Raw genomic sequence first — 282,832 nt, 5'->3', positions numbered from 1 at the left:
TTGATTATATGGACAAAATGTCACGTTTACTCCAACGGCTTTGTAATCAGCACAACCTGCGAGCTCTCTGTGATTTACACTCGGCCGAGGCGATGAGAGGGAAAACAAGGTCGGCTAAATAAAGGAAGTGTCCAATCACCACGTGTGACATTTGCATCCCCGTGCTTTACGGCGCTCACTACCTCCCACGAGCGTGCCTTTGAGTGATTAATGGCTGCTCATTGAGCCTCACACTCACCTGCGTGCAGCTGTTTGATTGATGGCCGTGTGCGGCTGACAGATGGACAGATGTGTCATGGCAGAGCAGTCAGGCGGAGAGAGCGGCACCTCTGTCCTGCTCCTTCCTGCTGGAGCAGAAACAGGAAATTGTGAGCGAGAAAGAGACAAACAACAAAACCGTGCATTTTCAAAAGTAGTAGCGGCTCAAACAGAAACCAAACTGACGATTGGAATAAGTAGAGTCATAAATGGAGGTTGTCTAGATTAATATCAACACAGAAATGGAAATTTGAAACTCATTTCTGTGGGGGATTAAATGTAGATTATTAACATCGATTTAGGCTTTTTCCTGAGAGATGTTCGCACAGCTATTGCTAAGATTATGGCTTATGATATACCCTAAATCACTGTACTGTAGAGAAGACAAAGGAGACGGTTTAGAGCTGAGCCACCAACGCAAGAAGAACGGTGAAGGACTGTGACTGAAATATGATGATATGGAACCATTAACCCACAGGATAAGAACTGGAGAAGACAGGTGCTGTGAGAAATGGAAGACATGGACAATCTTTACATGTCAACAACAAGACGTAAGAACAGACCAGTGACCTTTTGTACAGAGCTGTATTGACTCAGTGAGATTATGCCAATCCAGACCTCCTAATGTGCTTCTTTCACTCTTGTTTCCTCATCTTTGCATTTGAAAAATCAATTGAAAATGAAAAAAGACAAAGACGAAGAGGCTTTTTGACAGAGAAACAGAATCCTGGCGGCTCAGCTGGATACAGAACATGCAACACAAGTGTTTCTCATATTCTCTGTGTATCCTTTCTGGGATTAGAGGCAGATTAAATCATTTTGAGTTGAAAATCGAAGAAAAATCTTCAGTGTGGAACAAGCAGCGAAGATGGAAGTAAATTCATCATGGAGGACAGATCAGACAAAAATCTGAGCCTGTAATATTTAATGATAAATAATTAGACATATTCTTTAACTGAATGTGTGTAAAATGTTGTTTTTATAAATCAGGTTCAGCTAGTTTTGCTCTGTACTTCCCTGTAGTTGTCATCTATTTTGTGTGGGTTGTATGCTTCACACTTGTCTGTTATTGTTCAGTAAAGACCTTGCTTGCTTGAGTACAGCAGAGATTTTAAAGATGCTATACAACTACATTTCTTTCTGTAAAACCAGAGATGTTCTGCAGCTGTGTGGATATTTCAGTCTCCATTTTTTATTATTTCTTTTTAAATCTTTGATTTTTTTTTTTTTCTTCCTTTGCTTTTGTTCGGCGTTTCGTATTGTAACGCCGCGTGACCCCTGCGTCTCCGAGTGCCAACTGTTGCCTGGAGACTGTTGAACAATCAACATCTTAATTAAGTTGGTTAGATAAAGTTTGGTGTCGAGTACACCGCTGAAGCCCACCTCTGCTGCGCCTTTAACAACGCGCAACCCACGTCGATGCTGTGAAGAGAGTTATTAAAGCACCTCACTCACAAAAAAAAGGTGGCACATTACCACCTGTTTCCTTATCTCCGTCCATCGTCCATTTTATTTTATTTCTTTAAGAACTTATTTAGTCTGATTTTACACGTGGCAGCGTCTCTCTCCACGCTCACTGTGGGAGCAGCAGACAGAGAGAGACTCTCTATTTTTGGCTGGTGGATTCTGTATAGGAGCGGCAGACAGAGCCATAAATCATACGTCTACTAATGGCAGTTCCAAATGAGGCCTCTCATCAGACCAGACAAGAAGTGCCTTTTCTGTGTGTGCTACTTCAGGCTCCACCGGAACATCTGTGCGCTCTCAGACGAGTGTGCGTCTAATGTGTGTGTGTGTGTGTGTGTGTCGCCCCTTGTATTCATTAAGGAATTGTCTAGCAAGGCTGAACAGTTCAATTCTGTGTCATTTAGAGCGTAGCTGAAGAGCAGCCGGTGACAAACAATCAGGAACAGTGTATTCTCAGTCACGATTGTTGGGTGTTAGTTACTCTGCCAAAGAAAACACCACCAAAATACAAAAAAATGAACTTTTTAAACGCATTTGAAGCCTCACAGGTGCACCCATGGTATATTGTCGTGGGAATAATACACAATCCTGGGGGTTGTGTGTTTATAGGTCACATATTCAGGCTTTAAAATAAATGTGGGTTGAGTTACAGTTATGATTCATTTCATATCACATTTTTAGTTGTGACATAAAGTAGCAGTAATTGTGCAGAATTCACAAAAAAGAGCGTTTTTTTCTTTTCGTTTTGGTCATAAAAACGAGCCAAGTGAACTTTGAACTGGGACGTATTGCCAAAATTTCACCAATTCAATCCGATTTTGAACAATTTCAGTACTTTTTTGCTCAGATGTTTGCTCGATTGTGCTGGAAAAAAGGTTTTATATTCCTATAGCCTCGTACTGTACGTTTAAACACAGTAATGGAAAAATCAGCCGAAATGCTCCGTGTTCTAAGGATTAACAAAAGGACCTGTCACTGTCAGTGAATTGTTATTTTAACTGTCAATTTCATTATAAATGACATCATAAACATTTCACGTTTAACTATTGTGAAATTAAAAGGTGCAGCTATTACCAAAAAATTATATATTTATACAGGAAAAAACAGCAAAATCACAGTTATATATACATATATATACTGTATAGCATTACAACTATAAAGTTACAGTAAATAACAGTGTAGAAATAGCAAAATACTGCCACATTACAACAATAAAGCTGTCAATTTATAATGTTTTACTATAAAATGATTCAGTAACCTACCAGAAGAGTACATCTTTGACACAGGAATGAACTGTGTGTGTGTGTGTGTCTGCATGTGATTGGAGATTGGCTGCAGGTGTGCACGTTTGATTGATTGAATGATGTGTGTGTGTGTGAGTGTGAGTGGCCCAGGTGGATCCTGGGCTGGGCTGATTGGTCCTGCACAGGAGGGTCCACGCCCACTCACAGGAGGGTCCACGCCCACTCATAGCCAGCAGATGTTTTGTGCTTGGTTTGAATAAACCTTTACAATGGGGTGGGAAGAGGGAGTGTCCACATAATTGTTGTGATCAGGTGATTTATTGTGAATATATATAATAAAAATGTGCTGGTAGAAGATGTATATGCATATATATATATATATATATATATATATATATATATATATATATATATATATATATATATATATATATATATACATACATATATATATATATATATACATATACTGTATATAAATGTGTTCACATGCGCATGTGAGTTTCATTTGTCACATGCATCGTTACACTCATAAAACCCACAGTGAAATGTGACCCTGAGCTTAATGACTGTAAACATACAAGAATATAAAGAAATATAAAGGGAAAAGGAAAAAAAAAGGGTATATATATTAAGAAACTATAGTGAATACTTTCATATGTGCAGACTAATAATATGTACAGTAAGTATATATATATATATATATATATATACATACATAAATGTGTGTTAACAGTATAAAACATATTTACAATAACATTTTCTTTGGCTCTCAAGGTGCAAAAATAAATAAAAAATTGGCCAAAAAATGGAAACTATGCACTGGAGTTCTTCCCACTCTTTCCTCTCTGGTGACAAAGACGCTCATTCTCCGGCTTCTTGAAACAGCACGAGTGAAATTACCGTAATAACCACATGTCGGCTTCTGAAGCGCAGCTTCCACAAACCGTCGGAATGCAAAGTGTGCTTGTGTTTTGAAGGTCTAGAGAAACGTGGTGCTGTATGATTGTCTATAATATTGTGTATTGTCCATATTGTCAGATGACTGGACAACTGTCCTGGTTGAGGTGCGTCATGCTCTGCAGACGGGTCAGAGCTGTCAGGCAGTTACTGGAGTTTAATGGTTCTACTCCTACTCAATAGATTAAGTCATGGAGACGTGGTCAAGATGACCCAATAAGGTCCAGACTGACTCTATCTTTCAGAAGACAGAAAAAATAAAGGTGATGAAATGACTTTGAATGTTGCGTGATTGTTGTTGTGGCCAGATGCTCCGGCCTGAGTATTTCACAAAGTGCTGATCGCACACAATCATCACAAAGCTTCACAGAGAATGGTCAGAGAAAGAGAAAATATTATTCAGCGAGCACCAAAATGTCTTTTTGATGCCAGCGGTCAGAGGAGAATGACCAGACTGTTACAGAATAATGAAAAGGCAACAATTGGTGCAGAGAAGATGACATCTGAGAGAAGCAGACCACTCCCAGGTACAGATGACTCCTTATCTGCTGTTAGATATCTGAAAAGGCAGTTCTTATGTGATCTTTAAAATACAAAGATGGGAGAGTATCTACAAAAAAAGATATAAAAAAATAAATACAAATTTAAAGGAGCCACTCTGAGCCAGGAGTGAGGGCTTTCGAGAGCACTCGTGCCAAGACTCCCTACTCTCCAAGGCCATAAATTAAAAGTCATAGTCCACGCCGCCATGACACAGTTTGCTGTCTCACCCCAGAAAAGGGGGTCAGTGTCTCTTTTTTAGAGCCAAAACCATTGAATGTTGGGCTTTTGTTCCGTTTGGCAACCATATAATGGAGTTTGAGAGGAGTACGCCGGTGCTGTACCGAGATAGCGAGTGAATGGGGGAGAATGTAATTACTATACCTGTCTATGCAACAATGGCTAACCACCTTTGTCGCCCCTCACTCCACTCGAAGAAGCCAGACAGCAAATGCTGTTAGATTGTGGGGCGCACAAAAGCCGCCCTCGCTGCGACTCCAGAATCAGTGTCTCACACTTGTATGAAGACGAGGGGGGAAAAAAAAGCCATGACACGGTTGTGTTTGAAAACATTGTGTGTGTCTCTGGATGTGGATTTTTCCCGCTTTTTCACACTCGCATCAAGTGAAAAATCAACTCTGGAAAGTTTCTTGTACTATTTGATGATATATTTTTTTTAAATGCCGTCCTCCGTGATGTCTTGAGTTGGAATAAAGGAAATATTTAGTTGCGCGACCGTAAAAGTTTAAGCTGATACATGGCCGTAAAAGGAGCCGACATTATAGCAGACATAAACATTGCAGGTGTGCAGGCATAAAAAAATAATGGCCAATAAAAATCACAACTACTCATTGAAGGCAGGGAGATTAGGGCAGATTCTGGTCTTAAAATGAAAAAAATCACAAACCCTTTCAGTACCATTTTAACCTCTTTTATTTCCCTATAGTGTGACTAGCTGTCACATAAATGTCCAGATCCACTCTTTATTCCAAGCCTTCATCAAATTCAGCATTCTGTGTACTTACAATTAAAGCTTTTCCAATGGGAAACTGAATTTTGTGTCTTTTTTTTCTAAACCGCTCAATCCCCCTGCACCAAAGACCAGTGAGAAAATATTTACTTTGACTAGTATTTTATATGCTTTTTCCAAAATTAGAAACACATACCAGCTAATGCAGCACCTGAGCAGCAACTTCTGTGGGCAGTTTGCTAAAACGGTCATTTAGATATAGAATTAAGACACAAAATGAATCAACAAATCTTAAATTAAGCCAATAATAAGTCTATAATGACACAGAAAAGCTTGTATATGTAATTTCATGTTTTCATAGTACGAGCCGCATGTAATCCATTGGGGGGGGCACATATGGCCCGCGTGCCACCAGTTTGACACCTCTGCTTTAAGACGATTATTTAAGAATTTGAGAAAAATAATGATGTGTTGAGGCCTGATTTAAATGAGCTGACGGCTTCACCTGGAAACCCATTGTATTATATTTTATTTTACTATCGTGACATGACAAAGCGCAGTCGAGTGGAATGAACTCACGGTATGAGTGGGGATTTAAAGCAGCCGCGCTCACCCAGTCATTAATCCACCGCCCTCTACCCGACCTGCGCCAGACTGCGACGGCACAAAGTCACAGAGACAAGCTGCTCAACGTAATGGAGCATTTAGCAGCTGAAAAGGCTACTTTAAGTAATGTCACGTCTCCCCCCCCCCGGTAGGACAGCAGAGTCTGGCTGTCCAGAACAGCAATAAATACAGTTGAAGTCCAACATGGTCAGACAAACCTTTCCTGCGTATATTTCTACATTTATTTCTTTTTTTTACGCCTCCTTGCCTGGCAACAGCAGAGTAGCTGGAGGCGTTATGTGTTCCTGTTGTCTCCGTCCGTCCATTCCCATTCTCGTGAAAACGATATCTCAAGAGCGCCTTGAGGGAATTTCCTTCCATTTGGTTCAGTTAGACTCAAGGATGAGTAAAACATAGTCATTTACACACACAGAAGTACACATATATATATATATATATATATATATATATATATATATTATACAGGTCACCGCTGTGTAAGTCCAGCGGAGTTGAGTGAAGAGGTGTCGGACTCCGGAGGCAAAAAAGAAGACGTGCAATCAAGTGAAAGCATTTCTCTAAGTTGACATCACTTTGATTTTGAAAATCTAACCTCCAGTTTTGCATTTAAGTGCCGTTTCTTACAGCGCAGTGCTCAAACGCGACAATCTGATCAGATATTCACAGCCATGTCGGAGCGCTTGACTTGATTACAGTTTTTTGACACATTCTTTAAAGGGACAAACAAAGGACTGCTGGTTTGTTTTCCACTCCACAAGAATAAAAGGACCCAAAGTTCTTATTCAAAACAACACCGACACTGCTCTTGATGACAACGTCGTATATGTTTCAAGCACCATCGAGCCGATGCAGCTGGGGGATTCGGTGTCCTGCTCGAGAACTCTTCAGCGCGTCAGACATTTCGCCAAAAACACTCGAGAGCGATTCTCCGTGTTCAGAGTGTGTTTATCCGCCGGGACGCGCTGCCACTCCACGCTGTTTTGCACATTCTTTCAAGTTAAAAAGTGTCAAGCGAGAGAGCAGATTTCCGTGCCCGCCTCACGTGTGCTGACGATGCACACGCAAGAGGACACCTCAGCGGATCTCCGGGACGCTTGGTGATTGGCAGGAAAGATATCGTGAGGAAAGGAAGGAAAGCAAAAGCAATTTTCAGGGGCTGAGGAGAAATATATTGAGGTCAAATGAACTTAATTTCTTTTCTTTTTTTTTTCTCTCCCCCCCAGATTCACTTTGCATGACGTCGGCTCTCCAACACATCTCATTATGTTTGAACAGCAGCTCGTGGCCCCCGTCCTGAATACTGATGTCCTGTGCTCTCCATGATTTCAAAATAATGTTTGTTTTTCAAATGAAATGTAGAAAGAGGAGGATCCACCACGATGTCATCCATTGGGTTATAAAGTGCACACAGGAAGTGATTCCTTTTACGTCAAAGCGGTAAGCTGCTATTAAAGGGAGATGACTATTTTGGAACTTTTTCCTCCCCTATTTATGTGAAACCTTTTCCTTTCTTAAAGGCGTTTACGTCATGACAGAGACTTTCTCACGCTGCCTGTCTCAGGAAGCATTAAATATGGGCATTCGTACTGGCAATAAACCCAGAATTCTCAAGGAATAGGAAGTCATTTTCTCCACCATGCTTTAAAAAAACGGACTAAACTAAAAAAGGAACACTGCATTTCTGTGACAGAAAATCAGTCTACGGAAAAAAAACCGAACAAAGACATCAAAGAATCTACAGTACATCAAGCATTACATTTAAAAATTCAATTAAAACCACTATGTTACGGAAGGACATACAATGAAATGTGTTCAATTTGAATAACTAATAACTAAGAATTTGAATAACTTGAATAAAATAATTAACACATTTTCCCTTTGAAGTTTTGTAAATTGCTTGTTTGTCTGTGTTGGACTAAATTGATTCATTGGGATAAAGGGGCAGAGTGAATAAGATATTTCTAATTTCTGCTCCTTTTCATAGGACTTTTCAGGACAATTTTGTGTGTATATTAAAATGTGTTTTTGTTTTTTATTTGCGCATGAAATTAAATAAATGAAATAAACTAGACTAAACTAAACTAAAAACATTCTATTGTGGACTGGTCTCACAGAGGCATACCAGTTTGGGTGTGGTGATTGATTTCTGTATGATTTTGTATCTAAAATTCAATATATATATATCAATAAATATAATCACAATAAAAAAAGTGAGATGGCTGCAAACAGGATGAAATAAGACTGAAAACACAAAGACGTGTCGACAAAAAGGAGACAAATGATGTTATCGGTTCACGAAGAGTAGAAAAAAATCAATGCAGTGACATAATATTGCTACAATATAATATAGCAGTATCAAATATCAATTTTTCTAGTTGTTGCAAATAAACATTTAACTTTTTGTGGATATACTCGCAAATACTCAGTATATCGCAATATCATGATGTTATTGTATCGTGACTAAAATATCGTGACAATCCCAAAACTACAGAAATCAACAAACAGAAGTTATTCCCTATGGCTTTAAGTCAAATGAAATAACAAAATAAGCACAACAACAAAACAAAAACTCAGACACCGTGTTCAGCTGTACTTGAAGAGAGTCCAGGAGCCTTCACACCACTCACACACAGACGGTGAAATGTGCTGGGATGCAGGATTTTACGTGGGGTCCCAGCTCTTATGTCGTCCCGCGATTCTGCAAAAGAAAAAAGAAAAAGGCATCTCACTCTGTGGGTTTATTGACCGGCTCCTTTCTGCCTGGGCTGCAGTGACCATCAGATCAGCCATCCTTTGCTTCACAGTTTATGAACTTCAGAGCCGCGACAGACAGAAGTGTGCAGATGATGGACTGTGAGGACGTTAAAAAGAGAGAAAGCAGAGCGTGCCGAGCCTGCTGCTGCTGCTGCTGCTGCTGCTGCTCCCGGCTGTTTAATTTCAAATAAGCGAGATGACAAGGCATGGCTGTGCGTGGAGAGTATGGGCCGGCCTGATGGGTAGTAAATAAATCAGAGCAACCTAAAGCACAAGGACTACGAGTTTTAGAGCGATTCACACGATAACAAACAGATAAGCAAAGTTGCACTGTAAAATATTTGACCGTGTAAATCACTGGTTGGATTATCTTTACTATAGTTACAGTAAACTTCACAGTTATGCTTTGGCAGCATTTTCTTTTATAAATCACTATCGAGGAGTTTTTGTATCAGCTACCAGACAAACACAGTCACTATATAATGCCAAATATATTGTGGTTTATACAGTTGAAAAAAAGCCTGTACAATCCTGGAAATTATTGACATAGTATTAGGGTCATAATATTACGAGAATAAAGTCGCAATATTACGAGAATAAAGTCGTAAATATCATGAGAATACAGTTGTAGTATTAAAAAGTCATAATATTACGAGAATAGAGTAGCAATATTATGAGAAAAAAGTCCTAAAATACCAGAATAAAGGCGTAATACTATGAGAATAAAATCATAATATTAAAAAAGTTGTAATATTATGAGAATAAAATCGGATTATTGCGAGAATAAAGTTGTAATATTATGAGAATAAAGTTGTAATATTATGAGAATAAAGTTGTAGTATTAAAAAGTCATAATATTACGAGAATAGAGTAGTAATATTATGAGAATAAAGTCCTAAAATACCAGAATAAAGGCGTAATACTAAGAGAATAAAATCATAATATTAAAAAAGTTGTAATATTATGAGAATAAAATCGTAGCATGAGAATCAAGTCGTAATATTATGAGAAGAAAGTCAAAGTATAAAATGAAATCTTGTAATATTATGACATTATTCTCATTACATTACATTATATTACATGTCATTTAGCAGACGCTTTTATCCAAAGTATCAAAGATCGAAAGATTCGATCGTTGTTGTTTGGCACTAATACTGCAGGCAGAATGGCAAATATTGCACTTAGGCAAGGGGACTTGTGAGAATGCTGGGAATGAGACCATCCACTCTCACAGCTACGGTCAATTTAGAGTGTCCAATTTGTCTAATCCCAAATCTGCATGTTTCTGGACTGCAGGAGGAAACTGGCGAGTCTGGAGAAAACCCACACACACACACACACTCCAAACCTCTTCAAGCTATTTGAGCTACAAAGACTGAAGATGGAGCATTGTTTTTTTTTTTTCTATCAATATAACTTATAACACACGCGCGAAGAACCTCAACACCAAAGATCTGAATGTGTAATTCCCCACCTTTTTTTAAACGAGGAACACATTTGCTTTGTCTCCGGATCTTCAGATCTGCTCATTTCAGCGAGACAATTGAAAGTGGGGGCTGTGGCACACAGGAACAGTTTGTGTGTGCATGATGAATTTAATGAGTTTAAGTCTTTGTGGGGAGCGGTGACCTTCGAAAAAAAAAAAAAATGACATTGCCAGATAAAAAAAAACAAAAAACGAGAGTTTGTCTCCAGCCTGCTCAAACAAAACAACAGCAAATGTCACCCCACAGGTCCCACTGAGTCTGATTTCAGGTGATATTTCCTGCACACCTATTGTACGCGTGCCCCCACACACACACACACACTTGGTGACACAGACAAAAACAACCACCCAAACACACAGTCTGCTTTGCATAAGGAAGAGGAAGAAGATTGCAGGGGAGTTTCTTTTGTCAACAACCTATTCTCCACTGCAGAGAAGCAGAAAATGTGCAACACACACACACGAAATCAAAGGAGGAAAATGGATCCTTCCTTCTGAATGTTGGCGTTTGCGGCACCAGCGTTGTGATCTAATCTGCACAGCCTTTATTTCCACTTGTAATTATAGCCAATTTAATCTTAATGAAGTCTTTTAGCGGCATATTATATATTCATGTATGCCATCAGGATGTAACAGGACACCTTCAAACTACAAAATGTTGAAGTCTATGTTTTTCCAACTCTCAAATTCAATTTCAAATTCTCACACAGACGTGGTGGTGGTCTAGGAGAGTGATGAAGAGCAAGAGTTCGATACCGAGCCATAGACCATAGATTGAAACCAAATTAAGATCTGACTTGTTGTTATGGATTTTACCCCTTTAACACCGTGCGTATCGCATGTTTTCGGACACTGAGACAACAACTCAAAACAAATGTCATTTTAAATGTGTGTACTGTGTGTAATGTATACTGTTCAAATGTCAAACACGTTTAATTAACCTACGATTTGAAATCTCTGACGTTTACCCCTCACACTACAGGGTCATTTGGACAAATAATCAGCCTGGCGCAGGCATAAAACGGCATAATACATTTGGATTTCACAGATCAGATATTACTTTATCAATACAAAACAGAGGTAAAAAGGTTTACTGTTTATATAACTGATCACCTACTGTAAATTCAAGATAACAGCACTAAGTAAAATTAGCCTCCTGACGGCTGTTGGCTGTTTGTTATGTGACCTTCTCTTTTATATTAAACCCAACAAAGACAGCAGGAATTGACAAACCTTTCTGTTTCAACTCTCTTTTTTCCCCCTCTCTTCATTTCTATAAGCCACCATTTCTCTCCTTTTACGACCTTGTTTCTGCTGCAGTAAATAAATCCAATTTTTTCGAGACCTTGAAGGAACTCTGTGGATCTGTGAGCTTGGGAAAGCCAAAGATGAAAAGCGAGTCTTTGATGCATCTTGTATGACATCCGTCCCTTTACAATGAGTCACACTTCTTGTTTAAATAACCTTTCTCAGGATGAACCATTTATACGTGAGGAGGTTATACGTGAACTTGGAGTGAGATGATGACGACGGCTGAATCACCTGAACATGCTCCATTGTATTATAGTTGAGTGGCAAACACAACTCTACAGACCAACTCCATTGCCCTGTTTTTGCTAGAATCTCCCTAATATCAATAAGGCTTAAACTACAATGTCATTTAATGTAATATATTACAACACTCTGCTATAACAGCTGTTTTTCTTAAAATTATAAAGTTTAGTTTGACTTTTAACGTGGTCATAGTCAAAGTCCACATCATACTATTATATTAAGGGGGTGTAAAACTAGGTAAAACGATTGCTCACTAAAAGGACAACTTGCTAGCTAATGATAGAAAGATGGATAGATAGATAGATAGATAGATAGATAGATAGATAGATAAACAATTGCTAGCTAAAATGATTTCTTGCTAAAATTATTGCTCGCTAAATTGATAGCTCACGAAAATGATAGCTTGCTAGCTAATAGATAGATGGATGGATGGATGATGGATGGATGGATAGATAGATAGATAGATAGATGGATAGATAGATAGATAGATAGATAGATAGATAGATAAACAATTGCTAGCTAAAATGATTTCTTGCTAAAATTATTGCTCGCTAAAATGATAGCTCGCTAGCTAATAGATAGATGGATGGATGGATGGATGGATAGATAGATAGATAGATAGATAGATAGATAGATAGATAGATAGATAAACAATTGCTAGCTAAAATGGTTTCTTGCTAAGATGATTGCTCGCTAAAATGATAGCTAGCTATAGATCGATAGATAGATAGATAGATAGATAGATAGATAGATAGATAAACAATTGCTAGCTAAAATGGTTTCTTGCTAAGATGATTGTCTAAAATGATAGCTTGCTAGCTAATAGATCGATAGATAGATAGATAGATAGATAGATAGATAGATAGATAGATAGATAAACAATTGCTAGCTAAAATGATTTGTTAAATTATTGCTCTAAAATGATAGCTCAAGCTAGCTAATAGATATAGATGGATGGATGGATGGATGGATAGATAGATAGATAAACAATTGCTAGCTAAAATGATTTCTGGCTAAAATGATAGCTCGCTAGCAGATAGATAGATAGATGGATAGATAGATAGATAGATAGATAGATGGATGGATAGATAGATAGATATCCATTGAAGTACAGCAGGTACATGGACAAACATGGAAAGCATAATAAGTGCTGGTTTAAGCGTTTCGGTGAAAAGAACTATTGCAAGAGGAGCACAATATGGATAAGAAAATATCAAAAGATAATCCAGGGCCTTAATAACAATGTGTTCCTCATAGTCACCCAGCGACAGGGAAAGTCAATCCATGCAACGTTGTCAAGAACTTAATCTGTACTAACTCATGACTATTGGATGTGCTCCAGCCGTCCTATCTGCTCTCATTTGTGCATCAGGCATCCGTCAACCTCTCTGCTGATTTTTTTTTTTTTTTTAAAACAGTCCCTCTGATGCTTACTGTCACTCTCTCCTGCTCTCAGCCTCACTGAGCCCACGGAAGACTGACGTTACAGTGTCTTAGGTAGCCTACACCTGACAGCTCCCTGATGATTTCTTCAGGCTCGCCTATCCTCCACTGTCTGAGCGTAAGTCATTAGAGCCTGACACAGCTACGATCACTATTTCACTGGGAACAGGTTCATCTGTTTGTGTAGGTTCAACAGGGCCAAGATAAGATAAGACAAGACAAGATAAGATAAGATAAGATTAGATAAGAAGGAAATTATGGATTCATGCAACATCCTGAGGAAATGGCGTTGCATGAATCACAATCGATCAATAAAGCTGCATGATATATCATGTGTACATTATTTACCTGACAGAGACAGCCTTTCCGTATGGAAACAAATCATTTGCGCTGTCAATCATCACCTAATGAAATCACATACAAGCTGCACTCTGACTTGATGTTACTTCCTTCACGCACTCATATCACACACTCTTCAGCTCGGACACATCGACGTTCACCAAATTCACCAAAGCCACAGTTTGACCTTAATGCACATGGAATGTCCTCGAGCCTTCACCTGTAAACAACGTGAGCCGCTCTGTTGACCATCTAAAATACACCCCTTACTTTACTTCCACTCTGGATAAGTCCAGACCAACAGTTGTGCTTTAACTCATTGGTTGCCAGCCATTTTTAACGCAGTGGCCGAATTGACGTCTATAGCAGTCAATGGCAGCCAATGAGTTTAATTAAACCTGTGTGTGTGGCATTGACGGCCTGTTAAACCTCAATATTAAACACAAATTCACAGTATACAGTTACTCTGCTAAAAAAAAAATGGAAAAAAAAGCCAAGTCGACCCTCCTTTTTTTAACCCAACCAAGTGGAGTCGCCCCCTGATGGCCATTCAAGAGTACATACAGGTTTCAGACACTTCATTTTTAAACATAGGATTGGAGATCCTGGAAAATAACAATTTGAGCAGGCTACAATTTGAATTCAAAAGTCCAAGAGCCTTTCTTCAGACTTCCCTCCGAAGCTACGCCTCCAGAGCACAGGAACAACGAACACAGATTCACGAGCACTGCGCGGTATCGGTAACTTTCGGTACTTTTGGTGACGCTAGCTTTTTTGGACACTTGTTCAATTGACAATTTGACGATGAAAAACAACAAATACACAAAGACATAAAGTTAAACTAACCATCCAGTCTTGAAGAGTATTTTAAGCAATACCGTAAAAAAGGCTCCAGAAAAAATGATCTTCCACCCTACCTTTAATGATTTAACGTACAAAGAAGTTCAAATACTAAATATGTGCTTCTACAAGTATGTGTTTTACTGTGTGAAGAAGCTTTATTGCATGTTTCCCCCACATCTTTTTTGACAATTTCATCTATTAGATGTTTCATACATTCATCTTCTGCTCTTAAGTATGACTCAGTCAAAGGGGTTGTCATCAAAGGGCTCTTCTCCAGAGCCTTTAGCTGCCTTAGGTTTTGTTCCCCCCTTTTTATTCTCTTTGCGTTCACTCAAACTCGTTCTGACAACAGCAACACAATCTCATTAGCTCGGTTTTATCCTTCAGATTTTAATCTGGAAAATGCCCTCAGATGTTGAGATTTAACAGGACCAGCTGACTGACAACTTCAAGGAGCAGCACTGAACCAATTCACTTTGTCTTTATCTTGAGGGGGAAATAAGGCAGAGTTTATGGCATTTGTGTAGTATACAGACCTTCAGGCCTCAGGAATTGATGCCAGTTTAAAAAGTTTGGTTTTTTTCCAGTTAGAAAAACTTGGTCAGATATTACCGTCAACTTTTTTTATTATTATTATATCCGGCTATAAAATACACTTGAGTATCAGCTCAGGAGTTTGCCGGTGGACAGTCTGCCACTGCTTAATTAGATACTTCACATAGAACCTATAATAATGAGGATATTTGTCCACAAATGTGTATCTCAGAAGAGTTCTCAGTTCACTTTTAAATATAAACAAATGCACACAATCAGGACTCTCTAGTGGCGTTAAGAGCTAATGTTGCCGCCAGCATTCCTGCACTGCAGCACATGCAGTGAGACGATTTGTCATGTGTCAAGACGGACAGAAGTGAATTCTCCTCCTCGGTCAGGACTGATAGTATTGCTTGACAAAGAATGCAGCGTACAACTGATGAATCATTGGTGCTCACATAGACCAAACAGAGGCTGAATAATAACAAACATTTCCAAAAGTTATGCACTGCAGACTGAAAGCCCCAACTTTAGCTGTCTGCAGTTAAATATAAATGCAGGCCCTAAAGGCAAAAGTTCAGTTCAGTGTGTGCCCTGTTCATCCAATAAGGTGTGGGGAAGATTCCCGTTGACATTTAAGGCACAGAACAACACTTGTCAATGTGTCAGTCCCATTTTTGGTTGGTGTTTGTCTGGAAGACTGAAGAAAACATCGCTCTGCCAGAGCACAAGAAGCAAAGTTCAACACTTTATATCCAAGCAATAGTTCTGTTGAGAATCTCCAACGCTTTTAATAGCAACATACGAAACCCTTCTATTCCCTGTGCAGCCTTTCTTATCGTTCCCATATTGCCTCATTGTTCCCCTGAGCCTCCCTCAGGCTCTGGCCTCTCACCGTCTTCCCACTCAGAGCCCGAAGGCTCGAGCTTTCTCACAATCCTGTTACGCTCTGAGTCCTGTCTATTCCTGCTCAAACTCTTACTCTCAGTTTAGCTGTGCCTGGCCGCATTCAACACGACCTTCTCAGTTCTTTTTTTTTTCTCACATTTATCTCCTCTCCAAAAACTCCTGGCCCATTATTCAAGCTCTTTTCCTTTCTTTTCTCTATCACTCCACCTGTGAACACCTCATTATCCTTTATCTGCTTTTCTTATTCTCTCCCCCATCTCTCATTGCCATCTTCTCCCTAATCTCCCTCTCTTTTAGTGCCTCGCTGCATCTCCCTCTGCCATTTGCTCACCTCCACATTTTTACTGACCTCAATCAAACCCCACATTGTGTCCCTGTCAAGTGTTGCTGGTGCTAAGGGGATGCGGCTGGAAAATGAATTGATGAATTAACAGCAGAGTACATCTGCTCCATTGTTTCAGATGAGTACCTACAGCAGGCGATGAGGCCACTGGATCAGAAATGATGTTGTAATGTGACAGTGAAATAGGTCCACCATTAGCACAGCCAAGTGCATTTGTAGATAAGGGCACTAGATAGCGAGGGCCTCGGCTCAAGCGCTTTGCGAGGGCGATTTCTTCATTTACATTAACTGAATTCATCTTTACTGCAAATAGCTTCTGCAGGAAACAAGTCATGAGCCAGCACTTTTCCAGCAATTCCGAGCAGTTACAGAATGGGACTTCAAAATCTCTATTAGCGTGCAAGAAGAAGGGTATCATTATAAGGCCTTATGTTACTTTGGGACAAAAGCACAATCTCAGACTGGACGGAATGATTATCTCGACGAAGTAAAAGCTTGATACGTTTCTTCCAACCAGCAAACAACACTTGTTCACTTTAAAAACCCCTCTGCACTGTAACAAGAAGCAACCAGAGAAAATATAGTGTATACACATTTCCCATCAGTCAATGTTTTCAAACAAGGTTGTTTTCAAACTCCTCCATTGCCTGAATCAATGTGTCTTAATGACACAAGAGAACGCAAACACACACACACACAATCAGCCACAAAGGAGCTGATGACTCATTGTCTGAGTCCACAGCAGCAACAATTGTGTGGAAACTTAAATGTACCTTCAATTCTACATTCCACCATCAACTCCCTGCAACCAAAACCTGATTCTAGCCATTTTCTGAAAGGTGTAAGCTCTCTTTTCACTCCCCCACACCAAAGTCCATCGAGAAAATCAGCGTTTTTCGCTTGCACAGACACAGGAGTTGTTGGTTTATTTCTATTTAAATGTGTGTCACGTGGGTCAATCCTGTCATAGTATTTCAAACACAGAAGTCACGCAATAATACGTTTTAACTTACTGATGCTGGCAGCAGTGGCTCAACAACGCCTGCGTGCCATGATGTCAAATTGATGATTTTCTTTATGGACTTTGCTGCGTTGGAGAAAAAGTTTTCTTCCACTGAAGTCCTTGGTTAATGTAAATTAACACTTAATAGGAGGGAAACACATCCGTGTCACATCCCCTCCGTACACACACTTTAACTAACACTTCCTCCTCGAGCTCCCCCGCTGAACACAGCATATCTGTAAGCTGCGATCGATGTACGTTTAACCGTCTAATGTGTACATTTAGCAGCTGCTGTGTGGACGGCTCTCCTGCAGGAGCGCGGCCAGAACCTGCTCAGTGCACAACTGAGCGTTCCCCCCTTGTCCACATTGTTTAGTCACATAATGAGGCGTACACTGTGTGACCTCCATTCAGAGATGGAAAGTGTGGTGTTCTTTTGTCGCCTTCCAGCTCTTAACGGCACACATTACTGTAGATTTAGATTTCGCTCTCCTGAGCCACGGTTTGTTCCCTCTGTGTCAACAGAGTGAGGTGAAACACTTAGGAAACATCCTCAGAATAAAAAAAGGAAAAAAAAGGCCATTCAGCTCTGATGAATAGGAAGACTCACGGTTGTTCTGATTAGTGTCCCTGCTTCTCCTCCTGCATGGCTGCCTTGTTTGTGTGGAGCGGTGTGCTGGAGCTGCAGTGCCCTCTGCAGGCGAGGGGAAATCACTTCACAGAGCAACAGTGATTTCCTGCAGGCTGTGCCTACTGCTGCGTAACCCCCTATTATACCTATTATCTTTCTCCACCCCATTTTAAAGACAGATGCACAAACCACAAGCCAGAACACAACTTGTTCATTATTGGATCTTTATTTAACCCTGAGGGCGTCGTGACAGGTGGAGAACTGTCGACTTACAGCGCACTGCAGTCATTCTTTTAAACCCATTACACTGTATAATAAGCATCCACTACTGATTATTCTGGGTGACACACACACACACACACACATAAATACCCGGTATAAACACACACACAGAGGGAGGAGGGCGGCGCACAGTAATGGCCTGGCTGCCACATTCCTCCAATATGGCCGGAGTCTGGGAAGATGAAAGGCAAAGGGATTGTCATCATGAAGCCGCCTCCTCTCCTTCATGTTTGTCTTCCTCACTGTCTTCATCACAGCGTGAGCTTCCTGCCTCCAAAGACATAAAGGTACGAGACAGAAGCGTGAGACGGATTCAGGCCACTGTTTTTCCAGGCCGTCAGAGAGACAGAGAGAGAGAGAGAGAGACACTTCCAGATTTGAAAGCTGTGGATGTTGCAGGATGTTGCAGAATCCATGTTGGAACACAGTCGGTGCTGATGTTGTCTCATCATTATTATTATTATATATTCATCCCAAGCAAAGAAGGGGTGGGGAAACTTGATAAACAGACAGTCAGTCTGCTACATGAATGAAAGAGAAAACCCTCTGCTCTTCTCCACTTCCCTTATCTTTTCTGGACATATGTTGCTCCGATTCAGCTGTTTAGTGTGTTTGTTTAGTGAGGTGGAGGGACATCCATAAGAGTAGAGCTGTCTGCAGAGGACAGGTTTTAAGCACCTTGCTTCTCCTCATATTGTCTTGTCCCATGTGCTCTGCCTGTTTCTTCCAAAGGAGGTGCAATGCCCAAAATCCGTGTGCATACACTCAATTTTTACAGTGGATTAGAGAGCTTAGCATGTTTCTCTTCGAAACTACTTTGTTACAAGCAGAAGGATACAGGATATACAATCCAAGGATTTTTTTATGGCCCCTCTAGGCTTGACTAAAGACTCGTGTTATTCCAGCTGTGTACACACACATGCAAAAATGAGAAGGGAAAATACATTTATATTACCCCGCTTACCTGAGAGAAGTTGAGCCCATTAAGGGGGTGACACTGCTCCTCCACCCGCTCCACTGCCCCGGTTCTCTTTCCCATCTTCTCAGCTTCTTGAGCCAAGAACAGGTCCAGCACAGGTGTCCCCCTGGACCGGACATCCCATTCTGTCAGCGAGTTCACCATCAGCATCACCCACACAGGCCTTTTCCTCTCCCAGTTCCCCGCAATGGCATTGAACAGGTAGTCAGCATACAGGCCACGGCCACGCTGGTCAGCAGTCATCCAGTAAGGCATCATGTGTTTGACGTAGTCCAAGTGACGTTTGAGGCGACGGTACAAGTCCCGAGGTAGAAGTGTCTGCAGGTTCTCCCCGTGGGGAAGTAGCTGGCAGCTCGTCAGCTTAGAGATGGTCAGAGGGTCAGTCAAGTCCAGCTCAAAGAAAACATTGGGGCTGCTATAAAAAGCCCGCTTGGTGCTGTTGGGAATAAAGTCCCAGACCCGCGTGTAGGGCACGTGGATGGTACCAAACAAGTAGGAGGGTGGATGAGGAGCAGGACGCTTAACTGTCCACAGGAAGGAGTTCATGTCACTTTGCTGTGGCAGAGGGGAGGAAAAACAAAAAGTGAAAGTTAAATTAAATCCCATTAAAAGGCCTTATACACACAGAAACAGGACAAAATGATCTTTTCCGTAAACGCGACTTTGCAAACACTGTACTACATATGCCCGGCCTGTATGTGGCGCTGTAACACTGCAACACCAAAAACAGAGAAGCAGATGTTAAGCGTGGGCATAAAGCATGTGCGCTGTGTGCCAACTTGATTTTTAAATAAAGCTTTATTCGAAAACAAGATCGTATATAAAATATACACAATCACAGAAAAAGAATCAAACCAAGCCAGAGGGACTAAGGAAAGAAAATCAAAGTTATGATAAAGTGAACAGAACAATCTCCAAACTCAAGAGAAGATAAAACGTCAACAAACGTCTTTTGCGGCCCTGAAAACTGACATATTATTTGGAAATATCTGCAGCTCAGGGTTGTGCTGATAAGTCTTACTACTGAAGTTGCAGGCAGTGAGGTTAGATTAGAGGCGGGGGGGGCTTCTGGCCTGTAAACAGACCCCCATGTATTGTTGAGGTACATAGTTGCCAAAGCTTCATTTGGCCAGGGAAACATTTCGAAGGCTGCAGTGCAAATATTGTATACTGCAGTGGAGCTCATAAAACCCAAAAGCTGAAAGAAACCTGCTCTGTGTTGTAACCCCGCTGTGATACTTTTGTTTGTGATTTTACGCAAGACACAGAGCTGTGGTGCTGACAGCCTTAAGTACAGCACTATTTTAGTCCTGAGTGGTTTATATTACAGGAAGTGTTTGTCAATTGTGGTTATCATCGTACAAAACAATGTCACAATGGAAATGAAATAATCACAGCCACTTTAAAAGAGCACACGGCCCCGTTGCATTTAAAATATGCTTCTTGTTAAGCACTCTGAAAATGTGCACATGACATTGGTGCTGGCATATATGCGAAGATGGAAAAAGGAAAAGAATTTGCTTTCATAAACAATATCGAACCTCTGGCTTCCGAGACACAGTGTAATCAGGCATTTGAGGGATGAAACCCATTAATGCAAAATAAAGTTATTCTTAGTAAATGTTTATTTCTAGAATTTAGTCAAGATTTCCTTCAGCCGTGTTCCAATTATATTTCCCACTGCCTTTGCCATATGAAACTTTTCAAATGAGCTGCCAAAAGCCGGTGAAGTCGTCCTATATGGATCTTCTCTTATCGTCATAATTATCTGCTTTGAACATATACAGCCTTTTCTGGCACAGTCTCCTTCAAGACTAAATAAAAGTAAAGTGCTATATTTCATTTCAGAGAAGTGCTTTTAACCTTTGCAGATTAAGTGAAATGTTTACACTGATTCTTTTAATTCAAAATTCACAGAGCATACATCATCACCTTTTTGTATGTATGTAAATAAATAATGTCTGTATTGCCAGTGCAGCATTTGGCCACTTCTCGATGAGCACATGTTCGCTCAAAGGCCGACTCATAAATGCAGGTTTTTGGACATGGAAAGTGAAAGAGTCCTGAGGAGAGAGTTGAGATTTCCCTCTTCTGTTGAAGCTGCAGGGTTTTGTTCTACAGACTTCTTTAAAGGGGGGAAAATGACTCTTAACAGAAAACAGAGACCACTGTACTGACGCATTACAAATCACATGAAGCAAAGAAACACGAAAGCTCTCTGTGATCCCAGACAACAGATCCGTTTTATGCCTGTAGATATTATGCACTAATGAAACAAAGACATGTGATCTTTAAACGACTCCTAATGACAACCTTAATAACATTCACACTCGTGGACAGAAGTGCCTTTTTTTACAGTGCAGAGGTTAATCTTCTTTAATGGTGTGATTTTCCCCCCTTGTGTTGGGTGAGATGTTTGCACTGATTTTGATTAACATCACGTGCATCCACAGTGGGAGGCAGACGGACGAGCAGACACGTTATAATTGAGCTGGAGGATAATGAGAGCCACACACACACACACACACACACACATTGCGTTTGCCACAAAAACAGCCACAATTGTGGCGCGTGCAACCGATTTCTTTTATTTCCATGGCTCTAATCATTTTAGTGGAAGTTTAGTTGAGCACTGAACCGCGTCTTAAATTAATATTAATACGAAAACGCATTATTAATGTCATTATTTTTATTATTATCATCATCATCATCATCATCATTATTACAAGCAGTAATTAGGTTTCATTTTGGCAAACATTAAACCTAAATCCTTTCACTGCACACGTTATTTTTATTTATTTAAAAACAATGAATGAATGAATAAATAAATAAAAGTCCTTTGTGTTTAATGTTGTAACCTTACATTAGCTCACACGTCTGTGGGGGTGTTTTCATGACCACCAGTACCAGCCTACACAAAATAATAAATAAATTACAATAATATTATATAAAATAAATAAGAAAGGCAATAGTTCCCTCTCTATGCAGTTCAATTATTCCTCTGAAATCTAGTAGAAGCAGCAGCAGCAACAGCAGCAGCAAAACACTTGAGGACAATTGGCAACAAGTGTCACTAGTTGGATTTAATTAGGGCCATAATGTTGTTCTGTGGTGTGTTGTTCTTGTCTATAAGTTAAGTGGATAATGTCCTAGGCTCGATTAAGTTCCCCCCAAACAAGACTCACAGACGTCGGTGCGTCGCACTGCCTCGGTCTGTGCGGCCGCTGATCTGCGCTCCAGGGTGCCGCAGTGTGCAGGAGTGCGCTCAGGAGGAGGAGAATCCAGCTGAATCCCTGCCATCGACGCACCATCGTGTCGAGGTGACAGTGCGCTCCCACACGAGTTTGCCCTCTGTCCTCGACGCTCTCTTCTCGCTGACCTTCCCCTCCGTCTCCCTTGAAATTAATTAATAAAAAGTCGCTACCGGTGGCCTCTGGGCTCACATGTGCGGCTCGGCTGGAGGATCATTCCGCCTTTTTCGCTTGTCCTTTCCGATGCTCAGTTCACTTTTTTTTTTTAGTTTTGCTGTTTCTCAAACGTTTCCTGTCTCCTTTCAGTCCCGAAGCTCGAAAACTCTTTGGAGAGTTCTCCGCGGTGCGCTCCACAACTTTGGAGCGTCTTGGCTTGGAGAGAGAGAGGGAGGTGGGACGATTTGAGCAGCCCCTCCACCCCAATACACTCAATACACACACACACACACACACACACACGTACACAGTGCTGTTTCTTTTAAGAGGTGGGAGCACAGGTCCTGAGAGGGATGACAGGTTTGCGTGAGTAAAGTCCCCCAAGACAGAACCAAAGGCGCATAGTGGTGACTGAATGTTCTTCTGATCTTTTAAGGTCCTTCAGTGTTTGGACGTTTTCTCTTTCTGCATGGCCGTTTATCAGTAGCCTGTGGGGCTGACAGTGGGTTATAGTCCTCCATAAAATGTCTTTAATGCCTATACACTTTACAGTATATGGCTACTTTTTTTTTTCTCCTTTCTTTTAACCTCCCCTTCAGTTGAGATGTACTGCACTGTACTGGTATAATGGTGTTTTCTGAAGTATAGGTTTTGAACTTTATCAGCTTCAAAATATAAATAGTGTCTCATGAGAAGCTTTTAATTGCATGACATTGTCTTCCCATGAAAGACTGTATATTAGTTAAAAAAACAAATGACAAGCAAACAGAAGAACAAGAAGAGACTAATGAAAAATGCAAAGCACATGTCAACAGGAACAGATGAATTGTGTATTTTTGATACATAGATGCAGCACAGTTCAAAATAAAAACTGATGTTTACATTTTACAAAGTTACAAAGCCAGTTACATTGGAATGGGAATTTCTGTCTAATTAAAAAAGCTTGAAAAACCATATGTGTGAGAGCTGTAAAGCTTACAGTCTGGTGTGTTTGACTTCATTTTCAGAAAATAATAATGCAGAGCCTGCAGGGCAGGTGGCAGTCTGTACACAGTGCTCCCAGGTCAAAGGTGTGTTTGGTTTGCATTTCAGCAGACTCATTCCAAAGATATATATGAACAATTTTTCAAATGTTGTCATGTGCTTCCTCTCCAGCGCGATCACATTTATCTCTGTCCTTCTGTGTTTGACAACCCCGCACTACATGGTACAGTATGAGTGCACCAGCGCCACAGACCTTTGGCCTTACACGCGTGATTAATGACGACAAATAAACAAGTCTGAGTAAAGAAAACTGTGAGAGGTGTTTTATTTATTTTCAGCCCGGCACACTTCTTTAGATGTATTCATCATGATGTGGAGCTCGGGGATGTGAAATAAACGCTCATGATGAAAGAAAGTGGCCCCTCTCAGCTCAGGCAGCGATGTCAGTGCTCCACCACTTTGCTATGACCTCAGTTATTGTCCAAGTGGCAGACAGTGTGACAGAGTCAAGTAGTGGGGAATTTATCACAGAGACCCCTCATACAAGTGGCACCGGGGGCCCCTCCCTGCACGCCAGTGGCAGATGAACCTTGGACAACTAACTCTTTGTCCTCTGCCATATTCTCCACTCCTCTCCACTCCTCTTCTCACCACTCTAGGCTCACTTTGGTTACGCTGTTAGCAGCAGGACTGTCGCTGTACACCCATTGCATTTTCCATTCAGATGAGGCAGATTGGGGCGTTTGTGCTAAACGTCTTTGATCAGCTTGTCTTTTAACACAGTTTCACGTTGTAAAACTCTGACACCCCCTGCCCTTTTGACCCTTGACTCCTTGCTTTTACTGGCTGCCATTCATCAAGATGTGATCACGTGAAAGGCTGGGAAGTCAATATTTCTTTGTTTTATGCATTTTCACAGTGGTCCACTGAAATGTGGCCTCATATACTTTTACTTATTTGGAGGTCAACAGCATGCTTTTGTCACAATTCCATTATACCATAATACTTGGGTGCCAATTTCATTTGTATGGCAATTCCGATGTATTGCAAGTATTTGATTTGATGATATTGAAAACAGTGATTTTATTTTCCCCTTAAACCAAATTTTTGTGATACATTTCTTGTTGCAATAGCCCATGAGTCATTTTTTCCCCCAAATCAATACACACACATGTTAATGCAAACATGTTTGGAATGATTTTTAGGTTAACTGCTACATTTAGATGGGCCATGATGAATACGGCCTAAATAAATTAAGATGATTCAAAAGAAACTGAAAAATGAACAACTCTGGATTAGAGAAAGTACTGATAAACAGAACAATACTTTCTGAGATAATATGGCAACTGATATTTTTAGCTGTTTCAGTTCGTGTCACGATTCTGGGGAGAAACCGATTTTTAAAAGCATCAAGATATATCATGATAAGGTTTTCTCCCCCCCCCACCCCAGTCGCATAAAATAACTCAGCAAAACCATATGGATCTACTCTAATCTTTTTTATCCTTGCTGCTCTGCTTCCTCCCCTTTGTGGCTCTGGCTCTGAGACAGGTGTGGAATTTCAGTTAGCAGTTTCATCTGCTCTAATGTGGCCACCTGTGGACTCAGGTACCTGCCTCAGCCACACCTTGCAGAAGGCTTCTCTTTGAAGGAGCGTTTCAAATTCTTGGCCGGTAAAATGTGGGCTTATGAGCGGCTGGCTGCAGGAGTTTGCTGGACGGGGTCCAACACTTACAGCATGGCTCGCATATAGCTGGGGACGAAAGAAGACTTAAAAGTTAATGTTCTGTAAGGAGACCACAGAAATGCTCACTTAAAAAACACACATCTGGGGAGGTGTTAAGAAATAAGAAGGGAGGCATTATAACAGAGGGGAGGTGAGTTAAATAAAAAAGTTTCATGTTAAACAAAGCATATACACAGTATCAATGCCTTCCACAACTGTTAATGACTTTGCATATTTCTCTTGAATGTGTCTATTATACACAGTGTGTACACCCCATATGGACAGACTGACAAAAAGCACACACGCAGGGAGGGAGTTAAGAGACCTTATTAATGTCTGTGGCCCTGCAGCTCTAAGAATCCTGTGTCTACATGTCCTTGTGGCTCCACGGCTGCTTGTCTGTCTGATGCTGTGCAGAAGACCTGCCACAAAACCCCAACATTAACTCTCTGTGTCTCCCTGTCTCTCTCTCTCTGCCCCGGCATCAGTATACTGGTTTAATGATAGAGGCCCTCCTATTACAACTACTAGGCCTACCACTGCTACTACACACCACATGAGAAGGACATAATCTCATACATCCACTGAGCTTTTAGGATATGGAGAAGTGGTGGGGCTGGGAATACAATGTGTGCATTTGTTTATTGTGCACACAGGGACCCCTAGTGGTGTGAAAAGGTAATTAAGATGATGGATGCACAGTGGTGGACCAAGGTAAGAAGGACAGAGGGAGAGGGCCGACCTGAAGGAAGATCGTGCTTCAAAGAAAATATGAGTTTGATGGATATGAAGGAGTGTCTCATAGCCTCAGGCTGCCATACATCACAGAGCGACTGACTGCAAAGGCCACACTGAATACTCTCTGTCTGTTGTTCCTGCACTCTCTCTCTCTCCTCTATCTCCGGCCGTCTCTGGCACAGGCTCCAATATCCTCTGTCCTGCTTTGAAGATATTGAGGAATAATATTGACTGAGTCTCTGGTGAAATGTTATTGTGGTTTCCTTTTCCGGATGTCCTGGGAAAAGAGGGGTGAAAGCAGAGTGGTAGAGATGTGGGAGGACTGTGTTAGGAGGTGGAAACAGAGTGGTATATGTCAGAAGGGAGTCCAAATGAATCTGTTTAAGACCAGACACACCAGAGGACAAGAGATAAGAGATGAGTGTTTCAGCTCGTGTTTGTGAAACATGCACACGATGATTTAGATGACAACAGGTCCGCATTCACCAGAGGCGTTGACACATGCAGTGGCTGGAAATCTGTCTATCTTCATCGTCCAGAATGAGTAAAAGAAGGTGAGGGGAGATTAGAGGAAGACATAAAATGACAGGAATACTCAAAGTCAGTCATTATATTAAGGTGAAATGAGGGGAGATGAATATACATCTGCACTGTAAATTATTTCCAGGTTTTCATGGGTGTTAAGTAAATCTCACAATTACAATTACATCATCATTTCACAGGGTTTAACTTGGGTAATTCACAATGTAACACCTTGTGTTTTATTCACAAATTTATTATCGGTGTGTCTATTACAGAAAAGAAATTTAGAGGGATTTTTTTGATGTGCGATTTGATCTACAGTCAAACAAAGTATTTATAAATGTAAATACTGCTAAATGAGAGTAATCATGTATAGTTGCAGTAGATACCTGTACAGTAACCTACTGTTACGCTATACAGTATCTAGGACATGAAATTACTGTCACATACATACAGTTACTTGCTGTGACATTAATGCAAATAATAGCCAGTAATTATGTACAGTCAAATATTTTATAGTGTAGGGTTATAAGCGATGAAATCATATCAGAGACAATCTATCGAAATATTTAGATTGTTAAAGTTCAGATTTAATCAAGTTGAATTCATATCACTCAATTCGATTTAAAGTGTGTGGGGCCACATCACCTCATGTTATACAAAGGCCTTTAAAGGTCCATCATCAATATTATAGAGAGAATCTCAAAAGTTTCTACCTAACACAGTCTGACTGATCGTTATAATGACAATAATAATAGGAGCAAAACAGCAAGATTTAAGTCTACCCTTAAATGCAAAGATGGTGTCTGCCTCCTGAACTGAATTGGGAGCTGTTTCCACAGAAAAGGAGATTGGAAGCTGAATCTGCTCATCAAGACTCTAGGAACATGTATGCCTGCATATTATAAGAATAACGTGACTTATTGAGATGCAATGAAGCATAACCATTTACACATCAGGAGAATCTTCTTCCCGGTAGACCCGGTACCGGGGGCAAAAAAACTCCCCGTGACGCACATTAATCAAAGGCACATTTACCTTTGATCAATATTGACATGCTGCATACCCACAGAAAGCTCAGAAACTCGGCTAAAAGCTCATAGAAACCATTCCTATGTTCACCGAACACGGACTAAACACCAAGTAATCTAACCAACGTGAGCCGAAAACACCATAACAGCATAAACAGTAAAAAGCGAATCAACTTGTCATGTTGAAAAAAAAACAAAAACGTGTCTGTAGACTCCACAGATTCCAACGGTGCCATTTATATCGATCTACAACCAAAACTCACGGATCCAGCCGCAAAATAAGAGCAAAACAACAACTCACTTTCAAGAAATACAACTAAAAATGTTGTTGAGCAAAACATGCTGTTTTCACCAGAACAAACAGAGACTTCCCAGAATGCTTTGGGGCCTCTTCCTGGTCTGATTGGTCATTCCAGACAGCCGTTAGCTTGTTTTGATTGGAGAAGGGCGAATGTCCGTCAAACTACATCATACGCATTTGCGTCCTTCTGACGTGCGTAAGGAGGGAGCTACGTGCATTCGGAGACGGCAGCCTGATCCTATTGGCTGATAAAACGAGCTGTCAATCACCCAGATTGGCTAATCACAGCCGGAGCTATGGCCCCGAACAGGCTGAGGCTCAGAGTTGTCTCTGATGCTCCAGAGAAAAATGCCCCAAATAAATGGATGTTTTAATCATTTTTTATTTTTTTAATTCAAAACAAGTTTTTATTAGACCAATAGTGACATGTAAGTAAAATTAAGTGGGTTTAATAATTCTTTACCCATAGTATAGTGCCAAACTAGAGTCGCCTAGGTATCTCTTCACTAAAACCTCTGTAATTTCACTCTGGTTCACTTCAGCATGATCAGACTTTGCACAGCTAATGTCCACATGTTGTTACATGACTTCCATGAGTTTTTAAGCTCCTAATGCACATTTTTAAAATGCAATATTTCTTTGAGCGAGGGAAAAATCCTTCATTTATTGTGGGTCTCATCTGCATTTACTCTGGCAGAGTGAAACTTACACTTTTGGAGGAATCTCACAAGCGTTATCTTTATTTTGAGACCAACATAATTAGATAGAGCTTGTAATTGCAGCGATATACTCTATTTAGTTTGGGCATTTCATTTTCGAACCCGGGACCCCAAAAAGATCGTCAGGGAAGAAGAGGTTTTAAAATATAGTATATTATGGATTTCCAGAGACAGTGCAAAGAAGGCAATATTTTTTAACTTCCTGTCAGCACTCTTGCTGCAAGTGTTTTTGCACAATCTGTCTTCACAGACATATTGAGGCATCCTAATGAATTACAGTAGTCCAATCTAGATGCAATAAAGGCATAGGCTGGTTTTTCAGTATGCCCTAAAGACAGGATGTTTCTAATTCTCATAATATTGTGCAGGTGGAGGGAGGCTGTCCTGGAGCCTCGTGTGAGTCTTAGGATGTGTCCTGGACAATAATACCTCTAAGGTCCATTACAGTAGAACTGGGGGCCAAGGTAATTCCATCCAAAGTTATATGATCAGATAAGGTTTACTTAAGTTTTAAGTACAATAACAATTTTCTCTCAATTCCGATGTAAAGTAAGGCTTTGCAGTTGAAGACATATTTACAACAAATAAAACAGCAGCAGATGTTTTGAAAGCCTTTCCATTTTAATTACATTATATATCTCAGTCATGTCCTCAGTGTGCATTGCATACAGGACAAATCTGTTAACAGTTATGGCAGTGGCGCGTGTGTGGGACTGCCATATTAAATGTCAATCTCACCTTCTCCTCCGGGCACAAGTCCAGTACGCATGTAATTCAGTGGTTTTCCTACAAATAAAACAAAGGTTGGGATGCATTTTAAATAGATACACATACGTCAAATTAGAAGAAGCAGCCAACATCATTGGAAACACACTTTCCTTTACAGTGTCCGCCATCTGAAGAAGACTTTCCATTTGAAATTATATCAAAACATACACTACAGTTATGGGCATTGTTGAGATGGCTCCTGTCCTCAGATTTCAGTGAAGTAAAAGATTTGGTCATAATGTTTATTTTTTGCTCTTTTATCACAAACACACACATACTTTCCTCACAGAAAGCCATATTTTGTATTTGTTTTCAAAAGCTTTTAATGCTCTCACATCAAAGGCTTGGCTTGCACAGTCATCCCATGATGCACTGTGCTCTCGCTTACTGATCATTGGCATTGTGAGTAATTGTATTATCCATAGCAGGAACCCCCCGCTATCTTCTCTCTCATCCTGCCCCATTTACCCCTGAAAGCCGAAGTGGAAGAGGTGGAGGAGTGAAAAGGCTCGTCCTGCTGTGAAGCATATCTACCTTTTGGTGATTCTAATGGTAAAAGAAAATAAGATATGGAGAAATAATGATGTTTCCCTTTTGTCGTTTCCACAACCATAGTGAAATAGCTGCAAATCTCAATATTGGACAAAAGGTGAATTTAAATGTCCATTATATAAATACTATAGCCACAACACAAAACCAGTAACCAGTCTTAACGTGTGTTGTATATACAGCTGATATGGTACGGTGTGATACTGCTTATGTGCATTGTCAATATCCTGTTTGTAGTTTATCTAACCAGGGGGTCAACAGAGGCTTCCAGAGCCAAATAAGGTTGTTTTTTTTTTGCAGTGACTGTGGAACACTGCATAAACAGCATGTGTTATGATACCATTAAATCAAATCCTCTGGTCTGCACTGGTGTGCAGGAACCAAACATGAATTTCAGCCTGAAGGATCAGATGAGCTCCTCTTTAAGTCGACAAAAATCTGTAGTTGGACTTGACCTTCTTTTGAAGACGGTCATCTACTCAGATGATGTTCTTTGAAGATTATCTTATTGTCCGAGGGGCTTTTATGCCACATGTATAATAAATTCATAACATCAAAGCTGGCCTTGGTAAAAAGATATCATGCTTAAAGATTAACAGAGAGGGGGAAGCTTTGCTTTAACCACTGTCTGGCCACATTGTTTTCCTACACAGTTCTCCTTCTTTCTTCTGTAATGTAAGTTCGCAAAGCACAATCTTGCGTTTAAGTTAGGGCAGCCAATGTTGAGAGTTCAGCTCTGTGGCCGTGAAACATTACCCCAGTTCATTCCGCATTTATCCCAGGTTTATTTGACGTACGTCTAGCACATCTCTAAATGTGGCTGTTGGTTTATTGTACGTCAGCCACTGTGGTCCACGGTGAGCATAATTTTTTATTCATGTTCACACATCTGCGCGACCAGATGTCCAGACACACATTTTATCACAGCCTCAAATGACCACATTCTGTTTTAAACAAGTCTTAAGAAGTATATATTAAAAAAAGAAACTGTTGAATTGGGTCAGAGTGGACTCCAGGAAATTCACAGACAATCATACACAGGAGGGCAAATTCCTCAAATTCACTGCCTCAAGTTCTTCGATGTCTTAGATTGATAATAATGTACTATAAAGATGTCATTCCAGAACCAGTGTAAAGCTGTGAATAACGAGAAAGCCTTTTATTTTATATTCTAAATAATGTTTTGGTAACACAGTATGACATTTCATGCTTCCTCTCCATCATCTGCTCTTTTCTGAGTCAATGTTTCTTTTTCCTCAACCTCTCCTTTGGTCTTTGGCTCTGTTTATTTTCAAAATCAATGAGCAGTTCTGTAACACTTGGCTGTTCTGCTCAACAAGGCACAAGTTCATGTAACGGTGTGGGTATCCATTCATCTAAATGTGAGAAATGAGGGAAAGCGGGGGAGATAGTGAGCATGGAGGAGAGGAACTCCCACTAAATGAAATACAACTGGGGAAAGGTGGTGATGGAAAATGCTTATTGTGAAGAGGAGGAAATCAGTGACACACACTCACAGGTTTTTGGACACTGCATTGACTTCCATTCATTTGGACAGCCTAAACAAAGCATTATCCCCAACAGTAACCATGACCACTTAATGCCGAACTCTAACTTCGAGAAATACGGTTCTGCCTCATTAAGACCAGGTTTTGTTCCCATCAGGACTACTGGTCCTGGACTTACATACACACATACACACACCATACTTCTCTCTCTGGGCATCGTTCCTGCTGCAACTCTTCACTCTCACATCAAGCTGTTCTCGTGCATGACAGGAAACAGAGGGGCTGTCAACAGGCCCAGAACTTGTCAAGAAGCAGACTAAGCTACCAGGCTACACCACTACACACACACACACACACACACACACACACACACACACACTGATGTAGACAAAGAATCTCACATGCATGTGCAGTTGAGACACGTCAAACAGCATAGCTTCTATGACAAAATACACACAGACACGTGTGCGTGGTTGGTCAAGAGACACACATTAAACAGCGCGAGCCTTATGACTGAATACACAAACACACGTGCGCACATGTGGAGACAAATACACAAGCAGTCCTCCAGGAATGGTCTGACTGGTCATTTTCTGCCTCTTTAACTGATCCTGAACATGAGTCAAGGTTATACTGTAATCGACTGTAAGAGACTGAAAAAAGAAAATAAACCGCTTCTTCTTTCATTTTCGACATTTATTTATGGTCTGTTTATAGAGTGTGAGTGTGTGTGTGTATGCAAAAATATAAACCTGGTACTGACCATTTCATACTATTAAATTTGTTCTCGCATAATTATCTAATCCAGTGAATGAACCGCCCCACTAGTGAATCTGTTTTGGAAAACCAGGCAGAGGATCGAGCTCAGTTCCTTGCAGTTTGAGTACAAACCAAATCATCATGATGACAGTCTCCAGTCTCCACCTGGCCTCACAGAAGACTGAGTTCTACTGCTCAGGACCACGTGGAGGAAAAACTGGGACATTACATGACTCGCCAGTCAATACCACACAGAGAGCAATGCAAATGTTTATCCTTTATCAGCTCATCTTTAAACTGCGAGCATTAACCCTACTCTGTACATGGAGTGCATAAACAATACATAAACAACAGTCATAGTGACAAATGTTAGTGGAGGCCTGTTTGCATGCTTCTATGTACAGCTGAGGCTAAATGAGAACATGCACGTCACAGACAATCCAGCTCATAAATGTGAACCCCTCGGTGGTGCTAGAGGAAAAACTGACAGGATGATCATCGTATGGAAAAGATTGGTTGTCTAATATATAATAACTATGCAGTATTGTTGAAATATTTCTGTCTTGACCAAAGTTGTAAAACTGCCAACCAATATTGCCACAATAAATACACAAACCCACTCCATTTTCAGAGGCTATTTTAGGCAATGCAGTTATTACATTAGTATTGGACACAGTCCTTAATTTTGAAACCCTCCAATCAATGTATAAATCAAACACTGTGACATTTCCAGCCACGAGTTTGTCTTTTTATAACCATTATAAAAACAGAGATCTGCACACTTAAGGCTCCATCTTGTATCTTAACATATATATTAGTTCAGCAGTGACCACGATGACCATCCTCCCCTCCTCTTGTGAGGAGGCCTGGTGGCGGGAGCAGTCTGGTCTGACTGCAGAAGCCTAACGCATGCGTTACACTCCAGGGAGTTCAGAACTCTGCAGCTCACTCAATGAGACAGTCAGTTGATTTATGAGCCGGAGCTTCCCGGCACAGTCTGCTGGGTCGAGGCACGCCACCGTGATTAAAAGTCACACCCGAGCCAATGTACTGGCCACTCACTCAACACGCTACATACACCCAGAGATGAATATGTGCTGTTTTGATATGGAGAGGCTCTCAAATGAAGTTGACAGAGTAGCATTTACAAAGTAATTTGAGCCCACTGAATACAGAGTCTACTGTTCTTGTGAAGTGGTGTTTGGATTTTGTGCCTCTTAAGTCTCTACCTTCCCTCTTCCTATTTACCGTCAGTGAAACTTTGGTTTCCCTCATCCATATTCTATCCCATCTCTGCATCCACATGCAACTATACAGTATAGTAATTTCATTTAGTAATTGTATTTTACACTTCTAAATCAAATGAAGAAAAACATGCAAGCCAGTAATGTTTGCTTTTAATACATCTTTACAGGTATTAGTGATTAACTGCTTAACAATCAAAGTGGTGAGCTAGATAAAAACACACAAAGCACAGAATAAAGTAAAACAACAAAATACATAAAAAGGGACAGAGACGCAGTGCTTTGCATAAAATACTGTGCTTCCTAAATGCCTAACTGATTGGATTTAACCGCTTAAAAAAAGTCTGGGAGAGAGTTGCAAAGGAGCTAAGATGGAAAGAACAATTCCAACAGTCTTAAAGCATGTCCCAGAAATTCCTGTGTAGAAAAAAATGTATTAACCATGCAGGACTTTCTAAGATCTTAAGGCATATTCTTTATTTTATACTTTTATTTTTTATTTTTAGAAGTGTATCTTCTGTGAGTGTGGATGATTGTTTGTCTCTATGTGGCCGTGTGATGGACTGGCGACGTGTCCAGGGTGTACTTATTGCCCTATGTCAGCTGAGAGGAGGATAAAGCAGTAGAAGATGGCTGGATGGATGGATGGAAATCAGATTTGCGATCTGATTTGATTTCATGACATTAAGCTGCAAACATCCAGATATATCAGATACACACATTGCATATGATCACACAATACCCTGCATCTATCGAGTAAGAGTGTGGATAAAGTGGTTCGGGTCAGGTCATAACTGTGTCTGGCTCTATGGCTACACAAAATAATAATATTTCACAAAATGGTTAATGGGACATGGCATGCTGTCAGCTATGTGGTGTAGTTTGTATGCACAAAGAAGAAGGAGATAACAACACTTCTTGGGTGATGCAGGCTTCAGTGAACCACTCCTGCTGCAAATAGACAGTAGACAGAAATATTTTTGCATAACCAGTGAACAAAATGATCCTCTGTTGTTTGTTTAGCGTTCAGATCCATGTGACTCTGTCCAACAGATAATGTAAATGTAGTAAAATTACCTTTTGCCATCAGAGTATTTTTTTATTTTTTTATGAAATCACTGGCCTGGGCCTATTTTTCCCCCCAAACATGGAACAGCCAACAATCCACAGAGGTAGGATGTGGTAGGATGTGTAGTGTCTAGTGGTGCTGTCAGCCGGGAAAAGAAGTAACGTAAGTATAACATATGTAAGTGGAAGACCAAGAGATTTAAAGGGGAATTTAAATTCAATCCTAAATTAAACAGGTATATCCACTGTAGGGATGCAAGGATATAGGCGATGAAGTCTTGTTTCATAGGCATCTTAATAACCAGACACCAGCATTCAATTAGTGGTAGACTGGCGATGGAAGCCCGCTGCCTCCAGCAGTGGAGCCTGGATGATATTAGTGCATGAATGACTCTTTAGATCAGAGGGTGATAAGAAATGTCTAATTCTGAAGGTTCTGAGTTAGAAGAAGCTGAGCCTGACCATGGAATTTACCTCATGATAACTAGGTAAATAATTTACTATCACCATTATCATCAACTCCGCAGTTTAACCTCATATCAGAGCCCAACAACCACTCATAATGCGATGACTGCAATTAAATATATATTTCACAAGCTTCTACCGTTGCTTCTGCTTCTCTATCTCTCGCTGATCATTCAGATGTACACATCTTTACTTCTCTGCTCTTGTCTCCCCCACATCTTCCAACATCAAACGTTATACATTAAAGCCTCTGGAATGAGTTTCTCCCCTGAAATGTGTTTCTGATTTCATGCTATTATCATATCACTGGACATGTCCACATGCAACTTTTGTTTTGAAGACTGTGGATTCAGAGAGTAAATGAGCCACAGAGTCAGTAATTTGAGCTCTAATCCTGCCGTAAGCCCTGACAGAGACTCAACTGTTTAGTGGAAACATTTCCAAAGCCAGACTTCATTCAGGGGAAGGAAAGTGAAGAAGATGTTGATAAAAATGACTGAGTGAACCTGGAGTTCCTGTTTGTCTTGGCTCTATTGATTACTATTAGACTGTGGTGTCTGAGAAGCTGAACAGATCGATGGAAAGAGTACGATTCTGGTTTATGGGGGAAATAAAATTGGATATTTAATATCACAGGGTAGCAGCCATAGTATTTGGGAAGAACTGGTACAAAATGGAATGATTCTCTCATGAATACGTTAGACATATACATATATATATATATATATACAAAATATTTGGTGAACTCTCACTATTAAAGGCTCCTCTTTCTTTTCACATGAACAGAACATGAAGAAGTAATTTACACGGCAAAAGTAATGAGGTGGTTTTGTATTACTGCACATCAAATCATTTATTCTGTCGATATTTGGCTGTGGACAAACCCAAGGTGAATGTCTTTGAAATTGATATTTTTGATAATATACTGACAGTACAGGAATAAATTAATTCTGCTCACGACTGAACTGCTAATTGTGTTACTTTAACAATTGGTAAAACAATTAACCACAGTGAATAATAATAATATTTTGATTTAATTGTCAAAATGTTCCTTTCTAATTACATTCAAATGTAGCCTGTTTTCTTACTCGTTCAATCATAAACTCTAGTCAAGCTTAAAACAATAAATATAAAATCACAGCACTTTTCAGTAACCAATTATTTTTCTATTTTCTTATATTTTTTTATGTCTTTTCTGTTTATTATCAAATTCTATTGGACGTGTATCTTCCAAGCAGCAAAAAAAAAATCCTTTCAAGGATTTAGTTGGAACAGAATTTCACTGACTTTTTTTTTTATGGATTCATGATTAGAAAATGATTTGGAGCAAACCCCTAATGTATCCTTCAGAAAAGCAAACCGGAATCCTTTCAGTCCAATTTAAATGTTCTGTCAAACACACCAGAGAGAGTTGAGGTGCTGGAAAATGGACACCTGCTCATGACATTACTGTAAAACCCAGCTTAGGTTTCCAGGGTGAGGTTTGTGTGTGTGCGTGTTACAATAATGATGCAATACACACTATACATTTCCCAGCATTTTCCAGCAGACCTGCAGGAGGCTTTAGGGGCCGCTCTTTTGGGCTCCCCCTGTAGCAACTATAATTCATCAACCAGCCAGTCCTGGTCTGCTCTTTGCAGGATTTCTCAGCCCTTGACAACCTCCTGAAGTTTGTCTAAACCCAGGAGGTCATTCAGCTCTTAGGCAACAGGGTCATATTGTGGGTAACCATCATTCTTAAAAACAAATCACTTTATGATCAGTGTTGTTACAGAGGCTTTTGATGAGAGCCATATAGTCCAAGAGCCCCACTCTTTTATTATCTATGGTTCAAGTGTCCACCAAACAAACAATGCAACATGACAATGGAGATCCATTCCAAGCTCTTTCACTTCCCATCTATAACCCAATTTTAACCTTTGAGAAAATCTGGCCTGAAACTGCGGCTTTTCAAAATCAGCATCTATAGTGATTTCAAGGAATCCAGCCAAATCAGTATAGGTTTGTCCACTTTTCAAAACATGTTCTATCAATTACAAGAAAGGTTTCATTTTCTCAAAGACCTTCCATCGATAGCAAGAATGGTTTCTGTGGACATATCACAGACTGCAGCGCTCTGGCACACTATACTGTACACCCACACATGGACACAATGAAGAAGCATAATGAAACCATCTATCTTCTTGACACTAAAGGCTAGTATACAGAAGGAGCTCACTGTCCTATAAATCTTTCCCATAACCTCAGCCCATTTGGTCTGTGCTACCATTAAGATCCAGTTAAAGTGCACTTTGGTCTCTTTTCCCCTCTCTGCCATGTTTTTCTATGTTGAGGATGGAGGTCCAACTGTGAGACTTGGCAGGAGATGTAAGGGAGATGAGACAAAGACATGCAGTAGAGATGGAGTGTTTTGAAGTTGTGTTGAGAAACCCCATAGTGTACCGTCAGGAAATTTAACATTTAACATTTAACTGTTAAAACTGGAGACCTCAAGTTCCAAAAGACCAAAACATGGTCTCCAAATCTATGATGATGGCTAATACTTAAAGTATGGTTAGGTTAAGGTTAGGGCAACGCTTTGTTTAGGCTGTCTAAAAGAAGTGAATGCAGTGTCCTAAGAAGAATAGTTGTGCAAACCTGTGTGTGTGTGTGTGTCATATGCATATGCCTATGCATGCGGGTGTGTAAGATAGCAAGAAACACTGAGTGTTCGGCCAAGGACAACAACAAGTTTCTTTTGGACAGAAGAGCCAGTCATGAATCAGGTGTGATACCTGCACCCAGCATTAACAGCAACGCCAAAACAAACACACAGCCAAAAGTGGAGCTTAGTCCAGCTCAACTTCTCCCTGCATGTAAGTCATTTCTGAGGTGTTGAAATTGTCACTTTTACTTTACTGTAAAACAAACACACTCATTTGAACTCTCACACAGAAACACTTGTATTTCATTACATTTCAGACATACATTGGTCTTGGTCTATACAGGCTCACGCATGTATCTGTAGATAACTCACCATTAGCATATACATGATTGGTCAGTAATAATAGATAGAGTAATTCCTCCCAATTCATACTGGTGGTCTCACCTCTGCCAGCTGGAATGATGTTAATCTTCACAATGAGAACAAAACGTCTTTAATTACAACATGCAAACAAATATGGCGGCCAGAGAAGACAGGTTATTATAGGTCATGTAGTTTAGATCATAAATAGGAGCCACTAAGTCTGATACGTTGTTTACGTTTGACTTCTGGTTCTACCACTGACTTGGATGTTTTAAACAATTACTGAGAGCAGCAACATTTCCCATTTGGTGAAAAGATAAAACTGTTAAAGCAAAAGGCAAAGTGGCTGCAAAGCTGCAAATTAGCCAGGGACTCTCACTGCATTGTCCCTGATAAATAAGGATTAATTGAATTGAGCACCCACGCACAAAACAACAAAAAAACAACCTAATTTTGTTCAATGACAAAATGCATGTATTTATTTATTTATTTATTTATTTCTGTGACTCAAGTGTAATTATCACAGCTCAAGTCTCCAAAAAGTCAAATATTTGCTGTTGCAATTCAGATGCCATTTGCTTAATTTATAGGGCAGTGTTCTTTTCAGAGTAATGTATCCACGTTCACAGTTGCAGGGAACTGTTAAGTTCATCAGTGCGTACTGTACATGGACATGCTTCGCAGTGATGTTACAGTAATCAGATCCGTCCACGTTTTATTGCACCTACTGGAGCTGTGATTTCACATTGTCAGGACTGATTTGCAACTGGCGTTGTCTCCATTTCCGTGTGTGTGTATGTGTGTGTCTACAAGCGAATGTACTGATTAATGAGTCCGTCTGTACCTAAGAACAATCTGACAGTTATGGGCTCAAAGCTAATGTGAGCTGCTGGGTTTACAGGTTAGGGCCGGGCCAGCCAGGTGTGACCAGAGTGGAGATGCATGGTTCTGGACAGGCCGCCCTACCGTCCCCATCAGGGGTGGCCGAGCGGACACAGCCATTTTACAGGAGGGGTGGTAAGTATTCAGTTTCAGTGTCATGCAGGGGTAACGCTTGCAACTACACCCCTCAGCCCCTGCACACCCCACCCTGCCTCCCTCAGCACCAGTATCCATAATGTCCCAATATACTCCTCAATCCTCCTTCCTCCCCCACTGAGCTCAAGCTGCCATCTCATGACCCAGTGCTCTCCCAGACTGTTTGTTTCACTGCTGTAAATGTCACCTGAGTTACACTCTTTGCTCTCCACAGACTGGCCTTCATTTGCCACCCTTTAAAAACAAAAAAAGGCCCTCGCTCATATTTCAAGTTTTCTCGTTTTTACTACGTGCAAGAGAATGCTTTTCCTCTCCCATTCACTCAGTCATGCGATGACACACAAACGCCAAAATGTCTTTCCCTGCGTCATATTTTTGTTTTCTACTTTAGAGTTCATGACTTTGCTGAGCTGTGGTGGGGTCCACACTTGAAAGCACTGGACTGCTAGGGTGACTGTATACATGTGTGTCTGAGGTTTTTCACAAATCTAAAATTAAACTAACCACTAGTTTATGGGCCTTTGAAGCCATTTGTAGGAAAGACAGCATTAAACAAGTATTCCCACTCATAAGACACTTTTGGCAGCTAGTTCCACTCATAATAACATGCAGTTGTGACAGCGAATGGGGCAGAACAAAAAATAATACTAGAATGAACATATCCGTCCTTAAGCTGTGGTGATGTGGAATTTTACAGCTGCATAACATGCCAAAATCGAACTTGTTCTATGGAATGTTCATGCTGGAAAACGCACTTCCTCTTGGGTCTGAGGACTCAAATCACTCGTGTGTATTTTAAAAAATATCAAACATTTAACATCACTGTACGTCTTGAGTTCAGCAGGAATTTGGGCACGAGGCCCTTACATCATTAAACACTTACAATCTTGGATGTTGACGTGAACAAGAAACATTCACAATCGTTCCATGATGCATGTCGGTACTCTGTGGGCGCCACGAAGGGCCCGGTTTGACAGTGATGACAGTGTGATTAATGCCCATCTCCTTTCTCACTCACACACAAACTTCACGCAGCTGAAGGAAGCTGCCAACAGTGCTAACAGCGTTCATGGGACGATAAGATGCAAACTGGTCAAATTCATTTTGACAACCTCAACAAATATACTGAATATTGTGAATATTTAGGAACAAATTTTGATTACTTTTATAGAAACTCAAAGAAAAAGTTTATACTTCAAGTTTGTGAGTAGTTTGGGAGTTTCTAACCATGGTCCATTTGAAACTTGGCTGATAAAAAAAAGTTTCAAAGAGACTAAGGGGAAATGTGCTGTTTTTCATGCAGTTTGGAAATAGTAGTATTTGAGAGTTAAACGCAACTTGCCTATAAAATAACTCTGCACAACTGACAAGTTATCTGACATTTTCTTTACTAATGGAACTTTATCGGGAATCTGATGCAATATATCACTAATTGTTGTGTGAGAATGAATAAAAAAAAACCTCCAGGAGTAACAATTACAAATGCCACGCATATCGCTGGAGATGTTTTTTCACCAGAGCACTTTGCGGTTGATTCGTGCCTCAACAGTCAAAGTAATTTGCTGAAGAGATGCTGTGATGTGATGAAACTTTTCACCTCTGAAACCACTTTTGTTCATCTCAGTAGCGTGATTAATCTTCCATCGGCCTCTATAAAGGAGTCTCTGTGGTGTATGAAGAGTGTGTGTGAATCCAGTGTGTGCTGAGGGCCAAATGGTCAGTCAGAGTAAGAGGAGACTTAGGCTGGCACACTGATTCCATGCCAAGACAAGCTATCAGGCTAAATAGACAAGCCCCTTGACAAACTGCTCCATACTCTGCTCTGCCAAGTCTTATGGCAAACTGAGGATAGCTTAATGGAAACCATGGTTTAAACCTGAACCTCACTGTTTTTCTTTCTCCATTTCTCCATTTTATATGAACATGATGAATGAAATCCAATTAAATATTGAACAAATGTCAGAAACGTACCTTTTAGAATCATCCAAAATTCACATATGTAAAACGTTTCTTCAATAACTTTTATTACAGGAAATAAGTATTTTCCTGTGTTTAACAACCGTGTCATTCATTATTTTACTATGTTAGCATTTTCCCTTGATATCTTTACACAACTACTGGTCATTTAAATCACACTCCTTGTTAGGCACTCTTAACCATGTAATTCATCATAGTAGTATCTAAAATCACTTGTCATGTAGCTCAGTCAGCCTTGAATTTGTGAAATGTCTATTTCTCATCTGCAAATACAAGTGTGTGATGTAAGAAGTATAGATGTCTACTTTTGAATGAATGTGAAACCGAACATCTACAGTGTATCCTTTGCATGATCTCTGTGTCAAGTCCTGCATCCCCTACACGAAGAGTTTGTCAAAGCAAGTGGCGCAGTAAGGTTTCCCCTTCTGCTCCTTGAAGATGCCTTGGCTGAGCTGCCGCAGACAGAAGGCGCACACAAAGTGCTCAGGGTGAAACTTGCGATTGAGAGCGGAGATGCAGCGGCCTGTGATGCCCACACCGCAGCCGCCGCACAGAGTGCCTTGCCTGGAATGGAAGTGCACCGAGCAGAGAGGTCGACCGTCCAACTCCATAAAGCAGCCATTGGTGAAAGGCTGCAGGCAGTCCTGGATATCAAGACAGAAGAGGAGGACGGTGAAGTTTAAAGGCAGGAGGGAGTATAAAGAGAGGTAGAAAGCACAGAGATGGTAACATGGAGCATTGTTTCTGTTTTTAAATTATAATACCAGTAACTTTTGTTGAGGTTTTGCTTGTCGATCAAATATTATACCAAATGCTTTACTGACGTAACCATCACAGCCACACAGGAATTGAACCATCAAATCTTCCCATAAGTGGACAACCCACACTATCTCTGAATCCACAGACACAAATCACCATAATGTGAGACTCTTTTAAAACAAATAGGAACCTGGGAAGGTACAAAAGCAAAAGCAATATTTTTGAAATAAGGTGTATTTAGACATTCTGTGTCACAGAGATGCACATTTGCTGTCACGGATTTGTAATGTGCTGGAAAGAGAAAGCTAAACAAATTTGAATTATAGCAGTGTTACTATAAACAATCCATTAATAACAGCTACAGTGAATGCATTCGTGCAGCAGGGAGGATGCACAGGTGTAACTGGTAATGGCCAAGTTCCCTTCCTGTGTCTCAGCAAGCCACCACACTGAGCCAGCATTACTTTCATGATTAACACATGTGTTCAATTAAAAACAAAAAAAAGAAAAGAAAAGAAAAAATGATGACGTCTGTTTTACTCAGTGCTGATGGCAACTGTTCCTTAAACTTTACCAACACAAAGCTATAGTATGTTTATGTTTGTCTGTCTCTCAGTCATCCAGGTCAATGTATCTTCAGGATTATATATAATGACAAACTCAAGCAAGTCCATCTATATCTACCCAATGTAATGTGTTGATGAAATCAAAATGATAAGTAGTCGAATGTTACCAAGTTTGGATGAATGATGTCTGATCGATGAGAATCACTCTACAGTTTACTGGACAAGCTGTAGCAACAGCTCATTCATGACCAAAATTAACTTAACTTAAGGTACTAAACTGGACAAATTCATAATCAATTATTTGGTTAAAGATACTCGGCCACTTGGGAGTTTCTTCTTTGGGAAATATTTGACGTCCACAAACACTCACTTAGATAAAGTGAAGCCCTGCTATGTATAATGATGTTTAAGTTCTGTGTAAATGGTGAGCCATGTAACTGGCAGATATTACGAGATAACAGTTCATTATGTTAAGGTTTGTGGATTTGTGGTATTTTTGGGGATACAAAACTTGACATCACCGTAACATCAAATTTTAAAGAAATTTACCTTTAAAATTTGTTTGAGTAAAGAAGAAGTAAAGCAGAAAACAGAGCCTTTTTTTTTAACCAGATGCCAAATGCAGAAGTGGGTTTGAAGAGAACGTAAAAGATACCCACACTGAGAAATATGGTTTCCTTGATTTATTTGCATTCATCAGGCATACGGTTTTCATCAGGTTTGTGGACAAAATGTTGCAAATAAAGCTAACGTGTGGGTATCATTCTCATTTCTTGTCAGGCGTGTGTGCAATTCATAGCTGTGTGTGTGGTCCGGGCTATGAGGCTTACTGCACAGACGAAGCACTCTGGATGCCAGGTGCCATTGGCTGCAGTCAGGTAGTTCTCCTTCACTGACTCACCACAGCCAGAGCACTTGGGAGCAAAGAGGCAGTAGAAGTCCTTGTGACAATATGGCTTCCCATCTTTCTCTAGGAAACCTAGGACGAGTATGAGATACGTGCAAAACATTGAAAGCAACAAAATATTAAATCATTTGAAAATGCTTGTTGAAGTTGTGGGTTCCTGAGGAGAAAAACTAATCTACAAGCCCGTAACCTTCAGGTCCAAATAGGCCTCCACAGTATGTGCAGAAGAAGTGCTCGGGATGCCAAGTCTGGTCCAGCGCTGTCAAGATGTTCTGGTTAACCAAACAGACGTATAAATATTATTTCTTGCTTTTACATCACTTTGAGATTAGTAAGACTCTTCTCATTTCACAGATGTCAGACAGCACAAACATGTGAATTGTAAAACACAGAGTCAATCAAAAGAGAAGTTTTGCATTACGTTCTGATTTATGGCTTTGGTCTGCTACAAAGTCTAAGCCCCGTCTGCAGAACCCAGTATGGTTTTGTGCTTTATTTATTAATTTGATATGTGGATACATCTAGGAAAATGAATTATGTACCGCTTTTAGTGTTTCGTTTTTTGTCATCATCCAATCTTCAAAAGAATATTGTGTAAATTGAAGGATGTAATATATGACAGAATAAATTAAGAACAGCTCAACTTTAACTGGTGATCCATTTGGGTTTCAAATGGACATTTTGTGCTGCCAGATATTCACCACTTAATTCATACAACCATAAAAGGCTGTAACACACATTTTGGTCAATGGCTGTACTTAAAATGTGGAGATTTCTTTAACATGTTGTTTTTATTAGTCGTTCTCTCTATAACCATAGGATCATATGTCGATCAATCTTTTCTCACCTGTAAAATGGGTCCTTTGCAATACGAACAGCGAGGTGAGAAGAGGTGCTGATAGTCTTTGTCACAGTACGGTTGCCCGTCTCGCTCAAAGAAGCCTGTGGTGATCAGCTCTGTTTTACAAACCACACACACAAAGTGCTCCGGGTGCCACACTTCACCCAGTGCAGTGATCATCTGGAGAGAGGAAAGAACATGGAAGAACAACCAGTTTTTACCTGTTCGATCATGTTAAATTGAATCACTTAACCTCTCAAATCTCACTCTTGTCCTGTCCTAAAATATTTATTTCAGTGACTTACTGTACCTTTCCCACAATGCATTTGTTGCAGGAGGCACAGTGGCCCTTGACTGTGGTGCGTACTCCAATCCTCTCCAGGTCAGAACTCAGTCCTCCCAGCAGGTCATCTATAGTATCAGTTTTTGTGCTTCTGGTCGAGGTCTCTGCATCAGAACCTGCTTTGCTGCTGCTCTTGTTGTTCTCTTGTTGTCCCTCATTTGCTTTCCTTTTTATGGACTGCTTTTGTGTAAGTGGTGGAGGGGTTGCTGAAGCTGTTGGATCCTAAATCATTAACACAAATAATCACACACATCTTTTGTTTTTAGCAGTTTAGTTGACAATCAATTTTTACAGGGTCAATTCCACCTCTCAAGGCTGAGTTGTGTTAAGATTAGTACAATGCTGCCCTCTGTTGTTCAGTCTGGTTAATTCCACTCAGCTGAATATTTAACCCACCGTTGTACGATTTTCTATTTTGAAATGTCTTCATGAAAATGCAAAAATACACTTCTCATTGACATAAAAAAATTAAAAATAAATCAGTTTCTATACTGACCTCTCTTTCCACCAGACCCATCAGATCTTGCAAAACAGTGTCCATCTCCTTAGTGGGAGAGTCTGGGTTCGAGAAAGCTGCCACGGAAGATGGAAGATCACTGAACCCAAAGAGAGAAAATTTGAACTTGAGAGCATAATGCCTCACATTCTAAAGTTAAATGCCAATAAAACCAACTAAGTAATCCTAACTTGCTAATCTGTCAATCTGTTTAATGTAAACTGGTTTAAAAGTGACACAAGTGAAAAGAAAAGTGTTAAAATTTAGTTTTTCTTATTGTATTTAATGCAATGAAAATAACAGTTTCTGTTCTAAACTATTGTATTATTAACTTATAATTGAAATCAGGGTTCAGAAAGGAAACTGATTCCAGTAAGGTGGTTCACCTGTAGACATTTGAGTCAGCTGAGCCTTTTTCTTTCATGTTAAGTACAGAATAGTCTGCAGCTGGCACCTGTGGACATACCATCAACACTCAGTTGACACAGAGTTGTTGCAATCATGTGCAAAGAGCAGATGTTGACTCATTTTGGTGACAACTGAAAAAAGCCAAAGGTAATGATCCTGCTCGTTATGAAACAACAAGATTATAACCGTTGTGCTTTTGTAGTCACCTCTCTTTTGGCTGCATCATCCGTGCTGTTTTCCTTGACACTCTTTGAAGCAGCTGCCTCCAGTGCAAGCTCCTGCAACAGCAGATCTGTAACCAGATACAGGCAACGCATTAACACTAGCACTACATTAACTTAACACTCTTACAAAGGCGTGCAGGCATATGCTGTACAGTATACAGACAACCACCAAAACCTTTATTTCAGGTTTACTATGCAAGAGGAAGTTCAGCACTGAGTGACACATCGTGCACCTTGATATGAAGATCAAGACCTGAGGTTACTTCATGCGACTCCGCTTCCTCAGGAAGTGATGGTGGTTTAAGCATGTTGCAGAAGCGAAACTTGAAAAAATGTTGTAAAAATCCAATTAAATGAAAAATGTGTTTTTAAGGATAAAGTCCTTTTTGAGGAAATTAACAACATGGCTGTTTGAAAATAAAAATTAAATTGTCAGCTTTAAGTACCATTTGAAAATCTCTTATTCATCACAATAGAGTGCACAGTATATACAGACAGATACGACACTGGGATCTTATTACACAAACTGTTCTTAATTTCATATGTAGTTTACAACTCATTTGTAAATAATAGCACACCACACTAATGAAAAAACAAGAATGATGTTAACCAATCAGGTTGAGGAGAATGAACAGAGTGAAAGAAAGTTGCCTTACCAAGCTCATCCATGTTGCGTCTTCCTGCTCTCAGCACAAAAGCAACTTGAAAGTGAGTTGAGTGTACAGATATTTTTTTTTCATGCGTCTGTTTTTCTGGGGTTTTTTTTTCTAGTAGTTACTAAGGTGACCAATTTGTATTTCACACTTCACTTCTTCACTTCCTCTGACATCATTTAAGCCCATTTGTTACTTAAGCAAAGCATCAACATTTAGTGTGAGATGTTTTTGGGAGCAGGGGAAGCCATAGACTATATAAGTTGGATACTACCAGAGCAGATGTGTCTAAGTCAGAGGTCTCAAACTCGCAGCCCGTGGTCCACTTACTATGTGGCCCTCCTCTTAATATCAATTTCTAAGGATTTATTTCTGTCGTTCTTTTTATTTATTTATTTACAGACTCATTTTGCATCACAACTACATTTATCTATTGTTCCATATCAAAACAGGCACTTTTATTATGTCATTTTATTTAAATATCGGAAACAAAAAACATTATTGTGATATAATTGTGGTCCTCCTGACCAGACAAGACTGGCCCACAGGTCGTTTGAGTTTGAGACCCCTGGTGCAAGTCATGGCTGTTTCATTCTGCCATTCATGCTGTAATTTATTGTTGTGTTATATTATATTTATGTATTATGTATGTATATTTAAGTATTGAAAACTTTAGCTTCAAATAATTTGCACTAGGCAACAAAATGCACTTTAAATAAAAATAATAAATAAAAACATATATGATACAAATTTACATTGAACAATTAAACCACATTATTTATAGTAACACTGCATTTCCATGTGGCTTCAGCTGACATGTGAGAGTGTGTACGTGCGATAAAGAGTTATACATTATCGATATATATCGATTTATAGTTACGCATCCTTGGCTCACGTGCGCGAAATGTCACGCCTCTTCGACGTGAACGCGCGCGTGTGTCCTCTACTGACTGCAATGTAGAAAATAAGGAGTGAGTACGATCAATGTTATACACCGTGGAGCGAAAATTGGAATAAAAGATTATGTATTCGCTTAATACAAATAGCTTAAGTTCCAGATTTAGTTTCCACTTCGACTTTACTCACCATATGGCAGTCACTTCGGTGCGCGCACACCTGCGTTATCTCGCCCCACTTTCGTCACAACCATTTTTCTTGGGAGTAGGGGGGGGGCTTGAGCTATTTCTGTGAATTTAAAATGTACAGTTTGAAATTCTAATGTACAGTGACACGTTTTATGGTGTAAAATAATAAACAATGATAACCTTTCCTGAAATCGTGTGCAGAACAGCTTCAGTGGCTTAATTCTTAACAACTTAGAAGTAACACTGTCCCAACTGATCTGGTTTCGTCCTTTACCGGAAAGGTCTGTGTTTACAGCACAGCCTTCGCTCCACGTTAGCATCGTAGATTTGACGACCGGTACACAGGAATATATTTGTGTTTTTAACAATTAATATCATTTTAACGGTTTTTTTGAAAGTACATTCGGTTAACTGTGTGACACACAGCTGTTAGCATGGTCGATTGGATGCGTAGCGACACAGCAATGACTTGGTGGCTAACGTAGCGCTGAGGTTAGCCAGACAGGCAACTAAAGCAAACCGCAGCTAACTTGTCATCACGACAGCGGCGACTCATCCAGTCCAAACACACAGGTATTTACGGATAAATCTTTCTCTTATAACATCCTCGTCTTTACGACAGAACAACATGACACTGCTGCTGTTTTACGTCTAGCCGTCCCCTGCACACTGCCCTGCAGGTCCAGGGCAAGTGCGGACATGGGTGCGGAGAGCAGCGCTGTGAGAAGCTGCACCCTGGGGGAGCCGCTCCTCACCCTGCCCTTTGGACTCACCATGTACACGGCGGTGCTCCAGGATGGAAAGCGCGCTTCTGTGTTTGTCCATAAGCGGGACAATGAAGATAAGGTCAACAAAGCTGCCAAGGTATTTTTGCCAAACCACCTTAAACGCAGTAGTTTGACAGCAGGAGAAGTAGTAATTGCCAGAGGTGGAAAAAATAAAGTAAAGTAAAGTGAAACTACAACGAAGCTCAATTGAAATCTTACTTTTCAACAGTGGGTGAGGGTCTCTCTTGTGTAGTGTAAACGGAACAAGGGGTACACCTGTACTAATTAAAATATACAAAATACAAAATTAAACATGTGACATTTACATTTTTAGCCATGTTAATATGTTGATTTAAGTGCAGACCATCCTATAAAACAAACACTTACTAATAAACAAACACCAACTACAGTCCTACTGGAAATGTCAAAGTTGTGACTTTGAAAGAAGACCAAACTCCTCCGGTGAGTTTAGTTTGTCGTCAGCTCAACGTTCACTGCAGTAGTTTCCATTATGCTGCTCAGTAGTTGGAAAGGGAGATTTTTTTTTTAATTGATGTGATTTAAAATGTAGTGTACTGTATTTCTAACAAAACATTATCTAGTAAACGTCAAATTACAGATTTGTTCAGTTACACAAAAATAAAGTAAATATAATGTGTTACCTTCCCCCTCTGATTATTGCTGCAGTGCATGTGGCCTGCCCACATGGACTGCAAAATCATCACAGTAGCAACAGCAGTTTGTATTTGACTGACATTGCCAATTCATGTTTTTTTGCAGCTGTACAATAATGTGAATATTTTTATTTCCTCCAGCACCTGAAGACTTTGAGGCATCCCTGTTTGCTGCGCTTCCTGTCCTGCTCAGTGCAGGATGGTGGCATCCACCTGGTGACTGAGCGTGTGCAGCCCCTGGAGCTGCTGCTGGACAGTCTCTCCCCTGAGGAAATCTGCGCAGGCATCTATGACCTCCTACAGGCTCTTGTCTTTCTGCATGAACGGGTGAGCAGTAAGAAACGTGACAGAGCTGCTTGAGCAGCAGGTGGCTGCTGTAGGATTATCTTAATTCAAGGTTGTATACATTTTCCCCTAAGATAATGCGTAACACCAAACAATTTAAACATCTCTTTTTTTATTACACTGGTGTTGTTTAAGGTTTGCTGTCTGTGGTTAATGGTCGTTAGCCATTTAGTGTGACTCCTAACCTTTCCTTCTTTTCCACCAGGGCAAATCAAGCCATAACAATGTTGGCATTTCTTCTGTGTATGTCAGTGAAGACGGTCATTGGAAACTGGGAGGGATGGAGACTGTCTGCAAGTTCTCCGAAGCAACTCCTGAGGTGAGAGGTTGAATTAAAATATGTTTGTTTTTCATTTTATCTTCCTTTTTTCCTACAAATCTAACTACAGTCGAGCAGACATTTGAAAATTCTGTTTGCCTAATAAATTCAATGTTTGCTTTTGTTTTATATGCTCAGTTTCTCACAAGCATACAGAATGTGAGAGAGGCCAGCTCTGTTCCACCAGAGGAGCAGGTAAGCAGAATTCCAGCATTAGAAAAATAAAGTTATTTTTTCCTTATGTTTACAAGTTCTTATCAAACATGTTGACAGGTAGAGGGCTATAAAATTCTTACGGATAAACACGCTCATGCTCGAGACTGTTTCTCTTTTGGAATGATGGTTGAGACCCTTATCCCTCTCCTGAATGGCTATGGTGAGAAAATGTTGACTTTGTGACCTCACACCTTGCATTTCATCTGGTCAAAATGTTCCTGTTTACACGTTATGGAACCCCTTTTTCCTCCTGTTTCCAGTGTCACGCGAGTTATCCGACAGTCTGAAGAAGACCCTGCAGGCAGGTCTGCTTAACTCTGACCCTTTGTCCCGACCACCACTCAGCTCCCTGCTGACTCATGATTTTTTCAGGTGTGGTAATCATGTTTCCTTCTGTTGTTATTGTTAGACTGATGGCTGAAAATGATTTGTTTTCAAACTGTATTTGCTTTCTATGAATAGGAATGACTATCTAGAGGTGATGAATTTTCTCAAGAGCCTGACCCTGAAGACAGAAGAAGAAAAGAATGAGTTCTTTAAGTGAGAAATTACATCCTCTACTTATTTTTCGGTGCACATTTTTGTCGGTCACACTGTGTTCACACTAAGCATATTAATGTGCATGTGTCATGTTTTGTGTGTAACATCATCAGGAGTTGAAATACTACTTTCCATAAACTTAAATAAGATCATGCCTCATTTAAATAATTCAAACTGGAACCTGTTTTTTTTGTCATGGGTCTCTTTACATGTTGGTTGTGTGTCTGTAGGTTTCTTTTAGACCGGGTCCAAACTCTCCCTGAAGAGCTGACAGCTGCACGTCTTGTCCCCAAACTGCTCAATTCTCTGGTTTTTGCAGAGCCCATGGCTGTCAGAAGTTTCTTGCCTCATCTGCTAAGGCCAAAGATGGGTAAGACTATATTGAATGGACCTCTGATTCTAATAATAAGTCAAATCTTGATTCACCCTCAAAGATAAAGAAGCTGTCAAGTACAACCGTGTAAAACTGAAAGTGGATGTTGCTCATACTTTTCCTCTTCATTTCTGCCTGTCTTGATAGAGTCGAGTAGTGGTGGTAGCGGTGAGGAATGCCTGCTCTCTCTGAGCCTTTACCGTAAGCATGTGATTCCTCTGCTACTGAAGCTCTACAAAGTCAACGAGGAACATGTGCGGGTTGCACTGCTAGGTCATATCCACATCTATGCCGAGTTCTTCTCCCATGATGAGCTTAAAAATCAGATTCTGCCTCAGGTACAGTGTTTGTCAGTCTTTGGTGTGAAGACAGATACTGCTCATGCCCGTCTTAACATTACTTTAGGACCCTAAGCCTACATTGACTGGATGCTGGTAGAAACAGCAAACCCAACTAAGTGCAAAATAATGATCAATTGCTTCAATTACTAAAACCTAGTGCTAGGCAGTATACCATTTCATACCAAAAAAACAGTATTTTTTTATTTTATATCATTTTTTTCAAATTCATATCACAAGACTGATATGTAAAAATTGCAATGAGGGGGACCCTTTTAACTGCAGCACCACCCATGCAAATGGTGCTCTTAGACATGTTTATTTCAGTTATGCTTGTGAAATAAAGATGATGTGAATACTAAAATGAATGGTGGACGCTAACAAATGTTGGTATGTAATTATGTCTTGATAATGTAACATCTTTTTGTGTGTCCCCACTACAGGTTTTGTTAGGAATGAGAGACACCAATGATTCTCTGGTGGCCATGACGCTACAGAGTCTGGCGGTGCTGGTGCCACTGCTTGGAGCTCAAGTGGTGGTTGGAGGAGAGAGAACCAAGGTCTTTAAACGCACCACACCCAACTTCACCAGGTCAACAGAGGTCACCCCAGAAAGTAAGCAACACTTGGCCCAGTGTTCAGTTGTGATACGTCTTGCAGGACACATCAAACAATCATACTGTTGCCATAAATCCACAAGTTTGTCATCATTCCCTACTGTCCACTGAGCTCGGGAGAGAAGATCTTCTTGGCTATTGTGGTTATTGTTACTCTTCAGTCGTAAATATCAAACGTGTTTGATCCAAGTTGTACATGATCTTAAAATGATAGTGTACAGCTTTGTAGTTAACCTAATGTAACTTCCTGCAAGAAGAAGCCTTGCAGCAGTATTTAGTTTGATTTGTGGGCACAAAGAAACACATAGCATCAGAAATGTTGTACTACCACACTGATAGCCTTGGTTCTTGTGTAACAGGTTTTTCAAGAGGGACAGTTCAGCCTACAAGTTATTCTGTAATTAGAAATATGAATGTTGCAAACAACCAGTGTACAGTCAAGCGGGCTGCCTGAATTTAGAATGTCATATCGGCGAGGACCTGCATATTGGTTTGGAATGTTGCATTATTATTTTTTAATAGCAACATTTGGTTAAGATTAAACTTGTTTTTTCCCTTGTTTGTTTTTAGCGTCACCTGTCCATGTAGTTGGAGGTTCCCACCCTCAGTTGGCCCAGCCTTCCAAGGTCTTGAATTTATTCTCAAGACCACTGGGGACTGAAGACATTGTGCTGGGTAATATGGGCAGTTTAACAGATAGGACAGAGATACCTCGAAGTTACCCCCTGGTGCCAAAATCAGGTACAACACCACACCCTTAAAGCTTAAAACTATTCCTTTTAAATTTAACAGAGTGGTTTTTGTGCCTAAAGCTCAGTCTGTTTTTTCTATTGTGGGTTTCAGATGTGAGTATACAACTGTCTCTGCCTTTGAACGGCCTTCATCAGGACAGCAAGATGGAGCCATTGTCATTCAGCTCAGAGCAGCCACACAGACTAAAAGGCCCAGTGGAAGACTGGCCTGACTGGAGTGACACTGAAGGAAACCAGCACAGAAATGGACAATCAGTCCAGATCCACATTCAGGCCTCAGAGGGAGCAGAACCAGTCAGCAGCAGACAACCACTTTCACAACAGAACATTAACGAGGAGCCATGGGAAGACTTCGAGGACACTGAACCTTCCTCGGATCTTTCACCTACTGCTCCTATAACAGACCCGGTAATAATCACCCCGCCCACAGGGGGCACTGCTTCTGAATCATTGCGTGTGGGATCATCCAACCCTCTCAAACTAACATCGGCACTGCAACAATCCACTCAGAGCAAGATCGCCTCTTCGTGGGACAGTAGCTGGGCTCAACAAGACAGCCAATCTGAAAAATCACCCAAACCTACAGTGGCACAAAATAATGGTGGAATAGGGGGTTTGGGGGAGGAGTTCACCATAAAGGTGAAGAAAAAGGAAGAGCGCGACCCAGAGCTGGATTTGTTCGCTGACATGGTGCCAGATATCAAGCTGTCTTCTCCAGCTCTGCTGTCTGTAAAAGAAAGCAGCGTTAGTGACACCACCAAAGCTCTGCAGGTCGACTCATTCGGCAGTACCATAATGCTCAAATTTGCAGCAACAAACCTGACTGAGGTGAGAGCATGAGGATTCACAGAATTGGTTTATACATTTTATAACAAATGCTAGACTTTTTTTTTTATTTAATTCTACTTTCAATGAAGACTGTATTAGGACAATGTCACTTTTGTAAAGACCATAGTTGATTTAATTTCCACTTACTACAGCAAATCATCTTGTCTGGATCCAGTTTAAATTGTTATTAGAAACACATGATATACTTGTAATCGATTTTTGGTCCTTCCTGGTTTGCATTAATAACCTTTTCTTTCTTGTGTTCTTTCAAAGATGGAAACAGATGGCTGGGGAGATGGAGATGATCTGAACTGGGAGGACGAGAACAACTGGTGATGAAACTGCTCTGTCTTATTCATCTGCAGTAAAAAGGAAAAAGACTTGAAATTGCCACCTCTTGAAGCAGCCACTTCACAGCCAGCTGGAAGTTGCTCCAGTTCTCATTTAACATGATGCAAGAGGGATGTGCTGGGACATTCTATAACCTTTTACTGGTTGGGACATTTAATAGCAGTTAGTTTGTAACTTTCTTTTCAACAGGACGGACTGGCTGCTCATCATATTGTTAGACTTGGATAAACGAAGCCACTCTTTATTTTTGCCATTTTATACAAGTCACCCTAATATAAATTAGGATCTTAATCAGAGGTGAATGTCTTTTTCTTTTTCTTTTTTTTTTTAATGTGCCAAATTTACTAGCGGCATCAAGATCAAGACACCCTTTTTGGCAAGTTAGAACTTGCCCGAAACATGTCAGGTTTGATTTACAGAAAGCTTGCACTTTGAATGAATGTATAATATGAAGTACATAATTTATTAGTAGGTCTTTGGTTGCTGGTGAAATAAAGATTTTACTGTTTCAGAAATGGCTCTGTTCTCTTTGCTTTTTTTAACCTATACTATACCATTTCTGGTGAGGACAGTAAAACCTTACAATCCAATGCTTTGTATTCAAACAAGTTTAATAAACATTATAAAACAAAAGTTTTTTTAAAAAAAAAGGGAAGACAAACAATTTTCAGTAGCAGCAATGGGTATGATAGACTTTTTTTGTTCTACTTATAATGTAAATTAAAGCTAAAGCTGCTAGATAGTTTGCCCAGCTGCACTAATGTGGTTTATGAGGGTGTGCAGTTCCTGTAGTTTGGATTCCAGCCACTGTGGTGGAGCAGACGAGTTGGCTTGGCCCTCAATCAGAGCCTGAAGGGCCTTTAAAGCACTCTCAGCTGTCTGGATGTAGCGACTGTACTCCTCTGCACCGGTCTCCTGCCGAGCTCTTTTTGGACATGGCTAAGAGAGGGGGGAAATATTCATGTTAGTTCTTCAACAATGTGTCTACTGTGACTGAATTTTTAACATTGTTCAAAAATAACAAACAGTACTTTTAATAGTAATGTGCTAAATATTGTACAAAACTTACAGACCATTACTCAGTGAGGTTTTTACCAAGCTAATATATTTTTGAATGGTATTGCAAATATTAAAATGTCACCAACCTTCATTAAAATATAATATCTATATGTGTAACTTCAAAGAGCAATGAAAATGTATTCGCTTTACAAATAAATGCTGTTTCCAGTTACTTTCTGGTGAACTCACATTTAATTTTCCTCTTTAATCCCCAGTGTTTGTTTGTCTGTCTGCCAAATCACTCACACCAAAGAAAGCAATGCCTTGGTAAATTCAATGCAACAGGCACGGCCTCTTAGTTTTTTAGGGAGTAGTGTGATCATCAAACTCACATTGGCCAGCCGCCGCTCAGTGACTACATGTCCCAATGTTGTGCATGAACGTGCATATTCACAAAGCTTGTGAATAAATTTGAACTAAACCGAATGACGCTACTAACCTCTGAATCTGTAACAGCTTCAGTAGGCTGTTTGTTACAATCATTTTCTTCCTTGTGTTCCAGCTTCTCATTATGTTGCTCGATCTCTGCTGTCTCCATCTTGAGCCTGTGTAGCCGTGACTCTGCATCTTCCCGAGCATTAACGGTCTACAACGAAAATAGTCTCGTTCAAATGTGTCAGTTGAACTTATGTAAAGGGTCATCACAATGTGTCATCATTCCTTACCTTGCTGAGATAATTCACCACCTTTGTCTTTGTTTCTTCTTTGCTCAAACTTTGGGAAATGACTTCCTCGTGGTTTGTAACCTTTAATAACAGAAGGGCAAATTAAAGTTTTGTTTGGGCATCAACGGTACCCAGCACTACATCTGAGACATGAATACATTCAAAAGTTATTCCTCTACTTCTGCAAAATGAGAGAAGGCCTCCAGGGCATGCTGATGTAGCAGCCATGGTCCGTCAGCCAGCAGGACTCCAAACAGACTACTCAGCCTTGGCAGAATGTGACTCTGTGGGACCAGACAGTTTTGTGAGAATAAGACTGAAAACATGTTAAGTGGTGAGAAAATTCAGAATCAAATCTTATGTATAGTCTCAAATGATCATTATAACCATTATTCATTTCCACATGATTATTCCTTCTTCTTTTTTTTTGTTATTGTCATATTGGATATGCCTTGACAGATTAAATCATGAACCTTTACTATAATCTTTTTGATGATCAACACTTCCACCACTATTTAGCATAATCTAAAGAGAAGACCAGTAGAATATATTTTTTTAGAGGTATCACTGGTAAGGATTTAAAACTTTTAACTAAAATGTCCAATATATTCAAACCCTTGCTAAATGAGTTCACACAATGCTGGTTAAGCCTGATTAGCTCCACCTGACTGCTTCTCAGTATAGTGCTATTTATATCTCGTGTTCCCGCGAGACATTTGCGTGCTGCAGTTAAACAGGGTAAAACCCACTTATCCCTGCCCTGCTGATGTATACACATAAATGCTCCCTCAGTCAGGTCTGACTGACAGAATTGCCATCAGACCCGTTACATCACATAACAAATAACGATACATCATTTCTGATCACAAAGACCAAACAATCACAAAACACAGCTGCAACTTAGTACAAAACTAAAAATCCTCATTTGCAAAAGTGGTTTCAGTACCTGGTTGTCGGCAGGGACAAAAATCTTCCCCAGGGAGGCCAGGAACTCCAGAGCAGCCAGCAACAGCTGGTGATCTGAACACTTTTGAGACATCAGAGCATCCACACACAACAGCGCCTGGAAGTAACACATGCACAAATTCAGTCAACACAAGTGTTCTTCATTTTTCATCAGCTGAAAATGAACACACCGACAATATACCTGACAAATGAATTGAGGGTCTACGTTCTTCACCAACACTGTCGACATGGACAAAAGCAGCTGCAGAGTGCACTGGAGCGCAGGCTGGGTCTGCACCTGGAGTGTGACAGATTACTATGGTAGTTATTTGTGCATTTATACCACATCTGTGTGTACGTGTGTGTGTTGTTGGATCTCACCTGATCTGAACTCATGCGCAACCAGAGCTGCGTGACCATCTTCATAACAGACAACACACACTGTTCTTGGAGAGATGACTGCCCTCGAACTACTACTAGGAGGGACATCAGCACCACGTTCTGGAGACAGGAGGGACTCCGTGAATAAAAAATGTGATTGCCATTTTCCATTTGCCATTTTTCGATATACTTGTCTACTTCCTCGCATTGTTTTCTCTTACTTCCAACACCGCAACTATAATAACAGTTCCCCATCCTGACACAGATGATTGTGGGGTTGTCGAAGATAATTATAAGGTTAGTAAAAGTTCACATCATTCATGTGCGATTATAAATACAATCAATAGTACAATCCAATAATACAATCCAGTCTTCTAAAAGCCAACTGTGAACTGTGAAGTTGTGAACCTTATTCATTTCAATAACATACTGTCAATTATTTGTATTTGCATGTTTATTCTAATGGTTATTGCATTGCATTTGACTTGCAGTACTTTGGATTGGCACGTGGTGGCTTTAATTCACTCTTTCTATGCTATAGTATGTGAAAACCTAATTGGCTTATTACCACATTTTCATTGTCACAGCTTGGGTTACAACAAAGGGTAATAATATTGCATATTATACAATATTAATACTATTAAATAACAAACATTGAAATACTTTATACTGTATACCATAAATTTACATATCATTGTTACACCACCAGCTACATCAATGTTGTCGTCCTCACCAGTTTGTCCACTTGTCCCAGTTTGTGCCCTCCATTCTGCCAGTCAGTCAGCACTTTTTGAGTTACGCCAATGATGTCCTTCTCCACACGGTGACGGACGTCCTGAGAAAGAGCTCTGATGAGAACATGACGCCATACTGGTAGGTTCTCCTCTTCTGAGGGTGGGAAACGCATCACCAGCTCCATCTGGGAAAACAAACACTTTGAATTAATGAGAATAAATCTCATGGTAAGGTTGTGAGCTAATAAAGTGGGTTTTTATGATGTACAAGGACAAAGATACAGGAAAACTTCAGCACTGCACATTTAATACTATTTGTGTTCTTCATTACACAAAAACCAGCCAGCATACACTGTCCCAGTGATATGGGGATCTGTATCTTTGCTAATATTTTATTTGGAGATTTCCTCAAAAACGATCTTACAACATGTCATTATGAATGGCAACATCAACAATACAAGACTTGAGCAAAACGTTATTTACAGTTGATGTTAATTTGTTTAAGACATTACAACAAATCACTCCACTTCATTTACACATGCCCTTCATCTTCACCAGAAGGTCTATATACAGTAGATTCCACGTGCCACCAATGCATTGTGTGATTTGCAACTCATTTCTAACCTGGTGGTTTGGCGTCATAAGGAAAACCATTCGTTTGAGCAGCAGGCTCAAGTGGAATAACTGGTAACACTCGGTGGTGCACATCTTCACCTAATGGAGAGGAAGGAGAAGCAGACAGGATGCAAGAGACTGTGTGAGTGTCCATGTGAAGGCACAGAAGGAGTAAAATCACCGGGACACCGGGTGGAAGAAAGGTGAAGAAGAGAAGCAGAGGGACGTGTATGGAAATCAGTGGGTTCCAGGTTGATCAGAGGACGTTATGGTGAAACGGGTTATAAAAAGGTGTCAGTCACCAAGATCCCTCAACACCAATTGTCACCTCTGTTGGGGTGCCACAAAAACAGTGAGGACCCCATACTAGTCTACCAACCCACAGGGTGGGGGGGGGGCATGACATTATTTAGAAAGTTCTCAGGAAGCAGTCCCAGAACTTGTGATTGCTACCAAAGACGGTGGTAGATTTCATAGGTTGAGATGTGATACCATTAACTCTTGTGTGTCCATAAAAATAAAACTAGTGTTCTATTTCAGGTTTTAAGATGTATGTACATCTCAGATAGATTAAAATAAAGCAGGACCACAAGCCTATTCTCTCAAATATATTCTACCTACCAGCTGAGCAATGAGGAGGATATGATGTAGACAAAGTTCGGCTGTCCCATACCTGCGTACATATAAGAAAGACAAAATCAGCGCAAACAATATATTACATAACAACATGTGCAAAACTGTTTGCAACCAGGCTTTGGAGAAACAGAAGTTGTAATAAGAGAGTTATGTAAAGCAAACTCTGAAAACAGGTGTACAATATGAACTTTTATCTTGGTAAATCATATACAGGATGTGAACACGCCTGTAAATTAACTGTATAAAAAGACAAACCATTTACAGTTTTGGTGGAAAATACACATTAAGCCATTAATCCTGGCTCTCACCGTGCTGTAAAACACCACACATCTGTTGCCAGTAAAGCTGTCTGTGTATCAGCCTGCAGGACTGCATCGACCAAACAGCGCTCCTAAAAATTAAACAGAGATAGAGAGAGATAAGGCAAAAGGAAAGTAAAACAGACAAGGGCGGGCACAGAAAATGGCAATAAACAGAGGAAACTAAAGTAGCCAGAAAACCTTTATCACAGTTAAAGAAAGTGAAAGAATAACTTGCTTTGAATGACAGGAAATGCCATACTAAAATGCAGCCAAGAATAAGGTTAGATAGCAAACATAAATATAATGAATTTTTGATACAATGGTTATATATTCACACAAGGGTCATCATTCATTTTCAACACACATGTAATTCTATGAACTGCTGTCAAATAATAATAAAATGCAGTCTGAAATGGCTTTATTTTGACACTTTGAAGCAAAGTGTATTGTATTGTTGACTTATTATTTTTCATTTTATTTAACAAATAAAAATAAAAATAAAATAAAAATTGTTGCCTGATCTGGTGAAGACTGAAGCAGAGAGAGTACATCATTCAAAGCAGACAAATGTATATGCACTACTCTAGTAGTCTTAATTTTAAGGATTTGCAATAAAAAGGCCATTGCTGCAAAGTGAGAGTGTGTTGGCCTCACCAGCACAGGGAAGTAAACTGGAGGAAGTGCAGCCACACTGGCACAGAGTTGCACGCACATGTGGTGGTGCAGTGTGACTTGGACCTGGGCCTGACCTCTCATCATCACTCCTGGCAAGAGCACCGGTACCTTGCGCTCAGTATAACAACGGCGGAAACTAGTGAACAAGGCGCCGTAAAGAGGATGCCTGGCGACAGTAGAGAAGCTTTGAAGTGTAAGAGGGTCAAGACTCAAAGTTCCACTCAACTTGAAAATCAAAAAAGCAGCAATGTCAACACATTTCATGTAAAAGGAATGCTCAGTGATAAATACTACACATCTTTTCACTAACATTACATTATCATAATGTATTTTTCACCTCCTGACTGCAAATACATAAATACTACTGGACCCTGCATCAACACACCAAAATATCCCATTACCAAAATCTTGTATTACCTGGGTGTGTCTTCTGGAAACTGGCTGCCTGTGTGCCAAAGCTGCAGCACCTCCTCAGGCTGCGTGACCAGCTGACCCAAGACGCTCGTCAGCAAAAGACAGTGAGGAAACTCATGCTCAGGACTTAACCCTGCAGAAAAAGACAGGGGTCATATTTTGGTGCTGATTACTGGGTATTTTACTGATTTTTCCACCTCAGTCTATATGTAGAAACATATGATGTCACCGTTCCTTTAATAGTACACATATCAACATTCAAAGATGTCAAAATCTGAGCGAGCATTTGGTCTAAAGGTCAATCAAGATAAGACATTGTAGTGATACATAGTATTTGTAATAAGCAGACTCAATATACTGGGGTGCTATCAGTGTCAGTGCAGATCAAATCATTTTTTTATTTGGTATGACCGCTAACTACTGAAAACAATATTTCCAATGCAAAGCAAAAACAGAGATGCATCTATGGATCCTGAAACAGAATCTGAGAAAAGAGGAAATTTAGGACAAACTCACGTAGGTCCTTCCCGAGGACAATCTCAGTGAATGGCCTTAAAGGTAACAGCTGAAGCAGAAGGGCATCCATGGGCACCAGAGCTGCTGCCTTTAACTCCTCAGAGAGAGCTGTGGGCAATGCCTGAGCAGACAAGCTGGGAGGAAACTTACTGAAAGACAACAGACCCATCTGAGTAAATGTTACAGAAACACTCACTACTGCATCAAAATTTAAACTGTGGTCCAAATCCCTTTCTTAAAACTGAAGCCAAACCATACGTACCTGACAATCTGAAGGTAAACTTGGTGAAAGCAGCTACAGTACTTTGTGAGAAAAATTTTAAATTCCTGTTAGATAAAATAGAAAATAAATATGAGATTACATAACACATCAAGGTGGCATTAAGTATTAATAGATTTAAGAAAGCCGTGAGTAGATTCTTTTTTGTAGTACCTTTATATAATGAACCAACGTGTTGGCAAAAAACCTGCTCATCTTTGCACTTTTCTGGAACAGCTTGTATTCTGGACTTTGTGTTGCCTCCTTTAAAAAGAAAATTTAAAAGAATTTAAAAAAAAAAAAGAATGAAAAAGATCAAGACTACCTTTGAATTTACACGAATAAACACATCACATACACGTACACCATTCCTTGAAAATGTAGGATGCACTTTATAGTACATAGGACAGAAATATCCCCCACATTTACATCTACAAAATACATTTCACAAGACAGGGGACAATACAAGTAAAAGATGAACTAAAATCATATTTGATCCTGTATCGGTATAAAAAAACAATAATAATGTTAAAAAAAAGCTACAAATCTCCATGTATCATCTACACTGTATAATTTTTGATTAGTTCCTACCTGTTGACCAGCATTGGTCATCTGTTCTGCCCACTCCACACAGCTGTGGAAAGAGGCCAGCAGGTTTTCACACAAGCTGGAACTGATGTCACCATGATGCAGATGTTCCTCTACCAATGAGCGGTACTTCAGACTCTGTCTGATCACAAGTAATCACAATTTAAAATCATCTCTTATAACAACCTGATAAGTTTAGTATAACAGACGAGATTACATTAGAAAAAACAGGCGCAAACATGAATGTCTGCTTCACTGACTTGATGAGAAATTTCCACGTGTTTGCATGCAGTGCAATGTCCAGGTTGGAAATAATAGAGCAGATATCCAGCAAGCTGTGAATCACTGGGGAGGATTAAAAAAATGTCAATTAATTAGACTGCAATAAATCTATCCGTATTAGCTTAACAGCAAAGAGTGTGGCAGTGCAGTGACACACAGAAGGATTCATATTTATGTGTGGTGCAGGTACACACCTGTAACAATGTCAGAGACCTCCTCCTCTGAGGCACTGCTGTCCAGGGTGATATGGTCCAATAGCTCCAATAGACCTTTCTGAAGGGAATATGCCTCCTTGAAGAGTCCCTGCAGCAGATCAGCCACCAGTGACAGGCGGCCACAGTAAACCACGTCACTCTCCTGTGGACAACATGCAAAATCTGCTCATCTTTTTTTTGTTTGTTTCTCACTAAATTCGAAACCAGTTCAATTAAATTTCAAATCTGTTCAGTTGTTGCTTTCAGATAATGACATCTTCATGTGATGATGACAACAGATAAACATTTGGGTCATAAAAGACAGAATAAATAATAAAATGAATTATGAAATGTAACTATTACAGACTATGTCATTTTTCAGAACTTCCCCTACTTCACTACTATATTGAATGGTACGTGTGACATTTAGGAGGTTTATATGCAGTTGAAAAAAGGAGTATTGAGAATTTATCATTGCTTGTTACGAGCGGGTCTTACAACCGTGTTTCTAGCATTCCAAACATGCACACTTAAAAGTCAGATTCTATTGTATATATATCACATGCAGACATGGAAAGTATGACACAGTATTTAACATCTACAGTATCATTTTAGACATCACTAATTCTTGAACACTGGACTTTTAAATGTCATAATCAACAGTGTAAAATTGTTAGTCCAACAAATGCAATCAAATTAATGACATCAACCAACTTATTTTACTTAACATAGATCTTGTAGATATTAATATAGTATTTTTAAAATCCATCCCCCTATATTATATAAATATATTAAACGCAGTGAGTACATGTTTAACATCCGCTATGGCACTGAACCAACCGACCTTGCAGTGTAAGAAAGTCTCCCTCAGGATTTTCAGGATACAAGTGGGTAACGAGCGAATAGTATTCAGGTCAGGAGCTTCCTCAAATGAGCAAACATGACGAACACAAGTAGAGAGTGCATCAATTAGCTGCATCATTGCCTAAAAACAGACCACAACAGATTGTCAAACAAATGGTTAAAATACTTTGGTGACAACGCACTGGATATTACACACAGCTTGAACTTGTAACTTAATCAGTAAGGGTATCTTAATGTGAATAATACATCTATAATACTAGTACCTGAAGAACATTCCTTAGTAATGCACATAGTTCAGTGTTTTGACTGGACAGTCCTCCAACTTGGTCTGAGATTTCTTTCATCATGCTGTCGAACACTGACACAGCCTGCCGACATTTCAGAATAAGGAAAAGACAGAGGTAAAACATAATACATAAAAATAAGCTCAATTCACAAGGATACCTTTACAATAACAAAAACAGTTACTGAAGACAACATGCTGTTTACCTTTGGTAAGATCTTTGAGAAGCATTCATCTTCCAGCTCTGACAAACCAATATGTGGGAGGAACAGGTCTGTAATTATCTTCAGTATACCTGTTGGGATGATATGCATTAAGAAGACATTTCATTCGTATTCAGAAATAGCAGTCATGGTGCTTACAAACACACATTTTGCAATGAAGAAACTTACGTAAATGTTCCTCCCAGCTTTCAGTTTTAAGCTGCAAAGAGTGTAAACAGTCAAGGAATAACAATGCATTGAAGAAAACTGTGAGGTCTAATGTCAAAAGGAATGAAGGGAGGAAGGAACAGGAAAAGAATCCCAGCTGACATCCAGTCCATCACAGGGCCACATAGAGACAAACAACCATTCACTCTCACACTCACACTCACGGTCAATTTAGAGTGTTCAATTTGCTTAACCCCCAATTTTGCAATCATAATCAAATTAAACTGAATACTGATACCAGTGAAGGCAGAGCACCAATAGACATACTGATTGACAGACAGACAAATGTGTCACGATGAGACGGTAATGAGGACACAAAGTGCCGTACGTATTAGGGATATGTTGAGCTTCGGCAGGACAGACTTAAGCTCCTGGCGACAGGTTTCCTGACTCCACTGCACCACTTCCTCCAGGAGAGAAGTGTTGGTCTGGGACATGATGACAGCAGGTCAGGACAGAACTGTCCGCTACAGACGACTGAAAAGTTTCACAATAAATGAGTCACTTGAATTTGGACACAACAATACTGTTGTTAGCTTATGTGCTTGTTACGGTACGGTTAGCCGGACATTTAATGCTAACATGGTGGTTTATTTTGGGATAATATGAATAGTTTCTTACCATACAAGCCAGTATCTTTCGATCAGACGCACGAGGATCAGGTACACGTTCCTACACCTTAGTTTGACTTAAACTTCACCATTATTGTCTTATTGACGACTGAAATGTAGAAAGGACAGTAGACTGCAAACAAACATACCGCGCGCTCAGGGATGCCAGGTGTGTATGGGGAAAAAAAAATCCGCAATACACGGTCAATCAAAAGTAGCACATAACCAGCCCAGTGGCACCAAAGCAAGCTCTTTTTTTGTTCTCTATCTTTTGCCTACATCGAAACTAAGTCACTGTAAGTCAAAGTGCTTTTACTGCACACAAATGAGCCACAATATAAAACGTGGTTGTGAAATGACATGGTTTGTCCAGTGAAAGAAGGTATTCCATTAACCACATGACACACAAACTGTAGAATGTAAACAGACTGAGAACAGATTGAATGGAACTAATTTCACCTACACATTTCATTTTGTAGTGAGCTGAACATGGTGTTTTTGCCTCTGTTATCGTTTGCTGTCACTTCAGATTTTCCGTATGAAAACAACAAACCTGGCAACCCCGTGAGTCGGATATGACGTTGTGGCAAACCGTCAAGTTTTCAACCAGTAGGAAGCGGAGTGATTGCAAAGCGCCGCAAAAACAACCGACGCGCGCTTTAACATGGCAATAAATAAGACATTCATGGGGATTAAATAAGCAAATGCAATAACAGTAGCCCGGACATTAATACTGTTTTATCTAATCATCTACTGCTGTCCAAATTACGTGTATAATGACATATTCACCTAGATTGACAGAAAGTCCTGATGTGGAAATGTTTTGGATCTCTTCCTTTCACAAGAAGTTTCCACACATTCAGTGTGGCCAAAACACATTATCTTATATTCCATTGCAGGATGCCTTTCCATTGTTACTCAGTCAAATGATAAATGAGGGAAAACTGGCGATGACAACTCATTCCAAGGTTTGTGGAGTGTATTCAGAGAGTATTAAGAAGATGGCTTCACTCCATCACATTATGTTTTATTTAAATCTTTTTCTCAATAATACACGCTCAATATTCCAGACGGACAAGGTCAAAACTAAATTCAAAACTACAATATTTGCAAATTTGGTGTTACTAAACATATATTGTCCACTCTGTGAATATCTGGATTACTTAAATCCAGCAAATATCAGCCCACAAAAGCTAATGTAAGTGCCTTACTGTAAATTACTAGGATGTGTAGGATGGATTGTATTTAAATCAGTAAAGGGAAATGTGACTGAACCTTGAGGAGTCTGGAAACTCTGTTGGCGTTGGTCAGACTGTCTGGTTGCCTATTGTTTCACTGATAAGATCATGAGTTTCCCAACAGCCTGAGGTGTTAGCTACTGCCGCCGCTGCAGCCGCTGCAGGAAAATGGCAATTTCTTGTTTAGGAAACAGGACCTCACTTGATAATTTTCTCCTGTTTAAAGAGAAAGACTTATTACAAAAACAAAGTTCATATATTGCTTTGAAACAGCACCAACAGTCACATTTTGATCACGGAAACAATATAAACCAATATAAAACAATATAAAATATAGTGCCATATACATTGGACAATTCTGAGAAGGAAAATATTTTGTAAAAATGAAAGCTTGTTATAAGAAGTCATTAGCCCCAACGTGTAGCATGTGTTTTACAAGAAGTGGGTTGAGTCAAATGCTGTTGCTTTCTCTCATGTTGACCCTACTGTTGGTAGATAATGGAAAGGTTATCAGTTGGCAGGAAACCGACTCCGGATTTGCTATTCAATCTGCAAGATTGCTATTTATCTTCTATTTTTTTCCGGTCACAGCGTAACTGGTGCAGCCTGTGTTAATGTTAAGTCATGAGGTCAAGGTGAAGAGAGCTCCCCTATGAATAAGCATCCAATTCCATTTGTGTATTTTTTAGAATTACACACCATTCTTTCATTTGATGTTGTTGGGATTTTTTTCTCCAACTCACCAGGATGGTGCGTCACATGCTAAAAATATAAGTAGGGGCAAGAATGTGCCAGACTGCTGGAATTCACAGTTACATACACTTAATGAGCCTCATGTGGAAAACCCAGAGGAAAAGGATGTTGGCTCTTGTAGTACTGGAACTTCATGGGAATCATACCTGTAGCATGTGGTATTGTGAATAAGTTCAATGCGCTAAAAATAAAGTGATAATGCTTACAAAAACAACATATATGTATATATATATATTTAAATTAGAAATTAACAATATTCAAAGTGCAATAAACGAAATGTGATTGTCTCCTCAAAAACGCCACTAAAGTTGCCAAACCAGGCAGAAGTGCCATACCACAGGATGCTCTCAACTACAGCGTGGTAGAAGAGGAGCAACACTTTCTGGCTGACACCAGAGACTGATCTGTGGATTTAGGATGTCTCTGTGACTTATGTCTCTTCATCAGGGCTCTCCACATTTAATGATTCTTTGACAATGGTCTGTTATAACTTTGGCTTGTTGTTTAGGGTCATTGTCAAACAAGTGAGGATCAATCTGAAGCCACTCTGCTTGTTTTGGGTGATGGATAGTAATTTAAATATTTTAAGAGGCTGAAACTGTCAAAAAAAGCAAAACTGGCTTAAAAAAGTTCAGTCAGTTCATGTCTTTGGTCAAGATCATATTCATATCAAATTTTCATATCAATTTCCACACTATCAGTCCTCCGAATAGAAAATTGCACTTAAAGTAATGCTGTCTAATGCTGCCTAATTAACTTTTTGGACTTTAAGGTTTTCTTGGTGTTTAGGTTATCATATTTTTTTCTATTGTTTATTTAGATTAATGGATTATTTATTTTATTACGTGATTTTTGTATTAACTGTAGTTAACCAGTTAGCACAGATACCTGCATCTCGTTCCTCATGTTCTTTTTTTAATGGCATTAATTTAAATATCTAATTGCGATTATTTTAACAGGAATTGCGATTGCAATTTGCGAAATTAGAGGTAATTTTTACATCATTATTATCATTTTCATTCGAAAAACACATTTAAAATGACTACTGTGGGATATTTGTGCAGATTTGTGAGAAACAACAATGTTCTCTTCAGTCTGTAGAATAAGATGTGTGTAGATCAAGACAATGATCCATCTAAAATGATATTTTGACACACATTTTGGCAAAAACAAATATTGCACCTCCTGCGATTTGAAAATTGCAGTATAGGCCGTATTGCGATTTCAATATAAAAATTGTTCAGCCTTAGTGTGAATGACAATAAATCATCTATATTTTGAACGATGGAGCCCATATGACTTTTCCTCTTGTGCAACAAGCAAATCATGGTTTTTATATATAATTTGCTTCCACATGTCAGTTCTTCATGATGTTTGTGATCCAATGACTTTTTCCTCCAGTAACTTCTGTGGTAATATGTCTCATCAACAACTAACACCCTAACCCGCAGGAACACCTGTGCTGATTAGAAATGTTGACATCGGCATTATCTATACAGACTAACTCTATTTATTTAAACAGATCTATTTCATCAGTTTTGTCTGCTGGCGTTTCTTCATCTATTGTAACGTTTCTTTGTTTTTGTGCCTTTTTTGTGAAGTAATTTGAAACATTTGCCAGGAAAAGTGTTTGCAGTTTATTACAATTAGTGCTCTATCTCTGTATAATCTGGTTCACTGCTAGTCTTGTCTTTTCTTTGTAGATTTTGTGGCGTTTATTTATTATTGTCTGCAAATCTCTGAGGAATTTCGATGCAAGCCCTTCTTATCTGGATTATTTGGATCTCTTTTCTTTTCCACAAGAAATGTAGCCTGAGGAGAACAGGATATGTGATTAATTTGAGCTGGACCACCACTTCCTGTATGGACTTTACACTTGGCACATACCACTCAAAAGTAAAAGTAAAAATGATGTCATTTATTCAGCGCTGTGCCAGATCCTTTACATTTCAGAATATATATAAAACTTGAGTTAATAATCACTTGGAGCACTATATGTGTCAGTATTTTTGCTTTGAAAGAATCCAAAACAAACAATTCAATGCAGAATGGTGTATTTCAATTCAATAATGGTTGCACAGAAGGGTCAAAACATTTCTGGTTGTTTTGTTTTCCTTAATAAAATTATTAAAATAATAAATTTGAAAATAATTTAAGGCATACATTTCAACTCTGATGCAGGTTTAGTCTATTTTTTGTCATCGGACCAGGTGATGTCATAGTTGCTGAAGACACTCTTCAACTTCTCCGCAGTTACAGAATGGTCTGCTTTACCAAAGGCCTGAAAATGAGTAAAATTTGAAAATGAGTCATAAATATTATCCCATCAAAAACAGTGCGGAGGATCATTAAATTCAGTTTTTAATGCTTTTACAATGACATTTCTTCCATGACATTTGGCACAAACATCTGTGATGATTAGAAAAATGATCTATTCATACAGCCGTCACACAGGCCCCCACACTTTTTTTTTTCAAATCGCGTTTAAAAAAACAGTTTCATTCTGAATGTGTCTTTATTGTCTTTTATGTGTAACTCATGTTCTTTATTACTCACAGTTGATTCTCCAAACACCCTTAGTTTTTTCCCTTGGCTGTTGTGCTCCATTTTCCCTCCTCCTAAGCATTTACACTCCATTCCCAAGGCCTCCATTGATGGAGCGACCTTCTCAAATATGTGATCTGAAAATAAATCAAAACATAAAGACTGGGTTTAGTTATAGCACAGCCAAACATTCATGTCTAGGACATATAGCCCTTTTGCATTGAAGATATCAAGGTTGGCATCTGGCAAATAGTCAATTCAGGTCTGATTCAATTGCTGAGTAATGCCAGCCCCACACTAGAGGATTTTCAAAACTGACAAAAAACATGGGAGACCACAGAAACAACGCACTTTGTAACTGATTTTCAATATTTTAATCCTGACAAAGTTAGGTGATCCAGTCAAGACGCAAGGCTTTTAATCAAACAATTTCAGGGAGGACATTCCAGGGATTTGGGATCTCACAGAAACCAGCGTGATTTAACGTGACTTCAGAATGTAAACAGACATGGAGGCGGACTGTCTGTGTCTTGCAGGACATATCAAACAATCATACTGTTGCCTTAAATCCACAAGTTTGTCCTCTTTCTCTACCATCAGCTGACGGAGATGTTCTTCACATGTTCAGTTGTAAATTTCAAACATGTTTAATACTTACTGAAATCAGAAGGAAGCCACGATTGTTGGAGTGGTCAGATCGGGCCAAAATCTGGCCAATTTATCCTCTAGTGTGGGGCAAGCTTAAAGGAATACTTCATCAATTTGCATGTGGATTTGTATTGCTAGAATAGCAGTAGTATTTTTAAAAAAATGTGCTTCCCTCCCTCAGTTTTCCACTGAGTTGTAAAAAATCTGTTTTTCCCTTTCCAATTTTGCCCTACGCTAACCTACAGTTTGAAACTACAACGCCAGTTCCGCACTTTTAAGACTCACCAATAAGGGGGACGAGACTTTACATTACATTACATGTCATTTAGCAAATGCTTTTAACCAAAGTGACTTAGAAGGGAATTGAGTGACAACCTGCCAGGGGTGGAGTTGAACTTGCAACCATGAAGTCTTTTGCACACAGGGTACCGGTGAGCTACCAGTGAGCTACCCCACCCCCTCAGAGTAAACAACAATGCATTTCGGTGAAAACTAGAAGCAGATGTGTGTGTTTACACAACATTATTTAATATTTCTACTACATAGATGACCCAGTTTTAATAGACATTCACCTTTCCAATGGTGAAATATGCCTTTAAGCCTATCAGTCACTTGTTGCATCACTTCTGTTCACAAAAAACAAACTGAGGCAGAAATAATGACATCAAATATCTTGCCAAAAGTTACACACTGCAGCTTTAAATCTGCTTGCTCAGAACACACATTACATGTTAGCAAGTTGCATCAAATCAAACACGATAATGGGTGACACCAGCACATGTCTATGCATAAACACACATGTCTTGCTTTGCACATTGGAGTGAAAGTGACGCACTTGAAGCTCCTCAGCCGCAAACTACAGGGACAAACTTACTGTGGTACTCTGCACTCTTAGTGCCGCGCACTATGTCTTTATGCGAATCGCCATCTTTCACTTTCACTCTGACCAGTATGTACTTGAAGGTTCCCTCTGGATCGATCTCCACCTCGGGGATTTGAGCCAGAGCGTCTGCCATTTCGACCGGGGAATCTCAGCCTCTTCTACCGACGACACAGACGGACAACATGGAGCTGCTGTCTTTATTTGAAGCAGCACGTGTGTCCTTAAAGACACAGGTCACTAGCAAAATAAGCAAAATAAGTGCGCACGCTGGCGACCCCACATGGCAGAAAGACGCAACTTAGAAACCTAGAAATAGTTGACGAAAAATTCAAATGTGTGTTCACAAAAGGCATAAAGTCGTGATTTTAATAAACATACATTTCTTTTGCAAGAAGTTTTGACAAAGTAGTTCACACTTATAGAGTATTGAGAATTTGAGTGGCCCCTCTGGAAACGGGTTTGGGGAAACTGTCATCAACCCAGTAAAGAAAGAAAAGAGTACAGTGATGTTGGCAAACTCACTTCAGTGCAACCTATTTGAATTACCCTCTGTACCACGTACAAAAAAAGGCTCAGTTACTATAAGCAGCCTTTCATGATACCATTCCATTGGTTTAAATCATCTTAAGGAAATTAGAAAACATTGGAATACTAATTAATTTAATTAAGAACATAATTGGCACAAAGGATTATTCAAATGTTTCACTTGGACGAATGAAACTAGCTATCATTCGTTCGTGATGAATCTGGAAGAAAGTTCTTAAGAAACTGAGGATGTTCCAGAAGAGAAGAGGAGGAGGAGAAGAAGCAAAGGCAAATGAAAGGAAAGAATGCAGTAATACTATTGTATTTCATTTTAATCCTGTGATCAATGTCCCATGTCTTTTTTGCAGGTACATTTCTTGCTTGAAATGTTTTGAAATATTAATTGTAAGTACAATCAAAATGAAGTGGGTGTTAAATACTCTGTATACATAAACTATGTCAAAGATGTCACGGTAGCTCTGAATAGCATTTGTTTAAGATGTTCCCGTCAGTGTTTCTCCCCGGAGTCCTGTTCTGATTGAGTTAAATGGAGAGTTTATAATTTGTTTTTTTGCGGAACTAGCAGTACTTAAGAGGCGTCAAGTAACAATGGCTACTGTCGTGCTGAGTTTAGAGAGGAAGGATGTGAATTGTCACTTCCAGAAAGTGTGGCAGCCAGCAGTCGCCTCTGCTCCTACACCATACATTTCCTGTCTCTGGATGCTCATAAAAATACCAGTATTGATGTTTGTTGTCTGTTTCTTAAATCCACTTTCTCTTCTTTTGATGTGCACATCCTTTGCCAGAAAAGCCTGATGGTTTCAAACTTCAAAGAACAGATTTGTATTTGTTTTTCACTCTGCTTTGTGTTAACAAGCCTTTCCCGGGAAACTTCTAACGCTAATTTGCAATGTTTTGCATTGTTACATTTTATTAAAGCCTGAAGAAAAGTTTCACCTGAAATGGTCTAAAACAATTGTCTTAATAACAAATATGAGTAGACACATTTCATGAAAGGTAAACATAATTTATATAATATTTATAGTGTTCCACAACAAGTTGTTGTTGGTTGAACAGGAGATCAAAAATAATTAGTGTTAAATATTGTAGTAATAATTATAATACTAACATATGATATTACATAAATACAACTGTCAAATAAAGATTATACAATTGTAAAAAATGAAAGAATGTAGTAAACCTCAAAGCAATGAGGATCATAGAATGAAATATATTTTATTTTTTATTTTTATGTAGTGTGCCATCTGAAAGTTTTTTAAATGCAGTACTCATGTCACTCATGACACTATTTTTAAAAGAAAAGACACATTTCGAAGGAATTCCGGTTAAGCGTGATAAGGTTTTTTTTTCTTTTGGCTCAATAGAAAGGAAGTTTAAACAGAGAGGGAAAGTTTCCAAGGTCCCAGTGGGACATACTAGAGGTAGTGGGAGTGGGGGTTTCCAATGAAAAGCTGGCAGTGACAAGCATTTCCCAGAAACCTGGAGTAAAGTGTATAAAAGCTGACATCTCAGTACCTCAAACTCAGAACCGTCTCATCCTTAGACTCTCCCGCATCCTTGCTCTCAAATTAAATAAATATAGTTAGAGTCTTATAAAGTCTTCTTAGGTTATAACCTATACCACTTAAAATGGTGAGTTCACAGCAATTAGTTTACATTGCTGAACATGCTTGTGATCAACATTGCATTTATCTTAATTTGTCCTTTTCACTTACTTTTTACATTTTTGCAGGAGATGTGCTTTGGATTACTTCAGACCCGTGGATCTAAGATGTTTTCCTCATGGATCTGCTTGACCCTTCTTTATTCAAGTATGTAAATTGAACACAAAGATTACCTGAAGTTTCCCACTTCTGTCTTTCTAGTAATAATGGATGAAATTTCTCCTCAGTGCTGTTAACGTGGACCAGTGTCGACAGTTGGTCTTACTACTACTCCAACACCACCATGAACTGGCAAGAAGCTCGAACGTGGTGCCAGGAGCACTACACAGACATGGTGGCCATCCAGAACCAGGAAGAAATCAAGCATCTCAATGACTGGCTGCCCTACAAAAAGACATACTACTGGATTGGGATCCGCAAGATCGATAGTGTCTGGACCTGGGTAGGCACCAAGAAAGCTCTGACGGCAGAAGCGACCAACTGGGCAAATGGTGAACCAAACAATGGCAAGACTCGATATAGCAAGGAGGATGAGGATTGTGTGGAAATGTACATTAAAAGGAATGCAGAGCAAGGCAAGTGGAATGACCAGAGGTGCGGAAACATGAAAACGGCTCTGTGCTACACAGGTGAGTAAATTTTGGGAATTAAGATGTAACCGTTCTTGTTCAATTTAGATGTTTTTGCCGGTGGTGTTGCAGAAAAGAAAAGCTCACAAAATGATACATTCTTCCTTCTCTATAGCTGCCTGTAAGAATGACTCGTGTCGCTATGGAGACTGTGTTGAAACCGTCAACAGCCACAAGTGCGCTTGTTTTGAAGGCTTTCATGGAGAGACGTGTGAGCAAGGTAAAAAAAAATACAATCATGTTGCACTTTTCAAAGTTCACTCCGTGTCACTTACCTGGAAACTAATTGGGTCTTTGTTTCCTCTGCTGCCAGTTGTTACATGCAAAAAAGAGGAAGTGACTGTTCCATATAAAGGAAATGTAAGTTGCACGCACAAGTATGGAAACTTCTCCTACAACTCCTCGTGCGAGTATTCCTGCGAGACAGGATACCAGCTAACGATGCCAAGACCCTTGAGATGCACTGCGACACAGAAGTGGTCAGAGGAGCCTCCTGCATGTAAACGTGAGTTACTGGGTTTTGCAAAACTTTAAGAATTAAATGAATAATAGTGTTGAGTTCACACCAAGAGGAACAGACGTGCTGTTTCACAGTAACTGAACATGCTGTACTGTGTTTTCACAGTGGTTCAGTGTCCGGTGCTGTCTTCTCCAGCAAGAGGGTCCATGACATGCACAAATCCCCTGGGCCCGTCCAGCTACCTGTCCACCTGTGTGTTCACCTGTGATGAGGGCTTTGCACAAACTGGTTCTCCATCTAACACTCTGCAGTGTGGAGCGTCAGGTCGTTGGAACGCTTCACAGCCATCTTGTGTTGGTAAGCTCATAAATTGTATTTGATATTAACTTTGCGGGTGTCTCCATTATCCTGCAGCATTTTATTATTGCAGAGGAAAAGGCTGTTGCTGACTTCTTCTACTGCGCCTCTGTTTTGCAGCTATCCCAGTGCCTGCTCCACAGGAGCTAGAGAACGGCTTTGTCAGCTGTGGAAATGTAGACGAAACGTTCATCCCCAGAAGATCCTGCTACTTCAGCTGTGCCTCTGGCTACCGCCTGGTGGGGCCGGACACGTTGACATACACAGCAGCAGCTGAGCTGAGTGAAAATACACCTCGGTGTGAAGGTGAGGATGCACTTTCACTGTAATCCCACACCTCATATGCATATGATGTATGATATAATTTCAAGTGCTGTGCCTTTGTGACCAACACACTCAATATAATATGATTTAATATTTTCCCCTGTATTAGCGATCACTTGTCGGAAACCAGAGGGAGACACTCAGCTGATCCCGAAGTGCAGCAAATCCCTCGCGGAGCTGCGACCAGGCTCCACCTGCAGCTTCAGCTGTGGTGCAGGCTTTAAACTGAAGGGAGTGGACACGATTCAGTGTTCTGATGATGGGGAGTGGAGCAAACCTATACCAAGCTGCCAAGGTATGGAAGCATATTTTCACATAAACCTGCACATCTGATGCTACTTTAATATCTTTCTCACAGGTGCTTTTGTGATCTGATTTTGTGCTGTGTCATGACATCTGTTCTTTAAAATTTTTCTTTTAGCAATAACATGTCCTGCTCCTGAGATTCCAACAAATGGCCAGATCAGCTGCAGCCTTTCACTTCCCTCACCTTCTCTCACCGAGGCCTCTCATCCACTTGGCGTGATCTGCACTTTTAGCTGTGATGAGGGCCACGAGCTCCAAGGAGCACACAGCATGGAGTGTGGACATCCAGGCCAGTGGACCTCTGCACCACCAACCTGCACAGGTATAGATCTATGTGTTTCTGTGTTATATGAACTGCCTGCTCAGATGTTTTATGGTCTCCATTATCAAAATGTGATGGTTAAGAGCTAACATCTGGCTGTTTTCCTACAGTTGTAAGCTGCCCACTGCTCAAGGCTCCTGAAAATGGTTTAATTAACTGCTCAAACAATGAGACAGTGTACAACTGTCAGTGCTCCTTCACATGCAATCAAGATTACACACTGAATGGACATGAGCTGTTAACGTGCAATCATCATGGCAACTGGACTGGAGAGAGACCAACCTGCCAAGGTAAAAAAAAAACTGAATAAATGTTTCATGAAACTTGCCAATCACATCACACACAAAACACAATCTTGCATTTAAACCATCAATTAATTAAAAATTTCATAATGTTTCCACAGCCTCGCCATCTGAAGTTTCTGCTCTTGCCTCTGGTGCGGCAGTAGGGGGCGCCCTATTAAGTGCTGGCTCTCTGGCTATATGGTTCCTCAAACGGGCCCTGAAGCAGAAAAAAGACACGTTTGAGTTGAGCAGGTAAGATGAGCATTCATGTGTCTCCTGTCAGACTAAAAAATAACAATGAAATGAATGGAAGTGCAGCACTCATCCAACTTTGTCTTTACAGCTCCTCCGACATAGAAGCCCCTCCTACAGAGGTCTACAGAAACAGCACTGACAGCCTCATATAGAACATGATGACACTATGAGGACAAATGCATTTTTAACATATCTGCATAATGATTGTATACTGCTTGTTATTCTTTTAACGGAAAAACCCAGTATGTCATGTATGGTGGTTTATGCTTTGCAGAATTTATGTTTCCTCTCTAATGTTGTTAAGACATGTACTGAATTTCCTCCCAGTGGGAGTTTTAAATTGAACATATTGTTCTACAGCTTCATAAACATAATGGATGGTGGTTACATTATGAGTGGAGTTGTGTAATCTGTGAATAATCTGCTATTGATGCCAGTATTTATGTACTATTTATTTCATTACATTACATGTCATTTAACAGACGCTTTTATCCAAAGCGACTTACAATGGAATTGAGTACAATCAGACAGGGGTGGAGTCGAATTTGCGACCATTGCGACCGTGATGTCTTTCGCACACAGGGTACCGGTCTGAATCACTGAGCCACTCCGCCCCCGGTTAACGCATTTGAAATGTTTGTTATTATATATGTATGCTTAAAACATAAAATGTCAAAACCATCATTTGCTTTTGGTATTTTTTTTTAATGTATTTGTATTCCAGTGTCGTAGCCTATATGATTAAAGACATTTATATATTCAAATATAGCATTGTGTCATGTGGTGCACCGGCATGACTAGTCAGGTCTACACACAAAAACACATTATTTCAACATTTGAAGCAATAACATATCTGCTGACATCATGTATTTTTTCAAGGCTCCAGGAAGATGGAGGCCAAATACAACATACAGACCGCTTATCTGTCCCCATTTCCCCAGTACAAGGGTCAGGAAAAAGGGCAAGGGAAAAAGGGCTATATTGCCTGAGTAATCTGATTTATAGATCATCACCATTGTTTTTACCTCAAAGAATGCAGAGTTTACTGTGTCAGCACTTTAGCTAGAGCACAAATAGATTACATGTCAGGAGCAAAGCATGCCCTGTGATGGACTGGGGATCTGTCCAGGGTGACCACACCTTTCGCCCTATGTCAGCTTGGATTTAGAGACCCCGCGACCTTCCTGTGGAAGATAAAGTGGTAGAATATGAGTGAGTGAGTGAAGAGCAGAGCAGCACGAGATACGTGGAGTTACCGTATTTAATTTTTATTTGGAGTAGTAATAATCATGATCATCATCATCATCCTTATCCTTATTATCTTTATTCACAGAGCCCTTCTCAAACTAAAGATTCAAAATGCTGCACAAATAAAAGCACAGGTTTAAAATGTAAAATAAAATAAAAAAATAGAAACACACAATATATATTTATATAAACGAATAATCAAATATTAAAATATGAGCATGACCGACCCTAACAAAAATAAAGGTAAAATCTAGAAATGCAGGACGATAAAAGTACATTTTAATCCTTGTTTCATTCCCTTCATGGATTATTTCCCAGAAAAACTGCCACTGACTTTCCCAAAAGGTCTGTTCAAGTATAATGCGTCATAAGTCAGTCAGTCAGTCATTCATCACATACATTCAAGCTGGAAAATAAACATCCAGGTATTCTACAATATTACATTACATGTCATGTCATTTAGCAGACGCTTTCATCCAAAGCACCTTACAATGGGTATGAGTACAATCAGCCAGGGGTGGAGTCAAACTGGTGACCATTGCGACCATGATGTTTTTCGCACACAGGGTACTGGTCTTAATTACTGAGCCACTCCACCCACCAATAACGTTGGGCTGAATAGCCTGCGAACAATATAAAAATCACTGACACGGAGACTAACTTTCACTCACTCACACTCACACTGCTGTGGCATGTTGATATAAGTTTGATGGGATTGGATTTCTTGTCACTGGCAACTGGTTAAAGTAGATCACACTGAAAATGAAGTGGACACTAATCCTCCTCGTTGGTGAGTAGATTTTAATACTAAAGAAAAACATGTAGTTGCTGAGTTGTGCAAATGTGCATGAACTCTTTCACACTGGATGATGTTGTCCTGTTATATTATTACCCTACTAGGTATCTCCTTGGCTAACACTATTTTGAGTTGGACGTATCATTACTCAAACAACACCATGAACTGGACCCAGGCCCGACAGTATTGCCAGACCAATTTCACAGACATGGTTGTCATCCAAAGCCAGAGAGAGAATGACTATATTGTCTCCCTGCTGCCAAACAAAACTAAGGCCCCATATTATTGGATCGGAATCACCAAAAAACACATAAATGAAATTTGGACCTGGCTTGGGAATAACAGCACATGGATTGGTAATGCATCATGGGCAAAAAATGAGCCCAACAACAACTACAGCACAGAGTTCTGTGTGGAGATCTACATCAACACAGGAATGAACAGAGGGAAGTGGAATGACGAGAAATGCTCAAATCCCAAACACCCAGTTTGTTTCAAAGGTGTGTAAATAATTATTATTTTTTTTTTTTGTTACTGTTTCAAAAGAGATTTTAGTATTTGACTTTTTCTGGACAGCCCAGTGTAACGCAACGTCATGTGTCAGAGGATCATGTCAGGAGACCATAGAAAACACAACCTGCCACTGTGAAATCGGCTTTAAGGGAGACAGGTGCCAAACAGGTGAGGAGAGAGTTTTTTGAAAACAAATTCCTTGTTATTTTAATGTGAGGATTTCCCCACATCCTTAAAATACTCACATACCCATATGTACAATGTCACAGCTTGTATTTGTAATTATTTGTCCTTCACATTCTAACTGGGAAGGGATTTCCTATAGCAACAAGAATCAAGCGGCAAAATCCACGGCAGTAATGTTGTGTTTTTTATCATAAAAAAATCAATTGTCTAAGTTTAAACATTGTATTTGCATTGCATGCAGTTGCATTAAGTGGCTTTAATGCATATTTGTACATATGCATGAGATGGGATCACATGATGAGCATATTTGCATGAAAGTGCATTATTTTTATTGAGTACATACATATGCGACTGTTGCTATACATTTCACACAGCACGCTCTTTTATGGCATATTCACCACTTCATAATCGCGTACCGCTGAAAATTGATAGCTGAATGCAACATTTGCTCATATGTGCAAACTGTCATTAGCAGCTGCTCTACGTGTTTGCTATCAAGCTTGTCATATGAGCACTGACCTGCAAGCACTGAAGCACACAGCTCTTCTTCAGAGCTGAAACTGAATTTTAACATCCCCTCATCTGTTTCCTCTGTTTCCTTAGGTTAGGCAGAGGATTGTGCACAAAACTGATCAAAGTGCTCACATCAGCTTGTTTGTAGTCAAGGCTATTGTAGGCTCTTATATAACTTATATAAAAAGGTCCCTATTAACCTTTAACCTGTTTCTACTCACAGCCGTGGAATGCCCCCAGCTGCCCCAGACTGATAACGGAGATTTTAGCTGTCCTGGAGGAAACCAGACATTTAACTCAACCTGTCAGTTAAAATGTCACTTTGGGTTCCTGCCGACTGTCCCGCTAGCCATCACCTGCGGGGCCAATGGTCTCTGGACTGGCCCAAGACCAATTTGTAAAAGTAAGTTTTGCATATCTTGAAGTGAGTATTAATTGTCAAAATCCAGTCTGGTAGGCTATTCATAGCACTCGTAGTAAAGCAGCAGCAGCAGCACCATCAGTACTAGTGGTAATGGGAGTAGTAAAAAAGGAAAGTGCTCAGTACTGAATACTAAAAAACATTCTCCTCAGGTTATAAACAGGCCCTTTTGGCTATGGCTGGATGTGCAGCATTGCTTGTCCTCTGCTGCGTCTGTTTCTGCTGGATGAAACACAGAAAAAGTCAGTGTTTCTCAATGACGCTTGATTGAAATAAGAGACGCAACGCAGCCTCATTGCAACACCTCAACAGTGAACTGTTTGTCCATTCGTTTCCCACAGGAAAGAAGCTTGCCCAAGTGAGGTTAGTGTTGAAACGGCGCACAAAGCAGCTACACCCACTGAGGCACCAAGTGTGAGCTTCACAATTTAAAGAATTGATGTGTATGAAAATGTTGACGGTGTCAACTGCTTGTCCCTTATAGGAACCCCGGAGAAACAACAAGTCCTTCCAGTGAAGTGCATGGATAAAGGACAAGTGCAACCTTATTTGTCTTTTAAAATAAAGACTCATATTCATTTTTATAAATAACACATGCTATATGCCAAAACACATTGGATAAGTTGGTTAATTTTCTCTAAAACGCTGTATGTTAGATTAGAATTCACTAGATTTTCGTGTGATAGTGCAGCAGATTATATATACCTAAAGTGCTTTTATTGTAATAACATCAAAAGTTGCATTTGTTAAATTTAAATCGAATTCAATAAAGTGCATTTGAGTGTGTGCATGTGTGTGTGTGTGTGTGTGCTTCCGTTGTGTTGTGGGTGGTACAGTACTGCCCTTCCTGAAAGGATGTAATGGTAAAAGTGATATTACTTAATCGGTGACATCCTCCCCAGAGGACAATTAATATATTGTCCATTGATCATGGAGTAGATGCACGGACAAGGATACATAACCGGGGCAGATTAAATGGTAAAACCTGAACATTTTTCATGCATTCATATATGTGTATTCACATTCATAAGCAGTTATTGAGTGAAGAATATTTATCTTTTTATGTCAGATGTCTCAAAAACAAGTTCACACTGGACGGAGGCTGCATCATAAGGTGCTAATAGCAGCATTTTTTGTTTTTACCCAAGGTAAGTTTACACAGTCCTACAGATACAAAGGTGTAGGCTTCACCAGTTCACTTTAATCTCATCATCCATATACCTACAATCTCAGATATGAGCGGCGCTCGGGCATGGACCTACAACTACAGCACTACTCCAAACCGGAGGTGGATTCAGGCCAGTCAGTGGTGTCGGCAGCACTTCATGGACATGGTCACCATCCAGAGCCGGGAGGAGACTGACTTCATCAACAATCTGCTGCCTTTTAATTCAAAATATTACTGGATAGGCATTCATAAAGTGGATGGAGTGTGGACCAGGGAGGGAAGCAATGAGAAAGTGCCAGCAGATGATCAGAACTGGGCTCCAGAGGAGCCTGATAACATAGCAGGACAGGACTGTGTGGAGATGTATATCAAGAGGGCGAGTGACACAGCAATGTGGAACAATGAAAAATGTCACAGTAAGAAAGGAACAGTCTGCTACTCGGGTAAATCACACTTCATCTTGTTTGACTGGCACATGAAACTGATTGTTGCAGACTTAATATAGCACACACGATATGTTTCTGTGTGTATGTAGCCTCTTGTAAACAGGATTCCTGCAGTGTCCATGCAGACTGTGTGGAGACCGTAGGGAACTATACCTGCAGGTGCCATCCTGGTTTCCTTGGACCACGCTGCGAAGAGGGTGAGGGGTAAAGAAATGATAATATTGAAACATGACTTCTTTATATGGTGAGCTGAACAATATCAGGTTTTTTTTGTTTGTTTTTGATGTTCTCTTCAGCCATCTCATGCAAACCACTGCTGGATCCAGAACATGGTTTTCACAACTGCTTCCACTCCTATGGTTCTCATCATTTCAACTCTTCCTGCCATTTCCGCTGTGAACTTGGGTTTCACTTAGTGGGAGCGTCCAAAATGTTGTGCCAAACCACTGGACTCTGGGACCACCGTGCGCCTCTGTGTCAACGTATGCCCACTGATTATCACTAATGTCAAAAGAAGTGACAGTCTCAGACGCTGAAGTTGCAATTAAAACAGTTCTCCCTGCCTGTTGTAGCTGAACAGTGTCCAGTTCTGAACCACACCGACAGCATTGGAGGAAGTGTGAACTGCAGCCACCCCGTCGCACCTTACAGCTACAACTCCACCTGTGAGATCAGGTGTGATGAGGGCTATGAGCTCAGTGGACAGGGCTGGACACGCTGTGACCACACTGGCCAGTGGACAGCCAGTGCCCCAGCATGTACAAGTAAAGACTTTTTTTTCATTTCAATAAGAACAAAATGACCAAAACATTTTAATTTAACGTTCATAACAGCTCTTTGATGTGAGGCCTTATCTGACGATGTTTTACTGCAAGTTACTTTTTTGTATTACTTGCCCTCTTGTTAATAGATTCACTGCCACATTTTACTACTAGTTATCTTGCCTCAGTGTGTAGTCACATCCTGTGCAGACTGAAGCAGATCAGAGGCCGGTCATAGCTGTCATCGCTTCACTTCACACTCCTTTATGTCTGCGCCCCGGCAAACAATATTGAAATGTACTGTGGGCAAGCACTTGCTGTTTTTTCCTTGACTTATTTTTCACATGATTATTCACGCCACCACCTCATGCTCATGCTATGTGTATAAAACAAAGCGTCATCATCATCATACACAGCTCAGGATGTTGATTTTCATTGTGTGGGCCTTTGTTTAATTATCTGAATCCCCCCCCTCAGTAAAGAAGTGCAACCCCATTTTCTTTCCTGTGAACGGCAACGTGACATGTGTGCACACTCTGGAGCCTTACTCATTTGGCACACAGTGTAACTTCACCTGCCAGGAGGGCTACTACATGTCTGGAGACAACACACTCACCTGTCTGGCTTCAGGGGAATGGAGCAAACCTACACCCACATGTACAGGTGTGTGACAGAATTTCCGTGTCATTTCTACAGTATGTTTGTAGAGCCCTTATTTCTTTGCTGCGTACTGATGGGTCATAATGTTTCTTCCTGTTCAGTGGTAAAGTGTGGCAGTCTAGTGGCTCCACCTAATGCTGCCTCAGTGCAATGCCAAGGCCCTTTAGGAGAGTACAGCTATGGCTCAACATGCATTGTACAATGTGAAGAGGGATTTGATCTGATTGGCACAAATGTGACACAATGTTTTTCACACGGAAACTGGAGTCACACACTTCCGCTCTGCCAGGGTATGACGAGTAACATACTAAGTATGAAGAGGAACCTGTTCCCCTCAGTTCATGTACTGTGTGTAACTGACATGTTCCCTTGTCTGTCACCTTTCAAGCCAAGAGGTGTGAACCCAGGAGTCCTCCTTCTCACGGCTCCATTTCCTGTTCTGACCCCAATGGTTCCTTCAGTTTCGGTTCTCAGTGCACGTCAAGATGTGATGAAGGTTTTGTCCTGAATGGGACAGCGAGCACTAAGTGCACCTCCCTGGGAACATGGAGCGCAGGCTACCCACAATGCTTGGGTAAAGAAAAAGCTAAAAGCTGCATTGTGGCTGAGATTACTTTATGGTTCATATTGCAATACCACATAAAACCTTCCTGTCTATTTTCTCCCAGCTAAAAGTTGCCTCTCTCTGAACTCTCCTGTATATGGCTCCTTGAAATGCTCGGATCCACATGGAGAGTTCAGTTTTGGTTCTCGGTGCACATCGACCTGTGGTGATGGTTTTCTCCTGAATGGCAATGCTTCCACAGAGTGCACCTCTCTGGGCACGTGGAGCTCAGACATCCCACTTTGCATGGGTAAAAAAATATTAAGCCCTCTTTTACTTTTTTTACTGCTAAATCAAGAGAATATCTCCTGAATTAATAGTTAAGATCAAATGACTGCACATATTTACAGCTAAGATCAACTCTCTCTGTCTCTCTATCTCTTTTACCTCCAGCTAAGAGATGTCCCAGTCTCAGTCCTCCCCCTCATGGCTCCTGTCTCTGCTCTGGTCCACATGGAGAGTTCAGTTTTGGTTCTCAGTGCACCTCAAACTGTGAGGAGGGATTTGTCCTGAATGGGACGGCTGTTACTGAATGCACTTATCTAGGCACATGGAACAGAGACTTCCCACGCTGCCTGGGTAAAACATAGCTTTGAAATCTAAGAAATCTAAATCAACATACAGTAAAACCATGTCACATTGTGTTTCAGATGGTATTCTACTACCACTTTACCACACAGAGCATGTAAATATCTAAGTTGCTCTTCCTCTGTCTGTTCCAGCTAAGAAATGTCCTGCTCTCGTTTCTCCCTCTCATGGCTCCCTTCTCTGTGTGAATCCTCATGGAGAGTTCAGTTTTGGTTCTCAGTGCACATCAACCTGTGTGGACGGATTTCTCCTGAGTGGGTCGGCAAACACTGAGTGCACCTCTCGGGGCTCATGGAGCAGAGAAACAGCCAACTGTCAGGGTAATAAATCAGAAAAATTTAAAAAGGCAGAAATTAAACCACAGCAGGAGGAGGGATAAGAAAAGGCAAAACAATAACTGCTAATAAGTTGTATATGTGAATTCTATGTTTGGATTTACACTTTGCTTAAGGTAATGGTGTTTATTTCTTCTGAGTTATGTTCATTGTTATTTACAGCAGGCCCATGCCCCCTACTGGCCAAAGCTCCACAGCATGGGAGGATGAACTGCAGCCATCCATATTCTCCTTTCAGCTATGAGTCCCACTGTGACTTTGAATGTAATGAGGGTTTCTGGCTGAAAGGAACACCAACTATAACATGTAATAACTCGGGCCACTGGAGTCATGCGCCACCAACCTGCCAGCGTAAGTGTCCTTTGGTTTGGTTTTGCTATTCTGATTTTTCTACCAGCTGTTACAGTTTATTTCCCCCACAGCGGTGCAGTGTGAGGCCATCCATGGTCTCTCTTTATCTCTGTCTGTGAACTGCACTCATCCTCTGGGGAATTTCAGCTTTGGCTCCCAGTGTATTTTTACCTGTGATGATGGATTTTCTATGAATGGCAGCGAGGTGCTGCTTTGCTCTTCTGCTGGGTTTTGGAATGACTCTTTGCCCGACTGCACAGGTACAGTATATCAATTTTACATTAAAGAAACGATCATTTTGCAATTGAAAACAGTATTTTTTTGTGAGAAATTATGGTTCTGCCTTTATTATTATTCACTGATTGGAAGATACATAAAAACTGTCATCAGAGTTTTGATGTGCTCCTGTAGAAAATATGCTGCTTGCATCCCCCATGGTGATGTCCAGTGAATTCATGGCAGCTTATACTGTAATACCACTTATCCTGATTGGTCTGGCAGTGTTCCTTCTTATGCGATTCAAGAAACAAGGTGAGACCTTCTGGAATAATTTTTAGCAATTATTCTGAACATAACTCAGAAGAATAATTCTGTACATTTAACACATGCACACTGCACATTGTAACCCTCGTCTTATCTCCTGATCTTTGCAGGAACAGCAATCATGCCCGAGGCACTATTGGAAGAACGAGAAAATCCAGCCTTTGAGTTCTGATTATTTCTTGATACATGCAGCAAATTGTTTCAAACACTGTCTTTTAATGCATGCTCATGACTGCTGGATTAGAGCTTTTGTGAACATTAAATACATTTTCCACTCAGACAGGCTTTGCACATTTAAATGATCATGCAGTTAGGGTGACATTTTGTTTTTTTTTAAAAGCTCAAATCTTACATGTCAAACATAAAGCAAACTGGCTATGCATTTTGCTTGTACATCACTTATAAACAATAAGTTAATGAGTTAATAAATTAGAACCATCATTTGTTTGCTTTCGTTTGTTTGATTTATTTTGATGAAATTGTCAGATATGTGTGGTATGGAAATTAAAAAGCTTTGGTGATGATCCGGTTGTGGATGAGGTTTCAGGATTTGTTTTTACAGCATTGGTGGATGTTTGTGCTCTCTGAGTCCTTTCTTATTGTTTTGTTTGTTCATTCATTCATTCATTCATTTACTGTATATCATTAGCTTGCTTGGCCACTTCTGCTAAATGGGCATTTAATCTGTTCTGGCATGTATACCTTAAACACTATCCAATGATGTGTGACATACGGGCAGACCCCATCTCTTTTGGTGGCCTCTTTAGCGCGTCTGGTAACCCACATTTGAACTCCTCCATACGACCTAATCCACTGTGGGCTCAGTTAGGGAAGTGGAGATCACTAATCTGCCAGAAAGTGTCAATTTAGCACATTTACTGGCCAGAACACTGCTGTCACCGAGTGGTGAGGATGTGATCTATTATCAGCCTCAGCTCAACGTGTCACATTGGGAACCGATCCAACATTCAGGGGCAATTTACTGCCCCCCACTCTAAGTATTCAGTATTAAATCAGACTCACACGGTATTCTATATTCATATATTTTGTACTACTTATTAAGGTGTAAATGTATTGTCTATTTTAAATATGAAGATGCACAGTGGCTGGTTTTATTGCGTAGCATTTTTCTGTGCCAATAATACCCAAGACACATTATGTGCTGCAAATGTCCAGTTAAGTATCTTCAGCAAAGCGTGTACATCTGCCTTGGCACTGCAACAGCATGAAGCCAATTATAGCGGTTAAAAAGACAGAGGGTTTGTGGCCTGTGTTTGGCATGAAGGGTGCAATAAATTACCGAACTGTTGACAGGAAACTGTTTGGCTACCATCAGAATAATAATGAGGTTATTGCTACCTGCTGTGACCGTATGATCACGGTTTGATTATTTTTCACATCCCACCCAGTGCTGCTGGCAGCCACGCATAACGTTTGTGCCAACACTGCACAGACTCATGCACAAGAGGGGAAAAGACCCTGCAGGTGACCACGTTGGCTTCCTTCTTTGATATTTAAGTCTGGCTTTTCTCCCTTGAGCTGCCTCTGAAGGTACAAGGAAATGCATTATGATACAACAACAAAGAGTGTTGTTCCACCTTACACATGAGCAGGCACACGTACTGTACTCATGCCAGCAAAGCAGATACAGATGCAGATACAAAGGCAGACTTACACATGCACAGTATACCCTGCTGCACACTTCTGTAGTTCTGGTTGGCGGTAGCATACCATGGTGACAGACAGTTAGATTGTTCCTGACCATTGACTTGCACTCTTTGCTCTTCAAGGTCTGATTTCATAGTGGGAAATATGAGACGGGTCCAAGAAAGGGTTCATGACTAGGGCAAAGAGGCACTCCATACTGTGGGTCTTCATATCTCTGTGTCACCCTGGACATTCTCCCCTGACACAGCTTTCAGCTCCTCCGTTGTCTTGAACCTCCTCCCTGGGTTTTCTCAACTTCTCTCCACAGGATTGGTGCATTCCAGCTGGGCCCGGCACCTGGGTGGTCGCCCTCCCCACCTCCTGCCCACTTTGACTGGAGGAAGGAAAAGGCAGAAAAATGCAGCAAGGGCCTTTGACCGCAAGGAGCACAATGTGAGCGTTGATGCTGGCGGCGTGGATGTGATGCTCACCTGCCACTGACCCATACTGCTGTCATAGCCCAGCATTTCACAATCTGATGATCCACCCAACAGCCAAGGAGAAGATGCTTCACTGACCTGTCAGCCAGATGGGATTGATAAGCGCTGAGGATGGACTGACCTGGCGCTAACCCTCAGCATTTCATTTCATTTCATTCTGAATATTTACTGTATCATAATACCATTTATTGACCATTGTTGATTCATTCAAGATGAACAGCATACACACATTGTGAGAATAAATACAAATACATATCCAAACAGTTATTTACATTAACAGATGTAGTTATAATCTTATAATCTAACATTTAAACTTAATGAGAGAGGTCCGACAGTGTAATCCATATACACAGAAGACTTGAAAGAGTCTGTATTGTACAGTGAGATTGCAAACATAGAGGGAAGAAGAGTTAGTATGCTTCTATGAACATGAACATGGTTACAGTGTATCCACCATTCAGTAGTCTGATATCCACAGAATGGGTCACGATCTGTCCACAATGTGAATTCCTGTCTGGAGTCTTACAGTTTCCTGTTTTTACCTGCCCACACAAAATATTTTCACCGCTTCCCGGATATCGTGTTTGTGTTGCGTCCCAGACAACTTGGAAGTCGAGATTTTTCCAACAGACATTTCCAATTTCTGATGCCAAATGTAAACAAACAAAATCAACAAAAAATAACATGGATATGTTTGTTTTTTTTTTCATTGTGACAGATAGTGATTAGACAATTCAATGATTAGCTGCCTCCCTGTGCACATAAACAAAGCAAATATGATTATTATTAGTAGTATTACTATTATTATTAATATTGTTATTATTATTATTATTATTATTATTATTAATAATAATAACTATAATCTTATTTTGACAGCAATTTACATAGATCAGGTTTTACTATCTGATTTGAATTGAATATAAACATTCTGCATGTTGCCTTTTAGTGTTATGTTTTATGATGTGTGACATCAGAGAGCAGCTTCCCCCGTGCGATGGGGTAAATAATTTTGCTCTGACTTCACAGAAAAGAATGACGACTTTTTCTTGTGCTCAGTTTGTACTTATTCTCGTTGAAGTTTGACAAATCTCGACTTCTGATTTGTCTTGAACACAGCATTAATCTGTCTTTTTTGTCAGTCCATTTATGCATGTTTCATAGAGTTTCTATGTCAATGTTGTTGAATATTTTATGATTTGTGTGCATCTACACATTGATTATAAGCCTTGACACTTGCCATACTTGGAGATAATTTTACACCCAATTCTCCTTTTCCAAAGAGACAAACGATGATACCAGACAGTGATGTAGAGTGAGTCGGACCAATTCTCACCGAGTCGTCACTCTCAGGAGGTGAAGTAAGAGTCCTGCATGGAGTAGAGACAGTCAATAGGAGTAAGTAGAGAGGAGCCACTTAGTGGGAGGCAGTCGCTGTCAAGCATCTGACAAAGTGGGTCCTTGTCGATGTCACTGTACAGGCTCTTAAAGCCTAAAAAGAGAGACAAGATCATTGCTCAGTTAATAACTACTATATAACCTGATCATCAATTATATTGAAAAAGTGTTTAAAGTATTTGGAACAATTGAAAATCTGAAATATCATCCTAGAAATTAATAATTTAATTAAGATATTGTACCTGATAATATAATTTAATATAGCCATCCATCCATTATCTACCGCTTTATTCTCCACAAGAGAATAATATAATACAATATAATATAATATAATATAATATAATATAATATAATATAATATAATATAATATAATATAATATAATATAATATGATATGATATAATATAATACAATATAATATAATATGGGCAAAAAGAACATACAGTGTGATTGTTTACAGCAATCCCACTAATTATTGAGGCTCAGCTCAATATCGTAAACATTCCCGACAACTCCACATTGTGAAATGACAGCAGCACTTTACCATAGGGGTGCATGTGATCCCCTGGCATCTGAGGTGGGGTCAAGCCCTGCCTGAAGGGGTCCATGTCATAGTCCTGTGGCTCCAGAGTGGTGAGCCCCACCTGCTGCTGCTGCTGCTGCTGAATGTGGTGAAACGAAGAGCCCAGATGCTCCATCTCTGAGGGTAATCCACCACGAGAGGGCGCTGTAGGGCACAGAAAATTGGTGAGCTTTTGTGTTATATGATACAAACTTATTTGCCATATTGCTGTGAATGTAACTTGTGTACACATATACTGGTGAACACTTAAAAGCACACACATAATGTTCTGTCTTTGTAAGATTGATTTTGTCACATTGGTTTGTTCCTGTCTAAAATACGTTTTTTCCACTATAAAAAGCGACTGAGAAGAGGAAGGGGCACAACTGGTGTAACCTTTTCTTAATGAATGCTGAAAAGACCATTAATAACTTAAACAAGCAGTTATTACACCATTTTCCAGCAGTACCTGAATGATGGTGCTCGTGCCGTTCCTGAGTCTGCTGCTGCTCCTGTTGCTGCTGCTGTCTCCTGGCCAGTTTCTTCATCTATAGAGACATGCACAACCACAGGTTAGAGCCATTCCCTGTCACTGCACAGTGAGTTCAGTATCAACAGTGTGGTAAAGGACATTTTTCAGTGGAGCAGGGAAACCACACATGAGCCCACTTTGTGAGGAAATTTGGCTTTTTAATCTACAGCAATCACACAGTGAGATGTCATCAGTTTCCTGTATGTAGAGATAACCAGGCTGATTTTTACCCTGGCATACAAACACAGTGCAGAAAGAGGCCTTTTATTAGTAAAGCATATGACTGTGCGCGTATGTGTGTGTGTGTGTGTGTGCTCTATTACTTTGGCTCTTTGGTTCTGGAACCAGACTTGCACAACCCGGACACTCAGGCCGGTCTCTGCTGCCAAGGTCTCCCTTATCTTGGATTAAAATTCAGGGGGAAGGACAACAAAAAAGAAGGAGGATTTAAAAAAAAGAAAGAAAGAAAGAAAGAAAGAGCAGGTCAGTTGAAGGTTAAAAAAATGTTGCTTCATCCTTCTGCCTCAAACAAGGAGGAACATTCATGAAATGTCTTGTATAGAAAAATCACACCTTCTAAATGTCTCTACATTTACATTTTTTAAATTTATTTTCAAGGTCAAGTCGGCTTTGTGAGAACACGATATCTGTGACACTCTATTCATTATGATTTTCATCTTAAATTTCAGTTCTTTCAGAAAGGCTTTTCTGACCACACTGTTAGTAGAGTGATATTAATTACTGTAGCTGTTGTTGTAATGAAATTTTAGAAAATAAATTTAAAACATTCCTCTCAAAAACAATTAGGGACCATTACTGTACACTATCTCTTCTGTGTAACAATAATTGCTGGGGCCAGTTTAAATTCAACACTCATTAAAATGACAATATTTTACTTGGAGTAACACCACAGATCTTAAGGTTTGGAAACATAACGTAGAATATGTCCTAGTAAACACAGAGTAAACACTCTACCTTTCTGCAAGGCTTGGATGAGACCTCAAAGGAAGCTTTAAAGGTCCGTCTTTGTTGAGTGGTCAAAATAGTGCGAGGTCTTTTTGGACGTTTGATTTCCAGTTCTTCTGATTTAATCTGTTTGCCTGTCCCTTCACTGGATTCCTCCTCCTCTTCTTCCTCATCATCATCACTTTTACCTGGTGGGTAGACATTAGTGCATTTATTAGTCAGTTTTTCCTACAGTTTTTAACTACATTTACTTAAATTTCCAAAGATCTGCTTAAATTTGTATTGGTAATTTATGTAATTTATGATTTATCAAGGGTAACCTTGAACAACTTATGTTCTTTTTCATTTATACTCTGCATTGATACTATGAAGAAATATAATAAAGACACAAATAAATAAATAACACACACAACACAATAAATGAGGTGAAGTGCACAGTAGTATAGTAGAGTTTTATTTTGATTCAACTTGTCCTGATAGAACATCTTCATAAGTAGATGATGTGAAAACCCACAATGTCCATCGTCATAAATACTGAAAACAATGTCGCTGTGTGTGTTTTTCCATGATTAAGTTACAGGACTAACACATTGAACATCAGTGAGTCATTGTAGCACAGATAAGAAGCTGAGGTACCTCCATTTTTCTATATCACTCTTATTGTTTGCATGTTAAAATACTTACTTATCCATGTTGTCCCCTGTGGGACATATGGGTGCATGCATGTCAACCACAAGAGAACAATTCTCTGCCATTTTATATTTTTTTAATTGTTAAATAATCCAACAGCAAGGTCAAAAACAACTCTTACCCCACAAATGACCCAATCATTGGTTGTGCACTAATGTACAAAAGCACATGCACAAACATTCAAAGTGCCCACAAAGATTGTACCTGTGTCAGAGGAGGTCGGGCTGGCCAGACATCGGTGATAGTCTTCTCTAGCACACAGAAGCCGTCCCTCCCTGAGGATGCAGTGTTCTCCAGTCTGCAGGCGGCAGGAACAAACGCTGCAGGTGAAGCAGCGCAGGTGGAAAACAGTGGCTCCTGCACGCATCACCAGCTCTGTGGGGAAGACGGCCTCCGCACAGCCCCCACAACGCACCGCAAACAGACTGGAGGGAGGAGGGATGGGGAGAACAACAGAGGAAATGTAGAGAAACAGTTAGTGAGAGTCCAGTAAACAGCAGAGAGTGGTGCTTTTGTGAAGCTGGCTAGAGTAAACACTTCAGTAACCATCACACACTCAGTAAGACGGAGCTCTGAGAGATAAAACAATGCTTAGTTGACTTGAGGAATGTTGCTGAGTCGAGCTGTCACTCAAAACAACTTGCAAACCTGATTCTCCCCTCTCCTCCTCCTCCTCCTCTTCCTCCTCCTCCTCCTGGTCGGGCCACTCAGACACATACCCTAAGCATGGTGGGTGTGCATCTGAGCGCCTGGCAACCAGCACTGGTGGGCTTAACCTCAGAGACTGTTGCCGTGGCTCCGGCTGCCATGTCCGAGGCTGTGCTCCTGGGGAGGCAGGAGAAAAGCTCTCGGCAGGCCATGGCTCCAGGCAGAGGGGGGGAATCAGATCTCCCGGTGGGAGAGGCTGAGCTGCCGGTCCCAGGAATTATCCGTGGAATTATCCTTAAGTCTGCTTAACCAGAGGAGCACAAAGACTGAGACAGCCCCCAAGCAGCAGGACCATTGTCCGCTGGCTGGCACCTCGGCATTTTTCGTCTGTCATGCAGGATGATGCGTCATCATTCTGGAGCTGGCATTTGTCTCCAGACCTGACTGGGTCACCAGAGCAGTCAGCACAGAGGCATGAGAAAGTGACAGCCTTTTTTCCTCCATTGTTTTGTTTTCACATAAAAATAAAGGATTTGAAGGTGGTAAGTGTGAGTTGAAAATGATCCATGATTTGCAGTTTTCTATTCAGAGCAAACCCCTTATCAACAAGGTGATGTTGGCCAATTAAACGTTCCCTGTGTAACATTTAGGAGGGTTCACTGGCAGCAGTTAAATATTCTTCACATAAGTTAGTGTATAATTGCTTTGAAAATGTACTTTACGCCAAAACGTTTCTACTGCAACCCAAACAAACCAGCCAAAGGTGACCATCTGCAGTCTCACCATTGAATGTCACTAATTCCTACACACTGGACCTAAGATCTATATAACAATTACAGTGTGTACACCATTCAGACATGATGAAATGCTGCCATAATGACAAAAACTGTATCCAAGGTACAGTATATATTCCTACGGCTACTTAATCATTGTTGTCCGTGTGAATATTAGCCTCAATTCTTAGACAGTTATAATTTTCAGGAAAGTGTCAGTGGTTAAAGTTTCCTTAGTTCTTGCTCATTTTAACACTCAGACTACACATCAAGCAAACACCTAGTCTGAGACATCCCTGTCAAACGTTCTGGAGCGACAACATCCTAAAGCCAAACATTTCTGGGACCTCTTACTGTTGCTGTGGGGTCGCTAGGGAAATGGCGGAGCCCATTCCCAGAAGCTCAGGAGGGTCAGTCTGGCTGCTTGACCCATCTCTGTCTTCTGCCCCACGGCCTCAATGGTATGCACTTTAATATGGTCAACATACCGTCTGTGGTATGTGCATTCCTGTGGCATCAGAAGAGGCAATAAGACACATAGAGCAAAGCACCAGAGTTGCTTTAATGTCTAAACATGATGCTAATGCTGGATGTCAGTGAAGAAGCAACTCAGGGCATTAATGTTGTGTGTCCTTCACGTTTCCAGAATTGCTTTTCCATTATACATCTAGTCCAGTTTGTCTTATTATCCCGCAGCACTCTTAAGCCTTAATGCAAAGGTAAGAGTACCTCAAATACCTAAGGAGCAGCTCAAGGTGTTTAATATTTCAAAGTTTCCGCTGACATGACTGGCCCAGACGCCCTGCGAGGAGAGCGGGAACACTCAGTCACGCTGGATTGAAGACATGGCAATTAGTGACAAGATCATTACAGCAATAATAAGTCAGCAAAATCCCGTGCCCCTGCTCAGACACTCAGACACACACACACACACACACACACACACAGTCTCTCCCGGGGAATCGGCTATCTTAACTTAATGTTGACCTTTCGCAGTCAGGCGAACAGACTGCTGGTCTGCCGGAAAGCAGAGAGACAGATCCTGTTTCTGGATCGGGTTCACCTGGATCCATTGCTGAACCCACGCACCAACAGAGTCTGTGTATCAGATACAGATCTGAAGGTCAAATGCACCGCCAGTCACATCGCTGATCTGACGACCAATCTGCTGTCCACTGCGCCAGTCCACCCAACCGTTCCCAATCTAACCAACCTATAATTCACTAAGTTACAGTACAGTCTGCCTGTGCTACGACAGGTCAGGCAAACAGATTATATAAACCATGTTTGCATTATACAGTGTGTACAACACAATTCATTAACATTTACTCTGGTTTCTCAATGACGGGTCACAAATAGACAATAGAAAGCATTTAAAGACACCAATTTGAAGACACTAATTACTGTTTTACTGCGGTGTTTGCCAAATTTCACAATATAAATCATGTCTAGAAAAGATTCAATGCATAACATTTGTGACTTTTTCTGTAATTTCTGTCATTTCTGTAACTCCTTGTATTATTTTAAGTAGGTAAACCTGATCTTACCCTGAGATCTTTATGCGTTATTTATAACATATACATATTAATCTTACTCAAAGGCTGGAAAAAAAGGTGTCATTTTTTCGACCAAAAATAGAATTCCTGTGACCCATCTGTGTGTCCCAAACCCAGTTTCTGGGAATGACTGATTTAGAAAATGCTCATTATTACCTCTGAGATGTGTCCCATTAATACTGTGTATTTAATGTGATTATGTTTTGGGTATTTTTGAGATGTAAATAATAAGATCAGATATGTTAGATATGTGAGATAATCAGAGCTGTATTCACAGGGCTTTTAACCTGAAGTCAGAAGAAGTAATTTGAAAATAGATAAATCTGCCACAGGACAGTGTGATGTATTCACACCAAATATTTCCTTATATTTAAAGTTTAGACTATGGCACAATACATAGTGCTTTTTAAACTTTTGCCAAAAAACAATATCAACTTGTAATAGTCAGTTCATGTAACAAATAAAATGTATTACTGTGTAAAAAAAAAATAGAAAGGAAATATACAGACAGACAAGTTTGCCGTAATCACATTACAGACTCATCACATCTGGGCTGAACAGATTATAAGGCAAGAAAACACCTTCATGGTGCAACAGATTGAGATTTGTTTGTAAATTTAAACTTCTTTATGTTATTTATATAATAATTCATAATAATAAAAAATATAATTATTATAATTTTAGTCATAATTGTAGACAGAGTAGCTGCTTAAGTGTTGCAGGGTGCCATAAACCCAGACAGGGAGGCTGGAGGCCCAGAGGTGGAGCTTTGGCAACAGACCTCCTGCTAATTGGTCAGTTCAGATATCTCATGGTTGGCTGGGCATCGTCCCATCGCTCGACACCGGGGCTGCTGTGAGTAGAGCTTTCCAGATGCCACGGCACATACTGCCAGCGCTCATGGAGCGCACGGTCCCGCAGAATAAGTTTGTGCAATCCTCACCGTCCCTGTTGTAGGGGCTGCAGCAGACCGCCTGATTATGGTTCAAATCTCCTCTGCCCTGCTTTTCTCTTTGTGCTTTGGCCAAGTGCTTTTTATCTCAACTGATCATTCTAGAAATACTTTGAATTGTGTGGTCTTTCAAACATCCTCCCACTGAGAGGCTTGTAAAATAGCTTGATCTTCATGTTTGCATGTCCGACACCAATGCCAATACCACATTCTACCATCCAATACAGTTATTTTGTGCAAAATATTGTTTGTCTCCTCTACCTTGTATTTATCCAAAATTTATCTAAAGAAGTTCACAAAGCTCTTACTCAGATGAACCTTGTCTGTCTTACAGTGAACCATTTATGAGATATTTGGGATGTTTTAGATCTTATAGTGTTTCTTTTCAGTGTTTTCGACACTGACACTGAACATAAAATGCACTTGCTAATGCACATGGGAGCATGATGGTGGGGTGGGGGTTTTTTTTGGACAAGAGTGCACCATTACTACATCATGTCTTGTTTCCCTGCAGGTCTGGCAGAACCTGCATCACCAAATTGTTCAGAAATAATGGAAGCTGCTGCCTTTGAGCTTGTACAATTTTCATCTTGGCTCATGTTTAGGTGAGAGCTTGTTTTTGGAAGAAGAATGAGGGTATTAGGTGATACGAGGGAGCCGGGCAGTGGGTGATGCTGGGAGTTTTGGGGTGTGGGGTGTGGGGGAGCTACCTCTTCTACGAGACCATATGTTGTCCCCAGGTTGCAGTTGCCACGCCAGCAGGTCTTGAAATTTTAACACATTTTGACAATGTGTCAGTTGAGCTCTACCCCTGGTTGTGTGCTGTATGTGTATGAAGGTGTGACCATGTGTGTGTGTGTGTGTGTGTGTGTGTGTGTGTGTACAGTATGCAGTGGTGTTTTCACATTCCAGCTCCCTCGCCACCTCTTCCTCCTACAGTCACCTTGTACTTAGCACTCTGTGCCAAGTTCCCTACAAAGAAATAAACGTACACCACATATGCACTTATACACAACTAATTATTACACTAGTGAATATATGACCTATTATTATCATTATATGACCCACTAATGGTATCATATCCATTTTCCTAACACAAATAGACTCATCTTTAAGTAGCTACAGTATACTTACCAACTCGACAACTCTCTCTCTCTCTCTTTTTCTATCTATCTCTCTCTCTCACACACACTCACACTCACATTCTCAGTCAAGGTCAGACATGGACAAAGGTTCTGTTATTGCTTACAGTCAACTTTTGTTCAGTAGGCCAACAAGGAAAATAGAATAGAAGAAAAAATATATATATATATATATATATATATATATATATATATATATATATATACACATATACATACACATACATATATACATATATACACACACAGATTATAATAACCAGTTTTAAAATAAAAAATATAATATCTAAGGTCCCAAACAAGTTTCCTATATAATAGACCATGCATTATATTATTCCATACAGGAAGAATATATAATTGGACCAAATCCATATCTCTATGCTCTATAAGGCAATAACACGAGAGCTCATTGTTGTGATAATGTTACAAAAAAGAAGAACATTTAAATTTTCTTGCAGTTAGGAACTTGCTATTTTTTAGCATATTTTAAAAATAATAAAAAAAAAATTTCTACCCACAAAATCCCATGCCATTATTTGATGCTGCTTCTGTCTTTTCTGCAACAAAATTTGATTTGTAATAATAATAAGTTGACACTCGCTGCAGAGTGACATGTCTGCAACGTCCCTTTAAATTACAACGCATTTGAAAAATGGCCTAAAACGCACACACGTGTGCGTGTTTGTCTCCTGTTGTCAGCAGAGAAGCCGCAGGGAACCGAACAGCAGAACACAGTCGGACATGATGTTAAGTTACTCACTCAGCATAGTCTCGCCTGCAGTAAAGTTTGCGGTCCCGCAGAAAGCAGGAGTTCTTGAGCGCGTCTCCGCACGCTGCGCAGCGCACACACTCCTCGTGCCACAGACTGTCAGTGACTCTGAGCAGGAATCTGTCTGTGATGAGCCGCTGGCACCCGACACACACTGTCCTCTCAGCCATTACCTGCACAGACGACACGGTGTTACACTTACACATCTTTTAATAACATTATTTTTCTGTCAAGCACTTTGTAAACATTTCTCATTTAAACAAAAAAAAAGCTTTAACTTCTCCGGCACTGTATTTTGTTTTATTATTTTATTATTCTGAGAAGCGCCTTGTCAAATTGTTTTGATGTGTTTTATTTAGATAAAGTTATTAGTATTGTTGTCATAATTACACTCTGGTAATGTAAAGTTATGGAATGGATCATCATCAAAAAAAGTTGCTTTTTAAAAGGTTAGAAAATATGTAACAGGTTCAATTTTATTTTCTATAAAGCACATGTTTTGACCATGAGGACAAATTGCTAAAATTCTAATAATTAACTTCACAATATATATATTTAAATTTGAGTCTTACAAAACTGAACGTGCATGGACATAATCATGTCATGAAAACGTAACGAGTTCATACAGAAACATATTCCTGGAAGAAACAGGACAAAGTTGATTGAGATGGAAAAACACAAAGTTAACTCTTACCTGTGAAGTGAGTCTGCTGACGGTTTAAACGTGCCTGATGAACTCGCTGTTCCTCTCAGAGCATCTCAAAGTCCTGCTGCAACTTTGCTGCTGCTGCTGCTGCTGCTCGCACTCTCACAGAGGAGCGCATCAGAGTAAGAGTCACAGCAGTTAGTCCACGAATATTGACTGTTAAGGCAATTTATCAATTATCTTATTAGGAATGAACGGGAATGAGGGAGAGAGAGAGAGAGAGAGAGAGACGTCGCCCATGTGCAGGTGCAGGTTACCTCACTCTCCACCCCCCACACACCCCCTCTCTCTCTCTCTCTCTCTCGCTCTCCCTCTCTCTCTTTCATGAATGCCAGAGTTACCAGAGAAGCTCATGAAAGGATTTCTCTCTCTCTCTCTCTCCCTCTCTCTTCATTACAAACCAATAACAGTGTTCAGGAAGTGAAGTGCAGGTGAAAAGGTCAAACCTTCAGAATTTTGAGAGATCTATAAAAAAAAAATAAGATAGGTAAGTATAGGATAAGAATAAAGACATATATAATTGGACCAAATCCATATATCTATGTTCTATGAGGCTATAAGTTCCATGACAATAAAATGAAAGCTCCTTGGTGTGATAATGTTACAAAAAAGATAGAAATATACATCATTTTAGTGCAGTTAGGAACTTATTCTTAGCCTCTTTTGAATTAAATACATATATTGAAATGTTGTTTTTATACAAGCTAAAGCTTCACAATAGAAAGATAGTATATTATAATAACCAGTTATACACTTAAAAATATAAAACCTAATGACACAAGACAATTTTCCCATATAATGGACCATGCAGGAAAATTATATAATTGGACCAAATCCATATCTGCATAAGTTCCGTGACAATAAAATGAAAGCTCCTTGGTGTGATAATGTTCCAAAAAGAAAATAAATGTAAGAATTTAAATTTAATTAAAAAAAACAACAACAAAAAAAACAAAAAACAAACATACATATCGACTGTTGGCCTTTTGTTTACAAGCTAACACTTCACAACGGACGGACGGATAGATAGATAGATAGATAGATAGATAGATAGATAGATAGATAGATAGATAGATAGATAGATAGATAGATAGATAGATAGATAGATAGATAGATAGATAGATAGATAGATAGATAGATAGATAGATAGATAGATAGATAGATAGATAGATAGATAGATAGATAGATAGATAGATAGATAGATAGATAGATAGATAGATAGATAGATAGATAGATAGATAGATAGATAGATAGATAGATAGATAGATAGATAGATAGATAGATAGATAGATAGATAGATAGATAGATAGATAGATAGATAGATAGATAGATAGATAGATAGATAGATAGATAGATAGATAGATAGATAGATAGATAGATAGATAGATAGATAGATAGATAGATAGATAGATAGATAGATAGATAGATATAGATAGATAGATAGATAGATAGATAGATAGATAGATAGATAGATAGATAGATAGATAGATAGATAGATAGATAGATAGATAGATAGATAGATAGATAGATAGATAGATAGATAGATAGATAGATAGATAGATAGATAGATAGATAGATAGATAGATAGATAGATAGATAGATAGATAGATAGATAGATAGATAGATAGATAGATAGATAGATAGATAGATAGATAGATAGATAGATAGATAGATAGATAGATAGATAGATAGATAGATAGATAGATAGATTTTTCCTTGTGTGTACCTTTGTTTTGCTTCCGGTCCTGTCTTCCCTGATTATCTGAATATGTTTCACCTGTGTCTTGTTTGTCACACCTGTGTGTGATTGTCTCAGCGCTCTCTTGGGTCTGTGTTGGTTCATTTGTTAGTTTAAGTCACATTTCAGTCCTGTGTGTTGCTCTTTTTTGAAGTGTATGAAGTCCAACTCAGTACCTTTATTGTGGTTTAGGATTAGGCACTAACTGGTTAGGGTTAACGTTAGGGATAACACTTTTTAGGATGTCCAAATGAATACAAGTCAGTGTAGCGTCATAAAAAGAACTGTGTGTGTTACAGGTGTTATTGATGTTGTGGGGACATAAATCTGTTAACACACAAGTCCTCATAATGTATATTATTACATTTTAAGGTGAAGACATAGTTAGGAGCAGGTCAAGATTATGCCAGTAGTAGTTATGCTTAAGGTTTCTTCAGGAATAAATGTCAGTCAATGTAATGTCCTCTGAAGTATGGAAATCAGACTGTGTGTGTGTACGTTTGTGTCCTCAGTGTCCTTTTTGTATTCCATGGGTGCCCTCTAGTGGCACAATTATGAAAATATGAAAAAGGACAGTTGTCAGGTCCAAAAGGACAGGCAGCTCACAGGAAATAAAATAATGTATAAGTAGGCCAATGCAGATTCATACACAAGACCAATTCATGTATTGGATTTGGACAGAGGTGTGTGCTCTGCTTATATTAAAACAATATAAACACTGATTTTCGATACATTTTTAAATAACTTTATTATTTTTTGAATTCTCAAATGTGTATTAAGAAATGCAGGAATGGTTTCCCGTTTTATTCAATTCCTCATTGAACAAAATATTATTCCTCAAAACTGCATTGGGCATCTTTTCAATGAACACCTGAAATTATGCATTTATAAAATAAATCTGTGTATTATAATTCATTTTCTGAACGGCGGACTCAGTCCATCTCACCCTCCCCACAGCATCAAAATACATTTTTAAATCCTTAATTACAATGTTTTGCTTGGTACAAAATATGCAGTTTTACAGATTAAATCAAGTCTTTTTTTTCCATTCTATCTTCATTTTGCTCACAATGTGGGAGTATATACAGAGGGACAGGGGGAACTGGTGTCATGTGATCTGATGAGGGGCCTCCAGCATCTCCATAAGGAAGGTGTCGATGGGCGTGTCCCCGATCAGCTTGAAGAAGAACAGATGCTCCAGGCACTTGAGGCCGATGGAGCGCAGGGCCGGCAGGCGGAGCAGCAGTTTAGCAAACCTGGGCACGGAGGAAAATAATCTTCAGATACAGTGAGAGATCAATTCGTTTTGCAAATATAAATTCAGGTTATCATTGTGTTGATCATAACACATCCATCTATCCTCCACAGGAGGGTCGCGGTGGTGCTGTGCCAATCCCAGCTGACATAGGGTGATAGTCGGGGTGCATCGCAGACAAACAACCATTCAACCACTCATGCTTACTCTACAAATTCTACTGAGCTTTTTCTTTAGTTTAAACAATGCTTCTTTGCACTTCCCATTTTTGTAGTAAAAGGGAGCGTGGGTGAGGCTTTGAATTTGGGGAAAATGATCTACCTCTAGTAAAATTGCTTATTTATAGAACCATCAATTGTAATCCTACATCTCCTCCTTTTCTCTCCTGCTTCTTCTTCCAGCATGTAATCAGCTCACCTGCGGCGGGAGCACACCTGCTTCCTATCTACTCATCAGCTCAGCCTTAATATTTCCTGTCCCTGCAGCAGTCAACTCTGTGGTAACGGCATGGCTCTCCTAAAAACATTGTTTACACTAGCGTCTACTCGCTGCTTGTTGTTTTGCCTTTCACTAATTCCTGTCCTCTCTTGTGCGCATGCTGCCATTGACGCTTATCCTCCCCGCTGTTTGGAGCCTCACGTTTGATAACCCTTTTTAATTGTAAACTGTGAAAACTGCCACGTCTCGTCGCACGCCTGCTCTTGGGTCCTAAACTGATTCTTAACAATTAACCAAGCAATTGAATCAGAGCATTTTTTCAATTTCTATTGATCCATCATTCAATGTCATGTATTTCCTACCTGCCAGGCTGGTCTGGGTATTTCTGTTTTGTATACGACTCAAGTGAAGCATAGACTTTTTCCCTCAGTCCCTCGACCTCTGGTGGGTTTGAAAGACCTTTTGCATCTGAAAAGAAACAACAAACAAACACAAAGATACTTGTCAAATGTGCATGTTGAGTAAAATTAAATTGAATGTTCAAAAGGCCAAAAACATCCTTGATGTGTCCTTGATGAAGGGGCCACTCAAATGTAAGTATTAGTCTCGGAGTCCCAGTGATCATTTATTTCATTCATTCAAATTTGAAAGGCTTTCTTAAGGTTACAAAAAAAGAAATAAAGATTTGAGAGGTCCCAGCAACCTTAACCAGTTCATCTTTCAGTCCAAGTGAATGTTTGTGCCAAATTTAAAAGGATTCCTTGAAAATGTTCTTGAGACATTTAATCCACAAGGATTGGATCAACAACCTGAGCACATGATGCCTCCAGTTATTAAAAATTAAACATTAGGTAATAGTTTTCAGTTTTGTCGAGTGCTGGGTGGTGTGACCAAAAAAACGATATCACTGCATTTTTCAAAATTTCAATGGTTTCACTGAATGCAACAGTTTTTATGCATGAGCATGAATGAGAGAACGAGAGAGAGTGTGTGTGTGTGTGTGTCCGCTCGTATTGAGCCAGCGACAGGACACAGAGTTAGTGGCGCACGCTCCTTTTTTCATGCGGTGTATGGAAAATATCTCATATATTTCAAAAAATAAATACCAGTTTTCAGTAAGAACCAGTATACCAGCCAGCACTACGTTTGTCTTAGTAATCGTCCTCATGTCCTGATAGCCAACAATAAACAAAGCTGTCTGGGGAAAAAAAGAAAATATCTTGTAGCCCTCACAATAATAATATAAATATCCCATAGATGTAATGATCCTTTTGAATAATAAAAAAAAACAAGGCCTGTCATTTAGTTTGGACCCAATGGATTTATGCTGGCATACCTACTGTATCTACTAACTGACTACCTGTGCAGTTCACTAGGATAATGTGTTTTCTCACAGATTATTCATACAGGGGGTAGGTAGCTTCCAGAAGTTGTAATGGAGTTTGTGTTTGTATGTTATGAGGGCAGAGATTTGATGAGAGAAAAGACAGGTGGGAGTGTGATGCATCGATTACAGTGTCCATCAATTACTGAAGTCCATTTTATTCTTTATTCTTTGATGGCTATACCGACATGAACAGGATTTTCACTTAACAATCACTCCAATGAATCACTGCATTGTGAATAACAACACAAAATCTCACTCTATACCTAAGTAGTTCAAAATTCAGACAAATGGCATGCCCTGCTTATTTTGTGTTTTGTATTTTATCACACAAAGGAGACAGATGAGTAAACTGACCTGGGTTGAAGAGGACGATGGCTCGAAGGCAACCGAGCTCTGTCTTGTCCATCTGCATGTCTTTCATTTTGGATACCAACTCTGTTAGGACCCTGCAGGACATCAGGAGTATAACATGAGAGTCACAGGATGAACTGAAAATCAGTGGCCTGTGATCTCAAACTGATCCAAATGATTTTATAATCTGTTTGCTGAAGCCACTGACTCAACAGTGTGTGTGTGAAAAAACTTTTAACCATTAGAAAGGAAATTATATGGTGACCATAATCAATAATTACAGTATTATTGCACCAAGCAGCACTGATTGGTGCAATAATGCTGTGAAGCTACCACAGATCAGACAATGTCAGCTGAGTAGGCAGTCTCTGATGTCTCTAATGCTATTCGGATGTGGACACATCGCAATCAAAATACTTTATTAATTAAATAACACTCACGAATAGAATATAAGGAACGTGATTAAGAAAAATGCAACAAGAGAAAGTACTGTATATTGAATCTATGTACAGAAAAAATAGTTAAAATGAAATCAAACAAGAATATTTTATAAAATGTAAACATGCTGTCAAACCAACAATGTTTATAAGAACATAGTTTTTCACAGTAGCAGCAGAGAGAGAAGTGTTGAATTGTTATACATCCTCAAAACACCTGGTGGTTCTTCATGAACATTCCCATCTCATCAGGACCCTTTTAAACCTACTTAAACGTACTTAAACCTGGATGTGATTGGATCACTGAGGACGAATGTTAATACCAGGTCTGAACAGGTTCATCATGGTCTTATCTGCTACCTACCTATCAAAGATGGAGCCTACTCCAGCACTGTGGGCGCTGCTTCTGTGGACATGTAGGCCTGTTGCCAATAGGATGCCATCTTTAACAGTGACTGAGCGATGCGAGAATGAGGCAATGAGCAGCTCGTTCCAGCCTGGATACAAAACAGAAACATCCGTGACAACTCCATCTTTCTGTCTAACCTCTATCATGTCTGAATACATTTTCAGAGGATTTGTTTCTTGAACGTAAGATCAGTCCTAATAGGTTTGCTGTGTCACTTTTCGAATGTCTCACTCAGGTCTGTGTAGAACGTCTCTCACCAGCAGAGGTCGCCCCTGGTGCAACCACACACTACACTGTCAGGACTTGGAAAAAAGTGCAGTTATATTTGGTTTGGTAATGTGTGATGTGCTCTGATTCAAATATTTGCTTTACTATCGTACAGCACTTTGGTCCACTATGTTGTTTCTAATGCACTATATAAATAAATTGGATGAATACCTGCTGGGTCATAGAGAGGTTTGATCTCTGCAAGAGATAAATACTAACACGTGTGCTTGTCGAGGCTACCTGCTCGTAGTAGAATAACCTGATCGTCGAGGGGGAGTTCGGAGAAGTGCGGGATCCTTTTTGCCCACTCCACCAAAGTGAAGAGCTGCTTGTCTGCTGCTTGGCAGATATTGGTGACCGGGTCGTTGGTCTAGAGGGGAACATGAAGATAAAATGTTAAAGCAATACAGTCGACAGCTTCGTTGGTGAACTCCTTCACTGACGTGTGAACTCTGCTGTCCGCAGTGAGCGTGAACACATACAGCTGTGGATATTTTTAGATGCTTCGCAAAACAACAAATTACCCAAAAGTCTTGTGAAAGTTCACTGGAAGTCACTGTCAAAAATGATTGCAAAGTTGACTGACCGCTCGCACGGTGTCACCAGAGAACAATAACATGAGCTTTGTGCAGTAGGATATGTGACGCAGGGTTGTACGTGAGACTGTCGAGATGGAGCTAATTAAATCTTAAGTTTTACAAATGGCAAATAACACAGAAAAACACTGACAATAGCTTGACCGAATGAAGTTACTGAGTCTCCATTCTGTCCCAAGATTCAACTTAACTTCTAATCATTTGAATCCTGAATCTCGCTATGACTATTTTATTTTCACTTAGTCTGATTGTGTTCTGGGGTACCACAGGTGCCATAGTGCTTTGTACCGTTGGGGCACTGTATGGGGATATCTGGTTCAAAAGCCAATTAGAGACTGTAGAGCCATGTTTCCATCATGGTACAATTTGGTTTGGTACAGCACGGTACTGTTTGGAAGAGTAAAGTCCTCGGTCGGCCTTGCGACCTCCTCACCTCATCAACATTAACTCCTACCAACTACCAAGTGAAACTCCTTTTCACTTGGTAGACGGGTCGTGCGCTGTGCGACATCGAACATGACACAACAGACAATAACACAACGGACAACAGAGGACATCCAGCAGCTCGTTTGTGGCTGTTGTGTCAAGCTTTGTATGAGATAAACACCGGTCGCAAGGGAGTGGCGCTTTTCTGTTGCCCAATCAGCTGACTGTCGTGGGTCTAGCTCCACCCATACCGTACTGTACCATAACACTAGTACCCCAAAGGAAGGGTGACGAAAAAAGGAAAGGTTAGGGCCGGATAATTTTGTTCTATTCCTAATGGGAATTCAAAAAATACATTGTGAACGTGAGCATGATCAGGGTCTGTGATTCTTACAGAGTTTCCCGGGCTGCCTTCGCTGTATGTCTCTGTTTTGGGCTCCACGGCGAGTTCAGCATCCAGGATCTTGTCCACAGGCATGTCCTCGTTGAAACTGCTGGTAGATTCCACCTCATTCTCCCCTCGCTCCCTGCCACGCTGCCTCTCTTCCTGCACCGCTGCATGTACACATACACACAAACAATCAACTTCTGGAATCGTTTTCGTTGGCATCATAATATCACTGACATCACATGCGCTATCCCACAATTACAAAAGTCAGTTGTGCAGTAAATGCTGGACACACATTCTCATGGTTGCACCGAGAAATTGAAATATATTCCTTCAGTCTTTTTTGATCCACGTGCATTTGTACGGTTTTGGATGGTTTTCTGGGTTTGAAAAACAACATTAACTATCATGGACCCACCTTCTCTCTTCATGCCCATGGCCAGGCACTTCTGGTAGCGGCAGTACTGACAGCGATTCCGCTGGCGTTTGTCGATGAGGCATTCCTTGCTGTCTCGACACGTGTAAGTGAGATCTTTCCGGACAGTCCTTTTGAAAAAGCCCTTGCATCCCTCACAGCTGTACACACCATAGTGCTTTCCTGTGGAAACAAAGAGCACCGTATCAGTTCTGCTACGAGCCAGCGATAGACCTCACTGCACTTGTAGTGTCTGACCCTCTTCTGGACACAGGTTGGAATCAGAGTTGTAAGCATGTTGCCATAAAGTACACAGTAAAAAAAAAAACCCATTCATAACTCAGTAACAGCACTATAATTTAAAATAAAAGAACCATAAACATATGCAGATAATCCTGACAAACAGTCTGACTAATCACCTTGAAATCAACTTGTTATCTTTCCGCCAATCAAGCAATGTTTGCGGGGAGTGGGAGTGCAAATTCCTCTCCTCCATCCTCACCCTCTAACATTACCTGAGGAGCGGTCCCCACAAATGGCGCAGATGTGTTTTGACATTCCCCCGGGGCTTGTACTCTGGTAGTTGATGTTTCCCATGTTCTGTAGCCCTGGTGGAGGCTTGATGTCCTCCGAGCTGCTAACACTGTTCATAGAGTTCATCTGAGGATGACAGGAAGACAAAACGGAGACAGAGACAAAGAGTGGGGAAGCAGAAGGGAAACAAGCGTGAGCAGACTGAGGCAGGTCTTATGATACTCTCTCTCTCTTCCTCTATTTTCTCAGTTTGTCTTCCGCTCACCCATATAATTATTTTCTCCCCACCCACACACTTTATTGAGAATATGTCGCAGAGTGCGATCACATGCTCACATTGTGGGAGGAGCAGAGCCTTCTGTCTGAGGCCTGTCATACTGGTTTTTTAATGTTTGTTGTCAAGGAAAGGTTGAAGTCACGTGTGCAGAAAATGCAATTCTCAGACTCAACAACCAGAGGGCGCCCCTGTGTAGGTTATTGAAGAACATTTAAAAATGAATTGTTAGAAGACAAACTTCTGATCAACACAGAATTCATTTTATCAGACAAATGCTGCATTTAGGAACATTCAAAGCTTCTTATAATTACATGCAGGTTCAAAAAGACAGTATATGGTCTCATGTCATCTCAAGAGACAGCGAGGTGTGAGCAACCTACTGAGATATGTATAAGTGAGGCTACATCCGTACAAGTGTGTTTTCATTTAAAATATTTTTTAAGATAAAAGCTATTGAAGTGTGCACCACCAGCCTTTTTGTTTTTGTGTCAGATTCTGTAATAATTGAAAGTTGGTCTTATATATTAGTCTTGTCTTCAATAAACCTGGCTTAATAGACAGATATTTGTTGACATGAGATAGTAGGACAAACACACGTTTTACCAAAAAAGTAAGGATTGGAAGATAAATATGGATTGTTGCATTGTGCCAGCAGTTGGGCATCTCTGGGAAAACAAAAATAGAGCAAAGGAGGCAGAAATGAGCACATTCACCCGATTCTTAAGTTCCTCTTAGCTTCCTCTTCAGCGACAAAGCCGATAAAAAACTGCATGCATTGCATGTCATTGTCATTTGACCCAGGAGTGAATGCTTCTTAAAAACCACATTCAAACCTAGGATTATTTTTTTTCATTTGACCAGTGGAAATGGGGTTTCATAGAGTAGGCTACTGATAATGAGACACAGTGATGGTGAAAATTCAGCGCAATTATTTCTGTTTGGATACAGATGGCTAGATGATTTATTTATTTATTTATTTATTTTAGATAATAGTAAGTTTTCCTTTAACATTTAAGCGTTAACCAGTTTCGCCGCGTGTCATCAGCGTCCACAGAAGGCTAGGCAACAAGTCTGGCTTCAACACATCGTTTTTCCTCTTACCTTCTTCAAGCCCATTGACCGTTTGCTGCTGATGACAGCCAGCAAGGAAGCGTGCACATGCCGCACACTCATGTTTGTTTATTTGTACATGTGCAGACACCTGCACTCCAGCTGGAAACAACAACACTGACCTACATACTGTAAGGCCCCCTCCTGTCTTATATATTTGATGCAGCTTGACAGACGTAAAGGACAGTTACATCAGGCTGTTCTTATCACTTATTTACAAAGTGCACTTTCTTATGACTGTCCTCTGATGACACAAGACACTCTACGTATGTGACCTTACAACAGAGGAGAGTATGCAAGATTTCTTTTATTTCCTTCTCTTTCTTTCAGTTTTTCCAGAGAACACTATTTCTCTCCACTGCCACTGGCCTCTTCAGCTGTATTTGCCCCAAAGGCAGATGGTCACACTTAAATGAGCATTCAGCCCCCCCGTGCATTCACTCATCAGTGAGTCAATAGCTCACAGTTATTCCTCCTCAGCGCACTCTTCCACAGTTTTCACAAATAATTAATTTTACCCATGTATGACTTGAAGAGAAATACACCTTTTTTGGTGCATTCAGACGCACTAGCCATTACAGACAGATGACACATTGGTGCCAAAATGGCTACAAGCACTGTATATAGATTATTGATGTTTCATACATTCTTTATACAACACATGGTATGAAGACCGTACTGCATCCTACATGTAAGGTTTACTGGGGCTTTAATGGGCCAGACGTGCACATAATCCACTTCTCTGTGACCTTGTGTTTCTCAAAGCTACAGACCATAATTCATAATTGCAATCAAAAAAAACAACAACATAAACTTCATAAACACACACAGAAGCTGAGTGAAGGAAAGTACTGTGAGGTCAGCTTTGTTGATACTGACCACATCATGCCTGAATCACATGCAGAAAAAAACACCTAATGTTGATGAGGTGAGTGAATGCCAATCAGCGATCCGAACACAACTGAACCGATTGCTCACTTAATCAATTTGGTGATCAGTGCAGGGCTAGTTTAACTACATATCATTGGGTTTTAGACTGAAGTATTTGAATATATAATCAATTGAAATAGAATCGAATTATTTTAAGATATTAATTAAGATATGTGAATTATTTCCTATTAAATGCAGCAGTAAAATAGTCATATTTCAGGTTGAAAATTGCAATACTAGTTAATGTTTGATTTTGTCACATGACATAAATATAACTGCAATATCCAAAACTGCACTGTGCACCATCAGGTTGGTTGTTTTAGCAATGCAATAATGACACTACATTGTAATTATTTCTCAATCACCTTCACTGGAACGCATACAGAAAATATGGGAAACATGTATGCAGCATTAAAATAACAAATTTAGCTGGAAAAAAAAACTGCTTCTACAGTTTAAATTGGCAAGCATTTAGTGTGACCGATCCTTACACTTGAACAATAAGTCATTGACAGCTTATTAATATACAAGACCAACTTTCAGTCACATCATTCCAACCCAAATACCAATGATCATAGAATTTGACAGACAGAAAACTAAAAAGTGGCGCCCTAAGACATATGAACAGTACTGTACAAGCCTAATCGTGAATCGGCTTGCAGCCCATGACTCCTTATGAACTCCAGCTCACCCATAAAAACAGTATGAGACGGTACATGACGGTAGTTTGATCAGTGGCAACTAGTAAGCTGCGAAAAGATGGTCACACCACACAATTGAATTAGCCCTGACTGTCCCTAAAGGCACAGATCCATATTGTAATTGAAGCAATGCACAGTATATTACTGTCCTGCAGCAGTGGCCTCAATCCAAGCACAGTGTGTGTGTGTGTTTATGTGTGCATTTCTGTAGTTGATTCAAAAATACAACTTAAAGAAAGTATTTCCATTAAGTCTCGTGTGCCAGCGAGCAAAAAGAACAGGCTGAGGGTGTTGCTGTTTATTATTTATGTAATCTGAAAAATGCACCCCCACACATGAAGGAACTGAGTAATAATCAACAGAGACTAATCAACAACTTGGCACGATGAAAGAAACTAAGGCAAACAGAGTCAAGTAAAATAAATGAAAAATGTCTAGAACGCAGAAGCAATTGAGGCTTCTTTCTTTTTCTGTTTTTTTCCTCTGTGTCTATATATACATTAAAGGGCTAAATATTTGGATTTTGCCAGCAGCACGGAACTCAAGCAATGACCTTTTGGGAGAGAAGTGTAAAGGTCAGTAAAAGGAGAGAAGATAGTGAGAAACACCACTGCTGTATGCCAGCTAAACACATTGGATAGGGTTAACCTTCAACATCGTATCCACTGTCAGGGATTTCAAGAACGACAGGCACACAATCAATCAAAGAACATGATAGTTTTGTGAAGATCACTTTGCCAAAACTATGATAAACAACTGTTGCTGAGAGTGCAACGATAGAGGAAAGGCCCTGTGTATTTTTAAAAAGATCCACCATATTTCAGTGAGTAAGCACCAAATATCATACATTGATCACAAACTGAAAAACGTTCTTGTTTTTAAGTACAAACATTATTAACATATGAGGACAGTAAGTTTATGTCTCATTAAGAAAGAAGTCAACGTCCACTGCTCATTATCATCAAAACACCGACACATTTCTCACCTGTGGACTGCCGAGTGGTCCAAAGTTCATGTTGGGCGTGGATGGCAGTGATACAGAGGGTGAACCCAAAGATGATGTAATAACAGGGTAAGGTGAGGCCAGGCCGTTCATCTGTGAGCCCATGGTGGACATGGGGGACGGCAGGTGCCTGGAAGTGCTGATGACCGATGGGTGTCCCACCATGCCGCCCATGGGAGGCGGGTGGGTGTGGGCCGCGCTCATTGGCCCTGTTGAGTCTGGAGGAAAACAAAAGGTGTGTGATATGAAAGTGTCATGTTTGTCATGTGCACCAGAGCAAACAAATGCACTGCAATACAACAAACCCTGTGACTGTACGGGTTATACTGACTCTCACACAGGTCTTTAGGCTGCGTTGCAATGGTTTATATGTGTTTATAACTACATTCATACACACATATTATTAAAAAACACTCCTCTACTGTGACACCATTGAAGCTAGCATAGCTGGTGAGTGTGTTCATTTTCAGGGTACACTTTGGTCTTAAGACATTTGGAAACAAAGACACAGACTAAACCCGAAGACCAAAATAGGTCCTGTTATGGTCCAACCAGTCACAACATATCCTTTCTCTGATTCGCCACACTCTAACCATGTGACACTTCTCTGGAAGAAAATAAGAAGAATCCGCCTCAATTACCAGTAGTAAATGTAATATGAATGAGCTTTGCATGCCTTTACGTTCCACCTCATCATCTATGCAACCAACTAAACAACAAACTGCAGGGAGGACAATCCGCTTCCTGTTTACACTGTCATATGATGTGTGTTCTCAGGCGTGTTGGTATGGACAGAGACCATTTCTACGAGGGAGACATTTGGACAGAGATTACTTTGCTTTTGAAAAGCAGTTGTAAAGATTTTAAAGATCACTTTATCATGATAATAAAAACAATGTTTGTAGCAATGAAATAAGTCCTTCCATGCTCCTTCAGTGAGTGTAGCAGAGGCAAATTACAAGTATGAAACATACGATATACAGAAACAAATGGCAAATAGATGTCTACATAAAATGACAAGTTTTAGTTACTGCTGGCTGACGGTGCAATATGAATACATGACATCAGCGTGGCGTGAATATGGCTCTACAGAGTGCCCACCTGATTTTGCCGCAGAGTGCCACTGCTGACTTTGCTTTGCAGTGATGCAAACTGACAGGCTGGCATTTACGGAGATGACCTACTTTGAAAAGCTGTCAGTCAACTGACGAGCAGGATGCGGAGTATAATTTCATGCGTGTGCGGTAGCTGTGAGGACGTTCATTCACAATCAACAAATATCAACAAATACTGACATGTGCTACATGTAAGGACCAACATCTTGTGCACACAGACATCCCGTGTAAAAACACCAGAGGCTGTTTGTCACATGTTGTCGCATGCACTGGTGGAGACAAACGCAAAAAAACACAACTTGTTTGGAAGGGATGCGTAGATTATTTTGAATTATCGATTTTCATGATTTTCATGATTAATCGAACACTTGTTTGGACCGTAAAATGTCAGAAAGTGTTGAAAAATGTTCATCGTTGAACTGTAAATGACAGATGTTCTCAAATAATTAATTTTTCATAATTTCTTTGTTTTATGGAGCAAAGAAACCAGAAAAGAGTCACATTTATGACGCTGATAAATCAGAGAGCTACACAGTTATACACAGTTATAGCCCAATTTTGAATGCGAGGTCATGGCGTCCACTTTTATTGATTTGCAGCACACTGTGCATCTGATGGTACATCTGATTGTCCTTGGGATCTTTGTCTTTGCCAGGCTTTGTAATTTTCTTTGGTGTGTAAGAGATTTGAAATTTGCATTTCCCAGGCATCACGTCATTTGTTCCCTCTTGCTTAACGTTGCTTGATCATTGTTCTGCATGGAATCTCACGGCAACAGTGGAGAGAGACAGTGTGCAGTCCCCACAACACCGCTAGTAATTAGGACTCGACGTAAGCCTAGTCTACGTACATCATCAATGCAGGGCGCGTGAAACAGTGGGTGGTGTGACAACAAACAAGGGAGACATTTACCTTTAATATCAACTTCACTTCTTTCTTGCACAAAATTCAAGCACTTTCATTAACCCATGTCTATTTCAGGTGATTTTCAAAAAGGCCTTGAGCCACCATCCCTCACCCATCTACACACAAACACACTTCACTGTGTGATACTAGGCCCGTTGCCACAATGTTCTAAGTTAAATGTCACATTCCACAGTTTTGTTCATGTTTGTGTTTTAAGATGGCGGGTGGCATGATACCCTGACACACAAAGAACAGCCCCTGTGTTTGTGTACAGGATAAAAACACAGTTTTCCTCCAATTTTCCCTTCAGCTGATAATTTATTGTAAGGTGTTCTCTAGCATATAGGCTAAACTACAGCATGGGATTAATGACTGGGCTGTGCAATTTAAGAATATGTATTTATGGATGGCTTGCTGTCTTTTGTTTGATACCGATATTACGACCCTTCAATATCGATATCAGTCCAATACAGTTTTTATATCTTTTAAACTACTTAACTGTGAACAACACATTTTGGGCTGAAGCTCCTATTCTGGTCCCATAAAAAAAAGAAAGAAACATCATGACCCAATTAAAATGCTGTTGCTGCTTTTTATTTACATTTTTACAGTCTACGCTAAGTGAAGCATGGTGATTTTTTAGGGGTTTGGGATCATATCAGATTTCAGTGACCTTGACCTTTAGGGTAATATTTCTAACTTTGCACAAAGGTAACATAAACCAACATGAAGGTGAGTGAGTGTGACAGAGGTAATCTCAACCAGCCAAGGCAAAACAAGACGATCAAAGCTAAAAGAGGGGCGACTTCTGTCTCATAGAGTTTTCTGTCAGGAAAAGTCTGACCAGACAAGTTTTATTAAGTATTATTTGCAAATCAAGCAGCAGAACTTTCTCCACAACCAAACTTTTCCACACATGGCACAAGTAGACTCATGTTGTAAGAGGCTGTTATCGAAAGCACAACATATGGCAAACTAACACAAAGATGGATGCCGCCCACATGCAGGTAAACTAGTAACTATAAAGTTATCTGCATATGAATGACCTGGGATATGAGCAATCTCACAGCTCTGGTCTCACTTTATTTGGAAAATTGGAAATGAAACACCCCCAAAGATAATTGTGAGGCAATCAAATCCCCCTGTAAACTATCATTTTCTATTTTCTCTTAGCAATAAATGACTGTGAAACTTTTTTCCGAAAAAAGCAAAGAGAAGTTTTTCTTGCTCTTTGGGTGTAGCTGTCATCTCAGGTGTACACACCACGTTTATATTCTGCTGTAAATAATGGCTTGTGTTCACCAACAGTGTTTCCGCCAGTCAACTTGCTTAATTCTTTGGAAGACTTTTGAAAGTATTGCTCTGACACTTCACCTCTGGCAGTGACTAAGCACACAGCAGTCTCTTCCCCAGTGGATATGAGAAGTATGAATGCTATTTAAAGCAAACGGAAAGTATGAGTAATGCAAGAAAGTTGCTTTAAGATGTCAAGCATTTGTAAAACAGAAGAAGAACGTCACATTGTCTGCCTGGATGTAGCACTTCTTGTGCATTAAGGCGCTCTCTCAAGCACACAGCTGGCCATTCAGTCTCTCTCTGTATGCCAAGGAGCAGATGTTGTGCAACTTCCTGTTTAGCAGTGAGACTATAGCCTCCACCCCCTTTCTCATTCGCCCACTCTCTCCAGCCCTCCAGGAGTGATCCCGGGCAGGCAAATATGTATCGGGGGCCTCCCTCTCACTCTCTCCCACAAAGCTGGCTTGATACAAGCGATACATTGCAAAACCAAACACTTTCAAAACAGGCTCCGTTGTGTTCTATGGCCTGTAATGCAATAAAACTTAAGATTTGAATTGACTCTACATGTAACTGTCTCAGTAAGTGCACTGACTCCTCTCTTTATGTGCACAGCAAATTGTCTTTGTGGCTAATGCGATCTATTGGATTGCAGAATGGGAGATCAGAACTCCAGCTAACAAAGAGCCAACATGCTCTCACAATCAATGTGGTCAAACAAGTATCCAGACATTAAATAAATGAGGGCCATATTTTACTCTATGGACCCATCAAAGGCAGATTGGATGTTAGAGATACAACTACTCTTCAGTAGAGGTCAATTAACTATCACGTATCCTAGGGGGCCTTTTAGGATCGTTCATCCATTTTGTTTTCATTATTTTTTCATGACTTAATTCGTTTTTTGTGGCTTTTGTAATATTAAAAGCAGCAAAAATTAAAATGTATTGTGTTGATGATCAGAGTGTATCGATTTTAAAAAAAGTGGCCCTAACTGTTCGAAACTCAGACTCAAACTTCAGTTAAACCTGAACTCAATTCGCAACTTGTTCCCCAAACTGTTTTTAATATACCAATAACATCAATGTTCTCAATCTGAGTTTGCGTGTGTGTGTGTGTGTGTGTGTGTGTTTAAGGAGGCAAACATGTTCAGCAGAGGAAGCACACATTGGCCCAGAGCAGCTCAAAAAAGCCTGTCCTTAAATGACCCAATGGAGTATTCCATCTCCATTCTATGTAAATAACCTCTACACAGAGGCTTCTGGAATGTACAGCCCTATCACATGTTCACGCAGCAGAGAAAGGTTCATTACTAAAGCGGTGGGGTTTGTTCTGTGGAAAATCATTCATCATAACAAATCTCTCTGAATTCACACCGGCTTAGCTCCCCGGCTTTCCCGTCAGTCTCTGTCGAAGAGCATCTGTTTGAGAGCAAACAAACTGACAGAGCAGTGAAGGACACCTTTGACCACTGGCGTCACAAATCAAAGGTTGTCTATTGCCAAACGTCTGAACCAAGTTTAAAAGTCCTTTCAGCAGCAGCCGACAGTTACAGTGATCAGAAATGACACGTCAGTGTAAGTGATGTACTGCCTAATGTCTTTATAACACCAAAAGATAAAGTTTGTAATCATCCAAATGTTCTTATTTCACTACAATAAATGCCATAATTATGCTGACAGAAATTAAAAAAAAACAGTGAAAACATAGATAATTGATTGATTGTCTAAATAATGTATTATTCAAGAGTGCAAACGGTTCTGCATATTTTCATATTATAAAAGGAGTCTTTTTTTTAAAAGTTTCACTGTGAATCAAACATTTTGGAGTTCTGAACTTAGTGGTTCAACAAAACTTGGAAATTAAAATCAGATTAATTGATAATGGAAAAACGCTAAATGCTTCAGAAAGAGAACTTGACACTGCACTCACATGTGCGTTGCTGTAACTAACAATTATTTTCATAATCAATTCATCTGTCGATTACTTTCTGATTTAATCAAGTACTTGTCCGGTCCATAAAATGTCACAAAATCAGTGTTTCCAAAACAGTGAAATGATGACGTTCTCAAATGCCTTGTTTTGTCCACGTTTCAAAGATTTCTTTGTTATAAGGAGCAAATAAACCAGAAAATGTTCACGTTTAAGAAGTGGAAAACTCAGAGAACTTGTTTTAATTATTAAAAAACAAACAAACACTGAAACCGATCGATTAATCGTTGCAGCCCTACATGCATGTCACTTAAATGCTTGACAGTGGGCAAATCTGAGGCTTGGTGCTGGAGGTACAGTAGCTTTTGGAAGTTAACAGAGCAATGTCTGTCATAGATAACTCCATAGCAAGGGTTGCTAACATTGCTGAGGTGATGGTGATGTAATGTCCACCATTGTTGGGTGCACTTTGCCCGTGAAAAAACATCTGCAACTGGGACAACTTTGTCCGAGAGCTCCATTTGAGCCGTGCAGTGTCTGATTGGCAGATGCAGTGGCGTCTGAGTTATATTTGCATAGCATGTTTTGGTTGGCCAACGCTCAGGCTGCATTTTTACTATTTTTGCCATGTGCAACACAAGCAAAGTGAAGCAGTGTACCCACAATGCAGTTCAACCATGTTTGACGCTGCTCTATTCAAAGCGAATGAGAAGAATTTCGGAAGGCGCCTCCCCCTCCAAGGTTACAACATCTCATCAATCAGCTGCTGACAAAAAACAAAACCACACATGTATGGCACTTCCCTCATTGTTAATTGCTGGACTAATAACTGGATGGACTGGATGGTGATTCAATAAGCCAATAACGAATAATATCTCGGTCTGAAGAGCAGAGCATCAGTGGGAGTCTATAGTGGTGTTGTTGGGACGAGGCAGTCATGGTTAAGTGACAGGAGTGGGAGCAGCAGATCCTGTGCACCAAAACAAGCCTCAGTACCAATAAGATTAGCAACCATTAAGAAGGATCCTCCGTGTGTACGGTGATATGTCTGATACCCTTTGAGAGTATAATTGATACATCTTTGAGGCCTTTTCTGTCATAAACACTGACCTTGTCAGGACCAGTAGTCCTCATGGGGACCAAAATCTGGTCCGAATTAGGCAGAGCCTCATTTCTGAGGTCTGAAGTTTGGGGCAAATATTTGAATTGTGGTTAGGTTCAGGTGAGGGTTAAGTTTAGAGATACCTCTTTGTCCGAATGGGTTAGAATCAATGCAGTGACCTAAGAAGAATAGCTATAATACCTATGCAAACCTGTGTGTGTGTGTGTGTGTGACACAGCTGCATGTTTGTATATGTGCTATAACCAAATGACACAGAGCAGAATGCATCCTAAAGTAATCAGTCGGACAGCCTGTGGCGCTCATTAGATACAACACACATGTCATTAAGAGATCTCTTCACTCAAATCCAGCTCTGGTCCTGGCTGCAAACTCTGTCACACACACAATCACACATAAAGTCCTCATGTTTCACATTAGAAAGAACAACATGCATTTTCCATGCACGCAGGCATAAAATCACAACCCTTTAAACATTCATTTCATTGCTAAATGAGGTTGATGTCTGATCAGTTGTGTCAGTAAATCCTCTTATCCCTGGGTAAGTATCTGCAGCTCAGCAGGCCAGCTGTCAAGAAGGCGGGAGGCGAGGAGGGGGGGACGGAGCCAGATTGGAAAGAAGGGAGCAAAGGACGGGTGGACGGGGGGAGGGCAATGTGGTGCTGGCAGGATGCCACTTCCCTCTCCAACGCTCACATGATCTGAACACCACACACACCTAATCTCTCCACCTGGCTGAGAACATTATCTCATCAATTGATATTTTTCTGCACAGCTTCAATTCAGAGATAAAAGGAGAAAAATGGAACGATCCTCTGTGGTTCTCTATTCTATCATGTGTGGCGTTAATGCAAATGTGCAAACCTTGAAATTCAAACCTGATGGACTAGTACATCTGTATAATTTCTCTCTAGATGAAAAAAGGTTTTTCCATGAATTCATACGGCTGTGACAACACAAGCACTTCAGCCAGTGAGGTTCTCTGACCCTAATTTCTGCCCTGTAGTGAATCCAGCAGTGGTCTCCCACATACTGTCCCTGAAAAGAGACATTAGCCTTGCTTCCTTTCTATCTATCCCTGTTTTCGAGCTGTTGCTTAGAGACTAAAAGGAATTACCATTCAAACCAACCAACATGTAGTAGATAACATATTATATTTCTTATGTGCAGGCTGTTGCAGTAATGTCATGACACAGAACATTGCCACTCAAACAGATGTAGCGGGGGACCGGTAAGGAGGACGGCGCTAAAGATGTTCACTGATGAAAATAAAGCCTGAAACGAGAAGAGCTAGCACGGACAGAACAGGCTGGCAGAACAGGAACCATGCAATACTGGTAAACAAACAGAAGTGAACTGACAGGCTCAGTGCAAACCTGAGCAACCACTTTTGTGGCTCTGTGCAGCAATTTGTTCCTGGAAGTAGTAGCCTCTCTCACACAAACATCACACATGTATGCACACACCCCACACACACACGCACAAGCACGGTAAACCATTCGTCTCTTGCTGCTGGTGACGACGCGACCTCTGGACCTGAGACAAAATCCTAGAAAGACGCGGAAACTACCTTCAGAGCACCTGCTAACTTCAACTACACTCGTCTGGCACATGAATAAATAAGAAATAAGTAACAGACTTCCAGTGTCTGAACACATAACACACAAGTAATAGCTCACAGTGACATTTCACATAACTAACGTTTTCTGTGTTAGTGTCACGTATTAATTAGCACAAAATATTAAATGCATCTCAGGCTGATGGGAATTTGTTGAAAACGGAGCTAAAAAAAAAAAGGTAAAGTAAGTTAATTGTTCTACAGGGAACAAGCACAAATTTCAACAGCTAAGAATAGTTCATATGGTCCACTACAACATAAATATTTAGTTATACATTTTAACACCATAACACAACCAAAAAACTGTATGCTTATCGCAAATTAAAAATACATCGCACATCAAATCACAAATGCAGTGTGTCAAGAAAATAACAGTGATCAGACCTTGTGTTTGTTTGTGTGAGCTCACATCAACACTCCCCCCACACCTCTTTTAACAGAGGAGGGAGGAAAAGAAAAATAAGTCATCAGAGCGAGTGTCGATGGAGAGATGCAGGGTGACAGACAGCAGACACAAACACTGAGAGAGAGAGAGCGGGAGAGAGGGTGAGAGGGAGAGAGAGAGAGGGGAATGGAGCGGGCTAATAGCAAGTGACACGTGTTGAGAGATGAACAGATAGTGAAGGACAAGGCAACTGGAAGCTGGAAGCATTGAAGGACATGTATACTGACCACATCTGAAACCTAAAGAGAGTCTCCAGCACTTGATCGTAACATGCATCGGCAAAGCCTTCTAGAATCAGAATAGCCTTTATTGTCATTGTAGAAAATACCACGAAATTGAGTATGGTTCTTTGTACCTGATACAATCGATTTAGGGACGCACCGATGCCACTTTTTTCTGACTGAAACAAAACAAACAAAACTAAATTCTATTTGCCTCACTGGCGTCACTGAGATGAAAAGCAACATTAGATACTATTGCTGTTGTTTTAACATTTACATTTCCCGTCAAAAGTATTGGAAGAGTGAGGCCCTTTATTAAATGAATTATACTTAATATTACGTGTCAAAGCCTTTGCTGTGTGTCGTGTTGGTTCTTTCAGTGTTTTATTGAATTACTTCTGACCAGCCAGCAATTTGTGGCACTAGATGTGACTGTGCTTCTCTGGTTGGATAATTAAGAGGGAGGGAGCTAATGTTACTACTGTTCCATGCCTGGGTTTACCTATAGAGACGGGTGCTACTGAACTTCCACTCATTATTTTTAAGCGGTTATTCAGAAAAACCCGCCCCACTGATTCTAACCAGAGTTGAACTCCACATTTCACCGCCTGTCTTCTCGGTGCCAAATATCCCGCTTCTTCGCATTAGATAAGATAAGATAGTTTTAATTGTCACATACGCAATCATACACAGTACAATGTGCAGTGACATTTCTTGTTCCTGCTACCAAGAGAACAACTTAAAATTAAATGTAGTTAAATAAAAATGTTTTTGTGTCACAATGCGCTTACTGCTACACATCTACTCAGCTCGCTTGAAGTGGTATAGGTTGCAGGAGTAGTTATTTTATGAAAATAAGTATCGAGTGCAGAATTGGCCCCGATGCCCAATGCCGATCTCAGTATCGGTGCATCCCTAAGTCAATTACAATAATTAAGTGTTTTTAAAGCTAGCAACTACTTTCTAATCTACTGAAAGCCACTGAGACCATGAACATTTAGAATCCCCAGTTAAACAAAAACAAAAATCAAGAAAAGACTAGAGGCATAACTGTGGTGCATGTGTAAGTGCTTTTCGTGCTCACACTTCACAGAAATGGAGAAAATCACAGTGGTGCAAACATCTTCTGTTAAAAAAACATCCTGAGACGATTCTTATCTGTATTTCAGCAAAACACATATACACACAAACAGACACATGCATGCATCACAACCCTGGCTACTCACAGTGACTGTAACTTATCTCCCTCGCAGAGCTTCCTCCAGTTGCAGGTGATGATACAGGGTGCCACATGCCTTCAAATGCAAGTTTGGCCCTGGCAGGATGCCAGTTGCTGCTCAAGACCAGGATTCAGTCTCAATTGTTGGTTCAGTGACAAACTAGGAAAGAAAATGACACATACACTCTAAACATCGGCTACTTTCAGGGTTTGGACAGAACAGAAATGGAAGGGTCGTTGTGCATAAAAGGAGGGGGGCATCATTGAAGAGCAATGGAGGCGGAGTCCACCAGCACCAGTTATAGGATTACCCAGATTATCCTTCCACACAGATCAATCCCACAGGAACTGTTTGCTGCCTGACTGTTGTATAAATCAGATCTTCTACCACCACTCATCTAATCTAATCTCTCTCTCTTTCTCTCTCCCTCTCTCTTGCTCTCCCTGAGTGCTGTTAAAACTATCTGCACAGAGACACCTGTTGTAGTGGCAGAACAGGGTGACTGGCATGGATAGAGTAGTCATGGTGGAGGGGGGGGGGTCTCAGAACAGTACACCCACCCACAAGTTTCCAATTACTTACCTCTTAAAAGGGATCAGGATTGGAGAGCATGAGAAAACTGTGCTACAATGCTGTTGCTTCAGTCAACAACAATTATTATGAGTCAGAGACCTTTCTCAACTTCTCTGTTTTGTGATCCTTAGTCACAAAGTCTCAGTCTAATAAAAAAAAAGGAGTTATAAATGGGATGTGAGCGTTGAAAAGGGAAATGAAAGAAATGACCAGGGGCTAAAGAATTCACCTCAATCTCCTTCCCAGTGTTTGAAATCCACCTTCATGCCAAGAAACAGCTGTGCCAGCATGCAAGCTTAATTGTACTGTAGTGGCATGCAGAGTTGCCTGTGTGTGCATTGTAAGTGTATTTGTGTTCTTAACAAGAGCTATGGCATTCCAGGAAGTCAGGGATTGTCTTTCTCAATGCAAACACACAGTAAAGTGAACAACCAGATGCAAACATGGGCCAAAAATATAACTTAAAGGCAACATGGAACAATACATGACAAAACCCTCAGGGAATCTCAATAAACTGCAACAACACATGGATAAATTCGACATTTAAAACATTTTAAAAATCAGCCTGCAAACAGCGGTAGCTGAGGCTGTTTATATTCTTGGCCAAGGAAGTGTATCATATCATAACTACCAGAAAATAGCCCTAGCCAATAAATACAAAATTGGCACTGATTGAGGTCTGCAGCTGCTACATCTAATTTATCCTGCCCCTCCTATCAAGTGTTGACCATGCCTTGTCGTCTGTATACACAGTTTAATATTAACACCAACAGATAACGTTAAAAACTTGACACACCTCCCTGAGCAAGTGGCCACATACATATACTTTACCCACATGACTTTATTGGTGCACGCTTGTGCAGCACACCTGCATGCGGCAGGATCAAATGACTATACAGTGCTGGAGGGATAGCCAGCAGTAACCAGATCCCCTCGGTGACAGTAACCTGGCAAGTCACTCAGACTCAGACAGACGCTAGAAGAGGAGGAGACAGCCAAGAAGAGACACTTGCCTCTCTTTCAGACTTCACAAATCCCACTGGGAGAAGCAAAAATAATACGGTCCTTCTTAATTGCACCCTGTGTTATAATAGGGTGTTGTGACCCACATAAAAACTGTCACATTAATACTGTGAGCCATGATTAGCATTCATAGATGCATCATGAGCAGTGAAGATGTGAGAGGGTTATCGGTAACCCGGAATTAATCGTACACTCTGTTTAATGTACAATGGCTCCATCAGTGTCAGATACAAACACAGTTTATTGCCTCATTACACTTTCTCCTCTCCAGAAAAGTTTAGTTTTTTTGACAGTAGGAAGGATATAATCATGCCACATTCATGATTGGGTGGACATGTGTAAGCGAAGACAAGCAGCAACAAATGGGCAGAAACAGTGATGTGTGCATTGTCTTAATGGGTACAGGCCTGCATTTGTGGGTGTGAGATGGGTCCAGCACAATAAAATGGCCCTGTGGGCACTCAAGAATAACACATTATTCACGCCTCTCAATGCTGGCGTGAATTTTAATAAGCTCAATAATGTACTATGTTACCTGTAGCTGCCATTTGTACTACTGTGGAGTCATAAAACAACATTTTGCTGGTCAGTCACGGCAACTTTTAATGACCTACTTTTGAGTATAGGGCTGCTTTTTCCTTATTGATGAATTCATCGATTTATTGAAAGCACTTGGTCCCATTTTAGTAGAAAAATAACCCTCATGTGGTGTCTTTGAATTGAACTTTCTGGTCCAAAATTAAAACTGAGTAAAATGATAAATAGGTGATCTGTATTTATAAAGCACTGTTCCACTCTTGAAGACCTCTTAAAGCACTTTAACTCACAGTTTCGCTTTTCACACCCATTCACTTGTGCAATCATCCAGTGCAGCTCTATTTTCCATCACACATCGTTCTCACCCAGCCACACACCACCAGGAGCAATTCAAGGTTCAGGTCAGTACAGTAAAAGTAAAACTGAAGCGCTGTGTTAGTCATTCTGAAACCAGACTATTAAAATACATGCTAGTCCCACTGAAAATGAACAAAATTGAACACACCCAGATAATGTGATTTATATGTTCAGTTAGACTACGCGACGAGCAAAGCCGTTGTTTGTCGGTGTACTGAATCATTAGAGTCAGTTAAATTAAAAGATTAGTCCAGTACTTCCTGCAGCGCAGACTCAGGACGGGTTGTGATTCGGCTCACAATCGCCGACTTTTGGCAGTGCTGTCGCTAAATACACCAGACTCCTCTGTTACATATTGAGATTTTAGAAAAATCCTTGCTAAGTGTTGGAGATTAACGCACGTTTTCAAGTATTTTCCACTGATCTACAGTTTGCCAGAGCATGTACTAAAAAAAGGAGCAGGTACCGGGTATTATTGCTAATAATAAAAGCATAAAAAAACGAGTATAGTCGAGTCGAGCCTTGCTGTGCTAGCACTGTATAATGGAAAAGCACCATTAGAGTCTTGCGCGCACACACTGCAGTACACAGACTCAAGACGCCAGTGGTGAAATTGCCGATTAGAAGACGGCCAACCCATAAGTCCTGAGCTGCAGCTGGAACCAGAGAATATTTTTCTTGATAATTAAACAATTAAGTTAATTTTGTGTTTTTATCTTTTATCTCAGTACTCAAATACATTTTTCGGCAACCAATCGTGTATCCCATCAAAAATGTGCAGCAGTGACTGGTAACAATTAGCGTGTGTGTGTGTGTGTGTGCGCGCAGTTGCAAAATGTCTTATTTACTCTGTTTGTATTGTTGGCTTGACAAAAGTGGCTGTAAATGGAGCATGTCTTCAACTGTTTTGCCACACATTTGCCAAATTAATTAAAACCAAACACTGAACAGATTACGCTCATAAAATCAGAAATGTGTCACACATAAGTGCATGTTGAGTGCGGGTAAAATGAGACCTGTGTGTGGTCCATGTGTGAGAAGTATTTTGTTATTATTGCGTTATTAGCAAAGAAATAGCTTAAAACATCTAACAAGTGAACTCCAGCAGCAGCCGGTGGGCCTTTCAAGGTTCTCTGCATCATTAAAGATGGAATTAAATCAAGGCTTTTGACTTTCTTCACTAATGACTAATTAATGGAAATTAGCCCAGAGAAAAGCCTCCTTACGCTTTGTCTTTTCCCTCATCCTGTTCTCACAATTAGCACCTACTTACACACAATCAAGACAAGCAATCTTTTACTCTGCCACATTAATACACACACTCAATCGCAAGTGTGTGTATATTGTGTGCTAATGAGTGTGACAGCACTGAGGGATCGTAGGTATAGAATCCTTGAGCAAATACCTGCAGCGAGCCCAACCCTCTCTACCTGTGTGGTGATTTAACTCTGCAGGAGTGGGCGGTGGGTGGGGAATGCTCAGTACAGGGTTAGGCCATAAGAAAGCAGGTTCTAATACTCCTGGGACTTCACAGTTAAATTTGAACAGACACATTCTTTAAGTCACATGATATCGTGATCATATTTTTGCTGGTACACATATAGGACGTCGGAATGTTAGCAGCCACGCGTGTGTGCTGGGGATGTACTTAAATGTTCAAAACAGTACTGTACAGCGTTTGGGGGAAAAAATTTGCTCTTTTTTCTTTAATGAGAATGCCTGTCAGTGCCATAGACGTCATAGATCTTTGTCACGCAGTATAGTTACAGACCCTGCTGCTGAGAATGCAATTTGGAAATATTTTGGCTTCAAGGCAAATGCAAAGGGGGAACCCGAAAAACAGTGAAGCGCCGGTCTGCACGCGGTGCTTTGAAATGTGTCTCATCGCGGGTGGCAACACGTCAAACTTGGCAAAAACATTTGGAGGACAAGCATCCAGACCTGTTTGAGGACCAACAGGCGGTTAAATAAAAATAATAAAGCTAGTAAAGATAACTCTCTTGTTCTCACACAGAGCATTTTTTATTATTGGATTCTGAAATATTTACAACATGTCTACATATGTTATTTAAAAAAACTTTGTTTGTGGCATATCAACAAAATAAACCACATGAGTGTGTGTTACTAAACTTCATTAAACTTCAATGTGTTCTATTTTCTATGGTTTTGGAAGATTTTGTGTTAAAATAAAGAACAATAAGGACATTTTTGTAAAAATATGGAAAAGTACTGCAATTCACATTGGTGCCAGTGTCAAAACAGAAACTACTGTGTGCTTATTTTGATTACCCCATTACGACTTTTTCTGCTATGAACACCATTTTTTTCAGGACCAGCAATCCTCATAGAGACCAAAGTCTAATGAGGCTAATTAGGAACTGGTTACATTTGGGGCTAAGATTTGGTTAGGTTAGGGTTTCCCTGGTTAAGGTTAGTGAGGTCCTAGATAGATAGCTGTGCAAACCTTTGTGTGTGTGTGCGTGTTTGTATGGGAGGTGAATCATTGACCCCTCGCAAGTGATGAGAGTTCACATCAACTGAGGTTACCTCTTTGCCACCCCCCACCGCCCCGACCCATCTACCCCACACTTCCCCTTTATTTTTCTCCCTTCCCTCTCCTCCCGCCCACTTCATCCCTCTGACTTTTCTTGCCTCATCTTTGTGCTAAATAAGTTCTCACTGTAAAAACATGGTAAGGTGGTGTTCGTCAGGGTGTCTAGAATCACTTCTATTGGCAGAAAAACACACAATGCTGACTCCTTGACTCTACTCAGTGCCTGAGGCCGGCCTGCATCAGACCTGCTGAAACACAACATGTCTGGGAAAAAGTTGAGTGGATCACGAAACAACTCGCACATAATCGCCTCACTGTTTGTTTGACTTCACACTGACTCACCTCACACTCACAACAGATTCCAAAGGATGATCTCTTTCCCCATTAAAGAAATTGGTCTTGTTTACGGCCCTGTTTTCAAATCTGTTTTGGTCTGCAGGTCGTTGACTCTACAAAATATCATAAATAATAGTTGTGAGCCAACAAGCAGACAAAACAAGACTTGGACTGATCTTTCAGTGGTTACAGCTTTCAGACACAAACATTTCAGTGACTAACTGTAAAGATATGAACTGTCCTCATCCGAGGTTCAGCTAATACTGGTTTTACTGCCTTCACTTTCAGAAATGAAGCATTTATTCCTTTTATGTTAAAGGTGGAGATTATGAGCCAAAACACTTTTTGTCAAGTTCTGTTCATATCTCTTTACACACCACTTCTCATGAAAATCATGTTCTAATAAAGAGCTCTGGCTTTGTAACTGAAAAACAAACAAAGCCAACTACTCAAAAAGTGGGTTTGGAAGTTGCTGAACTGGAAATGGTGTTTTCCATGGGAACAGCTCTGTGAATGGATACATGGCAAAACTATACATACGAACCATGACCCATTTACCTTCAGCTATGGCAGGAAAGTGTGGCTATAACACACACAGAATGCATGAACGTGAGGGATGAAGCTTCTGAAGTAGCACAGAAAGGAGAGATGTATTTGTTTTGATGTCGAGTTCAAACATCAACAGTCATTCCCCCGACCTTGCTTAGCCCACCTTTAACTATTTTCATACTTAAAATGACAAACATCCAAAGTTTAACCAAAGCCACTGGCCTCTGTGGGCAGGAAAAGCTGCACCAGGATCACTGTCAGACCGTAATGAGACAACAAATCTCCCCACTGAAACCAAGAGTGGTGACATTCTTTGACTAAGGCAATGTTTACGACACTGTACAGGCATCAATCTCAACCAAAGTTTAGTGCAAAAGGGGCAAGTGTGCCAAAAAAAGTCTCAATTCACTTTTTATGGCAGTTTTGTGTGTTTGCAATACAGAGAAAAAAACGTACGGATTACGAGCAGAAGGAGAAGATGGCTGATCAGAATGGGATCAATAGAAGATAAAACTACACTGCTGCGATACTTTTCTAATCTGCACAAATCCTGGGATCCCTCTACTGCTTGATGAAAAAAAGTCAAGAAAGACTGTGTAGCCCAGGGGGGGGACTGCTCTGTCCACTGTGGGCTTCCCTCTACATGTTCTCATCCAGATGTCTCTTCACATTTCCCCTGGGATCCACATTCGCTATGGAAATGATTTTCAGACCCTCCAAATGGAGCCAACATCTCTGTGATAACATAAAGGGGGGCAGCGCAATTTTGTTTTCAAAGCTTAAAGGTTTATTGTACTTGTGTCCACGTCATGGCGCACAATTATCTTTAATTTCTCCCTACAAAGGACAAAGGTTTGAAGGCACATGCCATATTTCTCCTGCACTGGTTTGATAGTGAGAGTGTTTTGCAGAGAGAGAAAAAAACATCACATGGCATATGATGCATATAGTGTAGTGAGTGACTCACTGAGGCTCGAAAAAGCCTCCTGGAGTCTAATCTGATAAAAGATGTAGCAATCAAACACACACAAACATGGACGACTGTGCATGTCCTCCACATGTTGCAAACTCCACAGTCGAGACAGAGCCGCCCCATTTTCCTGTCTCTGTGGATTTTAGGTTGACACACACACACTCAAAAAAAAAAATCCTGATAAAAGCCATCAGCTGGGTCAAGGGCAACGTCGCCGAGCGAGAGCAGAGTTCAGCTTCACAGAGCAAAATCACATCAAGCTGTCATTCAGCTGAATATAGCCACAGCGAGAACCAGGGCGCGCCTCGCACTTCACTCCTGTTCGCCACAACAAGTTTGTAATGGAAATGCTCCGCTCCTGAACGCTGTTACATGCCTCTCCTCTCCTGATCCAACGACCATCCCAGACCAATATATTCTCTTTCTGTCTCAAACAGTTTAGCGAGAGTCGTGCGACAAGCGCCATAAATTACATAAGCGCAATTAAAGTGCCAACCTCTGACCTTGCCTGACCGGCGCAACCACGGTCACCTGACTTTTGCATTGACCGCGGCTTGCGGTTTAGTTGGCAAAAAAAAACAAAAAAAACAACAACAATGACTACTAATGAGGAGAACAGCGCAACAACCGGACTCGCGGACGGTGAAAGTTCGCGTCGTTAAAGTCGGCGGACGCTTTCGCGCACGGCTCGCTCAGTGAAGAGAAGACGCCATGAAACAAACGCACCCCCCACTAAGTCAGAACAAAATGCAGCAGCTTGGTCGCCGCAGTCACACGCGGCTCTAAACAGACTGTTGAGTTGTACTTACTGAGGTGTAAATACGGATCATTACTGTCCATACTGTGCAAGTTGCTGCGTCGATTTCCTACAGTCGGTGTTGCTCCGCATCCCAGCGCATTCCTCTCGCAGCCCGACTGAACTCTGCAAGGCGGCTCTACACGGGGGCCCAGCGAGGGGGGCGGTTAGAGAGGACTTCTCCCAATGACAACAGTGGTCGATATCAAGCGCCGACACCATAGTGACGAAACATCTCTCCTCTCACTATGTTTCCACTTCGACTACTTATAAATAATGCATTTTAATAGTAGTAGTAGTCATGATTCTCATCATCAAATCAAGTACTTACCAACAATATTACCGCGATAATTGTATAAAAATACATCAATACATCAATGGTTTTTTTTTAAGATGAATGTATGTAAATGGTAAACCCTGCTATATTTACTCTACCTTCATTTAGCATTATAAAGCTTTTAGACAGCTAAAATAAACAGGGGGAGCAGATGAACTATACTTATTTATCTTGCAAAAAGAAAACATCACTGATGTTACCAAGTAGCCTACATGTTTAGGAGGTTATGTCACTTGCATTACTGATGTGACCAAAAATGTTTCGAATGCATGTTTACATTTCATAAAACGTTTCCTGTGTTGCCAACAAGTGGTTATGTCACAAAAAAACATAACTTGAGTGATCACAGATTATTTGTAAATAAACAGTTTAAAGTGACAAACAACAGTCTTAAATCAATAACATCATGAGATCCTGGTGTTTCTGGAAATGTGATGCTATAGCTAACCCCTGGTGCCATTGCAACATAAATCACTAGGACTGTATGTTATGGAACCAGATTACATTTTCAGGTCACCAGTGTGAAATATTAACACTTTCACTCATTCACAATGATCCCAAATATGGAAATTCACCACAATCTAACTGCCTATTTGTGAGCATCTTTTTCACTGTGGCCTGGTAAAAAACAACTAAGTCAATCAGGAAATGGCAACCACATGTCAGTGACTTGAATGGGTTGTTGCAATGTCAGCATTTGCATTGATTTGTTTGTTATTTCTTTGTGTTGTTTGTTCTGGTTGTGTTGAGCAGCCTTTATCAAATTGACCTTTCCACAGCCACATGTTTGTGTCAGTTCACCATTTGAGCTACAGTTTCCGTCTGCACGTCAGGCTGCAATAGGAAATCTTCCCCAAACATGATAACTGAGTAAATTTGTTATGTGCTTCGAAAAATTCAAACGCAAATCACTGTTTTTAGTTCCCTGCAGTTTTCCTCTGAGAGCATCTCTGCAGTGTTTATATTCTGCTGCTGTGAGTCTGGTTCCCTGGTCTGGGAACCCCCCCGAAGTCCCCCCCCCACCACCACCACCACCACCTCACCCCGCTCTGAGAGCGGGGTCATGCAGGGGTGAAGCTCTCGGTACCTCAGAAGGTTATTCAGGAGTCACGCTGCACTGTGGCATTCAGAGTCTTGAACCACGGAGCGGGCAGACGCTCTGTCAACGCCGGCTGGCTGACCACTCAGCTTGGTCCTAATGGGACCAGCACCCCCGGCTCCACCGTCCTTGTAACAGCGTCCCATAAAAGAGCACAGGAGGATGCTAACCAAGATGAATGGCTTTTTTTCTCAGCTCATTCTACACTAATCAGAGCTTTTCATTTGTTATGGCCTTGCGCCAGCCCCTCCACTGCAGCCTCCATTAGGGCCAGATAACGTATAAATTCATTAAAGTCAAAGAGGGACATTAAAATGGTCATTTATCAGATCTCTCTTTGTGTGTTCCTAATGGTGGCACATGGTTCAAGGCATTGAGATGATTTTTGGTGGGCTTTTTTCCTCTCTCGCTCCCTCCCTCAGTGCATTAAGAGAGGGACGTGGGAACAGGGGACATGTTTTCTACTTAACAATAATCTTAATTGAACTTTTATTTAACTGGTTATTGCTCTCTTTAACAAACGTTTTCTGAAAACAAAACAGCTGAAGCAAAGTGCTACATCAGAGATAAATAAGACAAATAAAATATAAAAACATGAGATCTAATAGACCTAAGAACAATCGGTAAAACATACACTAAAATGCAAATAGAGATCTGGCAACAGGGGAAGAAAAAAAAAAAATTTCATTGAGTGCCTCATTTCCTATGCCTAATTACAGCAAATATTTTATTTTGGTGACTATCCAAATTCATCCATCCATCAACTTCTGAGTCCTCACCCCACCCACCCTCTCTCTCACACACACACACACACAGAAACAAACTCACAGTCAATGAAGCAACCCTTTGCACTAATCCCTTTGTATTCACAGCACCATTCCCCTCCAAAAGTCTAATCCTAAACCAAGCTCAACAAACCTGGGCCACCTGCTAGCGCTGCAGCTAAAAGCCAAAACCAAAAAACAAACCAACAGAGCAACACACTGTGTGTTCTGAATCACCTTAAAAGACCTGTGACATCGACAAGGACAACAACAATAATTGACTGTAACACATTCAAACGCCTACAACTCATTTTTAAAGGTCTCTTTCTGTCTCTCGCTCTCTCTCTGGCCCCCCGTCCCTCAAATTCTCTGCTTCCCTCTCCGTGTCTGTCCCTCTCTGGCTTCAGGACAGAGGTTCTGGCTGCGTCGTCATGGGAGATGGCTTGCTCCATCTGCCTCTGCTGTCATTAGCTCATCTCCATCATGCTTTATCAGAGGGACCCCCACCTTCCTGGACCCACTTCAGCATTCTGACAACCCCTGCCCCCTGCCCCACACATAAGCCTGAGATGATAAGTGTTCTCCCTCTTTGTGTCAGGCAGCATAAGACAATGCTGCACAGCACTACAGAACATCATCCATCTCGTAGGTCATCAATCTGGGACACAAAAGATGAAATGTAGCCCGGACTCCCATTTTGCAAAAGGGGTTTCTCGTTGCTTAGAAGAAGCTTGTCCTCCACTTCTGCTGCTCCCCTTTCACTGTTGGTGGCACACCAGCAAATTCTTCTCTTATGTGCCGCCACATGGGAGGAAAAGGGGTTTACTGCGTCTAAACTATTTCAAGTATTTCTAAATGACAAAATATTAATGATAACTATAACTGTAGCTGCACAAAAAAGTCAACAGACTGTGTACCCAGGTGTGTTATTGTTTTTATTTATTTGGCCGTACATGAAACACTTAAACAACTTAATCTACCCTTTGTTTCTCCCATTCTCTGCCTAGTTGGGTTCAAAATACCTAATTACCAGTGAGATTATTCTATTGTGCTGGTTTGGGTTGTGTATTTTACTGTGAAACTGAAATTATTCACATTTTATATTACTTGTTTATATTTTCAAATAACACATCACACACTACTGCATGTGTGAAATGTTTTGTGTTTTTTTCATGTTGCTTCTTTGCTGTGTAGGGTAAACTGTATTTTAAACAATGCCAATAAAGCTGTACTTCTACCACTACTGTGGATATGAAAAATAAATTCTCAACTTAACATTTTGTTTTTGCAACCATCGTTACAGATATTAAGTGTTGCATTGCATAAAGAGACATATTTGTGTGTAGGCCTTTCTGGATTGGGTTGTATCTCCTTTCTTGAAGATGTGAGCAAAGTAGAGTAGTTCAGACTGTACAGTATGTCGAATTTTCATTCTTCAAAGATTTCCATTTCTGGGTCAGGTGCTCACAAATGACATAGTTGGTATTCTCGGCTGATAATTGTGATCTAGGTGTGATATTCCACTTTAATGAGCCTTTATCCGGGACACGATGTTTCCAAAAAAAAATAAAAAATCTGTTGTTGCAGTTTCATCAGAAACAAAAGCCCCTAATCTATTTCACACAGCTATTCGTTTTAACCATGCTGCCTTCACATCAGGTCAACCTGTTAATCTGCTGTCCGTGACTGAGTCCTGAGGCTTTACACACAATCAATATGATGAGTCCTGTTCTCAGACTAAAGACTATTATCACACCACTCCAATCAGAGATGCTTACATTGTCATTGCCATTGTGATGAGGCAGAGTGTCTGACACTTAGTGTCCAATGCACAGTGTCTTATAAGGATAAAGATGGTAATGTGTTTACCAGTGACTCAAGAAATAAGATTGCTAATATTAGACGATTACGTTTTATGTTTCAGGTGGACTACATCATTTAGGTTGATGGTTGACCTCTGTTCATCTTTGTTTTGCAGCTACAAGTTATATCGTGCAGAGGAGTAGGTCGCTGAGAGCAGTCCAGCAGGGAATCAACTGGACCACCTCAGGTTAATCTCACTACGACCCGAAATGTCCACGAAGGATTAGGCCCAGTATCCACCTGCTACTGATTTTTAGCACAAAATGTCAACGACTACTGTGACCATGGCATTTCAGAAACAAAGCAAAGTACATACCTGGTAAGACCGGGCTTATTTTGTGACAGGACCTTACAAAACAGGTCTGCGTGGCCTGTCAACAGTTTGCAGAATAATAAGAATGGCATTGGCTGTTTTCGTACAGTGTATACTCCTCTACCCCTATGCCTCTATGTCACTGAAGTTCAAAACATTTTGTTCTATGAGCACACTCTCGCTCAGAGCCAAACCAAATTATAGGCGCAATGGTATACACTCACATTTACTTGGTCTGATTGAAATGGTTGATGATTCATGGGCTAATGCAGCTGTCCAGATCTGCAGCACCAAACAACATGACAAGAGAGAGATTCTTTTTTTACAAGCTGATTTGATGAACGGCACATGCACATTTGTCTGAATTTTAAGAGGAACTGCAGCAATTAAGCCTTCATTAGATCACTAAACTTTGGATTCATCACATTCCAAAATGCAGCTCAATATTGTGTTTCATTAGACTCTCTTGCATTGTGCTTTTCAACGTTAGATCAATTTTCAATACATTATAAATAATTTCCGGAGCCATACACTGTTGCAAGTGAATCATAGTCATATTTCTCCAACCTGAAGTGGCACTTTAGTTGCAAATACGTCCCATAAAAGTCTAAATTTGTTCAACTCTAACCAACCTTCTGCTGTTACAGTCCTCACAACCAGGTGTTTTTATAGCACTTAGCGCTACTGTGGTGAGATGACAACAACTCCGTTCAGTACAGATCAGAGCTATATTGCCTCTCAAAAGGAAATTTGTTTTGAAGGTGTCGATAAAAACAATTAAAGAAGCAGAATAGACAAAGACATAGGACAATGTAGATGTAACATAACCAAACATGAGTTAAAACAATCCCAGATCATTTTTCATGTTCATAAAAACTGCCAATAAAGTGCATTAGAAAACATTTACCATTAAAATAATTCAATCTACACAGGAAACACAGTCTCTGCAGACCTTTTTTCGGTGTTGAGGTAATGGGACAAGTTTTTGTTGATCACTGTCCCCAAATAGTTAAAAGAGTCAACCACCATTTTCTAAAGCGATTGCCCATGTTTTGTCAATGTTTATCTTGAAGGAATGGCTGTCACACCACTCCACAAACCGTGTTTGGCCTCTTTCTCCTGAAGCAGACTAACCATGACTGTGGCGTCAACAACAGTCTACCATACAGCTTTAATCAGACTGAATATTACAGAAAAAACAAGCTACATTCACTGTAACTGTTAAAGAGGATTTTCTTGAACGTGAGTAGAGGTTTATAATTGTATACTTTACAAATTCATAGCATATGGGCAGCACCAGCATAAAATCTGACTTCAGATTTCAGATCTCACTCCAGTGGAAATATTGTGAAGGAGTCTACCTAGCACCCAGTTTTCATGCCTTTTGAACAGGTAATCTACATCATGCAGACTATTAAAATGATTATTACCCTGACATCCATTCCCAGGTGATTTTACATCCATTCACATTTTACTTATGTGACTGTGACAGCTCTCACATGACTGCCATGAGGGCTTAATGACTCATGTGACATGAGGGTGTGAAGTTGCCTGGGGCTGCTCAACAGCTTGACGTTGCCCCATGAGTGAAAATTGTAATATCTTCAACTATTAATTTGAACTGAGCTGTTCTATATCTCAGCAATACTACTATAAATGACTGAACATACATCACATTATCCTCTCTAACATGATGGCTCGAACCGCTTCTCTTTGGTGAGACAAGAGATTGAAGACATTTTGCTTAAACAAATCCTCACAGTTGGTGACAACCTGACAACCAGTATCTGCACTTTGCTACCTTTGCTAAACTCAGATGCACCAAATTTGAATGAGTTTCAAAACTACAAGGGATTGTGAGGTTCTTGTTTTCTCTCATTGTCACATGCTGGACAAGAGACCCATCATGTGGTGTCATCAGTAAGTGCATAATGTGCCCTTTTAATGGCTCATGTTTTTACAGGTAGGAAAAGCACAGGCGTAACTAACAAACAAGTCATATGTTGCCACTAACACCTGTGCTTTTCTGTCAAAATGTTTGCTCCGGAAAGGGGGCTGTAAGCTGTTATTGCTGAATCTAATAAGTCAGCAGTATTTGCAGGTCACACACAACACACACAGCAATGGGTCTTTTCACAGCAAGCATTTTGAAATGTTTTAACAGGAAAATCACAGGTCTTACATCATTATTCATTATTCATTTATTATGGCTCTTTTCAGTTCCAGCAGTCCACACAGTGTGACAACATTCACTTTTAAACTGAGGACACTATGGAACTCCATTGTTTGATTATTTACACAAATGATTTTCCTACAAAAACAGGCCTTTGGGCTGTTAAATTAGAAACTTTGCTGTCACATTTAGTCTTTGGTCTCCCTCATTCCCTGTTATCTTGCCTTCAGATGGTCCAGAATGTGGCGACAAGCCTTCTGACTGATGCGAAAATTATAATTAAAAAGAAGGGGAGCATTTTAAAGGTCTCAATGGTCTGGCCCCAAACTACATCTATGCCCCTTATTACTCTTCTCTTATCTCTTTAGCTACTACAGCATTTTGGTCATTGTATGCTGTGTTTCTTCTTACTTTGAGCAACTAGGAATACCACCAACCATGTCTCATATGGTGGGCCCAACACTGACACGAGCACCAACCCATCGACTGACAGTCCAAACAGGAAGGCCAGTTTATTGATGGAATGTTGTAGTATCACTAATTAGGGTCTAGTGAATAGATGAGACTGTAGATTTTAACAAAGGACTAATATGCTCACCCCTCCATTTCCTAAGTGCATCAGGAATCTACGGTGGCCTTCACATACCTGAAAGAATGTCATTCTTTTTCATGTGCATCATAAGCTTTCATAATGCACACTCTAGGCTGCTGTACAACAAGCATGGTGGCACAAAGCTTTTGCCTTAAGTACATATATAAGGCTTATTCTATTTTGTTTTAAAGATACATAAGTAGTACTCAAGAGTTATGTAGTTATATTTCTCATTGATAGTGGCCTTGCCAATGCAAAACTGAGAGTTGGTCCTGTTTATAAGCAAGCTCTCAATGAGTTAATCTTAATGCTATTATATGTAATAGTTATGTGCATTGCATATAGTAATTGTAAACCGATATATACCTTTGTATATAAATAATATGGGTGATTATTTGAATGTGAATTTATCCCTCGTGCTTTTGGTTCCTACCTGGCTTTGTCAGGTGGGAGAGATTACGGCGACGGAGAGTGTGTTACAGTGATATATTTCATTACTGCCGCTAGACCTACTGGACATTGAAGACCGGTCGGTGTAATGACTCCAATGCTACAATGCTAACCTTGACGGCGTATAGTGAGTGTGTTTTATCTAAATAAGAATGTAAATTTTAAAAGTTTTAAACTTCCCGTGTCACAGTGTGTTTTGTACTTTCCCGCCTCCTTGTGGTCAGTTTCGGCAGCACCCGCTGCACAATGCCTCTCTGTGCAATCGCGCTGCTTCACATTTGTCCCTCGGCGCCACCCGTAGATTTACGGTAAAACAGACGTGTATCTTTGCGTCAAACGGAAACAGTTCTACATAACATCTGAAACATGAATAGTACTACAAACCGTCGCTCGTTGGAAATTTGTCGCATCGGTATTATTTTCTAATGAATTCAAACTTGGAAAAGCAACAACAATATCCAGAGATGAATAACGAGACAGGGAGCATCTCTATCGACCAGGGAGGAGAGTGGGGTGAGCGTCGCTTAACTACACTTTCTAGAAACACACACACACACACACACACACACACGCGTAACCAAAGGTAGCTGTTGTTGACTTTCAGAGAACTATAACTTGTATTGGTTTACAATTCCAAGGTTGCTGCTTCTAAAACACTTAATGTATCACCTAGTCGATATACTGAAAGTGTTTTTATGCGCCTTAGCCTCCAGTTAGCATTAGCTAGTAGCGAGCTGTGATGTGATGATGTAATCTGCAGAGCCTGGGCGTAATATGTAAATAATAACGTCTCATTAATATGGCACCTGCATGTTCTCCACACAAGGGTCTCACGGTGTTTAATATTAACTGCTAACGTTTATTTACTACATTTGTTTCGGTAGAAGCTCAATGAACAACTTGACAACAACACTAACAATAACTATTGGTTTTGCTATCATTTGTCTTGCCTTTTTTAATGATAATTATTCATATAGCCTTTTTTGTTTTTTTCAGTGCTAAATTAAACCTTTGTTCTTTTATTGCTAGTTTTTAACTTATATGTTTGCGCAATATATTCTCAAATCCTATATATATATGTGTGTATACATATTAACACTACGTTTATTCATATATATTATTAATATATCTAATAATTAATTTGTTTCTTTAGATGTAAGCCTGTTTGATGAGTTGGACAACCTGGGAGATGCAGATGAACTGTTTCAAGCTTTGTATAGTACTGGTTATGTAAGTAACTCGTCTTCTGCTTATGCTCATTGTCAGCAAAAACTGTAGTATTACATGAAGTGTATGCAATGGGAAATTTGCTTGTGATACAGACCTTCACAGAATAAAATGTGGAAGAGTTTGTATCTGAACCCCTAGTCTTTGTCAGCTACTCATGTGAAACAGTAATTGTTTTCTCTACATTTGTTGGAATGGAGGCTGATATAAATAAATGATTAAAGTCATTGCTTATACTGTTACTTAAACTTAACATCCTGTTACACTTCACTGGTTAAATAGTGTGTGTTTGGTTTTTCAGGCCAGTGAGGGTCCACATCTGGACTTTGACATTGATATACCTCCATGGAATATTATGGACACAAGCAGCATCTGCACAGGTACAACATTACATGATGGTAAATACTTAGTTATACATTTCAGCATGATGGAGCAATAAAAGCACCAATAATAACCTTGCGAGAAATGGAGGTGTTATGACACTGTGGGAAACTGGATAGTGTTGTCAGGTTTTGCCTTCTGTAGTCATGTAATGCAACCACTGTATAATTTTGCCCAGTAATTGTGATTGTGGCAACCTCCACCAGTCATGTTTGCTGTTGTAATATTACAATATATAGCTTGAGTAACTTGCTTTTGTTTGTTGGACTACTTTGTGATTCATCTACAAAGGCAGCGGAAGCCTATACTGTGAAGCAAGTTCTATACACACAGATACAAGATATCTTTTTCGTTATGTAGTTATATGTTGGCTAATTTTTTTTAGCTTCTTAAATGTGAATATTGTCTGGGTTATTTGCTCCATTTTGCAAATAAATAGTTAAACTCAATATTCTTGGTTTGTGGACAAAACGAGACACATGAGAACATCATCATTTTGAGGTTTTGGAAATGTAGTTTAACATTTTTTTGGACCAAACAACAGTGAGACAATAATCAGCTGATTAATCAGTTATAAAAGGATTGTTGCAGCCCTAAAGTCAAACAATATCAACAGAACCTGTTAGAAATAACTTCATAAAAAGAAATAAAAATATATTTCACAAGGTGATCACTTAACTAGAATACAAAAATAGTACATAGGTCAAAGATGAGCACATAAATTTAGATTTCTTACTAAATAATGATTTACCTCATTTGTGAGTATGAACTATGAATGTGTAGCATATTCATTAGCTGTGCATTTACAGGAAACAGATGTGTATGCTGAATTGTATAAGATACTAGGCCGTTTGTCCTAAGGTTAATTAAGATGAACTTGAATCCCACGGACATACTGTAGTTAAAAATAAAAATAAATCATTGTATTTACATTAATAATTAAATCATGCACTGTTTACATAAATTATATTTTCCATAGTCTCAAATTAACGTGTGGAAATATACAGTGATAATAATTCTGAATATCCCATACTGATAAGCCTGAATATTCTGCATGACACATTTGTCTGTGACTTTGACATTGTGTATCCAGATGGTGAAGTGAGCGTGGGCTCTCAGTCACCTGCCCACACTCTGAGCTCTGTCCCGTCTCCTTCTTCTGTGGAAGTTCTGTCCCCTTACTCCCTGCACGTAAGTCACTGTTTTCACTGTCATTGTCCTCTGGAGGTTTTGGTATTTGACTTACATTTCCAATTCAAATTTTGTTTGTGAGTATTTACACGTGCCCATTCTGGTGCATTATTACAGTCAATCCAGATGGTGTCCAAACATTGACAGCTGCTCTTTCTCACACACACACACACACTTAAAGCCCTTATTAATAAACACATTAAACACCTTGTCAAACTAATGATTTACCGTCATTCTGAGCGTTGCCATGCTCCTTCATTAAATAGAAGGTGCTGACAACTTAAACCACATTAGCATAATTTAGCAGGCAGATGTTTTCACAGTGCGTCAAATAAGTTCAAAGGTAGCATCTTTATAGGGCCCCAGCACAGTTTGCAGACATTTATTTCCTTACTGAATCACCTTGTCTGAATCCAAGGACACATATTTTTGAATATTAACAAGGACACTTCATCCATTTTTGATCTGATGTGTCTCAAGCACATGTCTTACACAGAGTGCATTACATACAGCATGAAGTAGCAGAAGTACCACATATTTAAACAAGAGGTGCACTCAAGATACTGTAACTCAGCCTCTTTTCCTCTCCTTCCAGGATGAGGCCCTGTCACCACAGTCACAGCACTCACCTGTTTCAGTCTGCTCAGAGTCCAGTGGCTTTTCTGAAATCTCTTCCCCAACCAAAACGGGTCAAAAGAGAACCAACCAGACAACACGAGGTGAGGCAACATCCACTGCTGCTCATCTGCTCTTTTAGCTATTGTTTTCTTTGTGCAAAAAGCAAGTTCTGCAATATAGTCTGAATTTGCAGAATTCTGTGATGAAGAACATAAAGAAGATACAAGTATTCCCTCATGAGAAAGAATAAGAAAATTGGTTATACGTCAAAATTATAAATACAAACTTACTTACCTGAGCTATGATTTTGTCTTGTTAAGATGTAGTCTCTTATCTCACTCCTTATCTTCTCATCTATCTGATACTCCAGCCAAACCAACTCAGGCTGTCAAGAGGCCGATTCAGACGGGCCCCAAAGTTTCCATCCAGCCCAAACCGCTTATCACAGCTGTGCCATTAGCATCAGCAGCCGCTCCCCTTCAGGCTAAGACAATCATCATCCAGCCCCTGCAGACCACTTTGCTGCCTGTGGTCAAACCAGCTCCAATCAACATCCAACCAGCGCCCCCTCCAGGTCAGACCTCACACTGCAAGATGTTGAAACACAGAAACATTGTCCCATGTCACAATGTGCTGCTTTAGACTTGTGCACAGCAGGACAAATTAGCAAGCAGTGTGTTAATATAATGATGTTATTTACTAAGCGATCTGTATGATACAATATTGGTATTTTTTGCTGTTTGTGATGAATTTGGTTAATATTCTTTATCAACCAACTAGTTTATTTTTGTTTCTTGGTCAACAGAGGGCGCCATAACCTAAGTATTATTTCAATGATGAGGTTAATGTCAAACTAATTACATGATGTTCTACTATCCAAAATATGTCTAAATATAGGAATCGGCCATCGTGTATATATAATTAGAAAATATACACAATTAAACTATAGAAACTGTTCATGAGCTGTTGTGAGTTTCATGCATCAAAGTATCACTCTGGTTTACCAATCTGTGTTTGTGGCCAGTTATGTCATTGCATTGGACCCTTATCGGTGGATTATATGACCTTTTGCAACTTGAATTTGAACTTGGATCTCCCATCTGTGTGGTAATAGTGAAGATGATAGATAACTATGGCCAAGATTTCCAAGTTTAGGATTCCAGATGGAAGGCAAGTCAAGCTTGACACACAGTGCGCAGCTGAGCAGCTGATGAGTGAGAACAATGCATCAGGGAGGCAAAAGGAAGTCCTGCAGTAGGTATTTAATGATGAGGTCACTCTTTATAAAGTCTGACCTTAGTAGTTAAGTATTTCCAAAGAACAAACAGGCTGGTAGGCATTGCAGAGGCTTTTGATTTCACATTTCTCACATTCAGCCTCTTGAATTTTTCTTAAAGATTGTAAGTTTGAGCAAAAACAGTGTTGGCACTGGTCACACATGGCACATTAGCAGCACTGGCTAATACTTCTTCTTATTATTATTATTACCACTTATTATTACCACTGACAGACTTGTTAAGTGTTTGAAGTGAGGGTTGCTGGATCTGTTTTGAAGAATGGTTCCTAACACAGATTTGTGGGAAGGGTGGGCTTACATTGTGGGAGGCCACTACCTTAACAGGACCTTTACATATGCAGACAATGTTGCTGTCTGTTGAGTTTTTCTTTCTTTTTACTTTTCTGTGTGCTAGTTTTATCTTTTGGGCCTCTTTGAGTTTTAAATATAGACACATGTGCATGGCTATGTGCATTCATGCAAATAAAACTCAGCACAGCTCTCAGTCAAGAATTTGGAAGTTAAAGGCCACAGGTCAAGATGGTAAACATCCTCTCCATCTGTACTTGAAACTCAAAAAGCCCCTTAAAAGACTAGGGGTTAATGTAGGTCACCAGAGGTGATGGGGGTTCAAGGCGCTGACATGTAGCATCTGCAGCTGGAGTCTCTTCAAACAGCCAGCTGATATGGTATTAAATAAAATATTAGCTTGAATGGTTTTGTTTTGGATATTGTGACAAATGTGGAAAAGGGGCTGTCTCACAAACTGTAGCGCAAACTGACACAACAACACCATCACAGTCAGCAATAATTGGTGGTAATCATACAGTAGAAATATGATGATAGTATCGCTAATCCCATGTAATTTAGGAGAATCTAATGTGTTCTGCCTCTTGCAGGTCGTGCTATAGTGCTTTCTCAGCCAAGCCAAGTGCTACAGATCCAAACACCACAGGCCATCACCAGCAATGTGGTCACCATGTCAACACTCAGTCATGACAGGCCTGTCCCAGTTCCTGTCGCGGCGCCACCATTAGTCTCTGTCACACTTCGAACCTCTTCCTCAGATGATGATGTGAGTCCCTTTTGTTATTTTGTCTGTCAGTTGCAGACCATTGATGCATGTATACATATATTTGTTAAATGAATTGAATTGTATGTTAACAGCTTTTAAAAATTTTATCTGGTGTCTCCATGATTGGTCAGACGCAGCATGGTTTTTCATAGACCTGTTTATTTTATATGGCTATCGAGAGTTTTGAAGATGACGCATGGGCACATGTACGGTATTTAAAGTAATGTGTGGTCATGGACATCTGAGTGCCCAAACAAACTGGCCGCCAGTGTTTGACATTGTTGTCAAATTTGTGCTCTAGTGTTTCAGGACCACAAGCGTCTCTAATTAACACCACAGGGATAGTTCTACTCTCAGGGGAATACTAACTCATTTTCTCTTTGTTTGTGTCCCTGTCTAATCTGTCAGAAGTTCCCCTGAAGGTCTTTCGGCATCTTCACACGAATAAATCACACTTTGCTGTGTTTGCAGTGTGCTCATGTGTGGACTTGCCTCTGCGATGAATGCCTCTATGAAGCCATGTGGACATGTATGCACTTGCCCACAACGTAAACATAATGCTGTGGTTGCCATAGTCACACTGGATTCTAATCTTACCCTGTTTCCAGAATGTTAAATTCACAGCTGAAGTAGCTTTAAATTCATGTTAAAATGAACTTACTTGGACTTTTTACAAGAGTGACATCTAATTGCTAGTTAATTTTATAAAAATATAATCAGATCAGTGTTTGTTTAAATTATTCTGCCGACTGTGTGATTCAACTCGACAATGCAATCATGATGCAACAAACTGCAGAAGAATGATCGTTATTGGTGTCTGCTTTGTTTGTACCAGTGGGGTTTTATTGGAAAGACAGGCATGTGATGTAACTGCAGTTCAGACGTGTCACAGAAGGACATGTCTGTGTGTGGATGACCGAGATCCATCTGTGTATTGCACTCAAGAGTGATGTCAGGACAGCTGCAGTGGATAGAAAACACACACATCGTATTTCTCCTTCTCACACACAAATTTCTCTCCGTTTTATAATTTTGGGCATGAGAGCTGTATACGTTGCTTTTGGACAGTTGTTTGTTCTGAATTTCATTTCTTTGTTTCCTGCATCAGTTGCAAATGCTGTTTGCTTCTTCTTGTCCAAAGCTGTCAGCCTTCACTGTACAGCCAGGAAGATGCCGTGACTTTCAGCAATGTCTGTGTTGTTTTAGGATTTTGTCTCCACCTCAACACTTTCTAATGGCTTGCTCTTGTATGACCTTTACAGAGTTTAGGAACATGTTCTCACTCCATCATCTTTTTTAAATTATTTTTTTAACTGCACCTTCACAGTGTTTCTCCTTTACCATCAAGCTCAGCTAGACAGCAAAGGTTGCAAAAATGCATTTTTTTTTGCAGGGAACTTTCAAAAATGGTTCATTATAAATGGCTTTTTTGATTACATAGAACCACGTTGATGAACTATCACCTAAATTGTAGTAATAATAATCCAATGTCAACTATTATTATGTTAAAGGAACAATCACATAAATAACATTGCTCACAACCCTAATGTCAGAATGCTTTATTTTAGCACTATGCTTAGTTTACCCTGACATTAATGGTGTTTTACATCAGCTTCTTAAAAAAAGAGTAACCTCAAAAGAAATTTCACAAGTGGTTGTTGTTTTATGAATGGTTATGGTTAACCTTGGCTTTAAAAATAGCTGGCCCCCAAAAAAATGGGGGGAGAGGGGAACTCTGCAAAATGTTATGGTCATAATCAAGTTTGGAGAAGCACTTTTCACGCCAGACCTGGAGAGCAGTGTCAAGGAATTCCAAACCGCAGAGGCCAAAACTAATATGACTCTCAGCCATTTGTAAAGTTAACCACATCACAATTGGCAGTTAAAGGGGACGAAATTATCAGATTAATTGCACTAAAACTACATTTACCGAACCGCATTTTAGCGACTTAAGAACAAATGACACTATTTTACATTTGTTATTGTAAAAGTAGGGAATATATATATTCAAATGTTGGAAATATGAGCAATGCAGTAATTCAAATGGACCTTAGAGTTAGTTCCGTGGCCAGCTCTTGCGCCATGCCATGCTGTGTAAGTGTGTATGCTAGTGCAGCTGTGTTCACTTTATAACCTCACTGTGGTTTAGCTGCAACACAGTTGATGTCTGTGAAATCCATGTTAAAGGTGACATACATGGGCCAGGTGTTGCTACATGTTGTATGTACTGTATGGTAGTGTGCATACGTGTGTGTGTCTATGTTCATGTTCTTTACAGTACTGTATTTAATTCTATAGTTAGCCTATATAAGCCTGGGTGTTAAACGGCTGCTAACGATTACATGCTTTAGACAGGTGTTCTGCAGGACAAAACATTTTGAGACAGCTGTAAACAGCTATCAGCCATCGGGTCACTGTAATGTAATGGGCTCCTGCACAGGCAGGGATTGAAAAACAGCCCAGCCTGGAACTGCAGGCCTCAACAAATACTCCCATTGGTAGATTTTACAGGAGGGTCCCCAAGAAAAGCATGCTGCGAATCTGGACACAAATTCACCTCCTACATTTGGCACAGAAGTAAGAGAAAAACTTTAATCAAGTCGGATATACTTGAATAAAGTCCAGTTAAAAATCCAGCTTTATTAATTGGAACATCAACAACAACAAAATACACAGCCACACAACTACCACAATTAAAAACAAAACAAAAAACAACAACACTTAGATTGAGGTAAAATATAATATAATTAAAGGTAAAATATTTGACTTTCTTTCGCACTGTACCAGTATAACCAACTGCAGCTGTAGGAATTTCTCTGTGTGTTTTTAAAAAGGTGATTGCATTAAATTGAGTGCTTAACGAGTGAAACTGCAGAACAAAATAGCTCTTATAACCCAGTCATTATCACAGGTCGACATTATTTCACCAATGAAGCACATGCCGCAGTCCAAGGTGTTTTATGACCTGCAATAAAATCAGGCAACATTTTCACCGCGACTTGTTAAATGAAGCTCCTCCCATTTGGATCGGTTAAAGGTTCATCACATACTTCTGCCAGGAGTTACCCTTTAGATGCTGGACTGTAAGAGTAGACCATTTACAGCAGTGTGACAGTCATGTGGTGTCAACTCTGTCTGTTTACCTTGCAGCAATACCCTCCAGCATCATCATACTCTATATTCATTCCCATGCAGGACTGTTTCCGCTCAAAATACCAGCAGCTGTTTTGAGCTGGCCACTCTGCAGTGCAGCATAGGCAGCTGGTGGCATGAGGCTTGTGTATGTGTAGTTTTTTTCTTGTTGACATTTCCCATCAACACATGCCTAGTTTGAGTTTGAACCAGTGTTCATTCATTCATATGAGTGTCACTGTGAAATGCCACACTCCAATATTTGACCCATACCCTATATTACACTGCTTAACCTCATTATGGCACTGATACGAAGCCCCCCCCACACACACACACACACACTCTCCACTCCCTGGTAACTGCTTACTTGCAGTGTTCCCAGGCTCAAACTAGTGGCACGGCTCCCAGATCAGGGTTGGGAGTTGGAGTTTCTCAGGAGACGGAGCACAAATACAGGGATCCAAATAACTTAATCACCAGTGGGGCTAAAGGCGCAGGGTCTTAGAGGCTTACCCTGGAGAGGGTGTTAGCGCTTGAAGAAGGCCAGTAGAGGGGTAGTGCTGAACAATGAAGGTGTTTGGTTAATGACTGCCACTGTTTGTGTTTGTGATGGGCCATGTCAAGATATGTGATATTTGGGTTAGCCTGCAGAACTGTGATTTCAGCTCTCGCTCATCTGACCTCCAGTGGAAAAAACTGTTTGTTTTCCATGTTTTTGTGCTCCGATCTGAAAGAAAGTCTTGGATAAACAAACCTATGAATATAAACAGAGAAATGCAAAAGGTCATCTATTTATTTGCAGATTAGCTTAAGCATGCAAGACTAATTGCAGCAATTATGAGCCACTGTGGTTGGACCTTTTTTCCATCAAGTTCTACAGCATACATTGTTTATGTGTCTCTGACGTGATGCACGTGAACCCATTTCTCAAAGCATGACACTCTGTAAACACATCCATTTTCAGGTATAGAACAGAGGCATTGAAAGAGACTTCTTGACCTCTCACAGAATGTTGGAGTAAATATTTTTAAGCAGATGCTTTTGACGACATGCTTTCACAGAGGTTTTTTTATTTTGTCACTCGTTAAGTGAAGCATCAGCAGCCAGGAGGTTTCCCTCATGGGAATAACAAAGTCACCCCTGGCGTGTATGTCAGTCTCCCCTTTGTTTCTTCCATTTCCTTTTTCACTATGTCATATGCCTTTGTGTAGGCGATATCCAAGGCTACATCCACATTACTACATTTTAGTTCATTTTAGTTTTGCCTGCCATCCACATGCCCTGTGCTGCTTAGGTGCATGCAAAGTACTTCTTATAAGGTGCTAAAAAGCTCATCTGGACACAGATGTTTTCCATCTGAAAAAGACATTTTCAAATGAAAACATATGTATGCATATCGGTAAAGTCTTCTTTTAATAAGCGTACATAAGATTACCTGCACTAGAGTGAAATTAACCTGTGATGTATAACAGGTGGCCAGTCATTTCACTGTCTTCCAACAATAACTGCCCCTTTTCTGTTTGGATAGGTGTCAAGTGGATGAAAGACTGAATGGATGATGTGACATGAAATGTTATTCTTGAGTCTTTGTTCCTATCTCTCTTTTCAGTCGAAGTTATCCCAGAGACAGCAGCGCATGATTAAGAATCGCGAGTCAGCATCTCTGTCTCGGAAGAAGAAGAAAGAGTATCTGCTTTCGCTGGAGGCCCGCCTGAAATTAGCTTTGTCCGAGAATGAGGCACTCAAGTGTGAGAATGGCAACCTCAAAAGGCAGCTGGAGGGTCTGCTGTGCGAGGTGAGAGGCTAGAAGTTACAGCTTTGCTAAAACCTTTACATAACCTACACTGACACACAAGAAAGGATGCCTGAAAATTAACAGCTACACTTGAAAGTTAACATCTTTATATTGTCCTGATAACATTATGTTTCCCTTTGTTTTCCCTACAGAGCACAATACTAAAAGCAACAGCGCCCAAGAGGAGAGCTGTGTGTCTCATGGCGGTTTTGGTCTTCATTGTGCTAAATGTTGGACCAACAAGGTGAGTATGTGACAGTGAATGTCTGTATACCTTCAAATGCTCTACTCCATAACTTGATTAAGCATCCTGTGGCTTAAATTCAGTTTAAATGCAGAAACTGTACTTTGAAATACAAGACGATTACTAACAGTAAGGAAAACAAATATTGGATTACATAAGGAAGTTAAATGGGAAGCCCCATGACTCACTGTGGGAATAGCAGCTCTCATGTACAAATTGGCAAAAAAAAGTTTATTGAAAACAGTGCATAACATTCTTCATTGAAGCAATATGGTTTTTTTTCCTGTCATCTGAATTTACATAATCCCTATTATAGTTGACACTATTCTTAACACATTGGCCTAATAATAAAACATGACAAAACTCTATTGCCACCTTATTTTCCCCACAAACAGCTGTTAATGTGATGTAGCTGGTAAATCAAGTGCCTGTCAATGGTTAATTTTTTCCACTCTGCATTTGTGTGCATGTCCCTAATGTTGTCATATTGTGACTAGAATGCTTCAGCTAGTGAAAGCATTCAGGGTGCACAAACCTTCACCATGATGGTTCAGTTTCCCCTCGATACACTCCTATCTTGTGAGTGTTGTTTTTTTGTTTTAAATGAATCATTATCTGGATTACCACCAAAGTCTAATAATTTCCTCCGAGGGCCATATCCTCTTCACAAAATATGATCAAAACTATCCTTTACCACGATATGCTGCTCAGAAAACAAGCAAATGCACCAAATAACAACCTCCTAAATCTTGAAACAGTTGGCTGTCTTGAGGGACAAGTAAACATTCCATTTACAAATAGTAAAATCATTCTTTTAAATGACAAAAGAAGCATAAAACTTTATTGGTTTTCCCATCTCTGCTTGTAATATTAATAATTGTGACAAAACTAAATTGAGTTATATAACACTGCACAGGGGGAAAAGAGCTTGATTCCACCCAGCTTGCAGATGTAGGAATTGTGTCATTCCTCAATCCACAATCCACTTCCAACTATAACTACAGATCTTCTGTTCTCATGTCATAAAAAGATGTTTCTGTGGAATAACTTTCTTCGCAACCATGTAAGGAATCTACTTGTTGGACTCGTTGACTCTGATACTGTGTGTGCCCTTGTGTTCTTTCAGTGTTCCACTAGAGCTGAAACATGAAAAAGTTTAATGGGACTCATGAATGCGTTTGCTTATGCAACTTGAGTTGAATTCACAGTAGCTTAACTTTGTGTGTGTGTGTGTGTGTGTGTGTTTTTTACCTGTGCTTGACTCTGCATGTGTTGTATCCGGGCTCTCTTCTGGAATGTAAATTACGCCCGCATTTGAGGTCATATCCTTTGAATTGAAGGTGCCACTCAGTGCAATAATATTGTTGGAAGAGACTGTGCATTTTTGCTTGTGTGTGCCTTGGCATTCTTTAAATTATGAAGTCTAGATCAGATCAGATTCCAAAAAAACAGAGAAGCCCTCCTGTGAACAGGATGTGGACCACATGGAATTCAGTGGTCATTTTACCTCAGTGCCATTATTCTTTTCAGTTTGTTTCCTCCATCCTAAGTAGCCTCATTTACAGCACTCGTATTTTCTTTCCTCATCCCACCTGTCTTGTGTTTTCATCAGTTTGTTTCAGGGTGGTCCAGGCTCCAAGCTTGAAGTTGTTTCCACGCAGCACAGCGGCAGACACCTGCTGGGTTTCTCTCCAGAGGCAAACACTGAGGTCGTGATGGGCCCTGAGCCCCTCGACAGCAGCCCCTCTAAGATGGTCGACAGGTAATGAGCTCAACCACCACTACACCTTTCACAACACTCTATGTAACCAGGATGCACCTGTGTCTGGACTTAGTCTTAACTGGTACAGCTCATTACGGTTTGTGTAAACACACGGCTATCTGACTAACAACTCTGTCCAAACGTCTGCCTTTCGAATCCCTCCAGGCCTCTGGCTAGTTGGCCAGCAGTTGTGCTTTGAGTAACAAAGTGCGAAATTGGGGTCAGGCCTTGTTTGACATTCTGCTTTCTATTGCTGGTAACTGTTTATTTTCCCAATTTTCCTATATACTCCTTAAAATGTAGTAGAGGTCTAGCTGTCTCATTTGTGAATTGCATAAATGACACTCTTCTTAGTTACATTACCTGCACCCCCATGTCCACAAAAATATGTTTTGCAAGGTGGTCAGAGTTTCTGGTGCCAGCCTGTGTTGTGTCGGATCCCTCTGTAGGCTTTGTGACAGGTTAATGCAAACCATTCATCCCTTGTATCAGGTTTCCTGGCAGCGGGCAGGAAGGAACACATTAGCTTTTACAAAAGGGGTGGCGGCAGTAAATGCAACATAGAGGGGGATGATTGGGGGAGATATGCAACCGAATCTACTACAGAAAAGGAAGGTGTGTGTGCAGGATAGTCAATATGGCCCCATTAGTTAAAGTTATGTTCAGGCCTCTGGTCTGACATTTTGTCTCATGAAACTATTTCCCGGACAGTTGGAGGCACAGTCAACATTTTGGCTTACATCAGGGAGGCCCTGAGGGGCGATTGGGTTGGTGGCAGAAAGTCTTCGTAACACATGTGGGCACGGACTGTGGACAGTCTACATCAGCACCTCAGGCAACGATCAGAGTCAATGTAACAAGGAAAGTCATGCAATGTGTAATAAGCTGGTCACCCTCAATGTATGTGAACCCACCTTGTGGTAAAAACTAAGGCTTTTAGGCTGTCACTATCCATATTCAGTGCAGGTATGACCCACTGGAGGTTCTCTGTCGTATGTTTATGATAATTATGAGCATGATTTACAGCTGCATGAGGACATATCGTGTCATAGTCTTGGCACTTCCCAGCACAATGCAAGTCAGCATTTCCATGCGTGCATTGAGTGCAGCCCTGTCTCGTTTGCACATGTCAAGTAAGAATAAAATGCATTAGTAACCAATCAAATTCAATAGAGTTATAACTGGCTGCACATTGAAGCCATGCTGGTTTCCTTATAGCACCCCTTTGCTTGCCGTTACCAAATTCACTCTGGATGTTTCACCTCTGTCTAAGGGCAAGCAGCCATGTTGGCTCTCAGTTAGCATTCAAGGCATATTCTCAACATGTGGAAAATATTTTTACCAGATTTGTTGTTTGAAATTGTAACATTCATTTTAGAGCATTTGAAGAGCCGGTATGTTTATAGCTGTTGATATTATTAACCACTAACCATCCTCGGCTTTTTGTTGTACATTTTAGCTCCGAGGATAAGGCCTTGATGGTGGTGAAAGATCCCATCTTTCTCAGACCTCCCCCACCCTGCCAGCCTCCTGTTAACAGGACCAAGTGTATAGAGTAAGTTATGGACACTTCATTATATGTCCGAGTTCTACTTCCACATAATCAACCAAGTCTTATCTTGAATATGATAAAATTAAAAATGTGCCATGTTAAATTTGACTGACAGGTTGGCCCATGAGTTGAGGGGTTGGGTTCACCGCCATGAAGTGCAGCAGACCAAATCCAGGCGCATGAGTAACAACAATCACAAACCCACTAGGACCATTCTGGTAGGTGAAAGCACCACTGAAAGATGAGAAAGAAAACATTTCTATTAGCCCATGCAAAAATATACACAATGTTAAAAGTTGTAGTGTGTAACATTTAAAAATGAAGAAATGTCTTTTGCAGTCAAAACATTGTCAAAATGACTTCACACAATGCTAATTAAGCCTAACAGCTTTAATGTTGGCACTAAGCATAGAAGGTAAACTTCACATGCATTTCAAGCCATTACTTTCCATGTGATCTGGCAAACTAAGACGTCTTATTTTCACCAGTGCGTTCACCTCTCCCTCCGTCTCTCACACCTTCCCCTTTTCTGCCTCTCATTTTTCTTTTTTTAGGCTGAGTTTAATCCCACAGCCCTGAGAAAGTAAACACAACACTTTAAGGGGAGCTGCAGGATTAGTGCCCCCTGCCTCCTTTTTTTTCATCTTTTACGTTTTTAAAACACCCAAGGTCCAATCTACCAAGAGCCGCCTACTTAGTATATACTTGTTCAAAAACAGAAAGGTTAAATGTGTTTATTATTCACCTGATTTGAGCTTTGTTTTAGCGCTGCACACTTAAACCTTCATATTATTATTATTATTATACATGATGCTGTACAAGTCATATAATTAATTCATTACTTTAAATTGTTTATTCACTCTTTTCCACACGCCTTTGTTTCTGAAGCATTGTTTGACAGAGTATCTATTACCCTACATTATTAACAGGATAAAATAATACACAGAGAAAACATTGGGGCTGGGATGTGAGTGCTGATGTCAAGATGTTTTGATGTGATGGTCACTTGTAATGTCTTGAATAGAGTCTGTGTTTATGCTGTATACAGGGTTGCCAACAGTGCATCCTGTTCTCTCTCTGTAATTGTTTCTTGATGTGGTTTTAAAGCAGTTGTACTGAATTCTGTCTTTGTTCCTAACAGAAAACAGAGAATAAGGAGGCTGCCCAGATTGTGACGGTCCAGTACACAGAAACTACTCAGGAAAAGTAAGTACAACTAGTTTTTTACCGTAATAATATGATGTCATTTTTAATTTGGCCCCACATAATCAATTCTCATCTGGCCAGAACATTCTGTAAATACATGTTTAATTTGAACACATTTACTTCAGTTTGTGTCATAAACCTATATGTATAGGGGAAACTGGGTCAGAGTTGCAGACTATTGCATATAGCATATTACATATTACAATGTGAAAGAGTTTATTATGGCTCATTATCAACAATTTAATACATTATAACCATGTAAGTCTTCTTGTCCAACAGGAATCCTGGCAATGAGTTACAGGTGTACTATGCACCTCATAACACCTACACTGACTTCTTTGATGAGCTCAACCGTCGTGGCGACACTTTCTACGTGGTGTCTTTCCGCAGGGTAAGGATCAATTTACCAGGGAAATGGCCCTGGTGAGAGAGGAGAACTGGGCACTGTTCTCCAAATGTTCTCAATGTCTTTAATTGGAGTAATCAAGTCTGTCATAACATTTCCTTTTCCATGCTGACTGTAAAAGTCACGTATTTATCACAGTATGAGTAATTCTTGAATCATAAATTGTGTGTGGTTTCTTCAACAGCATGAGTTGATTTGGAAAGAAAGGGAGGAAATGCGCACGTCTGGGGTTGAAACTACCAGTCAAGTGTTATCCTTGCCCGTAATAAATGCAATAAAGAAGATCATGTTTTAGGTTTTTAGGTGTGACCATGTCACTCTTAATCTGTTTGGTTTCTAATCATTTGACCACTTTTCCACATCTGAAACGGGCAACCTGTTTTCTTTCTTATATGATTCATAACTGGACATCATTCAGAGCGAGTTCTTAGATTGGCTTGGCTTTGTTTTTTTTGTATACTCTTTGCGCACACACACACACACAGACATAGCTGGATTGAGCACTTTATATCACATTCAACACCTCTGGATACTGTGAACACTCTTAAGCTTTTTAAGAGCAGGAGTTAACGATCGTGGTCTTTGGGGTAAACAAAGAGTGAGAAAAGTCTCCATGGGTTGGCATGGTGACAGTAGGAATAATGGAAGCAATGGTGCACCCGAACCGAGGGCCTCTGCAGGTCAAGTGGCCATTCTTTGATTTCTGCCAGCTTTGTGTTGTGGCAGAGCAGTGAGGCTTTTGTGCCTTAGTTATTATTTATTTACTTTATCAAAGTAATGTCAAACTTTGCATCTAAGAATGAAAATTTGAATTGTTTTAAACCTAAACTTTAAAAAATAAAGTTTTTTTAAAGTATAGGTTATAAAAAATATATGCATTACTTTATAATTACTTTTTTGACACTTTAATCAATAAATCTTTGCACATCTATGAAGTTATGATCATTTTTCTTACTTGTCCCTATTTTTATTTGATACATGTAAACTATGTCCTGCCTGCTTTACTACATGTCTGCTCTTTTTGAATGTGATTGTTTGGGTTATTAAGTGCTGTTTTGAAGTGGTGAAGTGCATAGATTATAAACCTGTTGTATTGTGTGATCTATCTATTACTTTGTCTCTGGCATCTAGTTTTCCTGTATTTTGTTTCCTGGGTTTCAGGGTGTGTGTGTGTGCGTGTGTGTGTGTGTGTATGTGTATATCTGTTACTGTGGGTGTGCTTTTGTCTTTTGTTCCAGACAGTATGATGTTACTACAAGACTGCCAAAGCTCTGGATTGCATTTGGAATTTGTTGAGATGTAAAAGCCCATCACTACCAAATTTTGACTAATGACCTTCCAGCCAAAAAATGTTTCATAGAGTTCAACACTGGCTGTTCTTGCTGTCGCCAGTAGTTGAGGTCATGGTCACACATGGTCATGCTTAGGTCAAGATTACTTTAAGCCCCCAACAGATACATCACAGACATGGCATGAGGTGAAGTGATGGAAACCATAACTCTGCAATTGCTCTTACCCTACCATCATTTTTCTGTCTTGCTTCTCTTCTTGAGCAGTTTTAGCACCTGTGCTTTTAGTGAGCACTGAGGTGTGGTGGTGGTAACACTGGCTGCTTTCACTGTGGACTGTGTCTATAAAGCTCATGGAAAATTCACCTGTTGTCATGGTAGCTACAGCTGTTGTGCCGGCTTGACAGGCTTGTCGGTGCCTTGATGATTAGCAGTAATGTGTTTTCCTACCCCCTGCACTCTCCATGCAAGGCAAGGCACCCTTTCATTTATTTTATAGGTAGTAATACTCCCTTTGATGGCTTGTTGCTTATTGCTGAAGATATGCATGTGATAAATGTCATGAGCACATATGACACACCAAACTCTTCATCCAGAAGAAGTGGGTCCGATTTTCCAACAAGTCCGAGATTGGTATTCCTGTATCCTTCTACACCCTATGTTGCCTGTCTTCACTTTCTCTGCTTCAAACCAACTTTTCATCTTTCATTTTATCCAGACCAAGCTTTGCAGTTCAAGTGTGTCAGTGAGTTGAGCACCTTTCAGTTGGCCTCTTGGTTGTTGGAAAACAACAAAAACCCCATTCTTGCAATAGATAGTGGCTTGTCTTCATTTATTCTTGTCAAATGCACTTTTTGTTTGAAATGGCTGTCTTTTTTGTCTGTCCTTGTCCTTTTGGGCTGAGAAAGGAGTACTTTTTGATATCCATCTGAAAACCTTGTTTGTATTTAGGAAGTCTTAATTGCCTAGTGGTTTCTTGCAGAAATAGCCTCATGTTGTATTCATTTAGGTTATTGAAGATGATTTGTTTTTATTATTTATGCTCAATTGTTGTACTCAAGATGTTGAATGGTCCATTCTTAATTTTCAGATATTGGGAGCATTCCATTCACTCATCTCATCTTTAACGATGCAAGCCATACATTTGGAGCTTTTATCTGAGCCACATTACAACACTGCCTGCAGTGTTGTGTGTGGATCACATGTGTTTGAACATTAGCATTCCTTTCCACTGCAGCTCCTTCTAGGATGTGCTTACAACAAAACCCTCTCCTGCCATGCTAATGAGTGGCACAGATGCTAATTAGTAAATTAAGTACTGTGAAGTGGAATTTTGATATCAGAATGTACTGGAGTGATTTTAGCTATTGACATGATGGGGTGGAGTGTGACAAAATTACTCAGTTTGAATCATTTTGGCATTATAATGGAATTTTTTTTGTCTCATGCACTGAATTTTTAACCATCTCAAATGACCTTTACGTCACTGATTAGCTGTAATTTTCACTGAATGCTTTGCAGTTGGTATGTTGTTAAGAGTTAAAACTTCAGCTCCAACAACTGGCAAATGCACGCACCCACCTGTTTTATTTATTTCCAAATGAGTTGTATTTTCCATTCAGTGACCTTCTCCTTCTTCTTTGTTATTAGGATCATCTTCTACTTCCTGCCACCAGTCACAATAAAGGAAGTCCACCGAAGATGTCTTTGGTGTTGCCTGCAATGAACATAAATGGTAAGTGTGCAGCACAGACACACCAGTCCAGGACTTGGGTCACTTAATACATCTCAGAACAGAGTATTCAAGCTTTTTAAGGCTGTTAAATGAGTTTAATGTTGCGTCTTTCTGTGTGTGTGTGTGTGTGTGTGTGTTTTAATGTCTTTCATTATTTAACTATACTCTTCTGCATTGGGCAATACTTAAAAGTAACTGCAGCTTCAGCTGAGGCCACTTGACAAAACAACACTCATACTAATTTGGGTACTTTTAATTGGTACAATATGGTGCTTGCATTTCAGAAATGTATTATGCCACTATGACTGGTAAAAGCCAGCATGTCTTGGTCCTTCTACTCTTTGGATTGAGTTCACCAGACAAACAATTTACTGTCTTTGCTGCAGTTTATGGCCAACTGCTAGTAATAAAAAAAAAGTCAGTTTACCTTGGAGCGATTATAAATCTTCAACAAATTGAAGAGCAGGGACATGTAAAGGCTCACACCTGCTTAATTTCCTCTTAAAGAGAGCAAATGCCGTGAGTGCACAGCTTGTCAGTGTGGGTGGCAATCAGAGTGTACTTCACTGAAGGATGGGGCCTGGTTTTGACCTACCCAGTTGAAGAGCAATCACCCGTTTATTTGACCTTTTGCCCTCAAAAACAAACCCAAATATTTGAACAAGAATAGAAATGAGATGCACCTCAGTATGTGGAGGATTGCAGGTGTCATGGGAATCATAACTAAATATGTTGTAAATTCCTAACTGTAAGTACAACTAAATTAATTTATGAATGGTCATAAAAATATGAATCATATATACCTTGACAAATTGAAAAGGCTTATTTGCATTGTTTTACCTCAATTTATGAGCACAAGACCCAAAGTGTCATGGGATGGATACATGGATATAGCCAAATGACTCAGAAAATCAATTAGTTAATTGAAAAGGTAAAAGCAGACGGGAAATGCAACCTGAGCAGAAAATGACCCTTTTAAGTGTATTAAAATATGTAATTAATTCAATTCAACTTTCACCATGGATCACATGGAGATCACTTCTACTGGACTATCAGTATAACATTTTTCAATTTCAATATAACAATAAATCAATATAACAAGTCATGTCATGAGAGTGGAATTCAGTGGAAATGAATTTCATGCTTCTGCAGGGTTAATTGTTGGGTGATTTTTCACGGAGCCTGTAGGAGAGAGTGAACCAAAATGGAAAACCTACCTAAAAGGAACCGTTTATGCAATGTCCGAATTGTTTAAAGTTTTCATCAGAAATGCTTTTGTTCCTCTGATATTCCCTTGTCCGTCATTGGCAGTTCACCAGCAACAGATTTGATTAGTGTTTCAGGCAGCTGTAAGAAGAGTGAGTCAGTGTAATATGAGCCTCTTACTCAGCACGGGAAAAATGGTCATTTGGAAATGACTTGTTTTTCTGGGAGGGGGGGGGTGTGTTTGGGATGATGAATGATGAAGGTAAACATTGTTCTTGGTTGCACTTGACAGGGGGTCTGTGCCGGTAAGGTAGCCCATTGAAATAGCAACAAATGGTGAAATTCAAGACCCCACTCTCGGCTAATTTTTGTAATGGCTAAACAAAGATAGATTCAGGGAAAGATACAAGCTCTGGAACTATCCCCGTCATACATTTGCATAATCTGCCACTGATGCTTGCCTTCAGCCTTGTGCCTTTTCCTGCTTATTTCAAGAGTGTGTTTAGTTCTAATATGTTGGCTACATCTTGCACCATTGTAATGCTACAATTGCTCCTTAGGGTAGTTTCTCATTGACGTGACAGTCAAAAACTAATAAATGCTGACAAAGCAAAAGATGGCGGTGGTTCTCTAATAATGGAAAAACTTGCAGGATCCCTCTCCCCCCATTACATATGAAACCCTCATGTGTCACACAGATGACAGCATTCAAGTAGCATATTAGATTTATGTTGTCTTTGTTTGATACTTAAAAGCGATTACGTGCTAACGTACACATTTGGATGGGTGAGACCTTTAGAACAGCAGAAACACTGTCCTCTCTCTGGAGCGGGATCGCTCGACCGTGGGGGCTAATTCTTTCCAGCTCCCTGTTGTTGCACTGTTTTAGGAATGCCGTCCTTCTCCAGTCACTAAATGGTTTTCATCTGGAGGAGGTGGATAGGCTCTGCTAATCTGAAGGGTTCGTTTGGTCTGTCTTGATCGATAACTGAACATTGAAGAAAGAGACTTTGATGTGTGTTTCAGTTGCTCTGTCCACGGATCAGACGTTCTGTGAAAGCGGGTCTTTATCGGGACAGATGGTGTGTTTGTTTAATGATCCCGTGAGTTTGAAAGCAGCTCAATCAAGTGAAAGTGACGTGTTTGGAAGAAAATGCTTTGCAGATGACATCATTTACAGGTGGATAGACTGTGGGGCTGCAGTCTGTTTTTACTGCGCTGAGATTGTACATGTGCACTGTAGCCGACAGACAGCTTTCACTGGGTAGAGGGAACTGTTTACTTCAAGGTTGAGGTCCACACCACTGAAGGAGTTGGGGATCAGGTATTTCCATTCCTTAAATTTAAACAAAACATCCCCTTCTATCCTTGAAATAAAGTGCACTTTCACAAACCCAGATGTTAAACCTTTATCATCCCCAAATAATTCAAAATATATATCTAACTACACAAAATTAAGTTCTTACTAATCAGTGTTTGCCTCTTTTATCACATATATGTTGCTTGAAAACTCACCTATAAATGCAAGGAACATCTGTCTGTCTGTTAATCTTTTAATTTTCCAATGGTTCACTTAACAGGTTTCACATTTGGCAATGTCAACTTTGCTGTTGTTTGGATAAGAAATGCCAGAGATATTCCATTCATTTTATGTTGTTAGCAACTACAAAAAAACATATTGAAAGGTTACTGTACTAGTAATATCAAAAGAACCATTTCCCAATATTCCTATAGTTTAGAGGTTGCTGCGCCTTGATTCTGCTTTGAGATTATTCTTATACTTGGGGAGCATACCATTTTCCATCCAGTCAAGCACTGTATTGGCGTATTTCCACCGGCTCTACTCGCCTCGGCACGGCACGACACGGCACGATTAGGTTGCATCTCCACTACAAAAAAAGTACCTACTTAACGTGGCCGGAGTCATCACTGCGCGGCTGAGTGAAACTGCGGTGACTTCGTTTTACACACGACACACACGCACGAGTAACTAGTGACTTTACACCAGACTTCTGTAGTTTTATGTTTTAGGATTGTTAGGTAGTTTTAACTTATCTACAATTCAGCACTGTTCGGCTTGATTTCTGTCCACACGTTTCCAGAGTACAGCCTCCTACTCCACAGACTATAGCGGCAGTGGTCTGTGATGCCGCTTGTGATTTCCGGCACTGTCCCTAAATACACTACTCCACTTAAAAAGACTCCTGTTAAATATAGAGGTTTCCCTGGTAGTTGGTGGAGATTCACCCATGTTTTGAGGATTGTTAAGTAGTTTTAGGTGATCTACAGTTCGACGATGTTTTGCTTGATTTGTGTGTGGGACGTCTCTTCCTGTGACGGGACTGGCCAGTCATTGGCCGGCAGTCTGACCAATCATCGCATAGTACTTACTCTGCACGCTTTTGGAACCTTGCCTGAGCAGGTACTAAAAATATTACCTGGTGCCAGGTACTATGCTGGTGGAAACGCAACTCAAACCGTTGCGAGGCGAGTAGAGTCGGTGGAAATGCGCCATATGATTCTTTAGATAACCAGCCAACACCACCCTGATGTACCATTCGGATGCATTGCAATTTCCTCCTCATCATCCTCTTCCTTGGAAATATCATTCTTGGCTTTGCCTTTGGCCAAACCACAGATCTAGGCAGTGGTGGTAGAGAGAAGTTGCCTACAATAGAGATTAGGCTTTCCTCTATATTAAGCTACTATAGGTGGTCATGCTGTGTCGTAGCTGCAGTGACGCTTTTAACCACTGTTAACGCCAATCAGTATGGTGACAAGACACTTCCTTAGCAGCCTTTTTTCACTGTAAATCCATATCTTTGTGGAATGTACTAGCCTCATGAGCCATATTAAGAAATCCTATTTGTATTGCTACATTGACGGTAATATCACTTTTAATTTAGTTACCTGTAAAGCTACTCGATTGATATCTAATTAGAGATCTGATTTTTGTTGAACCAACTCATGTTTTCGAATTTTGGAAATTTCTGATAATTAATTGCTTCCTTTCTCATGTTTAGAAAATTACTCTTTCCTCATGAGTGGGTTCTTGGAGTCTGTGCCAGTTTGGCAGCCTCCATCCTCTCCACATGCTCACTCAGGTTTCCTCAGATACATCATTGCCAGACGTGAGGCTTTTATCAGCACACAGCAGCTCAGTATGTTGCTGAAACTTTCTGGAACATCTCCAGATGGCACCAGTAAAAGGGGGAAGGAGACCACGCGGAGCAGGATGGTAGATTTGGCAGCCTGTTCAAAGAGCTGCTGTTTGAAGCTGAGGCCTTGTGGCTGTGTGTTTCTGTGCCTCCTCTTCTACTCCTCAGGCCTTCAAAGCAATTAGCTGAATAGATGTTAGAGACTTCAGTAATTTGGTGAAAGATGGTTGTAAACAGTGTGGGGGAATTACATTTGAGTCTTCTTGGATAATGGTTAGATTATGGCCAACAATTTATGGTGTACTTATTTTTTAATTGATGCACACTTACAAATAATTATAGGACACAACAATGCCATTAAGGGTAACAGAAGGAGTCTCATAATCAACAGTTTACAGCTTAAGCCTGCAATGATTTACACCTCATTTTATTTCAGTGTATTCATTTGCTTGTGATACTGCCTCTTTTGGACTTATTTATTTGAATTTGTAGACATGATTGTTTACATAGTGAACAGATTTTGACCTTGAACTCAGCAAGAAATAAGAGTTGTGCTTTCAGTTCAGTCATATATTGTCCCTGTTGGGGAAACTTGGTTTACAGACAGGCATAAAGAGACATTACAGTTACAATGAAACACTTGCATTCATCAGGGTTTATGATTTTCTGCTCGAATTCAGACAGCAGTTTAACATCAACGTTGCGTGACAAGGAGTTAAATCCAAACCTGGGGGAGTATGTCCAGACATGTCTGTTGAAACACTGAAACAATCTGACAAGTTCCAGTTTCACTGCAGGTGCAAAAGAGGAAGCGCAGCGCTAGATAAAGGCATACTCAGCATTTTGTCTGCTTAGCATCTAATGATGTGAACAACCATCCGTCCGTTAAAGAAGCCATTGTGTAGTCTCTGTCCAATCTGACAAACCTGCTCTACTTCTGAAATATATGTCCATGGAGCTAGTTCAGAAAGGCAGATGAAGCCGATGCATTGCACAGGTGTCTCTGGAAAAGGACTCCAGCTTTTAAACAACTTGCAGGGCACTCAGGCATTTTAAAGACGCCTACAGCTCCATTTCTGGGTCATATAACGGTGCACTAAAACTGACTGAACCATGTTTGGTTTGTATTCTACATGGGTAATGTCTTCATCATCTCTGGTGCACAAAAGAAAGACACAAGTTTGAAGTTAACTGTTAATTTAAATTCATAACAAATCACCAAGCATGATCGTTTTATAAGTGTATGATTTCAAGGATTTTCCTCTCCCAGGCTGTGGGAGACCAAAAGCCATGAACCATTCATTGTCTCATTGCCAATGTCGTTTTTTCCCAAACTTGAAATTCCCAAGATAAACCCAGAGCACAGTAATAGCTTGTTTGTTCATTAATCCACAGATTGACTTTTAAAATGAAAATTAAAATGTACATAATCCTTGTGTTTATTATCATCCTCAAAAACATCTGCAGTCTCTGCGGTTTATTTTAAACTTAACTGCCTGACTCATCAACATTGATTTTCACTTTTGAGAGGATCTTCTTTTCTCCTTTGAACACAACAACAAAACACAATGCCTTAATGATCCTGACTCATCATCAGTGGTCTCAGTCTGTCTTCCTCTCCCATACTGTTGCCAGACTTTCTTCTATCAGATGTGCATGTCCCACTCTTGTTTGGTGTGTTGTTTATCTTTACTGAGGAGAAATCCCATCTGTGACTCACCTCTGGACTCCATCTGTAATCAAGCGTCCTCATACGCGCTCCAGTTCTCAAATCCCATCACCCGCCCCACCCCATCTGCCTCATATAATGCTCCTCTGAACTCCCTTAATACTCTCGTACTCTGTTATCTTGTCTCTTTCCAACCATAATAATAATGATGATGATGTGGAATTATGTTTGGCAAGCTTAGACTGCTACGTTTACACCAGCAGTATTCTGATTTTGACACTGTTGTGGCTACTTTTACCAGAATAAGGCCATATTCAGAGTAAGACATAAGAAGTATTCCAGTCTTATTTGTATTGAGTAGATAGAGTAGATATGATTATATGTGTAGATATGAGAATATTAGAGATATGTTTGTGTCTTAAACTTCTTATTGTAGGTTTCACTGCAGTGGCTGCAATGAGTCGTAACTGAGTCATAATTGCACTGTCAAAACATTCACATGACATCAGAAAAAAAACGAATTATTCTGTCAGTCTGACTTAAACGGCCTTTGAAACACATGTAAACATGTTCGTGCATGCAAAATTCCCACATTTCTCAAGCACACCCAGATAATGTGGTTGGGAGTAGGGATGAGCCCATGTGATACTCAAAATCAATAGATCAGATATCAAATCAAATGCAAAAATCCTATACGTCACATGCTTTACTATGCACAGACTGTAAAAATGTAAATAAAAATCGGCAACCGCAATTTAGCCGAGTCATGTCGTGGACTGTTTAATTCTTTTTCACTGGAGAACAGTATGTCTTACACAGTTGGAGAATTGAGTCTTTGAAATAGCTTGAAATGGCACAAATATGGTGTTAACAGCTCCATAGTTTTAAAAGGTCTAAAATGAATGTATCAGATGTTGGTAGTTTTGTGATATCAGTATCGTACGTGAAAAATCTGTAATATGCCTACCCTAGTTGGGAGTGAAATTACTATTACATGTTCAGTCAGACCCCATCTAACATAGGAGCTCTGTGCATGTTCCCAACCACTGGAAGTCAAAGAAGTGGGTAAACGGTAGAAGAAAAAAAAATGTGGCTAAATCCAGGTTGGTACATTTTGGACTAGTGAGGAGATGGAGTTTATCCTTGTGTCGGCTTAAAGAATTGAATATTTCAAAGTTAATGGATTGCAGAAAGAGTCAAAATCAATATGCTACCAACTAGCCTCCCAGCATAAGTTGTTTTGGTCTGTGACATAATAGTTCCAAATCAACAACTTTGACTCAACTGCATGGAAATGTACTATGTAGCATGTAAAAGAGATAATGAATGTTAATCCCCAAGCAACTCCCAAAAACGTCTTAATTTGTTGGTGTTGTATATTGAGAGTCATGTCAGTTGTTGGAATATTGGTGTCCATGTAAATGTAGCTGTATATCTCAAGTATACTGGAAGAGGGTTTCTAGACATTCATTGATGCATCCAATAATAGCAACTCTTCTCTTCTTCTTCTGTCATTACAGAGAGCGTCATCAGGGACAAAGATTTTCAGGTGATGATGCAGATCGACTGTGAAGTAACGGATACCAGGATCCTGCACATCAGGTCTTCCTCAATTCCTCCTTTGTTCCGGGTCAACCACACAGACGTGTTTTACCAGCACTCCCCGACCAACAGCCAGGCCACGCCTCCTGTTGGTGTGCTGATGGGGTCTGCCTAAAATTACCCATCAGCACCCACTTTATTTCTTAACCACTCAACAAAACCCATGAACGTTGATGAATAATATCATGAAGCTGGTGTGATCTCCCTGACATAATAATACAAAATAGATATGAATGTTTTCTGTAGAAACCCAACCATTAGCCACAGTCTTTCATAGCAATGACACCCAGAAGTCGCCTGTAACGGGGTCCAAGCAGATGCGAGTTCCATGTGTGGTGAGACCGACTTCACCCTTTGACCCTAGACATCCCACAGAAGGGTAACTGCTTAGTGGCAGGACACAGAGCATTGAACGTGGGATCTTCCCAGTCTAACAAACAAAACCACATAGCAGCTCTTCCCTCCCTGAAACTCGGGACAGAGCCAATAAAACCAATTGATATAAACTTAAGATACTTAAAAGACAGAAGTCTTTGTATCTCAACTAAAAACAGTGTGCTGTAGTCAGCTAAAAAAAAAGAAAAGGAAATTGTATTTGTGAAACAATAAGATGCTAGATTAATTACATGTGGCACCAGAGGAAATCGATAAACTCAGGAAAGGTAAGTGATCAGTGAGCACAAACCACTATTTTCTGGTTTCGAGTGCTGTTTTTTTCAAGTATAAATGATGTTTTTATGGTTGTCATTGCACTGTGCATTGCTTATAAAAGAACTCATATATATATAGATATATATATTCTGTATGTTTATTATTATGTCACAGGAATTTTGTGGTGTGATGCAATTTGCTTTCTGCTGTTAAAATGTTTTCTGCCTTTGTTTTCCTCATCTGTCTTGTTTTGTTTTGGGAACTTTTTATTGTGACTGACCACAGAAAATTGACGGGCATATCAAATATGAAATATTAAACGGTGGAAAAAGGAATTTACAATAAATGTTAGGAGAGTTCTAGTATCAACTTTCAAACTAATTTGAAATTTCCACTAAAAAGCTAGTGGTTATTATAAATAATAAATGAATTGCACTTTGATATGGTCCACTTAAAGCTGTAAAATTGTATCTTGGACATTCTTTGTTTAAGTCCTGTGTGCAGTAGTGATAGATTTTAGTTCAAATTAGTTAACATGTGCACTGTAAATGCAGAACCTGGTAAGTTCTGATTAAAATGCCTTATTTCAATGTGTCCTTTTTTACCTATAATTTGGGAATTTTTAAATTAGAAATAATGTCATCAGATTTAGTCACTTTGTCTGTGATGACACAACATACTAACTATACCACTGTGAGTGAAAGTGGATTTCTTTCAGGAACACAGTTGTACAGAAGGTTGTTTTAACGCTACAAAAAAACCACATGCACCTAACACATGTGATGTTAAGAGCCAAACGTTTTCGTTTACTTTTTTCTCCCCATGGTTTTAAAAATAAATTTGATTTCCCTCATTGTTTTCACTGCATCCCAACAAGACTTGCGGTCAAGGCAACAGAACAAATATAAACATGTGTGGGGTTCTTTTTGTATTCTGTGTAATAAACACTGGATTTTCTCTAACCTGACTTATATGTCCATCCTTGGGCTATCCTACAACTGCACTATTTTATTTTCTGTTTTCAGCAAGTACAATATATTCACTGTTCCTGTGTATCTTCATCTACTCCAACCTGACTGTAACCGTAGATTACAGGATTAAATAGCCCCACTCTTTCTTTCTTTTGTCTTCTCCTGCCAGGCTGTCTTGAGTCAGCCTTCCTGTGGGACCAACTCTCAAAAACTATAATTAAAGCTACTTTAACAAAGAAGAAACTTTCCCTTTAGTATTTTCAAGCTTTATTGTGGTCTCTTCAAAGCAGTCAGATATGGAGGGAGTAAGTGCTTTCACAAGACAGCGACCTGTGTATTCGATGCTAAGAAAATCATAATAGAAAATAAAGTGTATGAAACGGAAAGAATGAATTTGTCCACAATAGTTGGGGATTTATGTGAGCTGGCTCGACAAAATCCACTGACACCTTGTCTAATTCATTCTACAACTTCGGGCTCACCGTTTCATGTATTTCAGATGGTCCTTAAAACATTTCTTGATAAAGCAATTTTATCACAATATACCAAAGCATAAAAAGTTGGGTTCTACTCAAACCTTTGGACCCAACTCTATGTACATTTGGCCTCCGTTTGTCTCCACACTGAAGGCCACATGGACTGATCTACAATCCACTACAATCCTTTCCATAGAATTAACTTTATAAAATAACTACTCTCTAACCCTTAATTGGGGTCTACATAAGCAAACTTAATGTTGTACGTGACTTGGTGTCCATTGTCCCACACATACAGCACACCCTCTTTGGGGTTGTAGTCAATCTGTGTGATGTAGGTGTAGTTGTTGATGAAGGGCATTCTGGGAATCATCTGTGTGTTTGTGTGTGTGTCGAAGGCGTATTCCAGGTTGGCCTCTCTTTGGTTGTTGCTGTCAACAGCATAAAGGACGCCACATACGATGAAGCAGTTCCCATAGCGGTTCCTCCTGAGCCTCGTTCTCCAGGTGGTCTCTCTCTGCATGCTGAGGTCCGAGGGGTTCAGTCGACTCAAAACGGTCACTTCCTGTAAGAAGCCCTCGTCGTCCAGCGCTGGGTAGATGATCCACAGGCCGCTCTCGTCCACAGCAAAGTCGATGTCGGAATGACTGCGCCAATCCCACGGCGATGACGACTCTTCGAACAGTGCGTCGTGGAGCATGGTCCAGGAGGCCACGTGACGCTGGCGCAGGTCAAACTTGATGATGTCACGAGAGAACGCGCGGTTGTAGTAGAAGGCCCCGTCATAGACCACATGGCCAGTGCCGATCCAGTTGTATGGAAGCTTGTAGGTGTTGGTAAAACGGCCTAAAGAGGGAGGGAAGTAGAATAGTCAAGGAAGAGATCTAACAAAAGAGATAACAAGACTGGACTACTAGGTCTTACCTTGTTTGAAAACCTCCAGGTTGCGAAACTCCAGGAGGTTGTTTCCATAATAAAAGTTTGTAACATAAATCTTGTCATTATCTGACTTGGGATCTTTCATCCATGCTCCTTCATTCCTGCCATAGGTGTTGTGAGTCACTGGCTCAGAGATTGTTGACAAAGTGTCCTTACACTCCTCTGTGGAAAAAAAAAAAAAGACCCGGAGATCTTCGAGTGAGGATTTAGAAGTTCAACAGTTTAACGTCATCCAGACCTACAGTACGTCAAAGGGTCTGAAAACAATTACGGCCTCTTGTTTTTAGGCAGCTTGAATCATGGAAAGGGTGAGGCTGTCACAGATGATAGAACACTGGATTTCAACATCGATTCACAGTTCTGACACATTTAACGTGAAAATGGTAACGGCACGAAATGTCTCTACCAACTGGTGTTTCAAACTAGTAACAACAAATAGTCGGCTCTGGGTTTTTTTTGGCAATATTTTGTTCTAGTGATAAGATATTTTTAACCGCAGTGTAGCTGTGGTCGTTTATGTGACCTAGTCCACCAACTATGAGATTGATGACACAAAAGTGCTCAGATATTCATGATCCCCCGAGGATGATAACTGAATTGAGTGGTACTTAACTTTCACTGGTCCGGTCGATGTGTGGTGTTTTAGTGAAAGCTGTTGGATGCACCTACGGTCAATAGTTTGCCTATTGCCTCATCCCCAAATCTCCTTCTTTTTGAACTGTGTGTAACATTTAGGAAGGTTAATAGGTAGAACCTGAATATACTACCCATAAGTAGAGCTGCAACTAACGATTATTTTCATAATCGATTAATCTGTCGATTATTTTCTCGATTAATCCATGAATCGTTCGGTCCATAAAATATCAGAAAACCTTCAAAAATGTTCATCGGTGTTCGTCAAATCTGGAAATGATGATGTTCTCAAATGTCTCGTTTTGTCCACAAACCGAAATGATTAACTTTTAATGATTTATTTGTTCTCCAGAGCAAAGAAATTAAGAAAATACTCACATTTAAGAAGCTTAAACAATCGGAAATCTTGTTTTAATCATGAAAAAAGGCTTTGAACCGATTAATCGATTATCAAAATAGTTGTCGATTAATTTAGTAATCGATTAATAATCGATTAATTGTTTCAGCTCTACCCATAAGTGTATAATTATTTAAGAATAAATATTGTTTAGTCTCTGTATCCTTAGACTATGTACTTGAGGCGAGAGTATTGCTTTAATGAAGTCTGCCATCTTCTTCTTCTAAAAAGAAGAGGAAGAAGGAGGAGGAGGAGGAGGAGGAGATGGCAGATGAAGTGAGATCATGATCGACTGGAGAGAGCTGTAAAACATCATCAGTTGAGGGATGACTTCACACACTTGTTGACAACAACATCCCTTCTGGTATGCAAAGGCCACCGTAGTTCCCGGGCATTGCATGGGAAAGGGAATGTTTCTTACAATCTGCAGTCTCACCATAAATTCTTTTACACTGGACCTCACACGATGAAACATTTAGTCATTCAGTCATTTCACACGAAGATCTCATTTATTTACCTGGTTTTCCTGAAGCAGAGTCCTGCTGTCTCAGCACTGGTTCATGTAATTCCCGATGTTCATCCTTCCCCTCTTTCTCTTGCCAGCTGGTTTTGTATTTCTGTTTGACCTGAGAAGCCTGTGTGGTGGTGGTGGTGGTGGTTGTGGTGGTTGTGGTGGTGGCGGTGGTGGTGGTACTAATGGTAGCGGTGGCGGCTGCAGAAGAATGTGAGGCTGAAGTTGTCAGTCTCTGTGTGGTTGGTGGCAAAGTTGAACCAGACTCTTCTCCTGTCACTGTTGTAGCAGCCTGTGTGAAGGTAACTGGCGTGGAGGTCGGGGGAACATGGGTTGTCATGGAGTAAGTGGAAGTTGGGCTGATAGTTGAAGCCTCTGTGGTTGGATTTGGTGCAAGTGTGCTTGGGTTTGATTCTGTGCTGCCAGGCATCGTGTGCATTTGCTCTTTCGGTTCCCAGGCAGATGTTTCCATCACAGTAGCGAGTGTATTTTCTGCCGTGAATGTTGGTAGGATTACGTCTGTGGTTGTAACTTCAGGACGATGAATTGTGTTCAAAGTAGTTTTGGTGGTTTGCTTGGCGGTCATACTTGGTGGGGTGCTGGCTGCGTCAGTCATCGAGTGGATCATCTGTTTACTGTTTGCAACAGTGACTCTTTGTGTAGTCTGAGGTTCACTGTCTGGGGTTCCAGTTGTTTGTGTCGTCATGGCTGTGTCACCGTTTGCTCGTGTTGACCAAAGTGATGTGGATTCAGTGGCGCTGACGGACTGCATATGAGTTTCTGAGGTGGACTGGATTTCCTCTGGTTTTGTTGACTGGTCAGTCTTCTTGGAGACGTGCAACGGGGCCGTCGTCTTTGGTCGAAATGATCGCGGTCTTGCCCTCATCCTGGGGCGAGGGGCTCTGTGCTGAAGAAGTTTCTCCTCGATGAAGAGGTCGATTGGGCCGTCACCACTGAATCCATGATACTCTAAAACTGAGAAGAGACAAGGAAACCTATATTGTAACATGATGATAAAGCAAGACCCGTATGAACACTTTGACTGTTGCCATGACAGCAGGCAGAATCCAGGTAAGCATTAGGGTTGTGTAATTAGCTTTAAAAGATCTTATGAATTTATCCAGATGAATGGGCGGTTTATTGATTTTTAAAACCATGCTGCACTTTATTGTGTGTACTTACAGTTCTCTCCAGGTTCCCCATCATCTGCCACCATTGGTTCAGGCTCGGATTTGTAAAAAGTCATTCCTCTAATGATCATGCCATTGGGTCCAGCCTTCGATACCTGAGGAGCCTCCTTGTTCGCCACGTTTTTGACCTCAATAATCTGAGCAGAACCATCCATCTGCAAAAAGGACGTGTTTTCCTCAGTCGACTTCTCCTCATACTTTGCCTGTTGGTGGAAAGACAGACACATAAAAACATAAATGAGGCAAAACAAAGACACCAATACATCTGTCCAGCTCAGATGCAGATGCCAGACAAAAGAAAGACACAAACACACACCATCATCTGAAACACATTATTTGGAAACACCTTCAAAAGTTAGTGCTCCCAAAATGTCAGCGGAATGTTTCACTCTGCTGAACCAGATCGTGAGTCTCCAAACGGTGACTCATGTGAACAGTGGATATTTGGGTGACCTCTTTAACTGTTTATTTTACTTTTTTTTTTATTTCTCCAAATGTGTTTGGTTAACCTATGGTTTGTTCAAGCATTTGCGTCTGAACATTTGTGTTTCTTGCAGCACCTGACTAAACAAAAAAAATAAGTAATAACTCAGCAACAAGTTATCTTGCAAAATCTCATGAACCTCTTGCATCAAACCCAGATCCACCCAACACTGCAGAACATAGTGGATGACGGCCCACTGGTCTGAGGTCTGCTCTTGTCCACTGGGACTCCTTCACACATTCTTCGTATTTAATCATGTAGACAATGATTTTTATGGAGGAGCTTGTGGAAAGAACACATAGTTGTTCATTTCATTTTGAAGTAATACAACATAATCAGCAACATCTGAACCCCGATAACTTATCGTGTGCTAGTTTTCTTAATTGCAATTCAATCAACCGCAGCCTACACAACAGCTTTTAGTGCAGAAGATGTCAGGATTAATATATATCGTATCAATATATATATATATATATACAGCACAGGAGCGAATCACACAAATAGGTTTTCAAATTGCTTAAAATGTACTTTTAAAAACCAATGACAGCGTACGAGTGTCATTAACTGTGTATGAGACTTGTGACACAAATTATGGCACATAAGCTGTGTAATAGTTGGTTTACACAGGTTACTTATTTCCTCACAAGACCCAAACAAATCCGTAGTGAATTCACAGACTTTGTGTAATAGTAAAAATCCCAAGACATGCAGTACATGTATGTAGAACAGCGTGTACATTAATAATAATAACCTCAAACCTACTAATTAGTGTCATGTCCGATCTAATTTCATGGTAGAGGCTAAGTTATAATCTTGATGTGACAGTGAACAACTGTATTTTATGTATTGACACATGCATAACAAAGTATTTTGCTTTTAGTATAATGGTATTATTAGTTTTAATCAGTAATTAATTAAAATATTATAATTGTATGCAAAATTATTATAGAACAGTTAAGTTCAATCGTAACATTTACCTGTGGGTTCTGATGTGCTGCTGCCCCACTGACCTCTTCTTGTCTCTTCTTGTCCTGATGCTGGTGAGCAGGAGTGGTGGGCGGGGTTTCAGTGACATCTGCCTGAGTGGGAGGAGTCTCCTGGGGCTTCACTTCATCTGTGGTGTTGTTCAGAGACACCACCTTCATGCAGCCATGGACAAATCAAGGTATTAACAGAAATACTGTTCATGTGTACATTTACGAGGCTGTATTGGCCGAAATTGAATGTACTTTTTGTCGTTTTTTTTAGCTGCAGAATAAGCCTTTTTTAAGTATTTACAGCCATTTAGAAACGACAGCATGAAAGCGGTAGCATCATTCGCATATGAAAGGGAAAGGGACGAGCAGGTAGGTCCTCCATTAGTCTGCAGTCTCAACATTAGAAATCTCGAAATTGTCACACACTGGACATTTAATAAGCAATAGCCATTGTAATCACGAGAAGCAAAGACCCATTGACTAGTAGAACAGGTGTGAGGGGGCCCTTTGCACAGCAGTACGGCTGAAACTAACGATTGTTTTTAATAATCAATGAATCTGTCAATTATTCTCTTAATAAATGAAAGTCATCAATGTTGAAAAGTGTTGACCAGTGTTTGTCAAACCTGGACATGACAGATGTTGTCCACAAACCAAAATGATTGAGGTTTAATGATGTCTTTGTTATATGGAACAAAGAAACTGAAACATATCAAAATAGTTCAGGATTCATTTAGCAACTGATTGATAATCGAGTAATTGTTTCTGCGATTTTGACAGGTCACAGGTGTAAATAATCAAATGAATGACGCCTGAGTTCCACTTCGCTTCCTCAGCTTTGGGATGTATGCTGGTTCACTGTCACACAGTTGCTAATGCGATCACTAACACTTAATATAAATAATACCTTTCTCCTTTTCTATTCAAATGTCCCAAAAAAGACTGAACAGTGTGACAGTGAATCAGAAGGTGGTTGAGGCCCCATTAGCAGCCTTACCCAGTGTGACACATGCTAAAACAGGGACACTCCCTGTGTTCGCGATCCTTTAGTGAGGTCACTAGAATTTCAAAACGGTGAAACTAAGGCGACATTTAGCCATTCATGTTATTGCCAACTCTTAAACTGATCATTTGAGACAGTTTGTGGTCGACACATCACATCACAGCTGTCTCAACGTTGGGCAGCTACAGTAAATCACATGGGGCAACATCAACAAATGTTTATATTAACCTGACAAACCACACATACGTAGGTTTTTGGTAGTTATTATTACAATTAACATGACTTTGATATCAGCTTTAAAAAATACACTTGCTTTTATTGATCAGGATATAAAATACTAAGTAAAACAGGCCAATAAGTTGAATAAAAATATTAATATCCTCAGCAGTTGCTCCAGTTTTTAAGAAACCGAATCAAAACTAAACACTTTGGTGTTTTCAGTTAAAGCAATACAAACCAAAAGGAGTTTCACTGCTGTGGCTGATCAGTGTGCTTTTGATTTTGTCCAGTCATGAAGTTATTATGGAGAATTAGTGACATTACAGATCACAAAAATGAACTTATAAAAGAGGGCACAGACTTTCACGGCTCTGCCATCACATTCTAAACAGCTGTTGTGGCTGGTCTGTGTATTTTGATCATGTATTTGATTTTGTCTGTATTATGTGACTTGCGTGTCACCAGTTTGGGCGTACAACTTTCACTTCTGATTTAGGATTTGTTGGGAGTTTGAGAACTTCAACAAACTTCCAGGCAGCACAACCCCACCTCAACTCGAGGAGGCTTTTTCATTTTCAAGCGTTCAGACAGTGAGCAGCTGAAACTGTTAAGAAATACTAGATCAATTGAGGGGTTTTGCTGGTCCATTACATAAGGTCAAGTAGGTTCAATTTAAAGAAAGAACGAAATTATTCTCAGGCAGGTGCAAAGCCTGAACATTAACACACTGTTACCTTTTCAATGTGTTCCACGCGATGCAGGAGCTTATTGGTGACGGAGTGCAGCTTCAGTAGATCCATGCCATAGAAGGAGCCCTCCAGCAGCTCAAGGATGGTGGACAACTAAAATGATCAAGTAGATTCCGTCAAAAAAAAGGGGATTACCATAACAAACCATGCGTAAAATGGGCGCATCCAACTTTGAATTCCTTCAGTGAATTTGTTTTTTGTTTTTGTTTTTTAAAAAAACGTGACATCCACGCTTCCAGAGATCCAATGGACATTTCACCTTGACATTCTCTTTTCCAGCCTCCCTCAGCCTCTTCAGCCTGAACTCGCCCTCGCAGGGGTTGACCGCTGACGGAGGAGCGATGCAGGCGCACTTGCACTCAGCTCCAGATGTGATGGTCTCCACGGTATAGAAATCCTGCACCGTGGCGCTGCCCTCTTCTATCCGCCGACAGGCGCTCCGGCTCAGGGGTCTGACAACACATTTACAGCCACAGTCAGAGCCCTCCGACACGGCTTTCACTTTGTCATAATCACCCAGCAGCTACGAAGAGAAGAGGACGGATGTTTTACACCACGCTCAAACTTTTTTTGAATTTTTACGCACAAAAGACATGAACGAAAAATGTCACCCTACCTTGGAGAGGATGCTCTCCTGCCCGTCTATCTCCTCCTGAAGCCTGTCGTTGTTGCTCACAGGTTGCGACCCGGGCTCTGCACCGACGCGCTGTGGCGCGGCAAGGCCCCGTGGATAAAACGCACAACACACCAGGACGACGACGCATAAATTATACATGTTGGATGCTCACAGAGCGAAGAAAGGACACAGTTTAATTAATTGTCAACAATTAATTAATTAATTAGGTTCCAAATTAAATGGCATAGCTCCAGAGTCAGATCTGTGAATCCAAATAGTCACCAGAGAGGATCACGCATCATTGCGCAGTGCCATGTCCTTCATATTCGAAGAGGGTGAAGGCGAAATGAGCCCAGAGAAACCGTTGCACCCTGAGAGGAGAGCAGCCGGCATCTGCCGTTGCTGCTGGAGCAGCGCTGACAGGAGGCGGATCTGATTCTCAGGCAGGAGGGGTTCAACTGCTTCCAAATTCCTCTTACTCGACGCGCACTTTATTAAGTTAGAATCACAAATTTAGATGGAGTTAAGATGTGAGTTTGATTTGTGTGTGTGTATGTGGAAGGATCAACTTGCAGTTTGTTTCAAAAAACATTGTTCAGCCTGTTGCACTTTGACTTGATCACGGTTGATTCGCCTGGTTTCACTCGAAGCTCTGCTGCCCTCTGTCCGCAACAAAGCAGCACACAATGAAGACAACTTAAGTTGGACTAGTATTTATTTTACACCTTAAGGCACATTTAATAGCTTACTTCTTCCGCTCCATCACAATTTCCCCACAATGTGCACATATTTACAGAAAGTGGTGTGTGAAAATGTATTTTAAGGCACGTGATGGTGCCATGCAGGTTTGACACATCACACAGAAACAAAACAAAGTTACACCAATGTCCTGATACCAAATGAATAATTGAGTTAGTGATGAGAATTAGATTTTCTTTCATGAAATACTTTTAAAAATGTATACACATTACATCAGCTACCATCAAAATCATACACACTCTGAAGTTCTCTATATTTAAAGTAAATCAGTTACTAATAAAGTGCTGCTGCGTTTTAATTTACATTTTTCCATAAAAGGTGTCATTATCTTTATCTTTATCTGGAGTTCCTGAAAGATATTTTTTCTATACTCATTTTATTTAACTATTTTTTTTTATTTAAGATATTACACATTAGGGTAAAATTCTTGACTTTTAACTGACCCATTTCTTTGCAGTCAAACTTAGTCATCTCATATTGGTTCCAAGAGTCTTTGAAAATACAGCTCAGACACACTAACACACATTTCACGCTCCGTCTTCCTCTGTTCACATTGGAAATGAACTCTGTCTTCAGACACGACTTCCTGCACGCCTTGAGACAATCACGAGCTACACATTTACACAAAACACATTTTTGCTCTTAGGGGACATGATACTCAGTCGGTACCACTGACGTGTGATACCCAGCATGAGTTTTATCAAACATTTTCAATAATAAGGTCCACAGAGATATTAGACAATATCCAAAAGCAGAATTATCAAAATAGGTATAATTATTTCCACCTGATGCCTTCATTTGTTGCAACCATAAAAAAGAGTAAGAAACCTTTGGGTTGTTAACACCACTACACTACCTGCTAAAATATGACAGAGGGATTATTTATATACCCCAGCATCCCTCATATTCTATCCTTTCCTCTGCTGCCACAGGAAGGATGAGGTGAGAAATACGGCTCCACAGTCCACCGTACTTATCAAGGTCCATCCTGTCAAAAGACACAGGGCGGCTATGAGAGAGGAACTTCTTCTTAAGGTGGTCGTCCACCATCTCCTCCACAGAGTTCAAAGAAATCTTGCCAGGAATCTCTTCTTCCTCCAGCAGCACCGTAAAGATTAGTACAGTCCCCTTATACGCCGCATTCTCGTGGTCACAGTAACGATAGAAAATGAGCGTGGAGCCTGGAGGCAGCTCTTCAAAGCGGTGAATGACAGCAACAGGTTTGTCCCCCTCGAAAGCTCCTTGCAACTTGCTGTCAATGTCCAGTTTGACCTGGTCGCTGTCCTGGCTGGCTGCACGGGCTCCATCAATGTGGAGGACAGAGGCATTGACAGCAAAAGAGAAAGCAGAGGCCAGGCTCTGAGCCAGGCAGTGCAGCGTCCTCTCGCCTCTGAGGCCAGCAGTTAGGATGAGATTCACAGGTGATGTGGGCTGAGCTGTCTGGAGGTGCCTCTTCAGGTGGATCTTGCTCCTTTTCCAGAGCTCAGCACGCTGATGAGGGAACTGGGTCTTTACTTTTTCCATCTGCCTGAGGAGAATGTCTACATTGTTCATCCGAGGTGGAGACTCAGGCTGGTGGGGAGTCATCAGGAGGACAGCAACAATAGCTAAAACCACTGGAATCAGGAATTTTACTTTTCCTGTGAAGAGAAGGGCACACATTTTGTCTTAATCTGAAATGTATTATGAATTTAAAATCAAAACAAACAAGAGGAGATAGAAGATAGAGACAAAGATTACCTCTAAGAAATCTAGTAACCACTGTAAATGTGGATTCAGTTGTCTCTTGATTGATGGGGTCAATGTTTTCAACATTTTGTCTCTGTTCATGTTTCTCCACATTCTCTTCCTCTTCCTCCTCTGCGGGATCAGGCTCTGGGCCTCTTCCATTACCTTGGGGGAGAACACACATTAACAGAAGTATAAAAAATAAAAATAAATAAAAAAATAACACCCTTTCTTCTGCCCAATGAAGTTGTTTACTATAAAAATAAATGGACGTTAACTTCCATGACAGATATGATATCATCCAGTCAATTATAACATTGGTAATTGCAGAACTCTTACAACTAATAGAAATTATAGAGGCTTCTTTTTTTTGTTTAATAAAACACAATTTTACTTCTAAATTATTTGTCATAAGACCTTTACAGGAAGCACTCACTAGGAATCTCAGGTTGCTCTCTGTTGTGATCACCATCATCATTTCTGTCTTTAGTCTGAGAAGTGGTCTTGCTGTCCTCATGTGGAGGAGATCCTTTGGTAAGAGTCACGATCTTGTCTTCAGGTGAACCACTGCCTGTAATAAAAATGGCAAATTAAGTGTCATCCAGGGTTTAGTTTTATTTCTTAAGGCTATTTTTATTTCTGCTTCAGTCTTCAGATTTGGTTCATGGTCACAATGACGTCAACATATGGTATCCTCTACCAAACAAGTAAATAACAAAAGATTAGAGGTGTAATTCTGACAAGTAAGTAAATTAAGTAATTAATGAAAGAATATTAATGTTACTTACTTTTAACATCGAGAAATGAATATGTCTCATATCACTTACTGGAATAATATTACTATACTATTGACCTTGCTTGAATATTTTACCTCCTGAGTGTTCACTCTCTTCCTGTTGGTTCTCTTCACCAAAAAAATAATAATAAAATACAATTGTGTAAGGGGCCACACAGTGATGTAGTGGTTAGCACTCTCGCCTTGCAGCGAGAAGACCCGGGTTCGAGCCCCGGTTGGAACAAGGGCCTTTCTGCATGGAGTTTGCATGTTCTCCCCGTGTGTGCGTGGGTTCTCTCCGGGTTCTCCGGCTTCCTCCCACAGTCCAAAAACATGCAATGTGGGGATTAGGTAAATTGGACACTCTAAAATTGACCATAGGAGTGAGTGTGAGAGTGAATGGTTGTTTGTCTCTATCTGTGTGTGGCCCTGCGATGGACTGGCAAACTGTCCAGGGTGTACCCCGCCTAGCGCCCGATGTAGCTGAGATTGGCACAGCACCCCCCGCGACCCTCTGGTGGAGGATAAAGCGGTTGGATACTGACTGACTGACAGACAATTGTGTAATCCCTTAAATGCTTCCCACTTGTAAATTATGCTTGCTGCTGTAAACTGGAACAGGCTGGATATGAATACATCGGATCAAATTGGACAGTTGAACCAAAAAGCTCAAAACAACAGAAGTTAATATAAAGTTTTTAAAAATTATAATTTCAGAAAAGTAGTTGAACTTACCCCCTCCAGCTCCAACATTTGTGTATTCAACAGCTGATTCCTGAGTGTGACTTGCTTCAAGTTGATCTACTTGGTCATTCGCTTCATCATCCTGGGATGGTAAACCAGTTGTCTCTTCCTTCTGCTCAGTGAGGTTGTTTACTATAAAAAATAAATGGCAAATTACGTAAGTGTCATCCAGTCTGACTGAACCGATTTAATTTTTCAGATTTCAAGAAGGCTATTTTTATTTCTGCTTCAGTCTTCAGATTTGGTTCATGGTCACAATGACGTCAACATATGGTATCCTCTACCAAACAAGTAAATAACAAAAGATTAGAGGTGTAAGTGAGTAATTAATTAAATGAAAGAATATTTAATGTTACTTACTTTTAACATCAGCTTGCTTTGTGTTTTCACTGTTGTCACTGTTGCGCTCTTTGAATGTTGATGCAGATGAAGAAGCTAAATCTTGTTGGGCGACAGAACAGAATGTGTAAAACATTAAATACATACTGGGCATCGAGAAATGAATATGACTAATATCACTTACTGGAATAATATTACTATACTATTGACCTTGCTTGAATATTTTACCTCCTGAGTGTTCACTCTCTTCCTGTTGGTTCTCTTCACCAAAATAATAATAATAAAATACAAATGTGTAATCCCTGAAATGCTTCCCACTTGTAAATTATGCTTGCTGCTGTAAACTGGAACAGGCTGGATATGAATACATCGGATACAATTGGACAGTTGAATCAAAAAGCTCAAAACAACAGAAGTTAATATAAAGTTTTTAAAAATTATAATTTCAGAAAAGTAGTTGAACTTACCCCCTCCAGCTCCAACATTTGTGTATTCAACAGCTGATGATTCCTGGGTGGGACTTGCTTCGGGTCGATCTACTTGGTCATTCGCTTCATCATCCTGGGATTGTAAACCAGTTATTTCTGTCTCTTTCTTCTGCCCAGTGAGGTCGTTTACTATAAAAAATAAATGGCAAATTAAGTGTCTGAACCGATTTAATTTTTCAGTTTTCAAGAAGGCTATTTTTATTTCTGCTTCAGTCTTCAGATTTGGTTCATGGTCACAATGACGTCAACATATGGTACCTCTACCAAACAAGTAAATAACAAATTTAGCAAAATTTTTTGGCCACAAGTGAATAAAAAAAATATCTAGAAAAGCCACAGCTCCTCATTCCCTGATGAACCACACATTTTGATATATGATTTGTGCAAGTTTTAAGGAAATTGCAAGACGCATTTTGCGGAAAGATGGTAAACAATGAACATTTAGAGTGACTGCTTTGATTTCCGATCTCAACACGTACAGCACTTGTTGCAACTCAGGTTTTCAAAAGACCATCTCTGAAAGCACCACATGTCAAACGTTGAAGAGAGGACCACACCGGATGCCACTCCTGACACTATATTAGATATCCTGTATACCTAATTAAGTTGCCAGTGGGTTATATGCAATCTATTCCAGTACCTGATGACGGACGCTGAGTATCAGAGTCTACCTCTCCCGTTTCTTTGCGTGGTGCCACTTTACTCATGATGGTTGATGGGATGTTTTCAAAGCTGTACAAAACAAATGTAACGTTTGATATAACAGGTCATGTATTCTATTTCAGCAAATAGTCCGAGTCCTCATAAAACTGCTGATGTGGCCTAATTTATCATGACAACCAATCTCTCTCTCTCTCTGTTCTTTGCACTCCTCAAGTGTTTAGTAACAACGTTTTCCGGCAGATAAACACATATCGTTTATATGTATCATTTGTGGTTTTGTAAAAGAATACGTGCAGGCTAACTAACAACTAAATTCGCAGCGCGAGCAGACATGTCAACTATAAAGTTGGGGTTAAATAACAATATTTCGCAAGAAAACACACCAGAAAAACATGCATAATGTGTGAACTGTTGGTTAACTAACAAGCTAGCAGGTTGTGTGACAGACAATTTTAGCTAGCTACAGGTTAGCAATAGTCTCCATAGCCGTTGATTTGTGTTATCGACCAATTGGAATATATATATACATATAAATACAGAGAAAACAATTCTTACCACGGGATTCGTCGATCATATCGCCACTGGAAATGACCTTTGTGCAGTTTCCTTGTCGCCCGTGTGTGTTCGCGCAGACACACTCTGATAACATTATCGGGACGGAACCTTCGGTCCTGCCCTTGTTTCTGATGAGATAGTTTCCTGTCAGTGGTGCCGTCCCGTCCGGTCTAAAATCTCTCCGTTCGCGACATGTTTTCACTTATCGTACTATGTAACTAGTGTTTTTGGTGTCGAGACGTCGAGTTATAATCACACATGGATGCCAAGATTTCTCAGAATAAGGAACTCGTCCCCTTGAGGAGATCGACGAGAAACTTATCCAGTAACAAAGGTAAGAGTTAGTCAGCTTAGCCGCCGGAGCTAGCTCACGCAAAGTTTACTAACGAAACCACTCTGTGTTACGTAGCTTTACTTTTCCCGTGTTCGTGTTTCACTTAAGTAGCGGTGACAAATTCATATTTTCTTAATCTTCCTTCTGTAGCATCGAGTTTTGAGGTGACCCCTCGGGGTCCACTGAAGAGGACACGGAAGAGCTCAGGTAACAAAGCTCCTGTTGCAGCCGTCAATGGTTCCAGAGAAAAGGAGGAGGGTGGTTCTGACGAGGGAGGTGAGATGCTCTTCTTAACAGTCATTGTTTTATTATTTTTTACAGCAAATGTTAAAATGTAAAAATGTAACGTGTACTATGTTACTTAAACATCGAGGCTATTGAACGTTTGTTGTTCTATTGCAATTTGACAAAAAGCTTTTGGGATGACTCCCAGTTCTGATAAACAAACAAGATAAACGTTACTTACTTTAAAGACGACATAGTATATCAAATATGTACGTACAACAGCGAATTATAACGTTTAAAACTGTTTCTGTATTGCAAATTTAAAACATTGCAGGGGCATGCTTGTCAGATTTTCAGAAATATGTGAACCTAACAATACACCAGCCTTAAACTGTGTTCATCCATCTTCTACTGCTCCACATGAAGGTCATGGTGGGTTGCTGGTGGCAATCCCAGCTGACATAGGCGATAGGTGGGGTACACCCTGGACAGGTGACCAGTCCATCATAGGGCCACATAGAGACAAAAAATCATTCACACCTACAGTCAATTTAACAACCACTATGTCCGGTTGATTAGACACCACTGTCCCTCTGGGATCTCTAGTCCATACTGATGTTCCTGTACACTGTTCCAGCCACTTGGTTGTGGTGTTCCCTGTGCACTTTCCCAGCTAGCATCTTGCACCCTGCTGTGATGTGCTGGGACATGTTTCCAGCTTTTACTGATCTAGTACTTAGGGCCTGCTCCTGTGTGCTGTTTTTCAGTCCGTCTTTCTCCAGCCTTTGGTACATTATATTGATAACAGCCACTTCTCCGATTTGACTGTGTCACATTTGTCCCTCTGGCTCCTCCTCTCTGCTTGGTTTTTAGCTGCCTGACACATTTATTCAGCAGGGCACCGTTGGATGCCATCTTCTTGTAGATATTAGTTGTTTCATTATAGTATAGTTTGACATTCAAATAATATCAAACAGAAGAAAATATCTAAAATAATATGAATCTTATAATCAGCACATATCAAAGCAAAAATTGAAGGAGAACATTGAACAAATGCTAGAAACATTAGCTATTGGATACCCAATACATAAAGAAGAGAAGACCTTCATTGCAGTTCAAAGTCCTTATAAGCCTCATACTATAAATCTTCAAATAATGTCCAACAGGTTGTACACCAAGAGGTGCAAAGCTGCCCTGCTTAGGAAAAATTAATTGCAGCTCAAATTTCTAATAAGCACCCCCTCCTCGTGTGTAACAATCAGTACATATCAAAGCAAAGATAAAAGGACAACACTGAACAAAGGATAGAAAAAAAATGAGGTATTGAATACCCAATACCTATAGAAGAAAATACCCTTTTCAGATGCCATGTCAAGTTTGAATAACAACCATGCCTAAAAACAATAAAGTGTCTCAGTCTATAAAACCCCAGAGGCAGCAGAGGCAAGCCTCTCGGCGTACAGCAATACACGATGAAAGTACTGGTCCTCAGAGCAGTAAGTTGATCATTGAGTCTGTAGATCCTCCAACTTATTCTCATTAACATCGTGTACAGCACAGAGATGATACATACAAAATATGTATCCAGATCGTAACCATAGAGTGAAACCAGTTTAATTTTCTTCCCATTATGTGATGCATTATCAGTGTTTCAAATGTATCTGCTCTGAAAAATATCAGTTATAATGTCAGTTTACGTCTAATAATGTGTTAATTGATAAATGTACGTGTGTGTATATATATGTATGTATGCATATATGTGTGTATATATATGTATATGTATGTAATGTATATGTATATATGTGTGTTTATATATATATATATATATATATATATATATATATATATATATATATTCAAATGTAAATGTATAAGAAGAAAAAGGAAATATTCTGTTTAAACATTCAGACAACAAACCACTTCCACAGCATTTGTAAAATCAGACAAACTTTCATTCAAACGTATAAACTATGTATTAAGTATTGCATAAACAGTCTTGAAACTAAACAGAAGAACGAACTGTCTGTCAAAAGTGTAATTTTTCAGCAGAAACAAATATAGTATTTTACCAACCCTTAAAGAGAAAATGTGATTTTTGCAAGGAAATAATCAGTACCTCTCCTTGTAGCCAGTGTGTTGTCTCTTTAATTTTATTGAGTGTATTGGTCACTAATGTATCACAACGACTCATTACCGTTGGCTGCCACTGAAGGTCTCCCTGGACAATTACCGTGATTACCTGCTGTTTCATGACGTCGTCAAACTAGGTTTTGATTGAGAGATGCCTTGCAGGAGAAATGAGTGTTGTAGAGTGTTGACCTTTTCCTGCAATTTTCCTCCCATCAGAAATAAATCAACAGGGCAGTTTAAAGATGGGCATGGAGAATAATAATGGAGAGTAATTGTCTCCAGTTTAGACAAGGGTGCTGAAGACCGTGAGAATGTGTGAGTTAGGTAGATCTCTTTCCTCAGAAGGAGTGCCTGTCATGCCAAAAGAGAGGGAAAGGACTTTTCATAATCCCTTCACATCAATAATACCTAACAGTGCTAGGAGTAGATTAGGTTTGATAGAGGAGAGTTGGGAGAGGGTTTGAAATGCAGCTCTTTATTTTTTTTAAGGCTGGGAAACAACAAAATATATGGATGAAGCTCTGTGTACATTGATTGATTGATTGTGTGTCATCCACTCACTCATTAGTGCCAAGCCCATAAGGGCTTATAAGACACTGCATTTTAGCAATAAAAGTGCTATGGAAAAAAACTTAATTCCCTCACCCACAGAGTCCCCTAGCAAAAAGAGGCGACTGAAGACTGAAAGAGCAGCCGGCAGCCATGGTGATGGGAAGGAGATGGAGGCTCAGGAGTCGCCTGAAAATATGGAGAAAACTACAGACCAGGTAGTGGACTCACCCATGGAGGATTCATCACATACCACTCGTCCACCCGTATTATCCCAAGGTTTGTCCTTTACTACATTTAAACATCTTTTTTCTTGACACTGTGATGATAATGATACAGCTGTGATGACTTCACATTTTTATTTGAAGTGATAAGTGTCAGTGTAGTGTTTTAATGATAACAATCTCATAAGCTCATCATTAATCACTAATTGAAAGTGTTTTTTTCTTCTTCATCCTGCTGCTATTGTGTGTGTGTGAGCAATCAAACAACCGATGTAGCATCATCTTAAATTCCACGTGTGTTCTGATTGATGGACATTTTAAAATGTAACTCATTTTGACACCAATTACATGAATTTTCACAGGATTTGCCACTGGGATTTTCCCTGTGTTAGAAACGGACGCTGCCGGAGAAGTCAATTTATTCCCCGTGGTAGTGCTCAATGAACGCTGCCAACCCTATGCTGTAATTAAAGACTCAGACTTGAAGAAAACAATAACAGGTATGAATATGCAGTAACTGAATTCTGTATGGTAATGATTATATTAAGGGAGGATAATACAGTTTTTCTACTCTGGTTTGTTTGTGTTCAGAAAAACCACCAACCAAAAAACCTGCAGCTTCCAGCAAGCCTGTAGTGCCAGTGAGACCACTACTAAACAGGCACGATGCTCCAGCCTCCAAAACCAGCATACCTGAGTACCAGAGTTGGATGAAGTCCATGGCCAGTATACCTGGTAATGCACACATCTCCATTATTAATGCGGGTTTTCAAGAAAATTGCACCGACCACTGTTTTTTTATATTTCTACATTGATAAATTCTTCGTCGTCAGGTGTTCCCACGGGAAGAGGCCTCACCACAGGTGTGTATCAACGACCGAGGGATTACAGCACAATTCATCACCGTATTAATAACATTCCAATTAACAAAGAACCTGTCAAGTCGGAGAAACAAGGTATTACACGTTTAACTGAATTTTACTCTTGACATGATGCAGTGTCACTCTGATTGTATATGACAATGCCTAAATGAGGTTTTCTCTTACAGAACAGGTAAAAAAAAACAAAGTCATCAAGGCAAGCTCTGGACACTCCACTCGAGGTGATTATGTCATATTTACACCACAAGATTCTTTGTCTCAGTAATTTGCAGTACTAAATTTGCCTAATGTCCTTTCAGGTTGTATGTGGTATTTGTGCTGTGTGGTTCTGCTGGTGCTGCTTAGTTCTGCTGCCTTGTTGGCATTCAAAAAAATCCCACTCCTCCAAAGGCTTGGAGATCATGGGAGTCATTCAACCAGGGCTGTGGAGGCTGAATTGTTTGTAGATCAGTTGTCTCTTCTTGAGGCTCAATTCCCCAGTCAGCGGCCTGAGTTGTGGAGGCGGAGCAAAATTCACCTGGAAAAGCACCTCAGAACAGCCCAGCCAAAAGAGCCGGTGAGCCTGATCATTACAGCTGGTCGCATGGCTAAGAGGACACTGCACTGCCTTGCTCAGAGTCTGGCTTCCTCTTTCTCATCTGCCCTCAATGGCACTGTCCTCCACATTGATGGAGCCAGCAAAGCTGGCCAGGAGAGCGACACGGTAAAGCTGGACATCGACAGCAAGCTAAAGGAAGCCTTTGAGGGTGATAAACCTGTGGCAGTCATTCATCGCCTTGAGGAACTGCCTCCGGGTTCCACCCTCATTTTTTATCGCTACTGCGACCATGAGACTGCAGCATATAAGAGTGTGTTCCTGTTGTTTACTGTGCTACTGCCTCAGGATGAGCTGAGCACTCAGCTGAGTATGATGGATGTGGAGGAGATGGTCCAAGACTATGTCAAGGAGAAGTTGGTCAGCTCGAGCAGCCAAACTTCCTTTAACGAGATGGACGTTGACAAGTTCGGAGGACTGTGGAGTCGCATCTCGCACCTCATCTTGCCTGTGGTGTCTGAGAAGGAAGTAGAGCGAGAAGGATGCTGATGAGGCCGTCTGGTCCCTCTTGACACAGGGCAGGACTTGTAAGACACGTGGAAGTTTGAAATATGAGTGCGCTGTGATATTTCACATATAGACTTGATTTTAGGTGTTTGAAATTTGTATTAATTGCTCTCTGTCGGAGAGATCTGATTCAGTTTAACTGATAAAAATGTCGCCGTTGTGTGTGTTCTTGTACAGGTGTTGCCTAAGGATACAACAACGTCATTGCAGCATCATTTTACTTCCAAAGAAGGGGATTCGGTACATAGTCTCTTGGAGAATTAACATACAATAGGAACACTCAGCACAATCGCTTTTTAACAGACATTTCCAGTCTACAGAAGAGATTCTGTTGAATTGTCAGCAAAAAGCTTTGTTTCTTTCTTTTGTAGACATTTAATTTTCACTGATATGTTTCCAGTCTCAGAGACGATTGAAGGCTTGTTTTATATTTCTGTTAAATGTGTCCATTCATGTGTGTCACTTCATTCATTTTGTGGATTGGTTTTGCACTTAAAAAGTTTGACTTTCAATAACAACCCAAACAGGAGTACTGGCTTTTAAAAAGATATATATTCTATAGTTATTGTTCTGTTTATTTTGTCTCAAACCCCCAGTATTCACTGAAATGCTCTTGCAATGTTTTCAACTTTAATTCACAGGTTCTGAATTTGTACAGATGTTTTATAAAAGTAAATGTCACAATATGTGCCTTAAACACCAATGTGGGGGAAAAATCAGGCATGAATTAAAAAGCACTGAAACACTCATGCATAGTCATGTGACAGAATTCAAACAAGATCACTTGCTGATAGATCAATTTTGTAATTTGTAAATTTGAATTTGAAAATGATATCACTCATTCCTCTTATGTTGATATTCTGAGATGACTTTTTGTTGCTCATGAGGACCTGGATATTTTCAATAAAAAATATTTTGATACAAGACAATATTAAGTGGTCTTCATCATAATTGTCCTTGCTTTATGTGTGCGCTATGGTGACTTGGCGAGTTGTGAGTCACTCTTAAGGAGAATTGTCTTATTTGTGGAATAACGGTATGTTTCAAGACAAGGATTTTGTGGACCGTACTCAGTAAAATATATGAAATAGTGTGAAAATCCTTTTTGTGATGAAGTAAAAGGCAAGGTCCTGCGTCACTGTCAGTATAGTACTTAATTGGCAAATTAACATCAGCAAGTTCAGTCAGTGACGAAGTGGTGAGTAGGTGTGCCTGCACATGTTGGCAGAGATTCAGTGATGGGTGAGTCATCAGCCTGAAGGCTCTATGTTCATTTCATAGAAAATACCACATGGAGGTTATAACATGATTGTGTATAAAGATCAAGGGTCAAAATATCTAGTAAATTATTCTTGGTTGCCCAATGCTGCTTCCTTTTCATTAATTTGTCTTTTACTTTTTTGTAATTTACATTTGATGTGTATATTTCTGTTTTTATCTGTCACTTACAGGTGGTCTTGAAAATGAAATATGAATGAATAAAAGGTTGGTCACAATCCATTTATTTTACCTTTACAATTGTATTGAAATAAGCAGGTCATAAGATTATGTATCTTGTATAACTCCTCTTAGCAAAGAGAGGTCAAACTGTTGTCACAAGATGAAGCTTAAAAATAGACTTGTTGTCACGCAGATTATACGTCTTGACGACACATGGCATAGTAATTGTCCATTACACTATTTCCTCAGAAAGAGATAAGGTGTTTCCCCCTTTTCCAGGCTTTGTGCTAAGGTTGAATGAGCTGAGCTAAGATAAGAAAGTTACCTGGTTTGTTTACAGTACTCAATGACCATAAAAGTTTTAGCAGTTGTCTCTTTTAACTCCTTACAAGGTAGCGCGGAAATACATTTCCCAAAATGTCCGGCCATTTCTTTTTAATGCATAAAGAACAAGACTTCTGAAAATGGACGTAGTCTCTCATTTTTTACCTGGAGTCAACAAGGAAACAAGAATATACTGAAAAGCCACCAGGTGGTGACATCCCTGATTGCAAAAATAACTCAATTTGAATAGAAGTCTATGGGAATATGAGTCCAAATCCCACATGATTTGTACGGTCAGCCAACAGGGGTTGATGGTCCTAATGACCTAATAATGAATAGTTTTTTAGTCGCCTTCCACAGCACATATAAGATTAAGCACAGCACGTATGAGTGAGCACAAGTGTGATTGACAGCTGGTGCCTGGCTGCATTTCAGAATGGGATTTTAAATTTAAATTTAATTTTAAATTCTGTGGTTGACCAGTAGCCACTTGATTAAAATGCATTTCTGTTTTGATTTAGACTTACTAATAAAAATCAAATGGATGACAGAACACACTAGGTCAGCTGGTTCACAGAGCTTGTTTCTTGAATAGAACAAAAAGAGGGAAAACAAATGTGAACAAGTGTTGATGTGAAGGTCAAGTCACATAATCACATGAAAAGGTGAAGGCGAGGTTTTGCACTTAGAGTCCATGACGGCAGACAGACAATGACCTGCTCTATGAGGTTTATCACTATCACGATACACACACAAGAACTGCAAGAGTCAAGAACTGAACACACACAGATGGAGACACTTAGCTATTGACACAGTGAAGCGGCTCAGAAATGTGGGTTTCATATCGAAACCAAAGCCACAGTGTCAACTGCAGCACACAACACACTGCACAGTCTCTTTAACATCTGTAAAAGACATAACATGCACTTTAAATTATCTTCATAAAATGATACGGCTCATGTTTATGACTTGACCCTTTTTCTGGAAAAAGTCATAGAATGTTTTATTCTGTAATTAGTTCCACAATATCTAACCCTTACTGTTTGTGGCTGGATCTATCATTTACTCTACAATTTAAGGATGCTGGGTGAGATCTAGAGGTGGATACTATGACAACAAAAGCTCCATAGCTCATGCCTTACCTTATCTAGTCAGAAAAAAATAGCTGTTGAGGATGGTCATGATTTGAAGAGAGACAAGGTGAGAAAGCAAATTGTTAATTTTGCATCTCACCCTGCTTCAGCTTGGCAGAACTGCATACCTACCATTTTAAATAATATCTCAAGAAAACTGCTGGCAATCATCATCGCCATTATGGTTCTTTCCTAAAGACGAAGAACAAAGAAACAGAAGCTCTATTGTGTGTGTGTTCCGTGTTGCAATGAATGTAACAAGAGGTAAATTAGTTTATCTCTATTGCTTTCTGCATAGAAGAAAAATAATTCCATCGCAGTATACACACAAACCTCAAGCTAAGACTCTCAGGGAAAACGAGGAGTGATTTCTGTTCACGGCCTCAGGAGAAACACTCATGAATATCTTTGCTTTCAGGACACTGAAAGTGCAACTCAGTGGAACAAATGAGGAAGTGAGAAAGTGCAGTTAATGTAAAGGCTGTATCTGCTACCACACAAGTGAAAATATCACAAAAATTATAGGACAAATATAGTTTCCCGTTTCTCTCATCACACCTCCTGTTCGATTGTTTCTATAGTTTCCCTATTTGCTACAACCACATTGTGTTTGGTGAGTGAATGTGTGCATGTTTAGAATCCATGTCATTGTGCTATAAACTATAAAAGGTCCTTAAAAAACAACAAGCTTGTTTTAATTAAATAAAGTCATTGTCGGATGTTTTTACTGAACAAAAGGAAAAACAATAAATGCAGTTTTCACCCACTCGGTATAACAACTATATATTTTATGGAAATTTATTATTGAATATTTTCTACACACAAAACAGAGAATGCAACATTTTTGTTTAAAATGAATCATTGAAATACCACAGTATCCTATAAATACAATACTTAATATCTGTGAAATGACACATTACAATAAATATACAGAAGAAAATTAAAACAAGTGGAAAAAAAGAACTGAGGATATTGATATTCCACTTCCACTGTTGCTAATAGTTTTAGCCTCCCATGAAAAACGACACTTCTTCTTAACTGCTGACTATCTAACAAGTTGCATCATCAAATGTACACTAGATTCATTTTTAAAATCAGTGATGCACACTGACTACAACAGTGATCCTTGTGACACAAGGTTCTGCATTGTAACCTGCATTTCCTTCACTGGACTTTGCCGACTGAACATTTGACGCAGCAGTGACTTCAAATGGCTCCTGAACCTCACACCGACAAATGCATAAAAGACAGGGTTCAGGCAGCAGTGGGAGAAAGCGATGAGGCGACACACATGGAACGCATAATCAAGCTGGATGCTTATTTCACATTCATCAAATGGTGCAACCAAATTGTCAGCCAGAGTCCTCAGGAAGATGAGCACATTATACGGCACCCAGCCGACAAAGAACGCAAGCACGATACAGAAAACTAATTTAACTGCCCTGTTCTTTGTGTGGGATCTTCTCCGTGTGATTTTCCTCAGTATGTTGATGTAGCAGAAAGCCATCACCACAAAGGCAACCAGGAAGACAATATTCTGTTGGGATATAGAACTGATTTCCCACAAGGTGTCTATGTATTCACAGCCTCGGGAATGTGTGTCCTTGTGGGGGATGGAGATGACAGCGCTGTAGAGTAGCGAGGGCATGGCTGCTCCGATGCTAATCATCCACATTAGGATAGACAGAAAAATGCCAACTCTGTTTTTTCGTGCGCTCAGTTTAGAGAGAGGGTGGACCACGACCAGATATCTGTAGATGGTCATTATGGTCAGGAAAAGGATGCTGCTGTAAAACCCAATGAAAAAAACAAAAGTCACAATATTGCAAAGCAGGTCTGGAAACACCCATCCCGAGATGTGGTAAATGGCCCAGAAGGGCAGACCAGCAGTGAAAACGAGATCAGAGATGGCCAGGTTGAGGATAAAAATGTTGGTCAGACACTTGATGTTTTCATACAGAGCCAGTATTACGAGGACAAGGATGTTCCCTATGAGGCTCAGTGTGATCACAACAGAGAAGAAAACTGGAATGGCAATGGATGCAAAGCTGACTAAATCCTCCTTTTCACAGACTTCATCTGTGATATTGGCATAGTCAGTGAAATTTTGGCTGTCATTAAATGAGTCATTCATTGTTCTTCGACTGGAAGCTGGAAAAAAGAAATAGGATTCATTATTACCTGTTGTTGTTAATTTTGTCTTTGTACATGATTCATTTGAGGCTTTACTGAACCATGTGAGGCTCCAATGCACTACATGTTACAGCTGGATTCCTCTTAAATGCACACAATAGCAAAAAGAAGATGAACCTACCTCAAGGTTTGATCCGACTGATATGTTGCTGAATGTGATGCTTACTATTCAAGGTGGCTCCAAAATGATCAGCTTTAATAATCCTGTGTGGTTAATGTGGTGTTTCCTGTTCCTCATTCTACTCAATCTACGGTATCTGTTTTACAGAACTGACAGTAAACAGCTCACCTGTTTTCTCAGAATTTTACCAAACAGGGCGTGACACTAGAATATACAAGATAAGATGGGAGGGCCCTGCAAAAAAATGAATTTTATTAAGGCTGCATCAAGCAGATTTATCAGTAATGCTTATTTCAAGACCCACCATCTAGATTTCATCAACCACATCATGGATAATAGAGGTCATTTGCCCTAACTCCACTTACACAGAGCCATGAGATGCAAGCTTCTTTGAAAAATCCCTTTGATGGATTTGCTGTTAAAAAAAAATGGGTGATAGAATTTTGACTGTGCTCAAAGCACTGAAAATGTACCCTTAAAAAGTTACAGCCACATGTGTTGCCTGTCCCTGTAATGCTGGGGGGTGGATCAGTGGTTAAGACCAGTACCCAGTGTGCAAAAAACATCATGGTCACAATGGTCGCAAGTTCGATTCCACTCCTGGCTAATTGTACTCAATTCCATTGTAAGTCGCTTTGGATAAAAGGGTCTGCTAAATTACATGTAATGTAATGTAAAGACATCTCTGATAAGATATGTGAAAATCTGGCCAAGTGAAATCCAAAACCATTTGTCTGACAGGACACCATCTGTTTAAAAAGACTGACGCTTAATGTAGAAAGGAGAAATAAAACTTGAGGTTCTGTGTTGCACTTTCGTAATATTCAATCGCCTAAAATGCTTTGGCTTTTATCCAAAATGCTATAAGAATGTAATGTCTGTATCTAGTTACTACTGCTGAGCCTCAGAGGTTGTTAAACTTCTTCCTCTTGTTTTTTTAATACTGTATTTAAAACATAGATTATTTGTTCTTTGAAAGATCGTGCAAAATATATGGTTCTCAAACTGTGGTACTGTGGTACGTGTACCACAAATGGTATGCAAGCTTCCTCTGGTGGTACTTGGAGGAAAATCAGAAATACTGTTCTACTGTATATGTCACTCCATCTTAATCTAATTCCACTTTACCAGTATATGTGAAGAAGAGGAATAAATCTGCCTCCTTTGAGCTTTGAGCGATATATTTACACCACTGTATTTTAACATTGGTGATAATGGTGTTACTTTGAGAGCTCAAAATGTTTGAGAACCACTGATCTAGACGACAACATTTTATAATATTAAATCGTATTAATTTTCAGTTGTATGTCTTTTTTGTCTGGTTTGGGCTTCAAAGTTCAAAGTTATGGCCAAAAATCACAATTGCTTTGATCAGTTGTGATTGTGACCATTAGTTATTTAGTTTATTGTCCCTTTTGGGAAACTCATTTTAGAATTATCTGTCTACTTTGATGTTTATGTTATGCCTACATTTGTAGGAAACCGGAAGTTTTTAAGAACTGAACTTACTGTTTTCAACACATACACCCTTCAGGTAAAAAAACAAAACAATCTAAACTTGTGGTGGAAAAGGGTTGAACAAACCCATGTAATGAGTACGATCAGCTGCTAAAGAAGAACAACCACAGTAAAGTAGTAAAGTAGGTCACGTACTAATGTCAGTCTTTGATCACATGACACCTCTATTTACTCTGCTGCGTCAAACAAACTACACAGCTCCTGAGCCCGCCTACTCACCTCACAGCCATTGGAACGAGAGCGACATGCCGAATCTTCATTGGCTGCGATATAATGTCAATCATACAACAGTTTCAGCAAGTTCGTATGCCCTCGCAGGCAACTTGGATCGTTGTTAAGGACTTCAGTTATATATATATTTATATAATGTTGGAAGTTTTTAATGGTTTTATTGTTGTACTCACCCACAAGAAACCGCTAACCTGATTTAAAGCTGTCGCGTTAATGTGACGGCGGTTGTCAAAATGTCCGACAATTGAGCTTTGTCATGCTAAACATAACTGAAACAAGGGGGCAAAAAAGAAGCCACAAAGGTCGACTGTAAAACCTTAAAGTAACAGGTGAGTTCTTTGTCGTCGTTCATATATGTAAGATAAGTGTTATTGCCACTGCTGGTTCTTAAACTGTTATTGTTTTCACAAGTCACGGAAGTTTGATTGACAAGTTATTGGCCCAGTATAACCACAGCAGAGTTTTAAACATCATGTAAAAAAATAGAGTTAGATAATGTTTTTTTCCTCATGTCACCTCACTATCCCAAGTTGTATACTCTTGTTTAAAGTCAAACCCTCATGTTGTGCTTTGTGCTTTGTGCAAAAGATAAATATTTTTAGCAGGGATTCATGATATTAAAAGTCCAATATCAGTATTGGCAGATATTGACTTTAAACTTTATTATTGGATATCAGCAAATACCACATACACTAAAATAGTAGGCTGAAAAAGCTGCTTCCTCCTTGACTTCTATGTTAGTGCCCCCAGAGATATTATTTTTTTTATGCTTATTTATTCTGCACAATGAAGATATTTTATATCCACATCTGCTGCGACATGAGTGTGAAACATATTATCTTAATTTTTCTACTAAAGAATGTGAATATATATATATATATATATATATATATATATATATATATATATATATATATATATATATATATGTATGTATGTATATATTGGTTATTGGCCCAAGCACCCCCCATATATTGACACATTTTCAGTATCATGCATCCCTAATTTAAAGTCAAACACAATATTAAGATACTTAAATAAGATGATTATGGCTGGATCCATGCTCCTAATTCACAATTATCCCTTTAATGGAAATTCACCAAGGACAAATTATTCATACATTTTCCCATTTTAATAGTTTATCATGTTCCGTTCCATAACAAGAGATAATGTAACAATAGCAGCACCACATTTCCTAGTAATAGCTGCTGTAAAACCTACCTCTGTGGGAGTGGGAAAGTGGGATGCTGTCATCATGTGATTGAATCTATCAAGATGTACATTACAAACATGTCACTGATTGTTACTAAAACAATTATGCTTTTTTTTCACAGGTAGGACATAAAGAGGATTTGTAGCTGTCAGTCACAAGGTCAGAATTTACAAAGTGACATTATTACATAAAAGTTAAAAAGATCAAATTGACTATGAATAGTATGTACAAGTTTATCCATGCCTGCCCAGTTTACTCATGCCTGAGTATACTGGACTTTTCATGTCAGCATTTTGTTCCTGACTAATTCGGATTATCTGATTCAGCCGACTGGATGTGACACTGCGACCCCTGGTTGCCAGGGAGAAATTGGTGTGGCCATGGCTACTGGGGTTACTGTTGGGGAGAGCCAGCTTCAAAGGATTATTCGAGATCTGCATGGTAGGTCAGCTTTATGTGCGTATCCCTGTTTGCGTGTGTGTGACTAGATTAGTTGCAGGCAGTCTCTGGCTGACATCATATGACTGGACAGAAGAAAGAGGAGTCAGAAAGTTTTTTTCCTGATGACCTCAGTCTTAGTATCAAGTCTTGGTAAATGTGTTAACCTTGGACATATCTGATATATTCTGGCTACCAAATCATTTGGGAAAACATACATTTGACCTCATGTTTATTTAGTAAAGATGTGGAGTAAGCCTTTCTCATCATGCAGCGAGACAGACGGTGTGTGCGAAGGGTGTATCCATCACAGGTTTCATTCCAGTTTTTACGGTGGATAAGAGGCAAGTTTTTAATCCACAGCTTGATTGCAATAAAAGGGTCAGAAATAGTTTCAGCAATATAGCCACCAGTATGTGTAACTGTAAAACCAAGAAATTAAAAGATTATGATTTAGAATTTCTTGACTTTTTCAAAAGAAATATAAATGCTCCAGTTTTTTTTGTTTGCAAAGAGCTTTCTTGCTTTTTGTTTCCCCAGAAATGGCACTCTTGTCTGCATGGTGTCCAAATTATTTTTTATCTATTGTTTGTAAGAAAATAAACTTTTACATGTTTATATTTGTGTTACTCATTCTTTAACTTGTATCTGTGTTTGTGATTTTCAGAGGCTGTTGCAGAGCTTGCTAAGGAGTACAAGGAAACTGGAGAGCCAATCACAGATGACAGTGCCAACCTGCACAAATTCTCCTATAAACTGGAGTACCTGCTACAGGTATGACTCCCTATTACTCACAGAAGACAAAAACAAATGATTATATATGAGTTGTTTTTAAGAATATCTGTTGTTTATTTGCCAAATTGATATTTCTTTGGCGAAAAATATTTTCAAAATGTTTTCTTGAACACAAGATTAAAACATTGAGCAGTTTATTTTAACTACTTTTGTCATCTCTCTTTCAGTTTGACCAGAAGGAGAAAAGCACATTTCTTGGTACAAAGAAGGACTATTGGGATTATTTCAGTGACTGTCTGGCTAAGATCAAAGGGGCCAATGATGGGATTCGTTTTGTCAAATCCATCACTGAAGTATGAAGTTTGTTGTTGTCATTTATAATGACACCTCTAATGTATCACTGATTATATACCTAATAATATCAGATCACCCCTCAAAGCATGACACATACATTTTCTCTTTTGTGAAATAACTAAAATATTTGTTTTTATTTTTGATTTTCATTTTCATGTTGCTGTTAAAGCCGAGCAGTGGTATGCTGACTTGTGATATAAAAGAAGTGTACTGTGTACTGTAATTGTAGCATGATTGGGTTATTTTTTTATGCACTTATGCCTATTTGTCAGGAAGAATGACGTGCAGTTGAGCAAAAATATTATTTGGATATCATTTTGGACAAGTGGATTCTTTTTTTTTTTCCATTTTTTAGAGTTGGAGTTGTGTAAGTTATCTTCGAATAAGCACTAAACACACAGTTTAAAACAATGTGTCCTTCTGTTTTGATAGCTGAAGACATCTCTGGGGAAAGGACGAGCTTTTATTCGCTACTCCCTCATACATCAGCGACTGGCTGACACACTGCAGCAGTGCCTGATGAACCAGAGAGTCACCAGGTAAAACCAATGGATATTACCAATGGATATTAAGGAACAAAACAATTTAACACTTATTTTCCCTTGACCTGCTGCTTTCACAGAAATAATGGTCAGTATTAGGAGAATATAAAGAGACATTTAAATGATTTAGTATTTAGTAATTGTTGTAATTGTTTTCACTGATTTACCAGAAGTCAAAATGGGTGTGTGTAGTGTTGTAGACATGCAGTGTGCCAAGAGGAAGCATAGTACCAGTGTCACAGTCTATTAACACAATTGTGAGAAATTTCTTTATTTCCTTGTTGAGATGTCACTTTCCTCCTATGACCTATGAGAACTAATGATACAATGTGAGGAAGAAATGTATTTAACCACAATCTTTGTTACAATTCTTCTGCTTTGCATTAATTTGACCTATTTTTCCTCTCTCTTCCCACAGTGACTGGTACTATGCAAGAAGCCCTTTCCTAAAGCCCCATCTAAGTGTCGACATCATCAATCACCTGTATGAACTCAATGAGGTCCTTTTTGACATGGCTTCGAGAGGACATGATCTTGATGCCGCCTGGCCTACATATGCAAGGTAAGGAACACAACAAACACACAAACGACACACAGAGCAAAACACATCAAATAAAAAGCATGAAAATAAATGATGAGCAAGCATTAAGAAATGGTTACAGTAAAGAAAAATCTATCGAAATACAACTTTTCCTTTACCTGGTGTGTGATATTTGCCAGCGTTTACAATAATAATACATTTTCGAATAAGCAGGAGAACACTGGGAAGTGCAAACTCACCTGGCCACATGTGGAAACCACCCAGTCGCAGTTCCAGCATTAACAGTCTGGCAAGCACTTACTCCCAGGTACTTGATAGACTGTGTTTTTTACACAACATTCTGTCATTTGGTCAGAACTTAAAGATTTATAACAAGACACTTCTACCCTTCTCTGTCTAGCAAGCACATGAGTTCCCCTCTAGCCCAGACTTTGGACACAGTTTGTTGAATGACCTGAATGAGTCCTTGCCTTCCTGCACTGAAGATGTCAGCACAGCTGAAGACCTTCGTCTAGAGCTGGACCAGTCAGAGCTGAAGCAACGAGAACTCCTAGATAATGTGCAGCAGCTGGGTGAGGAGGCCTCTGAGCTCAGGGGCATAGTGGTGGAGCTGCAGAGGCAGCTGGATGTGTCGCTTGCTGCCCAAGAAGCACAACAGGGCTTGCAGGTAGAATTCAAGGCACTGCAGATGAGAGAGGGAGCCCTGTACAAGGAAGTGGAAGCTCTTAGGTCCAAAGAGAAAGCCATGGAGGCTGAACACGCCCAGCTTCAGAAAAACTTGGCAGTTGCTGATACAAAGAACATGGAGCTCATGGCGAAGTTAGATGGGGTTTTGAATGAGAAGGGCCAGCAGGCTGCCAGCCATTTTGATTCAGCCCAAAAGATACACGAGTTGCTGGACAGGTTGAAAGAGGCAGAGAGAGGTAAGATGGAAGCTGTCACTGAGGCTGAGGAGAAGAAAAGGCAGACAGAAAGGCTACAGGAAGAGCTCAGATTCAAGGAGGCAGCTGCAAAAGATGGTGAAACTAAACTTGGAGCATTAGTTACATCTACATCTGCGGAGAATGCCATTCTGCTGGTGAAAGTGGAAGAACAGTGCAGTGCCCTTGACAAGCTGCAGGGGGCCTTGACATTGAGGGAGAAAGAGGCGAGCACTCTACAAAGACAGCTGCAAGATCTACAGAAATCTCTTAAAGAGAAGGAGAAAGAGGTGGAGATGGTGAAGAGAAAGGCAGATGAAGATAAAGATGCAATGCACAAGAATGTTCACTTGAAAGAAACGCTAGAAAGAGAAATCACTTCTCTTAAAGAGCATGTTCAAAAGAAAGAAGCAAAGCTAACCTCAACCTGTGAGACACTACGTAAGCTAGAAACCAAGAATCAAAGCTTGAACACAGAAAGGGAGAAACTGACGGCTACCCTCACCAAGCTGGAGGGTAACATGAAAGAACAGGCCATAAAGGTCGAAGACTACATGACACAGAATGTCAATTTAATGGAACTGAATGAGAAGCTGCGGACCACAGTGAAGAAAAATGAAGAGTTAAAGAAGGAGATGGCAGAAAACAGATCTGTGCTTGAAGCTGAATTAGCATCTGTAAGGGCTTCTGAGAAACAGCTTCGAGGCCAGCTGGATGACACCAAGCTGACTGTGGATGAAAAAGAGAAGCTGTTGCGTGAGGAGAACTGCAAGTTGGATGAGAGTCTGCAGCGAGCCACCATGGCTGCCAAGCTCGCAGAGACCACATTAAAGCAGCTTGAGCAGGAGAACCAGGGTCTGAGGGAGGAGCAGGATGCTGTGAAAACAGCTCTCAGTCGCATGCAAGCAGACCTAAAGAATGTTCACGGACAGATTGGAGAGTTGGAGAAAAATCTAGGAGCTTCACTCAAGAATGAAACTGCTCTTCAAGAACAGCTCAAAGCCAAAGAAGGCCTGCTAGTGAGTAAAGAGGAAGCCATTGTTGAGCTCCAGTCCATGTTAAAATCTCTGGAGGCCAGAGAGAAGGAGCTTCATATTGCCAAAGCTGATGCAGAAGCAACCTGTGCTAAACAGACAGAGTTGATTAAACAGGTGACCTCTGAGAAGCAAGTGATGGAGAAATCCCAGCTAGAAAGACATGCTGTCCAAGTAAAGGAGAACCAAGAAGTAACAGGCCAACTGACTGTGGTTGAGGGCCAATTGGAGTTGAATTTGAAAGAGGTATCCAGGCTCCAGGCAGAGATCTTGGACCTCAGAGTGCAGGTTCAGAGGTCTGAGGAGGAAAGACTTAAATTTGAAGCACAGCTCGAAGTGACAGCAGCCCAAAGAGATGAGCTCAAGACTTTGACTGAGCACCTTAAATTTCAGACAGAAGCACTAAATCAAAAGCATATAGCAGAGCTTATGGAGTGCAAAAATAAAGAAGAGGCTCTGATCAGAAAATGTGACAGAGAAGTAGCTGCTCATGCTGAGTTAGCGATCTCTGAAGCTGCTATCCGTGAAAAGCTTTCCAACCTGAAGGCACAAAATGACAGACTGGTCCTGGAGAATAGTGAGAAAGGCGAATGCCTGCACAGGGCAAACACAGAGATGGCAGAGCTGGGGATGACCATCTGTAAGTTAAGTGCAGAAAAAGAAGAGGCCCTAGAGCACTGGACAAACGATGCTGCCAGGATCACAGAGCTAATGAAACAAGTTGAGCTTCAAGAAGAGTGCATGACAGAACTGCGACTGGAGAATAACCGAATTAGAGGCGAGCTGACTCAGAAAGAGACTCTTCCTGGGACTATTGTGGAGCTCCAGGAACAGCTGGAAAGGGCCAGGAACCAATTGCAGGGTGTCAAGGAATCCAGCCGAGAGGAGATAAAGGCCATCAAGTTCCAGATGAGTTCAGACAGCATGAATCATCAGACCCAGATGAAGGTGAGCCAGTCAGAAGCTGATTATTTTTTTTGTTGTATAGGTTATTTGTTCCTTCTTTTGGGATTTGTGGCAACACAGTTTTTATGTTATTGTGTCTTAATGTTTCGATCAGCAGTATCTCAGGTCCGCTTTGGTCTGATAATGAAATACTATTTGATGAATTGGCATGAAATATTACATTTACCATTGTCCTTTTTCCACTTTCCTCTGCCATTGTTATATGCCAGAATGTGAATGAACAGCTGCACAAGGTGAAAACTCAATTGCAGGAGGAGCTGAAGAATCTATCCATCTTCCAGGCTAAAGTGTCAGAACTAGAGGTGTGAGTCTTTTCTAAAGCATCAAATATTACTAGTGTGACATATGCTTTGTCTGATCTCTGAGAAAAACTGAAAAACTGAGATGTTAACTGCACCCATAGGCTACAATAACCTACTCTTTTTTTATGAGACACTTTTAACAGTTGTGGAAAATTACAGAAAGAATAATTTATTGTAGTGGACTGCTCCTTGTTGAATGATAAACAACACAAATTTGCATTCAGATGTTGAGTTTTTCTCTTCAGTTTAAAGCCTGTAGCTGTATTTGGTATAATTCAGTATTTAATTGTTCTATATTTTATAGAGGAGATGAGTAGATCATTTTAAAATATATTTATGTATTTACCTGACTGTGTATAAGCCCTCTGGTGCAAGACAACAATGAAAAGTAGTTTTTTTCAGAAGTAGAAAATGAAAATACACAATACTTGTCAAATCATGCCAAACATGTTTGCACTGACAGATATTTGCATGTCTTGACAATTTTAAAAGGCTGAGAATGCGCAGTTATTACTGCTAACTGGTGAGAAAGATGCTCACATCACAAAGACTGAAGCAATTATTCGGGAGAGTGAACGTGAGATTCTGCGACTGAGAGATGCAGGCAGCAGGTTTGTTCATGACCATCACATTTCACCCTACTGCTGAATTTCATCTTATTGTTTAAAATAATGACCTTTTTTTTTGTTTTTACTCTCTTCAGAGCTGAAGAAGCGCACATGTCTGTGCAAAAGCTATGTGAGGAATTGAAGCAGAAACTAGATGCAACAAGTGCTGAGAACCAAAACCAGTATCTGACGATGACTGCAGAGATCGACGACCTCAACAGAACCAAGACCAATCTGGAAGAACGACTCATTGAGCTGATACGGTAAAACACATCTTTATTACAGTGCAACAGGCAGATACATTTAATTAGTTAATTTCCCCTGCCTGCACTTTGTTTTTTACATCGAGAAGCATGTACTCTTGATTTGGTTCTTCCACGTTTAATCAGGCCTGAAGAGTCTGGAGGATAGAGTTGTCTTTGAATGCAAGGAGAGTTTACTGCGAACAGGTCGGATAGAGAGACTTTTTATCTGTGGATTTGCTCTCTGGCTCACAAAGCTGCTGCACAGGGATACAACACAAATACAATGATTTAGTCAATTCCATTGGGAGGTGCCAACACTATTTCAGTGAAACAAAAACATCCCACGTGGAACAATGACAGTATTTCAAGTAAAGTTTATTAATAGTACAGCCTTCCAGTAAGGTTAGTAAGGTTACCGATGTGGAAAAAACGTCATGTCACTGAAAACCTCCATACATTTGTCTTTGTTGTTCTTTCCAACAGGGATAAAGATGCTCTGTGGCAGAAATCAGACGCTCTAGAGTTTGAGCAGAAACTGCGAGCAGAGGAGCGCTGGTGGTTGGTGGATAAAGAGGCCACTCACTGCCTCGACTGCCAGGGTCAGTTCACCTGGTGGCTGCGCAGACATCACTGCAGGTGAGGGTTTACGGTTGATATTGGGACCTATTTGTTTTGCATCATGTGTGCATGATGTTCTGTAGTCAATTGAACATTTGTACCAAATATGAAGAAATGGACTATAGAAAAGGACATGTTTGGCATGTTAAATGAGTTCACACAATGTGGATTAAGCCAATCAGCTCCACACTATTGTATAGCAGTGTTTAGATCTCATGTCACCTAATGTAATTGTGCTGCACACAGGAAGTGCTTGAATTATTTCACTCTGTCATTGGTCATTATTTCAATATCAGTATTTATGTTCAATGAAAAAATAAATAAACCCAGAAATACTGCAGTAGTTTATATTAACAACAACAACAACAAAAACAAAAAGCACCAGAAGTTAAGCACTGCAGCTTAAAGTAATTTCACACTCGTCTAATGTAGTCATTATTTTTTCTAGGCTTTGTGGTCGCATTTTCTGCTACTACTGCAGCAACAACTTTGTGATGACCAAACACAGTGGGAAGAAAGAGCGCTGCTGCAGAGAGTGTTACTCGCAACACAGTGCTGTAGTAGAGAGGTTCACACAGGCAGAGCTGAGTCCTTCAGACACCGATCCCCCACCTCCGCCACCACCACCTGAGGCTGGACCTCAGTCTCCTCCTGAACCAGCCCAGTACAAACCCACACCCACGGTAACAGGTAAGATGCAAAGTCACACTTGGTTTGAAGGTTAATTTGTGTTAGTTTCGGGGCCCTCGTCTGTTTTCTTCACTGTTTGTTTACTGACAAACTGAAATGAAAAGTTTGGCTTCTTCATTTGTAAGGAACAACAACAGAAAGTTGATCCCACAATGCATCATCTGAACGTGTGGTTGTTGCTTTTTGTTCAGTATTTTGAGTATGTAAACCTTTAACTATTTCCTCATAGTTTCTGATCCCAGCAACAGATCTGATGATGGAGTTTTTGACATCATCACAGAAGAGGAAGTGAATGGTGTTTATGACAGTGACACCAACTCCCAGGCCACAGGAGGCTCGATGGATGGAGAAAACGACCGACAGCCTCCTGGAACAACGGCGTTGTGAGTGGAACAAGAGAAGCAGAGCTGTGGGATGGCTTAACTATGTCTAAAATACACTGATCATTACTATATTGAATCCACTTTATAAAATATTATTTTGTTTTCTGGAAAAAGGCTGAATGTAAAATGATGTATCTCAGCAATTCTAATGAGAAAGAATTTAAAGAAGTTATCAGTATGAATATTAATGTAAAGCATAATGGATACATATCATGAATGAGAAATTAAGCGAATGTGCTAAAACAGTTGTCTGTGAGTTAAATTCATAATCCAAAATGTGTTCACAGATGTGCTCTGTTTATGTTGGCTAAATGAAAATACTCTGCTGGTGATCTCAGAGAGAAGAGGAAAATGAAAAGCCATTAAAGTCATTAAAATAAGATTTGTTTTGCAGAGACGCAGAAGATGTGACGCCCGATGATCCTGAGGAATCCGTCCCCACTGTTCAGGACTCGGAGATTGTGCTTCTAAAATCAGGAGAAGTCACGTGAGTCCTTTGACTCCTTGCATTTAGACATTGATTGATCCCGATAACACATGATATAAACATGTGTGACCTTTATTGACATACATTTTAACACCAGGTGTAAGTGTATAATTTTAGGTCACTTGTGGTCTTGGTTTAATGCATCTTAACATTCCTCTGTTGTCCTTACAGGATGTCTGTTCCTCTCAGCATTGACGGTATTTGTCAGTTTGGAGACGGTTCCCGGGAACTCTTCATCAAGTCCAGCTGTTATAGTGTGATAACCATTGTTGTGGAGGACCATGGCCCCACCATCAGCTGGATGTTTAACTCAGAGCCCAAAAGCATCTCTTTCAGTGTGGTTTACCAGGAATCCACTGAGAGTCAGGCGGAACAGTCCAAGGTAAATGTCCTCACTGTGAATATCTTTGTGTTCGTTGTGGATCCAGTAACCACTGGAAGCCCTTTTTAACTTGATGTGTCCCCTGAAAATACACAGAGGCACACTTAGTATGAGAATAAGATGAAGGAAAGGCTTTTGTATTTCAAAATACAACTTTATTACCAGACACATTAAACTTGATATTGGTGACTTGTGACTGGCTGTGTTTCTCAGCACATCCTGCTGTGAAGGCTTTTGTCCTACATTCCATTCCCACTCTTGCCATTATTTCTCTCATTTGATAGCATATAATGCAAATTTTGTTGGGATTTAAATTATATTACAACTATTATGATAATCTTATAGTTTTTTTTTAAACATTAAAGGTTGTTATAAAAGCCACGCCAGGGTATTATAGAGTGTATAATAGATTGATTGGCTTGTTACACTGAGTTTCACTTCTGTCCGAAAATCTTTGTTTTGCTCTCAGGTCCTGATTCCTCTGACTCGTTGCAATTCTCATAAAGAGACAATTCGGGGGCAGCTCAAAGTCCGTAACCCGGGCCTCTACATGCTCATCTTTGACAACTCATTCTCACGGTATGGATCCCCTGACATTAGCATCCCTCTCCAGATAAATATATATATAGACGATGGATGGATGGATGTTGTACCTACATACATAACATACATATAAAATATAAACTAGAAACTATAGAAAGATGCAAGGGATGAAATGCAAATATACATGTAAACGGAAGAATAAAATATATAATAATATATTAAAACTATTTAAAGGTTGTACAAACAGCTGTACAACAAATATACAGTACACAGAGAATGAGGAATTGCATTCAAAGACCACTTGTGTTAGTTTAAGTCATTCAAAGTTTGCTAAATATAGTCCTCATCATTGCCAAAGATCACAAAATTCAACAGACAAAAAAATCACATGAGAGTTTTGCACAGTTCGAAACATATTCACTGTTGGTGAATTTGTTTACTGCATTCTAATATTTTATTTCTTATTCTCTGTAAAGCTGTGGTGTGATAATGTCCTTACACTTGTTGGTGGATTTGTTTACAACATTCTAATATTTTTCATTCTAATATGTTATCCCTTCTTGTATAAATGTTTATATATATCAGTGAGTGAGAGCAACCAGCAGGGTAGAAAATAATTTGAAAGGCTGTCATTGATGTGTCAACATGACATTTAAATGTTGTATGCATTCAATTGTGCATATGGTAAGAGAATGTTTCGTGCTAACTCCTAATGATTCATGACAGTATCTTATTGAGTGATCATATGAAAACATTCAAGTGATTTGCATGATTTTTGTGTTAATATTGTGTGAATGAGTATTTGCCTTTTGCCTCCAAATCTGCTTTCCTTTGTGTGTCATTGTCCTGTTATTGTGATTGCCTCCTTTAATCAAAAAAACCTTCTCCAAAACCAACAGGTTTATCTCCAAGAAAGTCTTCTACCATCTGACCATGGAGAAACCCATCATCTATGATGGCAGTGACTGTCCCTGAAAGTGTCTTACACATGTAGCCACAGAGGCTTCATGATGACACTATGGCTTCGGGGAAACTGAAGAAATGGCAATTCATTTACTTTTTTTTTTCTTTTTTTTTTTTACCCTAAACCTGCTTTTAACCAAGTATTATTGGTTTTTGCATTTTCCAACTCTGTGGCGTTCACGTTTTTAGATGTGCTAATGTTTTCACTGTAGTCTCAGTGAAATGTAATCAACAAAATTAGAGCTTTTTAGAAAAAGAAACAGAAATACATGTATTTATTCCAGTTTTATTCGATTTTCCTTTAAAATATACACCAAGTAAAACACAGTATAAACCTTCAGTTCAGCCGGCACATTAAATCTCCTTTAAAGAAACTGTAATTGTATTTAATTCTATAATTTTTCTCAGCCTGTATTCCTAAATATGCTGTTACATAAAAACATTGTTTTCTACAAAACGTAGTCTATAAAGACCCAGAGAAGATTTGAACTTTTTCTTCAAATGGTCAGTTTGTTCCAGTGCACATTCTTTTTAGATCAAACGACCAAAAGAAGGAGAAGAAGAAGCTGTTTTCTCTTGGGTGGTTTCTTAATTAATTAAAAGTCTGAATAATTTGCACTCTTCAAGCACAGAGATAGAATGAAAGCAGTGACTACAAAACATGTGCATTTGCCAAAAATCTCAGGATTGGGACAGAAGAAAATGTCCTCTAGCAGTATAATGTCCTAATTCTATTTTATTTAGAACTAAACAGAAAAATAGAGGAACTGCCACTTTATTATCAGGAGACCTGCACTACAGCTGTATGATGTATTTGCAATAACATTCACTTTGACTCTATCACTCACTGTCAGCAAGTGAGCTTTCTTACTTTGAAAGTGCCTTTTTACAGAGAACTAGTTTTCTTCTGTAGCTGAAGGACTCTTTATTCTTGCAGAACACATAAAATAATGAAATATGCACATGCACAATATGATGTCTTTCAGTTTCCGTTTGGTTTTCATTGTAGTGCCTTGAACCTTTCTGTCATATGTTGAAGTAACCCCTCTGGCTTTTCTTGTACTCTCACATGAAATGGTTTTGAACGTTGTGTGCAGTTTGTTATTGTTTGATTATTTTTTTTTTTTTTGTATCGCAGTTCAACAAGAGGAAAACAAGTTCGATCACTTTTGACACATCACTTATTGAAGCACTCAATGCTGCTTTTGTTGAGATCTGTTTGTGCTTCACTGTCGGGTCTCCTTTATGTTTTTTCCGGGGTGCAATTTGTGTGTAAAGCCTCATTTTTCTACACAGAGCAGCCATTTTGAGAGAAGTATTTTATACTTTGTACAAACAATATGAAATCTGTTAAGTTTACATGATCACAGAGTCTTTTCTACCTTTGCTCTTTTTTGACTGATGTCTTTGAGGAGAATAGAAAGTGCACTATCACTGCATGATGCATGCCACTGCACAGTAAACATGAATAAACATGAGAGCAATGATGCCGCTCATATTTACTCACTTGTGTGTCCACAGTTTGATAACTGCTCGCAGCCGACACCTCAGGATCATCTAAAACATGTAGTTTGATCGTGCGAGGCTTTTTTGTGACAGGTCACAATTTTAAGAAGAATCACAGGTGTACATTTTCAAATTAATTATGGCTGAGAACCGTTTAGCTTTGTTGGTTTCAACTTTCACATTGTCCTGACTTACATGAACTCAGAGGCAAATAGGCAGTCGCTTAAAAATCCGCTCAACAAGTGAACTTACTGTATAATATAATAACAGTTAAGATAGAAAAAAGGAAAAGCCAGTGTACAGAAGTTCAGACATGTCTAATTGAATTAATGTTTTGTTTATTTGACCATTTTCTATATTTATTACTGTTTACTATTATTTACTACTATGCAGATTTGGATTATAGTGCATTGATGACTTCTCATTTTTTCAGATCGACTTTCCTGTCGATAAAGTCGAGTTGAAAAGTCGTTTGATGACGTCATCACATTGACACAGCGGAGGAACACAGCTGTACAACAATGAGCAACGTTTTGTTTAAGTTCTCTGTAACATTAACAGTCAATAGGTATAGTATAGTAAGTGCACTTTCAAAAAAAAAAAAAAAAGTCAATATGCCTTCTCTAAGACAGTTAACCAAAACAAAACACAGGCTCTTACCTTGAATTTTCAGGTCATTTTAAGTGCACAACAGAAAGTAATTAAGATCTCTCCCCCTGGCTCTAGTCTGGGTTACGTCTGCACCGGAAGCGTCCCCGTCGTACTCGCTCTCGGGGCCGATGAACTCGACGGCATCGCCTCCACCCTGGGTTGACACCCCCACCGGACTCGCCCGCTGCCACACTCGAAACCTCTAACCCTAGCGCGGTTCGATGACCACGGCCCGGCCGCCCTCCACACACCGACCAGGTACCAACTCTCAATTAAATGTGTTAGTCTTATTGTTGTTTTTCATGGAGAACTACAACATAGTTTGTCTGATGAGTGACTTAAAGCCTTGTTTTTAGAAGACACTGTGGTGTGTATGTATGTGTGTATTAGGTGACGGGACGGTAGAGACCAGGGTGGGGTGTGGGTGGGCAATCCCAATCTTGCCTAGGACAGCAAAATACATAGGGCCAGCCCTGCATGAACTGAACCGTGAATGTTATCAGCAGCTTCTGTGTTTATCAAAATATCATGCCAATAACAGTATTAAAGCTGCAAGGATGAATTTTAAACTTTAGACTCACGTATCCACCTATTTTTTATTTTGTTTTCATGATACTTTGTTTATCATGTATTAAACCAGGTACAAAATAAAAGTCATATGTGTCTCTGCAGCTGTGTATGACCCCGTCGGAGCATATCTTCGCATGGATGTGGATATATGTGTGTCAAAATAATTCATTCACAACAGTTTGTTTTGGTGGAGAGCTTTTATTCTGAAAGCAAATGTAGGATTTCCTCCATTATAACTGGTTTACTTGATGAGATGTTTTATTCCCACCTAGAGTGTGTGTGGGAGAGAGAGATGGAGGGAGAGAGAGAGAGAGAGGGAGAGAGAGAGCGAGCTGAGCATCCGCTATCATGCAGTGTCATTGACGAAAGCACCACATTGAATGAAGAGAACGGCACAGTCAACATGTCCTGTCTCCACATCAGAGGGGTTTTTCTCACTCTCTGTTTGGCTCCAACTGTGAGTGATTTCATTTTATTTTATCTCTCTCTCTCTCTCTCTCCCTGTGTGTGTGTGTGTGTGTGTGTGTGTGTGTGTGTGTGTGTCTGCTCTTTTTTGAAAACTAAGTTTCATTGCCAGTTTTCTTTGTGGTGGAAAAAAAAAAGCAAAAACATGTGACAGTTCTATCTCGGATAAATAACCTGAGTAATGGGGAGAAGAAGAAAAAAGAATCAATCAAAATGCACAAAGCAGATTTATCTGCTCCTCTTAATTCTTAATCATTCTTATTTCTAGCCCATGATAATCAGCTGTGTGTGTGTGTGTGTGTGTGTGTGTGTGCAGGCACATGCACACATGCAGCCCCGTCAATTGACAGTGATGAGTCTAAGTATGACTATGTTCATTGTGTTGTCGTAAAAAGGAGAGGATGCAGGAGAGAATCAGCAGGCTGCTCACTCACACACTGTGCATGACTGTGAATAAAAGAGTGCACACGTTACTGTAAATGCTTGGCACTGCTGCCACTTCATGGAAAACCAGGTGAATGCACAGCGCAGTCAGTGAGTGAGAGGTAGATTTTTATTTTTAATTGTTTTTTTGTTTTGTTTTGCCATTTTTAATAAGCACATTTTGTTCTCAGATACTTCATGAATGCTGCTAATGCTATTATTTTAATTCAAAAGTTTATTTCACAATTTATCTTTGATTACCACTGAATATTTAGTTGCATGCGTTATTTCTATTTCAAATACGTGAGTGTGCAGCACATGCATATAAGAATGTAGTTTGGACAGACAGTGTTGTTCAATAAAGAAAAAAAAAAAATTTTATTGAAAGATTAATAATAATCTTTCAAAATAATAATCATTTTAAATGTTTAAATAATATTTAGGATTAAATGTGTATTTTGTGGCATAAAATTACGTTAATTTGGGTGAGTACCTGTGTCTGTGCTTGTGTGACCAAACTATAGTCTGTTCACAGAATAAGTGCAAATTGGACAAACTGTATATGTTTATGTGGCTAAAGGGTAAGAAGATCAAACCCCAGCTTCCAGTCGGGTTGTTGTTGTTTTGTCCTCTCTTTTTATGATGATGATCCTGAGAACAGTTGGGCTATGATACAACACTTTTCACATTTTTTTCCTCGTGATTTCATCACATTAGTGGTTTTAATCAACGCACACACAGAGCGATATTCCAGGGGTTAGGGGTTAACCAGTTTCTTAGAAGGTCAGTGTTTATACCAGAAACACACATGCATGTGCACACACACACTCTTGAAATCACCCAAATGAAAACTTGATTAATGCAATGACTAGTGCTTACATTCTACTTTGTACAATTTGTTTTGGCCAATCGACTGTGACACGGCAACACAGAGCGTGGAAGGCTTTTTAAATATTCATCCTCAACATATCTTCATTCATTATTACATGGCCACCTAATTCATTTCCAGAACAGAATAGAAATATGAGAATCAGACAAACCGGTGGTGGTACAATGATGCCCGTGGCAGAGCGGGAGAAAGAGAGAATGTGAACAGGGCACACTCTCATCACTGTGTTCCACTCCATTCTCTCCATGATATTCTCTTTCACTGCTCAGGACCACAGATAATTATCATGTACTGGTGTCCACAACACACACACACACACACACACACACACAAGTGTGTGCAACATAATCAATGTACAAGACCAATGTGCACTTGTGATCAGCAGAACATGAAAGAAAGTAAGAAAGAAAAGATGAGAGGAAAATCAGTGTTGCCTTTTGTTCTTCGATTTCTTTCCCAGGAGATAATTATATATTGTGACTATAGACTCATTTTTCCCCTTTTTATATGAAACCTAGTTTTAGTGAAAAATAGGAAAGGTGGAAACATCATGTAGTTTGACATGTAATCCCAAGATAAAATGTGGCTGTGCTGTGTCTGAAACCATCGAAGCTGGTTGTTCTCTTTAGTCTCTGTTCTATAAGCTAGTCATTTCCAGAGACTGGGCTGTGGGGTAAATAAATGTATCATATCCTAAATAAATGAATAAATTCCACCAAAAAAATTAGCCGAATTGTATCCAATCTCTTACCTCACATTTATATCTGCATCTCTTAGCCACAGTCACAGTCTCTGCCCTTTGAGGCTTTGCTATTAAAAGAGGTCCAGCTAAAGAAAAATCACCTGAATGCATTTAAATTGTCTCATTTATAAACTAATTTAACGTGTGTGTGTTTTTAGTAGCGTGCATAAAATGATGCTGTGATTGATTTATTATGTGCTGTATCTCTTGGAAATGGCTGGTTTACCTCTTCAAACTAATACTATAGCTGTTGCACAAAAAACATACTAGTATGCACACATTTGCTCATGTGAATTGTGTTTAAAAATGAGGTCCCATATAAAGTAGTTTTACAGGTGAGCAGAGCTCCATGCGTGTGGTTACAACGCCTCGTGGCTCTAAAATTAACAAGTGTTATTTCCCTAAAAGTAAAAAAAACAAAAACAAAACCCAGAACAGCGAACTTTGGAATCTAAATATGTTTGTGCTCTCTTTTCGATTGACTGAACACGTTTAGAATTTCTGCTTCCGCTGTGTGGGAAGTGCACCTGATTTGCAACATCTGCAAAGTGAGCCAAATCTGATGTCCCCTTTTTGGGTAGTTAGTGGATAATGGGCTTCACCTCTCGTAGAACATTTTTCACAACAGACTGTGTGTCGCTCTGGCCGTGTGAAGAGGTCTTTGCATTCGGTTTTAAACCTCATGAGAGAGCCTCCTCATGTCTGTTTTTAAATGCAGCACTTCACCCGAGTGTGTCACGCAACCCTCAGGCCCTGGAATCAAGACTTGACTCACACTCTCTGCCATTTACAACGGTTCCCACTGTACATGGTTCCCACCTGACATAACAACAGAAAAGTGGGGTTAATGTTGAGTTTCCACTGTACAGTTGCGTTGATGCTTATGTCTAGTGGACTTTTTTGTACCTCAAACACTCACATCTTCATGTTTTCCTGTAAATTCAAACGACATACACACACAGTTTAGCAGGAAATTCTATCTATTTACATGTGTTTATGTCCCACTTTGATGCACACTTACTGCAGTCTCTGATTTTTTGTATTCGCTTTCCCTGCCGGAGTCGAAGTTGACTTATTTTTTTTTTTCACATGTACCTTGTCTGCCTTTGAACAGGACTAACAGTAATTGCTGAGTAAATTGCACAATATGAGCTTTCATTAGATTATTAGCATTGCATTAGGAACAAAGAGGAGTGCTGACGATCTCCTGAGGTTACTTCCAGCGCCGCCATCGTTTGCTGACGGAGGCAGAGATGGTGCATATTTATATGAGGGGGAAAACATTTCATGGCAGGATAATGGTGTTAAGTTTCGTGTTTTCTGTGTTTTGTTTATTATGCCGGTGTTTGTTTGTTTTTTTAGATAATAATTCTATACAAAAACAAGCTTTGGCTATTTTTCCAACAACTTTCCAACAGAGAAAGAGAGAGATGGTAAACAGATCAGAAACAAAATGAGGATAAAGGAAAAAGGGCTTTTTGGAGATGAAATGACACTCAATAAACAGAGAAGCATTTCAAACACCAGAGTTAAAACCTTCAAAGCTAACATTTGTTACATGTCAAAAGTGTGATCGTGCAAGACATAAACATCACATATATGCATATATATATATATATATAGTGTTTTTGTCATGTTGCTATTGCAGAACAGTATATGATGTCAATATTGTATTTTTATAGTATTAGTAAGAGTATGTGTTCTCTGAAGGACTCGGTGTGTTTGAGGTGTAAATCTCAAAGGCTGACCATTTCCTCCTTATCTTCATGTACCGCAGACACTTCACTTCACAGTGTGTGTTCCCTCAAAGATATTAATTAGCTTGAATCCAATTCTTTATCCAACAAAAAAAATAAATAAAAGAAATCCCCTTCTGTGTGTCTGAGTGGCGGACACTTTTGCTGCCACTGCTGTTTGACATTGTGCCTCTGATTCCAGTTTTAGGATGAAACTAAAGCCTGAAGCCTTTAGTTTCATCTTGTCACATTCAACTTGTCTTTCCTCAAATTGTCACTAAGGAGATGAAACCGAGTTGATTCAAGGATTAAAATCGGTGCATTGTTGGGGTGGAGTGGCTCAGTGGTTAAGACCGGTACCCTATGTGCAAAGCACATCATGGTCGCAAGTTTGATTCCACCCCTCGCTGATTGTACTCAATTCCATTGTAAGTCGCTTTGGATAAAAGAGTCTGCTAAATGACATGTAATGTAATTGTCCTTGCCATTTTACAGCCGACTTAATTAAGACACACAACTGGGATTAGAGCTTCAAAACACACACACAGCAAGAAAGAGAGAGGGACACACAAGATAATTATTACATTTTTTAACAGTGCATTATTCACCAAAATAAAGATATTACCATTATTTTCCAGCCAATAATACATAATTGTTAGAGTTGAACCAACATAATCACAGATAAACGAAAAGTAGTAAACACACTGTTGCTTTGATTCGAAATTTCAAATTTCACTTAACCGACACCATACAAGAATGTTAGAAAAACTGCTAATGCCACTTAAATTAAACCCAGAGTGGCTCAGAATATACAGAGATATAACCACCCTTTGTAAGAAATAAATAGTACTAATTTAAGTTGAACAACTCACTGTTCCACCTGGCGTTTGGCTCATTTGCAGCATGAAATGCAGGGGATGTAGAATGTAACATGAAAAGTGAGGGCTGTATGAGAGTCTAACACCGTGGTTGATACAGTGTGAACTGGCATGTGTTTCCACCTCGACCTTTTACATAAGTGTTTGTGTAATCTGGAAGCCTCATTTTTCTCTACATAATTATATTACATATCCACACTGTGCTTTGAAGTCATTGTAGCTCAGGAATGCCTCCTCCACTCTTTGATCAAAACACAAGCCTCTCTCTCTCTCTCCCTTTCCCTCTCTCTCTCTCTCTCTCTCTCTATATATATATATATATAACAAATATAAATCAAATGATTCTGTGTGGCTTGTTTAGTTTAATGCCATCAAACAAACAGGGGCATTTTTGCCAAAAAGGCTTGTGGTTCAGTGGGAAAACATCATGAAGCCCATCCTTTATAAACTGTTATCCAGAGACTGAGTGGTGAGTGTGTCATCAATTTATACTTCTGCGTAAATCTTGAAAGCTTTTTTTGCCCCCCCCCTTTCTATTTTCCCTTACTTCCTTCTTTCCTTCCTTTAGGCTTTATCAAGCCTTCACCCTGAATGTGAGTACATATTTCAGCTGGAGAAAGAGGAGCTTCACTGCCTTCAGTATATTGCAGCGCAGGATAACAGAAGCCAGGAAGGTGTGTGTGTGTTTTTTCTTTTCTTTTTTTTTACAACCCATTGAAGTACAGGCGTACTCAAAGCTACACTGGGTATTTCCAGTTGTCAAAGCAGATTCTTGATGTATGAAATCTATCTCCTCGGAGATGTACATCCCCGTCTTAATCCACTTATAGATCCAATGGCTAAGCCTTTGAAAAATGCTATTTTAAGTACTGTTATATACACTGGATTTTACTTATCTTCACAAGAGCATATTCAAACTTTAGGACGGTGTGTAAAAATAGTCTGATTATCTCCTTTGTTTTCCTCCCTCTGAAAAGGTTGTCGGCCATTCTGGGATGCTGTCGTCTGCTGGCCTCATGCAGTTATTGGAGATACAGTCCACCGAGGGTGTCCTGCAGTCTTCTCCCTCTTTAGGAACAACACAGGTGACTAAAGAATTACATGATGGGTGTGAAAGACGATTATATTGAAATGTATAAGATGAACAAATCATCCAAATGACTGAAAATGTGCTTGTTGATGTACACAGCGTCATCAAATACATGCAACAGAAACTGACACATGAGATTTGCTATATGGAAACAAAAGGCAAGAGGCAGGTTAAGACCGGTACCCCGTGTGCTAAAGACATCATGGTCGGAAGTTCGACTCCACCCCTGGCTGATTGTACTCAATTCCATTGTAAGTCGCTTTGGATAAAAGCGTCTGCTAAATGACATGTAATGGAAATGGATATATCAAATATCAAATTAAATCTGACACCAGGGCACCAGTTGGAGCCCCTCCCACTTCCAATTTTTCACGCCCATTCACTCAACCACTTTCAGTCGCACATTTTCACCATGGATTGATGCGGTCACGACAAAGTTTTGAGGTTTGGGGCATGTTCATGCCCCCAAAAAATGTGATTTAATTTGACGAGAAATAATAATAAAAGAACAATAATAAAAAGAACAATTTCAATAGAGTCTGAGCGAACAAGGTACGGAGGACCCTAATAAATAAAATTCATCCAAAACCTCTTGAAGAAATGTTAGGTGGGTAAACCAAGACAGGAGGATTATTCCTGTGGGGACCATAAATGTCCATAAACTACATTTCATGGCAGCCCATGAAACAAATCTCAAATACAAACCTCATGCTGCTGCTAAAGGAGCATCTGGGAACCATGAATGTCTGTTCGTTTCAGTACGTCTAAGATTACCACTGTCCTGTTGGATACACAACAACAACAACAAGTGTTCCCTAGAGACATGGGCTGTATTGTATATGTAATAGGTTTTATTCTCTCTGGCGAGAAACAAACATAATCATCTTTATGACCACGTTGAATTCTTGCTCTCTTCACCTCTCACCTCAGGTTCAGTGAGCCGTAACTGCACCAGTGGAGGTTGGTCCATGCCCTTCCCACCGTACCACATCGCCTGCAGTGTGGATGATGACATTCCTGAGGTGAGAGCTGCTGCAGAGGTCAGAGACTCTACACTGGGAGTGCACATGTCAGGGTGTGGCAACCGGCAACAAGAGAAAATGCAGTGGGAATGGTTGAGACTGTCGTTCAATAAAACGTAACCATGGGTCGTATGCAGGAATGAGGACCCTGGTGGTAGTATAATTTACAGCAATCTGGTACTTTGGATGTGCTGTCATCAGGTAGCTTGGATGAGGTTTCCACCGGCAGCTGAACGATGAGAAAACTGAATTATATAAATGTACCGTGATTTAAAAGATGGTTGTGTCAGGCTGCAGTGAAGAGAAAATGCTGCCTACGTACTTGCATTTGTTTCTTCCTGGATTGTTGGGTTCTAAATATAGGCTTTGCCCGTTCACTGCCTCGAGAGACAAGAAAAGAACACATAAGTGCGCATCCGCTGAAAATTCCTTTTCAAGGTAGAAGTAGTTAAATTGAATGTCACCCATGAGGTAATAGGTGAAATTATCCAGTTTCACAAATGGAGACAAGGAGCTTCATTTTCTTCTTCTTCCTTTTTTGGATGATAATAATGGAGAAAACCACTTTTAGTGCTATTCAGGGAATCTTTTGTGATGAGGTTGAAAAAAGTTTGGAAGTCCTCCACAAGCAGAGGTGGAAAGACACTAATTACAAGCTCTGAATTTGGATGTGGAAGCTTGAGCTGATTTTGACAAAAAACATCCTGTGTGAAACTATTCAGCAATTTGTTCTAATTCTTTGGACGTTAAATACATTTTCAAGCCAAGACGGCATTTTGAATACATCTTTATACTAAAATCACGTGTTTCCTCTTGCTTTCAGACAGAAGAATCGTACTTTGCCACTGTGAAGCTGATTTACACTATCGGCTACAGCATTTCATTAGTGGTGCTGGCTGTTGCTGTGTTAATCCTGCTGCTCTTGAGGTAACCAGATTACTGATACATTCAGATTGTTCAGAGCCACACTTGGAATTATACCTCATTTGAATTTGCTCTTTTTCCCCTCACAGGAGGCTGCGTTGTGCCCGGAACTTCATTCACATCCAGCTTTTCATTACATTTATCTTGAAATCTGTGTCGGTGTTCATAAAAGATGCTTCTCTGTTCTCAAGTGATGACACCAACCACTGCACCCTCTCCACTGTAAGATGATGCTGATAACGAGTGGTTTCCCTGATCCCGTGTTCACACGTCACCCTCATCACACTCTCCTGTCTTGTACTAATCCCTCCTTGCAATTCATTCTCTGTCCTCTTTCTTCCTGTTTCTGTTTTCCCGTCTAGTTCACCTGTAAGGCCTCTGTGGTCTTCTGTCACTACTGTGTAATGGCAAATTTTTTCTGGCTCCTGGTGGAGGCACTTTATCTGAATTCCCTACTGCTTTCCTCCTTCTATCACAGCCGTCGGTGTCTGTGGTGCTTCAGTTTGCTGGGATGGGGTGAGAAACCTTGACATGCAGCTTCCCCTGAAATGTGTTTTGAGTGTGTTGAGCTTCAGACTAAACCTTGAGGGTTTGTTTCCACTGTTAGACATGCTAGAAACGTCTTGTCCTTGCCCTAGTTATCAGTTTGTAGTAGTAGTAGTAACAGAAGGATACTTAGAAAGACTTGGTCATACTGTGCAACTGGTTTAGGCAGGAATACCAAAAAACAGTTAAATAAATCTAAAATGAAGTAAATAATCACTAATTAAAATGCCAAACAAGTTTTAATGTTGAATGTAATACATTTAATAATGTGGAAATTACAACTTATTACTATCATAGATTATATATATGTATATATATAATCCTGTATACATATACATATACATATACATATACACACACACACGTATACATATATATGTATATATGTATACATATATAGATATATAAAACTGTATCTCTCTAATAGAGTCATATGGCCTCGCTGTCAGCTGCCTCAGCCACACACACTGTGTTTAAAGGACGAGAAGGTTGTGGGCCATGTCATTATAACATGATGTCACTCTTGCCGCATGTGGCCCACAGGTTTGACATCTCTGCTCCAGAGCATTTTTTCACGCCTGCCTAAAACCTGTACTACTCAGTACTGTATATATATATATTTTCCACTTGGTATTGCGCTGCTAACGTGAGTCCCGAGCTTTATCGCTCAGTTTTTGAACATGCTAAAATCTACATGAACAACAGTTTTCTGTGGGAAATGCCTGAAATGCATGGGAGTGCTGTCAAGTCTGTTTTTTTTTTTCTTTGAAGTGTGGCTCTGGATCGCTATTCTGTTTATCCACCTGGTACATTATGTACGGGATGAGTTGTTTGTATTTTTGATCTTGGTGTATTAGATGCATTTGCATCCAGAATCACTTTATTTTGATGCTCCAAAAGACTGGTTTTCCCCGTGGAGTGCACAAATGTGTGCATTGTGTCATTTGTAGTCTCCGCTCCAGGAGACATTTGTACTTTTTATAGAACATAATGGATTATTTTGGAAGCTCTCTGGCTTGTTTTGTACAGATTGAGCAACTTTTTATAATTTGCAAGTGTTATTATTACTTCAACAACACCTTCATACTGTACAGATTTTATTTCTACAAAAAAACACTCTTTGAAATTTTGAAGTCAAATAGCTAAATATCTCACTGTACCTCGCGTGTAAAATAACCTGAGATCAACACAAAACTATCAGATGACTCGAGACATACAGAGATGTTTCAGTGCTTCTTGATGAAGACTTAAACTTAAGTGTGAAGAAACAAAACCACAGTGTCATCATCTACAATAACAGACAAACTGAATTTAGACTTACATTCCCGTGTTAGTCAATAATATGTTTTACTTTTTTATGTTGTTGGACAGTGTTATCTCAAAAATATATACAGTAGCAGACACTCACAGCCATTTTATTTGCTAAATAGTTAAATGTACGAGTATAAGTTAAGATATAACTGCCACATATTGTATGTGTAAAATTTCACATTCTGGTGACTGTGTAATTCTAATTCAGCAACTCAAGTGTCGGGTTTTCTGTCTCACTGCAGGTGTACCCGTGCTCTTCATCATCCTGTGGATTGGAACAAGGCTGTACTTTGAGGACACAGAGTTTGTATAAACTTACATTATTAATTACAACACTTCCAGGACACTGTAGCAGATTTATCAGTGTCCACAATGAAAAGTAACTAGAACCTGTGACTACAAACTGCTTTTTTAAAAATGATTATTATTTTCTTTTTATCACATACACCATCTGCACTCTAATTTTCCCTCATTCTGTCCTCACCACAGTGATTGCTTGTTATGAGATCGCCCCTTTTATTCTTTAGACAGCTGAATTCATTGTTCATCACCCTGGAAATGATCCTGCGCAGGCCGATTAAAGTGCATATTGCATGTCTTTCCACACAGATGTTGGGACATCAATGAGGACTCACCCTACTGGTGGATCATAAAGGGACCGATTGTTGTGTCTATAGCGGTAAATAACCTCCATTGTGCCGAAATAAACAACGTGATCAAAATGATGCATACACCTAGCAGATTATAAATTCTTATGCAAATTACAGATTTTTTCGGGAGATGATTTCTGAGAAAGGATGTGCAAAAATGCCTTTTGTGTACTTCACAATTGCGATACACAATTCTTTCGCAGCAGTCATGTCCAATTACACACTTGAGTACCCGTATTATTGCCATGACATTCAATTATCACATTGTCGTGCGTAACATTTGTCATAAAGCCTGTCGAGGCTTTTTTTTTGAAGCTGAACATTGTTCTTTTCATTTTGCGTTTTTCCTTTTTCTATTAACAGGTCAATTTTATGCTCTTCATGAACATAATCAGAATCCTGATACAGAAGCTCAATCCTCGACTCATCCAGTTCAATAACTCTTCTCAGTACAGGTAATTCTTCAGCTGCAGACACAGCTGTGGACACAGTACAAGTGGACGCTGTGCTGTTTATTTTATTCATGAGCGCATTTTGACCAGAAATGTGTGTGTGGTGAATGTATAATTCATTCAGTCACCACCAAACTGGAGACAAGTCCGACTGGCCTCGTCACTTCCCATGAGACTTATCTGAATTTGCGATAGAAATAGGCTCACTAATTGGCCGACGTTAATGAGGCACGCCATGCATAGCCTCATCTTATAAAGTAGATATACCCAACTTAAGTTAATTGATCCTTGACTTAATTGCACCAGCTTGATTAATATGTTTCCCTGCACATACATATTTTATCCTCCCTTGGAATCATGCACCTGCTGCTGCATTTCCCCCTCATGAACAAAAGCTGTGTTCACACTCACGCACGCACACGAGTGTCCTCTTGATTGACACCTGATGATTAGTGTGTCTGTATGCATGGTGCGATCCAGAGCAGCATTCCAACGAGATGTACAATGAATGGCCCCCTCAGGTGGCTTCATCTCCTGAATCTTGTTTCTTTCTTTGCTTGTGTGACACAGACGCCTGACCAAGTCCACCCTCCTCCTCATCCCTTTGTTTGGTACTCACTACATGTTCTTCAATTTTCTGCCCGACTACGCCAGTGTTAACCTGCGGCTCTGTGTTGAGCTCTGCCTGGGATCCTTCCAGGTACATAAGAGGACTAACACTCAATATTGTGACAGCAATATCTTGTAATACCCAGAAAACACACTTTGTGCTACACACCAGAATTGAATGTGCTAAAATTAGTCCTTTTAGACTGTCTGAAAAATCCATGCATTCAATTTACACCACATCCTGAATAGATCCATTACACCACTGATATAAATTTGAAAGGTAGCATATGTTGTTTTTTCTCTTAAATGCATTCAGAGGTTGATCATTGGTGTTTTGTGACTTGCTGGCGTTTTGGGGATCCGCAGCGTTTATGAATATGCAGCTCGTTTCTCCTCCTGCATGTGTTTTGGGTTGTTGCAGTGCGTTTACCCGTCGGCCACCGTAGTAAATAAGCTATTAGGTGACATTTAGCTGTGACACAGCAGCAATTAAAATGCAAACTTAAAATTCTCTGAAGGCAGTGGCTGATCTGAAAGCTAACCTCAGCATGCATATAATATATTACTTATAATGTATGTATGAATAGAGGTAGTATTTTTGAAACACTGTGCTTCCCAACCTCAGTTTCAGAGTTGAGAAATAACTTCATTATTTTTTTTTGTTACGTGCCCACCAGTGACAAAATGACTACCCCTATTCTAGTAATACAAAGCTAAATGCAAATTGGTGAAATATTCCACATGATTGCAATATACCATCAAAAAGCTGTTTTACTACCTGCACCAACCTACAGAGGGACAGAACTTCTATCACCCCTTGTGGACAATAGAGTATTTACCAAAACAGTGTTGTCTCTATCAGCTACTTTTCCCTTCCACTACCCTACACACACTCACACATACAAATGTTTGCAGTGTGTAAATGTCGCCAAAGACATAGAGAGAGAGATGTGGAGATTATAGGCTTAATCACATTTGTTTAGATTTAATAGTTACACTCCACAGCTCTAGGTTATTTGTTGAGCTGCACATTTTATGGTTTGTAGCAGTGCATTACGCGCACATAAATCAAGATGATTCCACTTTGCTGGCAGTGGAAGCAAAACATAATAGGTCTTTATTCTTCAGCCTATCAGCTCTCGTTTGTGCCTGACATCTAAGCTGTCACCATAACATGAGTGATCTTTTTAATTACGTGGATTAACCCTACATTTCAGTGACTGAGTACATCTCTCTTACAGGGGCTCCTCGTTGCAATTCTCTATTGCTTCCTCAATCAAGAGGTCAGTATGAGTCACACCACTCAAACATTCATCTCAGCCCATTCACACACATAATTTACGGGCTCTCCGTCGAATAATGAGTCTGTGGAGCCAGATCACATGGCATCGAGGGGTGAGTGGTTTAAAGTTGCCAGGGCTTAAAACACATGATAATTTTCCACTTCTCTTCTCCTTGTTGCAAAAGCGAAGGACCTGGGCGCTAATGTAACCGCCATGATTAATGTGAGGTCAACTCCTGACAGTCTGAGGGCAGCACCACTCCACGTTTTACATAATGACTCAAAGGCCATGATCGTTTGAAGTCACTTCAGTGTGATGGATAAGTTTATATGATCTATGTCTATATTATTGAGTAGATGATGTTGAATGCACAGCTCTGGTTTATTCATGGATGTTCGTCTGATGCCAAGGGAAATTTGTGATTTCATTCATCAACATTTCACCGATACTAAGCCTCAATAATAAACCACATCATACTTCACAAGCACCTAATATAAAATAAAATGACTTTATCCCTACAAGGAACACAAGGTAATTGTATTAGGTTTAGTTCTAAGAATGTAGTTGTGTGTTTGAAATGTAAGGGAATAGTTGAACGTTTGCATTCTTGTTAGAAGAAGATTGATAACAGAGTCATGAAGTCTTGCTGAAACTCCAGGACATTACTACTACAAATACCTCTTGTATTAAGAGCAAACCTTACATTTTAAATTTTACTTTTCATCGCTGTGATATAAAAAAAACAGGTCATAAAATTTTCTAATTTAAGACATTAAAAAAAGCAAGTAAGCATGGTGCAATGTTGCCTTTGCATAATTATATGAACTTGTGTGTGTGTGTGTGTGTGTGTGTGACAGGTCCAGAAAGAGGTCCACATGCAATGGCTGAGGTGGCAGGAGAAGAGCTATGGGGTGGTGTCACCTGCTGCAAAGGGCAGCCAGATGGACACGCCGTTCTAGAGTGTTTGAATACGCCTTTATTCAGCTGTACTTTCACTGACCATCGCTTCTCTGTATGTCATTGTCTCCACTGGGCTGTACAGTTACCAGTGGCTGTCAGCCGTGCACCATGAATCCTGAGAGTGCTTTACTGCCCACAATAGAGGTGGACCTTCTGGTGGAGAATGGTTTTAAAATCCCACAGTATGTCAACCACAAGACAACATGGACAGATGTTTAGATTTCCTTGGAGGTGATTAAGTGGCCAAGTTAAAGGACTACAGTATTTGGTATTTTATTTATCTTATTTGACCTTTATTTGGCCAGGTAAGACAATTGAGAACCAATTCTCATTTACAAAGACAACCTGGCCAAGAGGCAGCACAGAAACAGGGCAGATGAACATCAAAAATACGTGAGAAGGGATAAATGTTAAATGTCGCACAAACAAACATCCCCAGAAAACTGGGGATGAGTAAGTTAATCAAGCTGAGTGAATGAGTGAAGATAAGATGGAGTTTTACCAATTAGGGTTTTATAAATTAATAGAAACCAATGTGTTTGCGAGAGTGAAGAGAGGGCCAATGAACAGGGAATATAAACTGCAGCGGCGTGGTGCATGACATCCAGAATGATTTAGGAGCAGATCTGTAAATGACCTCTCTGTAAGCTATGAGTGGGAGGACTGTCATTTTAAGCAGAAGCTGTTTAGCAGAGTGTGTTAATGAGGATTTGTTACGATAAAGGAAACAATGTGACTTTAGAGAGCCGAGTATTGATGTGCGTTTCAAACGAAAGTGAGCAGTCGAGCCACAAATACCATGATGCTTGTAACAGTTGACAAACTGAATCTCGGAACCATCCAGAGAGAACATTTTGTTCGGGCACTCAGCTTGTAGTAGATTTCTGTTAAAGATCATGCCTTTTGTTTTGCTAGTGTTCAGTGTTAAATGAAGATTGGAAAAGGCACGTTGAATGTAGTTATTTAAGCTGTGGACAGGGCAGTGCATAAGATTAGCCCTAAGGATAGTAAGTGACTGGACTCATTGGATATCGATTTTTACATTGGATTATAACCAACACAAATACACATTAAGACTCAGGCGATAACACAAATTAAGTGATTATTAATGACTTTTATAATTTCTTATCTTGGAATGTGGGAAGCATCGACTGATTTTAATTCCTTGTGCAGCGCATGTAGAGATGAACTGGATGTGTATTTATACTGTCTTGTAGTTTTTACACTCTTTTTGCAGCTTATATTTATCATTAACTCAGCCAAGGAGCATAGTGTTTTTGTCCATGTTTGTCTGTGAGCAGCAAAACTCTAAAAAAAAAAAGCAAACAACACATTTTCATGAAATGGTAATCCACATAATGAAACTGAGCAGCACTGAGTCTGTCTCAGATTAAACATAAACGATATCATGCTTTAACCAAAAGATCTTTTTAAATCCTAAAAATAAACACTAATACGTGTTCTATAGCTTATAACAACAGGCGAAGATTGTGGGTTTTAGCCTAACATTCATTGTTCAGTGCTTTAAACAACTACACATTTATATATAAAAAAATGCTTATAACTACATCATTTGTGTGAGATAATCGGTTGAGTTTTCATGTGTTGTTGTGAAATGAACTACGTCGTCATGAATAACTTTCTGTACCATGCACTGCCATCCTGTTGCAGTTTTGTTTGTGACATGTAAATGCAACATTTTGCCTTGAACTGAATGTATAAGTTGCTTCTAGACTGTTGGTTTTCAGGTCTCTTGTTCTCTGGTTGAGTGCTGCTGCTTTCGTTGTGCCTTGTGTAACTGCCCCCACCATATGGAAGATGAATTCAGTTGGCAGCCTGTCCACATGACAGTCTCTGTGGTCAACGGAGATGCAGATACCGTGATGCTGGAATAATATTTATCCATAAAGTAGTTTTAAAAAAAATATTCAAAATGAGTCGTTTTTTCCCCCTTAATCTATTAGCAATATTTTGTCTGGTTGCCTGAAATGCAAATTTAGTTAAGCTATTTCTGTGAAAGAATAACACATTTTACAATGATATTACACATGCAGGAGGGAATGAATGACTTCAGGAACCATTAAAGGTCCAGTGTGTCATAAGTGGTGACATCCGCTGGTGAAACTGCAGAGCCATAACAAACAGACAACACCTCTGCTCCCCTCTGCCTTTCCCAGCTGCTTCACCGTGGCCTTTGAAAAACCGGAAAGCATGTGGTTCTTCTATGTTTGCATAATAAGCTTCTACTTCAGAACATAAAACAGCTCTCACTCTATCTTGTTTGCCCATTCAAGAAGCAGTAAAGCCCTGTGCCTTAAGTAAAAGGCTTTCTCTAAGGCTATGGGAAACCTAAGGTGTTTGATAAGAAATGAGAGTAAATCCCACATATGCAAGAATCAAGCAAGTCAAGTCGAGTCCCTGCTTTAAATTACAAGTCAAGTGGTATATGAATATAGAGGCTGAAGATGACTTCCAGATATTCCACACTTAAATATGTTAAAAACACAGTCATTTTGAACTTCTAGTGTTCATCAGTTACAGAAACACTGTATTACTCACACAAAGTAAGGAAGGACTGCTATTGCCCCATACAACTGCATTGTATGGTTGAAAACAAGTGAAACTACAGAGCCTAAAATGTAAGGAATACTAACATTAGACCTACATTAAACCATGGACATTAATTTAAAATATTAGGCTAAAAAACACACTTATCGTGAACCAACTTTTGACCTACCAAAGCGTTAATGGAAATTCACGTAGTGGTGTTGGTGTTGCTCGGTTGCCAGGTTTGTACGCAAGCAATCGTCATCGGTAACTCCTGAATATCTGAGAAAATATTTAATGTTCCATAAGTCTAGCCTTTTGGATTAGCCTTCACATTTGAGACTTAAGCCAGACTCGAGTCAAGTCATGTGACTCGAGTCCCTCATCTCTGTTGTTTGGTAACCTGGAAAATTGACTTTTGCCCCTTACATTAACTCCACAAAATAACAGGCACATGTTTCCTGACAATATGAAAACAAATATTATGTTTTTTTGAAGCTGAATTGGCTTGAACAAAATGTTTGCGGTCAATATCAGACTGATGAACACTAACAGTTCAAGAGAAGGTTCAGTTCACTTGATAAAAGAGTGTATTCTTGTTATTATATTGCATCATTATAAGTATTTTTTTTTATTAGAATTTGAAGTAAATATATTTATAGTTTTATTTCATGTATACTGAGTGGGTTCACCTCTTCGTCAGGGTTCAGAGCAGGGCTAATGGGTATCCTCCTGCAGCTGCAGCAGCCTGCAGGCCTGTCTGCAGCACTTTCTCTGCGCTGGTTTGGGATTTGTGGAATGGGAAATTCCTGAGCAGGATGTGGAGTCACTGCAGTGCCGTGAACCCACTCCCTCCCCTGACACCACAGAGTTAAAGCTGCGGCTGCAGGAACCACATCTGGAGAGAAGACAGAAGGCGCTTACTCCTCCACATCTGGAAATCGATTTTTTTTTTGCTCTCCGTCTACTTCCCGGTGTCTTTGTGCGGATAATCTATCCCGGGTAAGTCGAGAACAAGAGTCCCCCCCCAAACCCCTTTTATTTTACTAAGCTTGTGAAAATACATCATGATTCTTAAAGTTAGTCTCACAGTAGGCTTTATGTTTCCTCTTTGTTTGTTAATGTTTTCTTTCACCACCGCTGCAACTTCTAAACTTGACATAAGTGACATGAAGTTGTCATGAGACTTTATTTAAAGCGTGTAGCTGAATAACAGCTGTGTTACAGTTTCTTTTGTTCTGTGCAGACAGCCCTGAGGGATGATGAACTTAATAACAGGATGCTTTTACCCCTCTGTCGTTTTGCCTGCTTAGACATGCACTGTGTGTGTCTGTGTGTTACTGCTGTGCTGGAGTACAGTATGTCTTCTAATGCCACTGTGAACTAATCAACGCTCCCTGCAGAAGTGAACTGGACTTGACACTATGACTACACACAGACATGACTTAACTTTGCTGCCATTTGAAGGGATGAAAATGCTTTCATGAACCATTTTCCTTGATGATAGTCCAATAAAGTCGTCTCCTCTTCCCCATGCACATGCAGATTCAGGAGATGACTCACCTGTGGACTCTCCTTTCAGCCCTGCTGCTGGTCTCGTCAGTGGCGGAACCTCTGAATGGTCCTGAGGAAGCTGCAAATGAAATCCTGAAACAGACAGAGGAAGAGATCATGAAGAGCCAGGTTTGTGTGTAATATGGCTGTTTCCAGAGACAAAAGGACCCATTGGAGGCGATCTTCCAATTTTTAAAAGTGAAGCCTAACAAGTAGGATGGAAATAGTAGAATTAGTAGCTCATAGGGGTCAGGGGCAGCAAAAATAACTCAGTTTGAAAGGAAGTCTGTGGGGAAACGAGCCTGCCTCTCACTTAATTTATGACGTTATGTTCCTCAGGGTTAATGGTCTCACTCACTCGTTTCAGGTGTTCTTTAAAATACATTCTGTAAATTATGTTCACTTTTAGAGGAAAATAGACGATAAAGCACAGCACATGAGAGTGGACACCGGCGTGACTGACAGCCAATAAGTGCCTGGTTACAGACGGACAAAGAGGCTGGTTAAATCTTGAATCTCAGGGCTTTAGAATGGATTGTTCTTTTTTCATTCATTTGCAACTGGAAGACTACATACATCTTTACAGTCTTTGTCTTTGTATGCTGCACATTTCTTTGAGCGCAATGGCATTGATTACAATCAGCTGTTGATTTGTCTGGTTTACAATCAGGTGATTGAGAATGCAATCGGAAATCTCAGTGAAGCTACAACAAGCCACACACCCACCACATGTGAGTTTGTCTAATGTTTATGCCTTTTTTAAAAAAATTAAAAAGAACAACAACCCTTTTTTTTTTACTTAGGTTTTCTTCCCCTTTTGTTTCCTATACAAATAGCTGCTCCTTCTGCCACCACTAATTCTCCAAGCTCCAGTCTTGCTCCTCCGTGTCCCGGAAACCAAGTGATGCTGGAGAGCAGCGCTGGATGTGGCTGTCCATCTGGCATGATGTTGGGGGCTGAAGACAACTGTACCTGTCCTGTTGGCTACATTATGGACGGACCTGCTGAGTGTAAAGGTGAGGTGCTGCATGCTGTGTCGGAGGAAAAAAAAAAATCAATAAAATCATTACTGCATTTAGTTTGAGAAATTACTTTATACAGATAAGGGGAAGGAGGCATTGTGGGCAGCTCATACTCTGCACTGGAAACAGTTTGTAACCGCTGAGATAAGGTGCAGTGAGCGAGAGAGCAAATGAGAAATCATTTCAAAAATGTTAATCCTCTAGATGAAAGGACACATATTTACTGACAGTATCAGGGTATTGAGTGCAATGTGGAGAAAGTACTTCCCTGTGACAGACAATATGCATTTAATATTACAGCCTGATACTAAACACTCTCCCTCTGTAAACCACATGATTCCAGAGCACGTTTCACACGTGTGTGTGTGTGTGTGTGCGCACAGATGTTGAACATGATATTTGCTCTAATCGACAGATACTGATGAGTGTGAAGGAGAGAGACCAGGACCGTGTGGTCTTCATGCCAGCTGCACTAATACCCCCGGCTCTTACTTGTGTAGCTGTCTCCGTGGTTACCTGATGGGTGCTGGAGGGTGCCAGGGTTTGTCAGCATCTGTGTGTGTGTGTGTGTGTGTGTGTGACAGAGACAGAGATGGAGAGAAAAACTATTTTTCTTCAAACCATCATTGCGTGTGTTAATGTGGATTAGAAAGGATGAGAGTTTCAGAAATGGTCACCTGTGCCGTGCAGCCTGTGCGGTAATGTTTATGTGCTTTTTGGGATTTACAGATGTAGACGAGTGTGCTCTGGCTGCAGTGACGGGCCTGCAGGCTTGTGAGGGTAACGCTGAATGCAAGAACACACCTGGTTCCTTCACCTGCTCATGCCCTGTAGGATATGTAGTGGCACTCAGTGGACGAGGCTGTGTTGGTGAGACTGATGTTTATGACTTTGGGCTGTGGATGTTTCTTCAGAGCAGGGGTGTCAAACTCATTTTAGTTCAGAGGTCACATTCAGCACAATTTGATCTCAAGTGGGCCGGACCAGTAAAGCAATAGCATAATAAAAGGGAACAATTGTTCCCTTTGTTAAACAAAGTATCTTTTTACAAAACTTATTATGAACAACCTGAAATTTCTTGAGACAAATACTGTAAGTGCAATTTCACAGTGAATTTACAAAGGATGTTTGACACCCCTAAGGTGAGCACTGAAAACACAAGTGCAAAGGTACAGTAGGCAGATTTTTTTCCCCATTATTCATCTGTGATTTTATAATAACTTTACTCTATATGTAAATCATATCAATTTAATTCATACTGAACAAATTCACAAATAACAGTTTGCCTTGGTGGGCTTTACAATCTGAACACATACTCATTTACATACAAGTAATGTAAATGTTGGGCAGCTGTAGAGCAGTGGCTTGATCCCCAGCTCCTCTATCCTACGGGCCTGCGATATTATGAATGAAAATGATAGACGTGTGATAGAAAAGGCATTTGTGAGTGCGTTTGTGAGTTCCGTCTACAGCCTCACAACTAGATTATGTGGTGTTACCAGAGGCTTTGCCCAATCCTATCACAAGAGTAATGTAAAAAAGAAAAGAAAAAGAAAGCGTCTAAAACAGAGTCAATAAATGCAATTTAGGTGTCAATAGGTGTCAGAGAGTTTCAGAGATGGAGAGATTGCTTCGGGGTCTTCTGACAGAGAGCGGCGATCCCAAAGCGTTGGTATTTTAATAACTTGCAGATGAAACTCAACAGCCTGCGTACTGCAGCTTAAACACTAGCTGGAAAGAGCATTTATAATAGAATAGCAAGTATAGGTGTGGTTCACATTTAAAAACTACTGTAGTAACACATTAAAACAGCGTGGTGCAAAATGTGTTTACAATCAAACCACTTACACTGAGATACTAACGGATTCAAACAAGACAAATGTAAAATGAGAGCTTCTTTTCTTCTCACTGCAGATGTGGATGAGTGCAGCTTCGAGGAGCAGTGTCGGCGTGAGCTGGGTAACGTGTGTGTAAACACTCCTGGCAGCTTTATGTGTCAGTGCCAGCCGGGTTTCAGAGCGGAGGCGACTGCCTGTGTTGGTGAGTCTGCTGTTAAAGCCTCGTCCACAGCAGGTTAAGACTCAAATCCAGGTTGATTGTGGTATCAGTATTTCATATTTCACTGAGGATGCCCCAGAATGAATTACTTGTGCTGACATGGAGGAAGACTTTGCAGGGATAGTGAGCACCAATCTGCTTTGTTTCTTTATCTTAGGTATGATGAGCTTTCCATGTTTAACACATGCTGCTTACCACATCACAAGCCAAGATTGGGATTTTTGGAAAAGGTCTTCCTAAATATCCATAATGCTGTCATAAATTAATGTCAAGCTGTGTTGCATTGCAGCAGCTTCTCAGGCATTACAGGGACAACTTTTCACACCACTTATGCCTAATAATGACTTGATTGAGTTTGGTGACTTGAGAATTCACTGGTAATTCTGTTAGGGCATGCTGCAACAGATGGCGCTCGCTTTTCTCACAACAATAAAATGTTTTATTCCAAATTATCGCAGAGTAATAAGTCAATTAAAAACTCCTGCACCACTCTCTCCCTCTGTCTGTCATCTCTGTCCCAGACGTGGACGAATGTAACGAGAGTTCTGCCGTGTGCGGCGGTCAGGGTGTGTGTGAGAACACGCTCGGGAGCTTTAAGTGTGTTTGTCGACTGGGTTACCGGGGAAACGGCACACACTGTGAAGGTAAGCAATTAGTGCTGACGTCGCTCCATGGGAAAACTCCTGTTTCCTGTAGACGGGGTCAACTTTGTGGTGTGCGTGTGTTTTAATTCTCACTTTGATGCCTAGTGGAAGAACAAACAAAACAGAGGTTTGGGGACGTGACTGGAACAAGACAAAATATTTGTGTTCCTTCTGTGCAGATGAGAATGAGTGCGCGTTAGGTCACGGGTGTGATAACAACGCTCGATGTGGCAACATCATTGGCTCTTTTTTCTGCCAGTGTTACCAGGGCTTCAATGGAGATGGATACTCTTGTTTTGGTGGGTAAGCAGTGAGTGTGTGTATGCATGTATGCATTCCATACAAGTTGCCCACAAGTGGTGCTCACTGTCAGTCAATGATATTCGCCGTGTTCCAGCACCCACTTGAGCACGCCGTGCTCACTGGACACCAGTCCTTTAGTGTTGCTCTTGTTTACAGACATCGATGAGTGTGCTGTGAACAATGGCCACTGTGGACACAACTGCACCAACGAGCCAGGAGGGTACAGCTGCCACTGCGCTTCCGGGTATCAGCTGGACCAAGACGGACACAACTGCACAGGTACAACACAGACTCGGAACAGTCGTTATCTTCAAGTGGTGGGAACTGGAACAAGTTGCCAACAAAACACCAACAAGTATTTTCACTTGTGAATTTGAATATTAAGCACACTTATTTAGATAAGCAACAGGCCAATCAGTCCACCTTTAATAGTATATAGCAGGGGTGTCAAACTCATTTTTGTTCAGGGGCCACATACAGCACAATTTGATCTCAAGGGGGCCGGACCCGTAAAAATAGTAAAATAATAGCATAATAACCTATGAACAACAATAACTCCTTGCTTTTTTTCTCCTTTGTTTTACATTTAATGAAGGATATTTTTACAAAACATGAAGTTTCTTGAGAAATATAAGTGCAATTTCAACAATATCATGCCTAAATTTACTATTTACACATCACACTGGCTCTATAAAGGCACAAACATTTTGTCACAGGTATCTGGAAGAGATTTAGATTGTAAACGTAGTGTGAAATTTTAACAAATTCATCCTGTGGGCCGGATTGGACCCTCTGGCGGGCCAGTTCTGGCCCCAAGGCCATATGTTTGACACCCCTGGTATATAGCAGATTTTAAACACATTCAATTCAATTAAAAGTGCTTTACAGGTGAACAGTTATCATACACTTCCTCTGATATTATGTGTACATAATGAAGTGCTGGTGTGATCTTCAAGGTTTGATGAGCTGTTCTTCCAGATGTGGTCTTTTGTATACCTTGGTTGTAAAGGGAGGTTATTCGAATTACTGTTGCCTCTCATCATCTCATGCCGTTCTCCTCTGATCTCAGGCATCTGCAACGCAGTTTTGCCCCAGATAACTATTTGCTTGCTGGATAGTTTTTCTCTTTTGGATCATTATCTGTAAACTCTAGAGATGGTTGTGTGTGAAAATAGCAACATTTCTGGAATAGTCAGACCAGCACCAGTCCATGTTCAAAGCCAAGCCATTTATTCTCCATTCTGACACTGGTTTGAACTTCAGCAGGTCGACATGTAGACCATGGTCTGGGTTGCATCTGGGACAGCCAATGACAGATATACTGTACCTAAAGAAGTGAGCAGATGTTAACTTTGGTTAAAAATGTGTTTGACATTCACACTAAGAAGTGCAAAGGCATCCGATGACAGGAAAAGTTAAATGGAAGAAAACTAGTATCACCAAAGATGTAGATAAAATAGTATTAATATAGCACACAAGTACAAGTTGCTGACTGCTCACATTTACTGCCTTTGCCCAACAACCTTTGCAGTCTGTGAAACAATTTATAGAGTGTTCCTGCTTTCAAGATGAGCCCTAATCTCTACTTTTCACTCCACTTAAGTGCACTTCAGAATCCCTGTGTGACCAGTAACTAAAGGAAGGTGTCGTCTCCCTGGACCAGTACATTATCTTCAGCAGCCAGTGCCACTTTTGGTCTCTTAAGCCAACAAGCTGTCTCTTATTAACTTGTCATCTGTTGCAAACCCCACTCACCTGGCCCTCCAGGCTTTCATACGAGAACACTGTTCAGCTGAACACTGTGCTGTTGTCATAGTCATGACAAAATCCCTCTGATCCTCCAGATGTGGACGAGTGCTCAGCACTGAATGGGACCTGTGAACACATCTGCGTCAACACTCTTGGATCTTTCCAGTGCTCCTGCAAGCCTGGCTATCAGCTGCACATCGATGGCCACACCTGTGTGGGTCAGTCACTGCTGTTTACTCACTCCATTCCTGCCATTTTGGCTCAGCATCAGTTGTTTACCAGGAATATGATGCACAATAGAAGTAACCTTTTTACCTTTGGTACGTGTGTGTGTGTGTGTGTGTGTGCACTCAGACATTGATGAATGTAAACTCCAGAATGGAGGCTGCTCCCATGGCTGCACCAACTCTCCAGGAGGACACGTGTGCCACTGCCCTCCTCCTCTGCTATTAGACACAGACAACCTCACATGTAGCAGTAAGTTTCTATCTATCTGTCCATCTATCAAATCTTTTTTTATAATGAGGGAATATAATATATTATACTCATCTTTTTTCCCATCTGGACAGATGTTACATCTTGTAAGTTGAGAAACGGCGGATGCGACCACACGTGCACCGAGTGGGCTGAGGGCCGCGTGCAGTGCAGCTGTCAAAGAGGCTGGAAACTGGACGACGACCTGAGGAGCTGCGTAGGTGAGACTTCATTTTCACTCCTCACACTGCCACCACCTTTGTTAATTTGTTCCTCTGTTCTGGCCAGTGATTTCCTATATTAAGACTTCAGAAATTTCATTTTTTTAAATGAAAGCACATCCTTCCGATATTATCTGATTTGTAGAGGAAATAATGTAATAGCTGTTAATAATTCCAAACACTTTATTTGGGGCCAGTCTTTCTAGGATGATCATTTTGCTGCAAAATCAGATCCAGAAGGAAATAAAAGGAAGTGTTGTAGCCTCTGCCTTTTTAACTTTGTCTTTGTCCTTTGTCATGAGATGTGAATGAGTGTGGCGACTTTACAAACGGAGGCTGTGAGCAGCTCTGCGTGAACCATCCCGGTGGCTTCAACTGCACCTGCAGGGAAGGATATGACGTCCGGACCGACGATCTCACCAAGTGCCAGCGTGAGTCAGTCAACGTATAACGATGGTGATAAATCACGCAGACAAGAGCATTAGCAAAAATGGCGCTTCTCTTTGTCCTCATCAATTTTTGCAAATATGATTCTGCTTTTCCAGCTGTGTGTGACCCTTCCTGCCAGAACTATGGAGTGTGTGTGGCCCCAAACAGCTGTGACTGTCCTCCAGGCTACCCTGGTGTAGGCTGCTCAGGTACACTTGTGTGCAAATATGAGAATATATGCATATATCTTATGTGATAGAGACATAGGTTTGTCGTTGTTCAGTTTAAAAATTGTCTTTTGTGGTTCATGTTATTATTCTGCATTCTGCATATTAGACTGCATTGCTGTGGGGAATGGGTGACATTGTAAGAAATAAAATCCATAATGGTCTGTGTGTTTCAGCCATATGTTCACCGCCCTGTGCCCACGGAGGCACCTGTATGCGCTGGAACAAGTGTTTGTGTCCATCTGGTTGGACTGGAGCAGGCTGCCACACAGGTAAGTCCCAACCTATAATGACTGATCCACTTCAGTGTGCAGGATACACTGTCAAGTCATCATGGGTATACAGTATATAAAGAAGGGTTATACAAAGGAAACAACACAGATCTAATAAAAATACAGCAGTAATAATGCCAATGTCATAATGTATAGTAAGCATAAGTATTATGAGGTTACATTTTTAATCAGAATATTAAAAAAATCTGATATATTGTTTCATACCTCAATCTTACACAGTCATGACATGGGGGGAAGTAAGAAAGATATTCACAGATTCAAACTTCCACGAACAACAACGTTTACAACGAAACATTGTTGAAACACATGCGAGACATATTTTGAATCCCAGTGATGTAGATGACAAGCTACAACCTCATTTTCATTAAAAGAAAAAAAAATAGTATACGGTATATTAAATATGCCTTTTATGGCGGGAGTTTGAATCTGTGAATTTCTTTCTAAGTTCACTTAACTGACAGAATATCTTTGTAGCTCATTCCCAACCTAAATAAAACAATCACACTATTTCTGTCCATCGTGGAGCTTCAGCCCTTTTGCGCCCTGTTTTGCTTACACAGATCTCAAGGTATCTCAATCATGAGAATGATATTAATCGTATTAATTAGTATTGTGGACGCACGTTATACCTATTTTGTGGAGACAAATTAGAGTTTTCATCCCCCCATGTCATGTCTGGGGCTCCGTATAATATGAACTGTATGGTACACTTATTCTCTTAATTTTCCAACTTGGTTTAAAATACAAATAATCTGTTTACCTACTCTTTATCCTGCTTTGCTGTTCCGTCATGTCTCTGTAAGCGGTGTGTGAGTTGCCCTGTGCTAATGGAGGTCGCTGTGTGGAGCCTGATACCTGCCAGTGTCCCTCCGACTACACCGGCACTCAGTGTCTTTTGCGTGAGTAACGTATACCTTCTCACTAATGGATGTCTGAAAATCCACATCTGTCACATACAATGATAGAAAAACAAAAAAAACAAAGAACTCTTACACTGCACTAACTAAGATTGGGTCCATGCCTGTTTCTGTGCATTGCAGCTCTGTGTACTCCTGCCTGTCAAAATGGGGGAAGATGTGTGGATGTCAACAAATGTGCATGTGTCGATGGATGGCAGGGAGCTCGTTGCCAAATAGGTGGGATTCCACTCACGGTCACTGCATTCACATCTATTTGTTTTATTGGGTCATCTGACAGGGATGATCCATATTAGCATTGTTACATCTCAGTTAACAGTATCTATTGACATGTATGCAGGATGTTTTTGTGGCTTATTTAATTTGACACATTAAAACAAACACTTTCCGAAGTCTGAAACAAGCAGTGACTAACAATGAACAGACATTTATAATACAACATAGATTTCAACACATACACAATAATGGCTTCTCTTCATCTTTTCATCAGAATCCATGTACCTTCACAAATAAAACTGTAACAAATAAAATACCATTTTACTTCTGATGGTTCGATTTTTCGATTATTGCCTCGTTTAAAAGTTTACTGGCAAGAAAGATTAGTAACTGCTTCCTGATGTTACACACTTCTCCTGGCAGTGGTGGTGTGTATGTGCATGTTTGGCATAACAAATCAATAGAGAAATAAACCATAGATGAATTGTTAAAACTGTGTTTTCTTCTCTGTTTTGATCATCAGAACCTGTTCAGTGTCAGAAACCGTGTAAAAATGGTGGAGCGTGTGTCGGCCTCAACAGGTGCAGCTGTGCCAACGGATTTACTGGAAACCTCTGTGAAACAGGTCAGTGTGCACATGTGTGCACGTGTGCATGTGTGCGTACGTTACAAAGGCCACCGTGTTCATCTCACATTAAGAGTCTCGCTGTGTGCCGTGTCGTCCCTAGCGGTGACCACCCCCTGTGTGCCACCCTGTAAACACGGCGCCACCTGCAGTCCACACAACACCTGCACCTGTCCAGAGGGCACCGCGGGCCTGCGCTGTGAGAGACTGTGAGTATGAACAACATCAGCAGCAAGAACAGAGTTACAAATAACTGTTTGAAACTGTACAATTCTGCTACTGTTAACAACAGTTCACGTCACTGTAGACCAGTGGAAATAAGTGTGAACAAAGAACGACAAATGATACGACATGATGATTGCAGTCATTTAAATAAGTCTGTTGTTCTGTACAATAATGTTCCTGATTCTAATGGAGCTGTTTTTTTTTCAAGGACGTGTCCTGTAGTGACCACAGTGGTCAGTATGGCCCGCGCAGTGAGAAAGGCCTTTAGGGAGAGCTATGTTGACCGCTGTGGACCACTGGGAATTCAGCTTTGCACTAAATACAGGTTACCTGTTTTTCTTGTTATGTTTTCCTCCAACTCAAAGTTAGTTCATACATTTCTTGTCTTCTGGTAGAAGTACCTGAGAGTTTTATCACAGTTGTCATGGCAAAGTAAGTATGTCTGTAATACAGAAATAAACATTTTATAATAGTACTAATAGTTTGAAAGGTCTTGTAAAGGTTAAGGTTTAAAACCGTGTAACATTTGTGTCACAATAGAATTTTTGGAAGATAATTTTCAGGTGCAATCATTAGATCTTTTATTATATTATTATTATAATTGTACACTGTGACAAAGCTGTGTCTGCTGCGTGGTTGTATTTGCAGGATGAACCAGGCGCGCGTGTACCTGCAGGCCTACAGGGTGGGCTACAAAATTCAGTGTCCAGAGAGGAGTGGCAGATGAGACCAGTGGAGGAAACATCACGTGACTTCTCTGTGGGCAGCGCCACCTTTAAATCAAGCCTCCATGTTGAAATGATTTGTTTGGTTTGTGTTGTTCATCTTTATCTCTAAGTTCTGTACACAATCATTTACTGTTTACATTTCATATGAAATATCCCTTTGGTATAATAATGTACAATAGTTTAATTATCTCTACTGGTTTTTTCAGTATGTGGCAGCCAAAGTTGGTTAAATTGACATTTTGTTTTACAAAATGGTGTCAATATTTTTCCAGTCTTCTAAAACCTCATTTCCTTTTCTCTAAAATGACTTTAATTGAAAAGATTGTGCTTGAAGAGTTCACTTGAAGGAATGATTGTAATAATAAACTGTCACACACACACGATGTTACACTAAATGGACCATCTCTGTAAAAGCTTGTGTAATCATCCAACTAAACAAGACGATACAAGTACATTTGTGTATGAGTGTCATTTTGAAAGGTCTGTGACTATATAACAATTTATTGCTCTTATCGACACAGAGATTGGAGGTGAGTGTTTAACTTGCACCAAATGGCAGGGAGTCACCGTAGATAAGCGCCAACTCCAAATACAAACACAAGCAGACCCAGTATCTGTGCACATACAAGACATTTGATTTACCATTTATTCTGACCATAAGAAATGGCAAGGTAGATAAGGGTTAAACAAGAGTGGTTGAGGAGTAGTTGCAATTTCTTAAAAATAAAATAGCATTTTTGTCATGGATGTGAACTTTTAAGTTTAGCAAGAATATTATGCAATAGTCGGGTTAATTTCAGTCTATCTTAAAAGCTTCATGATAATGCTTTATATTGTATTTCAGAATTGAATAATCTCAAATTGAACTGGGTTAGGGTTAAACTGATTGAAAGCTCATGTTCAATATATAGTGTGGCACAGATTTCATAGTAGTCTTAGAATTAAGTGGTACCATGACCTTTCTTTCACAAACTTGAACTGTAACATTATTCTTGCCCATGTAGACTTGAGCCAACATTGGATGGGACTGGAAAAAAAAGAGGTTTTATATTAAAATGACTGATGTATGGATTTATAAAGAAGTGCTGTAAAACACGTATAAATGCAACCTTTTTCATAAACTTCACGTTTCTAAATTTTAAATCTGAAAAGTGGCATCGTCAACAAATGCACATATAAACGTGAACTCTGTTTTCAAGTCAAATTTAGCTGCAGGTGTCATTTTCAACCAGTAGAGGGCGACACTCTCGGGTTTATGACTTGCTAACGGATCACTTCGGCTGTCACTTAGGCCACTTTAGTGATTTGTGAATCCTTTACTGTGAGGTTGTGTTGTTTCACTTTAAAAGAAGTGAATCAAACTGTTAGATTACCACTGCTGCAGTTACTTTAGGCCTACTGATGCATGAAACACAGCACATAACGTTTGCTTTTTAAATGTTCATTCATTCATAGAGTAAACTATTTTGGATAAAATGCGTAGGTTAGGAAATATTTAGATTTCCTGATCACCGGTCCGAGATATTTTTATATACAACATTTTCCCCAGGGAATTCATGGATAGAGATGAGGATAAACTTCCTCATTTCAGTGTAGAGCGAAGATTACTCTACCGCTGTGTGGTTGCTATGGCAACCTACACCAACAAGTCTTGCTTACTCGGCTTACTGTGAGGCCGACGTGGACTTGACACGAAACATTGTCCTTTTCTCAGCTGTTTGACACGATGGTGAGTGCGACACTAATAATAGTGAAATCAATACATTAGCAGCCAAACGCGAGTATATGAAGCGACATGAGCGGTTCTTTTGTTTCTATCTTCTTTTCCCTCCAGCCTCCCAAAAACAAAGGCGCGAGTAAAAAGGCTGCAAAGGCAAGGACGCCAACACTGATAGATGGACTGACCAAGGAGGAGCTATCCAAAGAGCAGGTCAGAGCTGGACTGTGAAGGGGGCAAAGATAAAAACATAGTCATTTCTTTTAATTGAATTGTATTTTACTTTGAAAAAATCCTTCTGAATACAATACTTATGAGATAATCCCAAACAGAACATCTTGGTATGTATCAATCTGGTGTCAGATGCTGGGTTGGTTTAATACAACACTGACCTTTGTTTACAGACATTGAGTCAAATGTTGTTGAAACTGAATGAGAGAGTGTGCAGAGTCACTCACACCTGCATCATTTTAGTGATACAGGGGAAATATGCAGGCTGCTGGAGTTACCTCCCCTCTGAGGGTGCATTTGTTTGTCCCATTTCCAAGGCTCCTCCAAAAATGTGTCCTTCCATCCAAACAGATCCTTTGGATCCGCCTGAGCAGTAAGGCTGCGCTTTTCCATTATTATGTTGAAACGTTGAAAGAATGTGCAATATCGAGTGTCTTATATCCGTTTTTTTCAGCACAACCTATAAACAATCTGATGACATAATTTTTGTTTCCATTTTCACCAACTATATAAACACACCTGAGCAAAAAGTACTCAAATTTATAAAAATTTGATTGAATTTGTGAGATTTAGAAATTGTGTCACATTTCAAAGTTCAATTGGCTCATTTTTATGAACAAAAATAGAAGAAAAATTGTCTATTTTGTATCACTACTAAAACAATAAAAAAATGTTATATAAAATAAATCATAGTTTTGACTCAACAACACTCAAAGAGGATGAAAAAAAGAAGATAGATGTGACCTATAAACACACACCACTAGGATGTCCATATAAGAGTTGTGTATTATTCCCACTGCAATTTACCAAGGGTGCACCTGTGGTACTGATCTGTGCCACATGAGCACTAAGGGGTAACTCAAATAAATAATGAATTAGTAAATAAATTAGAGTAGCAGCAGTAACATGCAGCAGACTGCCTTCAGCCTCTGTGGTCCACTGTATGACCTCTGAAGGAAACCGAGACCCATGCAGTGACAGTGTCTATCCCAAAACGTGCCGCTGAATATGCTGTTAATGCTGGAAAACCATAATTCTGTTGACAACATTTCCTCACAACAAGTGTGACACTGAGAAGAAAATGATGGATTAAGTGTACCCACACATTACAGATGCCAATCCTCAGATAGTCCTCGAGACTTACCTTCAGAGCTACAGGAGACACTGGGGGACATAAACTGAGCTGATATTAATTATAAACCACTGCTCATGACCATCGCATTGTTTGACTCAGATGCAGCAAACACTAAAATATATTTTGGTGTATTTCAGCTGAAGGAACACATTGTGCGCCTTCGAGAGGAGCTGGATAGAGAGAGAGAGGAGAGGAACTACTTCCAGCTGGAGAGGGACAGGATACACACCTTTTGGGATTGTACAGAAAGAGAGGGACAGGAGGTCATGGCTCAACTGAAAAACATGGACCAGGCAACTGAAGAGGATGAGTGGCGCCACCAAGTGGAGATCAAGGTAAGGGTTCTAGAAAGATACAGGAGCTGTAGTTACTGCTCCTGGCTCCAGGATTTTCATTTCAAGTCTTTATTTTGTGAGCTGTGGGCTGAAATCACTGCAGTCACTCTTTTTGCCTCAAGCTGCACAACAAACTACTGTCGTTTAAAGGGACCTACATGCAATATTGTGTACCAAAATATCCAGATTCACTCCAGTCAGTGAAAGGCCCATAAACAAGCTCTGTTGCCTCCTGGAGACCATGAAGAATGAGAATATCTATAAAGGCACATGATAAGACAATATAGGGTAAGGTAAGATAAGCTAGAGTAGAGAAAAGTATTGACAATAAAACTATAAAAAGATAAAAAATAATAAAATAGACATACAGTATGATATTTACAGTATAAACAGGATTGAACATGAGATATTCTACACATGTATTGCACGTGGGATGAGTAACATGTTACATGTGGGTTACTTTGTTTTTCTAAAGGTAATAAGTGACAGCTGTATAGGACATGCTTGCGTTTGGCCTTCACATGTGGTGTGATCACTATCTTTTTTTTGCACGAGTGGAGGAAAAGACGATCAACGGCTGTCACTAAATCTGTCTCATAACCAATATCAGCCACGGTGTTAGCAGATTAGTGGGATTTACTAATGAAAGCTTCTAATCAGGTTTACAATAAGAAAGTAAGGGTGAGTCAGAAAGCTCTTTGGATTTTTGTTTTGTGTGGTAAGTCTGACACTCACTGACACACTGCATTATCCTTTCAGTAAAACAACACAGGAAATAAGGGGGAGACAACAGGAGACAATATCTATATCAAATTGTGCATCAATAGAGATACAGAGGAGTTGTTAACCAATATAGAGAAGTGTAACTATTTTTTTGTCACATCTTTGCTTCCTTTGAAGTAACTTGTCAGGTACAGCCCCGACCTTTTTGGTATAATTTTCAAACGCAGTCTTTAACTCAAGCAGTTACTTTAAAGATGCAAGACTGGATCAGGCTGCTGAATTATCTGCCCTTTGCCTGGTGAGAGTAGGATATAAATACAGCCTAATACCCACTGCAGCAACTATCAAAACAGAATTCATTTCCTACTGCACATTTAGATTTTTTTTCACCTTCCTCGCTAGGTGTACAAGCAGAAGATGAAGCACCTCTTGTGCGAACACCAGAACACGATCTCCGAGTTCAAAGCGTTTGACTCGCTCTCTACTGACGCTCGACAGAAAGAGCAAGCAAAGCTGGAAATTAAGCTTCACAAGGAAATGACGGCCACCATGGCAGACATGCTTGTCAGCAATGAAAACCTCGTCAAGGAACTTAAACTGGTTTGTGATCTGCAGAAAATCTATTCTCGCTTCTTGGATATTTTTGCACACTATAAATACTGGTTTCATTGTTGAACAGAAACACCATGAAGAAATAGCAGAAACAAGGGACAGATTTGAGAAGCAGCTCACTGGTAAATAAACAATTGTGAAGTTGACTTTCAACCCCATGACAATAACTACATGGGTGCCATTATTTTGTGGTGTCTGTTTTTTGAACAGATATTCAAGCCACTAATGAGGAAAAGATGGAGTTTCTGTCAAAAGAGTTGGAGGAGAAGAGGAAAAATGAGCTCAGTGAGAGAGAGGATCACTGGAACAGGCACATCGCTGGTCTTATAGAAGACCAGAACAATGCTCTGAAGGCTGTTAATGAATGTGTGAGTGACATCCCACAGGTTCTGGATAATTGTGACTCACTTAAGGTAAAAACTAAGGGTTATTTAAGATCTAAAATGACCCCAAAAATGCCTGTCAATGATGTTAATAGCTTGTCTTCTATACCAATCTATGTTTTGTATTTGTCATAATTGTTGTAGAAATCCTTGTGTTTTTTCATGTCACCATTCTCATGTTTTAAATTCATTCATTCACATTGGCTTTTCCTAGGCCCAAATTAAAGAGATGAAGATGCAACTGAAGAAGAAAAAGGACCTGATCCCCGTCACACAAGATAACAAACATCTTGCCGAGTACCTCTCAAAAGTCAAGGAGGAAATTGCTGAGAAAGAGAAAAAAATTTACAGAATAAAAAAGGTAATTTCTGTCAATGTTTGTAAATCTTTAAAAAATGGGTTTTATTATCATTATTGTTATTATTATTATTATTATTATTATTATTATTATTATTATTATTCCAGCTTGCACTCCACTTTAAATTTCTCTCTGCAACTGACGTGTAGTGTATATGTTCATGTGTTCAAGGACCGTATTTATGACTGTTTTTGACATTTCCAACACAGATTAATTCTGACACCCATCAGAAGCTCAAAGAAGCACAGCTGAGTGATCTGAAAAAGAATCATGAGGCAATGAAGCAGAAATTCAACAAGGTACATTTTAAGTTGTCTCATGTCACTCAAATGTTACTGTGTAATTAATGTGTGCACCTTGATCACAGCTCCGTGCTTTGTGTACCTGCTATTATGTATGTGATTGTTATTCAATATGTATAATGTGTGTGTGTGTGTGTGTGTCACACAGCTTCAGCTGGAAAGGGATGAGCTGTACAAGACGTTCCCTGAGATAATTGAGAGGGAGCAACACAGAGCGGGTCTAAAGAGTGCACTGCTGGAGACGAAGCTGAAATCCATGACTGACCACCTGGAGAAGACACAGGCCCAGCTCCTCTCTGTGCTTTCTGCATCAAACATGGACCAAACAGCCCTCTGTGAGCTCACAAAGAATATTGAGGTATGGTTGTGTTGTACTGTCTCCCTCCTTCATTCTTTGTAATCGTTGATAATTTTGCTGCATGTTGTCATACTGTTTTTAAAAAACAACAACAACATAATTTCACATGTACTTTTGTGCTTCTCACATGTAGGAAAGTCTTGACTCAAGTAACAATGCTATTAAGGACTCAGAGTTTAAAAAAGCAAAGATTTCCAAGGTTAGTTTTGAATTCATGTATTTCTCTGATGATGTTTTAACAATATTTATAGTGATATTCATAGCCATCCAGCCATCCATCCATCTTCTACCACTTTATCCTCCACATGAGGGTCACGGGATGTGTGATACTCATTATATTTATGGAAAATGATGTGTCTTGCAGGCACGCGAGGATTTGATGCTGCTCTATGAAACAAAGCTAAGGGCCCTTGGTGTCCCAGTTGAAGAGACCGTTGGGATCAGTCTGGCTAGAAAATGTCCCGGACAGACTGAAAATGAGTCCAAATAGCTCACTTCTCTGCATGCAGGCAGAGAATGAGAAGCAGTTTGATCTTAATAAGTTCATATTATCACCCATTTTGACTTAAATGTGTCATGTTCGAAAAGGTTAGATTCTGCCTTGTGCTGTACAGACTGTATAAAATGATTTCATGGACATAGTTTGAGCTTAATTGAAGAGAGAGGATTTAGACAGTATATTTTGGTGCAACCAGTCTAGGTTGTATGTCATGTCTGTAAAATCACCTCAGTCTTTCATTTTCACTCATTTATTTATTTTTTCTCTCAAGATGCATACTTTATATTAGAACAAGAATGAAAACCTGTCCCTGAATTGAGAAGATGCATTAAATTTTTCCACTGCCCCTCCTGTAGCTCACTTCTGTTGTAGCACAACTATGCTTAACAAATGAAGGGCAGCTCATTGTTTGAATAATGTTTTAATTTCGTTAGCATGACGATACTAAGAATTTAGACTGGTAAATTCCAATGATGTGAACATTTTGTTATAATAAAGTTGTTCAGATTGGCTACAAAAGAACATTTGTGTCTCTGTTTTCTGCTTGAGATCCAGGAAACCCATTTTTATTTGGCGGAAATATATAATTGTGATTTTTCTGACAAATATTATGATTGTGATTAGTTGTATAACTTTTAAAAAGTTTAGAATTCACTGTGTAAATATATTTGGAACAACATGGAGCATTAAAACATCAACTACTAGCCTATATTCTAATGCAAAGATGAGCTATATATTGTTTTCGACGTGTATGTTTGATCCATTTGTCCCCTATATGGGAACCAGCGTTTTTGTCGAATAAACCCTGGAACTCGGTCTCGAGGGAGAGAGGTGCAACCTTTGGTCATTCAAACCATTGGGTGGCGCTGTCGCTAAAACTTAGGCTTCCAGAGAAGAGAGTGCACTTGTTAGCTTCTGTGACCTGCCGTGTGTCCTGTCCTCCAACTGCTGCTGCTAGAAAACCGGTCATCTAAGGACAAGAGCAATAACATCATGGTTTTCGAGGAGAAAATGATCACAAACGGAGAGCCTGAGGATGTAAGTAGCTTTTTACAGTTTTAGGATATCACTGCTACACTAGTAATGTCTGGTTATGTGTGCTTACAGGCAATCACGCCACGAGCTACACGGTTAGCTAATGCTATACAGATAGCCGCTCCTGTTGTCGTTCAGAAATATGTCAAAGCGAATTCATCCTGTGCTTTATCATAATGACATTGTCTGTAGCTGTTGAATGTTTAATTGTTGAATTAAATCGATGCCACCGTGAGAATGGTCAGGGTACCCTAGTGTCCTCTGGCGTAATGTGTATGATGTAACTGTGTGGTTGTGTATTTCTGTCTCAGGAGGAAGAAGAAGAAGAAGAGGAGGAGGAAGAAGAAGAGATGGTGGTATGTTAATCAAAATATTGTTAATTTACCTAAAAAGGTAAATAAAAAAGTGCATTTTAACATGCGCATACTGTTAAGAGCAAGCGTTTCGAGGTTTTGGTTAGAACTTCTGTTTAATATAGCTCAGCTCCAAACATTTCTCATTTTCATCATTTCGACGGTTTTACGTCTGTTAACGTAATTAGAGACATTATTGATCCTCTCAGGCAAGTTTTCTGTTAAGATTGTGGCGTAAACTGATTATTCCTGAAAGCAAAGACTGAAGAGTGTCATTAAAACACGTTAGTCCACTTAAACCGTGCTAGTCTTAGTCTGACTAACATACCTGGGTAATGTGATTCATAGTCCGATTACTCTTGCATGTATGTAATAATAATAATAATAATAATACATTTAATTTAAAAGCGCCTTTCAGGTCACTCAAGGACACTTTACAACACGATAAAATTAAAATCACACAATTTCTTAAAAAAAAAGGAGCACATAAAATCAACACAATAACTTAGGGGAAGTGGTGGTGATAGCAGGGGGGGGTTAGAGGGAGTAGGCGGTCAGGAACAGGTGAGTTTTCAGTTGTGATTTAAAGAGGTGGAGAGAGTCGCAGTTACGGAGGTCAGGTGGTAGTGAGTTCCAGAGCTGGGGAGCAGAGTGGCTGAAGGCTCTGCCCCCCCATAGTGCTGAGGCGGGCAGGGGGCACAGAGAGGTGGATGGAGGAGGAGGATCTGAGGGAACGAGATCAGACAGGTAGGGAGGGGCAAGGTTGTGGATGGCCATGTATGTGTACAGGAGGAGTTTGTAGTTGATGCGGTGTTTGACAGGGAGCCAGTGGAGGTGCTGGAGGACAGGGGTGATGTGGTGGTGTGAGGGGGTCTTTGTGATGATACGGGCGGCTGAGTTTTGGACCAGTTGCAGTTTATGGAGAGACTTTTGGGGGAGGCCATAGAGGAGAGAATTACAGTAGTCAAGACGGGAGGTGACGAGAGTATGTGGTTAGGATTGGAGTTTTCCTCCCTGGTCTTTCTCAGAAGTAGGACGTATAGACTGTAGTACTGTTGCTGGAAATCATAAGGCGGTGGTGTTTTTCTTCGAATGATGCAGCAACCACCAGAGCCATGCTCCATCTAATTTGTATCACAATTAACATGTATAGCGGGTACGATACATACAGAACTTAAGCATGAACCATCTTGCCGTTAGCTGTTTGTTTTTCTGTGACATTATGGTCAAAAGGAAACTGATTCAATATGCACTGACTTATAGAGAGAGTTACAGCACCTCTACTTGTATTTGTACTGTGGGAGGGAACTGGAGTACCCTGAGTAAACCCATGCGCACCTAGGCAGAGAATGCAAACTCCATACAGTAAGGCCCTTTTGCATTTAGGCATTGTTTGGTTTGATTATTGTGTCGAATGTCTTGCTCATGCCTCTTCTGCCAGTCTGACCAATCAGTGGCCGGCAGTCTGACGACATCATGCATAGTATCGGCTCAGCTCTCTTGGAACCTCGCCAGAGCAGGTACTAAAAAAAAGTACCAGGTACTATCTAAAAGCAAAAAATGTGTCGGGACAGTGTAGTGGAAACTGAGATATTGAGTCTGGTGCTACAGAGTGCAGTTGTGAATGCTTTGTATCTCCTGTTGACACGTTTTAAGATATGTATTCTGAACGTCTTGTTTTTTTTGGTTTTTTTTACAGGATCCTATTGAAATAGTGCGACAGAAGTGTGAAGAGATAGAGCACTGCATCCACACCCGGGAGCGTCTGGAACAGTGTGAGGCCAGAGTTAACTCTAGGTCTAATACAGAGGAGGAGTGCACTGAGGAACTCTTTGACTTCCTGCATGCTCGCGACCACTGTGTAAGTGTGACAGACTTCATTTTCACTAAGCAATAAGCAATCACAATTCAGCCTAGTTTCCTTCAGAGTTCATTTGTTTAACGTGTAAGAACTTGGATAGCACTATTTAACAGTGACATTGATCATTTGAAGATGAATAATGTGAATCATTAATTATATTTGCCTTGCCTTCTACTGTGTTTAGTATGTTTACATAAATTAATCTCCTGTCCTCTCTCTCTAGGTGTCACACAAACTGTTCCATTCTGTCAAATGAAATCCTTTCTGGTTGTTTAAATGCTGGCTGAAGACATTCTTCAAATCGTGTTTGTGGGAATGAAATTGGCTAAAATGCATCCATATATGGATCTGTTGTATGCTGTATCTTTAAATGTAAACTATAATGTGTCTGCTCATGTGAAGAAACTTAAGTATTTAACAAGGTAGGCTGAGTCCATGTTTCATTAAAGTGGAGACTTGAAATCCTTACCAGGTGTCAAAGGTTTATTGTGTGGGTTATAATGTGTGAATTAATTGTTTGTTAATGATTCTTGGAAAAATGTAACCATAATTGATTTCAGCAATAATGGACTCAACAAATTAGGTTTAAAGCTAAACAAATTATTTTACATTAAAATACATTACAAATGTGTTTTGTGAAATTGTGCCAGTCTATTCATCTTCTTGAACTGTTCCACCTTGACTTCTGTGCCACATGGTGTGCTGTTAGACAACAAGTCTTGATATTGTTTGTTTCGTTGCACAACTTCAGAGATAAACACAGATTGTATTGACCTGCAAGTCTGTTTAATTTATTATTTGACTTTCATGTGACTCTTGAACTTAGGTCAGTGTGGACTTCAGCTGATGCATTTGATTCAAGATTTGACGTGTTGTGTCCAGAGAAAGCTACAAAAGACAAGAGACAGACAACAGGCACAATATAAATTAAAAAATGTATTTTTAGATCATTTTTAAAATAGACAGTATCGCACATTTATGTATGCATCAGTGACTAGTTTTAGCATTATTAAATGCAATGTTGGCCCTGGGATAACGTCTTTTTTTTTTTTTTGCTGTGGATGGTCCTGAACCGTCTCCCTGAGGGTAGTAATTCAAAGAGGTGACGGCCATCCTTGAGGATGTCCATCACCTCTGTTGTTGTTATCCTCCAGGGATACAGATGTTTTGTGCAGTGTTAATGACCCTCTGGAGCCCTTTCTGAGAGGGCTCAGAGCTGCTGCGACAGAGCGTGCAGCCATAGGGACATTCACAGCTTCCATCATCTCAAACCAGTCCATTCTCCTACGTCCCCTGGTGTCATTACCAAACATTTCACCCAGAGAACTGCAGCTTCCTGGATGTTTTCTCAGGAAGATAGGTGTGGCTGTGTGGGTGGAAATACCAGTAGACAGCAGGTCCTGAAATACTCAGACCAGCCCATCTGGCACCAACAACCATGCCACATTCAATGTCACTCAGGATTCATCCACATTACCAGGTGAAGTGATTTGTATCTTCTTTTCTATTAATGTGACTCGCATCTTATGGATTGGACACAGAAATTCCGTTGCCAGTTCCAATATTCAAATCTGATTTGGTGCCAGATAATGATGTACAGTAAATCTAGAATGTGTGCCAAGAGATCTGAATGAATTTCCGTATCAGAATCCATCTAGCTTTTACCTATGCCTGTGCTGAGTGTTGCCATCACTGACCTACATTTTTAAATTTTACAAACTCTTTTTCCCCATGCTGATATTCAAACTCAGCAGGTCGTCTTCACTATGTGTACAAGTTGAAATGCATTGAGTTGCTGATTAGATATTTACATTTACTACCAGTTGAACAAGTGTATACCTTTATAAAGTGGCTGTTGTGTTAATTTATTGTTGTTTATTGTTTCACCCCGTTTCCAAGACATTCGCCATCTTCGAGGATAGTGCGCAAGCCGACGGTGACGTCATAGAAGAACCCCCTGTTGCTGACTGTGGTCAATCTATCCGACGTTTGCAGATCTATGGTCAAACTATCCCGACTCTGAAAAGTGCCCCCGTATTAAAACATTTAAGGTAGTTACACTGAAACGGAAGCGAGAGAGAAATTTCAAATTAAAAGTCACACCACTTTGTATTGTAACACCTGAAATCTGAAAGTTGAGCAGCTGTAAAACAATTCCAAAGACTGATACAACTCCTCGAGTTGTTAATTATATTATATTGAATTAATGTGACTTTTATTTTGAAGTTCTTCCCTATTTGGTACAGTAAAAATGATTAATATTCAGTATCTCTGTAGTTAGAGATGTCTTCAACACAAGTGTAACAGTCTTTACCAGGAATTATGGGAGAGTGTTATGGCTACTCAATTTTTAAATTTCAGGTGTTGCTAATATACAGTAATGTGACATTTATTTGAAATGTCTCCCTATTAATATAGTAAAATGTTTAATTTTGTGTGTGAGCATTCAGGCATATCCTCAACATACATTTATCTGTCTTTGCAGGAATCATGGGGATATTTTGTTTTACAGTCGCTCAGGTTTCAGATTTCTGATATACAGCAATCCGACTTTTACTTTGAAATTTCTCACTCATAGAGAGAAAAGGCGGAGTTTGACCTCGGGGTTGGGCGGCGGACGTACAGGACGTGGGCGGACTTGGCTGTCGATGTGGGCGGACTTGGATGTCCCACAGACCACAGCCGTTAGTTCCTGATTTACTGGGACTGACTACCTTAAATGCTTTAATACGGGGCAACTTCAATTTTAGTTTGACTTCAGTAGTTGCTGCTAGTTGCTGCTCGCATAAGTGTCGATGTAACTTCTCTGTGAAGCAGTTTTTCGCAGTCGGCCGCTAGAGAAACGTTCTCAAAGGAGCGCGACGTTACGTGATTAGTACGAATAATCCATGTAACTAGGCGAGAGAGATCCATGGAGAAGGCAACGCAGTTTATCCACAGTGTGGAGATGGACAAGCGCACTGCGGCACTGCTGACGACCGGTGCCTGCGCTGCTGGAGCTGCGGTGCTGCTGTTCCGCAAGATCAGTAGTTACCAAGAGGCAAAGTCGAAGATCCAGAGAGCCAGAGCTCGGAGGACCGAGAGTCTGCAGCACGCACAAGAGGCTGTGCAGCGATACAGGGTGTCGGTGAGACTTTTTTTGACATTTTGATTAATTATTAGCAAAAATCAAACAATATGTGATTACTGTTCATTTTCTTTTTATTACTGTGGAGTATAATCGTATTCCCCTTCTATTATGTTTCATATAAAACTTATTTGCATGTGTATATATAGTTTGTTTTAACTGTATCTCTCTCTCTCTCTCTCTCTCTCTATTACTCTATTACAAAAGTAGCAAAATTAATTAAAAACTAATTTGATATGGCCCTATAGCAGGGTTCTGCAACCTGTGGCTCTTTGTCTCCTCTGCAGTGGCCCCTTGTAGCTTTGAATAATAATTTAAAAATAAGTTTCTTTTCATTTTCTTCTTTCTTATTTCGAGATCAAGGTGATAAATAAAAGTGTTCTGACATGTTGTGCATCACATCCAATGTCTAAATGTGGAGTCCATGTGTCAATGTAAATGTCAAAATGGCTCTTTTCATTATCAAGGTTGCAGACCCCCTGCCCTACCATCTCAGAGAGATTGTCGATTATCTGATCCATTCTCTAATGTGTGTGTGTGTGTTGTTTTTCTCTAGCATCCAACTGCTGACTCTGATGCAATCCTGACACTGTCCCTGTCTGAGTTGACAAAGGAACTTCAGGAAGGCTCACTGAACCCCGAGGATGTCTTTTATGCTTATGTGGAAAAGGTTCAGTATTGACATTAGTTGCATTCATCATCACAGAAAAACAAACATGGAAATCAGTAATCTCTTTATTAATTCAGTGTTTCATCTGTGCTTATTGATGAACTGTTTTTTTGTTTTGGAATAATCACCTTTAATTGATAATTATCACAAGGCACTGAATCAAAGACTGTAGACCAGGGCTGTCAAACATACGGCCAGAGGGTCCAATCCGGCCCACAGGATGAATTTGTTGAGATTTCACACTACGATTACAATCTAAACGTAATTTCAAATGCAATATTTTTCACTTCCAGATACCTGTGACTAAATGTTTGTGCCTTTATAGATCCAGTGTGATGTGTAAATAGTAAATTTAGGCACGATATTGTTGAAATTGCACTTATATTTCTCAAGAAATGTCATGTTTTGTAAAAATGAAGTTCTTGTTGGTCATAGGTTATTATGCTATTATTTTACTGATCTTGCCCACTTGAGATCAAATTGTGCTGTATGTGGCCCCTGAACAAAAATGAGTTTGACACCCCTGCTGTAGACTGAAACTTAACTGTAATCACCTGACCATAGGTGTGAGAGTGGAACATTTTTTCTCTATGTATGTGGTCCTGTGATGGACTGGCATAACTGTCCAGGGTGTATCCCACCTAACACCCTGTCAGCTGGTATTGGCACAGCTTCCCCTCATGTGAGGGATAAAGCAGTAGAAGACGGATGGATGGATGTTCAGCTTGGAACATCTTTTAATAATAATACTTTAAATTTAAATCTATGTGCCGATAGGATGGAAAATAGCCTATAGCCTTCAGTCTGGCACAGTTATATGTGAGTGCTCGTGAATATGTGCCATCCCTATTGGAAAACATGCAAATGGTCATAGCTGGTTTTGAATGAAGCTGCTTGCTGTTTAATAAATACTGAGCCCTCCAAAAATACATCATAAGCTACATGCCTAATTGTGTCCAGTGTTGGAAAAACAAGTTGTTTTTTAATTGCAGTACATAAATATACCACAGTATTTAACCAAGTGACATTACTGTGTGCATTTTAACATGTGTTGTTACTGAAAGAAGGCTATATTTATTCAGTAAACGCTTGCTACTTGCTACAACACGGTACACAAATTACCTGCAGCATTAGAAAGGAAATTATCCTCAAACAAGGGTGGGATCCTCTGGTGAAACAAGGGCAGTTAAGTTCTCAAACACAGAACAGGTAGGTGTAGGAAGTAGTCTAGGTATTGAAATGTTAAAAATGTGTTGTACAGTCTACAACAAGCTGCAAACTCGTGGTTTACTGCAGATTCTGTACCATACCTCCTGATGCCAGAACTCAGAAGTGTTTCTCCGGGTTCTCTGGTTTCTTCTACATGTCCACAAACATGCAGAGGTTAATTGGACACTCTAAATTGCCTGTAGGTGTGATTGTGTGAGTGAATGGTAGTTTGCCCTGTGATGACAAAAACCCCGCGTTTTGCCCCATGTCAGCTGGGATTGGCACCAGCATCCCCCTCATGTGGAGGATATAGGTATAGGTGGGGTGGGTGGACAGGGCACAGCCTCACTCATTGCGGCCTATATAAGCTGCGTTACTGAACCTAAAAATAAAATGTAGATGGCTATAAGCAGACAGGTGCATGCTGGTGTGAATAATGATCTCCTGGACAGGGAAGCAATTGAGCTTCAGCCAAGGTACAGCCAAGCTAATGCAGATCTTTGTGTAAAGTCTATTTTCCATAATCAGGTCTCCAAAACTGCAAATTCACGCTCCTCTTTTCCTGTTGTCTTGACAGAAAGCAAGATTATTCCATATTCCAGCATATTAATGAACATTTGTATACAATATGCATGTAAATGTAGATCCATATTCCATTGGCAGGTGACAGATAATACATACAGGACCGACATGTCTTGTATGAAATTACTAGAATAAATGTTGAATCTACTCTTATATACACAGTAATTCTCCCCAGGTCATTGACACTAAGTAACTAAGTAAGTGTAATTGCCTGCACTTCATTTGACTTTCATGTTCTTTCTTTCTTTCTTTCTTTCTTTCTTTCTTTCTTTCTTTCTTTTTTTTTTACAGACTCTAGATGTAAACGAAAAGCTAAACTGCTGCACAGGGGTGTTGCCGGATAGTTTTGACCAACTGAAAGCTATTAGTAACAACAAGAGAGGTCTCTTGTATGGAGTTCCAGTTAGTATCAAAGACAACTTTGGATACAAGGTATGTTGACTGGTCGTAAGCACAATGAAAACATTTGAATAATTGAAATTGAATAATTCTTACATTTGGCCACAGTTCGACAGACTCGGTTAAAAGCTTAAACTCCCTGGTGGAGATGATTACACTGAAAGGGTCCATAATGTATTTGGATAGGGATATGAAAAGTCAAATATTGCAAATATTGCAAAAGGCTCTTGTTTAGATATTACATGACCCAAATGTCCCTCCAGCTTCTGCATTTCTCTGCACAGGAAAAAATATCAGGAGGTTTTTATAGACCGATGAGGAAACTCCAACATTCCTCAACTTAAGTGCAAAAAGCAAACATTACTACAATGAGAGCAGCAATTAAATGTTATATCAGCAGCTCTTATGTAATCAAGATGAATCCTCAATTCCTGGAGTGGTTACAGGGGAGTGGAGTAGTGAGTGGAAACACTCTGACATGTGCTTTTTCTTTCACTGAGTATGTTGTTAAACGTTGTGCTACATCTTAATGAAGCCTACCTTATGACCTTCGTCCGCTGTTATCTAACAATGCTCATTTTGTCTTCGCTGTATTTGAATTCAAGAATTGCGACTCTACTTGTGGCTTGATCATTAATCTGGAGCAACCTGTCCAGGAAGACTGTGTCCTTGTCAAAGTTCTGAAGAGACAAGGAGCTATTCCCTTTGTGAAAACCAACATACCTCAAGGCCTTTTGAGGTAAATCATTTCCAGTTATGAGTTGAAAGCACTTGTCACATGCCTTTATAATTGTGTACTTCCAATATAGTTTAATGTGCAGAGGCTGTAATTATCATTGTGTCTGTGTTTTTATTATTATTGTTGCCATATTTTCAGTTATGACTGCTGTAACCCTATTTATGGGCAGACCATAAACCCCCATAACCTTCAGAAGACCTCTGGAGGTTCATCTGGTGGAGAGGGGGCTCTCATCGGTGGAGGTGGCTCCCTGCTGGGTTTAGGCAGTGACATAGGCGGCAGCATCCGCATTCCCGCCTCTTTCTGTGGAACATGCGGTTTCAAGCCAACGCCAGGTCGGCTGAGGTGAGTGTTTGTCGTTGGTGCAGTTTTATTATCAATCGCTTCGCACCAATTAAACACTCCACCAGATGTTTATCTGAACTTATTTTTCTTTCTTGCTTGGTCAGTGTAATGGGTCTGAGGCCTGCCTGTAGGGGGCAAAAGTCAGGTATGGTGAAATATTTGACATATCATATACAGTGCACTCTATATAAGTGCCATTATATGGTGCCTGTTATATTGACCTACTGTTTATAATAAACTTAGTGCTGGCATCTCCGGGACCCATGGCGAGGGATGTTGACAGCCTGGTTCTGTGCATGCAGGCTCTGCTGTGTGACCACATGTTTTCCCTGGACCCCACTGTTCCACCACTGCCTTTTAATATGCAGGTGTGTCAAATCAAGGCAGATCTCATATACATATATACTTAAATGGAGTAAGAAAAACCTCCCCTAAAAGCTCTAAAACACTGTTACTGTATCTCATACATCTATCACACATGTTTGTTTCCTAGCTGTACGAGAGGTCCCAACCCCTGAGGATTGGTTACATTGAAAATGATGGCTACATGCAGCCATCTCCAAGCATGGCACGGGCCGTCCGAGAAGTCAAGGCACTGTTGGAAGACGCAGGCCACACTGTAAGAGCAAACCACCCACTGATCCACAGTTACATGTGACATGAGGTCCATGTTTTTAATAAAAGTTGTGTCTTTTGTGCAGTTGGTGCCTTACACACCTTTGAAGATTGATTATGCTTTCCCTGAACTGGTGGTAAAGGGTTGCCTTGCAGATGGAGGTACTACCCTGCTAAATAACATGTGAGTTGGATATTTCTTAGTTTGTGCATTGTTCATTTCACGCTGTGAAGTCACAGCAGAAGAACACATAGGACAGAAAAAGATCAGACGTAAAAACATACATACCAGTACTGTTCTCATGAGTAACAAATACCAATGACAAACATCTTTTTGTCTTATGATCGACTGTTTTTATTCTAATTCCTTATAATCTTGGTCATATCTTCATATAAAATTATGTTTATTTAATATTTACAATGACATTAACATCTGCAGCTGGAATGTTTTTTGTTTTGTTTTTTTCATGTAAGCTGTTTACCGGTTACACATCACTATGAAGTCAATGTTTGTGGTGCTGGAGGAAAAATATACATTTATTTTTAAATTTAAATTGTTTACTACCCCAGAGTTGTGATGTTTTTTACTAGCTTGTACGATTGTAAAATCACTAATTACTCATTTACCATAAAAAGTTTATTTAGCATTATCGCCAGTTTAGGGTTTGAAAAGACATGCTTTGTCGTATTTGAAGATGCTCTGTTCATTTTGGCCTGACTGTATTTATTGTATTATTAGCAGCGGCAGGTAAATGTAGCAGTTAACTAAGATTATTTGTTTGTGACAAAAGCATATTGTCCCAGTCCGATTTGTTAGTGTGAGCTTCTTAGCATGTTGGTATTATCACCGAGGCTATAATATTTAACCTTATTTTTATGTTTACTTTAAATCTGAGAGGAGTCTCTTTCAACAGGTTGCTCTATTTTGTTCCAATTGTCTCTTATTGGTTCTGTTTCAGGAAGGGAAGTCCTGTGGACCCCTCTCTCAAACATCAAATTTCCTTTCGCCATATTCCCAAGTGGATGTTAAAAACCATGTCATTCCTCATGAACCCCCTGGTGAGTAACAGACATAAATCTTCCTTAGTACATGACGTAGAGTAGTGCATTAATTAACGAGTGTTTTGTTTCATGTTTTTGTAGTCTCCTCGTCTTTATACCATTGGTGGCGCTATAGCTGGATGTGGGTGAGAGACTTTGAGGGTTTTTTTTTCATCACATGTGATGTGACAAAAATACCTGCCCATACTGAATCTTTCTGTCTTGTTTTCAGGTCTATTCCAAACTTGTGGAAGCAACATGCCGCTGTTGAGGTTCTATTATTTTTCAGTGAATTATTTAAAAACTAAATCGAAATGTTCACGTATATGTAGAGCTGAACATGAAGTTGTGCTTGAAAAGGTTTTAAATCATGTGTTGAATTTTTCACTCTTTGTTCTATGGGAAATGAAATGTCTATGTGTTCTTGTGTTCTTATCAGGACTACATTTATGAGACGATCGAGGATTGGAGAAGGTGCAACATAGACGTGCTGCTGTGCCCTGTGATTGGTCCAGCCTACGACTTCTTATACTGCGGAAAGATTACGCGTACGATATACTCAACCAATTTTTGTCTAATATATGTTACCCTCTAACACCGAGCGCATCGCAGAGTGCAAGGGCACTTTGCATTGCCGTAAATACACAATTTCTGAAAGCTGAGAAGTTGCACGTCAAAGCCAACATGTGGTTATTACGGTAATTTTGCTCACACTGTTGCAGGAAGCCGGCGAATCAGCATCTTTGTCACCAGAGAGGAAAGAGTTGGAAAAACACCTGTACATGGTTTCCGCTTTTTGGCCTGTTTTGGACATTGAGCCAAAAACTCAAACAAATGTTAATTTAATGTGTTCTTACATTTTTCTTCATTTTAAATTGTTAATACACTATTTTAACATGCAGTAAATTGTGAGTAACGGCCAGATGTTATTACGTTATTCTGGAAAAATGGGCAAAAACACTTACTCACAGGATATTTTCTGGCCCATTCTGGCTTAAAATGAGCAACAAAGTCCAAACAGACATTTTGAGGCTTAGTGGTTTAAGGGTTAAAGAGCTTTTGGGCTTTGTTTTCTAATTAGTTGTCATAAATCGTATGGAGCTATGTTCCTTTACTTTGGAATTTTTATAGAAACAATTAATTTAGTTTATAATTAGTGTCATCACGACTCTTCAAATAATTATATTATTGCACAAGAAGGAATTGTAACGGACATTTCAGTGACATACAGTATGTGCTTATGTTATTGTTAAATTAAAACCCAGTACATGTCTATTTTCTTTCAGCTGTCCTCTCATACACAGCCATTTACAATCTCCTCACCTTTCCCGCTGGAGTGGTTCCCGTTTCCACAGTGACCGCACAAGATGAGGAGGAACTCGAGCACTATAAGGGCATTTATCAGGACCAGGTGGACAAGTTCTTCAAACAGGTAAGAAAAGGGACAAAAAGTAATATGTAATACAACAGTCGTAATCGGACACAAATATCAATAATTGTTCATTCCACTTAACAAACTCTAATGTTTAACAGTTTTAATATGAAAATCCCTCAATATGTCACTGCAGGTCTTTGTTTTACAACAGGAGGCTGCATCCACAGTGTATATATATATATATATGTATATATACAGTGTATAAACCAGCTTAATGTTGTGGCTGTGTTTTTAATTTTACAGGGAAAAATGAAAGTTAACAGGTCTAGAATTAAGGTGTTTTTTTAGCCTTTTGTATTCAAATGAGGAGGTGGGTGCGCATGTTAGATGCTCTTCCGTGTCTGTATTTCTACATTTGGTCAGTAGGTGGAGGCAGCAGACTGTGATGGTTCTTGAGAGCGACTGCTGACTCTCTGCATTCTGTGTTTGTGTTCAGGCTGTCTCCGGGGCAAAGGGTCTGCCTGTGTCGGTGCAGTGTGTTGCCCTGCCGTGGCAGGATGAGCTGTGTCTGCGCTTCATGAAGGAGGTGGAACACTTGGTCAAACAGAGCAGAAAGTAGAGCCTGAAGCCCACAGGTGGCGCTACAACCTTCAGGGATATTATGATACATTTGCTGTGGAACCAGCACCCAAAACGTCATTTCTGATGATGGTGAAAATTATTGAAGTATACAACATGAATTTACATTGATTAACAAAGATGCTTTGCTTTTCCTCTTCTTTCTCTCCTTGGTTCATGAGATAAAACTGTCGATCTGTGGTGAATTTGAATTTAAGTTTTAATCTTTAATTTATTATTGTGCTGATATGAGTAAACTGTTAATTAATTATCTGAGTGGAACTCACATTGTTGATGATGTCACGCCATATGGCAGGAACAGATATAACAGACTGTAGTGTCTGTCAGTGCTGAACAATTAAACGCAGTTTGGAACAGCACAATTAGCAAATTGCATCATTTTGTTTTTGATTGTGATATCTTCTATGCAAATTTTATACAACAAGTAGTAACAGTTTTGATGGTGTCTTGTGGTAATACTCCAGTACATTTTAGATGAATCACATGGTGAATAATGAACTGAACCTTGACATAAAAATAAATACATGGCATATCAAATCCCAATTGCTAAATGTTAGAAAATTTGCAATTAGATATTTTCTTCATGCCATTCTGCCCCCGTAACTGTACATGGTGTAGAATGAATTCAGTTTACTTCAGTTTTGTAGGCACAGGCTTTGTGAGCACATGCACAAAAAATATATTTCAACTTCTAAATGAATGACAATAATCATTTATATATTTTTTTAATTATATTGTCTTTTTGAAGGCCTCTTCTATTATATTGTTAAATCAGAGTTGCTTATTTCTCACCGCTGTCACTTGCTCCTCACCTTCATGTACTCCGTAGCAGTGAAGACGCACAACCTCTTGCGTTGCCTCCTTTAGCTTCCCCCTCTGCCTCTCCATCACTGCGCCACAGACGAGTGCAGATCATGTTCATTCTTGCTGTGAGTGATTGTTGCGCCGATGCCATTGCATGAAACAGAAAAAAAAGATAAAAGAGACTAATGACACATGGCGCCTCCATCTACAAGGCCGGCCCACCATGTCATCATATTGTGATTACCCTGTGCTATTGTAAATATGTGTTTTTGTTGGGTTCACATAAATTTACATATGTTTTAAAACTCTCCTGGGATGGGAAACCATTAGGGACAATATTAGTGTTTTCCATTACAGTCGCTTGTGTTTGCATTCATGTCTGATTGAATGGAAATGGCCGCGTGCGAGCAGCAGAGGAAGGAGGGCACATTAGGCGAGGAGGAGAGCTGGAATTGAGAGGTTGTTCTTAGTATTATCTGTGGCACATAGAGAGAAAGACAGTGTGGCTCTTACTGTGCCACACAGTCAGGGTGCATTAAGCTTTAAGAGGCAGTGAAGAGACTCAGGTTTTCAGAGGGAACTTGACATTGTTCATAAATCCCTCGTGATCTGAGACAGTGGCAGTGACATGTGCCTATGCACACACACACACACACACACACGTTAAAATACATCCTTCAAATTGGCCCATTAAATACATTTGCCTTATAATTTGGCAGTTGTATGTATAATACTTAACGTAATAAAATGGAGTGTTATGTAAACTGTGGTCATTTAAAGTGACATAATGTAGGATTTCAACGTTCAAATAATAATGTTGATGGTACATGAACTCATAACTCATAACCTGACATTGGCACTATTTAACTTTAGTTCTGTGCCACAAAAAGAACTAGAGCTTTCTACTTTACGGCACCTCGGCATCAAGTGATTCAAACATGTCGTCATATTTGAATCAAATGCTATAACATAGGCTACTGTACCTGGTCTGAAGACTTTGTCAACAGATACACATGTTACCTCCACATAAATGTTATGACAATTGTAACAAACAATGCTTTTTTAACAACTGTGGGGGAACCCCAGAGAGAAAATCCGACATTGTGTTATTTTAAAACCTTAAAAAATGATCAAAGCACATGAGCACACAAGACAATCACACTTTGTTAAAGCAGGTTTAACAAAATACCAGAAATCATAAAGAAAAGGGTTTCTGTTTTGAGTGAAACCAGGTCATGTTTCAGGACTGTCGGTAATGAGGAGATTTTGCAGGAAGCTACAACTGGTCTGCAGACACATTTTGCTTTTTTAAATCTTAAAATCAGAAAGAAAAAGACAAATAAAAACAAAGTGTACACTTTCTTAAAAAAAAAAAAAAAACTTTTTAAACTTTTAATTTAATCTTGATTAAAGACTGGACACTCTAAATTGACCGTAGGTGTGAGTGTGTCAGTGGATGGATTGGCGGCCTTTCAGGGTGTGACCTGCCTTTTGCCCAATGTCAGCTAGGAATGGCACCAGCACCTGTTGCGACCCTGGAGGATAAAGTGGTAGAAGATCAAGGAATGAGTGAGTGTTTAAAGACTTCACAAATCTGTCCATGCAAAACCTAATTACCAGACTTATTTAATTTTAATTATAGCATGACATGTATTAACGTCTTCTTTTTAACTGTCTATTTAAAAGGGACATGGTAGCCTATTCCAAGAGAAAAGCTTACATTTGACATGCTCATTGAGTATGGGGGGAAAAACATTAATTCAATAATTTTTTCCATTGTGCATGTTCACTGGCACACCATTATTGCTTGCTGCGACACTTGAGTTTGAGTCTTATTGTTATGAAGTTATTAATTATAAGCTTCCACATGTTTCCTGTAATGTTTTCTGTGAAAAATGAACTAGGAAGTTAAATGTTAGGAAGAGGATCATTTAGCAGGTAGAGTGAGTTGTCTTCCAGTTTGTAGATTTGGAGTGTATGTGTCTCACGGTCTTATCTAATTATCTAATCATATCTACATCACATGACAGTGACTCTGACTGAGCATGGGAATGGGGAAGACACGTTCAAAAGTGGCTTTGAACGTGGCATGACCTTTGATGCCACACGGGCTGGTCTGTGTGAAATGAATGCCTTGATGGCGATTAAGCCATGTTTCTACAGAAGCCCAAAAGGACAGACTTAAGCAGAGCACGTGTTTTGCTGTGGAAGCTCACTGCATGAATGAAGAATGATATTCTTTCAGGTATGTGAAGGCCATCATAGTTCCAGTTGTCACCAATTCTTACACACTATACCTTTAAATAATACTTAAAAAAACAGATGTTTGGTTCTGTAGGCACATCAAAACAGAAGAACTCCATTCATGTATGAACCATGTTTAAGCATGGTTAAAGTTCCAGTCAGTGATTTCAGTAACAAAAATGTGCTGACGAGTGCTTTTACTGACTTTTTTCTGTTTTCAGCTCATCATCCCCTTCATCCACGGGTCCGTATGTTTGCTGAGCTCCTGCGTACAACTTACAGTTGACAAACTTCAATAAGCTGTTTGTGCAGGTAAGCACTTGTAGCAGAGTACCAGTTCTACTGTGATTCAAAGCTTTAAATGTTTCTTCCATTATAAGTTTATGAAAAAAAACCAACCTCGGTGTATTAAGAAAACTTTGTAAAGGCTCTGATACTAGAAACAGTCTGACGTTATAGATGCAACACAAGATCTTGAAAAAGAAAGTGAAAAAGCTGTTAAAATTGTTTGAGTTAGATGTGGAGGGCATCTGGCCAAAGCTCAGCCTGGTGTAATCGTACAACACAACGGTTGAACACCCCTGGCGGGCCGAGGTGCTCTTCTCATGTAACGTCTCATTGATAAGAGCAGCAAACACCTCATTTACAGGAACCTTAGGCTGTGAGATCGGGTACTTTAAAAGCTATCCAAACACATTCAGACCCTGCCTGTGTGCCAGCAAATAAAACACCTTGATATCGCCACAACTAACCGAGGATGATTCTGTCTTAATGTCCCATTTCAGGGACCAAGGAGTCCATAGTCTTTATGGCTCCTCAGAATTGCAGGTAGTAATGTCTGACACAGCAGGGCTCCTGCCTTTCCGATGATCAAAGTGACAAGTTCATCCTGCATCCAGAGCCACTTACAGAAGCCATCACGAAGCTTCAAGATTGGCAGCTTTCAGGTCTTTGGTGCATTTCATCAGCCATTTCTACCGGCAGAGGCGACACGCTGTGGAGGACTAGTGGGAGGAGGAGAAGGCAGATTAACAGACAGCTGATACAGGTGTACAGGCGGTATCAAACAGCAGCTTTATCAATACAGCAGGCTCCATTTCTACACAAGGGGCTGGGATCCCCAAAGTATGCCCGCCGATCTCACTATGACAGGATTAACTGAGAGCTCCATATAATTTTCGCCGATTCTGTGACTCAACAATTCAGTGATCCACGTTCTATCAGCTTTAAAGGCCCCTATCCCAAGTTTGAAAAGCCTACCCCTCGGACAAGGGACACTTTTTTCTCCCATCCGCTTCTGCTTTTCCCCTTTTCTTCTGCATGCAGTTATTCATCAGCCCCCTCGTCCTCGCCAGCTCTCCCAGCCTCCCCTCTCTGCACATCTGCTAGGTTTGAGTTTTCCTTTCTTCCACCCAAGGCCTTGCTTGGCCCAAGGCCCTTATAGCCAAATTGGTTTACATTGGAGAGATAAATGCTCTGCAAATGCGCTTAAACACGTACAGTAAAAAAAAATGCAGACAGTGCGTGTCAGGATTATCACCCAAGTCAGGGGGAGAAAGGAGAGCGTCTCTGTAGCACAAAGCTGGGGAGCCAGAGTGAAGCCTGCAGATATAGTCTGTCTCATCCACTTCTCAGGAGAAAAGGAGGATTGAGCATTTGCATGCTTGTCTGTATTTCCTGGCATTATATCACTTGTCGCCAGCAATCAAACTCCGGTGTTATCGTGAAAGTATTGTTTCACAGGGGTGAGCAAAGTGTGGAGTTACACTCGTGGGGAAAATGGGTTTTGGTGGCATTGTTGAAACTACTTGAGAGACCACCCTATAAGGCCAATCGACAAGAAATATTCGGCAGGGCTACAAAATAATATATATCATCTTGTTTAGAAAAAAAAAAAGCATTATCTGATATCTTGTTTTCAAGATATCAATAATCTAATCTTTACATAAACTATGTAAAGAATCTAAACAAAATAAAATCTGTAGTTGCAAAGAACCTCATCTAAAACTTTACTTAGTAGCTGATTATTAATGCTGCTGCTAATTGTGTTTACGATTCGAATAATGAATACGTTTGTAAAATCTGTTTTCATGTGAGAAACAAACCTACTACTACTACTATATACTCTATATAAGTGGTTTAAAAGTTGTTGTTTTTTTCTTCTAATTTATAAGGAATGCCTTTACCATAACTGTTAAGCTGTATGAAGGAACAACCAGTACATAGACCTTCAAACAGTGAAGGTCTATGGCACTGAGAAATGAGCAGGTTTGGCAGCACTGTATATTCTTCTTGATGAGCTCAACTGACTGACTGTTATTTAAATAAAATCCATTCAAATGTACAGCATGTAGGATTTAGCAGCATCTCACTTGTCCGCTGTGGGCTACTGTAACAATGTGGTCGTCCAACATGGCAGACTCATCAGAGAGAGGACCCACCCCTAATGTAAATATAAAGGCTCAGGTTCTGGGGTAATGAGAACAGCAAATCATACATTGAACATTCAGAAAAACGACTATATTTCCACTTTCAACCAATACATCTTACACTCTGGACCGTCTCCCTTTCAGTGACCCACATATAGATAAAAATAAAACAAAATTATTTCAAGAATAATCACAACAGAGAGCCACTGTTACCAGCAGTGTACACTGGCACTGTCCCATCACATGCATGAATAGCTGAACCATCTCGGGGTGAATGAGATCTCACTCTCACTCTGTCCGGACTGCGGCCCGAGATTATACAGACAAAAGTGGATCCAGAAGATTCAGGAAAAGCCATTCTTCCTTCCCACCTGCCGCTGCTGCTCTTGTCCCCAGAGGGACACCACGCTGCTCTCCCTGTCTGCCAGCATCAGTGTAAAAGCCCTCCACATGCTCTGCCATGGGGATTTGGGTGTAAAACTTCCATAGTTATACCCCTCCCCAAAATGTTCCCTTCTTAAAAAAAAAGCCCCCCCCCCTTTCTCATCCACATGACCTACCCCTCCCTCCAAATCAACACAAACCCCCCTCAGACCTCCCAACACAAAGCCCTCAGAGCAAGCCCTGCACAGAAATCATAGCACACCATTCAATCATTGTTTTTTCCCCTCTCTCACCCCTTTTATGGTCCCACTAAAGGTTTTAGCTGGGCAGAGAAGGAGGGCTGTCACTGAGGAAACCTTAGCCCATTGATGAAGTGACAGGAGCTGCCAGAATATGATCCTAATCCTGTTTCCAGCATTCTTTTAACCCGCTGGCATCGCAATTCCTCCACACATTCTCTGAGCTGTCAACTAGGAAAATCCCTCTAATAGTGCATTGCCCAGATACACATCAAAGAGCTCCTGGAAACCTTCAGCAGCTTAGCTGCCAGAGACACACTCTCTCTCTCGCTCTCTCTCCCTCTCTCTCTCACACACACACACACACACACACAAACACAGCATTCCCATTGATTTACACCCATGTGATCTTTCTGTATACACAAAACCTGAACACTCATGACAAATTGACTACATATTTAAAGAGAATGCCTGAAAATAACCTAAGGGATCTTGTTATATATATATAAAAAAAAGTTTTAAGCCTGCAAATTATTTTAATATACTGTAATTGGCCTCGTCCCGACACCACCCACCCCTCTCACCTCCTCTTCTGTACTTAGAAAGTGATATAATCTTTATGGTCATGGAGCGAGCAACTGCGAAAGAGCAGTGAAAGAACAGGTGTCTGAACTTTGCTGACTCTGGGAACTCTTTCAGTCCTATTTTATCTCATTCTATTCTTACTTAATCCATCGATATCCCAACCAAAGGTAATCTTCTTATGGCAGAGCATTCTGTTTCAGTGCAGCCAAACCTCGATTGACAGGGTGGGGGAAGAGGGGAGCAGGAAAAGAGAGAGAGAGAGAGAAAATGTGTGAAAGGGGTGGGTGGTGGATTGGAGACTCTTAAAGAGCCTGACACTGTGCTTCAGTCATTTCATTTAGGATTAGTTATTCCACACTGGGTGAACAAGTGGCAGGTTCTCCCCAGTGTGGTGTGTAAACATCACTGAGGATGACGGTGGACCTCCTGCTGCATCTAAATTATTTACGGATAATCAAGGTTTTCTCCAGTTGACCATATCAGCCAAAGCTCCAAAATTACACCCAAGTGTTGAAGGCAATGTGTGTGAAAATCAAAAAGTGCTATTTAAGATTCAGTTTTCTGTCAGTCGGGCTCTGCGACAGCTGGAGAGGAGCTGGTTTAGCACAACCTTAACTAATCCCTCTTGTTGCCTATACTTCCTCTTCCTTTGGTAAATGTTTTGGGTGTTTTAGTGAATGTTTGCATGTTGGTGAGATGTCCTTCTACATGTGATTATTCCTGGTTTACAATGCCCACTCCTTCTACAGGCTCTATTCTGGCACAACCCTCCCATTTATACGGTCTTGGAACATGGTTTCCGCTTGGCAGTGGGCTGCCCCAGTTTGTGTTACGTATTTTTTCTTTAATTTCATAAATATAGCTCCGTTATAGCACCTTCTTTGTGTTGGGAAAACGAGTGCAAGTAAATAAACCAACTGACGACATTGAGAACTGGAGTAATTCTTATGTGTCATTTATTCCCTTGAATTAAACAGATAAATTACATTTAAAACAATTGAGAAATACACATCTTAAAATCTACAGTTTTATAATACATAGAGAGTTGTCCCATTGCAAAAGAAAAGTTGATTCTGGCACCCTAGTCAACATAAGTATGTGTGTCACTGACCGACCGTGCCTCCGTTTCAGATTCTCCCCTCATTTCATTTCTGCTGTAGGTCCCTTTTTTTTTTTTTTTTTTTTCAAAGCCACATTTGAGAAATATTAAACTGAACATCTCCTGTCAGATTTGTCACACAAAAGGAGACGTGGAGTTACGGTATTCTTGGAGCAGGCAGGTGGAGGCAAACACTGAGGGAATATTTACAATGCTCAATAGATTCTTACAGGCTAAGCTGTGACTTTAAACAACGGCAATATTGTGTTGTTTGCAAAAAACAAAACAAAAAAACATTTGGCACGGGGATTAAAGTGATTGGTTCTTTAGCGTGAGATTTATTTCTGATTATGATGGGATGTGACTTTACTCTGCCTCTGTTGTGCAGCTGTAAGCCATGCTGTAGAGGGTGCACACACATGCATTATGTTCACATTCAGGCCAAAGAGGCAGAAAGTACTGTTCAGTCATGGCTCCAGTCCAGATGGGATTTTTCCATTTTTCTTTCTTAATGAAGTTCTTTAAGTCTGTGGTATACTCTTGAGGTCTGTCCAGCAGATATGTTCTTCAGGTTCTGGCAAGCTGCATGCACATGAGATGTGCTGTGTTGAGAGTTCCTGCTTTTTGTGGCATTCATTTGTTGCTTCTTCTGTTTCTCACGCTGCTCTGTTGTTTTCTAAATTGGTTTGAGTTCAATTCTGGTAAAGTGCAAACAAAATATCCTCAGCCATAGTTAAATAATGAAACAAACCGGGATAATTTTTTTTTTACAAATGCTTAAATTTGGACAGATTTGGACACAACAGGGCAACCAAAAGAAAAAGCTTCATTTTAAATCTGTGATATTTTTCAATCCTTTTTTTTCTTTTAACGTAGACACACATATTTGATGAAGGCGGTTGAGAGAAAAGTGAAAAGACACCAGAGTTGCCTTTTGAGGACATGGCTACGGGCCAGAGCAGAGGCCACATGTAGACTGAGCAGCCTGAGCTTCAGTTGGGGAGTGTGTCCAATCCCAATGAGGCTGCGTGCTGCTTGGCCCTCATACGCAGGTTCTCAATACTTGTCGTCTTGCTGTTGAGGCTGCCACCTGCTGCCTGCAGCAGCGGGCTGTTCCACACCTGCTGGGCCTGGGACAGGGTCTGGTAGTAGGACTGGCAGGGCAGCGAGCCCAGTGGGGACGGCATGTTGACGTTCATGCCCAGGTAGGGCAGAGACGATGGTGTGCTCATGTCGAACGACGGGTAGTGCACCAGGTTGTTGGTGGCAGCCATGTGCTGCCTGAACTGCTCCTGTAGCCGAAAGAGGCTGAGGGGAGACGAAGCGTACGAGTTGCTCTGAGCCAAACCACTAGTCACGCTGCTGGAGGACGGAAAGGCCGGGGAGCTCAGGGGAGAGTCTGATGGAGAGAAGGAGAGCAGATGTGAGACACACAAACTATGGATATTTTTGTGCTTGTCCCATTTTTAGATGGTGTTTACGTAGTGATATGTCATATAATCAGGGAAAGTAAAAAGTTAAGCACTTTATTTGACGTCTATTCTTTTACCTGATGTTGGGCTGAGGCGTTTACAGGAAGGGGAGCTGCTCCCGGGCTGCACTCCTCTCTCCCCCTGTGTCTCCTCGCTGATCTTCACCCTCGTCTCCCCCCTCATGTCCTCCTCCTCCCTGTCAGCATTATCTTCTGCTGCTGACTCGCTGTCTGACGGCTCAGGGGAGGTGACGTTGACTTCCACACTCATCTCACCAGGCTGAGGCCGCACCGCCTCCAGCGTCTCTGTCACTGTTGGACAGGATGAGAGGGAGGTAGGTAGAGGAGGAGTGCGGGCCTCTGGAACCACGGTGGTGGCGGTTGCAGTGCTGTTGGTGGTGGTGAGGTCAGTTTTGGATTCCTCTGTAGAGCCCTCTGATGCTCCTGACGCCTCCTTCTGTTTCTGGAGCTGCTCCTTCTGCAGGCTGCGTTGCTTCTTACGAAACTTGGCCCGACGGTTCTTGAACCAGACCTGACCGGAAGAAACACAGAAATCAGTGCTTCATCCAAACAAACAAGTGTTTGCTACAGTGATGTTGACATTGATGGCTATCTGCTCCACATAACTCTCCCTGTTGTTCTCACTATAGCTGTGTTTAGATCTTGTGTCACCCAGCACCATCACAGGAAGTAAATAGTTTGATGTCAAGACAGATGGAGGTAGAAAAAGGGAGATGGGACTGACACCACAAGACAAAGGGCCTATGAAAAGTTTCAAAAGTGAATTCTACTGCTCAAAAATCTAGTTGTCAGGCAGTTTGAGGTCTGACAACATTCAGGTCTGATAGTTTTGCTTCACAGTGCCCATTTTCATACAAATAATGTGTCATTGTCTGCGTACCTGCACGCGTGCCTCAGGTAGGTTGGTGCACATGGCCAGACGTTCTCGCATCACCACGTCAGGATAGTGGGTCTTCTGGAAGGTTTTCTCCAGGGCCTCCAGCTGCTGGGCAGTAAAGGCTGTGCGACTCCGCCTCTGTTTTCGGTGCTGGGAGCCATACCGGGCCTCAAGGATAATGTCTTGAAATGTGCAGCCGTTGAGAAAGAAGAAACAGGACTAGTTTAAATGGGGAACAGGTCGAAGGTCAGGTGATCAGAGAGTAATTTACTCTGACATCGCTTATATTGAGGTATTGGAAAGGTGTGTTTATCAGTTTTATCTGCAGTACAGGGATATTTTTTTGAATCATGTTAATTGGAAGGCTCACATTATTGTACTCTGTCCTGTTTGAGAGGCTTATTCATTTTTATTTTATTTTCTCACAGTGGTGGAGAGAACACTGAGTATGCAGAGCTTCATTTTCGAGGTTATTTTCTCCAACAATGTATCTTTCAGTTATTGATACTATGAAATCACCCGAGTCTTGATACAGTGGAATCAAGCGTTGAGAATGCTGCGGGTGTTGTTGGGAGAGACGCAGATGGAGGAAACTGAGGAAGTACAAAGCAAAGTGAACAACTGATTCTTACCAGCAAGTCTCTCTGCAAGAGTGAGCGCATGCACTGATGGCCTGTAGTCAGGTGCGTGTTGGGCCTGTTGCGCCGCCTGCTGGTGGAGGTTGTACATGGCGCTCAACGAGTTCATGGCGTGGAGAGAATATCCGTTCACTCCGTAGTGCTGCATGATCGACGCCTGTGTAAGGAGGAGAAAACACGGCGTGGTGAGCGTCAGGCCTTCAAAAGTGCTATTTAATACATGTTTATTCATGGTATATAAATGGTTAAGTGCTTAGTTATTGGTTATGTTTGATATTATCTTAATGGCATGACAACAGGTGAAGTAACATACAAGAATTAAAGACGGCGCTCCAACTGGAAAAAGTAGTTTCTTCATTTAATGATTTTAGATTTATAAGATTTGTGTAAGATATAAAGATTATTTATCATTATTTGGATCAAATTTAGAAATGTCGAGTTACGAGAGGAACCAAACTTTTTTCTTTTCTTTTTTTCCAAAGTAAGGGAATATAGGAGTTGTACATACTGGGTACCATATTTTTAGTAAATACGTTTCAACATTTCAAAATGATAATTGATTTAAATCAGTCAGGAAAAGTATTTATTTATTTATCAATCCACTGCAAGAACAATTCAGAACAATTTAGCAAAAGACAGTAGACCGAGCTGGTTCTGCCAAAATATTATAAAAATAAATAATAGTATTGAATTTTCAAGTGCAAAATCCATGTTTGCATTCACAAATAATCGGGCCCCAGGTTAAAGTAAAAATTGCAATTATTATTTGTTGTTTTATCTTTACATTACTGTGTACGGAGGAAATATTTATTTATTATTTATTATAAATTTATATTTAAAGTTCATCTTATCTCGTTTAATAGAATAACACAATATCAACATGAAGAGTTGTTCCTTTTTTGCGGGGTTTTATTTTGTGCGCTCTCATCTGCGCAGGCTGGACTGCAGTGAATGTGCGACAAAAAACATTTACTTTGCTCCCACAGAGTTTGACTCGAGTGGGGGTCATTTATTTCAATCTGTGGCGGGTCCCCGGTCAGTTTCAGACGCCTGCAGGCTGACGGAGATGTGTGACAGCTCTGCGGTGAAATATGCACACGATCCCCAGTTGGCCTCCTGTCTAATGTGGGTGCAAATAGGTTTCCACGATACAAGGCTATTAATTTATCATCAGGCCTGACACGTGAAAGGTGTGTGTGTGTGTGTGTGTTACAGAGAAAAACGTGTGACTAATGTAATAACACTTTTTATTTCATGTGACTATTTTTCAGTCTCTGGCTGGATTCGTGTAATCTGTTAGATTTTCGTTTAATCTTCTTTAAAACTAAATCAACATAATGCTCTTCTTTCAGGACAATGTCACAGCCTCGGGCTCTGATTTGAGGCTAATTATGCTAATTGCCGTGGATTTATGAGTTACACATGGTTTACTAAAGACTGCCCTGAGGCCACAGCGATTCAGCAGCAGCAGCATTTACCACCATTACCGTAAACGCGGGGATGAATTGGAATAATAATAATACTACTTGAATTATTAAATTATTAAAGCCACACTAGTGTGAATTTACAGCGTGATTTACTTAATTATAGTCCTCACCCCCGAAAGTATCGACATCAATGTGAATAAAGCAAGAGAAATAAATATGAAGACCGACTTTTTAAAGCTCTAATAATGTGACATTACAAGCATGAAAACAAATAAAAAGTAAACAAACATGGAGGAAAAAGTGACACGAATCTATTTTTAAAGAAAACGAATTACTCTTGTAGTAACAATCACGGTCCAACTTCCACTCAGCAAACTTCATACCTGTCCTCTGTGTCCTCTCTGTGTCCTCTCTGTGTCTCTGCAGGAAAAACCGTCCACTTGCAGCAAAGCAGCTGAATATGTTCCTCTCAGATGTTCTCCACTAAAATCCGCAGGTGCTGCTTCATTTCCCGCTGTTTGTTTGTGTTCTCTCAGTTATCCTCTCACTCTGTGTCCCCGGTGTTTGTGCGTGGCCTCTTCTCCTCCTCTTCACTTCTCCTCCTTCTCTCCTCTCCTCTCCGTGGATGTGGGAGGATGCTCAGCTGCCATCTATCGGCCTTTAAAGCGACCCTGGGTGGGGTCAGTGGGACGCGCAGGCGCTGCTCCTCTCTGCCAATCACGCCGCTCCCTCCTCACCTCTCACCTCCTCCTTCTTCTCCTTCACTTCACACCTCACACTTCAGGTTTGGTTTCTGCATCCAAGCCGCCGACTTTCCAGCTCTCGCTCTTTTTGTACCGAGAAAAGAATATTATTATTTTTTTTTAAATAGTTCTGTAGTTTTGTTAACTAAAATTTATTAGAATAATTGTTTTATTATTATTAGCTATTGAGAACAAACTACGACTAATATAATAATAATGATGAGGTTTTATTTTAAACCAAAATACAATTAAATCAGATTTGAATTTAATAATTTAACTTTATATAAAACTACCTGTTATGCATACTGTATTGCATTTATTTTGAACACAACATTTGATAAAATTTCAACGTAAAAAGTTGCATCCCAAATATTATTTTTGACCTAAAGCGGAAACCAAACGACTGCATGTTTTGTAAGATATTTTAATCTTAATTTCCCTTCCTATAGTTAAGTTAATTTACAGTTTGGCTGGAAGACTGACATTCGTTTAAAATCACATCTTCATTATCATTGAAACGATTATGAAAGTTTTGGATATATTGTAGGGAAAAATAAATATTAACAATGTGACGCAAATAAAACCTGTAAAGTAAGTATTTTTCTTTTTTCGTGCGTCCTCGACTTTTGCGTCAGCAGTGGTCTAATATCAGAGGAAATCCAAACGCTTGGTTTCAGCCAATTAAAAAGCAGGTATTAATTAAAATGATATGCAAAATGGTAAGTAATGGCCTTTTTAGACTCTCCAGCACGGGGACACTCAGGTTAATTCCGTGCTTTAATTTGATCCCTCCCCCCCCCTCCCCGTCTCGGTGTGACTGCAGGTTTGCGGGGAATGCAGCAGCAGATATGGAGAGATGCGGGTTGCGCTGCAGCGCACTGCCTCCAGCAGCTCCCCGGCCCCGAGGGATTTAGGTTAGGATTGGGTAGACAAGACGCCATTTCACCCTCCAAAAAATGTCTTAAAATGACTGCTGGTAAGAGGATTAAAACAATAATGCCCCTCTCTTCTTCAAGGTTTTTAGAAAAGATTTCTTCTCCCGAAGAAAACCCGTTTAGGCTGGAATTAAGGGCAACGAAAAGTAGCCTTTTAATGTAAGGCTTGCATATTTTTGTGAGGAGTGAGAGAGAAAGAGGGGAGGTGTGCTGCGGTTGGGAGGGATTAAAATCTTAAACTCAATTTGATCTTTGGCCACATTCAGTCGGAGAAGTCGAAAACTCCTGACAACAGCCATGCTTTTTAAATACAACAATGTCCTGCCCGTCATATATATATATGTATATACATACATATATATGTACAGTATATACATACATATATGTGTGTGTATATATGTATATATATATATATATATATATATATATACACATATATATGTATATGTATATATATGTGTATATATATATATATACACACACACACACACACACACACATATATGTGTGTTGTTATTTTTGTGTACAATAGAATTTGTGAATTCCAAGCAACATGTGATTTTCAGCCAGAAAATGCACAAATGGATGGTTTTCGGCAACAACAATAATAATAAAAACAATAATAATTTTGCCCTTAATCGCAGTGCATTTGGTCTCTCTCTCTATATATATGGAGAGTGAGTGAGAGAGAGAGAGAAATCGGATTAACTTGTGAACCGATGGAAATAAGAACTTGAGATAAATCCCAGCCCAGTGTTTCTTTGTGAGAACCGTTTCTAAAGCAATTAAAGCGAGAAGGAAATTCCTCTCAGCTGCTCTTCCTCAAATCAGCTTTCACTGCGAGCTAATGTCCAGCACGACTAAAGGCTTTCATGCAGGTGTCACAAGGCCGTCTATTAGAGACATATTATAGGCCAGTTGAGCAGCAGCAGCAGCAGCAGTGATGCAGTGGACTGTGAACCCAGACTATAATATAGAACTTTACTCACACTTTGCTTTATATTCTCAAACTTGTGCACTTATGAAGACTTTGACAATAAAGAATCACAATGAATACATGCATACTTACCTGCAGATGGTATTTCACCCTTCAAAAATATATATTTTTATGACAACTGGACAATTGTTTTTGCTATTTCTGAGCAATTAAAACACAATGTAGATGTGAGGCAACAAACCATTTTGAGAAGTGATTCATTGTTTGGTTTGTAGACGTCAACATTGTGGGAAACGTTCATCACAGTTTTAAAACACAAAGATTATACATTTGTAATCACAGAGATCTTTAGAGAACAACTTAATGATCAAACTATTGTTCTTATGATGTATATTTACCAATTATAAGTGGCCAATGATTTTCATTGTGAACAGGCACAAACAGTAACTACATGTTTTCTTTCCACAGAACTCCACTGGATACATGGCTCCACTTTATACCCGTCTGTTTACTCACAATCCTCACAGCTCACACTTCATCCTGATCATCTTCGGGATCTCAGCGCCGCTCGCTCCAGGCTAACTTTCTAAAACCCACATTCATCTTGAGATTTCCGTGGATTTCGTTGGTGCACACTCATTGTTCTCTGCACTCTGGCTGCATTCAAGCTCTGTATCACGTTAAAGCCTCGCCTCAGATCTGAGTTATCGTCTTTGCTCTCAATCATCCTCCTCTCCGCTCGCTTTCTGAATATCAAAACTTTATCCCTGCATCAGGACTTTGGCAGTCTGAATCAAGGCTCAGCTGAGGAAGCTGCAGTGATTTATAAACCATGTTCAGTTTTTAATCAGGTTTATAACGCATGAGAGTTTGTAATTTTACCCCTCAAATGGCTCCCTATATTTCCAAATGGCTTTTTACGTCAAGTTGGGGAGAAAGTTGATGCCTTCAGCCTTCAGAGCCCATTAACTTTTATCATTAGGGTCTTTCTTTACAGTAACTTCATGAATATATTAGGTTTCAATCCAGCTGCTGTGGTCGGCACATGCTCTTAGTCAAGGTTAGCTTGTGCTCATTTGGGTGAAATTAATCATTTTGATGTATGGCTGAGAATTGACTGCTTTCATGGGATTTGTGTGACTGGAGTAACAAAGCAACTTGCCATTAGCGATTCTCTGGCTGTGTATTAGTCGGGCATTCACCTGTACGACTGCCCTGCTACAGTATGTGCTGGATATGGACAAATGTTTGACTCCACAGTACTTTTCTCTTTATATTATATCTTTATTATTAAGTATTGTAACTCATTGTTATATGTGACAGAAGTTTATTGATTATACAGACATTTAATTGGTTCAAAACAGGCTTCTAAGTTGGTGTTTAAGTTTAATAAGGGGAAAATATTTTAATAAAATAATCACGGCAGACAGTGGCTTTCCCAAAAGGGACCAGTTTTGAACCAGAACCCAAAGAAACATTTTCACAAACCTCAGTCAAATAACATTTATTCAACAGAACAGAATATTACTCCTCTCTCACTTGTTTTAAAAGGCTCTTCACTTTTCACGTGTTGCTCTTCTGAGATGGTTTCCTCTGCACAGCAGCCATTCTGAAAGGTCACAAAGTACAATTTCGCTTCACTTACAGGAAGCGTGTTGGTTCACTGTCACGATGTCCCAATGCATGAACGGAACAGAGCCATGATGAGACACACCTGTGCTTTTCCTGCTAAAACATTTCAAAATGGCTGCCGTGCAAAGGGCCCATTCCACGATAATGACACGTGGGCCTCATTAGAGAGTTTCTGACTTAATTTGAATCAGTTGAGCCCCAGACAATCCATGTATACCCAGTTGCAACACCTACTAGCAGAGTAGCCTAATTGTTAGACGGATCAGACACCACATATCCACATCTGGAGCCACAAATGGCACACATGCGCTTTGTAAGAAGAACAAACCCAGGGCCTTTAAGTTTATCTCTTTTCTGTTAACCTATATCTGTGTTTGTGAGGCTGAGCACACTTTTTTCTTTCTCATGTGGTTTATCCTTGCAGGATCTATAAATGCCGTACACCATGCTCCAGCCAGGGCCACTCCTCTGAACGGTTTCTCTGGCAGACTTGACATATCGAGGTTGGCAGGTTTGTTTCCTCCCTCTTTCTCAAAGCCTGTCTTTGGTTGTGGCCCTCAGGCTGCGGCCCAGCACAAGGGTTCCTATTGTCAGGCCCTAATCCAGGGGCTACACAGCTTTAGCAACATGGTGGGATAAAAGCCCATCAAACCACTACTTTATGGGGGCAAATCTTTGCTAATCCCTCGCTTTATCTAAACAAAAGGAGAGAAACAAGAGGATAGAGAGAAATTGTGCAGACACAGGGCAAGACCGGGAGCTAAGATGCAAAGAAGTAGTTTCATTGGAGAAGCTAACCACTTTTGACAGGCTTTCACTAAAGGGTTGACAAAAAACCGACACCGCAATTCCAAAAAGAGCTGTACAGGGTCTTTTTTTTTCTTTTCTAAAGTTAAGCTTTAAGATCCCTAGAGGGATATGTAGAAATTAGTGAGATTAAATTAAAAAACCTTGACTATTAAAAGGGACTTGGCGGGGGGCACCTGACGTTATAGTATAATATATGTTATTGGTTTACTGCTTTGATATAAACATGCGACAACCATGCGATTTTAAACCTATTCTCTGCTTTTCTCCCAGACTGCAAAATGAGAGTATGGGAATATGTTATTGCTCCATCATGCAAACTGAGTGAACCCAACCTTTGTCCTAAACACATTTACTTCCAAATAAGTGCAAGTCAGCGAGGATGAATCTGATGTCACGTGTACATCTGTGTACACGTGTGTACATCCACAGCGCCATTGTTTGAACACACCGCTCTTATAGAATCACAGAACCCCTAAAACTCATGTCCTCTCTGTGGGTGCATGTGTGTCTGTGTTGGGGACAATTCCCCTGACCCCAGTTCATGTCTGCTGCCAATTCCAATTTACAGCTTTGATCTGTGGCAACTCGCTTGGAATCCCAAGTGACACATCTGCAAATGACTCTGTGAGTTAGAGGCTCCATTTTCTGCTGCAGCACAAATGCTTCACCAGAGAGCCATTTGTAGTCTGGCAGTCGGCGAGTCCAGCAGAGATTGAGGACAAGCTAGTTCGTGCTGGCTCTATGTACATAAACCAGTGCAGCCGGGGGGCGTTCAGTGTCGTGCGTGGCCTCTGAGGTGAAACACGGTGACCAACATAATTCACCGCCTGACGGTAAACACACTGTCCTCATCCCCACACAATAAAGTTCAGCCCTTTTTAAATTTAATACGTCTTCACGTATGGGCTGATGCGGGCTCACTTTCATCACATTCCGTTTGACAGCACGCCCCCTGCTGGCCTGTGCTGATGCCTCGTGAAAAGGGTAATTAAAAGATAACAGGCTGGGGGGATGTTCTTCAGAAACAGAGTGATTAGAGATTCATTACATGAGCTTAGAATGAGGAAGAAGCGAGGAGGGAAGTGGCTGTGTTTGGGTGGGTGGGCGCACTGGAACTGACTGACAAATTGCCAATGGATTTATCCGGGGTAATTAACTATCATCCAGGGAAAGAGCTGGAACTGGGGCTATCAGTAACCTACAGCGGAGTCTCACACTTGCACAAGAAGACCCCACTTATATTTGCTCAGTTAATGGTTTCAAGCCATTGAAATACTGAATGCTCATTATTCAGAAATCAGTGCTCAAGACATGAGACTCTGGATGTAAAGATATTTCAATTTAAATGTAGCAAAATATTGCCACACGGTTGGTTAGCACTCTTGCCTTTGCAACAAGAAGACCCCCCCGGGTTCGAGCCCCAGTCGGAAGAAGGGTCTGTCTGCATAGAGATTGCATGTTCTCCCTGTGTGTGCGTGGGTTTTACTCCAGATTCTCTGGTTTCCTCCCTCAGTCCAAAAACATGTGAGATTGTGAGTGGATGGTTGTTTGTCTATATGTGTCCCTGTGATGGACTGATGATCTGTCCAAGGTGTACCCTGCCTACTGCCCTGAGATTGGCACAGCACCCCCTTCACGACATATAGCAAAAATATCTCACAACTTATAGAATAAATGATTACACAATTATTTTAAACACGCGGCTGTCCAATCACAGTTACAGTTGTGTGACAATTGGGAGGTTTAACTGGCATAAATTGTCCGTTGCCCTTTCAATAAATGAATAACATGTGTTTTAGGCAAGGGCCTTGCTTAAGGGGAGGTTAACACCTTGTGCTGCCATGTTTCTATCACAGCCTAAAAGGACAAACCAGACAGAAACGTAGTGTTTCATGTTTTGAAACAGAAGTTAACGACGCAAATGAAGAAGGATGACGTCCTTTCTACTCCGCAGAGGTAGAGGCGTCTTCCATGTCGTACAATCCACAGTCTCATCATAAGACGTCACTAATTCTTACACAGTGGATTCTGGTGTATTTGTGCTGCCATCGGACGTCTCACAGAGAAAGTCCAAGATTGTTGTATGTGGATGTTGGTATGTTCTCATCTAACATTGTCATACATTGGGGCAGCCCATGACCAAGTGGAAAGGGAACTTGCCTTGTAACCAACCCTGATTACTCCCCAGGTGTTGTCCAGTGGCTGCCCACTACTCCTAATTCTAGGAAAGTTCCTAGTAGAGGGTGGGTCCAATGCAGAGAAAGAATTTTCCTACGGGAATTAATAATAATAAAAAGTAAAGCAAGTGCATATAGTTTATGTTCTACTGATCTGCATCCTCAAGTTTAAAAGTATCTTACAAAAACAGCTAAGACAAGGAGGTGTTTCAGATATATAGTATACACAGGGAAAAACTTTAGATGTTTTCGTTTATTTACAAACATGAAGCATTTAATTGCCAATGAAATGAAATGTAGGTTAACAGTACAAACTCCTATATATTAGTTCCGATTTTTAAAAGCTAAGTAAGTATTTTAGGTCTGTTGACTTAGAAACGCTACAGCCACATTTCTGCCTGATGTAGTGAAGATACACTGGGCAAATCAGTGGAATGTAGATGTTTAAATCTAGGACTACGAAATAAAGTATTAAACTGAAATTCAGCCGCCTGCTTTAATCATCTGTGCACGTGGCACAAGAATGACTTGTGATCCTTTTAAAGCAGGAAAGTCTACATTTCCATCTTCATAGTCCTTCCAAAGCCAGCCTTCCATCCAGTAATAATCCTCCATGGTCCATATCAGCCTGGCATAGCAGTACCCGCTTACATGGAGAACTTCTGTTTTATCTGATTTAGAAGCACTTAGAAACAGCTCTAAGTCACTTCTTGATTAAAGGGGCAGGGAGGAAAGTCAGCGAGTGTAATAATGGCTCCCCATGGATACTTCGCAACAACTGACATCTGTCTATTGTTATGAAATCTGCTTTAAAGCATCTGTGGGTCATCTGGATTCATACATTTGGTGAATTGGGGCTCATCTGTTGAGCTTAAGTCACTGTTGACTTGGACTCCTCTCGTCTTTCATCAGAATAATGGCTGCTGAACAGAGGCTCTGTTTCAAACACCTCTGAAATGACAGTTCTCTCAACCTAAAATCAGCCACAGTGAGCTCAAACGCAACTGTGTCTGCACGTGTGTGCACACACATCAAGAACATGTAAATATAAAACAGCACAAACAGCTTTGATTTTTGAGACACCCATTTATCCACTGTGGACTCTCTTACCCATCGGATCTGAACCTGTGTCCCATTGCAAGCACAGCGCACTGGACCTGTTAAAGCCCCATAAGCTTTATTATACAGTGTTTTGTGAAATGAGCATAAGGGATCGATTTATTGTTGTTTCATAATCTGGGTTTAAGCCTTGTCCTGTGGAAAGCCTTCTTAAAAAGGCTTTGGCTGACTGTCGGGGCAGAGCAGCTTTCACTCAGTGGCAGACCGCAGGGACACCAACCCAACAGGAGTCACACTGAGCTGGCAGTCAAAATGTTGTGGATGGAAAATCCTTCAATGGACAGTAATTTACCACATAACCTGTTACTTTTACACACTTTGGTTTTGAAGTTTGTGAAAGGGGAGAAAAAGTAAAAATGTGGCCAGGGTGGTGTTTTGATGCTGGTCGAGTGGTTATAGTTGGACCAGTCTGGCCTTTGAACTCTGACATCAAGACAACTGATGCTCACTGGATTTGCTTTTCAGAGAAGTGTCTGTAAAACCCAGAGATGGCTCAGAAATACTCAGACCAGCCTGTCTGTCACCAACAACCATCCCACATTCAAAGCCCCTATCATCTTTCTCCCCCATTCTGATGCTTACTACGTGATTGGCTGATTGACAAGCAGTTTAAAATGTGTACGTAAACAAGTTGCTGGTGTTTCGAGTTTTTATATGTTCCGTTTTTATATGTTATGTTTAGCCTGTTTCCACCGGTACAACTTGACTCGGCGTGGCAGGGTTATTTATATTATTTATTATTTGTTTTTAGTACCTGCTCTGGCAAGGTTCCAAGCGAGCTGAGGCAATACTATGTGTGACATCGCCAGACTGCCGGTCACTGATTGGTCAGAGTGCCGTCACAGGAAGAGGCTGAGCAGTGCCGAACTATAGATCAGTTAAAAAACTTAGCAATCCAATCTCCAACAATTACCAGAGAAATGTGTAAAATCTCAATATTTAACAGAGGAGTCCGGTGCATAGGGACAGCATTGCTGATCACGAGTGGCATCACAAACCCTGCCGCTGTATTTCAGAGTCTGTGCTCCGTTCATGGAGGAAACACTGAACATATTTTTAATCAGCTGATTCACTAGTCACTTTGTGTGTGTTGCGTGTAAAACAAAGTCACGGCAGTTTCATGCAGCCGTGCAGTGATGACTCCACCCATGTTGAGTCGATACTATTTTGTAGTGGAAAACCAACCTAAACTGTGCCGAGGCGAGGCGAGGGACCGTAGGTGGAAAAGGGGCTTATGTAGGAAACCTGTCCAGGGTGTAGCCTGCCCTCATGTTTGCCCAAGACCCAGTGACACCTGGAAGAGACTCCGGCTCCCCCTATGACCCTCAAATGATAATAAATAAATGCAATATAATAATAAATAAGTAATTTTGAAAAAAAACACAACATTTTATTCCTCTTTTTATATCCAGTATCCAATGTTCTAATGTGGCCTTCATCAACAATATAGAATCTGTGTAAATGTGATCTTCTCTGACAACGTGCACTCCTTTTTAACTACTGTGTAGTGACATTAGGCAGCAAAGTCATGATCATATTTTCTTGGTTGTTTGGCTGCAGATGAGCAGGTCTGCTCCTGGCCGTTCGGCTCTAATTACAGCGTGGTGGAGGCCACTGCAGGAGAACACAAGCCAGTGTGGACATAAGTGCTTAAGAAATTACTGCGTGGGGCCTGAAGGCATCAGGCTCTCTGCAGGGACCCTGCACCACTTAACCTGGATACATGCTTACAAAGATCCCTCCAATCAGGCACATGAAGAACTCTTGTTATGTTGGGGGTAAAAAAAAGAAAGAAAGAAAAGTAGATCAGGTGAGCAGTTTGACTGCTGAATGAACAGTAGTGTTATTCTTACTGACTGAATAAAAAGAAAATCAGTCTTTACCCCCACAAATCAGCAGCTCCTCAATCATCACAGACAGCAGATGAGGGGGGTGGAGGACATCTAAAGAGGAAAGAGAGAATAAAAAGAGGTCTTGCTGGGCCCAACTGGCCATGTAAAGAGCCGGACCGCCCTGCCTGTCACATGGCCGATGGCTGCAGGAGTGAGAGCCGCTGTTCTCTCCATAGATAATCCGTCCAGCACACAGCAGGAGCAGGGGAGCAGTGAGAGTCTGTTAAGGAGAGCCACTGTCTATGGATATCTGAGAGTATTTATCTGTCCTCAATGAGCCGTAATTAGTGGCCCACTGAGCTGGAACGTGAGCACAAGGAAGCTGAAAAGGTTTTAATGTGACCGTGATTGTGCAGCACATATAATGGTAAATAAATAAAGCCCGGGCAGTAATTTCATCGATATAATGTTTATGCTCTGGGGACATAGACTTTGAGACAAAACTCATAATTGCAATGAAATATTTTGCATCAATTATTTAAAGATTTGTTAATTGTTTATTTTACGTTCACTTAGGAGCAAACCTTAATCTTTAAGAGGCACCAAAAATAATCCTTTATTTGTCCCACAATAGGGGAAATTTGCAGCCAAGGTAAGACATTGTAAACTAAAAAATAAACAATGAATATATAGAGACATGTCAAATATTAATGAATGAAAATAAATGAATGAATGCATGAAAAAATATGTTCATATACACAATGAAAACCGTGTTTAATCCAAATGTTGACAACACAAGCTATTATTTATAGTTTTAGGGGTTTCAATAACAATAATTGGAAAAAACAACCAGGTATAATCCTCCTAAAAAGCACCATGGGTGAAAATGATGTAGTTTTAAAATTAAATATTGTTTTAATGCAATTTTTTTTAATAATTTCTGAAAGTATATCTGCAAAATCACACACGTTGACTTTGCTGGTTTATGTGTGTGTGTTTCCTTGCCTCCGGGCACTAACACACACACACACACACACACACACACACACACAGACACAGACCCTTTGGCAGCGATCTGACTCCACATGAATATGAATGAGGAAGTAACACACAGGGGAGAGTCAGGGAATCTGATGACAGTGCAAGAAAAGACCAGCGCATCTACAGGGATATGTGAGTTCTCAGCCCTGCCAGTGATATGATAAAGTGGCTGAATTTGAATATATATGTGCGTGTGTGTGAACCCGTGAGCCTGTGTGTGTGTGTGTGCCTCGGAGTGTGTCCCATCAGATGGATATGAATAATGTATTGATAGCCAGCCCCCTGTGGTATAGTCCACTCAATCTCGTGTGTGTGTGTGTTGTGTTTAGCCTGCCCAGCTGGCAGGGTCACAGGGGATGCACACACACAGTCCCAGGAGAGGTGTGGGTGCATGTTCGCTTTTCATCATCAATCAACAGAGCAAACTGTTTAACAACAACAATGAGGCAGTTAAGAGGCCCCTCGGCTCATGCCAGAAGTGGTGATAATTACCTAAACATGAAGTTGTCAGTCTTCTCCCTCCTCGGCCTCTCGCTGCATCTGCCCCCTTTCTCGATTGTGTGCCGAGTCAAGCGTGACTCACTCAGAGGCGAGACAGACAGTAATTGGCTAGATTGATTTTTAAGAGCGTATTCAATTGACCTGCACCGTGTTCATATGGTGCACTTTCTTTGAGCCTGATAAATGCTTCAGTAAGTTTTCTAATGCTCTCAAATTTGCTTTGGCTGAAAAGTCTGGGCTCCTCAGCTCACACGTTGACTGTGTTTTTCCCCTCTTGTGTTAAAGAGACTGTCAAACACACCTCCTGTCAAAATTGTCAGCAGGTCTGTAAAGAGGCCAAATGCCACACACTGCCTGTGCTGTCTACACTTGCATGCATTTACTTATCTTTCATCTTCTACACACACATAAGATGTTTCCTGCGTCAGCCTCAGAAATGCGCACAGTGCTGTGATTAATAGGCAGGGGGGGATTTGTGTTCTAATAAATGCTTGATGAACACATTTATGAGGTAATTTATGAGTGAAATGAAAGATTGGGCTTCGCCTGCACTCATGTTAGTCATGAATTATTAATGGATAAACTACAAAATAAGATAAATAATACTCTTTTCCTTCTTTAGTGCAAACACCTTTGCCAAAAGAACAGTTTTCATTATTACATTTATTATTTTTGTCAGACAGTGAACATATTGGGCACTAACAGTGTATTATTACCACTGCACATCCAGCGGACATAAGTGACATTAACCTCGATTCCCCCCTACAGCTCTGATGTAATATACACCTTCTCCTCTGGGAGCCATGTGAGTCTTTAGCTGCTAAATGCTCCGTTACATACTCCGGCTGGTTGTTGCCTCTCTGCTGTTTAGCTGGTGAACAAGCTGCATACATCGTTTTGATGAAAAGTTTTATCGAACTGAAAATAATATTTGAAAGTGACAAAAAAAAGGTGCTAAAATGTCGTGTGTAGATTGAGGCAACGACAGAGTTTGATGATTTTCTGCTGTTTCACTTCACAATCAAAAGTGTCATCTGTTGTTACTATTTTTAACAAATAGATTAAGTTACACATTCCATATGTGAACATTTTATGTTATCGTCTCTATCAAAACAAACTTGTGCACTATCATGTTACTGGGTTGAGTCTCTGATGTGGCAGGTGTAAGCGTGAATGAATGAACAATTGCTCGTCATGTTTGCTTGTGTGTTCACTTGTTGTACTCGCGGACGTGTTAAATGTAAATGTGTGTTTTTATTTTAATTTTATTTTTTCCATTTCTGACCCAGTTTTTTAGCCTTGATGTGACTGACCTCTGCCCTCAGGAGCAGCCCCTCATTGATTTCAGCTTTGTTCGCATGCAGCCAAGTGTCAGCGACAATCAACACAATTTCCTGCTTTGATAGTGTAAGCGATCCACTGGGAAGGAGGAGGAAGAGCCACGGAAGGAAGGATCAATTCTTGCAGAGAAAGTTGTACAGTGTGGCAGCTGCAACCTAACTTCCAACTGAAAATGCACGTGAGCACTGATGTTTTGTAATATAAATACTTTAACTAATATTTATTTATTCACAGCATTGCATTGATGAGGATTTCACTCTATTTTCTTAGCTCTTTGGTTGAAGCACGGCGCAGACTCGCAGAGGCCGCCTTCAGAAACATGCTCTCACAGAGACGCATAGCCTTGAAACACACAAACAAATCCATGATATTGATCAGTGTGTTTCATATCGGATGCTGTAATCCATCACGCCAACAGAGTGGGATTGGCCTAATTTATATCATCTGAAAGGTGTAATCAAAGATGAATGAGCCCCAGCGTGATAGAAATGCGCACTGGGTCATAATTTCTACCACTGTCAGCAATGGAAGGAATGGATAAGCCCACCAGCCACTGCAGTATAAGTAAACACACAACTGAGGCCCCATCGTCCTCTAAATACAAACTTTTTACATTACGACACAGTAACATCATGGTAATAACATGGTAATATAGTAATTCATTCCTAGTTCCAATGCAATGCCCAGCTTGGTAATAATAACAGTGTTAATATAGTTATAAATGAAGATAATGTTACAGGAAAACCATGTTATTTCCAAAGTAATATCACACGAAACTGTTTGTAAAATCAATAATCACCATATTATAAATTAAATATGTCCTATACACTTTTCCACTGCCAAAACTTGTGATTGCTATAGAAATAAAATGATATTACCATATTACTTACTCTTATGCTAGTTAATTAAAATACTATTGCAATATTGTAATGAACTGCAATCACGTCTTCACTGTATGTTTGATTATCGCCAATTAAGTAATACAAGGCAAAAAACATTAATGAATATATAAATAGGCTCACAGAAGGTTGCAGGTTTGCATCCCAGTTGTAGTCTTTCTGTGTGTAGTTAACATCATTAACCCCGTGTGTGTGTGTTTGTTTTCTCCGGGTCCAGTTTCCTCCCACCGTCCAAAAACATGCAGAAAATAACTGGACACTCTGAAACTGATTGTAGGTGTAAATGTGAGAGTGAATGTTTGTTCATCCCCTGGGTCATGTGACGATGCAGAAGGCTGACCCTGAGGTAAAGGATGGCAGTGACGGAGAAGTGGAGGAGGAGGAGGGAGGAGGAGGAGGGAGGAGAGAGAGTAGCTGTAAATATATGTGTAAATATACATAAACATTTCATTTTTTTTTTTTTAAAAAGCACTTAAGAACTCCAACCCTTTAAAAAAAGACCAAGAATAATCTGTTTCCTTGGTTGCGGTAGATCCAGCAGGGATTTGCAGAAACATTCAGCAGTGACACAGATCTACATAATCATTTTAAGTTTCTACCCGCTCCTTCCGATGATTCTCCTGCTGTCACTTTAGATACCGCTAAAACTGATTTGGGTCCCTAATCTCCCAGTATTTCTTAGACTTTAAAAATCTCTAATATCATAAGGAGATTATTTCATTTATAATTGATTGAGTGCATTTGCCAGAGTGCCACTTCAAAGTTGCTGAATTAAAGATGCATTTAAGAAGCCTGGGTGCCGGGAGTCGCAGGGTGGGGTGGGAGGTTGTGTTGGGGGGCGGGGGGGGAGGAGGCTTGTGTTTTCTCCCTGGAGAGAGCAGAGCAGTAGCTGGGACTGATCCATGGAGATGTCTTAAAATGGGTGCTCACAAAGTGTCTCTCTTGGACGAGGCATCAGAGGACATGGCCAGTGGTGGGAATCTGCGTGTGAGTTGGACGGACTCCCCAGCAGAGAGGAGGTCAGTTCCTGTCCGTCCTCAGAGTTTAGTCTGAATAAAAAAAACAAACAATGTCGTCTTCTGGTTGCAACATCAAGACCATGCAGGCTCCTATTGGACGATACAGCTGTCAATCAATCTCACTGGCGTCCACTTATACTGCATGTGCTGTACTTTATTGTCTTATTTCGCCTAAAAGGGAACATCATTTATGCACAATCTGCATTGTGCTCATGAAGAGGACCAGAAACGAGTGACACACGTGGGACCATTACTGTAACTTCCATTCAAACAGACTTCTTTTTGAAAGGGTAAGGGCAGCGTCGTCCCCTCCTCATGGACAACTGCTACTTCTGTCCTACTTCCTGGGCTTCACTTTTCAGATTTCAGAAGATTTTTTTATATACAGTCTTTGCTGAGAACACATCAGGAGGATGATTCCCAGGTGAAGTCTACTCTACCTGTAAGAGACTTTATCTCAATACCTTCCTCTCCTCTCATGCACTGCCACAGTGTAAGTTTTCCTAAAGCCTTTTTTGTCCCCCTCATACGCCCTATCTTTGGATTCCCAGCACACTAAAATATTCACAGACCAATGCTGAAATACTTTGCCCCCGACTCCCCATTTGCCCTTTTTAAAAGATGCTACTCGGGAATCATATTCTGCTCATTGACTCACCAGTACCTAAAGCTCCTCCCTATACCGAACCACTCTGAGGGTCTTCATTAACGCGCTGAGCAAAATGGAGCAAGTCTTTAAAGAAAATCCCTTCTCAGCCTGAGAGAACGGAAAAAGATATGGTCTATTTGGAGAGCTCAGGTCTATTGGAGTGCTTAGTTCTGACTAAATGAATCTTGACAGTGAGGAGGATGCTCTCCTCCTGCCCAGTATTGTAACAGCTGAGCATATGCCCCCCCCTCCACTGCCTTAGATGTTCTGACACCCCCCCACCACCACCACCTCCTTCTCCACCATCACCACCACTATTACTATGCTTTGGCCCAACCAGATCATAATCCTCTTAACGCTCTGCCTTATTAACCACTCATCTAAATGACATGAAAGCAACTGGCTTGAGAGAAAGAAGGGGGAGAAAAAAAAAAAAAAGCAAATTATTTTCCTTGGAATAAAGTCCTGGCCCTCTCACCAAACACTGCTTTGTATTTCACATTTGATTATGTGACAAGTGTATCTAAGTCTGCTCGAGGCTCAGGAGAAATGTATTTCAGACCCCATCAGGCGCAGCAAATTTAAAAGGAGAGTCTGTGATTGTACACACACACACACACAGTGGTAAATTGAATTTCAATTAAGATGATTTTCTCACACAAATAAATGGATTTTCTTTTATTCACTTGAAGATAATGGGAAATACTGATCCCTATTACCAGCCTCAGTGGAATCCACTCATTAGGGTCTTCTGTATGAATTAAGAACTCTATTTCCCCCCCATTTGCCCTCGTACCCGTCACGAACACATTCCTCCCTATACGACCTGGTGAACCTCTGTAACACCACCTCCACCTGTAAATTGATTCTTGGTTCAATTACTTGACACAGTTTCTTGCTCCAAAGGTAGCTCAGGTTTGCTCCCTCAGTGCCGTTGTAGGCTGAGGCTTACACAGGAGCAAGTGACTGACACACATTGCATTTATGTGCCCCTTACCTTTACCTTAACCGTCTCAACTACACGCCTAACCCTATAACCAGGTTTTAACCCATGCACAGCCTTTTTAAGGTGTGACAGTACGTGAGGACCAGTCAAAGTGCCCTCGCTTCCTTTGGTTTACGGGTTGTTTCTTTTTTTTTTTGCACACGCTCGGGTTTTGAGAAACAAACACAATCAAGCGATCAGCCACAACACTCTGATTGTGACAAGAACTGTGAGGTGCGGCGGAAACGCACGCCACACAGAATAAGTTCCTGCAAATGTTGGCGGGAAAATGCAGGGCTAATGCAGTGCCTGACATAAACCCAATGTCTAATTCTACCCCATCATGACCCATAAACAACACTGTGACAGAATGTGAGGACCAGCCAAAATAGTATCTAGTACAAGTACACACGCACACACATGCGTTCTGTTTTTAGGAATCTGGCCAAGTGTTAAACGAGTGTGAGGGAGTGACTTTTGAGGGTCACATGGCTACAAATGCCACATGTCAGAGTTTAATTGCACTGCTTTGCTCCAAAAAACATTACAACCAAATTATGAAGAGAAGCAGTAATGAAAATACGTTCCCGACAGCTATTCATGTTTCCTGTTCTCATGTTAATTATCTATTTAATATTTCAGTTATCATGGGTCAAATGACAAATTCAATTCCTTAAGAACCTTTTTAAGCTCATTGATTTAGCTTTATACTTGTAAATTTAATCTTTCTATGTTATTTATGATCATTTTTACATCGCAGCGGACAATATTGAAAAACAAAAAATCCCTTACTGTCCAACAACAATCAGGA

At 40.2% G+C, this 282,832-nt stretch overlaps 22 protein-coding genes and 1 long non-coding RNA gene across 39 annotated transcripts; 12 read left to right on the top strand and 11 right to left on the bottom strand.

Moving 5' to 3' along the window:
- Positions 1–17,751: 17,751 nt before the first annotated feature.
- Positions 17,752–22,855, bottom strand: LOC122781002 (metalloprotease TIKI2-like). Its single transcript, XM_044044479.1, has 4 exons — positions 22,352–22,855; positions 19,152–19,721; positions 17,885–17,968; positions 17,752–17,787 (listed from the first exon to the last, which is right to left on the bottom strand). The coding sequence occupies exons 1-4, from the start codon at positions 22,475–22,477 to the stop codon at positions 17,752–17,754; spliced, it is 816 nt and encodes a 271-aa protein (XP_043900414.1). The 5' UTR covers positions 22,478–22,855.
- Positions 22,856–41,007: 18,152 nt separating this feature from the next.
- lpxn (leupaxin) lies at positions 41,008–47,232 on the bottom strand. Of its 2 annotated transcripts, XM_044043566.1 has the most exons (9): positions 46,178–47,232; positions 45,504–45,589; positions 45,276–45,343; positions 44,890–44,989; positions 44,361–44,615; positions 44,057–44,230; positions 43,400–43,481; positions 43,133–43,281; positions 41,008–41,621 (listed from the first exon to the last, which is right to left on the bottom strand). In XM_044043566.1, the coding sequence occupies exons 1-9, from the start codon at positions 46,188–46,190 to the stop codon at positions 41,355–41,357; spliced, it is 1,194 nt and encodes a 397-aa protein (XP_043899501.1). In that variant the 5' UTR covers positions 46,191–47,232; the 3' UTR covers positions 41,008–41,354. The 2 variants fall into 2 exon arrangements, with proteins under 2 accessions (XP_043899501.1, XP_043899502.1); XM_044043567.1 differs by lacking the exons at positions 45,276–45,343; positions 46,178–47,232 and adding an exon at positions 45,356–45,428 and having other exon boundaries at positions 45,504–45,560.
- Positions 47,233–47,551: 319 nt separating this feature from the next.
- Positions 47,552–53,894, top strand: scyl3 (SCY1-like, kinase-like 3). 2 transcript variants are annotated; one of them, XM_044043564.1, is made up of 14 exons: positions 47,552–47,832; positions 47,940–48,123; positions 48,842–49,027; positions 49,251–49,364; positions 49,503–49,559; positions 49,638–49,740; positions 49,841–49,952; positions 50,043–50,120; positions 50,351–50,490; positions 50,641–50,831; positions 51,275–51,446; positions 52,019–52,189; positions 52,292–53,028; positions 53,302–53,894. In XM_044043564.1, the coding sequence occupies exons 2-14, from the start codon at positions 47,959–47,961 to the stop codon at positions 53,362–53,364; spliced, it is 2,289 nt and encodes a 762-aa protein (XP_043899499.1). In that variant the 5' UTR covers positions 47,552–47,832; positions 47,940–47,958; the 3' UTR covers positions 53,365–53,894. The 2 variants fall into 2 exon arrangements, with proteins under 2 accessions (XP_043899499.1, XP_043899498.1); XM_044043563.1 differs by having other exon boundaries at positions 47,915–48,123.
- Positions 47,990–48,846, bottom strand: LOC122780543. Its single transcript, XR_006361704.1, has 3 exons — positions 48,689–48,846; positions 48,414–48,540; positions 47,990–48,307 (listed from the first exon to the last, which is right to left on the bottom strand). It is a non-coding gene; the product is annotated as an uncharacterized LOC122780543 (long non-coding RNA).
- A 78-nt stretch (positions 53,895–53,972) lies between the features above and the next one.
- lg14h1orf112 (linkage group 14 C1orf112 homolog) lies at positions 53,973–66,030 on the bottom strand. Of its 2 annotated transcripts, none has more exons than XM_044043561.1 (25): positions 63,844–66,030; positions 63,564–63,699; positions 63,184–63,223; positions 62,998–63,086; positions 62,772–62,876; positions 62,489–62,629; positions 61,645–61,807; positions 61,429–61,513; positions 61,172–61,310; positions 60,755–60,844; positions 60,584–60,648; positions 60,322–60,470; positions 59,809–59,938; positions 59,371–59,575; positions 58,723–58,805; positions 58,400–58,451; positions 57,788–57,877; positions 57,163–57,348; positions 56,430–56,549; positions 56,251–56,346; positions 56,050–56,166; positions 55,283–55,387; positions 55,104–55,184; positions 54,878–55,024; positions 53,973–54,318 (listed from the first exon to the last, which is right to left on the bottom strand). In XM_044043561.1, the coding sequence occupies exons 2-25, from the start codon at positions 63,657–63,659 to the stop codon at positions 54,115–54,117; spliced, it is 2,778 nt and encodes a 925-aa protein (XP_043899496.1). In that variant the 5' UTR covers positions 63,660–63,699; positions 63,844–66,030; the 3' UTR covers positions 53,973–54,114. The 2 variants fall into 2 exon arrangements, with proteins under 2 accessions (XP_043899496.1, XP_043899497.1); XM_044043562.1 differs by having other exon boundaries at positions 59,371–59,557.
- A 1,691-nt stretch (positions 66,031–67,721) lies between these two features.
- Positions 67,722–70,124, bottom strand: si:dkey-51e6.1 (uncharacterized protein LOC558617 homolog). Its single transcript, XM_044043446.1, has 3 exons — positions 69,891–70,124; positions 68,381–68,505; positions 67,722–68,105 (listed from the first exon to the last, which is right to left on the bottom strand). Exons 1-3 carry the CDS (start codon positions 70,030–70,032, stop codon positions 68,013–68,015), a joined length of 360 nt encoding a protein of 119 aa, XP_043899381.1. The 5' UTR covers positions 70,033–70,124; the 3' UTR covers positions 67,722–68,012.
- Positions 70,125–71,954: 1,830 nt separating this feature from the next.
- LOC122780487 (E-selectin-like) lies at positions 71,955–75,438 on the top strand. The gene is made up of 12 exons (XM_044043466.1): positions 71,955–72,077; positions 72,178–72,256; positions 72,337–72,738; positions 72,854–72,958; positions 73,052–73,243; positions 73,364–73,555; positions 73,676–73,861; positions 73,989–74,174; positions 74,301–74,507; positions 74,618–74,797; positions 74,911–75,043; positions 75,135–75,438. The coding sequence occupies exons 1-12, from the start codon at positions 72,075–72,077 to the stop codon at positions 75,196–75,198; spliced, it is 1,929 nt and encodes a 642-aa protein (XP_043899401.1). The 5' UTR covers positions 71,955–72,074; the 3' UTR covers positions 75,199–75,438.
- A 1,437-nt stretch (positions 75,439–76,875) lies between these two features.
- On the top strand, positions 76,876–79,509 carry LOC122780395 (P-selectin-like). The gene is made up of 7 exons (XM_044043301.1): positions 76,876–77,084; positions 77,195–77,590; positions 77,667–77,771; positions 78,526–78,705; positions 78,876–78,965; positions 79,065–79,086; positions 79,208–79,509. Exons 1-7 carry the CDS (start codon positions 77,057–77,059, stop codon positions 79,251–79,253), a joined length of 867 nt encoding a protein of 288 aa, XP_043899236.1. The 5' UTR covers positions 76,876–77,056; the 3' UTR covers positions 79,254–79,509.
- A 91-nt stretch (positions 79,510–79,600) lies between these two features.
- Positions 79,601–84,703, top strand: LOC122780394 (selectin P). The gene is made up of 16 exons (XM_044043300.1): positions 79,601–79,701; positions 79,793–79,871; positions 79,957–80,334; positions 80,427–80,534; positions 80,634–80,819; positions 80,910–81,101; positions 81,576–81,761; positions 81,860–82,048; positions 82,147–82,332; positions 82,427–82,612; positions 82,756–82,941; positions 83,085–83,270; positions 83,448–83,636; positions 83,708–83,896; positions 84,048–84,167; positions 84,290–84,703. The coding sequence occupies exons 1-16, from the start codon at positions 79,699–79,701 to the stop codon at positions 84,349–84,351; spliced, it is 2,625 nt and encodes an 874-aa protein (XP_043899235.1). The 5' UTR covers positions 79,601–79,698; the 3' UTR covers positions 84,352–84,703.
- A 2,502-nt stretch (positions 84,704–87,205) lies between these two features.
- Positions 87,206–97,229, bottom strand: lmx1a (LIM homeobox transcription factor 1, alpha). Its single transcript, XM_044044598.1, has 8 exons — positions 97,006–97,229; positions 96,303–96,484; positions 90,676–90,896; positions 89,791–89,969; positions 89,139–89,216; positions 88,753–88,831; positions 88,266–88,448; positions 87,206–87,815 (listed from the first exon to the last, which is right to left on the bottom strand). Exons 2-8 carry the CDS (start codon positions 96,479–96,481, stop codon positions 87,673–87,675), a joined length of 1,062 nt encoding a protein of 353 aa, XP_043900533.1. The 5' UTR covers positions 96,482–96,484; positions 97,006–97,229; the 3' UTR covers positions 87,206–87,672.
- A 2,248-nt stretch (positions 97,230–99,477) lies between these two features.
- On the bottom strand, positions 99,478–127,402 carry rxrgb (retinoid X receptor, gamma b). Of its 4 annotated transcripts, XM_044043996.1 has the most exons (12): positions 127,264–127,401; positions 124,939–125,045; positions 119,559–119,711; positions 109,662–109,897; positions 105,640–105,784; positions 105,128–105,307; positions 104,716–104,876; positions 103,540–103,669; positions 102,988–103,120; positions 102,190–102,281; positions 100,811–100,916; positions 99,478–100,011 (listed from the first exon to the last, which is right to left on the bottom strand). In XM_044043996.1, exons 3-12 carry the CDS (start codon positions 119,623–119,625, stop codon positions 99,864–99,866), a joined length of 1,398 nt encoding a protein of 465 aa, XP_043899931.1. In that variant the 5' UTR covers positions 119,626–119,711; positions 124,939–125,045; positions 127,264–127,401; the 3' UTR covers positions 99,478–99,863. The 4 variants fall into 4 exon arrangements, with proteins under 4 accessions (XP_043899931.1, XP_043899929.1, XP_043899933.1 ...); XM_044043994.1 differs by lacking the exon at positions 124,939–125,045 and having other exon boundaries at positions 127,264–127,402; XM_044043998.1 differs by lacking the exons at positions 119,559–119,711; positions 124,939–125,045.
- Positions 127,403–135,134: 7,732 nt separating this feature from the next.
- atf6 (activating transcription factor 6) lies at positions 135,135–162,978 on the top strand. 2 transcript variants are annotated; one of them, XM_044043756.1, is made up of 16 exons: positions 135,135–135,354; positions 135,995–136,071; positions 136,370–136,448; positions 137,543–137,640; positions 138,236–138,359; positions 138,629–138,832; positions 140,434–140,609; positions 145,351–145,536; positions 145,689–145,780; positions 147,393–147,542; positions 149,002–149,097; positions 149,210–149,312; positions 150,236–150,300; positions 150,580–150,691; positions 153,646–153,730; positions 161,284–162,978. In XM_044043756.1, exons 1-16 carry the CDS (start codon positions 135,267–135,269, stop codon positions 161,478–161,480), a joined length of 1,932 nt encoding a protein of 643 aa, XP_043899691.1. In that variant the 5' UTR covers positions 135,135–135,266; the 3' UTR covers positions 161,481–162,978. The 2 variants fall into 2 exon arrangements, with proteins under 2 accessions (XP_043899691.1, XP_043899690.1); XM_044043755.1 differs by having other exon boundaries at positions 136,370–136,466.
- A 259-nt stretch (positions 162,979–163,237) lies between these two features.
- olfml2ba (olfactomedin-like 2Ba) lies at positions 163,238–171,567 on the bottom strand. 2 transcript variants are annotated; one of them, XM_044043752.1, is made up of 8 exons: positions 171,182–171,567; positions 170,825–171,088; positions 170,551–170,658; positions 168,595–168,756; positions 167,126–167,336; positions 165,950–166,918; positions 164,388–164,564; positions 163,238–164,309 (listed from the first exon to the last, which is right to left on the bottom strand). In XM_044043752.1, exons 1-8 carry the CDS (start codon positions 171,338–171,340, stop codon positions 163,693–163,695), a joined length of 2,667 nt encoding a protein of 888 aa, XP_043899687.1. In that variant the 5' UTR covers positions 171,341–171,567; the 3' UTR covers positions 163,238–163,692. The 2 variants fall into 2 exon arrangements, with proteins under 2 accessions (XP_043899687.1, XP_043899689.1); XM_044043754.1 differs by having other exon boundaries at positions 168,628–168,756.
- Positions 171,568–171,878: 311 nt separating this feature from the next.
- Positions 171,879–177,387, bottom strand: LOC122780649 (torsin-1A-interacting protein 2-like). Of its 3 annotated transcripts, XM_044043759.1 has the most exons (8): positions 177,233–177,375; positions 176,655–176,746; positions 175,994–176,143; positions 175,548–175,628; positions 175,179–175,319; positions 174,105–174,239; positions 173,681–173,833; positions 171,879–173,580 (listed from the first exon to the last, which is right to left on the bottom strand). In XM_044043759.1, the coding sequence occupies exons 2-8, from the start codon at positions 176,719–176,721 to the stop codon at positions 172,823–172,825; spliced, it is 1,485 nt and encodes a 494-aa protein (XP_043899694.1). In that variant the 5' UTR covers positions 176,722–176,746; positions 177,233–177,375; the 3' UTR covers positions 171,879–172,822. The 3 variants fall into 3 exon arrangements, with proteins under 3 accessions (XP_043899694.1, XP_043899693.1, XP_043899695.1); XM_044043758.1 differs by lacking the exon at positions 176,655–176,746 and having other exon boundaries at positions 177,233–177,387; XM_044043760.1 differs by lacking the exons at positions 175,179–175,319; positions 175,548–175,628; positions 176,655–176,746 and having other exon boundaries at positions 177,233–177,387.
- An 8-nt stretch (positions 177,388–177,395) lies between these two features.
- Positions 177,396–183,606, top strand: LOC122780648 (torsin-1A-interacting protein 2-like). Its single transcript, XM_044043757.1, has 8 exons — positions 177,396–177,566; positions 177,717–177,842; positions 180,573–180,749; positions 181,057–181,194; positions 181,286–181,429; positions 181,528–181,650; positions 181,743–181,796; positions 181,875–183,606. The coding sequence occupies exons 1-8, from the start codon at positions 177,491–177,493 to the stop codon at positions 182,657–182,659; spliced, it is 1,623 nt and encodes a 540-aa protein (XP_043899692.1). The 5' UTR covers positions 177,396–177,490; the 3' UTR covers positions 182,660–183,606.
- A 2,671-nt stretch (positions 183,607–186,277) lies between these two features.
- Positions 186,278–189,855, bottom strand: xcr1a.1 (chemokine (C motif) receptor 1a, duplicate 1). Of its 3 annotated transcripts, XM_044043763.1 has the most exons (3): positions 189,811–189,855; positions 189,626–189,669; positions 186,278–187,725 (listed from the first exon to the last, which is right to left on the bottom strand). In XM_044043763.1, exon 3 carries the CDS (start codon positions 187,706–187,708, stop codon positions 186,686–186,688), a length of 1,023 nt encoding a protein of 340 aa, XP_043899698.1. In that variant the 5' UTR covers positions 187,709–187,725; positions 189,626–189,669; positions 189,811–189,855; the 3' UTR covers positions 186,278–186,685. The 3 variants fall into 3 exon arrangements, with proteins under 3 accessions (XP_043899698.1, XP_043899699.1, XP_043899696.1); XM_044043764.1 differs by lacking the exon at positions 189,626–189,669 and having other exon boundaries at positions 189,811–189,845; XM_044043761.1 differs by lacking the exons at positions 189,626–189,669; positions 189,811–189,855 and adding an exon at positions 187,889–188,387.
- On the top strand, positions 189,681–203,107 carry fyco1a (FYVE and coiled-coil domain autophagy adaptor 1a). Of its 2 annotated transcripts, XM_044043750.1 has the most exons (19): positions 189,681–189,966; positions 190,972–191,009; positions 191,177–191,291; positions 191,956–192,062; positions 192,251–192,376; positions 192,810–192,916; positions 193,338–193,481; positions 193,674–193,767; positions 193,861–196,362; positions 196,590–196,682; positions 197,175–197,293; positions 197,386–197,553; positions 198,019–198,171; positions 198,602–198,843; positions 199,073–199,226; positions 199,621–199,713; positions 199,885–200,095; positions 200,565–200,674; positions 201,538–203,107. In XM_044043750.1, the coding sequence occupies exons 3-19, from the start codon at positions 191,231–191,233 to the stop codon at positions 201,611–201,613; spliced, it is 4,560 nt and encodes a 1,519-aa protein (XP_043899685.1). In that variant the 5' UTR covers positions 189,681–189,966; positions 190,972–191,009; positions 191,177–191,230; the 3' UTR covers positions 201,614–203,107. The 2 variants fall into 2 exon arrangements, with proteins under 2 accessions (XP_043899685.1, XP_043899686.1); XM_044043751.1 differs by lacking the exon at positions 189,681–189,966 and having other exon boundaries at positions 190,990–191,009; positions 191,180–191,291.
- A 1,504-nt stretch (positions 203,108–204,611) lies between these two features.
- ghrhrl (growth hormone releasing hormone receptor, like) lies at positions 204,612–220,253 on the top strand. The gene is made up of 13 exons (XM_044043256.1): positions 204,612–204,785; positions 210,030–210,135; positions 210,439–210,546; positions 211,482–211,573; positions 212,397–212,500; positions 212,587–212,719; positions 212,860–213,013; positions 214,597–214,657; positions 214,964–215,033; positions 215,368–215,459; positions 216,027–216,156; positions 217,307–217,348; positions 218,206–220,253. The coding sequence occupies exons 1-13, from the start codon at positions 204,621–204,623 to the stop codon at positions 218,305–218,307; spliced, it is 1,359 nt and encodes a 452-aa protein (XP_043899191.1). The 5' UTR covers positions 204,612–204,620; the 3' UTR covers positions 218,308–220,253.
- A 1,451-nt stretch (positions 220,254–221,704) lies between these two features.
- On the top strand, positions 221,705–232,994 carry si:ch211-221n20.8 (fibropellin-1). 3 transcript variants are annotated; one of them, XM_044043394.1, is made up of 22 exons: positions 221,705–221,857; positions 222,401–222,538; positions 223,080–223,140; positions 223,246–223,425; positions 223,847–223,972; positions 224,161–224,301; positions 225,346–225,471; positions 226,011–226,133; positions 226,313–226,432; positions 226,593–226,715; positions 228,281–228,403; positions 228,540–228,662; positions 228,755–228,880; positions 229,183–229,311; positions 229,426–229,518; positions 229,713–229,808; positions 230,633–230,728; positions 230,870–230,965; positions 231,486–231,587; positions 231,691–231,796; positions 232,021–232,137; positions 232,461–232,994. In XM_044043394.1, exons 2-22 carry the CDS (start codon positions 222,410–222,412, stop codon positions 232,537–232,539), a joined length of 2,415 nt encoding a protein of 804 aa, XP_043899329.1. In that variant the 5' UTR covers positions 221,705–221,857; positions 222,401–222,409; the 3' UTR covers positions 232,540–232,994. The 3 variants fall into 3 exon arrangements, with proteins under 3 accessions (XP_043899329.1, XP_043899330.1, XP_043899328.1); XM_044043395.1 differs by having other exon boundaries at positions 221,706–221,857; positions 222,438–222,538; XM_044043393.1 differs by lacking the exon at positions 221,705–221,857 and having other exon boundaries at positions 222,206–222,538.
- A 1,194-nt stretch (positions 232,995–234,188) lies between these two features.
- LOC122781327 (dynein regulatory complex subunit 4-like) lies at positions 234,189–239,707 on the top strand. Its single transcript, XM_044044977.1, has 11 exons — positions 234,189–234,269; positions 234,375–234,470; positions 235,761–235,958; positions 237,084–237,281; positions 237,361–237,415; positions 237,504–237,706; positions 237,891–238,037; positions 238,244–238,333; positions 238,485–238,694; positions 238,828–238,893; positions 239,059–239,707. The coding sequence occupies exons 1-11, from the start codon at positions 234,267–234,269 to the stop codon at positions 239,182–239,184; spliced, it is 1,392 nt and encodes a 463-aa protein (XP_043900912.1). The 5' UTR covers positions 234,189–234,266; the 3' UTR covers positions 239,185–239,707.
- Positions 239,708–240,087: 380 nt separating this feature from the next.
- On the top strand, positions 240,088–242,910 carry LOC122781328 (cytochrome b-c1 complex subunit 6, mitochondrial). Its single transcript, XM_044044978.1, has 4 exons — positions 240,088–240,231; positions 240,540–240,584; positions 242,281–242,442; positions 242,666–242,910. Exons 1-4 carry the CDS (start codon positions 240,187–240,189, stop codon positions 242,696–242,698), a joined length of 285 nt encoding a protein of 94 aa, XP_043900913.1. The 5' UTR covers positions 240,088–240,186; the 3' UTR covers positions 242,699–242,910.
- Positions 242,911–244,848: 1,938 nt separating this feature from the next.
- LOC122781323 (fatty-acid amide hydrolase 1) lies at positions 244,849–253,619 on the top strand. The gene is made up of 15 exons (XM_044044972.1): positions 244,849–245,569; positions 246,126–246,239; positions 248,322–248,462; positions 249,035–249,168; positions 249,307–249,513; positions 249,618–249,658; positions 249,757–249,881; positions 250,007–250,132; positions 250,215–250,312; positions 251,088–251,187; positions 251,272–251,315; positions 251,402–251,441; positions 251,609–251,717; positions 252,456–252,601; positions 253,041–253,619. The coding sequence occupies exons 1-15, from the start codon at positions 245,354–245,356 to the stop codon at positions 253,161–253,163; spliced, it is 1,764 nt and encodes a 587-aa protein (XP_043900907.1). The 5' UTR covers positions 244,849–245,353; the 3' UTR covers positions 253,164–253,619.
- Positions 253,620–261,027: 7,408 nt separating this feature from the next.
- Positions 261,028–266,050, bottom strand: LOC122780415 (diencephalon/mesencephalon homeobox protein 1-A-like). Of its 2 annotated transcripts, none has more exons than XM_044043332.1 (5): positions 265,785–266,050; positions 263,970–264,131; positions 263,340–263,534; positions 262,517–262,970; positions 261,028–262,366 (listed from the first exon to the last, which is right to left on the bottom strand). In XM_044043332.1, the coding sequence occupies exons 2-5, from the start codon at positions 264,120–264,122 to the stop codon at positions 261,960–261,962; spliced, it is 1,209 nt and encodes a 402-aa protein (XP_043899267.1). In that variant the 5' UTR covers positions 264,123–264,131; positions 265,785–266,050; the 3' UTR covers positions 261,028–261,959. The 2 variants fall into 2 exon arrangements, with proteins under 2 accessions (XP_043899267.1, XP_043899268.1); XM_044043333.1 differs by having other exon boundaries at positions 263,340–263,518; positions 263,969–264,131; positions 265,785–266,049.
- Positions 266,051–282,832: the final 16,782 nt, after the last annotated feature.

This window comes from Solea senegalensis, linkage group LG14 (assembly GCF_019176455.1).
Source record: "Solea senegalensis isolate Sse05_10M linkage group LG14, IFAPA_SoseM_1, whole genome shotgun sequence".
Lineage (NCBI taxonomy): Eukaryota > Metazoa > Chordata > Actinopteri > Pleuronectiformes > Soleidae > Solea > Solea senegalensis.
This window is presented reverse-complemented; position numbering and strand designations above follow the sequence as displayed.

What these genes read in the sequence shown, in the direction of transcription:
- LOC122781002 (XM_044044479.1), bottom strand. Translation starts at nt 22,477, where the DNA reads ATGGTGCGTCGATGGCAGGGATTCAGCTGGATTCTCCTCCTCCTGAGC. An exon ending in AGTGCGACGCACCGACGTCT is followed by an intron (nt 19,722 to 22,351) that starts GTGAGTCTTGTT and finishes CCTCTGCCACAG; the next exon opens with CAAAGTGACATGAACTCCTT. An exon ending in GGACACTAATCAGAACAACC is followed by an intron (nt 17,788 to 17,884) that starts GTGAGTCTTCCT and finishes CTGTTGACACAG; the next exon opens with AGGGAACAAACCGTGGCTCA.
- lpxn (XM_044043566.1), bottom strand. An exon ending in GCTGACTCAAATGTCTACAG is followed by an intron (nt 44,990 to 45,275) that starts GTGAACCACCTT and finishes CTTTGGGTTCAG; the next exon opens with TGATCTTCCATCTTCCGTGG. An exon ending in CAGAGTGCTTCGTCTGTGCA is followed by an intron (nt 41,622 to 43,132) that starts GTAAGCCTCATA and finishes CTTGATATCCAG; the next exon opens with GACTGCCTGCAGCCTTTCAC.
- scyl3 (XM_044043564.1), top strand. Translation starts at nt 47,959, where the DNA reads ATGGGTGCGGAGAGCAGCGCTGTGAGAAGCTGCACCCTGGGGGAGCCG. An exon ending in AGGTCAACAAAGCTGCCAAG is followed by an intron (nt 48,124 to 48,841) that starts GTATTTTTGCCA and finishes TATTTCCTCCAG; the next exon opens with CACCTGAAGACTTTGAGGCA. An exon ending in GAAAAGAATGAGTTCTTTAA is followed by an intron (nt 50,121 to 50,350) that starts GTGAGAAATTAC and finishes GTGTGTCTGTAG; the next exon opens with GTTTCTTTTAGACCGGGTCC.
- lg14h1orf112 (XM_044043561.1), bottom strand. Translation starts at nt 63,659, where the DNA reads ATGTCCCAGACCAACACTTCTCTCCTGGAGGAAGTGGTGCAGTGGAGT. An exon ending in TCTCAAAGATCTTACCAAAG is followed by an intron (nt 62,877 to 62,997) that starts GTAAACAGCATG and finishes AAATGTCGGCAG; the next exon opens with GCTGTGTCAGTGTTCGACAG. An exon ending in GTTTACCTTCAGATTGTCAG is followed by an intron (nt 60,471 to 60,583) that starts GTACGTATGGTT and finishes GTTGTCTTTCAG; the next exon opens with TAAGTTTCCTCCCAGCTTGT.
- si:dkey-51e6.1 (XM_044043446.1), bottom strand. Translation starts at nt 70,032, where the DNA reads ATGGCAGACGCTCTGGCTCAAATCCCCGAGGTGGAGATCGATCCAGAG. An exon ending in TAAGAGTGCAGAGTACCACA is followed by an intron (nt 68,506 to 69,890) that starts GTAAGTTTGTCC and finishes ATTTATTTTCAG; the next exon opens with ATCACATATTTGAGAAGGTC. An exon ending in GGGTGTTTGGAGAATCAACT is followed by an intron (nt 68,106 to 68,380) that starts GTGAGTAATAAA and finishes ACTCATTTTCAG; the next exon opens with GCCTTTGGTAAAGCAGACCA.
- LOC122780487 (XM_044043466.1), top strand. An exon ending in AACGGCTCTGTGCTACACAG is followed by an intron (nt 72,739 to 72,853) that starts GTGAGTAAATTT and finishes CCTTCTCTATAG; the next exon opens with CTGCCTGTAAGAATGACTCG. An exon ending in TGCACCACCAACCTGCACAG is followed by an intron (nt 74,508 to 74,617) that starts GTATAGATCTAT and finishes GTTTTCCTACAG; the next exon opens with TTGTAAGCTGCCCACTGCTC.
- LOC122780395 (XM_044043301.1), top strand. Translation starts at nt 77,057, where the DNA reads ATGAAGTGGACACTAATCCTCCTCGTTG. An exon ending in GACACTAATCCTCCTCGTTG is followed by an intron (nt 77,085 to 77,194) that starts GTGAGTAGATTT and finishes TTACCCTACTAG; the next exon opens with GTATCTCCTTGGCTAACACT. An exon ending in CCCAAGACCAATTTGTAAAA is followed by an intron (nt 78,706 to 78,875) that starts GTAAGTTTTGCA and finishes CATTCTCCTCAG; the next exon opens with GTTATAAACAGGCCCTTTTG.
- LOC122780394 (XM_044043300.1), top strand. An exon ending in ACCTACACCCACATGTACAG is followed by an intron (nt 81,762 to 81,859) that starts GTGTGTGACAGA and finishes CTTCCTGTTCAG; the next exon opens with TGGTAAAGTGTGGCAGTCTA. An exon ending in AGGCTACCCACAATGCTTGG is followed by an intron (nt 82,333 to 82,426) that starts GTAAAGAAAAAG and finishes ATTTTCTCCCAG; the next exon opens with CTAAAAGTTGCCTCTCTCTG.
- lmx1a (XM_044044598.1), bottom strand. Translation starts at nt 96,481, where the DNA reads ATGGCTGAGAGGACAGTGTGTGTCGGGTGCCAGCGGCTCATCACAGAC. An exon ending in TCCAGAACCAAAGAGCCAAA is followed by an intron (nt 88,832 to 89,138) that starts GTAATAGAGCAC and finishes ATGTCTCTATAG; the next exon opens with ATGAAGAAACTGGCCAGGAG. An exon ending in GCACGAGCACCATCATTCAG is followed by an intron (nt 88,449 to 88,752) that starts GTACTGCTGGAA and finishes TGTGCCCTACAG; the next exon opens with CGCCCTCTCGTGGTGGATTA.
- rxrgb (XM_044043994.1), bottom strand. Translation starts at nt 119,625, where the DNA reads ATGTGGCACCCTGTATCATCACCTGCAACTGGAGGAAGCTCTGCGAGG. An exon ending in AAGGCAGCCCGGGAAACTCT is followed by an intron (nt 103,670 to 104,715) that starts GTAAGAATCACA and finishes GTTCCCCTCTAG; the next exon opens with ACCAACGACCCGGTCACCAA. An exon ending in GTAGGCTCCATCTTTGATAG is followed by an intron (nt 102,282 to 102,987) that starts GTAGGTAGCAGA and finishes GATGTCCTGCAG; the next exon opens with GGTCCTAACAGAGTTGGTAT.
- atf6 (XM_044043755.1), top strand. Translation starts at nt 135,267, where the DNA reads ATGAATTCAAACTTGGAAAAGCAACAACAATATCCAGAGATGAATAAC. An exon ending in CTTTGTATAGTACTGGTTAT is followed by an intron (nt 136,072 to 136,369) that starts GTAAGTAACTCG and finishes TTGGTTTTTCAG; the next exon opens with GCCAGTGAGGGTCCACATCT. An exon ending in GCCTGCAATGAACATAAATG is followed by an intron (nt 153,731 to 161,283) that starts GTAAGTGTGCAG and finishes CTGTCATTACAG; the next exon opens with AGAGCGTCATCAGGGACAAA.
- olfml2ba (XM_044043752.1), bottom strand. Translation starts at nt 171,340, where the DNA reads ATGTATAATTTATGCGTCGTCGTCCTGGTGTGTTGTGCGTTTTATCCA. An exon ending in AGGAGAGCATCCTCTCCAAG is followed by an intron (nt 171,089 to 171,181) that starts GTAGGGTGACAT and finishes TTCTCTTCGTAG; the next exon opens with CTGCTGGGTGATTATGACAA. An exon ending in CTCTGCTTCAGGAAAACCAG is followed by an intron (nt 164,565 to 165,949) that starts GTAAATAAATGA and finishes TTTTTTCCACAG; the next exon opens with AGGAGTGTAAGGACACTTTG.
- LOC122780649 (XM_044043758.1), bottom strand. Translation starts at nt 177,326, where the DNA reads ATGTTATCAGAGTGTGTCTGCGCGAACACACACGGGCGACAAGGAAAC. An exon ending in TATGATCGACGAATCCCGTG is followed by an intron (nt 176,144 to 177,232) that starts GTAAGAATTGTT and finishes TATTTTTTATAG; the next exon opens with TAAACGACCTCACTGGGCAG. An exon ending in AAATGTTGGAGCTGGAGGGG is followed by an intron (nt 174,240 to 175,178) that starts GTAAGTTCAACT and finishes TTTTTATTACAG; the next exon opens with GCAGTGGTTCACCTGAAGAC.
- LOC122780648 (XM_044043757.1), top strand. Translation starts at nt 177,491, where the DNA reads ATGGATGCCAAGATTTCTCAGAATAAGGAACTCGTCCCCTTGAGGAGA. An exon ending in AAACTTATCCAGTAACAAAG is followed by an intron (nt 177,567 to 177,716) that starts GTAAGAGTTAGT and finishes TTCCTTCTGTAG; the next exon opens with CATCGAGTTTTGAGGTGACC. An exon ending in GGGTGGTTCTGACGAGGGAG is followed by an intron (nt 177,843 to 180,572) that starts GTGAGATGCTCT and finishes CCTCACCCACAG; the next exon opens with AGTCCCCTAGCAAAAAGAGG.
- xcr1a.1 (XM_044043763.1), bottom strand. Translation starts at nt 187,708, where the DNA reads ATGAATGACTCATTTAATGACAGCCAAAATTTCACTGACTATGCCAAT.
- fyco1a (XM_044043750.1), top strand. Translation starts at nt 191,231, where the DNA reads ATGGCTACTGGGGTTACTGTTGGGGAGAGCCAGCTTCAAAGGATTATT. An exon ending in GATTATTCGAGATCTGCATG is followed by an intron (nt 191,292 to 191,955) that starts GTAGGTCAGCTT and finishes TGTGATTTTCAG; the next exon opens with AGGCTGTTGCAGAGCTTGCT. An exon ending in GTCAGGCGGAACAGTCCAAG is followed by an intron (nt 200,096 to 200,564) that starts GTAAATGTCCTC and finishes TTTTGCTCTCAG; the next exon opens with GTCCTGATTCCTCTGACTCG.
- ghrhrl (XM_044043256.1), top strand. Translation starts at nt 204,621, where the DNA reads ATGGAGGGAGAGAGAGAGAGAGAGGGAGAGAGAGAGCGAGCTGAGCAT. An exon ending in GGATAACAGAAGCCAGGAAG is followed by an intron (nt 210,136 to 210,438) that starts GTGTGTGTGTGT and finishes CCCTCTGAAAAG; the next exon opens with GTTGTCGGCCATTCTGGGAT. An exon ending in TTAATCCTGCTGCTCTTGAG is followed by an intron (nt 212,501 to 212,586) that starts GTAACCAGATTA and finishes TTCCCCTCACAG; the next exon opens with GAGGCTGCGTTGTGCCCGGA.
- si:ch211-221n20.8 (XM_044043393.1), top strand. Translation starts at nt 222,389, where the DNA reads ATGCACATGCAGATTCAGGAGATGACTCACCTGTGGACTCTCCTTTCA. An exon ending in AAGCCACACACCCACCACAT is followed by an intron (nt 223,141 to 223,245) that starts GTGAGTTTGTCT and finishes CTATACAAATAG; the next exon opens with CTGCTCCTTCTGCCACCACT. An exon ending in CGGCACTCAGTGTCTTTTGC is followed by an intron (nt 230,729 to 230,869) that starts GTGAGTAACGTA and finishes TGTGCATTGCAG; the next exon opens with CTCTGTGTACTCCTGCCTGT.
- LOC122781327 (XM_044044977.1), top strand. An exon ending in AGGAGCTATCCAAAGAGCAG is followed by an intron (nt 234,471 to 235,760) that starts GTCAGAGCTGGA and finishes GGTGTATTTCAG; the next exon opens with CTGAAGGAACACATTGTGCG. An exon ending in TGAAGCAGAAATTCAACAAG is followed by an intron (nt 238,334 to 238,484) that starts GTACATTTTAAG and finishes TGTGTCACACAG; the next exon opens with CTTCAGCTGGAAAGGGATGA.
- LOC122781328 (XM_044044978.1), top strand. Translation starts at nt 240,187, where the DNA reads ATGGTTTTCGAGGAGAAAATGATCACAAACGGAGAGCCTGAGGAT. An exon ending in CAAACGGAGAGCCTGAGGAT is followed by an intron (nt 240,232 to 240,539) that starts GTAAGTAGCTTT and finishes TTTCTGTCTCAG; the next exon opens with GAGGAAGAAGAAGAAGAAGA. An exon ending in TGCATGCTCGCGACCACTGT is followed by an intron (nt 242,443 to 242,665) that starts GTAAGTGTGACA and finishes CTCTCTCTCTAG; the next exon opens with GTGTCACACAAACTGTTCCA.
- LOC122781323 (XM_044044972.1), top strand. Translation starts at nt 245,354, where the DNA reads ATGGAGAAGGCAACGCAGTTTATCCACAGTGTGGAGATGGACAAGCGC. An exon ending in AGCAACATGCCGCTGTTGAG is followed by an intron (nt 251,442 to 251,608) that starts GTTCTATTATTT and finishes TGTTCTTATCAG; the next exon opens with GACTACATTTATGAGACGAT. An exon ending in TGGACAAGTTCTTCAAACAG is followed by an intron (nt 252,602 to 253,040) that starts GTAAGAAAAGGG and finishes GTTTGTGTTCAG; the next exon opens with GCTGTCTCCGGGGCAAAGGG.
- LOC122780415 (XM_044043332.1), bottom strand. Translation starts at nt 264,122, where the DNA reads ATGCAGCACTACGGAGTGAACGGATATTCTCTCCACGCCATGAACTCG. An exon ending in TACCTGAGGCACGCGTGCAG is followed by an intron (nt 262,971 to 263,339) that starts GTACGCAGACAA and finishes TCTTCCGGTCAG; the next exon opens with GTCTGGTTCAAGAACCGTCG. An exon ending in ACGCCTCAGCCCAACATCAG is followed by an intron (nt 262,367 to 262,516) that starts GTAAAAGAATAG and finishes TCTCTCCATCAG; the next exon opens with ACTCTCCCCTGAGCTCCCCG.